Raw genomic sequence first — 281,045 nt, forward strand, 5'->3', positions numbered from 1 at the left:
GAACTGCCCAGAGCAGCACAGCCCCATCCTCACCCCCCAGCTCTGCAGGCACATGCAGAGGGATTTCTCAGGTCTGTGGCTCCAGAGAAGCTGCACTAGAGGGCAGCTTCCCCCTGTCCAAACCCATCCTCCCACAGCAGCGCATTCCCCCCGTGCCTCCCCGCAGAAGGGGAGCACACCCTGAGTGTGACATTCTGCTTTTGAAGACAGGCCCTGAGTGGCTTTTAACTATTACAGAACAGAAACCTTTTAGTTACTATGTTCTGGTTTCCTTACATTTCTTTACAAAAGAGAGGTTGTCAAAAAGTTTAGATTTAACATGCAGAAAAAATAAAACTCCACAAATACATGGGTTGTGACGAAGGTGGCAAAGACTTTCATGTTACTAGCGAAGGACAGATGTGTTCATGCTGTGCTGATGCTGTCCAGCTACACAGATAAAACTAAAATGGTATGTCAGTAGCTGTTAAATTCTGGTTTCTAAGAAAAAAATAATTCCAATATACCACATTTCTTCATCACTGAATCCTCTTTTGATGTAAGTCACACTCTGTCCAAGTCTCCTGCAATTTTTCCAAGGAGCACAGAACAGTGAGGCAAACTTCTGTAACCCCTTTTATGGCTTGTGCAAAGTGCTCCCCAAAATGACTGTTCTTATTTGTGGTGCCTAAGTTGTAGGGAGGAAACAACATTTAATCAGGATTTTTTTTTCCCCACAACTCAAGCAGTTTAAAAATTAACTCTATTCAGGCCCCCTGAATATAGAGATTTTCAGATAACACCTGCCATGTTAATAATTTAGTTTCTTTCAAAAGGTAGCAGTAGCAATTTTTCTCATTAAATGTTAAATCATTTATAGTTTGGGGTTCTTTTTAAGGAATATGGAAGGACAAAAAATACATTAATTACACCTCAGTATTGACCAGGCTGCACATGGCAATTCCCTCCTGCTCCTTATTTCCCCTTTGTCTTATTTCTTCTCTTGGTAATTTTTTAACTCATCTTTCACACACTCATATACCAATATGCACTTTCCTTCTCAAACAACCTAAGGGTCAATTCTGTTTCAAGTCTCTTCCCTTTGGTCTGCACTTTGCCTCTCCACCTTTTTCTCTTCTTTTAAAATTAGAAAAGTAATTTGGGCTCCCCAAAGAGATGCACCTCTCACAGCAATACAAACACCCAAGGAACTCTGACTACCCAGTTACTTCTAACAACTAGATGCATTTACTAATTAGCATCTTATTTGGAGATGGAATTGAAAGCTCTTCTAGTAAAAGAGCAGAAGGGAAACTAAGTTATCTGATAAGCACTGAGTGGCAGATAAAGCAAACTGCAAAACAAGCTGCCAAAAAAGATCAGGTTTCAGACATGCTTTTGGGAAATACTCTCCTCTCCATACACACAACACTATATTTTTCTTAGAAAATTAAGAAAATGAAACTTCTGGGAAACAAAAAAGCAGGCATGGTTTCAAGAGATAAGCAAGGCAATGATTAATAGTCCTATTTTAGATTTAAAGAAACACACCTAGCTTTTTTTGATGCTTTCACCCTAGCACCCAAACTTCATGCTTTTGTTTTTATATAAGTCTGTAGGGTTTGTTCAAAGCTTCCTGCAGTTTTCTTAGATGCTTCCTTCTCTATGAATTATTTATCATTTTTGGGGCAAAGTTTCAACAAAGCCAGGGAAAGATACATCAGGAGTCACAACAGCCAGCCAGCGCTACCAACACACAGACCAAAGTTTAGACTTTTGAAAACTTGAGATAAACACACACAGAGCTGACCCTCCTCAAAATACTGACAAAATGCCTAGAAAGACATACAAACCAATGAGAAAAATTTTATTTTCTTTAATAGCTTATTAAAGGTTAATGGTTAATTTCCTTCCTCTCAATTTCTGGAACTACTCCCCATTTGCTAGCAAGTCTCCAGAAAACATGGAATTTTTTTCTTCTCCAGCTGGAAATTCCTACCCATTAGTTGGAGTATACAAAAATTCATTAAACTTTTCTCTCCCATCATGGCCACATCTCAAAATGGTGGAGTAAAACTCTATGTACAGCCAGCCTGACCTTCCTATAAGGAATTTTCTTAAGACAAAATAAGGAATATTCTTAATCCCTCTAAAAAAAACCTCAAACATCACATTAGGCTATATCCTTCAAGGGGCAACCTAGATTTAAAAACTTTTGATCTCATTCCACAGAGATATTTTTATAAAGATCTCTTTAGGTATTAAAACAGTCTTTAAATGTAGTTAGCCTTTATCTTGGTTTGGAAGGACAGGTATCTGTCAAGGAAAACTGGAGTTTCCCTTGGAATGGAGAATATAAAAACCCCTCCCTCCAAACTATTATAATTTTGCAATTAGGAGCTTTCAGGCAAAAATATGGGAATAGGAATAACACTTCTTTACTAGGAATATTAAAAAATACAAATGCAGTAGTACAAAACAAATAAACAAACAAGCAAACAAACAAAAGTCCTAGAAAATCCTGACAGAGTCAGAGATACAACCTGACACCCTGTTGTCAGGGTGTTGGGAGCAGTCCAAATAAGTCTTCCTGGAGTAACAGATGTTGTTCTGTGAAGTAGAGATGATCCTGTAGAAAAAAAAGGGTCCAGTGCTGGTGAGATGGATGTAGTCTTCCTCTGAAAATTCCGTAGAAAACCAGCTGAATTAGGTTTTGGGATTCCAGGTTTTATCCCTGTGGAAAGGCTTTGGGTCCTCCCACTGGGTGGAGCATTTCACAATGGAATGAGGTGATGTTGTCAGTCATGTGAGAGGCCTTAAATGGCCCATTCACAGGTGATGTCCCTCAGAGAAGGATGGGTGGAGGAAGAGATAAGAAGGCACTGCCATATCTGGTGTTATCAGGTGTCCCATTAACAGAAGGCATCTCCCCTCTTTCCACCCCTAGAGTTACAAGAGATAAAGAACAATATCTCCCAACGGGTTTCAACAGATGAAAATAGAATACACATTTTCACATTTTTGGTTACATTTTTCAACCCAAGACAGCCTTTCAGACTCACTTATATGATAATAAAACAAAAAAAGAAAACCAAGAATGCCAACAAACAAATAAAACAAACAAACAAAAAAGGAAGTATTTAAATAATTCTGTATTTTCATATGTGCACCCATAGTCTTATGACGACACTCTTTTTAAGTACCCCTCAAGCCACTGACACCACCCTTCTCAAATAAATCATTGCCTATCATAGTGTTTTTAGCAGTGAGTAAATATTTTCTCCCTTAAGGGAATATCCGCAACCATTCCTTTCAAAGTAATTTACTTGCATTCAACAAAATAGTAATTAAATTTGTAGAAAACAGCCTTTTTAAAAAATCGTCAGATGGTATGTTAGACTTCCTTACATTCAAATATTTTTTCTTAGCTGTGTTCTGTGAAAATTTAGTTTGCATAGAAGTGCATACACATTGTATCTTCAGTGGATGGAGGAGCCATGCAAGGACAGCCTGGTTTGCCTAGAAACAGAAATGTTCTAGAAAGAGTTAAGCAAGTAACAAAGCTGGTTATGACTAATTTTAGTCTTCAAGAAAAAGAAACAGTTGTGTGCAAGTTCAGGTTTGGGGGTGTCAAAGGGATTTCCACAGTGGCAGATTTTCCTTTCATATCTGTTGTTTGTACAACGTTTCCTGAATGCATGCAAATGTAACATCTTTTCACAAAATCCCTTCATATTTCTGCTGTTTATCACACTTAAAACAATTCACAGCCTTTTCAACCATATCACTAAGTATTAATAAGTACTGTGTTCTCAGATAATGCCAGGAAGAGACAAAAGCATCCTTTTTATAATGCAGCAGTTATGGAAATACTCTAAAATTCCCCAACTGCTATGATTCTGTGATGCTTAGGAACTTTTAACCAAACAAACAGAAATCTGCTTTTCCCTCTATGTAGGGGAAAAGGAAAAAATTTACAAAAAAGTCCTTGTGTTTTCCCATTCACTAACTCAAAACGTTTTTTCATCCAAAACCCATCTTACAATACATTTATATCTTACAATACACACTTATAATACAAGACCTGGGAAAGTCAAGGTCCGTTATAGGTCAAATCTCCCATCTACTAAATAAGCCAAAGTACATTACTGTTGGTGTTTGGGATCTCTACCCTAAAAGTTGTTTCTGTAAGAACAAAGAGTGATGTGAACTAATCCATCTCTGAGTACTGTGACAATACCACACACTACCAAACCTCCACTAGACCCCACGTCCACTCCATCCTCACCTGCATGGCTCTGGTTACACCTTACCTTGTTTCCTTCTCAGGCATGCCGCCCTAAAAATGCCTGTGATGTGCAAACCATACAGAAATGGAACAGAGAATCTGCTGGCTGCTCCCTGCTCAGGTCAGTCAGAGCAGCTTTGTACATAAAAGTATCTCAACACTGTGAGTCAAAAAAACCAAAAAGGCCTCTTTCCTTTTAAAAAATCAGATTCACAACTGTAACTCAAAAAACAGGGCAGATCAGAGTATCAAAATAATTCAGTATGAGGCATTTTGCTGTAAATTTAGACTGTTTTGAAGAACACCTCGTTTCATATTAGTACTTGTTAACAGCACAGATGTTGCCCTGGTTTTTCTGAGATTTTTTAAAGCTTTCTACTTGCTTGTAAAATGGAGTCAGTTCTTTAGCTACTGTTGCGATATTAAGGGTCAGTCTTTCATTTTCTCACGCTTTGGAACATAAACAACCTTTCTTGTTTTTGTTCACTGTCCTTTGCTTACGTATTTCCAGCCTAAAAACAATGTTGGTTGACAGCTGGCATGGCCAGTGAGGTGAAGGGGTAGTAACCCCAAGAGCCAATGTGCTTCCAGACCCACAAAATTATAAAAGGAAAGAAATAAACAAGCTGGCGCTCTTTTTTCGGTGAAGAGCAGCTTTCACTGAAGACTCTGCCTCCGTATTGTTGATTATTGCGTTCCGAGCAACACACAGATGTGCCTAAAGGATCTGACTTTAAACCAGAACTGGATACCCTGCTGGTATGCGGAAGGCTGTGCCCTCAGGTGATTCATTAACATGTTCCAAAAGCTCAAATTATGGAACATGAGCAAATCCTAAACAAGTTTTTCTGGAGAACATTATACTCCTTACACCATCTCAACTTTCTGAATGCCAAGTACCATTTTTTCCCACCCACAAGCCTTTTCCTCAGCAGCCTGTTGCCAAGGCAATCCTAGCAACTGCAGGACAAGTCTCTCTAAAAAGATTTCTGACAACAGCTGTATCTGCCAACTTAGCAGCACCTCTTGTCAATGTAATTACAAGTTGCAGAGAAACTGTTATCCCCTAACAGCTTGCTTCAAACTGTGATAGCTGGCTTTATTTCATATAAGCACACATTATTACAGTCCCACACAACTAAATCACCATAATATGTCTGTCCTGGTAGGCAAGTATGCTTTTGCAATCTGTGTCTGTGTTCAGTGAGTTTTTAATAGAGATAAATAAAGAGGGGATAGCTACAAAAGACATCTAGACAAGCCTATGGAAATTACTCAGATGCTTAAACAAGCATGACTGCAAAATCTGCTTAGAGGCCTAATGTCCTGCAACATACACTTTCAACAAAGCTTTTTGGTATCTTCTCCTCTACTTACAAGCTGCTACCCCTTCCTTCCTTTCAAATCTTGCATTAAGATACATAAGAACAATCTGTCTCTGGAAATTATATGAGGAAGAGCAAGCTCTCCAACCAGCAACACTGCTAAGGAATGATTTTCTTCAGATTAATGTCCCAATTCCCACCACCACAACATGCACACATACTCACATGTATTGTCTTTCTATCAAGTACCAGTACTACCTGCTGCTGAAAAGATAGGAATTAAAATTCATGTTTTAGATACTCACTCCCATCTTCTCATGTACTCCCATCCCAGCAACTAAGCTGATGAGATCACTTATGCCAAGTGTCCTATGACATTCCAATGTACGGTTTCCAGTAAAATCCTGAGCTGGCAGCTACTCAGAGTGTTCACTGAAACCATTCATTTAGAAACTGGGAAAGGCCAGAATTGGCAGCTACCTGTTTCATCATAATATTAAAGAAAAAAGGGTTTTGAAAGGCTGGGGAATGCACACAAGGACTTTGCAGGATATCTAGGAGAAATTAATCTTTAATTAACAGGGTTTTCCTCTTATTGCAGTACCACATCTGGAAACAAACTATTTTTGCTGAAAACTAAGAGTGGATGGTATAGGGTCTGGAAAGCTACACAGAGAAAGCAAATAAAAAAGGTAGCTCAAGCAATAAAAACTACTAAAGATTTAAAACAGAATTTTAAAAAAAATTAAAAAAGAAAAAAAAAGCCAACACATAACTCCAGGGAACTGATAACAGATTTTCATCTCTTTTAAGAAATCACATTTAGCAATGTCAATAGGACTACAGGGATGAGATCACACACAAGAGCTCTTGGAACCTCTTCTACATGATAGGATGGATGGGCAAGGCAGGCTGGACAGAAGTCTCCTGCCTCCTCCTGTGGCAACCTCTGCTCCCAAGCCACGGGCCAGTGCAGCATGGGCAGTGCCAGGGCCCATCCCTGAAGAGGCAGGATATTAGGGAAGGGTGTCCCAGAAAGGGAGACTGACATTGGTAGAGCTTGTCCAAGAGTCACCAGCGCACCTCAGAAGGCCTCAAAGCCTTTTTAGTTCTGTTGCCATCAGCTCCTGATGTTCATGTTCAGTGCCGGCCAGGGCAAGAGGGTTCCTACTCCCACCTGCTGTTCTGTCTTTTGACCAAAAGTTTGCACAGCATCCAGGCATTCAAGCAGCTCACATGTGCAAGGGAATTTATCGCAGGTTCTGTGGCCAAGGGAGGAATCTTTTTCCCTCAGAAGGGGAAGAAGCAGAGGTACTTTGTTTCCTTGGCACTAGAAAGAACTTGGGTCAGACAGAAATAGACCTGAAGCAAATCATACTCTAAAAATCACTTCCCCAACACAACCTGAAGCATTTTTTGACAAATCCATTTAAATTCTAGAGTATGTTCATGGCAACAGTCCTTCCCAGCCTGCCCTGCTTTCAGTTAAAAGAGATGACTCCTCCAGGGAGCACTGTGCTGGTATTTGCAAGCATCTGTTACACGTCCAATCATCTAAGTGCTTTAAAATTTGTTACTCACCTGGTCACACATGTTTAAGTTTAGATCAGCTGGCATCTGCAGTGCCCAGAGCCTGTACTTCTCATCAACACTTGGACACTGCAAGTTTGGTGGAATCTTAAATATTGGTCTATTCAGAATTTAAGATTTTCCACAGTCACCTGATACTACTTAATAAGATAACATACAAATCAGCAGAGATTATGGAAACCTCCTACAGAAATGTGCACTGACAACTACTAGAATATAAGCACACTGAAGAGGTCAGAATCTTCCATACTAAGGCCCGATGCCCTTTAGAGGAAGGAACTGAGAGAAATCTCTTACACTGGCATCTGTCTGAAAGCTTAGCGACAAAACTTTAAGTACAGAATAGATCTCTGCTGGCAAATTCTTTCTCCAAAGGCTACCATTAAGAAGCAATATACAAGACTTTCTTCATGACCAGCAATGTAATCTAACTTTTCCATGCCAAACAGCCTGTCTAGACATTACCATTTTAAATAGGAACTACTACCCCTCTCTATCAGTCTCCTACTGCTGATTAGCAACTCTTTCAGGTCATTTCCATCAGTGGTAACATGTCACACAAAGCCTACTATTTTCATCAGGCAGAAGGTTTGAAATTAAATTACATTTCACACCAACATTAACTATTGCTCATGAATCTCTTTATCAAGAGATACAAACAGCACTTTGCAAATATGTCATGTTTGCCAGTCTTTTCATTGCGATTTTTTAAATTACAGGTCACTTGAATGTGTGTTCCACATTATTCAGTTTTAAAATGCATTCACGTAGCAGGTTTCAAAAAGAGAAAGATTCATTTATTACTATCATTTTGTATGTAGAACTGACATACAATTAAAAACTTTAATTAAAAAATCTTGCCTATTCACTGTTGATCTCTTGCTGTACCAGCCAGAAAAACAGCCACTATAAATTTGGAAATTAAGGAAATTAGGAAAAAAAATTATCAAGAATGTCATTGTGAAAATATAAGCATAACTCAAACTGGTATTTATGGAATGGAAAACAAGTCTTATTTCTACAATTTCCTGTAATTATCCCAACAGAATTATGGGAAAAAAGGCAATGCGTTTGATATTTTATCTCTCGCAAAACTATATGCTAATGCTTCAAAAACATAATCCTCTAATCTAAAAACAATAGATTAAAGAAATTTGTGTGACTAGAAAAACACCAAGACATTACACACGAGCCTCACATGGCTTTTTTCTTAATACATTGCTACAACATTTTTATTGACAGTGACATCCTAATACATGTGACAAAGGAACAGACTGGTCACAAAATAAATGTCCAGGTTTTGTTTTCTTCCTTTTCCAAGAACGTAGAAAGCCATTAACCTACATACACAAAAAGTTCAGACACATCTTTTAATTTTGGCTTAGTTTGCAGTAGGCAAAACCACCAGTAGTTCACACACAAAACCAAAAGCTGCCATCATCCTTTTTATGCTTGTCATAGAACTCTACTAAATATGTCCTTGTTGTCTTCTCAAGAGTACTTTGTCCAGCACATTCATCATTATGGGTTTTTAAAAGGTCTTTTTCACTTCTTGAGATGGACCAAAGAACCACTTCTCTTAATAAAACATTGCTCTCTTGTTAAAGAAATCCCATTATGTATACTGGATGAAGAAAGAGAATTCAGAATCCTGTATATTACCTTCTTGTTGTATTTCCTGAGTGTTAAAAAACCCAAAAGAGTGTTTCCATAATTTTACTGAATTGTGAAGTTCATCAAGGCTTGCTCATACAAAATAAGCATTTTCTTTAGGAGAACTAACAATTTTTAAAGAGAACTTAAGACAGTATAACCCTCAACATATTCAAAGATCCAGCAAGTACCTTGAAAAGTGGTTGCATAGAATTAAAACTTTTGTATCCAGATGAAAAAACAAACTGCATACATGCACAAACTACTTACCTTACTAAAACCAGGTTTGCCAAAAGCTGCATTAGTCCGAGAATGAGCTTAAGTCAATGCACTTGTTTTCAAGAAGTCATTACACCTCCTGACATTTGAAGTGTGGAGAGAGCATATAAGTTATAAGCTGTCATTTTTCATAGGTGCTTGATGGCTTATAACAGCCAGAAATTAAATCAAAACAGTTGCACTGCTGTTGAGACACGTAACGCCCCACCTTAAGCTTTCAGTCTTTATAACTGTAGGTGCATTTGCAAGCCTGCTCTCATTTTGTTCCAAGAATTAATGAATTGGATCAGGACAGGTAATGTACCTGAGAGAAATAGTTTGCAATGAACATTTTTAACAGTTTAATTGCCAGCTAGCAGTGTGCAGATCTTACTTTTTGATCCTTCCTCACACACGTTAGCATATATCTGGTATCCATTCCCTTTCCTTAATCAAAAGAGACAGCAGTTCAGACATACCCCTCACTCTCTTTACATGAAAGACTTGGGTTTGGGGTTGGCTGAGAGAAGCACAGTTTCTCCACTTGTAACTTCGTACCTGAACCATTGTAAAACAAGGTCAGCTCCAGAAACATGGCTTTTGGTAAACAATATTCTACCTGTAATTCAAAGGAAAAGATCCAGAGTTCAGAGCGGGAAAGAAAATGCCTGTGCAACTGAATATTTTGATAACCTTGGAAGCACACTCCTACACTCTATACTTTACAATATAAAATAAAACACTCTGACTGGGTCTCAATGCCAGAATAAGAACCCAAAGGAGAATTACCGATGATTATTAAATCTAAAACCACCTTTATTAGAAAAAGTTAAAAAAAAAAACAAAACATAAAGAGAATGATTAAAGTTTGGTCCACCTCCCCAGATTCCTACTGGGGACACAACAAGCAGCATTGCCTCCTCCAGTTGGCTCAAAGCTGCACAGATTCTGACCAATATGTACACATCAGTCAGCCAGCAGACCAAAGAGGAAAGGCAACCTGTGGTACTCCTTCTGGGTTTTCCCCTCTCCCTGCTGCAACCCTCACATTAAAGAAAACTATTCATTTATTTGGTATCTTTACTTTTTCTCACTCCCCCTTCCAACATCTTCCTGCACATCTATGTAAAAATTGATGCTTTTAGGGCAGAAGATACATCCTAGCAGAACTCCAACTGCCTCCTACAGTATTCTTCAGTCGACAGCAAATATTTTAGCTCTCAATTTATATATTTTTTGGTCTACTAAATATTCAAGAAAACATAGCTACAAACTTGTGCAGCAGATTCTCACTCATCATGTATTATTTTGATGAACAATTCTTTTTGACATTACAGAAAAGAATAACTGCAGTTTGAAGGGGAACAAGAGTACTTGAAATTCTGAAATCTGAAATAGATTATTTTTCTTTTTCCAAAATTAAATACCATCTTTTGTTCTCACTTATACAGAAACTTACTGGGAGAGGGAGGACAAGGTTAAACACCTCAGTTAGAATCAAATAGTTTCAAATGAGCTCAGCCGATGTGTAACAGGATACTCTGCCTAGAATGGGGTAAACCATCGTGAACAACGCCCTATTTGCAAAGCTATCCGTGCTGCTTTTGGTGTTGAATAATGCTGAAAGCAGATTGACTCATCAGCTCCAAAATTAAACATGCTGAAAGTGAGGTGAAGATGTAGCTGTCCTGGTAAAGTGCCTCATAAAGGAACGGAAAAGTGCTACTATGATAACTTGTCTAAGCTGCTGACCTGACAAAGCTGGCCTGGAGACATCTGACTGAGCAGTCCCAATCTTTAATGGCAGGGTCTTCTGACATCCCCTTCTTGGGGTGTGTGTGGAGATCCTCCCTTTGGTTGGGGATGCCCCTCAAGGTGATTCCTCAAGGCTGAGCAAAAGAGATTTGCCTACAGTCTTTGGTATGATTCAGTAACATGAATCTCTACTTATTAATTGATTTTGCTGGCTTTCCCATAATTGCTTCAATATTACTTAAAAACAGAGGATTAGACTGTACTAATATTTATAGCTTCTGTCTGTGGAGTAAATAATTCTGATTAAGATATTTTAGTGTAATCATTATCATAATAAATTAAATATTTTATATAAATATATCTGGTTTGCCATCCTTAATTCCACAGGACAAACTTGTACAAAGGTTCAGTTACACCTGGATAATACTTTAGACATAAACTGTTGACTAAGTCTGGGGCTAAGATTGGATCCAGCCACACTTAGACTCTTCTCTGAGGAGTTCAGAAAGCAAGAGGGTCCTTTCTGCACTGCATGACTCAACTAATAAACTTTGTGTGAGGCTCCCACTCTGTTTGTGACACTGCATCACACAGGTGACAGGTTATGGCTGAGCCTGGGATCTTCCCTAGGGTGGTAACTAAAGGAGCCCGTGGGATCTGTGCCCAGCCATGCCAGACAGCATGGGCAGAGTGAATGTAAAATCAGAGCTAAAACAAGTGTAAGGCAAGTAACGATTCATTTTACCAGAACAGAGATGCTAAAGGGTCCAAAACAAGTGTGGGCTTCTAGACAAAAATAGTATATTTAGTTGCAAAGAAAAAAAAAACAAACAAACACAAACAGGTACACCGGTGAGAGATCTTTTAGACTGGAAAACCTTTGTTGGTTTTTTTCAATTATATTTGTGCCAAGAACAAATAATATCACTACTTGCAAAGCTGTCTCTTTTCTTAGGCCACATGGCTATAAACTACTTCTATAAACACATGGCTTCTAGAGGGGATGTACAGTCATGAGACCTGCCAGTCACTGAATATGCACAACTTGACAAAGTAACTGCACGGATGCCATTGCTGGTTGTGAATTCACACATCTCATCCCCCTCGCTCCAGAACCTGAGACAGACAGATGTGGTTTATATTTGGTATCAGAAACACACATAACAGGGAGGAGCGCCTTGCACCCCACTTAGGGTCACTGACCAGTGTCCACTATAACAACCAAGGAACATCTAAACCTTTCCACAGGATGGTCAAACAAGCGAAAAAAATGCTGTTGGACACTCTAGGAATGTTATAATATAGGCAAAATACTGATTTGAAAGCTAGCTACTTTCAAAATATGACATGCTTAGGCGCTGCCCAGGGTCTATGCAGTTAGGCTTTAACAGCTTAGAGTGCTCATGTGTGTGAGAACAAACCCTTTTCCCTGTGCCTGGTTCCTTGGAGTAGGGTCAGACACAGTAAATGCTTCCAGCTGAATGACCACCAGATATATGCCCACCCAATAAATCACACAGATGAATCGGTAACTTATCTGTCCCATGATATTTTGTTCAAAGTTCATGGCTGCTCTCAGGAAAACAAACCATCAGCAAGTACCTGTTAAACCAAGCTCTTTATTTAATGGACAGTGTTAATGACACACGTACTAGCACTTATTCTCTGCTTTTATAATTTAAAAAAATTCTTTTCTAATAGATGTATAAAGAAATTTTTCAGTGGAAGTGGAGGTTACAATATTGATCCTGCAAAACGATTATTGGGTTTTTAGGATAAATTCAAATTCCACTTCAGATACGACATCAGTGTCCAAGTTTTCACAGCCAGCAACGTTATGAGATATATTGAACCTGGTTCTTCATGTGTAGATACCAATAAAGTTTCAGAAAAAAAGTAGTATGCAAATACTAAGAAATCAAAAGCATGCCTCCTAGTAAAGAAAGCAAGTTTCTTTTGCTTGGACCTCATCAACATGAGTGAAAAGTGGTCAGAACTCCTGAGCAGTATTTAATGTCATTGATATTTTTATGATCCAACCTGTTTTACAACTAAAAAGAAATATCACTAAATAAAGGTAGTAACCTTTTTATATCTTTAGAGTGAAAACAGTAAATAATTTAAAGCACGGAATGTTTTTTAAATTACTTTAATAAAACCAGTTTGTGGATCAAAGTACAGTTTAGTAGGACTGAATTTGGAAGAAGTATCATTTAAAACAGACAAATATTGTCAACTCAAAATGTAAAACAATTCATTATTTCCTAAAAGGTATGCTTTCAGTATCAAAAGGAACACAAAATAAAAGTTTTTGTAACTACTAAAACCTCTCTCTTTAACAATATTTTGCTGTGTAAAAGCTCACATCTGCAACACACACAGATTTCCAGAACTGCATTCCCTCATGTGTATAGTAATGGGGATAAGAAGGAAACTAGAGGAAACTTCCACTATTAAGCTCCTAATAATCTCTTTGAAAAATGGAAATACTTTCTTTCTTTATTTTTTTTATTACTTTATAAATGAATTTTATTTGTAATTGTTTGTTTCTTGTGATTAAATTGTGAAAACACCATTTGTTTTCAAGACTAAGTAGAGATGTGTTGAATGGATTGCTTGCCAGGGCCAGAAGAGGGAGCTCGAATTAATACTTTCATTTATTAGGCTAAAGCAGAATGTAACCAGAGAATTTATCAGTGAAGGTACTTTCAAAACATTAATTAGACACGTTGATGTATCATGCATTTAAATTAAATTAACATTAGCCTCTCTGATTGGCATTTGTAGTAACGGCAGCATAGGCCAGAGTTAAAGGTAGAAGGCTGCAGTAAATGCCTTCAAATTGACCTCTTCTCCTTTGCCCATCAGGTACATGGAGGCATTCTTTCCAATGGGAAACAAAGCTTTGTCGTTTTCTCCCAATTCTTGCTGTAAAGTCTCAGTACACACACCTCCTGTGAAGCCTCCAGTGCAAAAGACAACTTCAGGTATTTTTAAGAACAAACTGACTTACACCTCTCTGTTCTCAAAGCAGAATCAGCTAACTCAGGCTCTGCTTTTGCCTCCTAAGCTGCACTCTCTGCTAGTTATTATGTACCAAGTTCTTGCTGTGCTGCTTGGCAGAATTAAACAGCCACACATTCACTAAATTGTATATTTAGTAGTCTACTCGTAGTAGTCTACTGCTTTTAATAAAACGTGTTGCCACAGCTGTGAATCTAGACAAAGAATACAAAAGCACATGTCCTTGAGGTGATTCAGTCCATGTTGGATTAGACATGATTAATCTCTTGGATAAGTAAGTTTGTACCAAACAGCATGCAATTATTGCTTTACATGCTATAAATAACATGTCCACTTCCACTTAAGGTTTTCAGAAGTTCAGTGTAATAATTGTAACAGACAAACAGAATTGGGAGAATAGTACCACCAGAGAAATCTGGATAAAGTATACAAACAAGATCCTTTCAAGTAGCTCATAAGTGTGACAATGGGTTTGCAAGTGTACAGAATGTCATCTTTTATAAAAATATTTATATAGTGGCAAGAACAGAGCCTACAGAAGTGTGAGAGAAGAAGAGTATGTTTGAATTTTATGTCAAGGAGATGAAATCAACAGAAAGGGGAAAAAGACTTAAAGAAAATATTAAAATGTCAATATTAACAGAACAAATCTCACCACATAAAATCCATAACCAAGATGAGTTTGAAGGACTCTACAAATAAAGAAAATGTATCATAAAGGTCTAAGAATAAGACATACCTTTTCTTTGTCCTCCCACAACCTAACATTTAAATACAAGGTTATTCTCTCAGACCTTAAACCCTCACACCTGTAACTCTTTAAATATGCTTCTCCATCCTCAAAGAAATGTCTGTGTAACAGTTCTGGAGATTAGAAACGCATTGATTAAAGAACCAATTTTATTACAATGAGATAATTAAAAATTAATTTCAGCAAAGGAACAAAACAACATAATAAATAAATTGATAAATACAAGTATGCAGGTAGGCACAGAGAAAAATACTCAATGAAATAATGAACAGTGTGCCAAACAATAAATATTTATTTATTAATCTCATGGCTTCTTTGATGGCACTGGATTCCTCTCTTTCCGTTTAGCTGCTTTCTCCATTTTCAGCTGTAACAGATAAAGACACCAGCAGTGGTTCAAACACTGACTTGCAAATCGGCTAACTATGCAATATTCAATTTCTACATCCAGCCACAAATTTACCCGGGAGAAAGGTGCACAACATTATTATCCTAACCTAGCACTGCTTTCCTTTGCACCACAAGACAAAGGAGCACTTCCATGGCACTGCAGCTCCTCCTCTATTGAAACAGGCTGCCTTATCTCTGATAATGGCAATCTGGGTATTTAAGTTTCCCTCAAGGCCAGCGTGACCCTCGAATGTTCACGGGTTTATCTCCATGTCAATGAAAGGTGGAGCAGTTTTATGGCAGATGTCTAACAGACACAGTTAGAGGAACCAGCACACATAAAACCACACAGGAATGCTGCTGAACCTTCATCTCAGAGTCTCCCCGCTGACCCACAAGGCCATGACTTCCTCCTGTAAGATTTTTTCTACACAACAGGCTCTTGCAACATGGTAAAATTTATCAAAACATGCATTTTGCTCTGTCATTTTGTAGTAAGACTATTAACCCAAACAAATATAGCTGTTGGTTTGAGAAGCTACAATTTTTCTCAAGTACTGTCACACTTGAGAATGAAATCATATTTAGAGCAACTATATAAAAGGGATGCGGAGACGTTTGCATCCCATCTAACACATATGCTGCTATTAAAAATGCAAGAAAAAAAGAATTAATATGATTTTTCCAATCGTCAAAAAATATCAAAAGGAAATATGAACTCACTGCTAAGCAAATGCTGCTGGTCTACATAAAAATGCATTTTAAAACTCTTTCCCCTCTTTGGAGGCTTGAGGGTTTTATTTAAAATTCCTATTACTTTTTGCATAGAAAATAAAATCTTGGGGGGAAAAAGAAATTGAGAAATTTGTATTTGATGATTTCTATGAACCAGTGTAATATTTCTAACATCTGCCCATATTTTGTGATGATTTACAAAACAAAGAAAATTATACAGCATTTCACAAAGCTAGAACAGCTTTCTCCATAACAAACACCTTGTTGCAAGCCAGCAAGCAAAATGGCAAAAGAGTTTAGATTTTAAAAGTTAATGATGCAACATTGCCTAACAAAAGAATTCGTAAACAGTCGAGACAGACTTCAACTGAGATGGTGGAGCAAAGGGGCTAATGTGAGGAAAGAATAGGTGTTTAAACATGTGAATAACCCACACCACAGGACATTTAAATTAAAGATAGTATGGTGGAGGAGGCACCTCTAAGTGAGTGACATAGATAATCTAAGAAAGACAGACCAAATTTAGCCAAACTTACACAGACAGGCATTAAAAAAAAGAACATTATAAAATTAATATTATAATATAATTATAAAATTATAAATGAGATAGCAAACACAGAGTCCTAAATGTCACAGGGGAGTTTCTGTAACTCTGCGTTGTTGTTTTGTTTTGTCACATAGTAAAAGGTTATGGTTTTCTGTAATAGAGAATTACCTCAATTAAAATCTGCCTGGTTAAGGTAAATGCCATCCCATATGTGACCGACATCTGAAATCCTGTAGTAGCTCATAACTGTATTTTAAAATGTATGTTAAGAAGCTAGCTTTCTCAGGAATTGAGAAGGAATTACAAAGCACTTATATGCCACTTAATTCATACATGTATGAGGTTTAGACCTCCTCTTGTGAAAGTGTATTTAAATTAAGCAATAAATGTAGTAACTTGCCCGTTCTTGATAACGTTTTTCAAAATAAGCCATGTCATCAGCTTCTGATTGTTTTCCATGAGAAACTTGTCCTGTGGCACTTGAAGTACCTGAGAAACAAAACATAAACAATAACAAAACCCCTTTTTTATCAAGGATACTTGCTATTCCATTAGTTATGTTTTACACTTGGCACAACCCATTTAAAATGGGAGCTCAGCTTTAAAGGCAAAACCCAGAACTTGGGACCAAAAAGAAACCTTTTTATTCTAGGCTTGAACTTATCATAAATTGTCTTAGAGTTTAACAGTTATATTAATTAATGTTACATTAATTGTTATACTAAATAAGGGACATAAGTGTAAGAGATCCATATTCTACTGGCAGAAGGCAGTTTCACTAGATTGTGCTGAATAGGTACAATCCATTCAGATATGATGAGTTTCTAAGAGGAATAAGAATTTTGAAAACAGATCAAATGAATACCATTTATGGGAAAGATAACAAACACTAAGAAAAAACAATTTAAAGTAAAAAAACCACATCACAAGCAAAAATAACAAGCATTAAGTTATTCTAAGCATTTGAAGGACGTGAATGTTGTACTAACTTATCACATAACAAAGCTTCAGTATTCATTTTAATGCCCTGAGCATCCTTCAATTCATTAATAAAATCAATTAATTTTATATTAAATTCTTTCTCTATAACAGTATTATCCTACTTATACATCACCTGCTATCTGTGGCATGGTATGAGTGGAACTCGCAGGCCCCTGAAATGCTTTTAGAAATGGATGATCCATGCTAGTAATGGGAGCTTCTAGAAGTTCAGCAGAAGGAGCACCTGTCAGAAAATAAGTTAAATGAAAACAATAATTAACTCCAGGAGCTACAGTCCTAATACATATGCTGGGGTCAAAACAAGGTTACAGATTAATATCTACAACCCTCAGATCAGACCCCATAAACTGGAGTTAACAAAAGCAGTACAAGGATGGCTTCAAAAGGATTGAAAAGCTTTGTTTCTTCAATTACTACAGTAATGTTTTGGTTTCTAAACTTCAGACAAATTCAAGAATCCAGATCAGAATTTAGAAAATAAATAATGAATACTTGGCAATAATAGATAAAAAGTATTTCAGGACCAAACGTGTTATTAAATGACACAAAATCACAGAGCAGAAAAAGTATCAAGACCAACTACTCTGTCTGTTAGAAAGGTCTACCAATTACCTCTTTTTTTTTTTTTATGCTGAACAGCCATTAACCTTTGAGTTTGGAAACAAAAATGCTGTAAATATATAAACCAAGAAATACCTGTGCAGTATAAAGCTATAGGACCAACATAAATATGTTGTTCCATAAATGGAAGTATTAGATTACAGGAAATATTAGAAGTTGCAGGTTCTGTCTAAAGGATGTGCTACATTTCAAGCAGAAGTAACCAGGTTGAACACCAGAATTGTTGAAAAATAGTTTTTTATCAACTCACTACAGTGAGCAGGACAATGTGACCCCTTAACACCTTGAGGACAGCTGGGAAAGAGCTTTCTTTCTGCAGTCCTACTCCTATTCACCCAGTTTGCCTTCAAACTTTGAAACTCTATTTTGATTTGGTAGTTTTCAAAACTTAGGTGGAGAATTAAAATTTCATCTCAGGTCAGCTGCACATACCTATTCCACTGTCATCGAGCCTCATGTAGCCTTCTGCCAGAGAACTAAACCCAGTGAGCCCTCCCATGGCAGCGTAAGGAACATCCTGCCCCACGGGCTTCCCTTGGGCCAGGCGCTCCTCTTTCGTTTCCACCACTGTTTCGTGAGCATATGCTGGCTGACCACACGCACAGGTGAAGCAGCTGTGAAAGCCTGAACACTTGGAACCTGAGAAACAAGTAAAGGAGTGAGATGGTGATGGGATTTAAGCATCCAGCTGTAGGAAAAGGCTGTATAAAAGAGAAAGGACGACTCGTGGGATTAGATCCTGGGGGCATCCAGTCACAGGACCTTACCGAGCCAAGTTTCAAGTACCTCTGAGGATGGAGAATCCACCTCTCTGAGCAGCCTGGACCCATGCTGCATCAGAAATTTCTTTTCTGATATCTAACTGTATTTCCTATGTTGCAACTTGTGTTCATTGTCATTAGCAACACCCTCCATTCACTTACAATGAATAAAAATAAGCTGTGACACTGGCTGACAACCTACCACCAGCATTTGAAGGCAGCATTCCCTTCAAAGGTGTATAGCCTGGCTATATCAATGTTGCAGGGCTAAGAAATTTCATATCACAATTTATTACACAAATCACAATTTAAATGTCTTTTAAGATCAGCAAAATTTTCTCAGTAGCAAAGAGAGACTGTGGAAGCAACAAAATGGGCTCTACACAGGAATATTATTAGATTGACTTTCAGGGGGTTTGTAAGCTTACCAGCCACAGGATGCAATTGAAATAGTTATACAAATGTTATATAACATTCAGAAACAGAGTAAAGTGACCTGTCTGCCCTAGCTACACCTAAAACTGTCATCAAAGCCCCTCTGTAGCAATGATGTGACCAAGAAATTGAGGAAGTGGTGTTGCAAATGCTTTGTTATACAAATTACCCTGGTTCCAGCTCACATTTTGTGGAGCCCCATGAAAGATTTCTTTAAGTCTTTTGTAACATGTTGATCACATTGAAAATGTTAAAGGTTTTTTCATATTATTTTGGGCTCTGCTCAGTAACAGAACTCTGTGTTTGGACACATAATACAGTATATGTAATATATACAGAGCAACAAGCAGTTAAGTTTTTCAGTTATAACTTATCTGTTATGTTAGATATATCAACACTAGACAAGAGTAATACCATTACATTAAAACAAAACAAGTCTAAAATGGAAGCAATTCTTGGCACTTCACTGTGAAATCTGTGAAGCCCTCAGAAGTGTCTGGTATTTTTGAGAAACACTAAGCAAAATTTGTTATATATGTTAATATTGAAAATACTATGGTGTATGGATTCAGTCTGAATTATCCAGCTGCACATCTAAGATTTTCTCATTACTTAATCCAAATTCTTGAAAGGTTGTCATATAGATATTTTATGTTTATTCTATGGGATATGATTCTCAACCAGCAAAAGCTGTTCACAGTTTTTTCTGCACAAATAGAGACATCCCATGAAAGAAATTTAATAACAGCGCAGAACTCTAGCAAAAAAAAATCTTCATCTTACATAATCTGAGGTTTCAAACTAAAACATCTTTATGTATTATTTATTTCCTGTGGTTAATAATTACTGTTGTTTCATAACATTAATTTCAAACAACTGCAGCAAAAAGCTTCCTCTTAACCCCTTCTCTAAGATCTTGCTGAAACCTCATTCCCATTTGCATTTCTGGACCCACAATCTCTATGGTCATGAACTGCTTTGTTGGAGTACTAGCAATAGAATTACTTGGGAACACAGTACTACTTCCTGCTGAGTTGAGAGAAGACATAGAAGTGCATTAATGTTATAGTCAACAAGGCAATAGAGGAATGGAGAACCACACTTCTCTCTCTCAGACTACCAAGGTTCAGGTAGAAAAGGCACGTGCATGCAGCTGGAAGTGACAAATTGCAAAAAGGGTACTTTCATACGATCTTTAGGCATCTGTCTCCATAAGCACCTTTTTGAAGCATTTAGAGATTTAAACTCCTCCACAGGACCTAGGGAAACTAAGGATGTTGTTCCAAACCCTCCTATGCAAAAGGTGATGTCTTCCTTTCCATTTCTCATCCTTCCTCGAGGATGGAAACACGCATTGGTGACAAGAGCAGCGCACCCCCAGTACCCTGGCAGAGCACAGAGCCCTCTGGTGCTGCTGCTGTTGAGTTTCCTGGCAAAGCTGCAGGCCCGCAGTGACTCACAGGAGGTGCAGGGAAGCCCCGGCGCCGCGCTGTGCTGCTCAGGGAAGTGCTTGCAGCGGCAGCGAACGGGCCGGGTGCCGTTCGGGGGCACAAACTGGAACGACTGGCACGGGCAGCCTTTCACTCGGCAAGGCACACGGATAGGGCGCTCCTGGGGAAGAACCTCGTAGTCTGTTTTGTGTTGTTTATACCTAGAACAGGAAAAGGAATAACTTGTATGACTTTGTTAGTAGAAAACTGCATGAAAGGCTTACCATTTACTTCTCAAGTTTCATTTTGAAGTAGCTTTAACTGTACTATTTACTCTTAATTGTTAATTTTCAATTAAATGCATAATAGCAGGTGGTTTTACATCTATTCATTACATAAATATCACATATCCTTCTGTTTCTGTTTTCAGAGCACTACCAGAATCAATCTGATCTACGTTAACTCATGCCTTGCAGCTGAATTTATTGAGACTACAAAATCATTTTGATCTCAAAAATATATTGACATTTGCATTTACAAACAGTTCTTACTATTTAAAACCTAATTTTCTCAACCTTTAAACGTTAAATCAACTTCCCTATTTACTACTGTAAATGTGTCTGGGAATATTTCACACTTTCCTGATTTTTAAAAATACTAAAGTGTAAAAGAAGAGAAGCTACCCACCTGTGAGTGCAAAAGCAAGGTGTCTCTGGTCCCACAAGCTTACAGTCCATGCCAGTGGGTGATCTCCAGCTCACATACAACCTGTTCTGTAGCCGAGCTGGTATTACTTTTCTTTTGTACTCCTCATATTCCTCAGGAGTAAAGGGCTTTCCTCCATCATCATCACCTACAATTCTGTTTACATGGCATTAAAAAAGCATTAGAAAATGAAGACAATAAAAGTAGGTCTCTCCAGATTTTTTTTTCAAATAATATATATAACAGAACTTTTTCTGTAAATGCAAAACAAATATTTTATTTCATATTACTCTTCTAATAATTTAACAGAACTATAGCTGATTTTTAGAGAATGTTTTTTGAATAATGCTTTATAAAAAAATTTGCTCTGATGCACTGAAAATCAGTTCTGCGAGAGAAGGAAAACATTAATACAGCAAACTACCAGGGGTTCTTTTGGGAAAAAAAGCAATGAGCATCAAGGGTCATGGAACCAGCCAGCTCTGCCTCAGACCTCTTGACTGACTTCTGGCAAGTCACGTACACACGTATCTACACCCAACTGTACTGCAAACTTGTATCAGGAGATTAACCTTAGTCTAGTGTGAGTATTCAGCTGCAAGCAGGTGATCCCACTGCCATCAGAGTAACAAACAACACATCCAAGTTCTCTTCTGATTTGCAAGACTATGCTAACTTCTGCAGCTGAAGCTGGTGGGAGCTGTATCCCTCAATTCAGACAGGCCCATTTGTTTAAGCTATCACCATGCTCAAATTCAACATCACTGGATAGCTGGAACTCTGGATAGCATCCAAGTCCTGCATTTATGGAAACGATTAAATACAATAAATAAAATATGTAGAATGTAATTGAAAATTAACTGCAGCACTTACCTGTGCTGAAAGTGATTTTATTGTCTGTAATATTTCAGTTATTATTTATTGGATATGCTAAAACATACTGAACGAGTGATTCTTTGCCAAATACCCTGTGAATTTTTGCACTGCCAGCACTGTACAGCACCAGAATAATGTGCCAACACAACGCTGTCATTCGCACATCATCCCGGCCAACACCCACTGAATCACTGCACATCTTATGTAAGAAATACCACTGTGCCTTCCTCTGGTGTTTTACTCAAGGCTTTCCTAAACTAAATTAAGATCTCATCTCAGCACGACTGTGTTTATTTTTGTTCAGCCTTTCGAGAGGACCGCTGACAAGGTTAGCAAAGACACGCAGCAGTGTAGGGGATTTATACAAGGCAAAACTTTGAACTCATGATGCACAGCAGCCCGTGTATTCTGAAAGAGCAGTACGGCTGGCAGATTATCAAATAATGGTTTGGATTGGACAGGACCTTAAAGACCACCTAATTCCAGCGCCCCTGCCGTGGGCAGGGATGCCACATCTGGCGGACCAGATGGCCTCCCGCAGCACACCTCACGCTGCCGGGCGGGCCTGGATGCGAGGGACGATGCGTGACTGCTGACAGCCAAGGCTCGGAACGCGTCCTCAGCAGGGCACACCGGCCGCACCTCCGACTGCGACAGCGAGCGGCGGGCGGTGCGTGTGGCCCAGCCGAGCCGCCGCGCACCCCGGAGCAGCCGATTCAGGAGGGCCGGAGGCGGGCATCCCCCCCGGAGGAACCCCGGGCCGCGGGCCGGCTGCAGGGGATGCGGCACGGCTGGAAACGCCCGTCCCCCGCCCCAGCGCCCCCAGCGCCCCCAGCGCGCCGCCCCCGTGCCCTCACCGCCGGTACTCCGCGTACTCCTCCAGGGCCTGCGCCTGCACCCGCAGCCGCTCCATGCCCGGGGCAGGGCGCGGGGAACGGCCGGGGCCCGGCGGCGCCCGCGCACCGGGAGCACCGGGAGGCAGGCGGGGCAAGGGCGGGGGACAGGCGGAGGAAAGGCGGGGGACGGGGAGGACAGGCGAGGGGCAGGCGGGGGAAGGCGGGGGACAGGCAGGAGAAAGGTGGGGGACGCGGGGGCCGGAGCAGGCGGGCGGCTGGCCGCAGCACGCTCCGCACCGGCGGCCGAGAAACGAGCGGGCCCGGGAGGTGCGCGGCGCCCGTGGGCACGGCCGGCCCCGCGCTGTCCCGGCAGCTCGTTACCGGGGAGAAGAGGGGCCGGGAACGGCTTTGTTTTCTTCTGGTTTGCGCAAAGCGGGGAGCTACGTGGTAACCCAAAAGGCTAGGTCATCAAAACTTTACACTGTTTATTATATTTTAACAAAGGCATCGGCATTCATTGGCTACAAATTGCGTAATTTTTTTACTACTTAGTATTCAGCTCCGTATTTGCTAGTCATACCTCTCGCTTGTCTTGCTAATTAGTAGAGGCATGGTTCTGCCCATTTGAGCCTGGGGTCTGTTTTGAGTAGGTGGTGGCGATCGCCCACAGCTGGAATTACCTTTCCCCCAGTTACTGCTCAGTTCTGCTGGCTTGACTCGTGGTGGCGCTCATCCAGACAGTCCATTCATCTTGGAATTGTCTTCCCTTTTCCTTAAAACAATGCAGCCAAGCATAAACCTTCACAATGCAATTGCTCAGTCATAACTGTCCAGCTATGGCTACTGATTAGCAACTAAAAAAATTGCAAAGTTTGATTCATATCTTGAATTGAGGGGCTCAGTACCAAGGACAGGACACACAGGGTGTGCACACATGCTCTGGGGAGGCAGTAAGCCCTTGTGTCCCTCAGACAGAGGGGACAGCTCCCTGAGCAGCAGTGCCAGGGCACGGCCACACACACACCCACAATGCGGTGCCTCAGAAGGGCACCCACAGTCTTAGGTGCCACCAGCCACACAGCACAGCACCCACGCCCTCCCAGTGCCTGCCTTGTACCCCAGCTGCTGCTGCTATTTAGATCACCACTTTTCTGGTGGGTAGGTGAGGGGTGTCTTTGGTTGGTCACCAATTCCTCTTCCTTTACAAAATAAATGTTCCATATAAAAATATGTTTTGCTCATAGTTCAAGACTACAGGAGGCCAACTGTGGGAAACATTCCTAACCAAAGATGGTTCTTAGACTGGCAACCTGCAAGTCCCAGTTCCTCTCCATATGCCACAATCAATGTAACCACATTGGAACAACTCCTCCGATGTGTTTTTCATGAAACCATCACAGGCTGCTGTTTCTGATATTGCACTATCTCTAAATAAATAGTGTAAATTGACTGCTTCCCTTTGATATAAACAGACTGGCCACAAAGTGACCAAATAGGTGAAGAAAAAATATAGTACGTTTTCCTTATCTGAGCTTTAGGAAATTGGTATTTAAATTGTGCTCTGCCCGCTAGCATAAGCCATGAGCCTTGAGACTGTCAAATTGAGATCCAAGAGGAAAGGCTTTTTCCATACCATACAGTGATACTTCCACAGAAAACAAACAAACGAAAACCCAGCAATGCAGGGGTTTAAACTCCACATGGTTTTAAACTGGGCAAGCCACCAGCAATGCAGCAGAAGGTGAAGAGGAATGTCACAAGGACTATGGCAATGTTTTGCCAAAACATCCCTCAGAGGGAGAAGAAACAACAGGGACACTCTCAGGTTCCCAGCAGTATCCAAATAAGGTGATAGGGCATATGGTTTGGGCATTTGTCCTGTGGCTATGCCACATGTACAAGAAATTTCAGCAGAGCAGACAGCACTGCAACACAACACACACGTTCTGTCACACTGAGATGTGAACACAAACAGGTCACCCTCAAAGGCAGGAAAGATATGGGAGCAAGTCCCCACTGCAGTCAATGCATCTTCAAGTAAGCTAGTGGAAGAAAATAAAATCACACAAAAAAAGTCAGGATTGTCAGGGAAAAGTCAGGGAAGAGAAAATTCCTGCTATGACCAACACTTCACAAAAGAAACAGATGGGTGAAAGGGGACCTTGAAAGCAGGACTAGAAGCTCTGCAGACAGAGGGTTTGAACATACTGAGGAACACACTGCTCCACAGGAGCTACACAAAACTGAAGATCTCTGAGATACCTTATCTGTATGCACATTTTGCTGGTGCCAGAGATCCCAGCACTGCCAGTAAAGGGGGAGGTGTGTGTTGGGGGGAAGAGCTCTGGCAAGCCTGGTTCACACAGAATGAGCAGAGCTCCTGTGTCATGAGTTGCTGTGTCTCATCTGTGCAAATTCTTTGTTAAAAACAGTCCTCTGAAATACAGCTTGGTTTAGAGAGAAGGGCCAGATTTCTTAATAAGGCAGCTTTCAGTGAGGGGTACAAATGCTAGTCGATATGTCACTCACATCAGTGTTTATGCATGAACAGCCAGTGAGAACTTACTGGGAGTAGGAAATCAAGTATTTTGGGGTTTTTTGTGAGGCATCTATCTTATTAACTACTTCCCATAAAAACATTGGGGATTTTTTTCCTGGATTTGATCACAGCAAGTATTTTGCAATACAGAGAGTGTTCAGTTTACTAGCACCCAGTGCTAATAAGACCCCCCTTCTAAGAGCTGCTTGGATCCAAATCTGGATCAGTAGGCTTACTTGGGAACAGATATAAAAGGTACTTTGTAACTCAGAAATGGGGTTCTTAGCTAACAAAGGTATCTCAAACATTCTCTTTTTACTGTCATATCATGAGTATTGGAATACATTTTGAATTTCAAAAAACAATTCCTGTCTCTCATCCCTTCTAGAAGATTGTTAATAGACATGCAAAATAAAATTCATTAAAGACTACTCAAAACAGATTTTTTTTTTCTTTGTAAACTACCAAATAATTTTGAATAGCAGGGGAGGAAAAAAAGAAGGCTTTCTGCTATTGTGAAGAAGCCATGACACTTAGGTTAAGTAAAAGGAAGAGGAATCCAGATGGCATGTTTTACCTCCTGTAGTTGTGATGTAGCATACGGATACTGCTGGCCCAAGATCTCTGAACACATCAAAGTGGGTTGAACATATGGACACATACTTACAGTACAGCTCTGTGAGACCTAAGGTGCTGCCTACACATCCAAGGCAACAGCTTCATGTTTCACAGGGTGTTGACAGTCTCTCTCAACACCCTCTGTTAACAATAAAATGTGAGACCCTTTAAAATTTTTAAAACCCTTACAAGTTTGACAAGTGCTTAAAATTATTCTCAGTGAAACATCTATAAATTGAAGATAGCTACTTCACTAATGCAAAAATAATGAATTTAGGAAGAACCTGTTTGAATATTTTAGACCTCAAGTCATCATTTTGAAGCAGTAGTCAGTCATTCTATTTCTATGGATCTGGTCAATGACTGTCTGGTTAGCTCTTCTGAAAATGAGAAGAATTTATGTGGCATAAAGCATAACAGAAACAGTTTCTGTCATATTGTTTTCCCCCTCCACATGTGTTATCAATATCCCGATATACTTAAAAGCAAATGCAAACAGTACTCACTTTTATAAACTTCTAACCATGACCATAGACTATGCTACAATAAAAATTCATTTGTGTATTATTAAACCTAGTTTACAGTATTTAAAAATGTCAGTATGTTTTTCTTCTGTTTTGCTATCAGAAAAACGGAACCCAATTTGACACCAACTGACAAAGTAAGTTGATGAATGCCACAGGGAATATGGAAGCTCATGTGCAAGCAAGGATCAATTAATAATGAAAGGTTTTTGCTGGAGGTACTGATAAACACAGTTAGGAAACTTGTAGTAATTAAGATCACTTAGAGATAAGATTATTAAGCAGCACATGATGCCACTGGTGCTTAAGAGATGTGATTCTATGAATGTATGTAATGTGAATGTTTTTTAAATTGGGCTTCATTTTAATAACCTAAAGGATACTTTCAAATGCCTATGTGCATCATTCCTAACAAACTGAGATTACTGAAATATCCATTCAGTACTAGCCTTCTCCACATGAAAAACATAGCGAAAGTCTAACTCACTTTTTTGGCTGCTATAGATGGAAGTCTCCCATTTTGCTCTTGCCTTTGAAGGTGGCATGCTATCAAACACACTAAACTGAACCCCAAGAATAGGAGACTCTTTGTTTTGTAAAGTACAAAATAAATAAAGAGCACAATCATTAGGTGAGGAGGGTCATATTAGGATTAATTGTTAATTGACATTCTGTATCACCTTCAAAAATACCACACCAATTTTACATAAGAATGTTTTAGACATTCAGCTCATTCAACTACTCAGTGTATTTTTAGGAATTAAAAGGTTTTCATGAAAATGTAATAAACTGGGATGTTAAATTTTACGCAATTTAAGTAACTTCTTGATAGAGGTTCTCAAATTTACTCTACTTCTGCATTCCCACAAACAAAGGCTGTGACAGCAGCAAATACCCTCAGAACATGTACTTGCACAGGAGGTGTTTGGTTGCTAAAGCAACTTGCACACATCACAAACATGATGCAGTTTGGAAACCTCTGCATTAGCAAACATTTTAAGTTAGAATTCAGATCTATCTAGTCAGCTTCTTTAAATGATTGTGTTATTGAAAAACAAGGATTTAGCACTTACTTGGAAAACCAGACAACTGTGCACTATGTGATGCACAATACTGGGTGACAAGGATACTGATGTTTCAACACACTAAATATAAGAACCGGTATATCCTGGGCCATGTTTCTGTATTTTAAAAATTATTTCATTTAAAACAGATCAGCAAACTTCTGTGATCTTAACAGTGTATAGGCAGCTTGTTAACAGCTGTTTCAGTGTGTTTCAGAAGAGGGTCTGTCCATCCACTCATCTCAGAAGTTCTTTAATGTGGAACCACTCAGTACTTCCTCCTCACATACAATTGTGAGAAAATGTTTGGATATCTTCATTACATTAAGATTACTATGCAGAGATGCAAAACTATTTATTTGGATGAGAAAAGCAACAGAAGGGACAAGAGAATAAAGACAATTTCCCCAAGATTTTTGCCTGCCAGGTATATAATTGTAGAACTTGAGGACTGTATTGAGACCTTTGGTGATTCTGTCTATTTAGACAGCAATCAATACACACTCTTCTCTTTCCATTTTTCTTCATTAGAACTTTTGTTTGGAAGTGGATCTTGAACATTTTTTTGCTACCTACATTAAGCAATCACTCAGAGGCACAGAAGTACTGCCAATTACCTAGTGAAATCAGCTGATAAACACTCATGAGGCAAATTACAGCTGGGAAAATTCAAGTCTCCTAATTTACCAAAAGATTTCAAGAACAAAACCAAAATACTCCCCCCATCCTCCAAATCAGCAGGTTTTTATATAAGAGAGGTTATATGTCCTCCTGCCTTCCAAAAAACAGAAGGAGGAGAAAGAAAAGGAAATAAGACCCCAAACCCCATCCAGCCTAAGAACCAGCCAACCATAAGGAGATTCCATACAAACATAACTTGAATGAAGTCACTTGGGGGGGCTTTGTGGTGTCATCTGAAATGCAAAATACACAGCTGCATCATAAAACTTGTAGCACAGCAGAAATACTACTTCAGTGTTCCTCAGAAAGAAAAAATATGCTTGGCAACACAACCAAATGCTGTGATACTATCAAGCACTTTGGACCTGGGGTAATTTGTAGCCTCTCTCTTGCTTCTTCTTCACAAAGCCCTTGGGCTCTTTACACGACTTCGTAGGGCTGCCACACCTCTCACATGTCCTATATAGGAGGCTGCAGGCTAGAACATGCAGATGTTTTCTTACTACTATTCCTAAAAGGAAAGTCAGCTGAGACCCTCCCTTTATCCCTTCCTTACCCTTTTTTACCTTGGTCTGCACATCTTCAGTTTAGTTTTGCCACTCTGAAAATAATTGTGTGTTTATAGCACAAAGGTTTTGGTTCATAACAATCAAGTACCTAGGAAATAAACCAGACAGATGGATATAAAAATCAATCAATCAATCAATCTGTCTATGTATCTTCATGTTGTCAATCTGCAGGTTCAAAATAAGTTCTGCACATATCTTCTTTACTTTTATATTAAACAGTGACGTCTTCATCATTAAATATCCAAGTCAATTCTTTTATTTTTATTTCTTTCTCCCCTCACCTCTAACCTGAGAAGTTTCAGGGCATTAAAATTTCAAGACCAAAAGAACTCAGTGACTAGGAAGGAAGACTACCAGAAAGGGTACCACTAAAACTCAGAGATATAAAATTCTCCAAGCCAGAAGCTGATGGAGAACATGTAGCAAGAATGACAAGACCATTTAATCACAAAAAAACCGTAACAACAAACAAGCAAGCAAACCCAGGAACATTTACAAGTACAATTAAAAATTTATTTTTCTCTTTCTGCATTGAAGTGAGTACATGTTTACACACAATGTGACAAAAGAAATCATCTGGATACTAAGTACCAACTAAGATTGCAATTGTATTTTCCTTTATAACCATCAAGAATATCAGCAGGGAAACAGAAGAAAGGAAAAAAACCACATCACTTTGCCTGGTATATCACCCAGCACCTCCAGTTTTACTCATGCCCAAAACCTCACTTACAGGACACTTTTGGCAGAAGTCCCTGAACATTCCGTCCCCCCCCAAACATTCAGTACAGTTTCAAGAACAGTGGCACTTTAATATGATTTCAGTAACATTTGAGATACAGTGCACCCACACTGCATGCAATTCGCTTTGCTGTAAGGCTGACTTAGACATAAGGCAAACATTACCTTAGCTCTCAAATATTCCATGATTAGACACCCTTAGTACATATACCTCTGGTAAATGCAGAGATGCCTTGATTCCCTTCATTGCTCTTCCTTCTGATCAAGAAAGCAATCCAGGGAGATGGTGTGCTACACTAAACACAAACTGCAAGGCATTAAAATGTTAAAAACAAACAGCAATGAAAAAAATAAACTGTATTCACATATCCAAAACTTATTTCCAACACTTAAATAATTTTATGTGCAATTACAAAATACATACACTTAAATATCTTTTTAAGAAATACTCCTCTAAGATATCACAGATGATGATTTGCTTTTGACAATCTAACTGCCCTATCTCTGGCATAAATATAAACCTGGACAGTGTTACTACCTAGAATGTTTTCCTATTATAATAAGTTTCCTTAAATATACAGTAAATTCTCTTTAACTATTCTGACAGATAGTGCAAATAAAGACATTCTTTGGGTCACAATTTTAAAATATTACCACCAATGCTATCCTCAATTTAATATTGTTTTAGTAAATAAGTAAGAAAATATTTTAAGTGCACACATCTTCTAACATCTGTTTAGCAACACATTTTCCTCAGTTACCTTGGCTTAATGCAGATCACAAAAAATGAATAAGCTACAATATTGCTCACCTATTCAAAAGATATGTTATATTCATACTTAAATAAATAGATTTAGAAACCTACCTCTAAGTTTCCCGTTGCTTTCCACGTATTGTTATTATCCAACAGCCTATTACATCAAATCATATCAAAATATCTTTAGAGACAACAAAGATCACTTCAGAAGCACTGCTCAAAGGCAATGAAATAATGCTTTGAGAACCTAAGCATGTTAGGCCTACACAGATCCAAGCACATTGTAGAATACAATAGTTTAGAGTCAGCTACTGCTTTGCCCTAGCCAGAGACAAAAAGCTTATCTTAAATATTATCCATCGATGATGTAGCAACACAAAATGGCCCTGTTTGCTATCTAATGTTGCTTGCTGGCTTTACACGTTTATTTGAAGTCACTGGCACCTGATGGTTAGTTCCATTGGTGGTATTTGTTGCTGAGCCATTCACAACGATGTAATCAACCTTGTTCTCCAATTTCACGAGGCGTTGTAAGATGTCATCCAGAAGAACAGCAATAGTTCTCTTAAGATCAGCTGAAGATAAAGGAAAAAACAAATTACAGCCTGTTGTTTCGGCTGTGTGGAAAAGAACTGCTATTTCAACATATTCCCATCTTAAGACTTGCTATCCTCCCTACCACACTTCTTGAAAAGAAGTGCAGATTGGTACAGAAGGACAGAATGAAATAGCTGCTTGATTTTTCTTTAATAACACTTCTTTGTTATTTTAGGGAAGGGAGGTACCACCATAACAGGCAACTGTGAAGGCAGCCAATTAAATATTAGAGTGTAAGAACAAAAACACAAGATGGAACATTAGAAGTGACTCTTCAAAGGTATTATTTCAAATTTCATCCAGACAACAGCACCGGAATACTCAGCTATGTCATCTTTTAGCCTAGGATACAAGAGAATATATCTAAATACTTTCCAGCATAAAATAGGTAGTTAATAGCTTTCCCCTAAAAGACAGACTTAGCCCATAGTAAAGCTGTTATTAGAAGGTATCTTATTGCTTTTTATGTAAGCTATAAAGCTGGGGTAAAAAAATCTGTTTATATCTTTATTGACTGAAAAATAAGAGGAAGATGGTAAAAAAATTCTCATGTTCTGGAACACAAAACCAGTAACATCTTTCAACAAAAAACTGTCAAAAAACTGTTTATGCTGTTGCCAATCACCATCTTCTTTCAGATTTGAAAAACATCAAGAAACTTACCAGGCTTTAAAGGCGTTAAGATTCCCCCTACATATGAAGATATCTACAAACTCTCTCTCTGCCCTCAGCCCTCTAATCAGTTCTTAACTAAGCAGAAAGATTGGGGACAAAGATCACAGGCATCAAATTGAAAAAAAAGGAGTAAAAGAGATAAACTTCAAAATTAGTAGTAAATTAAATTTTTAAAAAAGTAAATACCTCCCTCTAAAATTAACTTGTTCTTATTCAGTAATTTAACTTTGAAAAAATAAAAAAGTGCTTAACAATTCAAGCCAGAGCAGGGTCTGCTGTCAATAACAGAGGGTGGGTCATATACTCTGTAGTATCATTTTGTGCTCAACATCTGAGGGAGGGAATTGTCAAGTTTTAGTTCTGATGATCAGCAGGTAGATCAAGCAATGACTTAAATTTATATTAAACTTCAGGCAAAACCACAGAAGACAAGTCTTATTTGGAAATAATTGTAAGACTTACAGAGTAGGCAAAAGCTGCACTACACAAGGATTTTTCAGTTTTTTTAAATGACAAAAATGTAATTACATACTTAAGGAAGGAAGTCCTTGATAACAAAAACAAAAGGTGGGAGAAGAACACAAGGAAGAAAAGAGAAGACAGCATCTTACTGTCATAAAAATTAATTTTAGGAATGAAAGGATGAAAGGTTTAAACACTTTTTACTGTCCTACTCCCCTTGGGTTGCTCCTGCACATCTTGTCATCACAGACTTGCCTCCTTCTTCCTTACCAGCAGCAAAATGACTTGACACATTTTTGCTGCTTGCACTCTTACCAAATGCCTACAAAAGGCATCCTACAACAGGCAGAGGCATTTACGGAAACCTTAAGGGGATCAAAGTTAACTACTATACATATTTTGAGATTCTAGTTTTTAAAATAAACATTTTTAGTTATCTTTTCAATATTTCAGAAGATATCAGAGATATGATGCACCGAGTATTACAGCTTGCAAGACAAGGAACCTTATCTCTTATGGCTACTTCTAAAACAAGGGGAGATTCTGCCACATTCATAATTGCCTTGCAGTCTCCAGACTGCAAACTCAACTAGTATGTTGCCTTTTCATTGCATTTTTAAAGAGAAGAAAATTCAAGAAATAAAAGCAGGAAGTTGGCAATGAAGTACTAGAAGAATCCAGAAGGTTGAAATGACTTAATATAAAACTTTTCCCTGTATCAGGCACGTGCTTATTCCTCAATAGCTGAATATTCAGAAAAAAACAAATGTGCTGTTATTTCTAAGTAACTGCATTACTGTACCTGAAGATATCTAAAAAAAAATCCTGGAAAGCAAAAATTTCATGTATGAAGCTTGATTCTGCAACTCATCTTAATTTTCAACTTCACTGAATAAATTAAAATCAAATCAGTTAATACAGAGAGGCTTTTTTCTGCTGAAGAGCATTTACTACTTAAAAAAAAAGAGAAAATTTATAACTTTACAATTTCCAGAAAAAATATATATTCAAGTAACTAGTATGGCTTTTTTCCTCTTACCATATCCTGACATAGAGGCTCCACCACCACCATTCATTAGGTTTTTATTTTCTTCTGCCAGTGCTTTGACATATCTTTTACTGAGATCTAATATCTGTCCACGCAACTCGGCGCTGCTTTGGCGTCTTGGGTACTGAAAAGTGTAGCGTAGCAACATCAAACCCCAAATGATTCCAAAGACTAGTAAAAACATACTCAGTTTCTGGGACATATTTTTTCTTGAAAATGTTAGAAACATTTCTGATGAAGGCCACAGGCACGTCCTAATTTCAAGAAAAGTAACTGATTTAGGCTTTGTCAAATTATATTACATATTAAACAAAAATAGTATTCCTATGAAGTGAAAAATCTTCTGGCTGGATCATCTTCAATATATCTTCTCATGTTTTAGCTGGTCTTGATTCCTGAAATTTGTAAAGTACCACTTGGTTACTCAAAACTGCTATAGTTGTTGAGATCAAGAACAAGTATCAGTTTCCAAATACAGTACTATTGCATCATCTAGCAGACAAGTTTTTTTATCTGCTTAGAGGTTTAGTAATGTTTCCTTCTCATCTTCAGTGATATTTACAGGGTTTCCTCTTCCTATTTTTACCGATTTTTATTCTCCAAAAATCAAAATTTCTGTGCTTCCACAAAGCACCTTAAGTGTTTTAAATACTGGGATTTAAACTGACATTAAACCCAAATGCATTAGAAAGAAAATGCAGTATCTAGAAGAGAACTGTGTAACATTTCTGTACAGCATTGTGATGAGTTATACACATACATCTATATACAAAATCTTGTGAAATGATTAATTTGATTCTTATTCTTCTCTTTGTAGCACAGAGCAAGTGTGAACAGACAACACATGGAAGGATATTTTCTGGTTGGTTAACTAGCTCAAAGTTTCCTCTCCTGGTTTGTACACCATTAAGTTTCTTATTTGTTTTGGTGTCTTACTATTGAATAAAGAGATAAAACCAAAATAAATTGGCACATTGCACTTAAGCATTTTACTTCAACTTTAAAAAACGTCTTACCATAGTACCCAATTCTGATCCTTCAACAGATTAAGGCTTCAGGAGGAAATCAAATGATAGAAAAGCTTCAGCAGTTAAATAACAAATGTTCATACAGCTTGAAGCAACTCTATGTTGTTCATACAGTTTGAGCCACACATCTTCAGGGATCTCTGTACTGCGAAAAAAGAAGAAAGATTTAAACAAAAAGTGAAGATACCTTCATTTACTTGTGGAGTAGTTGCAGCTGAAGGCTTCAAGCTACATGCTTTTAAAACAGAACTACATTTTCAAACCTAACTTTAAGTACTAGTTAGGGAACTACTGTCCATTTCATTATGAATGCATAATGCTGACTTCAACATACTTTTAAAAGAAAGCTTGGTAAGAATCTCACTCAGCATCTCCTTCTTGTGTTATAAGACAGTGACAACCGATGTTCTGGATTCATCAAATATGTACACACTTATATATTTACATAGGCATCATTCTCTTACTGATTTTTACCCCTCAAATAGATCCTACATTTTTAGACTCTTTCCATGTGTATACCTCGGATTTCTCATTCTTCATCCATCTCTGACAATACTCTTAATTATTCAATACTTTATTAAAAGAGAATTTCTATTGTTTAATATCATCCAGATAATGCTACTCATTTTACACAATAGTTACATTTTTCCTCACTATTCCCAGTTCTTCCCTCCATACTACCTGACACAAGCACTTTTTACTCTGAAATTAAGCATGTAATAGAGCTCCTCACCAGACTTTCTGTAGTGGCACTTTCGCCTCGGTTTGTATCAGAATATTGAGACGGAGTTTCTCGTGCTGCTGAGCTCTCATCCAAACCTAACTCTGCCTCCCTGGCACTTTTCATCCCCTCCCCTGTCCAGTTCCATCAGCCTTGTGCCCACACCCCGCTGTCTGCTGCCAGCACAAGTGTCACTGCCAGCAGGACGCCGAGCCCTGCTTGTGGCTTACCCTTCACCTTCACTCTTCAGATAATCCTCTCCACAGGCGAGCCAGCGTGCCTGATTCAAGTGGCACATTTTTGAAGTGCTCTAAAATCAACACGCATATCTAAATCATTCTGAAAATGATTAACCCAAGGCAGGGGCAACATTGGGACTTGGACACCAAAGCTGCCGTAAAGTAACAACCAGCTGTGTGTAAAATGCCCCATGGTAGCCACTGCCAGTACAAAAACTCTTCCTGCACTGCTGCAAGTGGCAATCCCAAGTCACTGAACGAGGAACAGCTCACCCTCCACTCTGGGGTATGACCAGCACCAGGACAGACAGCCAATGCAGTAATTTGAACTCCCACTGTAAATGCAGTGCGATGTCCTTTGTTCAAGGTATGTGCTTATCCCCCCAAAACTGTTTTAAGATACTGATTTGTCTTAAGTACATAAAATAAGTGGGAAAACAGTAAAAACTTACATTCCACAGCATGATTATCTGGAATTGTGTGGTTTAAGATTTCCTGAAACAGATCTTCCCGAAACATGCACTAACCAAACTCCTTTTCCCTAGCTCTTTGCCAAATCCACGGCTCTGCACTCAGACTTTAAAGAATAAACTGCACTCACATCATTATGTGTTCACATAATCTCTGAAGAGTATCAAATATGGTGGAAAACTTTATGAGGTCCTGGAGAAGAGTATTCATGTGATGACTCAGAAGACCAAACAGTATCTCTCAAGAAGAGACTGTAAGTTTCAAACCCCATTCCCAAAAGTCTCTACCTCTATTAAAAAAAAAAAGAAAAAAAGAAAAAAAAAAAGAAGACTGAAAAGAACAGATAGCTCTTGCAAAACTTAAATTTAGTTCAGCTCTCCACAGATCTCCAGCCATATCTCCCCCTGAAGCACTTAGACAATATCACTACAGCCCTTTGGAGTAGAAATAACTCTGCCATCACACTGTAAATAAGACCACAAGCCAGGATAAGAGGTCTAGCCAAGAGGAAGAGATTGAATAAACTCCTGCCAAGCAGCAGCAGGAATTGCAGACTGGGCCATCGCCATGTGTATCTGATTCACAGTGCACACGCTGACTACTGAAACTAATGGAAATCAAGGACTTAACCTGCTGGGAAATTGCATAACACGCACATACCGACATGAGGCAAGGAACTGGGAGCAAGGTATACCAAAATGGAGGGAACTATCTGTACTTGCCACTTTTCCTACAGTTTTTTAAAGGCCATTCCCCCTTCATGAATTCCAGTGTAATCTCAAAGTTCTGGAGATTTGGTCTCCTCTTTCCCCCTGAAATGCATGCATTTCTAGTGACTCCCTGCAAGACTCCTGGGGTAACACAGCAAAAAACCAAAGAAACAAACAAACAAATGAAAACCCCACCAACCAACCAAAAAAAAGCTTATACCCACATGATTTGGAAGTAAGAAAAAAAGAGTATTGGAGCAGGCACACATATTAGGAAGGAAATAGCACAGTAAAATGGATGGATCGGAATATTCTTGAACCTTTTATTGCCCAGAAGGGTCAGCACTTCTCTACAAGAACATTATAGTTTCAACAAAACTTGGGACTCAGAATGGACCTTTGTTTTCAGTAAACCAGAGGTAGTATCCCATAAGATAACAGCACACATGAAGGAAGGTACACTGCCTCTTGTGATCGTTATTCTCCCTCATTCTCTCACAGCACACAATATGCTGAGTTGGATATCCTCCCTGAGCAGGAAAAAAAAGGAAGCTGAGACTTCCTCTTCACACTGATTTATCCTGGATAGAAATGCTGGCATACCACTCTCCTAACTGCAGCTGAGGGACTTTTGTAGCAAAGGCAAAGCACTGCAGAGAGCAACAGGAAAAAAGGGTGCATCAGAGCTAAACCTTTTTGCAATTCCTATCATCTCCGATCATGGAGACTGAGACAAAAGGAAGACAACCATGAAGATGAAGGAGTACAACCAGAAAAAATTGATAATCTGAGGATGGAAAGAAAAGAAACAAAACCCCAAACCAACAAACCCAAAACAAAACAAAATATTCAACAAAACAAGCCCAAATCAAACAAAACCCCTGAGTTGACTGTAGGCAAAACGGCAATCCAAGAATCCATGAAGAAGAGAATGTCTTCCACATAATCCTTTCAATAAACAGCCTAAAGTAACCAATTTCAGTGCTAGTTTTCCAAAGTACTTTAAATCAGCATGCATATTTAAATTATTCTGAAAGTTACAAGCCCAAGCCAGAAGCAACGTTAGAACTTGAAGGTACAACCAATTCCTGAATGATGATCTAACACTAGGTTTGCCTTTCATGTACATATAAAGAGTTTGGTTTTCTTCACTCTTGCCACTGCTGATTGTCTAAGAAAAGTACTGCCAAAACCTAACAATGTGGATATAACTTTGTCCAGTCATACCATAACACTGACATCCATCTGGAAATAAAAACAACAAACTAAGGCACTCATCCACTTCAAAATAAAATCATGTCTCTATCCTGCATACTTGTTATTTCAAAATCAGTCATTATATTATTATTATTATTATATTATATTATTGACTGCATGAAACAAAAGGAGCAAAGGGAAAGAAAGAGCTACAGAAAATGCATTATGTATTCCATAATAGAGCAAGGTTATACTTAACTACTACTTAACCAGCATCAGACTTCAGTTTGAATACTGACCCTTCTCCATGGAAACCAGTCCATACTTACAAAACATCCCTCTCAAAATTTGTTGCACTCTTCCTCAGATTCTGCTTTACTCATTCCCAGAAAAACCAAGAGATTATATTAACATACCACACAAAAATGAAACAGTCTATAACACAAAGGAATGCCTCATACATGCCCTGAAACAACCTCAGGTTATCAAGGAAACAAGGCATACCTAAATCCTTAAAAGCTTATTGCATCTTACAGCACTGCCACTTCTGCCAGTCAATCAGCTCATGAGAGACTGGCACACATTCATCATCATTTTTCTAGCCTGCCCAAGAGACTCCAGCCTTCCTAAACCACTAGAAATGGTTGTAGGGCAAATTTAAACCTGTCCTGCAGAGATGATTTATGTACCTTCTAGTTTTGAAAAATGTACAGGAGAGATGACAGTAACTACTTGTAAGAGAAAAATAAAGTAGCAGGTCTATCAGGTATTTTTAGTAGTTATTAATAAGCAGTTTGCAGATGCAAAGAATACAGAAAACCAAAGCCTAAAAGAAACCCATTTGATTTAAAGATCAAAACTATTTTTAAGAATAAACCATATAAAAATGCAGTGAAAAGAATACTGTTAACATACAGTCCACCTCTTTGGTCATGTATATTGAAAGACAGAATCTCAAATACTAAGGCAGTAGTTCCTCAGTGATACTCTGGAGACCTAAATAGGTCTCTAACTCATTTATTGGGAAAGTAGGCTTGATAAGTGCGAATTCTACTCAATCTATTACTTACTACCACAATATTTATCTGTTCCTCACTTTCAAGTTATATCAACAACAACATGACACTGTGCATTCAAGAGCAGATCTGGCTTTGCAACCAGATATTAATTGCATAGAAAGAAGTCATTTATCTAGACAGAGCTTAAAAAAAAAAAAAAGCCATATACAGTCATAGAAGTGTGCATCCAATTAAAGAGGAAGTGGAAAAAAATCTTGTAATAGAACAGACAGCAGACAGAAATCATGGCAGTACAAACAAAAGCTGATATTAATAATTACTATAAAATAACCGTACAGTACAAAATTGGAATTTATTACAATCTCAGTAGGAGCACAAAAAGTTTATGAAATTATTAACGATTTAAAATTACCATACAGAAATTACATCTGTACAAGAAATTACCATTAAATTCATGGCAACAAACATCCCTCAGTACAGAGAGGGTACTGTATCAGTAAACACTAAACTGCCTGTAAATATCCAGAGTGATACCTCATTGCAATAGCTAACAAACATTTCAGGAAGACAAGAATCACATTATAGAATACCAGGAAAAAATTTCCACAGTAGCATCAAGCTCCATTCCATTATTTTCCCCCTTTTTGCATCTATTTCCAGAGTGCACCCTCTGGCCTATTTACCTCTGTCCTCCAAAGTATTTAGTTTTCTAATTTTTCAACAGAAAACTTTGAGCATCACTCAGCTAATAGGAATCAATCATGCTGACCATTCTGAGAGCAGACAGGTTGGTTCTATGTTTTTTGGAAAACTCTCAGTCACTTCTGTGAAGAAATAAAAAGAGAAGTCTAAAGAATGACTGACACCCACCAAAACAGCACAGGATATATTCACTAGTCAATTAATTTTAGAAGACTGAGACAACGGAATAAGCATCTAGAAGCCCAGGAGCTCACACTCTGAGACTTTTTGGAATGCCAAATATGATGTTTGTACTCTGGTAATTTGCAGTCTTAGATGGTTGTTGGTTTGGCAGTAGATGAACAATCTGCATGAGGTACAGCTGGCAAACAGGTGCCCAAAGAAGTGAAGTGTTTAACACAGAGCCCTGATTAAAACTGGTGTATAAGGAAGAACCACATTCCTCCTTAGATTTTTATGAGTACCCAAGTTCTCAAGAAGACGCCAATAAACAACTGTCCTGTAGCACATCCATACTGGTGACTGCTGCAGACCAACACTGTCCCTTGGTTCCCAGGTTCATTAATCAGGATCGCTCAGACAGCTCCACAGCGCCACAAAAGAGCAGGATGTTCTACACAGAACCAACCTTTAACAGCAGTGCCAGCTCCCAGACAAGTTAAAACACTTTCAGCTGTCTTTTGATAAAGTTTACTCTCAGCACTTCAAGTATTCCTATTATTGCTGCTGTAAAATTTGGTGAACAGAAAAACATCACAGCAGAGAGGGGAAAGAGGATACTGTACTGACAAAACCTCATCAATGCCTGACTTAACAGAGCCCACCTAAATGTGCTGATGAAACTCAAGGGTCTTTTGAGACTGCACCATAGATGAGTAGATAGAAGAGACCATTTATATTAATAGCTGCTAGACTCAAGTGAAAATATCAGTACTATAAAATATGCTGCTATCTTGAGAACAGGTAAGAAGGCATCTCTCAGAAAAGGCTGCCCTATCACTTATGAAGGTTGCTGGGCTGCAGGTTTTAGCAGGTCTGTACCACTTTCAGAGCATGCTGCCAAAGTAATTTGCCTTTGTGTCTTTTCCAGGACATCTATCTTTATACCTTCTCTTACAGCATGTGTTCCTTCATTCCCTGCTTCTACATGCCCAAGACTTGCAACTTGGGACACTGAAAAAAAAAAATATCCTTTTGCCTTATTGCTAGCTGCCTTTTGGGGAACACCTTTAATGGCTATTCCACATGAAAGAAACATGAGGTTTAAGGGAATAGCAAAAATGGGTAACTACCAAAAATACCTATTCTTCCACAAAGAAATAAGAAAATCTTGTGTGCTGCCAACAGTTCCTGTCTCTCAATGCAGCCAACGGACATATGGGTCCCAGCTCATCAAACAGACACAGTGTTGCTGCTAACGAGCTGCTGGGACAACCTCAGACATATCTTAAACCAGGAATGGTTTTACCTCCTACAGGCTTCTAAGAACAGCACCCATTAACTCATAGATGAACTTCGAATTGAGAGCACAAACATGTAGCTTTCAACTTGAAAACCCACACAGTAAGCTTACAGTGGCTCTGGTATAAAATTATCTGAGAGCCCAAACACTAGACTACCTTTTGTCAGTATTTTAAAAATACTGGAGAGCTGTTTCTATTTAAATGCATGCATTCGTATTTTAATCGTTTTTGTTTTATGCCTTCTACCAATAATTATTTTCATTTTGCACTGTGTCTAAGAAGTCTCCTCAAGTACCTTAGAGTATCTTTTTTTCAACACCTTCCCCCTTTATTTTGCCTATTACTGCCAATGAATGCTTTTAAAATAAACCAGCCATTTAAAAACAGAAATTCTTTGTTCCTTGCCTGTGGGCAGTCAGCCAAGATTCAAGACTTTGAGAGGGGAAATGGCTTGGCAAGGCTTGTGAAGAAAATTAAAGCAAGCAGATATCAATAGGGACAGTATATCAGTAGGGACAGTATGTTACACTTGCTGAACTTCCCCTCCTCCCATTGGGTCCATCTGGGACCCCAAAACATTTCTACATCTCTGTATCAGATTCTTAAAAATAATAATAGTGAAAAAATATTAAAAACAAAAATCTCAGCTTCATTTTCCCTGGGACACTTTCTCTATTTTCCCTTCATGCTTTATTGCTGCCATTCAGGTCAGTGTAGGACCCTTGCTCCTTAATAAGAGTCACTTATGACAGAGCACAAGGCACTTTCTTGGCTTCTCATCTCTCTGCAACACTGCTGCAATTTATTAATTGCAGGCTATAACAAGTACCCTCATAGTACTCCCTTGTGAAATTTTACATCTGTCTTTGCACCACTCTTTCTTAAGCCCCCGAGACTCCAAAACCTCCTCAGGAGATGATAATATTTAGCTAATTTTGACTAGTTTTACAGAGAGCCAAGCCTACAAGATGATGCATGTAGGTTACTGCTAAGAGAGGAACTTTCACTGAATGTTTTAAAGACACCTAAAAGGAAGGCAGGTGTCACTAAAGAGAATTAAGAGGGGAGGGAGGAGACAACGAAGTGACAGCTGCAATGGGGGAGATTGCCACTGCTCACACAGGTATACACAGTGCACCACACAAACACTGTTCCTGTAGAATGGCAACAAAAAAAGGACTTGTTCCGCTGGGGAGAGAGGAAGAATTTAACTCATCTGGTTTTCCTTCAAGAAACCTGTACAATTCAAACTGAGTATGAATTTGTCCACCAAAACTATGTTTCCATGGCAAAACTGCAATACAGACAAGGCTTTGGATTCATGCTCCTTCCCAGCAGGCTGACCCAGGTGAAAATTTCAGAAAAATAACACGGGAGGAAATATTAAAGACAAGTGCTTTCTTTTATTCTGTACCCTTTCTTCCACAATCTTATTTCTAGACTGACTTGTCAGCTCAACGTAGCATAATAATGGATTATGGCATCCTGTAACTGTAACACCTCAGTGGTGTGCACTGCAAAGTACTTTATTGTTAACATTAACAAAAGCGTACCCAAAAATTTAACTGGATTATTTATATAATACTAGCCTCCTATTTCTTTAGTATTACTGAAGAAAACAATTTAATTGGAATAAGCTTTACATTCCCTTCTTCAGGCCTCTAGTTCAGGCCCTATTTTACATGGGAAAAGTACTCATTCAGTTTTGAGGAATCCAAAATTAATCTTCTAAATTACATAGCCAAATGCTAATATATCTATTTTTTGTAACGTCTGTAAAGTTTTTTTGTAAACCATAGAAGAAAATATAAGAGCCTGTTATTAATAATGCTCAGTCGAGAAAACCCAGCTCATAAAATGGCACAAATTATCAATCACAGGTGAAAGAGGTTGTTAAAAAATAAATAGCATATAAAGTACATTTTAGCAGTGAATCGGTACCAGGAAAAACAGATTCACTTGGGTGACAGAGCCTCACAGATTTTTGACAGCTACTGGAAAAAGGTTATTTTTGACACTTACTAGTCTTCAGATACATTGACTACACAGCTGACAACTCTAGCTGACAGCATGCATTTATCCTACTTACAGTTTAGGCAAGATGCAAGAACTAGTCCCCTTTACCATTCTTGGAAAAAGTACAAGTGATCATGAACTCCAAGGGAAATATCTTACTTTTAGCAGCTAAGTGACATCCAATCCCCAGGATACCTCACAATTTGTGATTAGCTGATACCAATGCCTCCTTCAAGGAGATAACAGCCAAAAGGAGCCTCTAAAGGCAGATACTACAAAAGCCTTGAAAAGAAAAAGGGGGGTGGGGGGTGAGAGGGGAGGAAAGGAAGTACCTTTACTTCCAAATGTAAAAAACCTTAGGAAAAAGGACCAAAGGAATTCCAGCATAATTGCTTTATTCTCTGGAGCTCTAAAATACCTATTAAACAGCTACATATTTTAACACCTAAAATAAAAAAAGAGGCTAGAATAACTTAGGCTTTATACACATGCGTATCTACAGTCAAAGCAGGAACAAAGAAAAACAACATATTTCTACATTTGGTCTAAAACTGCAATTACACTGCTTGCGACACTACCACAAGATGCTACTCACAATCTAATATTATCTTCATATTGCCTCTTTTCTCTGATATTCTCATGAGAGTAAAACAGCAATTCATTACATTTGTTCCAAAATTAACAGTATGTTACAGTTAGGACAAATCACATGCATACAGTTAGGACACATCACATGTACTAGGATGTGCATCATATTCATATTCTGAGGGTTCTCTTAAAATTAAAAGATGCAATTCCTACAAAGACCGCTTTTCTCTGTGAAAAACCACATCTGTCTGCCCCCAGTTCACCCACTGAGGGAGCAAAACAACAAAACAATCTACCCTAAAACAGCAACCAAAAAGAACTAGTTAACCCAATCTGAACTGTTCTAAGGAAACTCCACATCATGTCATAGCATAGAACAAAAATTCTCTCTGCTTGTTTTGTGGCACACAAACACAGAAAGTCACTCCAGTCTTGGTGTCAGAATCTTAAATGACAAGAGACATGAAAGAGAATTTACAGGATGCTACCATGTTAGATTAGGGAACCAAAGAGAGAGTTTATTGATAATGAATGATGAACAGAGCTACCCAAACAAGGTAGAGATGATAGTATGTTATACATATTTACCAAAATAAACTTAACCGAAGATAAGTGCAGTCAAAACATCATCAGATGTTACACATAAAAGCAATTTTATTATACTGTTAAAAGGAAACGTTATTCTGCAGCTTTTGCTGTCAGGAAATTCCATATATTATAATCTCCTAAAACTGAATGTTTCAAATCGTGCAGACTTCGTTCAGTATTACTTTTTCCCATTTCTTCAATAGTACCACCAAGACCAATTTCAGTGAAATATTTACCCGTTTGTTTTGGGGTTTTTTATGCAGACTTGTTATTGCCCAAAGGTCACTTAACCTGACATTGTTAAGGATCTTGCCTTTGCCTGAATATTATTTTCTTTTTTCTACCTGCAAGTTCCATCACATCACTCTAATCACGTTTTACCTCTTCGGAAGTTATGTCCTTACAGCAGAAGACCTCGATCCTGCAGAGTCACTGCAGTCAGAGCTTAAGACTGGAAGACCACTGCTAACGGTGAAGGAAACCAGAAAGCCCTCGTTTGCTCCTCCGCACCCAAGGACACTGCACCACCGCCCTGGGACACGGATCCCGGCCGAAGGAACGCCGACCCCAGCACAACTCACCGCTCCGCGCCCCTCGGCGGGCCCGCAGCGACACCGCCACCGCCGCCTCGGAGCCGCGCAGGCACCGGGACCCGCCGGGCAGGAAGCCCGGAGGAGGACGAGCCTGTCCCGCAGCTCACGGAGGAGGGGCGGACCAAGGAGGGCGCTCAGGCGCGGTGTGGATCCGCGTGTGCGGGAGAGCCGCAGCCACCCTGCGCCACCCCGGTCCCGCCCGAGCATGCAGCCAACCCCAGCACGTCGCCCGTGAAAACACGGACGGACGGACGGACGGACGGACGGACGGACGGACGGACGGACGGACGGACGGACGGACGGACGGACGGAGGGGCGGGCCCCCACGCTCCCGCCGCCCCGGCCCAGGGCGCGGCTCCGGGGCTCTGCCGGGGCCGAGGCCGAGCGCCCCCGCGCAGCGCCCCCCGCCGGCCGCCCCGCGCTACCTGCGCTCGCTGCCTCCGCTCCCTCCTCCCGCGCCGCGCGCCGCTTCCGCCCGCGCCGCGCGCCCGAAGCCCCGCCCCCGCCGCAGAACGCGCCCCGCCCCCCGCCCGGCGCCGCGGCCGCCCCCCAGCGGCGGGAGGGAGCTGCGGCAGCGGCGTGAGGGGGCGGCGGGTGCGTCCGCGGCTCCGCGGGGAATTTGTCCTCATCCGTGCTCTAGGCAGTGGAACGGGGACTGGGCACGTTTCGTCTAGAAAAGACAGAGAGGGGGGTCTCCTCAATGTATTTAAATATCTCAAAGGCGAGTGCCAAGAGGATCGTGCCAGACTTTTTGGTGGTGCGACAGTACGGCGACAAAGGCCGTGAACTAAAACACAAGAAGTTCCACCTCAACGTGAGGAAGAAATTCTTTGCGTTGAGAGTGGTAGAGGAACAGGCTGCCCAGGGGGGTCATGGAGTCTCCCTCTCTGGAGGTATTGAAAACCCACCCGGACACATTCCTGTCACCTGCTCTAGGTGACCCTGTCTTGGCAGGGGGTTTTGAACTAGGGGATCTCCAGAGGTCCCTTCCAACCCTAACGATTCTCTGATTGTTCATGGCTGGAGTGGTATATAAACCCCCCGTGATAATCACCAAAATAAAATTCATTGTGAGTGCAGGACTGTGCTAGAGAGTCACCCCAGGCTCTTCCTGCATAGTGCTGTTTAGACGAAGCTGGTATCAGTTAAGGAAAGGTGAACATGAGGGCAAAGTAAAGAACGGGTCCAACAGCTGCAGCGTTGATAGCATTCACAAGTACCTGTTGGTCACCTTATCTCGATCCCTTCAGCGTGCGTCTCCCTCCCTCCCTTCCAGTGTGCGTCACAGGCCATCTGGCTTCTCCCCGCTCTTCAGCCTTCATATTCTGCACAGGTTAGATGCAGGAAAAATCAGCATTAAAAAAGGATATTGATATATCACAGTGGTTAGTGGCCTAGACCTAAGCATACAGACAAAACTCTTGGCAGGGTGCTATGTCAGCTGATGAATCTGAGATGTGTGGTAAAAACTATATGACAAAACAATATCAGGCACAGTGTTTCTCTTCACTGAAAATCAAACCTTTAAAGTATTCATATAGTCCTTATATTTGTGGGTAATCATATTCTTGGTATCATTTCAAGGGGTGGATAAAAGCCCAGGATTGCAGGTATGTTGCAGCATTCTGTACTACTTGTCAAAAAATAACCCAAACAAAACAACAGATTTAGATTGCTGCTGCAATGTTATTTCGTTCCTCTCCTGCCAATCATTATCTGTAGACAGTCTTTTTAAATTTAATTTGCATCTTTATTGCTCTGTCCTTTTCAAAGATGTATTAAGAATTTCCTCTTCTAATGTGTTTAAACTGCTAAATGGTAGTGGCTAGAGAACAGCACACTAATCAATATGCTTTGTGATTAGCACAGCTTCTGCCTCCTCGCTTAACCAGTTAATCCTATAATCTGTATATGCAGATAAGAATACATGCAACTTTACACTTGCCTTACTGCCACTCCTATTTTTCCTCCTTCCTGATCCCTTACCAGTTTTTTACACCCTTTCAATTTAGGGAATGGGCCTGATCTGAGCCTATCTTTCCCCTCAAAGTGTATTTTTTTCCCAAAATTTTGAGTACTCTATATTTACTACTGCATTAAAGCTAACACTGTATTAAAACAGTGTATTAATATTTCTTGAAAAACCTCTATAAGGCATGCTTGAACAACATGTAATGATGTCATGTTAGTGTATCCTTTAGGCCATCTCTAGATGTTTTCTGTGTTCAAACTATCCTCCATTTAGGAGAGATGCTCCCAAAGACCCAGATCAACCTTGGAGTCTTACTAATAACTAGTGAAAGCTGAAATATAATATGAAATAATTACTGGCTTTATGGTCCAGGAAACTACGGTGAAGTCATTGTAGAGAACAATGAAGGCAGATAAGTTATGGGAAAAAATGTTGAAGGCAGCTTGTAGTTTTCAATGCAAAATTTAAATTTGATTAGATTTTTGAAAAATATATGTTTGTATCAGCAACTGCCATTTTTATTTTAGGTTTAATTGCCAGAACATTTTAGGATAACAGGAATGAAAAAATTTTGTTGGAATAATGCAAATTACTTGAATATGTGCATCAGGTCTAGTTTAACTCTCAGGAACTGAAATCACAATGTGGACTGTAGCTAGATCACATACACATTAACAAAAAGGGCATTCCTGTCCTGTATTCTCCTGACCTTTCCCTCCCTACCCTACTTGGTTTTGTTTGGGTTTTTTTAGTGTAGCCATTATGTATTTTCAGTGGGTGCTTCATATTCCATTTTTTTCTGTGATCTATTCTATTATAGAAGACTGATTAATATTTTCATCTCAGAATTTAAGCATGTCTTTCATGCTCTTCCCTTTTTGTTCTTGTAGTTAGAGTATAGGCAGCATCAAACAGGAACAGAATATGCCAGAACAGTATGTGATCTTGCAGCAGAGTAAGTACTTTACTAATAAAGTTACATTTGAAAAGGGAGATGAACAAATCTATCTACCAGAGCTGAAGAGAATAGAGCTGCTGTAAAAGATTGTGACATGGCTTAAGAACTGTTTTTGGAAAGTGAAACATCAGCAGAGGCTAAAACTCAGGCCAGCCTCCTAGGACTGAAAATTTAATTGTGATTAAGCAGGAACGAAGGAATCGACTGAAACTTTTTAAGTAAATGACATGCAAGACACTTTTACCCAAAATTAAATATTTTGCAGACCTCGATGACAAGGAAGGCTTTTCCTCAATACTGCCTTCTTTACCATTGCAAAATAATTTACTCTTCAGTCGATTATTTGCTTCTGAATCACCAAGGAAAAAAAGCAAGGGCTGGCATATACAGTTCCAACATTCCATTTACAACAAAAGCACAAAACAATCGACATAATTTTTGGTCCAGGTAGGAAGAAACAGAACCATTCATGTAAAGAAGAGTGTATGTCAAGACTCTGTTGGTACCTCAAGCTGTGGTGACCACTGTTCCTGTGATGTCTCCACTGGGGCAAAGAACCTGTTGGAAACTCAGTACTTTCCTGCACTGGCAGACCACTGTTATAAATGAATGGCCAATTAGATTAATAAAGAATTTTATTATTAATTTACAGTATAGAATTTCGAAAAAGCCACAAGCAAAAAATCAGTGCCGAGCCCGGGGTCGGCAGTGGGTGAACATTAGCTTCAGCCTCTATCGCACCGGAGCTCCCCTGTTCACGATTTCAGTCTCTGCGGAGTCAGTTTATATACAGATTTTCGGCTGGACAGGGCGTTGCCTCATACTTCTTTTGTTCCTCCAGTTTCTTTTTCATATTCATGTAGCCTTTTTCCTTGCTGCCGGTCGGTTGAATAGGTTTCCGAGGAGAGACAATACTTGATTCGATTTCTGGGAACCATATATTGGGATGCACCCCCGATGATGGAGGCTAGATCCATATCGAGTGTTAATTGCTGGGTCGTTGTCAGATCCATCTCCGGAGAGCGCCCATCTCTTCTCGGAGCCACCCTTCTTTCTATTGCGAATTTTAGCCCTTGCCAGAGTTCCTGGCGGGGATGTTTACAATTCCTGAACACTTTTTGTTTCTAAGCCTGAGTGACTTTTTACCTTATATTTTATGAAACACGAATTATTTTATACCACAGATTACAAACACGAATTATTTCACAGCACGTTTAGCTGTTTCATCATCTTGGGAAATTTTCTGACTTAAGGAACTACGTACCTGGTCTCAAATGCCTGCAAGGTATCAGCAGCTGTAGCTATCGGTGCGTGCTGGAAGAAGAAGCACCAAAACTGCATAGGATACAGGTTCTGGGAAACTTTCCGAGGTGACAGAGCAGATAAGATAAAGATTTTAATAAAACCATGGTTAAAATGCAATTCTCATGATTGCAAGTCAAAAGTTAGGCTTTTGTTTCATAGAAGCACTCAGAACTGGATCCTGGGACTTTACCTCCACATGTGTACAATAAAAGCAAACCTCCAGCCCTGCATATTAATTATCCTTTTGCCATAACAAAACACTCCTGATGACACGGACCCATACAAATTCATATGGTTGCATAAACACATTCATATAAGCGTTCTTCCTCCACCGCGGGAGCAGAACCCCAGAGAATGTGCTGGCCGAGGTGGAAGATGTGGAGGGGACACAGGAGCGAGGCTGATCGTGTTCATGGCGTGGAGGAGCAGTCCTCGTAGCAGGGAGGGGGAGGCCTTTGTGTGGAGTGGCAGGAGGGGTGCGGGACGCCCCGTGCTGTCCCAAAATAAGTTCCTTTCAGCCGCTGAACAAGAGGCCAGTCCACTCACAGAGCCGAGGTATTTGATTTATTTTACGGTTCTGCAACACAGAGCTGCTAGGTGGGAAATCCACAAAGCCTTCAGGACGACTTCCAAAACTTTTCGCTATTTATACATTTTAGCAAACAAAGGCGCTACTGTTCATTGGCTACAAGTTACCTCGTTCTCTTACTAATTAGTATTCTGTCTTCTATTGGTTAATTATTCTCTCGCTTCTCATGCTAATTAGCCCGCATGCTCAGTCTTTCTTTTCTTTTGAGTCGGTGGGTTTCTTGGGTCGGTGGTCTGAGTGGGTCACAGATCTCCCCCTGCTGGAATTACCTTTTACCCAGTCAGAGCTGCTGCAGCGCAGTCGTCAAGTTGTCTTTAGTAGTTTCATCTTGGGAGGTCTGCCAAATGTACTTGTGGCCCGTGAATTCTGCATTCTTTGTGTACACTATCAGTGGTACATCCTTCTTCCCAAGCTTTGTTAACCTCCCCCTAGGTCGTATATCACTGAAACAAGTTCAGCCCTGAACCTTAACACGGCAATTCTACCGACAGCTAATTTTTCTTTTTAAAGCCTGGACATCACTTAGCGCTTGCTTGTCAGCTGCCTGTTTCAGGGGTTAAATCTCCCTTCTTACCGATTAGGCTTGAAAGCTCACAAATGCCAGACATCAAAGAACACCCTTTCTTAAGAACATTTATTCACATATTCCACGTTTCACAGCAACACCCGCACACCTGGGGGGGCGGGGCCGGGGGCCAGCGCGCTCGCTCCCGCGGCGGCGGGGCGCGCTCCCGGGGCGGCGGGGGCGCGCATGCGCGGCGGGTCTCCCCGCAGCGCTCGCCGCTTCCTTTGTGAGGGGCGGGCGCGGCCCCGCCCCGAGCGCGGTGCCGGGCGCAGACGGAGCGGCCGCGGCGGCGCCATTTTGCGGCGGTGCGGGAGGCGCGGGCGGGAGGCGGCGGTGGTGGTGGTGCCGGTAATAGTGGCAGTAGCGGTAACGGCGGCGGTAACAGCGGCCGTGGGTGTTGTTGCTGTTAATCGGGACTAGCGTCCCCCGTTCGCCCCAGCCCCGTGGCCAGGACTCTGCCGACATGAGCGACGTGGAGGAGAACAACTTCGAGGGGAGGGTGAGTGGCCCCCCCTGCGCGGGCCCTGTCGAGGAGGGGATAGGACCCGGGGGTGGTGGGTGGCGGCACTCGGCGTCCTCGGGCCTAGCGGGGATGGGGGCAGCGCAGCTTGGCTCTAAAATGGCTCCTTCAGGCGCCCGAGGCTTGCCCGGGCAATAAGTGACGGCCCGCGTCCCTCCGCTGCCCGCGTCTCCTTCACACGCTTCCCGCTCCCTTCGCCCCGGCGGGGTTCGGGCGCCGGGTCCCGGTGCTGCGGCCCAGCCCCCGCCCAGCCCGCGCAGGCTGATCTGTGCAAACGGCGCTGCTGTAGCCCCAGGGTTCCTCCCCGCTGCTCTGTTTTCTTCCCGCGGTCCCGAGCCGCCTTGTTGCCGCTGGGCCCGGGGGTCACTGTCCTGCCCGCTCCCGCTCCGCCGGCCGCAGCTGTGCCGCCGAGGCCTCCTCCCGCCCGAAAGAGGAGGGACCCCGCGTCCTTTTGTGCGAGGTGCGCGGTCTCTCCCTGCTCAGGAGCTGCTTCGGGCCGGGCCCCCTCCAGCCACTGGGGAGGTCCGGCCGTCGTTATTAAACCACTGAAAGTCATCGATCGTGCAGCTGAAGGCTTCGAACGAGCTGCTGTGGCTTTGTAACCTTGTTAGGCCTGTATCTTCCCTCTGATGGCTGCGGGTTTTCATATACACGTGTGACAGGTCCTTTCCATTTTCAGTGTTTTTGTGGTTTTCTTTTTTTTTTTTTTTAGTGATGATCAAGGCAAGCAGGAATTAGAAGCTGCTTGAAACAGGAACGAAATGTGTGCTCCTCCATCACAGTTTACTTTTTTTTTTTTTAAATTTTGCAGAGGTTTTCTTTTTGTTCTTTTAAGAGATCCTTCAGAGGAACACCTGAGCGTCCTCTTGGTGACTCAGATGATCCAGTGACAGCAGCCTTGCAGTTATATATATAGTTATTGTCTGGGGAAACAAGCAATTAAATCTTGGAAGAACAGCATTACCTTCCAAAAATTAGTTTACATGACTATTGTTGCCATTTTTGTGGTGATTAAAAAAATCCATAGGCTGCAAGTTCATTACCTGGCTGTGCAATAACTGCTGCTGCTTCCTCGCGTGAGGTAAACAAAACCTGCTCTTGTGTTGATTGCTTGGACAAAAAGTGGCTGTGCAGCTAAGCAATATTGGGTAAAATAAACAGATCTCTGAAGGGGAAACAGCTAAGTTTCAGAAGCTTGAGCACTGAGTAAGTTTCAGAAGCTTGAGCACTGAGTATGTTTGGTTGGGTTTTTTCTCTTATTTTAAGATGACGTTAATCTCCCATTTTACAGTCAAGATTTATATCTTTAAAGGATTATTTTCTTGTCTGTATTCCCAGTGTGCGTTATTCATAGGAAAGAAATTAGGTTAATTATCAAAACATTGGTCTTGGGCTCTGTGATGGATCTGTTGTGTTACAAAGCTGTTACAGCTATGTACTTTCAGTATTTCTGCACACCACCTCCTGCCAAATGTAGAAGTAAAATGTTTTGAGAGTACATGAAGTCTGAAAAGTCCTACAGTAGCAGTTTCTGGGACTTCTGCTTATCAGTTCTTCCTCTCTTTTTTGCGATGGAAAATTTACCTGTTGGAAAGAACTGCTGACTGTATTGAGTCTTCATTTGGAAAACTTCTTTTGTTTTTGCTCCCTATACTGAAATTTCTCAGTCAGTATGGCATAACTGAGCATAATGGCAGGTACTTGAATGATTTCTAGTTGGGAATTTTGTAGTTCTACTGAAGATTTGTAAGCCTTTTTATTTTTTTCTTCTTCAGTAATACTGCTTTGTTGTGATGGTACTAAAGTTCTTGAAATAAATTATATTTCAGGCTAATGTTTAATATTTCATTTCAATTGAAAGTGCTCACAGGTATAAAATTAGGCACATGTTACTTGGAGGCTGCAGTGCTTAGTCTGCTATTCCCAGTTGGATAGGACTGTCAGGCACTGAATGTCTCGTTGCTTCAGTTTGCTACATCCAGGCGCGGAGCACTCAGAGTAAAGCAGATGTTTTCATTGGGAGAAAGAACTGCTGAAATTCAAGAAAATTTGTCAAGAACCTGCTTTTGTGGAATTTCGCAAAAATAAGAATTCTGAGTACTCTTTCAGTTCTTCCACCCCCTGTCAGTTTAAGTGCTGATTAGTGAGATGTGCTTTTAAAAACCGAATGCCAAAGGAGTAAGGATGTTTTCAGTTTCGTTTAAGGCCTTTTATATTTCATCTGGGTAGATGCAAATTGTCCCAAAAGCGCTTCAGTGAAAGCTGAGTATGAGCAGAATTTTTTAAATGCTAATTTTATCGACAGGAAGATACTGTATGGGCTTTGCCTCTAATTTATGATTTTAAAATCATATTAACTAATCTGAACAGGAAATTAATAATTATGGAAATAACTTTCCAATTAAATTACTTAGTTTCCACTCTTTAAAACTTCCATTTCTAAAATACTGGGTGAAATCACTGTACAGCTTTTCCTGCTTGAACTCACTCCTTTGTTGACTTTTTTTTAAAGGCAATGTTACTCAAATGTACTCTGACTAATCAACATCTGCTCTGTTTTTGTGTCATTTTGTTTCAATTTAAGCAAGTTCTCTATTAAGAATGTTCATGGTCGAACAGAAGAAAGCCCCCTCCTCAAGCATGGTGATTTAATGGAAAGAAATTGACAGAAGAATTAAAAACTAGTGGATTTGCTAGAGCTAAGTTTATAGACAATAATAATAAAATAATTTTAAATAGTGCTTCTTATCCTGTGACTTGGTTTTGGAAACATAACAGTATTTTGTCATCACTGAATGCTTTTTGTGAGTTTAGACAAATAAGGTTTTTTATTTTTTATTTCTGTCAGATGGCAGGCAACTCTTACTTCCTTTCTTATTTTTTATTTTTTATAGGCTACTGTTTATTTGGTGTTCAATCTGTGTTGCATCTTCAGATGTTTCCCAGAGCAATGAACAAATGGGAGTCTGAGCAAACCTGCACTACAGTAGCTCCACTTTGATCAGAAACTTTGATCAGTTTTTTGCTTTTGAGCTTCTGGTAACAATTGATTTCTGTAATCTTAACAGTTTAGTAGCTTTCTACCAGTATTAATGTGTTGTTTGTCTAAATAGGCAAAACCTTTTATCAGAACAAAGGTAAAATTAAATTTTACTACTCTATATTGATTTGTCTCCATTCTAATGGTCCTGTTCTATGCAGGATCCCACAATGAGATGAATAGTATAATCTAATAAAACACTTCAAGAAATGTATGGCTTTGCACGTGGCCCGTCTTGTTGAAGGAAGTAGTCATATTTCCTAGGTACACAGAAGTGGCTTTTTAGCTTGTAGTGGCATTTTTCAGTTTAGCTGTGAAAGTGCCTTATATTTGCTTCACGAATTTGGATGCAAAATACTTAAATACGTATGAAATTACCGAACTGATCAACGTTGAGATTATTTCTTTGGCAAGAAAATACCCAACGGTGTCAGGGTCGGGCTAGCTTAGCTATTGTATTTCACCTCTCGTGCAGTGGCAGTCTGCCACCTCTACGGAAAGGAAGCGATGATGCTTCCCACACCTTTTCAAACACAAGCACAATGGCCTGCTAATGCTCAGGGGTTCTGCATTGCTTGGAGTGCTGTGATCACCCTGCAGTGTCTAGTGACCAGTGTGGGAGTTTTTTTGGAAGTCCAGTTTTTATTTTTTGATGTTTTAATCAAGCTTGATAAATTCTGTGTTGTTCTGGATCTTGTCAGCCGGGAAAAATGCTCCTTTTGAACACAAATTCTCTTTACTGTCTTCCATATATGGTAGAGGAATGACTACAGAACCCTCCCTGAAGAGGTGCATTTTCAAGCCTCAGTGAGAAGATTAACTTGTAATTTCAAAAAGTTTATTGCTGAAGCCTCTTCTCTTTTTTTCCCCTTTATTCTCATAAGTGGGATCATTGAGAAATGAGCAAACCTAAGTTTGCTTATGTTAGTAACTTTTAAAATACCAAGGTCTTCAAAGCAACAACTTATGAGATACATTTTATACAGAAGCTTATTATGTGTACTATTGTGATATTTATAGAACAGTAGCTAATAAAGGGATCCATTTTATTTGCTAATTAAGGGATTATTTTTATTTCTAGTATAGTGACAGATCACAGTATGAAGCAAAAAGGATTTAACTTCTGAGTTTCAAGGAAAGTTGGTAGATTCCTGCCAAAACGTAACCTTGTCCTCGTAAGTGAGATGTCACTAGTTTAACACTTTTATCCAGTGAATGTGGGCTGCTGCTAAATTCATGTTTCATTTTTGACTTATATTTTAGCTTCTATTTTTCTGTCCCCTCTTAATAGAGTTTGACTTCATTTATTTTTTTAGTTTGGGTAGGAGTTTTTTAGCAGGATTTTTGGAAAAAGCATTGCTAGACTACTTGTCCTGTCCTTTTTTTTTCACCCCAGGTCAAGTGAATTTCACCTGAAATTTCTGTGTCATTTAATGTTTTGTTTTTTTTTCATTTCCCATGCTTTGCTATAGAAAGCTTAATTTAAACATACATCATTATTTGTAGTTAGCATCTCACTCCAAATTTAAATAGCCTTTCAGTCATACTCTGAACTTGTAAGGTGAGAGTTAAGGCATGACAAGATCAGGACAGAAGAGTAATGAAAGAACAGGGGTTGTTTTGTTTGGTTGGTTTGATAGCGGTGTTGGTTGGTCAGTTGTTTGTTTTGTTGTGGTTCTCCCCCATGTTATCATACCTTGGTGGGTGGAAAATGGAAAGAATACTTCTTCAAGGCTTCTGCAATTCTCCTCTGCATTAAAGACTTCTAAGTGGTTTTAAATTAGTTAATTACATTAGAAAGTAGGATTTCTTTTGAAAAATGCAAGGAATTGAAGTGGTAGATACAACTTTTGTATCAGTTAAACAATTTGGATGAAATACATGGATTGACTGATGCGTGGCTCAGATGGATCATCTAAAATTGTTGATAGTTGGTTCAGTGCTTGGGGTTACACAATCGTGGAGTAATGGAGGAGAGATTCTTTCCATATCACTTTGGTTTGTTACTCTTCCTGGGAAGAAAGAAGGTAACAAGGATTAAAAATACTCCTCAGTGCTCTCTTTAAATGCTTCTAGGTGTGCAATTTATCCAGAGAATCAGTATTTGAAGCTGCAAATTAGATTTTGTGTTTGTCTACAATTCTGGCTCCAAGTTCTAATTTTTGGTGAATCATTAGTCCCATTTCCTGGTGTGTGTTGTAGGAAACCCCATTACATCTTACTCTGAAGGAGCACCCTGTTACAATTGAGTTGGGTTTTTTGTAATTATTGGCAGGAGGGGGAGGGTGTATATTTTTTGTTTTGGTGAGTGGGTTTTTTTTTGTTTTGGGGAGAGGTGTTTCCTGGGAAAAGTGTTAATGGTGGATGCAGGATTTGTTTTGGAAGGGAAGTCTGATCTGAAGAATATTACAAAGCTCTGCTTCTTTTCCTGCAGGCTCCAGTGATAGCAAATCTAGATAGTTTGACATGGAGGTAGTGAAGTATCTGCCTACAGGTTTGTAAGGGTGAAAGTAGTGACTGGACAGCTGCATAATGAAGTCCAAGGCATTAGGACAGATAGAGTTTTGTGGGAAGCTGAGGAGCTGAGTTTAAGCTGAGTCTCATATGTGGCCCTTAATTGACCGAGGATCTTCAGACCAGAAAAATAAGAAAGTGCTGAGGATCCAAAGTGCAATTTTAGGCTTTTCTCTCCAAATAGTATTTCGTTTCTGTGGTAAGAGCAGAGCTAAGATGAGAACACATAGGTTGTTTTAAGACTGGTACAGAATTGAGGTATTTCAGTGCTTTGGGGTAATAGAGTTGTCTGGTTTCTTAGGTTAAAGATGACATACTAAGAATGTTGAATACTCTTGTCATACATATTGCAGAATGGATATAAATAGTTCATGAAGAACAATTGAGTTGGTGTGTAATGTAGACTAATATACAGCTTACTAATTGTTTAATAATAGTAGGAAGTAGAGGATAAAAAGTCTTTTAAATCTCTCCTTGTGACTCCTTGAAGCTCTGAATCCCTGCCTGTAGTCTTGCTGGTATAAATCTAGGTAGTAGGTACTTTTTCAGCATCATCCTGAAGTCCTTAAACTTTTGCAGGTTATTGTGATTCCCTTGGTCTCCTTTAGAAGCATTGTAGGAGTTGTAACTAGGTTGCATCAGAAGATGAGATGTAATTGCTTGCCAATGAGAATATGCAGCTGCTGTCAGGTAATCTCTCTTGAGCTGCAGTTTACATCTACAGTTGCTTGGTTGAGGAAGTTTGAAATCTCTAAGAATTTACATGGTCCCCTCTGTCACTGCAGTTTTCAAGTTGTGTATTTGGGAGTACAGCCCCAAGGGTCTTAAACAGATAGTTCCAAAGGAATTAACCTATATGAAATTATGTAATCTGTGCCTTTATCAGCTTTATACAGATTTGGTGTCACAGCTAATATTATTAAAGACTCTATGGGTGGTATTGCGAGAGGCTTCAGTTGAATAGCTGAGAACACTAAGCTGACTTCTACATTGTATGGGAGCATTAGGGCTGTGGTATTTTTGGCACCTCCCTACACTTCTAGATTGTGCAGGATCGGGGAGTGGGATGGGGTTTGCCTTTGTTCAGGTTTCCAGAGTTCTTTTTCAAGAATTGGTCTTTCAGATGTAAAAAGTATGGACAATGCAGTATCCTTACGAAGAAGGAGTGTCTGAGGAGGGTGAATTCTTTGTCTTTTTATTTAAGGGTGTTTTCTAAATCTGATGTCACTTTGAATGTTTTTCTTTATTACTAGATCATTTTTACTAGAGAGAGAAATACAAATAGTTCCCAGAGAAATTGGCAATTGTTGCAAGGGATGAGTTATAAAGAGAATTTAGGAGGCTGTCAAACATTGAAGAGTACAAAGACAGAGGTGAGGTGATAAAAAAATCATGTTAGTGGTTATAAGAGGAAAATTTTCTTTATTGCAAACAGTGGATTTCAAATGTCAAAACACCAGATTAAATTTGGTACTATTTAAATGCATACACATAATTTATTTCAGTGAAGTCCTGGCGTTAGCTCAGTACAAAGCCATCTTCATAAGGGTAACCTGTTACACAGACTCGACTACAGCCAAGTTATGAATTCGGCCTTCATTGTTAAAGTTTGGCGGGCCTGTCGTCCTAGTAGGTGACGTTCTTCATGAGTCCTTTGTCATTTTTATTGAGGTAAAGGGGAATAGTAGAGTGGCTGAGATAGGTGCTAGTAAAGAGCCTCTCATGTTCTATTTCTGGTGAATTTACTGTCTTGAAATATGAGGACAGCATCCGTGAAGAACTCCTCCAGCGCAAAGTCGTAAAGAGTTTTAACTGCAAAAGAAAATGCAAATCTAGACCTAGGTAGAGTAAGAAAGACAAAAAATTTTGGGTACAGTCAGGAGGAGAAATCATGTAAACAAACATAAAATGTGACACCTTTGGATGGGGAACTTACTGTGCATTTTTTCATTAAGTATTTTGTGAAGTTAAAAATGTATATAGCATACTATTCTGTAGGGTTTTTTTCTAGCTAAGCTCCCTAGAAATGCTGTACACTATAAAATGTGAGGAAATCCTAACAGTCTCTTTGTTTGCTTGTTTTCCTAGTTTTTCTCTTGTGTGCCTTACCATGCAAGAAAAAAACACCTCGTGTTTTTACTCCTATTGGATTGCTTTAACTGTACGATTCTACATCTTAGTTTAAATGGATTATATAAGGAAAACAGGATAACAATGAGGAAGAAAAAGTAGGAAGAATAATAATTTATGTTGCGTATACCTATGTGCATGTATTATGCAAGTAAGTATGTGCATAGATAGGTTTTGACTGGAAATCTTCGGCCATTCTGTTGAATTGAGAGTGTCTTAGTAATCTGTAGGAGTAAAATTTGGGATATTGAATACTGAGAAGCACATAGTTATTATTTTGGGAGGGGGGAATCACTGGTATCAATACTTCAATATATTTGTGCTAATTAGTTTTTAGTGTATCTATGTGTCTTACCAAAAAAATCTCAGAGGGGAGGAGGGTAGCTTTGCCAATACGATAAAACACTGAAAACTCAGTAAGCTTATTGTTAGAACATAGACACTTATACAGTTTTAAAGATATTTTTTTTAAAAAGTTGTTTTATAAAATAGTTTCTTGCACTTTACCTGCTGGCTTTTCAATTTGGTAGATAACATCTGAACTCCAGCAGAGTTTTATAATCCCCACGTGCTTAAATATACTAAATGTTCTTTTTCCATTAAGGTTAATGTTCGTGAAGAAATTGAAGAGTTTTTTCCAAGAATGTGGAAGATAAATCAAGATAAAAGAAGGCTAATGAAAAGTATTAAAGATCAGAAAATTAAAATTGAATGGGGGAAAAAATTGAACAGAAGATTGGTCAGATAGAAGCACTTGAATATTTTTTTAAGGCTATAATGAATTGTTTGAATTGGGGAAGAATACACGAAGTATGAAAAATGAAAAACTCAATGAAGAATGAAGAAAAGTAGAAAGCAAGAGTGAAGTAGAATTAAAAGAATCTGGAAGAATGAATGGGTCCTAGGTTAAGTAAATGTATGGTTTATGTTCCAGTGTCTGTATGATCAAGTTGTAGATGAATTTGCATGATTACTTAGTTAATAGAGAATTGGTGATCTGGTTCAAGCAGGGACCTATTTGAGGCAAGCATACAATATTAACAGTGGGTTAGCAAAATGAAATTTGTTGTGGAGGGTATTGCCTAACCATTTGTTTTCCAGGAGCAATCAATATAATAGAATTACTGTACTTTAAATGTTAGGAGTTAGGCATTTACACAACCAATACCATTTTTAATACTGTCTTTTTTGTTAGGAGTCTCGCTCCCAGTCAAAATCTCCAGCTGGGAGTCCTGCTCGTGTAAAATCAGAGAGCAGGTCAGGATCTCGCAGTCCGTCGAGGGCTTCCAAACATTCTGAATCGCACTCTAGGTCAAGATCAAAATCAAGGTACGTTCAGAAAGTTATTCATGTCAGCTCAGTGTTACTGCTAGTGTTTTGGTAGGTTGATGAAATTTCTGTTCCCCTGTTGTAAAAATTATAAACTTTCTGGGATGTATTAACAGGGATATGTTAATTTGCCTATTTGCTCATATAGGTGGACAAAGTTGAGAAATCATTTCATGTGTATGAATAGAGAAAATACTATAATTAGAAGTAATAGTAACATAGAAATCACAACTGAAATAGGAAGGTTTGTCTCTTCCAGAAGAGAGAGAATGGATGACATTACAATTCTGTGGAGCTCCTGCTTCCTTCGCCCAAAGTTGTTTATGGGGAAATTCTTGTGTGGACCTCTCCTTTAGGGGGGAGAAAAAAAAAGTCAAGTGAGACCTGCTGCAAAGGCATCAGGGTTAGATTAAAAAAGGAACTGTCTAACTGTTGGAAATATTGGAAAACAATGTTTGTAAATGTTCTTGACATTCTTTCATTGGAGGCTTTAAAAACATAATCAAAAACTACATCTTAAATTGGGTTTGGATAGGTTCTGGATTTATGAGACCTAAAGTTTAAATTCACTTTTCAATGCTGCACATGTCCTTACCTGTCCTGCTCTACCCCAAGCATGGATGTGTGGAGGTAAAGCTTTATAGCTCTCAGTTCTGACAGAGCTTGCACAGACCAGAAGAGAAAGGTCTTGGGCTTTTTTCTCTAAATATGCTATAAGTATTACCTGGTTTATACTACCTATCTTCTCTATTCTCCTTTACCAATACACTGATGAAAATGGGGACAGCTATTGGATCTTTCTTCAACGACCAAGACAGAAACCAGAAAACAGCATTTGTAGCACTAGAGGGGAAAGAGGAATAGTGTTACGATATTTCTTCTTCCCAGTTCTTGGGAGAGATCACTAATACATCTTCTCTATTTATAAGCTTTATACCAGAGCAACTGAAAGAGTTGCTGTGCTCTGAGCTGCCAAAGTTCAGCTAATGTTACAGTTTCTCTTCTTGGAATGTTTAGCCAGGTGATTACCTACCTGTTTTATTGTCAGCAAGATGTTTGCAAAGAAGTGCTTGAGGAGTAGAGCAGGTGTGTGGGTTTTGCTCTCTTTTTTTGTCTGGAGTAATTTTCATGCCTAGACAAACTTTGCTTGTTGCAGCACTGTAGTCCTACCAGGTTTTTCAGTTTCTCAGTCAGAACAGTACTTTACAGTGTGGCATATCTAGTTTCTATGTCACTGTGCAGTTGTGAGTTAGATAAGCAGCCTAGGGGATGTAAGTTTAAACTCTGAAATTCCTGAAAACTGCAGTGAATATCATTCTCCGAGTATGCCAGAAGTACTCTAAAAGAGTTAAAAATGGTGCTACCGAGGAAGTTATTAGAGATCCATGCAATCTTTAGATATGCAAGGTAGAAGAAGCTTAATGGCTTTAATTGTAGGCATCGTCTAAAACAAGGTTTTTCTCTAGAAAATGTATGGTTTGCATTGCATGCATTATGACCATTTGCATATGAGCTGACTAAAGGCTTTTTCTTTGTGGAAGATCCAGGTCCAGAAGACATTCGCACAGACGTTACACTCGTTCCAGATCCCACTCGCATTCCCACAGGAGGCGCTCCCGAAGCAGATCATACACACCAGAGTACCGCCGTCGAAGGAGCCGTAGTCACTCTCCCATGTCCAACAGGAGAAGGCACACTGGCAGCAGAGTATGTCATGTTCAAAAAGGCTGAGTAGCAACAAAGCAGTTGCTGCTTGTTGGTGTAGGCCAGGTTACCTGCAGGCTGAGTTTGACCTGCCGTTTTGTCACTGGAGGATATGGGAATTGGGTGGGAGTGGGGGGTATGTGTGGAGCAATCTCTGTCCTTACAGCTGAGCACTTATTTCTTGGGCCTGCAACTGGTGGAGAAGTTGTAGAAATTAATGGAAAAACATTCTCTTCCAAGTCAGTATGTGCAGATATGGTGACATGGGCTTCCATCAGCTCTAGAAGTTGAAGTGTTCTGATTCTTTTTTTTTGTTACAGTTCCAAGTATATGTAACCTTCACAAAAATGAGACCACCTCTGTCTGTGCTGGCAACCTGACAGTGTTTTCCATAGAAGGAAGTTCCCAAGTGTTTATTTGCTTATAGAGCATACGTTGAAGGTTGCTTGTGATTTTATGCTTCTGATCGTTTAATTTGGTTTACCTTGAAGTAAAACTCTGTGTTAGGTAATATGTAAATCTTTATAATAGACTAGGAAAATTTACAGTTGTGAAAAGAAGGCGCAGTAAGTCTTCAAAATGTAAATGAGAAGTGTCTCTTCTCGTATGAGCAGGAGAAAGTATAGCTGCACTGGCCACAATCTAAAATACTAATGTTGTCATTCTGAGATTTCTCCTAGTGTCCTTTGTAATGGCAGGACGGTTGGGGTTGAAGGGGACCTTTGTAAATCAGATAGTCCAACCCCCTCTAAAGCAGGTGCACCTAGAGCAGATTCCACAAGATCACGTGCAGGCATGCTTTGACCACCTCTAGAAACGGAGACTTGGCAGCCTCTCTGTCAATGTGTTTCAGTGTTCAGACAGCCTCAGAGAAGTTCTCCTTCATATTTAGATGGAATGTACCATGTTTCAGTTTGTGCCTGTCTCCCCTTGTCCTGTTGCTGAGCAGCACTGAATAGAGTCTGGCCCCATCTTTGTGGTGCCTGCCCTTGAGATATTTGTGTGCATTGATCAGATGCCCTCTCAGTCATCTCTTCTCTCGTCTAAACAGGCCCAGCTCTCTGAGCCTTTCTTTATAAGGGGGGTACTCTAATCCCTGAATCTTCTTCGTAGCCCTCCACTCCAGTTTCTCATGTAATCTGTTTCAGTGCTTTAGCTTCTGGTTTCACATCACTTCAGACTGAGCTAGATGAATTTCACTGCACACAGCTACACAGGTCTGCCTTTTCTTGTTGAGGGCAGAAATACGTTTCTGATCCTTTCAGTTTTCATCTGGTTTAGTCTGCATTTTTTTTAATTGATGCTGTCAAAAAGCATACAGGCTTTTTTTGCAGGCCTACCTTGGTGAAGCAGATCACCAGGAGCAGGTAATACCAGTGTGAGGGAGAAGACAAAAGGGAAAGGGCAAGACTCCAGCAGTGCTAGCTTGCAGTGGCCTAAGCTGTGGTGAAGCAATGTTCATAGTAGCTTTTTATGGATTGTTACCAGCATCTAATCACTATGAAGTTAATATTAATTTAGTATTCTGAAAAACTGGCAGAAATAGCTGAACTTCAAGTGGGTTAGCCATGTTTCTGGTGAAAGGTGGAAGAATCCACTTTACTACTTTAGGAAATATTAGGATGCTTTGCAATGCGAAGATATTTTTCTGCCTTGGAAATGACTTTGTGAAACACTATGAGTGTTTTCACTGTGAATTTCTCAGTAATTCTAAGGAGTAGTTCTAGCAGTGTCAAAATGAAACTGAAATTAGACAGATTTGTAATCCCCTTAATAATAAGGTCCTAAAGACACCAGGAAAATTGGTAGCAATTTTGCCACTTTGTTTTAGAGAGAGCTTCCACGCTGCGTTGGTGGAAGGCAGTACAATAATCTAATACAAAAGCTGCCCTTTAGTCCTCCGCAGTCAGTTTAGGCCTTCCAGTGGTGATGTACTTGGCATTTAGGGTCTGCAGACTGATCTCAGTACTTGTCTTGCCTCAGAAAAATTAATAGGGTTTAAGTATAAGAGGGATTTTAAAAAAAGGCAACAGGTGGATGTGTGAAGGAGTTTACCCAAACAATGATTTAAAAGACAGTTTTCATTACACTTACAGGAGTTCAGTAATAAAATTAATATAGTTGCCTGTGCCACTGAACTTTCAGATTGAAATATGGATTCAAAATACATATCTTGACATGTATAATTAAAACTTTTGAATTACAACTGCCAGGTCTTTTGCTCCCCAGCTGTAGTGAGGAATTGCAGAAGATTTGTCTTAAAACAGAAGTTTGAACTTTGACAAACAGAAAGAAAGGAACTTCAAATATGTGAATAGTGTGGGCTTCTTATTTTTACAAGAGGTTTCTGAACAAATGCGCTGCTAAAATATGACAGGAGATCTAAACCTTTTCAGTCTTTGAATCAGGCTGAAAAGCAGGCTCTGAGGCATAAATTACTATTCATAGATGACTTATCTAAAACTGGAATACAAATTTCAGTTGTGTCAACTTCCAGTTGTTATTTTGGCAGAAACATTAAATCTCTGTGCTTGTTGCTGGTGTTTTAAATTGCTGCATCTAGTATTACAAGTGCCAGACACCTAACTGAAAAACATGTTGATTTTGATAAAAATAATTCTTACAGAGGATTTGATACAAATTAGATACAAATTCTCTGGCATGTAGAGAAATTTTGAACCTGAAAGAGAACTTGTACCTTGTACTATTACATATTTGACTTTGTCTAGTTGAAGTGAAATTTATTAAGTATCCCATATCATATTAGAGAGTCAAGAGCATTGTGCTAAAGAAATATGCATGCTTTTGGATTACAGTTTCACAGAACTGGCCTTCAACACTTGTCGCTCTCCAGATGAAAGAAGCAGGTGCCTTTCATCCAGTTTACAAGTAGAAAGATTAACTTACAAACGTAAATATTGACTTTCAGTACAGTTGGATAGGAAATGGTGAGGTGGAGGAAGTTTCAGTGGAAGCTACATTGTAGTTCAGTCGTCTGTGCTTGGGAGCTCAAGTGCTCACATGCAGTGCGGGCAGCTGGAGGCAGTGTGCACTCCTGTGCAAAAGGGCTGAAGGTGGGAGTTCAGGCTGGCACACTTGTTCTCAGCACAGATTTGTATGTGGTGTCTGCCCCTTGTTGGTAATTCAGTATGAAATACTAATAACATGGGTTCCTCTTTTTCTGTAGCTTTTCTGTAAATCAGAATGCTTAAATTTTATCAACTGAGTTTTTTACCAACATGAGAAGTTTGTCTTGGTCTTTTTTTCTAAAATTAAAACCATTGAAAACAGTTGCTTTTTGAAACAATCTTACAATTAGAATGATAACTGTTAAAGTGTTAAGCTGTGTGTTAACCTGTTTAGTTTCCTTCAGATTAATTTTTTTTTATAATTGATAATTTTCAATGTAAGAATATTTAAATTTTTTTTAACTGAAATTAATTTAAGTTGAACATTTGTGTTACCAGGCTAATCCAGATCCTAATACCTGTCTCGGAGTGTTTGGTCTCAGTTTGTACACTACTGAGAGAGATTTACGTGAAGTCTTCTCCCGTTACGGACCTTTGACTGGTGTCAATGTGGTTTATGATCAACGGACTGGACGATCAAGAGGATTTGCTTTCGTTTATTTTGAGAGGATTGATGATTCTAAAGAGGTAAATGCATGCTTTGCTTCTTTTTTAGGTGTACTCTTAGTGCAGTATCTTCATTAATTGTCTGTAAAAAAAACCGCAAGTTTTTGAGTATGTATTCACTAGCAGCTTCTCACACTGAGATTAAGTTAAAATTAATTAATCTGTGTTCAAGCATTATGGCACTTCTGAACAAATGAAGCATTTGAGTTCAGTGTTCACATGCATAGGCAGATTTTGAGCATAAGCTTGTAAGTCTGTATTAAATCACCAGTGAGCACTGGACTTTGATTTCAGTCTGTTACTTCAAAATGCAAATAAATTTTTGAGGCTTCTATGGCTAAAGTATTTTTGAAACATTTTGGAAATTAAAGTTTTAATGTGTTTTCTGAATCAAAATTCTGGAGATTCCCCTTGTATTTTCTCCTCTTAGGCATGTCATTGTACATTTGAAAAAAATGTGGTTTGTCTTGATTTGCGCCTTGGTCAATTGCTTTCCTGGTTGTTTAACAGATAGCTGTTAACAGCTAAACTGAGTTGTAACTATAATTGATCTCTATAAGGAAAGAATTTGAGAAGCAACCTGTGTTATGATTCACCACAATGTACAATAGGCACTATTTTTTTTACCCCTGTAATGCTACCATGAACTTCACTACATTTACTGAAATTTGTAGATCAAATTGCTATTAAAAGTACAGACACTCTCTAAAAAAAGTCTTTAAGCCTGCATTGTGTGATCAGCTCTTTCTTTGGGGCAAACTGAGTCACACATTTCATCTTGTTTGTAGATTAATAGGTTTGGGCAGATTTGCTGTTTAATTCTGAGTGCATTTGATAGGTTTATTTATAAGGAGATATTAAATACGACTCCTGTCTTTATAGATGATTTAGCATTGAAGGCAGGGAGGATGACAACTTTGGAAAGTATCAGGAGCTGAATAATAAGAACTCTGATGCTGCTTGATGATATTTTAATGAAAAAATCTGTTTTGTGGATTACTTGATTGAACTATACTTAGTTCTTTTCTGACTTCTGCTGTGATCCAACTGAGAATCAGTTTATGGGAAGAGTAGTCTTTGTAGATGTATATGTGTGTGATTGTTGCAAGTTACAGAGGTGTGTATAAGGACACAAAACTTCCTTTAGTGTCCCTTCTGTATTTTTCTGCACTCTCAGTTGGATGGGTTGGTAGGGAGGCTCATGGGGTGGATGGCTGTATATTCATCTGTCTTTAGTGGTCTGCTCTCTTCTAACTTCTAGCCTTGTATTTCTTTGCACACTGAATTTGTTGGGTTTTTGAAAAAGTGGCTGTTTTGTAAAACATTCCACATCCAAAATGTTTGCACAATAATCCTTGGCACATTCATATACCAGTCTTGTCTGGTTTACAGCTTCATACGTCTTTAGAAGTAGGTTTTTTTCCTGGTTGCCACGGGCAATGGTCATGCGTGATACCATGCATTTCTTAAAATGTTCCATGTAAATAGCATGAAGTAATTTGTTTAGTGTAAAGCTGTTTTGGCAGATGCTGTGAAACTGGAATGCAAAGAAAACCAAAAGGGATGTTACTTGCATTCAGAAATACAGAACTAAAAATTAGAGCCTTAAGCAGAAACTGAAATAATTTGGAATGTAATTAAACCCATTTTACTTTCTCCAATGATTTGGTGCCTGAAGAGGGGGAAAGGATGCAAACCCTCCCAACACCTAGAACTTAAATAACTGAAATACTTGGGCAAGAAGAACAGAAGAAAAACTTGTTTATTTGACTTACTTCATGGGCCTTGATTCTGACATGGGACAGATTTGAAGATGGCAGTAAGTGGCAGCTGGTGTAGAAAAAGGAGGATATATAAATGTAGATAGATAGGTACGTGTAGCTGTAGGTGTAAAATTTTGTGACAATCCCTGTAGGTGAACACTGAAGGAAATAAAGCAATCTTTGTTTGGAAGATAGTCTGAAAAGCTGAGTATTCATAAAAGCAGTGACACTTGAATTACTTCTGTTCTAAGTTCTAAGGTTTTTTTTTCTGTTCTAAGTTCTGTTCTCCTCTTAAAAATAATTTAAAAACTCCCGCCAACCAAAAACAATAACCAGAATCCCAAAGCTTCAACATCCTAAACATCTAAAGAAAGAGATGAGATGTTGAACTAAATTCTAGCCCTTTTAAAGATAGGTGTATTAAATGAGAGTGAAACTCCACAGAAAAATGAGGATTTTCCATGATCTTCACTATTGCCCTTCAGGAAAGCTAGCACAGCGAAGCATCTCACCAGACATGCTCTGAAATACAGGTAATACTAAAATTTTACATCAAATTAATTGTGAGTAGTTCTGTTTAAACTTTGATTACTTAAAGATTGATCAGTGTCAGTTGTGCATGGATTCTCTTGCAGCTGAAATCCCTCAGGATCTTTGTGGTCTGTTAGCACTTTCATAAACTGAATTAGTTACTGAGCTACTTAAAGCGTTGCTGTGGGTCAGGATTCTGAAACCAAGTTGTACAGTGTCCATATGGTGATAAAGACATTTTGAGTTATCAACTAGCTCGATGTATTGGAACTCCAAAGCCAATGTAAAATAGCATTTCTTCAAGGTGATACTTCTCAGCATCCTAAAAACATGGAAGGGGCAGTCTAAAAGTTTATTTTTACTTAAACACTTTTAAAGTTTCAGAATTCCAGATTGACACCATAGCAGCCTTGTTGTTAACTGTTCATGAGCATCTTGGTTATAAAGAACAACACAAGTTTAGCTTTTAATAACTATTACACAGAGAAGCTGTCAAAGCAGCACAGTAGCTCCAGACATTCCACTATAATAGGACTGAGAAACAAGTTTTCAAATTAGTGTCCAGTCCAAGAGATTATTTGTAGAATGTGTTCTAGTCTGTTTTGAAACTCTGCTGAGGTTGAGATGAAACTTCATGATCAGACAGAAGGTTCCTTTTTAATCAGATGTCTTTTTCTGCAGTGGTATAGTGTTTGTAAAATAACACTCAAGTGGATTCTTACGTTTTGACTCTTATTGAAGATGCTTGTGGACACTGCCTTTAGTTCAAAGGGTGGTAGCAGCTAGTAAATGTCAAGGACTAATGGTTGTCTAGAAACATGAGTTTTTGCTCATGTGCCAATGTTCTTCTCTCTCAGCTTGTGCAAAGCCTGTTTGAAAAGCTTCTGTCATTATGTACCTATTTGTAGAACAGGTATGGTGGGTTTCATTTTTTGTGAAGTTGTTTTTATTTCAGAAAGTTGTTGGTTTTGAAAAAAATACTTGGTATTGTTTTTTTTGCCTTTGGTAGTGCAATGTCTTGTCTTGGCCACTCTTTTCCAGGGCCTCAGGGCTATATGTGCAACTTGCAAAGGGCAATATCTGTAAACATCTGTTCAAGACTTGTTTCTCATACTCTTTTACATAGTTTGCAGTATTGGCAACACTGGCATGGAGCCAGTGTTGTAATGTTGTTTTGCAATATTTTCACTAAATTGTAGAGGATATTCATCTGCCCATCACATATGAATTTTCTTCCTGTGTTTAAGAGGATCACAAACTTCTGTGTACTAGGGTGAGAAATAAATTAAGTTGATGGGGGAGGAATTGATTGTGTTACTTAACAGTAAGTTGAGAAAATCATGAGTGAAAAGTGCTGGCTGTTCTAGGGACGTGGTTCTTACTACAGTTGCCAGGGATTTCATATGCTGCTGAACCAGCTTTTCAGTAGCTCAGACTGTGAAGTGTTAGTTGTTTAAACTGAGGCTACTGTCACTGCACTGTCTGTAGGAGGAACTCATCTAAGAAGCATCATCTATAGCAGCTGTTGGCAATATGGAATTTTCTAATGCTAGTTAGATGTTGTTCTTCAAAAAGTTTTGACCATCTTCCCAGAACCATTTTCTGAAGTACTGTTCATTAGCAACCAACACAAACCATTAACATCATTCAGTTGCCAAAGACCAGAATAATAATGGAGTTTATCAGTTCAGTTTGGAAAACGTATAATCTATGGTCCAAGCAGACTAGCTTAGAACCAACATTACTGAATAAAACTCCCATGGCTTGTTGAAGAAATGGTTTAAGTGTTGTTCATAGTATGAAAAACAACCCTTGATATACCAGAAGGGAGCACTAGACGGTCTCAGATGTTTGGAATTATGAGTTACAGAGTTCTGGAGACTCTGAAATACCATGAAATTGCTAATACTTTCAGGAACATCCAGTTCTTTATTCTGGTTCTCTAAATTCCTGCATTTCTTGACTCTGAAGTTCTAAAGTATGCTTTAAAGATAATACATTGAATCTATAAATGCTTAAGTTCATAATTGTATATGTTTAAAAGTTGTAAATGACAATATTGTAATTTTTTTGAAATCTCGAGCTACAGAACGTAAATTGAGTGTTGTTCAGAAGTGAAATCGCAGACTGCAGCAAGTGTAAAAAGATGAGTTCATTAATTTCTCTATTAATTCTGTCAGATTTTTTTTTTCAGTTGTTCTCGATAAATCCAGAACTGAATGATTAATCAGTATACTGGAGGGAGGAGTCTAATCCTTTGTGTCTTTCATCCCTTGCTGTACCTGTGATAGAGATGCTGTTTTTATCAGTGGCATTAAATGCAGTAGGGAAGAACTTCCAATTAAAAAAAAAAAAAAGAAAGAAAAAAAAAGAAAAAGAAAAACCTAAAGAGGAAACCCTGAAAAATACAGTGGGGGGAGGTGGGGGGGGGGCAAGGCAGTACCTTGTATGGTTATTTTTAAATCATGAGAAGACATTTTCAAAATAAGTCACAATATGAACTGCTCATGTTTGACTTTTTAGGTGTATTCAGTCTGTGTGTTGCTAACTTTGTAGTGATGTGAAGTTATTGAAATAGTTATTCAGGCTGAATGTGCTTTCTGACTTTTTTGAGCCACTCTCCAGTCTACTGTACAGTGAACTGTACAGTGAACTGTAGTTCAGGAACTGCTCATTTTGTCAAACTAACACCTTATAGATAATCCATTTTCTTATTACGGATAGTCTGCTGAAGGTTTAAAGCTCTAAAACTTTAAAAATGTGAGATCCAATATTGAACCTGTGCCATTCCCAGTCCTAGTTCTGTTTTCTACTCCAAACATAGGTGTGTATTCTGGCCCACAAAAATGAAGTTTTCCGTAGAATTTGCTACCAGAATTAATATTATATGTTTATAGGAATGCTGTTTTCTTGGTTACTGTCCTCTCGCAAAAGCCGTGGAAGTCTTCTTAACAACATTCAAATATTTGGAAGAAAAATCCAGGTTGTAATAAAAATAGACTGTTGACAGTTAAAGACTCTTAAGAGGGCATTGTGTGTCTTAAACCCCAATGTTACTTCATTTTTTCTTTTTCAAGTTTCATTTGATCATCTGAAACAGTATTTGAGAATGTCTTCAGCATTGTTAGAGAAAATATGCAATTTTTTCTTTGATACTCAAATATTCTTAACACAGCAGTTGTGCACACCCAAAACAAGCAAGAAAAGGAAACAGAAATTTATTTTGAATATGACATACAATAAAACTGTAAAATCTAAAATTTTCTTGTAAGCTACTTTAAATTTCAAGAAAGCACAGAAATGCCAGTGATTAGGATCACTAATATATTTTTACAGCCTGCATACAAAATAAAAACTGTTGCATCAGTTACGTGAACACAGTTTTCAAGGAGAGCTTTTGGTCATTTGCAGTGGTCCTTACCTAATTATGTCAGCTTAAGTACTTGAAGGACGTGAGATGTGCACGTTAAAAGTGGTGCAGAAAATCTGGGAACCTCTTTAGAAAGAATCTTCAGTTCCTAATTACTGAATGTGAGTGATCCATACTATTAATTATTGTAGGTTTTGGCTTTCCTGCATTTGGGGATGCAGTCGGAATTATAAGAGGCTCTACTGTTTTTTGTCTATCTATTAAAGATTTTCTTTATTTTAATTTTTCTTAGTTGGCAATTATTGCTGACAGCTGCTGAACTGTAAGAAAATTAATGTATTAATGTAAATAAAATATTTGGTAGGACATTAGACATTATGACCAGGGTGTGAGGAGTTCCATGCAGTCTGGTAACCATGAACTAATCTTTATCCACTGAAGTGTAACACGTTTCCTGGTATTTCTAAAACAGGCAACTTTCAAAATTAACTCTTCATTTCTCTTGTTGGTATGTTGCTCTTCTCTGTACTGCTCCCTCTGTCAGAGAACTCTTCCTCTTGAAGAGGTGTTTGTTGGCTTAACTAAATAAGACACATGCCAGAGATGTTCTGGATTTGAGGTGGCTTCTTGTCAGCTAAGCTTATTGTTCTGTAAGTTGTTGACTGGACTCAAAAATGCCATGCAGCAGAAAATTTCTTACAAATTAACTTGCTGTATTTCCAGAAGGATGCTTTACATCATAAAGGTAATTTTTCAGCCAGATATTTGCAGCCTTCATTGTTAGGTTTGTGCATGCACACTTTCCTAGTATGCGTGCACAGATTTATTTTAATTTATGTCATCCTTGTAAAAAAAAAAAAAAAGCTAAAGCTAGAAAACTAAAGCTGAGGAGCGTGTTTTAGTCCCAAAATATACCTGAGTATATGTTGAAAGACTTGGGATGCTCTTTGTTGTGCCTTGCAGTTGGCTAAATGTTGTTAGTTTTGTACAGGAACACAAATCACTAGGTGGCGATATAGTATGGATACAAAGAGCATTATTAAAATACAAACTCATTCTTGATAAATACATTAGTGATCATCAGTCACTTCCAGTTTGGACACAGCAGTTAAATCATGTGGATCTCAGGTTTCTGTATCCTTTATGACATGTATGTAAGTTCAGTAACGCTCTTGTTAGAGTTGAGATTTTTGAATAAGTGTTTCATTAATCAAAAGGAGAAAAAAAAATTTCTCTGCTTAGAGGCATCTTCATGTTTTGAGGTTGGGTATTGTTTCTTGCAGATAAAAAATAAAAAAGTGATTATGTTCTTTAGCTCAAGATTGTAACGGTGTGTCTTTTCCACACATGAAAAATTAAAATAATGAGTATTGGACTAAGTGCTGTGCTTAGTGTTGAGAAATAAGTGGTGTGTATTGGTATTTTAGAGATCCTGTAGCAGCTAACAAAAGCTATTAAAATTCAAAAGCAAATTTTTAAAAATCCTCTCAAGTCCATAATTAGCTGTTAAAATTAACTGTTGTGGATTTGTTGGAGTTCAGGTTTTTAGGTTACTTTTGCAGGAATATAATTCTCAAAGGAGTGTGCTGTGCTGCTTTGAAAAACTCACTTTGATGGTTTGAGTTAGTGAAAGGCCATTGTATTGATTCTGAGAGTAGAGAAGCTGGGGCTGGAACACCCAGCGAGTGCGCGCAGGGGCTGCGGCGGCTCTGAAGGCACGGGCGTCTGAGCGCAGACCCTTGTGTGGATCACTTCAGCGAGCTGCTATTGTGAGGGGGAGTGGGGAGGAAGGTTGTAATTAGGTATCCATGTAGGCTGAACCCGCCATTTTACTAAGCTCTGCTGAAGTAGGTCCTTGTAAGGGAGATGGCAGGAGGCTGGGAGAGCATGAAATGGCAGCCGACGAGCAGTAATCCGGCCATATGCACCCTACAGGAAGCCACTGTTTTGCACAGCTTTTGAATCCGCCCGTCCCCTCTGGGTCAGAGATGCAGTTTTCAGAAAAAACAGCTGCTTTGACTTCCAGTTTACCTTTCAGATGGGTAGAAGATAAAGTCTAGGGAGAGTGGCTGTGTTAGTGGTTAGCCTGCGCTCCCTTAAGAGGGGATTGAGAGTCGCATTAGTTCGGCACCCCAGTGGAATCCTGTAACACCACCGGCAGACAGGCATGGGGACGAGAGATGAGCTAGTCGCCACAGTGGGGCACTAGTAACCAGCCTAAACAAGACAAGTTCCAGGCTTGTTTTTCTGGTGGAAAACAGTGTGTTTGTACATAGCCTTCATAGTTACCAGTAGGTTGCAGATTTCACGTCCCTGTTCCTTGTCTCTCCTTCAGGCAATGGAGCATGCAAATGGAATGGAGCTGGATGGCAGGAGGATTCGAGTGGATTATTCAATCACCAAGAGAGCACATACACCCACCCCAGGCATCTACATGGGCAGGCCAACACAGTAAGTTCAATGGATTTAAACTGAGCGCTGGATTCTGGTTGAAGAAATTACTAATATAAAGAATGCAGTACTGTGGTTCACATACACTCTTAAATCCTACTGTAATTTATTGTATGTTTATTTATTAAAATACTGAAGAATTTGTTTTAAAAAATAATATCCAGCATGATCAATTAATTATCCTTAGCCTGCTGAAATAGTAAAGTGCCCATTTGCCTTTGATTTTGATGGGAATTAGAGTCAAATCCCTCCTTTTTCAGGGAGTTTTTAGGGTGTTTTTATTCAAATATTTTGTTTGTATATTTTTGTGGCTTGGTCTTAAGTGTCTGGTTTACTGCAAGACCACTTTAAAGAAGATATAAAATAATTCATTAACTCAAGATGAAGAGTAGATATATAAAGGGGGTTTTGTTTTTGTTTTTTCTTTTCCCCTAATAGCAGTGGAGGAGGTGGTGGCGGTGGAGCAGGTCGTCGTCGGGACTCATATTATGACAGGGGTTATGACAGAGGCTATGACAGATATGAAGAATACGACTACAGATACAGGTACCTAATCTTTATTTTGTTTGTCTAACAGTGCATTTGTTGATTTGTTTAAAAGTTAGATGACAACACATTATTCAGTTTGTAGCAATATTCTGCATCATGCCTGTTATGTTTTAGAGCTCATTCCCTTAGGTTTTGTGGGATTAAAGTAGTCCGAATCTTCAGTGTTTATGTAATTTGGTTTTTCTGTTGGGAAAGGAGTTAATTTTGCTTTGTGAAGGAGGTATAGAGCATGTACCCCAGCAATCAAGTGGACAGATAAAAAGGGAACTCGTTTTTCTGTGCTGTATATAGAACCAGGGACAGCTGATACGCACTGCTGTTAAAAAAGGGATTATTTGTAGATGGGATTTTTAATGCTTGACATTTCATAACCATCTTGCTGTTTTGAAAGTTATCTGGTTTCAGAGAATGTTGTTCAACAAGAATTATAGGCATCTGGAAAAGCACTTCATGTGTTTGTAAGGCTAGTGAGAGTTTATTAAATTCTTTGTTTGGGAATATCTTAAACACATCAAATAGAGAAATATAAAAGCATTTGTTAAATAACCATAAACCACAGCCAAATAAAGCAGAAATCATTCATGCAGGCCAAGTCTTTCAGTGCTAAGGAAGTGGTTCTGTTCTGTAGAAGTGATGTGAATAAGGCTTCTTTCATAATGGATGTTGTTTGGTTTCTTTTTTAATTTCCTTTAAAGGAGACGATCACCATCGCCTTATTATAGTCGATACCGATCGCGATCAAGATCCCGTTCCTATAGTCCAAGTAAGTAAATACAAGTGAATAAACAGAATCTGGCTGACATAAACATTGTTATATGAATTGATCAGTGGGAACCCTGAATATGAAAGCAAAAAAAACTGGGCACAGTTAAGCTGAGATAATTATGATTGTGTAATTAGTAATTGTGTCATCTTTTGTTTTTTTCCAGGGCGCTACTGAAGATCAGAAGAGTTACAGTTGAGGACTTGATTTTTAGATACAAAGTTCAGATCTTTAGCATCCCTACTGCTTTCCCTTCCATCTTCCCTTTCTTGTCCTCCCAGCTCTTTCACAAGTCTTTGGTTCATTTAGAATATACATATTTTCAGTTGAAGTATTCCTATTTTCCATCCCTTCTTATTGTAATACTCTTAAATATTGTAATTGTTGTAGTTTTTGTGTAGTAAAACTTCTTGAGCAAAATAAAATAGAAAACCCCAAAGTGCTGATACATTTTGGAAGTCATTCCTATTTCGTTTTTAAAACGGTTGGACTCCTAACTAATCAGAAGAGAGCATTGATATTTTTAAAGCTTGCATGTCATATGTAGTATACACACTCGAATACTTTAACATAAACCTGCATTTCCAAGTAACTTGTTAATCTTTCTGTTAAAATGTTTACCTATTACTTTGATAAACAAGTAATGACTTTGAGCCTTTTCTGTAATGATAAATTTGCTTAGATAGTCATGAACCAGAGGAATTTTTTTTTTTTTTTTTTTTTTTTTTTTTTTTTTTTTTTTTTTTTTTTTTGTCAAGTAGTTGCTTTGAGAGTAGACTATTTGAGCTAGATCAGAATTTGGTATTTGACTGACTGGGAGAATAGATCCTTGTACACTCAAAATTAAGGCTATGTGTTTTATAGAAAAAAGTTTCTGGATTGCTACACAGTGGATAGCAGTTGAAATTAAAATTGTTTCATTCCTGTGGTCTTTGTGGTACTTGGTTGAATATTTTCCCTTAATTGGTGCAGGAGAAAAATATTTATTGAACATAGCAATTAGTTATATAATTTGCTGTTCATGAAAGAAAAAATTGCCAACTTTTGGTATTGAAATAATGATGGAGCAAGTTTTGTTTCCAGTCCTTTTTGAACTTTTGGAAGTATGGATGGAAAAACTTCAGCCTACATGTAAACCTTTTTTTCCCCTCAATAAAAGTTAAGTCCACTGATGATACTGTGGTTTCTTGTTTTTCATTATTCATTTTGTGTCACTTTGGAATATAGGTGAAACAACACTTGATACTGGGATGTGGATGATGAAGTCAGCTTTTACCTGTATTTTCAGGAGCCTTGTCTTCCCTGACAATCAGTATGTGGTTATATGGGATGGCTAAGCAGGGGGGGTTGTCCAGTTTTCTCTTGTGCCATCCTTGTCACAAGCTGCAATTGTGGTGAGATGGTTGAATGAGAGAAACACTGTTGACAAATTAGCTTTCTGGCAAGTGGTCAGTTGAATATTGATGTTGCCATAGCAAAAGGAATAGGACCACAAAGCCCTTGCAGCAGACTTTCATCGTGATTGTCAGGGAAGGCCACCAAAAGATTTTGTTATGATTTTAAGAGAGTAAGTGTATGAAACGTAATTGTGTTAGCTATTTGAGTGTTGGTACCAGGAACTATTAGCAAGTAGTTAAAAGAAACACCAGCACACATCTTAAAATCTGAGAGAATATGCCTGGAGAAGTTGGTGACAAAACAAGTTCTAACTGGTTATTGCTCAATGCCTTCGAATCCGTGATGTCTTATCCATAAAGTGCAGTTGAAAATTCTTTGTAAATTGAAAGCAGAGTAGCTGAAACACTAAAGTTAAATCTTTCAACTCTGATGAATTTACCAGTATTTATTGGTGATCCAGACATATTAAGAAAATTGTTGTCTCTAAACCTAAGCCCCAATATCGCAAGATAAAGAACTATTGGTATATTTAATTTTGGTTTTGTTCTTTCAAAACATGGTTAGCCAGTGTCATACCCAGGCACAAGAAGGGCTGCAAGGAGGATCCAGGGAACTACAGGCCTGTTGGCCTGACCTTGGTGCCCAGGATGTTACAGAGCAGATATCTTGGGTGCCATCCTACATACAGGACAACCAAGGGATCAAGCCCTACCAGCATGGGTTTAGGAGAGGCAGGTCCTGCCTGACCAACCTGAGCTCCTCCTGTGACCCAGTGACCCACTTAGTGGAAGAGGGAAAGGCTGCAGATCTTGTCTACCTGGACTGCAGCAAGGCCTTTGATAGATCCTGTCTCCCATGGCATTCTCCTGGAAAAGCTGGTAGTCAGTGGTTCAGACTGGTGCACCCTTCACTGGGTAAAGAACAGTCTGGATATCTGGCCTTGGAGGGTGGAGGGGAGTGGTGCCACATCCAGCTGTTGGCTCGTCACAAGAGGTTCCCCAGGGCTCAGCACTGGGCCATCTTTCCTATATCTTTACCAATATCTGGATGAGGGGATTGAGTGCACCCTTAGCAAGCTCTCAAATGATGGGTGGGAGTGTTGATCCACAGGAGCGTGGGAAGGTTCTGCAGGGGCATCTGGACAGGCTGGATTGATGGGCTAAGGTTCAGTAAGGTCAAGCGTCAAGTCCTACACTTGGATCACAGCAAGTCCAGACAGTGCTACAGGCTGGGGCCAGAGTGGCTGAAAAGCTGCCTGGCAGAAAAGGACCTGGGGCTACTGGTCTACAGGCTGGCTGAATGTGAGCCAAGAGTGAGCACAGGTGGCCAAGAAGGCCAGTGACAGCCTGGCTTGGAGCAAGGATGGTGTGGCCAGCAAGATAAGTGATTGTTCCCCTGTACTCAGCACTGGTGAGGCCACACCTCAAATTTTGTGTCTGGTTTTGGGCTCCTAAGTTCAAGAAAGAGTTAAGTGTTGGAATGGATTCCCTGCCCAGGGAGGTGGTGGAGTCACCATCCCTGAAAGCGTTGTGTTCCAATGTGGCACTTAGTGCCTAAGTGGTGATTGGTTAAAGGCTGGACTGGCTCTCAGAGGTCTTTTCCAGCCTGAATCATTCTGTGTGAGGTATGGAACGTAGTACTGTGAAGAAACTTTGAGGCAGCCAAATGCAAAAGCTGGGGAGTAGCTACGGTGCAGGTTGAGGGAGGCATTCAGGCTCAGGGAATTAGGTTAACAGTGAGAAAGAGAGGTGGTTACTGCAGTTCGTGGTATTTGTGGCCTGTCATTGTCAAGGCTTGAGAAGTTGTAGTCACCAGCTCAGGAACAGTTCAGCAAATATGTAGCCTGGAAGCTGAAGGAGTTTGCGATACTTCGCTTGGAGATTGTTGCTTCCAACAGATAGATATGTCAGCCTAAACATCCTGCTTAGCACAAGTCCATATAAAGTTATCAGTGGTATCATGGTATTACATGGTTCATTTTGTGCTTCACGTTTGGTGATGTAAGGCAGTCCACTTAAAGAACAGGTGAAAGTGGTAATTCTTACTGTCCTGGACATACTTGTAGATGTCTGAAATGTATGAATAATTGCTGGACTTAATTGGCTATCTCAAAAATTGGCAGTACTGAAAAGGAAAGGGTAATTTGCAGCTGTTTCCTCATTTGTGGGTGGGGTTTTTTTGGGTGGTTGCTTGGTTGGTTGGGGTTTTTAACTGAGGTCACTTGGGTAGAGATCTCTGGGTTCGCAGGGGTTTTTTTAGCTTTTGTGGCTTGCATTCTCCCCAGGAATGGGATTCTCATCTCTGATTTGTTGTGGATGGATTCAGGAACAGTTTCTTTAAGCTCCAGGCTCTGTATATGAAATTAATTAGCCAAAGTAGTTTTTACACTGTTTCTGCAAACACAGCTACTGAAACATATATACTTTTCTCTAGACATTTTTGTGCTTTTAGTCCTAGGTGAATTATTAAAGTGTAGTCAGAACTCTGAACAAATACTACACTTTTGCAACAAAGTAAAAACAAGTCAACCTAAGTAAAACAAACCTTGATATTACTCTGTGCTGGTACACAAGAAGCTGAAGTTAAGCATGAACTGCAGGGAATATTTAAATACTGACTTTAGACAAACCTGATGATTATCTAGGTTTATGTATAGCCTCAGTTCTAGGCGTAGCCTAGAGAATGCGAGATAACACTTGCTCTCAAATATGCCGTGTTCCCAAATGCTTCCAAGAAGTGGCCACAAGAAGATCACAACAGCTGCTACCCCGGCTAGTCCGAGACTGTGTATGTCATGGAAAATTCGCACCCGATGACAACAGTTACGAGACATCCTGGTTTACATGTGGAGACAGAATACCTTCCAAGAGGGGGGTGTGGGTATAAAGACAATGTACCTGAGATGAAGTTTATTAAGACTGTTGTTTAGTCATTTGTCCTATGTAACTGTACTTCAAATCTGTAGTGACATTAACATTTGGTATTGCAGTACTCAGCAATGCATTTGACTGCGGAAATGGTGAAGCCCAGGCAGCTGGAGCATGCTTTTTGGGAAAGCACCTTCTGCTGCATGGCTTCACAAAGTAACAACAGGTCAGGCAGACTTAACACCACTGCCACCTTTTACTATCAGTCTGCTTAGCTGCTGTAGTCCTCTAGAACTAATGTGAATAATCAGAGAAGAAAAACAACCTGGGATAAACATTTTCTATTGCTTTCAACAAAAGCAATTTTTTTTTTTTTTTTTTTCTGGGCAAATGATGTGAATGGATTTCCCTCATTCTCACAGTCACTGCCCCTGCCTTTTAAACAGCAGCATAAAGGAGAACACAAAATGTACTTATGCCGCCTCACCTGCAGTACCTGTAGATAATTTCTTGCTTGCTGACATTTTACTTCTGCATAAAAACTTTCAAATAGAACCACATCTGTGCAAGGACAGGTAGGGACTGTTAAGCTAGCTGAGAAATGTTTTTCCTCTATTTCATGCCCTTGTATTTGAAAACACAACACTTTGATCAAGTAAAAGTAGAAAACAATTTGCCTTAAGTAGGTCGGTATGTCCAGAGAATACAAAAGATACCATCATCACTTTCTCAGTTTGAGGTAACTTGTTATTAAACTGGAACAAATAAACCCTAATACTTTTCCTTCTATTGCTTTAGATAGAGAAATTGAAGTGTTCATTAAACCTGGCAGATACACTAATGGCCATGGAAAGGCTGTGAGCCACTTCAGCAGGTCTGTTGCTGAATTTCCTGAGGAAGTGAGAGACCACCTTACACAGAATGATTTCTTAGCCTTTGTGGTAGCAACTGAGGCTACTTTTTTGATATCTAATAGTAGATCTCTTTCACATTCAAATAGCAACTAAATTGTTTTGGCAAAACATGAATGAAGATCTTTATCAACAAAGGTCTGCAAACCTTTCCTTAAGTCAGTTCTTAACAAGCAGCTATGGTGCAAATAATTGTCCCACTGTGCAAAAGGCTAGTGGTGCTTTCTGTGTAAGATTATTTTTTAAGTTTAAAACGTAGTTGTTTCTGTGTACCCCCCTTTTTCTCTTTTTTTCTTTTGTTTTTGGTGGAGCCTTCCAGCTGGAAAGGTATCTGATACATTGAGAATCAAGAATGGAGAATTGTGGTTACCAAGTGCCAATATTAGTGTAAAGAGTTCCACCAGTCTGATCTGTGATTCCATCCTCGTTCTTCTTCCAGTACTGCATTAGGACAAGGATGCACTCTCTGCACAGCATCTCAAGTTCAGCAATTTAGAATCTGCCAAAACTTCCAGGCTCAATTTTCTCATGCTGACCCAGTCCCCTAATACTTGGATTATAGCAGCAGTGGTAAGCAGCACAGGCTCAAGGTAATCCTCCACCATGCTTCTTTGTCTTTCAAGATTTACCCCACTGAAAGTACAGAGAGCTCATCAAGTAGCTTTCAGGTGGCTTGTATAGACCTTTATATTTGCTTTAAATAAATAAGTAAAACCTATAAACTAACGGGTAGAACAGTGGATCAGTTCTGTGTGGAGTTCCATCTCCATATGGAGGAACCATGGGCTGCCCGGGCCCCTTTTTCTCACTGTTCCATTTTTGCTCCTGTTCTCAGCATGATAAGTAGCCAGTCTTCTGCCAGTTTGGTCTGTGGATCCAAAGTTATGAGGGAGATGTGTATTTGCAGTACTGCCTCAATAACTTCAAGATGACCCTCTTTGTCTCATGGTAGAAATCCTGTAAAATTCATGGAGATAACTTGATGGATGACTAAAGGTAGCTGATGTGGGATTTAATAATTTGCAGTGCTCTACTGTCTTTTACAGGTTCTGTGGAAGCAGATGCCTAACTCCCACAGCAGTGCAGGAGAGAGGAACCACAGAGCATTGATTACTAAATCACTGTTGATGATACATGATTCCACTACACTAACAACACACATCATTACAAATATTGTCTAGTATCTCATCTCACAATAAACATACAAACTGCCTTCACCAGGGAACATTCAACTGCCTGATGACTCTCATGTGCACTGCTGGGATATTTTGGTGTGATCTGAGCTGTGGTAGGACGGCTACAGAATGGAGGACTTTGCCAGCCAGCAGCTGCCTCCTGCTTCTCACCTTTCACAGCCCAACATGCTTTCCTAGTGCTCCTATTTCTTGTCTCCTCCTTGATGTAGATGTCAGCTTTCCCCTTTCTCCAGACCACTGGATTCAGTGCAGGACTGGGCAGAGAGGAGTATCATCTAGGGAACAAAAAGATGATCTCTTTCACACTGAAAAACCCCAGGTGCCAAATCCCATGGTTATTTTACAGGTGAATTCTGTCTGGTTTATGATCCTCTCTTCCAGGCAGAGCAGCTAATTTGGAATTCTGTGTTGTATCTTTAACAGTTTTGTGTGGTAAATGTTTAGGAAGTCATCTCTTCAAAAAACAACAAAAAAAGCAAACCCTACAAACACAAACAAAAAAAAACAAAACAACAAACTCAAAAAAACCACCCAAACCCCACAAATAAAACCAAAAATACCAAAAATCCCCCCAAGCAATTATCCTCACACCCACAGCAAAAGACCACTCCAAGCCCCAAAGATTTTACAGTGCATCAAATACAACTTCAGTTTGACAATTTATAGTTCTAGGAGGCATGAGTTTTTTTTCTTCGGAGCAATTAATTAGCTTTAGAGGAAGGTTAATTACAGGTAGTCAAGCTTCCCATTAGCTAAACACTGACTTGCCCAGCTGCTGCCCTAGCCAGGTGCAGGGTTGCTGCTCAGCACCTCTTGTTCTCACTGGCTCTGTGAGGTGTCAAGCAAGGTGTGGAGCACAGGAGAGTGTGCTGAGTGCTCTGGTCTCCTTGGCAGAGAGGGGAAAAAAGGCAGAGAGAACAGGTCCTAACCTGCCTTTCACATTCCAAAGCCTTTCCTCTTTGTGTATCAGTGGACATCTGAAGAGGGAAGTGCCAGCCTCATCCCACTGGACCACGTCCAAAGGAACGTGGAGAGCAGACCTTCTGCCTCTTTAGAGCCAGTAAGGCAGGGATGTTTGCCAAGCTGAAGACCAGATTCTTGTTTGTGTCCAAGTGTCCTCCACATGTTTACAACAACTATAAGTAATATTTAAAGTGGCTGATGCCAAATCTTCTGCTTGAGCAGTGACAGTAGCACAGATAATCTCGGCTGTTGCTGTGCAGCCAGCTTGGCCCTGAACATCCCTCCAATGCAGCTGGCTCTGCCAAGGATGGTGTGGTACCATCACATCCACTGCTGGCACTTGAGAGAAAAGGTAGCAAGAGCAAAACTTCACTAAAAAAACCCTAAAACCTCTGGTCTCACATGCAGAGTAGAACGTAAAATGTAGGGGCTTTTATTGTTTTATCATTAAACATTCTATTGAAGTCTAGATTTCCAGACTGTTTGATATACAGTGTGTTTAATTTCTACCTACTGGAGGCTAGAAAGGAACCCATGCAAAAACTCGTCTGCAAATTTCATAGAAAGGAGTTAAGAAGAGTAGATCTTCAAAATATAAAAAGACAAAACCTTATGGAAGTTAACAACTGGACTATTGATATAGCTGAAAATATTCCCTGGAAAGGAAAATTCAATCAGGGATTGAGTCACCTGATGTGGTGGGAATGTAGGAGTACTGGATGGGTGCAGGGGTAATCTTGAGGAGATGATTTGGTCTCAGTTTTCCATGTATGAAGATGAAGTTAATAAATGCTCTTCTTCCAGCATTTTTTTTATTTTGTCTGTTCCAGCTTCAGAAGATGGTGGGCGATTTGCAAGAGGATCTGTGAAAGATGATTAAACAACATTATATAATCAAAAAAATAAGTTTATAAAATCTAAGCTAGTGCTGACAGATGCAGAACACGTGAGAGAAGCCCTGTGCACAGTGATAGCCTTGAGGACTGGGCTGCCTGGTCCCAAGTAGATGTCACAGGAGATGAGTTTTCAGAGGATCCAGTTCTGGAACTAAAAAATACGAAAGGTTTCTTTCCCATGTGGATTCAGAAGATGAAGGAACAGAGAGCTTTCTTCAGTTTGAGGAAGGGGTTGAGGCCCATGTCTCAGTCCATGCTTATCCCACCCCACCTGTGATGTCCTCAGCCCAGTGCTGGTGGGAAGGTCCCTCCTTGCTGAGCACCCATGCAGTGCTTGCAAGCTGCACATTGCAGAGCAGTTGGAAACGCAGGCTCAAACACTGAGACATTTTCAAAATATTACAGGATCCATGTTTTAATGTTTCCTTAAACTTCCACTGTTCAGCACATCTTCAACTGTACCACAGAGTTAATTTAGGTCTTCAAAGCCAGAGAAACCTGAGTTCTTAACCACAGAAATCAGAGTCACTCAGGACAGTGGTTATCCCTGGTTTAATCAAAAAGCAGTTGTACAGCCCAGTCCAGAGGCTGACCATACAGTCTAAACCTCCCACCAGTAACACCCAAGTGGGTTTTGGCTCACTCTTCCCTACCTACAAACCCCCAACTCCCCACTGTCAAACAGAGGTCCCTGGGCAGCAGCTGCTCCCTACCTTGAAATCTGGGGGACTGCTGTGGGCAAAACCTGGGTGCTCCTCTACCACCCTCACACTAGGAAAGACAAAACATTCTCCCATTTCTCTGCTGCCAAAATGGGAGGATTTCTAAGCCTGAAGACCTCCTGCAGCTCTGCACTGACTGATGCCAGCCAGGAGCACCTTGGGGGTTCCCCATCCTTTGCCCTGCCAGTCTCAGGTGAAGAGGGAGAGAAGTGTGCTCGGTCAGAGACTTAACAGCTCCATCACCTGCTCTGGGGCAGCTTCCAAATCCACCAACCACATTGTGCTGCAAGCCCAGCTGCTCCAGTGGCTGTCTGAGCAGGTAGGATTGGAAGTCATTGGTATTGTGTTTGGGCTTTGGGAGCAGAAGTATTTAGAAACTTGATTTGTGGCCATCTTGTTATGTGAACCCGTTGGAAAGAGAGTGCTACTTGTGCTCCAGATTTTAATTTCTTTTTAAATGGCCAGAGGAGTCCAGAAATGAATGAATAAAAAAGTGCATTTTTTCCTCATGAGGGTCCCTGGTGCCCACCTCTGACAAGGGAGCACAGAGAAAGAGAATCTATGTCTAATTCTGCCCCCTTTTCTTTGTGACTGTTGCAATTCTTCTTTGACTAAGAATAAAATTAATCAATTTAGTTAACTAACAGAAGAAGGTAGCTCGGAAATTGTTAAACCTATGAAGGATATGCCTGTTTTTTAAATGAACTCCCCACACTGGGCAGATTACTTGCTTATTTCTTCCTTTAGCATCTTCAAAATAGTTTTTCACAAGTGAATATTTTACAGTTTTTCTGATTCTTGTTGAGGTCACTAGTGTCTGACATTATGGGGTATTGTAGGCTGCATAGGAAAGGAGAAAGTGGGCAAGAGAACTCTAATCCATAAGAGGGGTAAGCAAGCAAATATAATGAGAATTAAGTAGATAATAGGGCTGGAGTATCCACAGTGGGGGAAGTGCGGAGCTACCAGTCAAACGAAAACTTTGCTAAAATTTGCAGTGAAATGAGCAAAACAAACCTTATCTAAAAGCAAACCTTTGTTTTCTAACCATGGACCTATACCTCTGCAAGGGATCCTGAGCCCAAACTCCATGGAAGCATGCGTAGAAGAGCTGATGGTTTTGCACTAACCTGCCTCAGAACATTGGGGTTCCCATGCAGAAATGCACCTTTGAGGAGATGGAGAGCTGTAACATCAGCGGTGGAGCTTGGCAGGGAAAGAAAAACACAGTCAGAGAAAGGTTTTGTTTGATGAGATAGGCACCAGAGAGATCTGAAGGAGGCAGATCTACAGACTGCCACAGAGAAGACTCCTGCAGTAAGGCTGGAGATGGGAGTTAGGTTATTGATGGAGATACATGAACTCTCATGTCCTGCCCTTAGCAATATGAGTCACTCAAAAAATTTTCTTATTGCTCCACTTTGGCATGAGGAGAAAAACAGTGTCTCCTTTCCCCTGTTGTGTGGTCAGAAACCCACTGACAATGTATAGGAATTGGGACTCCTCCTTCCTGGCAGAACACAGCAAAAGTGAGTGGGGGAGTTGCTACTCCTTGTGTCACCAGGGGCAAGACTCAGATTTTGCCTGTCTGAGTAGAACCAAAATCTGCTCCAGCCTGGATCCAGCCTCTCTGATCTTTTAAAACACATCTCCGTCTTTTTTTTCTTGACCAGAACTTCTGGTAATAGCTGTTTTTTAAGGGAATTTTAATGGCAACTCCCTTTGACTTATAATAGGTGCAGATTCTTAAATTCCTATGGTAAGTGTTAGTCTGATGAAACAGAGGTGATATAATGAGAAAGCAGGAGGAAGAGCAGGAGGAAGAACAGGATGGGGAAGAGAAGGATAGGAGCAGGAAGGTATCCATTCCATAGCTTTTTTCCTGGAGAAAACTGCACCTTCTTCTGACTTGCTAGAGCATTAGACTAGGAAGCATGGCAAAACAATGTGTAATGTTTATTTATGTTATTTTAAAACAAAACTAGTGATGTTTAGCCATCCTCAACAGACAGTTTTTATTTATATAAAGTGTAGTAACCTTCTAAATGACAATGCCTGGTTCCAAGTCCACACTGCCTGGACTAATCACTCGTAGACACTCATCTGCTTTTCCCTCCTTTGCCCTGAAAAAAGCACTGAATACCATTTTTGAACAGCCAGCTTCCAAGGTGTCAGAGGTGTTATCCTCTAAAGTAAGCAGCCCAAATGACCAAATATCCCCTTTGAGACAGTGTCCCTCTGTCTCTCCACGCAGATGGTCTGTGTTGCCCTGAGGATGAGCTGGCTGCCTTAGCAGAGAATAAGCAGGGCAGGTCTGAAGGCTTCCCACCTCTGCACTGTCTCCTGAGTTGAGACAGTTTTGCCTCTCGGCTTCTGTACCTGGTTCAGCCACTGAGTATGTGAAGTTAAGCAAAACCTCTGACACGCCAAGGATTTAAGGTAACTTTTTTTGGATAGCCATGTATTTTTACATTAATAAAACCATTCCCTATGTTAATTTTTGGCAGAAGGTTGAACAAGTAGAAAAGTGCCTCAGGAGTTCGCTAGCTGCTGAGTGCTGTGAAGGTGCCCTTGCAGCCTTCACAAGTTTGAAAACACTCGTTTCTTGAAGGTGATTTGAGTACAGGATTTGCCCTTTAGTCCATGCACTCTTACAGGAACAATGGTTCCAGAGGTGTAACTGGGGTGTCTTATGAGCACCAAGTTATTAAGGTGTTTGATGGACAGAAAAGCTATGCTTATCAAGGGGCACTATAAAAACCTGTCCAGCTTCTCTAAGAGCTTGCTCTCTCTTGGGGATTGGTCTGGATGAATTTTTCTGCAACACCTCATTTCTTGCCCCTCTTCCCCACTTATCCTGTAAGGCACACAGAGGAAAGAGCAAAGGGAAAATGTTCCTGGAAGGGCAGCAGAAAGCTCATGGTTCCTGCCCTGATGGGCTTCCTCCTTGCCTGGCACAGACCTGCAGTCACAACCCTCCAACACCTGTGGTGAGTGGTGTCACAGTGATCCCTGTCTCTCCCAGGAGGAGCATCTGGCTTCCACCCCTGCCCTCCAGCCTGTCCAGCCTCACGGTGCCAAGGGAGGAGCTGTGTCTCCCACCAGCACAAGCTTGTGAGCCACCCCAGCGTGTGGTCCTGAGGCTGCAGGTGATAAATTATGGCTTCCTCTGGTAAAGTCTGTGTCCCAAAGATGAAACTCCTTCCTTCTACAACCTCTCGAGAAAAACATAAATTGCAGCTGCTGTTTCTGTTGCAGCACACCTCAGGGGGAAGCTTAGCAAATCCAAGGAAGGGGGTTGCTCCCGTCTGGTTGAACCAGGAGCAGCTGTCGGTGTATCCAGTTCTGGGCTTCAGCACCCACCTACCCCATTGGGACTGGTGAAATGGATATGGGGAGGTAACCAGGGCCTGAGAGCAGCATCTCTGCTCATCTCTCGCTGAGCCTGGCTAGCGGCAAAGAGGATTTCCACTTGAATACCTACCCGGAGAGCTAAAATCACCCTCTGCGGCATGTGGAAATATAAACCTTCCTTTTCCCGCCTGCTAAAGCCACCTGCTCTTGTCCCCTCCTGCTTTCTACTTTTAGCTCATTAGTTCCACTGTGACTACACTCTGCTGTCTCACTGCCTTTTGCTGAAGGCACGTCACAGGCAACTGAATGTATCTGAGCAGCTGTTTGACCTGCCTGCTGCTGAAAGTCAGCACGGACCAGTGTTGAGTCCCTAATTAATAACAGCCCCAGGGAAGGAGCAGCCACAAAAACTCTGACAGCTCCCAACACTGCCAAGGTCTTTTTGTCACACTCTCCTTTCTAAAAGTTGGATTTGTTGATCCTTGTGGGTCCCTTCCAACTCAGGATAGTCTATGATTCTCTTATTCTATGATTTCTAACTTGTTTGGAGTGAGAAAGATGAGCCTCCCTGGCTATAGTGATAATTTTATGAGTTAGCTTCTTAAATATCAGCATGACAACGGCTCATTGAAACGTGCTGCCAGCTTACTTTCTTGATGGTGATATCCATGCAACAACTTCCCATAATCTTCTACTAATCAGGAGGAATGTGAGTAGAACTCTGAGGGGGCACCCAAGAATTTCCAAAATTTCACCAGGTGCATTGGATCAGGATTTCCTTAATCAGGAAAGTCTCTGCTTTGATTCCTTTCCTCTGCTGGCAAGGTGGTCCTCCCCTCTAACTAGAGAAAGTGTTGTCTAAACCAGCATCACCTTTATAACCAAAGTACAGCTCCTCCTTGGCAAAGATGGAAGAAGAAAACTGTCGGGTGCAAGAGAGAGATAGGAAGGATTTGCCAGGCTTTGGGGTGTGTGGCAAAAGCTAAAAGCTTCAGCAACAGGAGTAATGAATGCACCGGAAGAGAGGAGAGAAAGGAGGTGTAAGGAAGGAATTTCCTGTTCCTTTGCTAAACCACACTGGAATGTGGGCAAGGAGAGGGGAAAGCAAGGTACAAAGCTGGGGACAGAAGTGCAAAGTGGAAAATTCAGGAACTGCTCAGGAAGCTACAGAGGGAAGGGAAGGGAAGGGAAGGGAAGGGAAGGGAAGGGAAGGGAAGGGAAGGGAAGGGAAGGGAAGGGAAGGGAAGGGAAGGGAAGGGAAGGGAAGGGAAGGGAAGGGAAGGGAAGGGAAGGGAAGGGAAGGGAAGGGAAGGGAAGGGAAGGGAAGGGAAGGGAAGGGAAGGGAAGGGAAGGGAAGGGAAGGGAAGGGAAGGGAAGGGAAGGGAAGGGAAGGGAAGGGAAGGGAAGGGAAGGGAAGGGAAGGGAAGGGAAGGGAAGGGAAGGGAAGGGGTTACTGGAATCAAGAATTTGGAAAGAAACAATTTGTGGAAAGAGGACATTCTGTGGCACACCATGGAACAAACACAGTGTTTGCTTGCTTCCACAGCAAGCGTCTGTGGAACTTTTGTGATCTCTCCCTGTGGAGAAGAGTGGGACCGAGCCAGATGAAGATGAAAAAGAAGAAGAAATTATGCTTGTCCAAGAAGTCACTTCTGGCAGTGGATGACACTACCCGGAGCTTTGTTTTTTATCCACTTTCTGCAACCAGTGCTAACACTTTCCCTCCTGCCAGTCCCTCTCTGTTACCTCATCTCTCTGCAGCACTGTCACCTCCTCACTTCCAGCTGCAGTGAAGGTTCTTATTACAGAAAGTTGACTTGTGATGAATCCATTTGTATGGTATATTGCTGAGTACAAACTATTAACATTTAAATCAATAACCATGGAACTTGTAAAATTACATAAACAGCAGAGAGATTTGCAGGGAGGAGAAGGTGATGTTTACAGTCCTTTAGGTCATTAATAAAGAGGAAAAAGTCTGTTTCAGAGTGAGCTACAGAAAGAGTTTTATTTCTCTTCTTGCAGCTAACACACTGTTTTTCTTCTGGAGTCAGACAACTCTTTAGTTACTGAGTGAACAATATGGATTTTTGGCTACTGCTCTCCTCCTTTTTTTGCTTTCCTTTATGCTGGCATGAATTTTCTCTTCCTGTCAGACATCGGTTACTGCAAACCCACAAAGATCTCATCTGCTTTTAACTTCCTCCTCTCAGCTCAGGGTCTGCACTGCTTCTCCTCCAGCACAGTGCCAGTTTCTTGCCTCTGCTATAGCCAGTGCGTCAGAGCTGCCTGAGCTTCAGAGCATGCTGACCCCAGCATTCCCACCAGCAGCAGCTTCCCGAGCCCACAGCTGCTCCACCCAAATCTCTGGTGAGACATTTCCACCACCAAAGTCCTGCTCATGCGAGATCAGTCATCAAAATAGAGTTGTATTTTGTAAAGATATCTGAGGACTGTTTTTCAAGAACAATCGCGTGAAGGAACTGCTCAAGCCTATTATATTGAACCAGTCTTTCAATGCCCCTGGGGGCTACTTCTTCTCCACCTCCTCCAAAACCCAGTTTGAACTTTCAGGGATTCCCTAAAACAGCACTAAAGCTCCAGCAAAGCCTGACACTCACCAAATCTGTTCTCAGAGGCAAGTGGGAACACTGCAAATGGGGAAACACACATGAGGAGTTTGTCATCCCATAGTTCATTGCCTAAATTGACTTCCAGAGGGATAGGGGCACCAAATACTCTTCGATAAGAAGAAGAGGGGAGGGAGGCAGGTAAAGAGACAGGGAGACAGAGAATAACACCTGGGGGGAAAAAATAGGGTGGAAAATTAAGGTCAAGAGTTGTAAAGGGAAGGAAGGAGTAGAAAAGGAACCCAGATAAATCAGAAAAGGCATGGCTACAAGTTGGGCAAAGAAGAGTAGAGACTGAGTAGGAAAATAAGCAGCACCAGAGGTTTGTCACGCTTTTCCTGTGTAAATACACATCAAACTTCACGACTAGCTGCATCTGTTGAGCAGCAAGGATTCTGTTGCCCTGAAAATGAGAATGTGAAGGCACCAGGAAGGATAGGACTATATTTCATTAAAATAAGAGATTCTGAACAGGTCTGCAGGGACTGTGCCACTATCCTGGTAGGGCTGAATCCAGCCTGTTTGTGGGATAAAGTTCCCACAAAGTGACTTGCTCTCTGGCTTAGAGCTTGCTACCCTTTCCCCTTTGGCTTTTGCTGGCAGAAAAGGAAACATTCTAAAAATCATTGCCTAGGACATCAGTCTTTCTGAGATCAGATTTACCTACAGCATTTGGGAAGAATGATGTGTTTTATCTATGCAGGGATGTGAAATCCACTTTCTTGGGAACCACACATGCACACACTCCTCTTCCTCTGTCTCCACCATCTTCAACACCACAAAGAAAATGTGAGGAGCCAGCATCCCTGCTAGGGGCATGTGTCTGAATAGGCACAAGCCTAATAATGTCCCAATTTAAATATGTATAGAGCCAAGTGTGAATTGTTAATGCAAAAGCCCTCACATGCTCAAACATTTTGGGGCCGTTTGGCTTTTCCTTGGCGGTGAGGTTGGGGCATCTTTCGCCAGGTCAGCGCAAAGGAAAATATTGGCGTCTTCCCTTCTCCCACTGCTCGGAAACCGGGATCTCTGTCGTCTTTATCCCCGGTCTTTTGTGGCTAGTGCGAAGCAGCATCTTCCAGAAGGCACCGTGTGCTTGTCCTCCCGTGGCTGATGCCCTCCCGGCCCTTTTCCAGCCGGGGCCCCCCGCCGCAATCTGCCGGCACTCCACGACCCCGGCGCGGGCAGGGGCTGGGGGCGGGGGCGACGGGGCTGGGGAGGGATTTGTGCGGGTGTGAGGGGACACGGGGCGGGCGAGGGGGGCTGGGAGAGCAGGGCAGGCGGCGGGGAGGGCGAGCCGCGGGGGCCGCGCCGGCGCCTCCGGGGGCTCCCGGTGCCGGCGCTGTCGCCGCTGCCCCTCGAGCGGAGGCAGCCCCGGGCCGCCCGCAGCCGCCCCGCCCCGGTTTGAGGCGGGGGCTCCCGGTGTGGTGCTGGGGCTGCGGGCGGCGGGGGCCGCCGAGCCTCCCCCGCGCCGGCGGCTCCGACGCGATCCGCGCCCGCGGGCCGAGCCTCCCGCGCTCTCCCGGTGCGGAGCCACACCCGCAGCCGGCGCCCGACGGAAGCGGCCGTCGGAGGGAAGAGAGCCGGGGGCTGAGCCCGCCGAGTGCCGCCACCCCGAAGCCATCAGGCCACCTTCGCGCCCACGGCCCCGCTCTCCGCTGCTGCCCGCCCACCGCTCCCGCATTCCCGAGGAGCCCCGAGCGGCGTCAAGCCCCGGCACCGGCTGGCTCAGCCCTGCCTCAGCCTTGACTCAGCCCAGGCTCTCCAGCTCAAGCCCCTTCCCCAGGCACATGCCCTCGCTGCTCCGCGCCCAGATGAGCCTGTCCTCCACACGCTGGCAGGCTCCTTGTTTAATGGTTAGGCAGCAAAGGAAAAAAAGAGAGGGGAGAGCATCTATTGATTTTATAAGCCTCCCCACTCGTGTTTGGGATACATCACAGAGTCCTTGCTGTCAACGCCCCACTGGGTGTAGGTGAACTCAATGCACCCCAGAATTTTCTGTTCAAGCACTCAGCTGTGAGGAGACAGTGTCCATGTAAACCCAAGTTTGCTACTGTCCTTACATTATCTCTTTGTTTGGCCATGTGTTTGCAAAACCTGCTTTATGATGCTGTAAATGTCATGAAATCTGTTGGGTTCCAGCAAGTAGTGCATGTTTCTACCTAGCATCCAATCAGGAAATTCCAAAATAAACCAGGAATAGAAAAAAATTACATTTTGAAATAAAAATGGTGTACCTGGAGGCACCTAGTATCCACAACACCAGTGTAGATTTGACTCCTTTGGTGGAGCATGGATGTCCTTTTTGAAGAAGTACTACATGATGGGTGGAAAAATGATAATTTGCCCCATTCCCAAAGGGCAGCTCTCTGTGCCCACATGCAAGTGTCCTAGGATGTGTCAAAGAAAAGGCAGCATTTCATCTGTGATGCTAATGAGCTCCACTAGCCCCTATTGCTCTGCTTTTCCTTTAGGACTTGGTGGCTGCAGTCAAAGGCAGCCCCACCACTTCCCTCCAGGATATTTCTCACCACATTACCCTGTTCAGTTTTTTTCCTTGAGAACTGTTGAACTTCTTCAGAGAAGAAGTTTGCTAGAAAGGAAGCCATTCTTATTTTAGGACATATCCTTACTGTTAAGAGACAATATTTGCCACAGCTGAAATGAGTTTAAAAATTTTTGTTAAAATATTCTCTCTCAGTGTTGTTTTCTGTTTAGTTCAGTTATACCTAGCTCAGAGTTTAAAATAACAATTAACCATAATGCAAGTCCTCATTCCAAGACAAGGAAAGGTTTTCATCTGTTACTTGGTTGTCATTCATAGGGATTTCTGAGGCAGACAGGAATATAGTGTTTTGCCATACCTAAAGCTTATTCCTAATTTATTTCAGGGATCATTTAAAAAGAGTTATGGAAAATAATAGAAATCCTGGAAAGACTAAGTGTTGTGTTCAGTATTTAACTGCAAGGAAGTCTTCACCTCTCACACCAAAACAACCAAACACCATTTTTATTTTAATATATTGTTGATATTTCTTGATTTTTTAAAAAGATTATTTCCTAATCTAGGTTATACCTCTTCAGGACTTGAAATTGTTTGTATCTCTACAGTGTATAAAAAGAAAATATTTATTAACAATAAAGATATAGTCAATTGAGTTGATTTGGGCATTACAAAATCTTAAAAAACAACTCATCAGAAAATGCATTTGTTAAAAAAAATAGTAAATTAACTCTTTAGCAAGAACATAAATACAGAAGAACAATTATGCACTTCTGAAGTATAATGCAGATACAAAACAAAACTATAGGATTATTAGCTTAGAAATTCAACAATTTTGCAAAAAAAAATTCTGGATTTTTTATATATTTTAAAAATTTGAATATGAGTTTTTCAAGCATGATGTTTACAACCAGAAATAGTCATTTGATAACCAGATCTCAAAGGTGTTCAGAGCTTTCTGCTGCTTGACCTACAACTTCAGAACTGCAAAGCATGTCCTGGCTTGTTTTCACCAGGCTCCACAGAAGTTTAGGATGAGGCTATGCCTGCACAGATACGTCTCATGCTATGGGTTTGCAACAAGATGTCCAACGTGAAAGAAAAAAAATCCAAACCAACAAAAAAAAGCCCAACATTTTGTACAAGATTAAAACTAAATCAATTGCAACTTTATCTGCAGCAGATGAAACAGTGGCTGTCTGTACAGTAGGGTTCTTGTAGAGATTTCAGGTATAAAAATCTCATATCTTTTTCACCCTTTTTTTTTTTTTTTTTTTTTGAGACAAAATTTATAGATAAAACAAAATATTCCCTCAGGCTGCACTTTTTCAAGTTTTTTTGGTGTTTTCTTTTCCTTCTTTTTGCTCAAAAGAGTTTCTAAGCTATTGGGAGGTATATATGGGATAAACTTTATTTTTCTATGGGAAAAGAAAGGGTTGTTCCCTCTTTTCTAATTATTAAGACAACTGAACTTTGAAACTTGACATTTTGCTGCTTCTCATTGGAATACACCCGTGAACTACTTTGAAGTTTGTTTTGAACCTCTGCAAGTTATTTACAGGACATGGGGAAAACCATAAATTAGGTTGACAGCTTTTGCATCCAGAAAGCTGATCTGGTTTGTTCTCTCTTCAAAAACCAGCAGCTGAAAATCCCCTTTGCAGCTCAGGAGTGTAACCTTTAGCCAGGCCAGGGAGAAATTTCCTAGGGAACTGAAGGGGCACCTGTTGGCTTTTGACTTGATGGAGCCAGGAAACGCTCTTGTCTTGTTATTTCCACTGCTCGACTCCCCCTGTCCTCGCTTTTTCTCTAAGTAAATAACCACAACTTACTAAAAACATGTGCTTCCAAAACTAGCAGTTCTTGGGTGAGTTTTAGATTCCTAAAGCTTAAGGCAGTATTAAAAGGGTGCAATTAAAATTAAAAAGTGAGGAAATAAAAAAGTTATATTGAATAATTGGATTATAGGACTTATATGAAACATCCCCATTTATTGTTATCTTTCTAGAAACAATGAATTAATTATTTTGATTATTTTTATTTTTACTCCAGGGGATAAAGCTCTATTTTTATGAACTTGTCGAAGCTGCAGAAAATTTAACTAAAATTGTGTAAATTTCAGGGTTTATTTAAGCAGCTCGAACACTGAATTGAATTAAATTACTTTGTATCTATGTTTCATTGATATTAGAACAGATATTTTGGGGGGGTTGTTTCAAAAGAAATTAAGATCATACTAGAACCATATTTCAGTTCAAAATTAGCATTTCAGCATTGAGTATTAACATTAGAAATCCACACATGACTAAAACAAAGGGGCACAAACACTTCTGAATTTTCCTGCAGCCATCATTCAAATGTAAGAAACTAGACTGAAGCATGCAATTGATATTTAGTTATTTTTTCACCCAAAGAACAAAAAGAGGCACATTTTGGCATTTCTTTGGTAATGCAGCTTTGACTATATTTTTTTACATTGCTAACTTAAGGTAAATAAAGCAGATATTAGCCTTGCCTCTAGCTGTTGCCTGTGAGAATGTTTCACTGTTTACATACAGGCTGGGGCTTTATCACAGGTCTGATGCAAGAAAGCTGAATTTTTTCTCTGGCCTCTGTGACCCCATTACGGTACTTTGTTAGTGTGCATTCTGTGAGCTCAGCCCCACTCCTACAGCATGACTATACGTTCAAACAATGGACTCAAAACAGGCTTGCAAAAAATAGCCTCAAACTAGCCTTGCAGGCTTAGGTTTACCTAAATATATCACTTGTTTCAGGTTTTCCTGCTTGATTTTCTAACTTTGGTTTGAGTAGTATTTTAAGAGCATTTAAAAGCTGAGATAAACTGTTTACTGTTGTAAAACTTAAAAGAAACCAAAAACATTTCTAGAAGAAAAATTTGAATCTGAAATTTGTAGAAACAACTACTTAGTCTAAGATATGTTTGTGTGGCTCCAGTTGTATCAAGGACTGCTCAATTGAAATGTAAATTGAGGTTTAAAACAGGAATTAATTAGCATGAAACTAATGCTATATGTATGCACTTTAATTTTATCAGACTAAGGCTTCTATTAATTTTCACAGCTTTTGCCTTATGGAGTTGCAGGGGATTTTTGTTTTACAGGTCTCTCTTTTGCTACTTAAACACTTATTTTTGTAGAACTTTTAGTTACTGCACCTCACCTGGGAAATAACTAGACTCTACACAAAATGTTTTAGACATAATACAGTCAAGCTTCATTGACTATTTAACTGTCAGAAAACTATAACTTGGGGGGAAAAATATGGAGATTTCCTTACATAAAGAGATTGTGCCAGCCATTTTATACTGACAATACCTACCCAAATAGATCTCTTGCAATCAAAGTTCCCTAGCATTTAATACCAAAACCATGTACAATACACTAAGGTAATCCAATGGAAAGGAAATAGTTATATCGTACAGCTTTCATGAGAAACAGAGAAGACTGAACCTAATTTATTTTAGACCAGATAAAAAATAACTGAAATGACCTAACGAAATTATTCATTTATAAGCACTAATGTCTGCAGGAAGGGGCAACAATCCCACCAGCTCAGCCTTCAGCTTCACAGGTAGTTTTAAATTGCTAGATAATCTATAATTCACAGACTCAACTATTCAGTCTTCTTAAGAAACACACCGGAAACAAACACATGACTATAATTAGCATTAGGATAGTTTCTGATCTTGAGAAAAATAATACATAGCAAATGACAGAACATATATTGTAGTGGGAAAACACACTTTAAATACAAACATTCATGACCACATTCTTCAAAGGATATACATATTAATGGCCAATTTAAACAGCTCTTTTCATGAATGTTACATTGAAATTGGAATGCTTATTCCTGATGAAATTTGTAAAAGACCAAACGATTGCCTGAACTGGATCCAGCAACAGAATAAATGTATTTTAAGTCATTCAAACAAATTAAAACAAATCAAAAAAGTAAAGTATGAAACTTCAGCAGCTACTATCTTAATTTTTGCCTGAATATAACAAAATAACTAATTTGTATCCAAATTAGGATTTTTTAAAAATATTAAAACCAAATTGTTGCAGAGTATCTTCAAAGGCCAACATCACACTAGCATTTTTTAGAGAAAGGGAGGGGATACATGCTTATTAATAAATAATTCTACTTGGAAGGAAATCTGGGCATCAAAATCTAACCAATACCAGGTATTAAAAAGCAAATTTAACACTCTTTCTCTACAATGTTACGGTATGGAAGGTTCTGGGGCTGAATTCACAATAGATCTACACTAATGTTAGCTGAAAACACCGTTATCATACCAGTAAGGCAAAACAGATTCTGGAGAGGAGGGTCTCATTGTTCTCGCCAAAGGGATTTCATGCTTGGGTTGCTGCCCCATTTTACTCCCTTACTTGATATTTTTTTCCTCTTGGCAAAAGATCTCCTTGATGAAAGGAGGAGCAAACAAGAAATATATTCTAATTTCTCCAAATTGTAAGAAAACAAAACCAGAACAAAACCCCATCTGAAACAAGTTAAAACATACTTAACTAGTGAGAAACACTTTTACTTCTTAAATAACGCCTTTATTTTCAGTTCTTCACTCCTTGTAAAAGCCCCACAAAATATTCTTTAGCTAGAGGAAGCCATATTGGCAATTATTCCTGTCACTTGATCAAATAAAGTTCTGATTTTGCCTGGCTGTAATATATATGGTATATTTAATTTTTTTGTACATGCTCTTTCCAACACAGTAGTAAAGATCTCAGATTTCAGATATCGACCTGAAATATGGTTAAGCTCTTCTTTGAAAGTCCCATTTTAAATCCAGCTGTGCCAAGTGAAGTGAACACTGATGAAAAGTTTATATATCTCTATATATTTTAAAAGACTGGTAATTATTTGAATGTAATTAAAAGTAGGTGATCAGATTTTTGTTTTGCAAGATCTGTTTGCAAACGTTTGAACGATGAAAAAAAGATACACAGAGCATTCAATACTTGAATAAAGAGATCCCTGGATAAAATGGGAAAAAAATACTTACTTTCATATCAGCATGTAGAGATTCGTTCTAAGCCACAGTCACCACCTTTCATATACTGGACTACTTATTTAGAAACTGTTTGTATTATTTTAGTGCAGTAACACTGTGATCACATTGCATTACAAAATCAAGAACTCTTGCAACTTTCCGGTCAGCAAAAGAGCACAGACAGCTAACCTCTTTGCAATTCTTTTTTATTGGAAAGAAACTCGAACAGAGCTGGCTACATTGTTTTATCTCAAGCTCTAAAACTTCCTATGCATCGTGCGGTTTATTTGTTTCATTCCACGTCGGCACCGCCGCGCTCTCCGTTGCCGATTCATCGAGTTTTGTAGCGTTTTACGATCAGAACTTCCAAGCCGGAGCGGAGCGGGGCAGACCCGGTGCTCCTGCAGGCGCTGCGCCGAGCCCCGGCCGCCCCGGCAGCCTCCCCGGGGTCGGGGGAGCCGAACCGGACCGCGCGCAGCTCCGGCAGCGGAACCAGCCGCCGGCACCGAGCCGCCGCCGCCTCCCCGAGCTGCCCGGGAGGGCTGGCGGTGCACGCCTGGGAAAGGATGGCGGGACCCCCGGGAGCTCCGCTCCCCGCCCGGGAGCGCGGATCGCTGCGGCGGCGAGGGGCCGCCGCCACCACCCGCTGCGGACATCCTGCGGCTCCCGGGCGGGCATCCCGCCGCTGCCGGGGCGGGCATCCCGCGGCGCCGGCCGCGCTCCCCGTGCCCGTACGAAGCCGCGCGCCGCCGCTCCTTTGTTCGCCGGCCCTCCCGGCACGGCTGCGGCAGGGCGGCCCCCGGAACCGGCACCTCTGCGGCGTGGCACCCACTTACCGCCTTACAAAGCCCCGGCCCACCGCCGGGAGGGAAGGAGGGAGGGAGGGCGCGGGCCGGCACTCCCGGCCCGTCCCGCCCTGCCCTGCCCCGGCCGTGGCGCCGCGCCCCCCGCCCGTCTCGTCTCGTCTCGTCTCCCCTCCCCGCCCCCGCCGCCGCTTTCGCGCCACGCGCCCCGGGGGCCGGCGCGGCAGCCAATGGGCGGCGGCGCCGCGGCGGCGGGCGGCGCTGGTAGGCGCAGGGCGCAGCCAATGGGAGGCGGCGCCGCCGCGCCGCTTTACTACGAGCGGCTATGGCCGCCCGCGGGGGCTGCGCGCCCCGGGGATGGCGGCGAGGCGAGGGCGGGCACGGGCACTGACGGACGCACGGACAGACGGACGAGCCAGGGGGCGCGGCGGGGCCGGGCCGGGGACCGGGCGGGTCAGCTCGGTTGTCCGGTCCCGTCCCGTCGGAGCGGGTGTTCGCCCCTCGAGGACCGGCGGATCCGCGCCGCGGCGGGGGCAGGGGCGGCGGCGTCCCCGCCGTCCCGGCTGCTGCCGCCCGGAGCCCGCGGGGAGCGCCCGCCGCCGCCGCCGCCACCGCGCCGGCTGCCCGGCCCCCGCTGCCCATCGCGCCTCAGCCACCGGCCCACGCGGGAGCCTTCCGTGGGCGGCCGTAGTCCAAAAAAACCCCGCAAAACCAAAACCCAACCGAGCCTCAAAGAAGAAATTTAATGGGAAATGTTTGGGCTGCGGGCGGTCCGACGTGCTCCCCACCCAGCGTGCGCCGAGCCCAGCGGAGCGGGGGGGCTGCGGGCCTCGGGAGGGAGCAGAGAAGGGAGCGCCCTGCCCGCCCCTGACCGTGCGAGAGGGGGACGGACACGGCGGAGGCTCTTGCATTCTCACCCGGAGGTGGGGAGAAGCACATGGTTGAGTTTTAATTCTAAACGGCAGAATGTCGTAAAAGCCATTGCTAATTAAAGATTGGCTGTGCTTCCTTGTGTGCAATATTTATGTAAGTATTTCAACTTCTTCTTGGCTTCTGTGGGCAATAAACACAAACAAATGAAATATAGAAAAAAATTTAATTTTTTAAATGATGCCTTTTCTTACAGAGGTAAATCGAAAAAAACGTTAATATGTGGGAATGCTCTGTTGTGTGCTCACGCATTTGATTTGTGATGTCAAAATAAATTACACCTCAAATTTTAAAGCTGTATTCTCAATAATGTTAACATTTGGGAGTGTCCAACTGGTCTGAACCATATTCATCTGTGCAGGGAAGTGGAGATTTGTCAGGCAACATGAACCAATTTTTGTTGTTGAATTGCCTTTTTTGGCATTCAAGATCTGGAATTACTCTTGAAACCACTAACCAACCCACACTTCTTAACAAACAAAGGTATACATTATTTAGATTTACAGAAAATATTTCAGCTTATTAGCAAGACGTTTTCAGAGTATTAAAAAAAAAAAAAAAAAGAAACCAAAAAGAGAGGGATTGCTAATAAGTAAGGGTTTTTTCCCCCCCCCAACCACTTGATTACAAAGCGGTTTATGATGTTGCTGGACAATTGATGCACAGTGTTATAATGAACATTCAGTCTTCTTTTCTTAAAGAAATCTTCTAACAAAACAGATTTTTTCAGACTAGATTATTAAATGAAATATATGCACCCTGTTTTAGCAATTTAAGAGGAAATACCAGATAACGCTATAGACCAACCATGTAGCAATGATCACATGCAGACTGCCTTATAGATGCAGTACAAATAAAATTTAAGAAGAATGTAATTAATCTTCAGGAACAGTGACTAATTCCTTTCACAAGTTTAACTAAGAATTCAGCTGTTTGGAGGGGGCTGTTTTTAACTTAGATAAGCAATTATTTATTTTAAGCAGACCATACAGAGTGGGGTTATGAAATACAAATTCCTTTAGGAAAGAATTCCACATCCAACATCAAAAAGTCATAAACAGGTTAAATCTCTGGGGAAAAAAATCTTTCTAACCCCAAGATAATTATTTGTTAATTTTCTACAAAATGGAATTTGTGATTAAATTCTGATTAGTGAAACACAAACCACTCGATTTTCTCAATCACAACCTGACAATTAAAAGCTCATTAAAATAACCCTGAGATGAAACAATGGGCTGAAATTACAAATATTAGGGTTTTGGTCAGCCAACCGCTTGGATGCACACAACAAAAGGGCCGTGTTTCCAACTTACTGCAGCATTCCCCCAGCCCCTGACAATTTCACAATGGTCTGGGGCTCCAGCCTCATGGTGAGCCATGTCTCCTTGCATCACCATACCACCACAAGAGAAACCTTCAGCGGCTGACTCACCCCTGAGCGCTGGGTACCACCACCACCATCGCCGAGCTGCGGCGGCCGCAGCGTGCCTAACAAAAGCCTGACCCCAGCACGGCTTCCAAGGAGATTTAAACCACCCCTCTCAATTGTACACTTATTAGAAGTTAGGCACAAAGCTAGGAAGCGTTCCTCTTTACTACAGATTTCCAGACGTACTACAGGACATGTGGAAAACCAGTCACTGCTCACTAATAAAAGTATTTAACCATTTTCTATGGATATACCTATTAAAACGTACCACAAGAAGCCTACCACGGAATAAATGAAACCTTCGGCTAAAGTGCGTTGAATTATTAAACAAAACCTAGTAGATCGCTATATTAAACACAGTGCTGGCTTTCATTTCCGTATCCTTTCTTCATCTTCAGGCAACGTTTTGTTTGCACTGGAAAGGCTCCACACCCCCAAACCCCTCCCCCACAAGCCCACCATTGTATCTGTACGAATGTGGAGAATTATGAATGGTTCCTTAGACCGGGCAGGGGGAGGGGGGGAGGAAAAGAGGGGGGTCGCCAAATCCCTTTGTGTGCCGTTACCAGCCGAGGGCAACGGTGCCTTCGCGTTTCCCCCCACGCCGTCCACCATTGCCCAGATGGGCAGGGAGCGTGGCCCCCCGCCCCTCCCCGGGTCGGGCAGCTCCCTCGCTCCAGGACTCTCTTCTTCATCATCCCCCAACTCTTCTCCACCCCTTTGTCTTTTTTTTTTTTTTCCTCTCCCCCTCTTTCTCCTTTCCGTAAGACTCAGCGCAAGAGGCACCGCGAGTAATGCGGGATCATTACCATATGGGGCTCCTCCGGGGCTGGAGGGACCCCCGCCCCCTCCCCGCAGCCCCCCAGCACGCAGCCGCGGCGGCGCTGCGCGGGAGCCCATCCCGCTCTCTCCCGGCCGCCTCCCCCCGCCATCGCACCCCCTCTTTTTCCTCTCCCTTTTCCTCCTCCCCCCAACCCATACTGCCGGGGAGCGGGATCGCCCAGGCACGACCCCGATGAATAATCCCCACCGCCTGGCACGGCGGGGGAGGAGCGGGGCGGGGGGGCGGGCATTGCGGTGCCTTTTCCCCTCCCTCCCCAGGATCACACCCCGCTCACACGGGGGGAGGTGCGGCCGCCCAGCCGTTTTTGGGCGGAGGGGGCGCGCAGAGCGGACTCCCCCGGCGGAAGGGCAGAGGCGGCGCAGACCGGAGCCCACCCAACTCCGGTTTCCATTTCCCCCGCCCTCCGGCCCTCTCTAAACTTGTCCTGTCCTGTCCAGCTTCCCCCCACCCCTCTCCCCGTCCTTCACCCCAGCCATCCTCCTCCTCCTCCTCCTCCGTGAGTGTGTGTGCGCCCTATCCACTCGCTAATTGAAGAGCTGGGATTCCTCACGTGAGAAGTTGATTTGTAGTTTGAACACGTGGCTCATTCAAAAAGCCGGAATATTCAAGTAATTTTTTTTTCTCTCTCTCTCCATCCTTCCCTCCCCCTCCCCTTCTCTCTCTCTCTCTTTTTTTTTTTTTTTTTTTTTTTTTTTTAATACGGAGAGGCGGCGCCTGCATGCACGTAGTGTGACATTTTCATAGTCCGCCTGCTGCTGCCAAAGGGGCTTGGGGGCAAGACAAAAAAAGTAGTTTTTTTTTTCCCCTCCCCTCCTCCTTTTCCTCTTCTCAGCCCGCCATCCGCGGCCCCGGCGCTGGGTGTTTCCCCCGTGCCCCCCATGCGCCCGGGTAGCACGGCAGGCACTTAGGGCTCCCGTTTGGCCACGCTTTTTTTCTTTCTTTCTTTCTCTCTCTCTTTTTTTTTTTTTTTTTTTTTTTTTTTTTTTTTTTTTTTTTTTTTTTTTTTTTTTACCCCTTGAGAGAGAGAGAGAGAGGGAGGGACACAAGCTGCAGATCTGATTTTTTTTTTCCCTCTCCCTGTCCTCTCTCTCTCTCGCTCTCTCCTTCCTCCATCGCATTTTGTTTTATTTCCCCCTTCCTCCCCACCTCCTCTCGCAAGACGAGGGTTGCAGCCCGCGGTGCGCGCCTGCCCGAGCCGCCAGGAAGATGAACAAGCTCTACATCGGCAACCTCGGCGAGAACGTCAGCCCTCTCGACCTGGAAAGTCTCTTTAAGGACTCCAAGATACCCTTCTCGGGCCAGTTCCTGGTGAAGACGGGGTACGCCTTCGTGGACTGCCCCGACGAGAGCTGGGCCATGAAGGCCATCGAGGCACTTTCAGGTGAGCGGCCCCTTCCACCACCCCCGCCCTCTCCCCGCAGCCCCGACGGCTCCCGCCGCTCGCTCTCCTCCGCGGCCGCGGAGCGGCTGCAGCGCCGGCCTGGTCCGCGCCGCTGCTCTGGGGGGTGCTGAGGGGGGCCAGGGGGGGTCCCTGTTCCCTCTGCCCCCAGGTGAGGTGGGAACTGTTGTTTTCCGAGCGCGGCCGGAGCCGCCGGGCCTTCCCGTGGAGCCTTTGCGCGGGGCTTACGCGGCGGCGGCCCCCCGGGAGTGGCCGGGGAGGGGCGGGAGCCTGGGCCCGCGGACCCGCGGCGCGGCGGTTCCCATGTTTTTCCAAGCCCCACGGCCAGCCCTGCCCGGCCGGGGGCCCTCGCTGCATTGGGGGGGGAGGGGGGGCGGTGAGTGCAATGAGGCGGAGGCGGGCTGCGGGCGCTGAGCCCTGCGCGGGGCAGCGGCTGCACACACCCACCCCGGGCACGACTGGACTCCCTCGCAGGGGCCGCCTCCCCCCGGAGCGGGCAGAGGCTCCCTTCGGCTCGGCTTAGGCCGCGGGGCTGGGGGCGAGCCGCAGAATTGCTCCAAACTTGGGAGGGGGAAGCCCTGCCTGCCCCCCCGCCCCGCGCTGCCCTGTTATTTATTTCGGTTTCTCTTCGCTGCTCTCACGCACCCATCACCGCCTCCAGCAGCGCCGGCTCCCGGCCCCGACATCCTGTTTTTGTGTGCTTAAAAAAAAAAAAAAATCGCGTGAAGCGGTTTTGCGGAGGTCTGCCGGGAGAGGCTGCCTCGGAGGAGATGGGCTCAGGTCTGCCGGGAGAGGCTGCCTCGGAGGAGACGGGCTCGGGCTGCGCTCCGCGCCTCCCTTCGGCTCCCTTCCCTCCCGCTTCCGAGCAGAAAATCGCCCGAAGTTGGCGGCGCGGAGGGCAGCGGAGCCCCCGCTCCCCCTCCCCGAGACGGGGCCGAGCCCGGCTCCCGCACTCGGCGTTTCGCGGGCTGTTGGCGGCGCGGGGCGGGGGAAGGGGCCCCGCCGAGGGCAGCGCGGCTCCCCCGCGGCGGCGGCGCGGCCCCGGGCGCCGGGCTGTGCCGCCTTCCCGGGGCCGCGGGCCCGCTCGCCGCTGCCCAGCTGCCGATGAATGGGCTAGCTAACGTGTTGCGCTCCTGTTTCCTGCCTCGCACCCCTGCGAGCCCGCTCCTGGAGACGGAGACGCACAGCCGCGCTCGAATATTTCCCCCTTTCTGTTTATCTCGGCAGGTAAAGTGGAGCTGCATGGGAAACTCATTGAAGTTGAACATTCGGTCCCGAAAAGACAAAGGTAATTTATTTTTATCCACATCCCCCAGCCCCCCCCCCCACCCCCCTGCACCGCCCCTTGCCCTTAGTTATCCAGTGAGAAGCAATTTGAAAAATGCTTAGGTTTGTGTTTCTCTTCCCTGTAGATAAATGGACCGCTTTCTTAAACCCACAGGCGTGCACTCAGTGCAGTCGGAGAGGTTTTCTAGAATCACTCCATGTATTTCTAGCAGTGTCTTGGCCAGGCAGCAGCAATTAACTACTATTTAAATTTTTTTTAAAGGCACCTTTCTATGGGAGAAACAAATTATGGTCTGATGGCAAATGATTGTGTAGATTTAAAATTTAAAGTTCCGTGAGAAGAGTTAAAATCTGTGTGCTAGCAGGAAATGAGATGTGGTGTTGTGCACAGTATAACGGGCAAGCACGTGAGCTCTGCTTCAGCAACAAAAAGCACCTTGTAAATATACTGGTGGTTATATATTTTTGATCCTGCCATGTTGGAGTCTGCAGCATTTTATAGGAACAGAGTAGAAGTCTCATCTGTATTTGAGAGGATTTTATCATCGCTATTTTGAGCTGGTCTATACAAGCAGCAGGAGAAATACTCCTTCCCAGTAAGGACAGGATTTATGCATCCTTAATTTCTAAACATACGTTTAATTTTTGCAAGGCAGTAATTTTGTTGAGCCTTGTGTAAAGAAGCAGTATTTGGAATAAAGCAGTATTATTTTTATGCTGCCTGTAGCAATTCAGCCTGCTTTTTTCACAAATATTTATATGATAGAAAACCTGGCATGCACTAGAGAGTAAAAAAAAAAAATAGATCAAACTTTCCACGTGCTTGTTCCTGCACTCCATTATTCAATCTGGGAAGTATGTTTGTCCGTGAAACTTTATTACAGGAGGCTTCTACTATTTCAGGATTATGTTTTAAATTACAGTCTTTTTAAGATAGTTGATTGGAAAAGATGGTTTTTCTGTCTCGATGGGCATTGTATCATGGTATTTTGAGAATTAGAAGTTTGGTCATCTGTTTAGTGTTAGAAGAAAGCTTCACTTTAGAAAAAGTATAGGCGTTTTTTTCTCTAGTTAGGGGTAGGGGGAACCTTTCTCTCGACAAATTCATTGCATGTGAATCTTAATGGTTATATTTATTTGATACTTTTCATTGAAAACTAATATGGTGCATGTGCTCTTTTTCCTTTAATATGCAATGCATATACTTTTGAATTGCAGTAGCCTATATTTCATGTTTCCTTAGTATAGAAAAATACAGTTGTAGATGGAATACACTTTTAGATTTAAGAAGAAAATTCCATGGGATATATAAAACTTGATGGTTTCCTATTAGTCTAGTAAATAAATTTACTGTTATGCTTATTAATCTTAAGATTGCACAAAGAGCATTCTATTTATGCTTTTGAAAAGAAATTCATTATACTCATATAAAGGTAAATTTAAAATCACTGGTGCTTCCCCAACTTTGTTTTTTTAAATCATTGTTTAATGTGCTTAAAAGTATTTTTCTGCTATTTCAGCTGCCAGCTGAAATGGTGTAAAAGTCCATTCTTTGTACTGGGTACCGTGTCCTGTTTGTGAATTAGCAATTACCAGGAACATTTATCTGTCTGTAACTTGTTGAAAAGAATTCTGCACTGGACTTAAAGCACTTTTCTAGGCATGTGTTGCCTGCATATAGGCATATTGAAAAAATTGCAAATGTAATTGTATCAGCCTATCCATATTGCTTCTCCCAAAGCCCTTATTTGTAAAAACACTGCTTCATCGTGTATGATCATGTTGGAATGTATTAGATATAGTTCAGATTTATACTACTGTTTAACAGAAAATTAAATTGTGTTTCTCATGACTGTACTTCCTTCCCCTTTGTTTCCGCTCCCCCTCTCCCGAAATCTAATATAGAGAGCCACTTAAAATTCATTCAGTGGCCTCCATATGTAATAGTGACTCTCTTATTCCTTTTATAGATGTCTAATTTTTTTTCTAGGGGGAGGGTGTCAAAAGTTGGAGATTTTTTTTCCTCTTGTTTTTCTGAACATTGCTTACTGGGTGCATATTTAGTGTTTAGCTACATGTAGAAACGCAGTTTCCAAGTGTTGAGTATTGTTGGTGAGAGTGGTCAAGGTGGTTTTAAAGTAACTTATTTTGTAGTCTTTGTATCTTTTTGCAGCAGCGAAAGGTGTAGGAGAGCTGGGGTGTGGTGCGGTGGGGGGGTTGCTGGGCCGGCCCACCCAGTGTGTGTGCACGCTGTAAGGCTGGGAAGCGCTTCCCAAAGAGCCCTGTGCTCTCCAGTGGGCGAGACACGGCTGGAGAAGTGACGCCATTTGGGGGAAAAAAAAAGTGAATGTGTCAAGTCTGTCTTTCAGCATGTGTACAATTAATAGTTTGGTCAAATGATTACTTCATAAGAGCAAAAGTTGTTTTGTAGTGCAATGAAATTATTCAATACATTGTATTGACCTCTGCTGCTTTGAGGCTGCTTCATGGAGACTCCTAGCTCCCCTCCTCACAGCCTCCTTAAACATGATTTTTATGGGAGTTTCTGTTATTTTATTTTTTTTTAAACCAGAGTCTGTACATTATCACTCAGAAAAGTAGTTTGTGGGTAACTTTCTCCAGAGACAGCTGAGGTGCACAAGAGGAAAGGGTAAGGGTTTGGTAATCCATATCCTTGTCACATAAAGGAAGGTCAAGAGGTGGTGTCAGCTAGGATTGCCATAAAGTTGAGCTGAATCTAGAAGACATGGAGTGTGCCTGGCTGGTTATTCAGGGCGAAATTCTTGGGCCCAGTAGTCACTGCATTCCAGTCCTTGCTGGATCTTCTGATTTGAAGTGGGCACACCCAGGTTTGCAAAATTGCCTTCCTACCTGCTGTGGAAGGAAGGAAGGAAGGAGAGAGCCTGTGTCTGGCTTTCTCCCTTCCGCCACTTCCCTGGAAGTGTTTGAAAAACAGACAAGGAAAAATGCTGTCGTTGGAAAAAAAGAGCCCTGGTCAAGGTTTTTTTGATGGAAGGGTGGGGAAATATTTTTGGGGGAGGTGCAAAGCATTTAATAAGCTCAGGAGTAGATTCCTGACTTACTATTGAAATCTCAAGGGAATGCCAAAGGAATGCAGCATTTCTGCATTCAGACCCCTTGGTGTGGAAGAAGGCTATTGCAATATTTAAGGGTTTAGGTCACTTTATACAAAAGTTAGAAGCATTGTAATGATTTTGACTGCGAGTCACGCTCGGCGAGGGAAGGCAGGGCACCGTTAGTCACATCCACTACTTAGAGGAGTTTTCTCCTGACAAAGCAGCAGTGAGGGAGGAGGGTGGTGGCTGCCCATGGCGTATGTGCAACTTGTGGTGCGAGGCTCTGGGCACTACCTCGCAGCAATCCAAGAGCAGCTGGTATCTCACAAGGCGATGTAGGCTGCAATCTGATTATTCAAATGGCCCTGATGTCACTTGTGCGTAATGAGGGGGGAGGGCAGGCACTAACTCTGGGCACCTGGGGATGTGCCTGGCGCAGCCTCCCGGCCTGGCTTCCATGTCCAGGTGGGCCTCTCACCCAGACCTGATCCACTCTGCCTGCTCCTGGAGCCCTCAGGTACCTAAAATGCTCACAAACACCTCAGTTGTCAAGGTGTTTTTCCAATTGGAAGGTTAGTTATTTTTCCCCCTTCCTCGAGGGCTCTTTGTTGAGAAAATAAATTCTCTGTGTCTCTTCTGGGGGTTTTGTTTGGGAAGGGAGCAGGAGAAGTGGGTAACAGAAGTGCACCCTGTAGGTAATGCTGCTCTGTGGGGAGAGCAATGGCCCGCTAGCTGGACTTCACTTCTGATGCCGAGGTGTCCCAAGGCTGACTTAGGGAAAGCAGGCCCCCAAGTCCCCCTCATGCAGCCACCTGTGTTCCACAGGCCACCATTAGATGGGAACTGGATTGTGTTGCTAATTTTCAGTATAATGAGGGTTTGTGTCCTGTGTGCGCAAGACGATGGGAAATGGTTTTGTGGGGCTAAATTATGTGTGGTAGCTGCAATGGTAATAGTTACTAAAAAATAAATTAGTAGCATTGATTTTTAATTTTGTTTCTGTAAATATTAAGTAGGTAGAAATATGGTCAAAGAAGACATGTTAGAAAATTTGCCATTTCTTAGCTATATTTGTTCTCTTTTCTGTTCCCTCTGCACAAACTTAGAGTGCTTTTGAGAGTGAAAAGCCAAAACTTCACATAGCTTTAAAGTTTATAGATTTAAAGTTTTTATTCTGTTTCCACATTTGTTTTTGCAGATGTGAACAGAAGACTTTTTGTTTTAATCTTTGAAATTTTACAACTAGAGTGGAAACACCAGTTGCGACTATTCCTATACAGATGAGTTGTTGTGACAAAACCAGATAATCTTTGCCAACTGTGTTAACTGTTATATTGTGCAAAATTTAATTTTTATAGTTTCTCATACTGTTTGATCATTAATTAAAAAAAAAATCCCTTCTTGCTGCAGTTTTTAAAAATCAGCTGGAACACATGAAACACAGCTGTAAATGTGTGTCCTGAAAGATTGGTCCTGTTCTCGTTTTGCTAACTTCCCTTTACAGAAAGTACCATGAGAAATATACCTGTAGTGGACTTTAAATTGTGCATAGATACAGTAAATTTTAAAGGGGTGGAATAAAAAATAACATTTTGGAAGTGTAATTCAAGGGTAGTAAAAATATGATCAGGAAATGTTTAATATTTTTTTTTATTTCTCCCTTTCTTTCCCTTCAAGCATGGGGTAATAACATTTTCCACATTTTAGAGACCTTGAAGGTGGTATTTTTGTAAAATGGGGCTGTGTTCATTTCAGTCGCTCTTTTAAGTGTAGAGCATAGGACTCTACAGTGCTGGAGTCCTTTTTTGGCTTCTGGCTAGCTACTGGGTGGACTTCAAATGCTTAGTTTTGACCTGAAAAATTTTTAAATGGCTTGAGATTTACCTGCCTAACAGATGTGATACTTCTCATAAAGCCTGTGAGAGAGGGACCTAGACAATTAAAATACACCTAATACTTAGCCATGGACAGGACTAGTTCTTCAGAGAACCTCACAAAAAAGATTCTTCACTCCTTAAACCTGTTTCTCTCCTTAGGGTCATCTTATCTTCTAGTATTTTTTTTTGTCCTGGGATTTTGGTAAAAAATATATAGTGGCATGGAACTCAACTGAAGGCACTCTTTCTTCTAGTGATTTCATCCTTATGTGGGTGCAGTGAGAGAGGCACAGGACAATATTGATGTAGGACAGTATTGATTTTTTCCTGTAATTAAGAGTAAAATTTAACATTGGAATTTGATTATTCTGAACCAGTAAATATAGAGAGAGCATATGCAAAAGCTGAATGCTGTAAAATCTAAGTGACACCTTCATATTTTGTATACAGAGTGGAATGGATTAGAAAGTTGGAACAGGTTTGATACATTTAGCAATATCAAGGTGCTTTACGGAGTTCTAGAGTGCTTGAAGACTATTTTCTTTTAATGTACTTTTCATTTGCAATCTATCTCCACATCAGTCCATTCTTCATCTCTAAAGATGCAGAATATAGAATTATATAAAGTTATATGTTAATTACTGTTGAAAGCTAAGATAAAGCTGTAACTTTCCCTTATTTTGTCTAGAAACATGATGGAATAAAATACTTGAGAATTATTTTAGGGTTTTAGTCTGAGGCTTCCATGATCTTTCCTTTATTTTTTTTTTCCTGGGTATGTCAGATGTAGGCACTTGAGTGCCTTTTCATCCTGCATCTTTGCTGGATGAGCATTACCTTTTGAGGAAAATATCTTGAATGAGCCAGTCAAAATCTCCCCGTGTATCTGTGTTGGGGGTATGCTGGGGAAACCAGTTAGCCCAGTGCATGTCTGTCCATCTGGATACTCCAGTGACAGTTGTTCCTTGTCATCAACTGGAATATGTAATTTGGCTTTGAAAAATATCTGTGTGGGAGCAAGAGCTCCTGTGTGTTTGTGGTAAGTATCAAAAATTATAATTTTGTGTTACCTCCTGGTTTTGCTTCTTTCCAGATCTGCAATATTGGTTTGTGAATGTGTTATCAAAGATGCATATATATAACAGAGAAGAAAATCTTGACGTATGTTGTGGGATACTTAGCAAATGGAGTACATTACCCTAATATTGACCCTAGTAAGCCTTAAAATACGCTATGGGTAATGGCAGTAAAAGTGTGGTGCAAAAAAGGTAGTTTTCCTTTTTTTTCCCCCCTTGCAAGTGCAGTGAAATTTGAAAATGAAAAATTATAATATTAATTGTTATTTGGCTGACTTGTATTACTGTGACAGCTGGCACAAGAGGAACCTATGGTATAAAAGGTCTCCTGTTCAACACAGCCTCAGCAGCCATGAGCTTCCCCTATAGCCTGCCTCTTCATGGTGCAGGGGAATCAGCATCTATTCAATCTGTCCTTTTGCAGAACTGAATGAATGGAAAACTGCCACTAACGTGCAAAAGGAGGTATTCTGTGCTTTTAATTAAGTTAAAGTTTGGGTAAGGGCACAGATAATGAGTCAAAGAGGGATCTGACTCTTCTTGGGTGTGGGACTAAGTACAGAAATGAAACTGTCTTGCAATAGATCTTCAGCTGGGAAGGGCTTTACTCCATTTTATTTTTTTTTTTTTTGTGTCTTGATTATCTTGTGACTGTAGCCTCTGCATTATTTCTCACCAATCAGTGGTTTCAAAGAGAATGTGTATGTATATGTGTGTCTCTTGGTGTGAGTGTATATATATATCCACACATGCATTTTAAAAGACTGTATTACCATAAAATAATTTGTGGTTGAAGAAGGGACCAGCTAAAAATATCTGGAGAAATTACAAAAATAGTAAGGTTGGGGGTTTTTTGGGCTTTTTTTTTTTCCTAGTACCAATACCCTTGAACACAACTGGAGCTGAATGTTCACTTTTGAAAGATTAACTTTCATGCTCAGCTGAACTTTAGGAATGTTATTTTAAAATATGTAGTCTACACCATGTGTCTAATACATTTTTCCTCTTTGAAAATAGCAATATTTTATTGTTCTGGTAAATTGCTTTTTAGTTTTTAAATGTTAAATGTACAGGTTCTATATGTTTTCCCTCAAAAGCGAAGCTCACTTCACCTTAATGGAGCCTTAAAAATTGTAGTGAAGAAATAAAAATTCCCAATAAAGGGAACTCTAGTGTGTGTGAACAAAATTTTCTGTTGGAAAAAATAATAAGCTTAAGTTATTAGTTGGCTTTGCAGTTACTTATTTTCCTGAAATTTCATATTAAAAAGCAGTGAGAGATGGAGTAAAAAGCTTGTTGGGCTTGGATTGGAATTATTCATTAAATATCTAGCATGCCTTGATCAAGTCTGGGCTCTAATTTTGTAGGAATAATCAGGGCAGGAGGGGTGGCTATGAGGAAGGGGAGGGGAATCCTGCCTCGGATGAGTTGTGCTGTGCAGGTGCTCCACACAACTTTTATCCTAGGGCCTGATCCTGCACTCTCCCTGCCCCTCCTCCCCTGTCAGAGGGGATCCTGAATCCCGAGCGTGATGCCAGGAGACTCTTGGGAAACAGTTGACAAAATGTCTCTAGCTTTGATAGGGAAAACGCATATATCTAGTAAAGGCAAAAGACACTAGTTGTTTGTTTGTTTGGGCTTTTAAACAGTAGTTTTAAACCAGTTATAGAACAGATAAGCCAGAAATTTATTTTTGGTGGTAGAATGAATTGGTTTACGCACATTGGGGAAATTCTTTGTCATGGTGGCTTCCTGGTTATCATGGAAGAATAGTTCAATTTTTCCTCCTACATCTAAAGTAAAAATGTCAAAGAGGGGTCTCTTTAGGACAGCTCTTGGAAAACATCATTTGTAGGGTGCTAGAGGAATTTAGGTAATAGTTTAATCCATGACTATAGAATATAATGTAAATCTTATTTTTTTAATATGAATTCTGATATACATGCTTTAAATAACTTTCTGGTGAAAGTTTGGTGGCAAACTTATGAAGGTAAGGGCTAGGGAAAACAAAATGTGTATCTTGGACTATTGCTGCTGATTTAGAAATACTTTTTCAAATTACTTTGCTATCTTTACACCAGCTTGCACAGGCTCCCCTCACCACTGAGCTGCAGGCTTCTCAGAGTTACGTACTGTGCTGTAGGGAGCACAAGGGTCTTTCCCACCGAGGCAGCAGGACTCCTGAATGAACCACATCTTTCTTGGTGGAAAACCAGTGCTCTGGTGTACAGAGGGAGCCATTCACCAGGGTCAGGCGAGAGAGGTTGGATGCTCAGTGTCTCTCTGCAGTATCGATCACAGTGGGTGCTGCTGCTGATCAGCAGTAAGAGCTCCCACACGGTGAGGTTTGTGTTAATAGGAGCTCGATTATTTAAGCAAGTTCTAGGTGGTGGTGGGCAGCAGCACAACTTGGTGTTATGCTAACCAAAAGTGTTAAAAGCTGCCATTGCTAATCAGGAGGCACTACTGTTGGCCTGAGAGAAACGCTGCAATACCTCAATACTTGTTTATGACCTGATTGTATGAATTTCCTACTTGCACAGAAACTTTTAACATAGGATGAGAAATAAATGAGAAATGGACAGCTCTTATTGTTTGGGGTTTTTGAAATACTGCGTACTCATTACTAAATTTCTTTTCAGAGTTTAATTCTGGAACTCAGTAGGAGTGGTGTAAAATTGTTCTTGTACTGCTAATATGAGTTCATTTGAAAATGCATCAGAATGCTTATTCTGCTAAAATATTTAGAAAAAATATCCACCCATTAAAGCAACCGAACACCCCATATTTTTGTAATAGACAAAAAAATGGAATTTTAATTTAAAATTCTTTTTTTATTAAATACTAAGATTTTTGTTCCTCAGTGATAGTCTGAGTCCTAACAGCAAATGGCGAGTTTCTATTCTATTTGAAGCCTTGTTCCAGGTTGCTACTTATTGTATTTATTTAGAGTGTATTATATCCCTCTATTTAAAAATTTTCTTTTTTTTTTTCCTGTCATGCACTTGAGGGAGAATTTTTATAAATAATGTAATTTCTACCCATTCTTTTGCACTGGCTACTCTTAAACAAGAAGTGATTGTTGACATGTATATATGTCCCAAATTCTGCATTTAACATAAATGGGTAAGCTTTAGATAAAAGTGGTGTACACACCCTTTGTACAACTGGGCTTTTATGGCAGTTGTTCAACTGAACTCAAAGCATGAGCAGAATTGTGTTTAACTTACTTATAGTTGAAGCTACCCTTTTTTTTTTTCTTGAAAGTAATCTTGGGAAAACAGTCTGAAGACTTGTCATTAACTGAAGTCTTGAAATTATAAGGATTCCTCCACCTTTGTATTTGACTAGCTTCACTAAAATCACAGAATTGCGTTCACTGGCCGTGGTTGGATTTTGCCTGCCTCTGTGGCAAATAATAAGCTTATGTATGTTGCTTTTGCCCTTGTGCTCACGTGGCCTGATCCACACAGTTCACCCAGTATGACTGTGACTGGTTTTGCCCACGTTAAGCTCAGCATCTCAACATGAAACTGAGAGTTCAGATCCAGCACCACAAGTGTGGTTGTGTCCGTCTCCCACAGTATAGCGGGTATGGCTTTCAAATGAAAGTTGAAGTCGATCTCAACTTTTTAAGCTAGAGACTACTGGTGGGAATCACATGCGATTTTGTATTCCAGAAAGCCTCTCTTTGACATAGTTCTCACTTGTGTCACTGGATGTATCCTCTTGGGTGGTACCTTTGGGAGAAAAGGGCAGTAAAAGGAAATCAAAAAAGGGCAAAGCACGGAAAAGTCTGTCCAAAATGTAGTCATGCTTTACCATGATGGAAGCCTGCAAATTCCAGGGGAGCAAATGGCATTTGAGCAGTGATGGTTTTTTGGAGATGGCTCTGGTGTGTCACTTACCTGTTGAGAGTGAGGCAAGGTGAGGAGGGCTTAGCCTGGTTTGGAGGTGCTGAGGTGGTGTCCTGACCTCTTTTCTCTAATATTCAGCCCTGTGAACTTCCCTTGCTCTCTGTGTGTAATGTGTATGTGGTTGTGAGGTATTAAAGCATGTCTTTGAGGTTTGGGGGAGGAGAGGGAGGGATGATTGCTTTGTTTTGGGGCTTTTGGTAGCTCCAGTCCTGGTTGTTACTGGTAGTTTTGTCTCACTGCCAGCACTAGGCACAAAGCTGGTGCCAGCATCATTTGAAATGAGCTGAATTTTTGGGGGACGATGGTGAGGAGTAAAAAAAACACACAAGCAGTAGTGTTAGCAAAAAGTGGTTAGTAAGTCCCAAAGAAGGATGGTTTATATCTGTGGCTAAATATCTTACCACCAGCATAGTCTTCCTTTGAGTGTTTAGGGTTTTTAAATTTTTTTTTAAATGTACTATTTTAACTTTCTCTAGCACTTTAAAAAATGATCTTAAATCCTCAGTTGTTGGGTATATCTATTTGCAGGTGGAATGGCTGAATTTAGAAGCTTTGAAAGGCTTATTTAAACTATACTAAACTCTGCTCTAAGGTGAAAGCAACCCAATCTATTTGTGGGTTCAAGTTCCACCTAATTTAGGTATATCTGTTTACAAATCAGTATCATATGATTGTAAAAATAAGACAGTAATTACTGTCTTGGTGTGATAATAAGCTTGCACATCTGTATACAAACTAAATTCAAACTAATTATCTGCTAAATAATTTATTAAATGTGGTCAAAATTATCATCTTCATTCATATGAACTTTGTTCATAATCTTGATTTAAATACCCTGCAAAATGCCGTGTCTTTGAAAATTGCAACTTACTAAATGCAAATAATCTTGATGTTAATGATGATTAACTTATAAATTATACTTATGATTCAATTGGTTAGCTGTAACATGATAGAAGCCTTTTCTCTTCTTTAAAAGCAACTAATCCAAAATTACAATTTTGCTTAGTTTAATATGAAGTGAACTAAAATAATGTCAATGGTAAATGCTATGTAAAGGGTGTACTTTCCAGTGGAGAAATGTAAATTATTTTTATTCACTGGTCATGACAGTGTATTCAAATCTACAATGACAGTGAAAAAGTCAGTGCTGTCTGTTATATTCATCCTCAAAACCTGTGCTATATCCTGTTTTCTGTGAGAAGGAAATTAAAAATAATGAAATTATTTAAAAGGGGATAGTATTTATCCTATAATTGCTCTATATGTGCTCTATATTGACCTAAAGTCAATACAGATTTTCTAATAGTATTACTAATGTGAGCTAAATTATTATATATTTACTGTAAAGGTTGCTAAAGAAAATACACTTACACCTCTTATATACAAGCATTTTTTCAGCATAACTTCCCTTTGAAAGAAATTGTAGAATTGAAATGTGGCATAATTTAAAGTCAGTGAACAATTGAATTTTAGTTGTTGACTTTTCCAGTTGAACAGAATGAAATGATACTCTAAGGCTTTAATCAAGCTCTGGTATGAAAGCTCAGGGATTGCTTTCATATATTATACTATGTAAGCCTGTGTGCACTAATCAAAGCTGCTATGACAAAAGCACAGAAGATTGTTTTGGTAATTCTTAAAAATGAAGTTTAATGCAAGATGTAATTAACAGCATTTCTATTAAGTAAATACAAAATATTGCAAAAGGCTCTTTACACACAATCTGTGATGCTTTAACTGTGGCAGTACAAATTATTTACTGTGCGTGGGGATTTACTAGTGTAGATATACTTACCTTGCTCAAAACTTATTATATAACTTATTGCTCAAAAAAAAAAAAAAAAAAAGGTAAAGAAATTTGCATGGTTACTTCTGCATAAATTCAACTTCTTAAAACACGTCAATTAAAAAGCTAATTTTTATCTGTAACCAGTCTTTAGATCACACCTTAATGTAAAAAATATTGTGTGTGTGCCTTTGGTTCTATGTACCAGCTGAAGGATGGTGCAGTCTATAGCTCAAGGGTATAAAATTTTTTGCGGAGAGAATGTGCGGGTCTTCTAAATAACGTGTTACATTTTTCTGAAAGCACAGCTATGAAATAATTTCATTTGGTGCTGTTCTCTCCACATAATTTTTGTGTAATTGAATAGCATTAAATTTGTGGAGGAGAATTCTTCAGAGAAAATGACTAAAAAAGTGAAAATTATGTTTGAAAACCACACATTGAATTTGTTTCTCTTTACAAGTAACAGAAATACAGAAGAAGTAATCACTTCTTTTAAAGTGATTTAAAAAAGAAATTTTTGCATCTATTGACATCAGCATAAAAATGGCAAGTCAAACAGCAGAGTGGTCACTTTTGATGACTTTTGGGTTTTGATAGGGCAAGAGAAAGGAAGGGAAGCTGTTTGGTGGTTACAGTGCAAACCCTGCGGGTTCTAGCACTCCTCTGGTGAAGGTGCTATATCTCATCTGATTTAGGTCACTTAATCAGTTTAAGGCCACGTGGAATTGCCATTAGTAAGGGACAGCCCTTGAGTGCTCTTCTTGCTGGCGTTCCATTAGTTCAACAAAGTGCAGAGTAAAATAATGACCAGAGCACCAAAGTGAGGATTGGTATCTCTGTGGTCTTGGCTACAGCATGCATCGATTTACACTTTAAAAGTTTGTTTTAAACTTGTGTTAATAAAGATTATTGTACTGAAGCTATTGAGACAGAAAAACTTATTTATTTTAAAGATATTAAAGATAATAGGAAAGGTACAGTAAACTTGACATTTCTGATGTAAAGGTGGTGGAGTATTCTACTTTTTTCCTGTTAGTGTGGTCTAGAAGATTTAAAAGAGACAATTTGTCTTTCCAGTACTCTTAAATTTTTTCTTGATTTGTCTTGAGATTGGAAGGTAGAAATTTTTTTAAATTAAAAAAAGGTGTTTTGCTGTGTGAGCAGATTAACTGCAGGTCATTGATAAGCATAGTATCCTTCAAATGCTCAGTTATCACATCTGTGTAAGCTGTCCTCTTGCAAAGTTGATTAATATATGTATTTTTGAAAAACAGTAATAAAAGTGGAAGTTTCAGTCAGTACAGATGCAGAGTGAAAGCCATGTGTGCACACACTTTCTAAATACTTTGAGTGGCTCTAAACAATGGAAAGACCCTAAAACCTGTGGTTGTGCATTTGGAAGTGTTGGATTGCTCTGTGCATTTGTGCTCATTGCACCCTAATTTTACTTTTAGTTTATTTTGGCCTTTTAAGCACTAGGACTATTAATATTTTTAGATATTATTATATATACAGTTGCCTAAATGAATTAGTTTGCCCTTGTTGCTGTCTTTTTATATCGTGGAAGAGACTGGAAAATGTCAGGGAGCCAGTATGGTAGCTGAAGTTCACATATACACTTAAAACCAGACTAAGAAGATATTTCACTTATTCTAGTTATAGCATATAAGCTTTTTGAAATTAGATGGTGTTTTCAGCAGCATGAGTGTTTGTGTTTCCATTTTCTAGACCCCACAAGAATCTTCATGTACTGAGATCTTTTTAGGAATTGGACATGAATTTGTGTCAGTTTTTGTAAAGTGGTCTGAGAGCGGCAACGAATAGGTTTTACTTTAAAAATTGCGAGTGTGGGGTGAATCTGCTGTGTGACAGGGGGAAAAAAAGTAGCAAATACTGAGATTCTGTAACAGAGGTCTTGCAATTAAATGTTATAAGTGTACAGGAGGAGCAACTCTCGCTATTTTGTTTCCCTTCTAGCCTAGCCCCCCCCCCCCCAACCAGAACTGAATTTGTTTAATCTGGAGTGCACAGTGAACTCAAATTGAGTATGAACAACTGTAGTTTCACTTAAGTGTGACCTGAAAGAGACCAAAATAGGTTGGGCTCCTTGTCTATCACTGTGGTGTAAGGAATCTGGGAAGCATTTCCGATGTTCCCTGCACACACTGCTCGTGGTTGAGCAGTTGGTCTCAGCAGCATGGTGGCTACTGAATTCATCTACGAGTGCTGCTAATTTTATTTGGGTATTTCAGTCTGAGAAGGGTGAATCACTGAGTTATTGTTAGATGAGATCTAATCTGGTGCCATACCTCCCATACCAAAAAAAAGTTGCCAAAATTTTGCATAGTACATGCTATGTGTCACTTATTTCCATTGGATTTCTATCTGGTTTGCAGACTCCTGCTGAGTAAGAGATGGTAGTAGGGAAGATGTGCAAAATAAAAACACTGTGAGGCTTTATCCAGCAGCTGCTTAGAATGAAGTACCTTATTGGCTTTTTAATTATTGCAGTCCTGGTACCTTTTTTTTCTTTTGCTTCAGAAATGACTCTGAAGTATCATTCAGCACTCCTTTTTGCTGCTTGGGCTCTTTAAAGGGAGCTGAACTCACTGCAAAGTAAGAAAAAAATAGAGAGGAGATTTTTTTTTTTTTTGGTAGTCCACTGCTCCCCAGCCCCTTACAAGGCCACATGCTGCAGGGGAACCCTATGCAAATTTCAGTCTTGAGCTGCTTCTTACAGCTGATGTAGATTTTCATAGCTAGCTTGTAATGGAAATAGTGACTGCTCCAAGTAGCAGGGCCCTGTGGGCACTAGGAAAACAGGTGATGGGAGAGAAGAAGCCTTTGGCTATTTTGGTGGCTGAAGAAAATGAGGGGTGGGGAGAAGACAGATAAAAGCTGAATGCTGTGTCCCATTAAGGATATCAAGTAAACAAAATATTTTTGCATGCTTAGACGTCCTTTTGCTTTTAAAGGTGTTTATTTTTGATCTTTCATGTACCTCATGAGCATTTTCACTTTTATCTGCATTCCAGTTAGTTGCGAGATAGTTGTGTGGTTAGACAATAAAGGACAAGTGACCATAGCTTCAAAAAGTTTGGTCAACAGCTCTGTAGTAAAGTTGTTTAAGGAATGGAGACCCCTGCTCAGAGAAGGAGGAAAAGGGAAAATGTGTCATTTAGAAAAAAACAACATACACCTCCACCCCCAAAAAAGGGGAAGGAACCAAAGATAAAATCAACCTGACCATAAATGTCATAAAGCCACAAAGACAGGCTCATTTTTCTAAAGGACACTGAAGCTTCCCATTAGATTTAAAGTAGAGTTGAATTCTTTATTAAAAAGCCCCAAACTTAACAGCTTTTTCTATTAACAACACCTGGAACATGATTTTTTTTTTTTTTTAATGAGAAATTCAGCATACATATAGTAATGGCAGAATTTTCAGAATTTTCTTTTAAAAATACCTTTATGGTCCACTCAAGGCAGTTCACAAATAATGAATATAAGCTTTTAGTCTGATTAATGGTGTGAAGGATTGTCGGGCTAAAATCCTGAAGCAAATGATAACAGGTGAGAGCCTACTATCCTGGTGATGCGCATGGACACAAGAAGCACAGCTGGGCTTGCGCTGCTCGGTGTGCCCGCTCTGGGGGATGTGGCCGGGATGTGTGTCACTCTGCTGGCCGGACTTGTTGAGCTGTCGGTCCCTTGAGGAAGGCGCAGGTCCTCGCAGAGCTGGAGGCAGCCCTGCCAGGGAGCGCAGCCCTGCCAGGGAGCGCAGCGCGGTGCCCCCCGCGGGCGCGGAGCCGGGCTGGCCCCGGGGAGAGGCAGCGAGCGAACCCCGCGCTCCGCAGGCAGCCGCTGGAAATTCGATCATCGGCACCGAGGGGTCTGTGAGGTAATCCAAGAGCAGCATTTTCGCTCTGAATGCCGAGATAATAATGCACCTCCCCAAAGCGGCTGCTTTGCTGGGCTGCATGTGTGAGATGAAAGGGGAAAAGTGTAGTTAGGAGCCAACTATTGTGTCTTGCGTGAGCTTTGAGAAAAAATTTTCTTCGTCTAAATTTCACGGAAAATCCTTATTCTGAGTGGTAGTACAGACTGCTTTTAAATCTGGGTCTGGGATTAAATGAGTCAACACAAAGAGAAGTATTGCTGCAGTTTGCCTGTGGCTTAGCCAAGTTTTGTCTGCTTGAATTGCGGAATTGGGTCTGAAATTGGAGCAATAACATTTCCTCTTCAAGTATTGCGCTGACCAGATCAGCGTGTAGAAATAAAAAGTGGTGATGTTTCTTAACAAGTCAGTATTTGAAATCCTTCTCCTTTCTTCTGCTAGGTAAGGTCAAGATGAATTGACTATTTCATGAGCTAATGGCTTGATTTGTAAAAATGTAGTTATCAGCGTGCCTTGTAATATATACTAGAAAGTAAATACCTTTTAATATAAGTGATAGACACACCTCTGTTTGTCAGTTAACTGAACCCGAGTTTGTTTTTGAAGGAAGTTCAGAATACCTTCATTTTAAGTAGGAAGTGTGACCCTTTGGTTTTGTATTTATCAGAGGTACTTTTTAGGAAAAAGTACATTAAGATATATAATTGCATGAGTATATGCATCCAAAATTTTATAGAAAAAGATGGCTTAGAATGTCCATTCAATAAACTTTATTTGAATGGACTCACTGCTGTTTGTGAGGTACTTTTAGGAATCACATGTGAACAATTTAGAGTGAAAGGATTGCTTAAGCCCATGAAATTTCCGTGTGAGGAGTGGGGCAGGCAGAGACTGCAGAACCTCTTGCAGGACAAGCCACTCCAGTGGCTCAGTCTGTATCATTGCCTACATTTACCAGGAAGAAAATAATGACAATTCCCCCTCCTTCACCCTGTAACTAGAAAACTACTGCTTTTTCCTCCAATCACACTGATCTGAATCGAGAGTTTAGGATTATTTATTTTGTCCTGTAAACTTGGCATCTTTTTTTTCTTGCTTCCCACTAGAAGAGCATTAAAAACACTGATTCACTCTGTTGTGCCCAAGCATCAGCTACTTGAAGCAACCCGAGGGGGAGAAACTAATGAACTCTGTGTGGGGGTAGCTTTTGTGTGGGATTTTCCTTGCCTGTTTTTATTTTGCCGGCTGCAGAGTAAACAATAAGACACCTCTCTCCCTTCCCCTATAAATTCAGTTGATTGCCAGCAGTTTTCCATTTGGCTATGAGAGTTGCTAACTTTGTTTCTATGGCTGTTCCTGTCAGGACTTTTTCATACAGAACTCATTTCTTGCCGTATGGTGTTATCCACACTCCATAGAAGGTTTTTAGCTGTGTGGTATTTTTTTTTTATCATTTCATCTCCAGCTGTCTATGTTCAGTTTGGGTTGTCAGTGAAGTAAGCCTGAGAACTGACAATTTTTGTCTTGGTGCTGTTCTTTGGGGCTCAGGGAGTGGTTGTTTTGGTGGGTGGGTTTGTGGTGGCATCACGTGTAACAGTCAGAGCTGGGGCACCACAAGCTGGGAGGCAGTGCTGGAGGGCACCAGCGGGGGCACCAGCACTCAGTGCTGGTGGGTTTTGGCATACTCTGCACCTTGGTGTGATGTGCCAAGGCTATTTCCAGGGAACCAGCATGGCAGTGCAGCCCTAGAATGGAGGAAATGAATGAACATTTGCTCTTTGCGTGTTCCTAAGAGTGAAAAAGGTAGACCATTTGCTTTCTATCCCATAGGTATTGAGTTCAAACAGTTGAATGGACTAACATTGTAGATGTTCACTTGATCTCCTTTCAAACATGTTTAAATCTTTTTCCATAGGCTCTTGTTTAAAAGGAGTGCGTTTGTGCTCTGTGGGTTTAAGGCATTAATGTTGTGTGTAGTTCATATGGCTGTTGAAATAAGAGACTATTAAGCGGTGTTATTGTTGAGAAATGGGAATTAAGGGGTAGGAGGCAGCATGTCTCTGGGGTGGAGGAGGGAGGATGGTGAGAAGGGTCTGGTAAGAGTGCAGGTACCATTGTGTGGAAGTGCACTCACTTAGATACTTGCATTTTTTTCCCTTCTGAAACAGTAAAATTTTGACACATCTATGAGGTAAAAAAAAATTGAGACTCTGAGCAAAAGCACGATACTTTATTGTTCATTGCTTTAGAATTGTCTATCTTCTCTTATTTAAAATTATTTTCCCCTAAGGGGAGGTGCAATCTGATGTGATTTGCCTTTGCTAAGTGTTGTATAAAGCACAGAGTGAGATGGTATTAGTGAAAGTGTATAGTGAGACTTAATAACAGGGATGCAAAAATAGACAATTTTGACACCCTTTTAACCAAAGGGGAACTTGAGATACTGAAGGAAAAAATCCTGTTGTATATATTAAGGGCAGAGAGAGAATGAAAGGGTAAACATAAAGGAAATTAAGAAGAAAAGCCATGATTTCAGCATTTTCTTTCTCCCACCACCTTTTTCCTAAGACATGTTTAGTGTTCTTTCACATGTGTGGAGGGTTCTTGTGGGTTGGGAGCACTGGGTGTCCCTGTGCATGTTTGTTCTGTGTATTGATTTAAGAGAGTTTACCCCTTCAGAGATCACCAAAATGGCTTTTAGTAAATTATCCATCTTTATGGTACTTTGCCCTTTCTGTCTCTGCACACACGTGTAGAACAAATACACTGCTTGCCTGGTGAAGGGGCACAATGGTGGCTGCTTGTTTTACTTGCTTTCAGTGTGGCAGAGATATTTATGTCCCCCAAATACAAGGCTCTGGGTCTCACCATCCCCAGAATAAAAATGTTGGCATATGGTCGTCAGCAGTGGCTTAAAGTAGCTGAATCTTGTTACCAGGAAAGTACCTGAAAAGAAGAACCAGAATGTATGCAGTTCCTCTAAAGAAAAGTAAATTATTGCCAAACAATTGCTTATGGACTAACCTTGCACAGAAACCAGAGAAGTCTCCCCTCATCTTACCCAAAACACTTTTTATTGGGTGTCTTTGAAAAAGAGAAACTAGTGGGAACACCTGTTCACATGCTGTGGACATAAGCAGCTTTCCAAAACCTTAGCATGATACAGAGCACAAACCTAATTTGTCCAGACTATTTTTTCAGTTGATATCTATTTGCAATGCCTATTTAGAATGGGAGAAATGAACTAAGAAATCTGCTTAAACCGGAAAAAGTGCATACACAAGGCTTGTGTGAGTCACATTGATGAGAGGTGCTGGCAGTGTTTTACTAAGGATTTAAGACTAGGTGGGCTAAATATTAAATGAAATTACTGTAATAAAACACCTTCATGGGATGAGAGAGGACTATTTCTTGTTTTACCCACTTACTGTGAGTGCAAGTAGTCATAAAGTAACAAAACTTGAGATTATTTAAAGCAGAACATAACAAAATCCTCTGTAGGGTTCTGCTGCCCAGGATACAAAAGATATAGGATCTTTGCATACTTCTACCTTGCTGAAGAAAACAGGGTCATGAGGAAGATGGAAAGCATCCTGAAAAATCTAGCTGCCTGAGATGGGAGTGTATTTCCAGGAACACACTTTATACCTTTCTCTTTCCCCACCTATTGTGTGGAGTTTTGACCCTGTGCAGAAGGGTGCTTGCTGAAGGCAGAACGCATCCTCGTGGAAGCTGTTGCTGCTCTGTTGAATTCAGTCAGGACCCAGCTAGGTCCCTTAGCTTTGCCACACTTTTGCATTCGGTTCGGGATTTTTGTTGCGGAGTTTGAGGGCTGTTTTTGTGCGTGCTGGCATGCGAGCGGCGGGGGCAGTGCCTGCGAATCCCCGGTGCAGGAGGAGCTGTGCGGGAGGAGCCGCGCCCGCCGCCTGTGGCAGCACGTGGGAGATGGTCGCGCTCTGCCTGCCTGCTGCCCCTTCTGCTCCTGCGGACACAAAGGCAACCAGCTCCTTTCTAGCTGTCCTTCCTGTGTGCAGAGGGAAAAGAGGTACAACATTTGAGTACTTTTAGGCGTTCTTAAGGTATATGTTAGGACTTCTCAGACAGGGGTTAATAGCAAATGAAATGGCAAAATCTCAAATGTGCCCATGATCTCTTATCCTGGTTCTGTGTGATTCCTCTCTTGGCCGTGCAAAGCTTTCAATTACATTTTTTTTTCCTTATGGATAATTTGCATTCAGAAATAATGCAAAAAAAGATAAAATTAATTTTTCACATGCATCAGTAAACACCAGCTTTCAAACTTGTGTGCTAGGTGACAAACTAAAATTACTTGCAGCCAAGAAACTGATGAAGGTACAAATAGTTCCAAATTAAATAGTGTGTTTATACCTATTGTACTTTTGAAGTGACCTTTCAGTTTTGTACAATAGGTGTCTCACTATTGCCATAAATTGAGGTGCACAACATGACCATACCTGTTTTGTACTTAGCTTGCCTTTACTTTTGCCGTTTATGAATGTGGCAGCAGAACTAGTAATTTTAAATTGGCATTTCTTCCTTGCTCATCTCCTCTCCTTCTCCTTTTCAGGATGTTCAAGTTATTTCTGTGCTACAAATGTTGCTGGTTAAAGTTTTAAATTGTATCAAACTTTTTCAGTCCCTTGGTGTCACAAGGGAAAGGAAAAAACTCGACTCCAAACCTTGTGCTAGTTCTCAGCATTAGATGATTAAAAGCACAGATTGCTTATTTTTAGTCCATTTTCCGGGTGTTGAGCAGTAGAGAAGATGTGTAGGTTTTCCTTCTGAAATTAAATGTGAGGTGGTAGTTTGGTGAAACTTGTGTTTCTGGAAAGGACTTGCCCCCCACACCCCCTTCTCATCAGTGGATATTCCCTGCTCAGGGTGAGCATTGGTGGCCAAATTTGGGCGTGGGGCTGGGGTGAGATCTGCTGTTGGTGTGGTGGCAGGGCTGTTAGGCTCGGATCCCTCTGTGAATGGCACTCCTTGCCATGAAACTCATGAATTTTAATTTGAATCTACAAGTGTGAGAGAGTAATGGCACGACACAATTTGAAGCACACTGAATAGTGTATTGGCTGCCAATTTTGTGGTTTGGGGTTTTACTGTATGAGAATTTCCCATTATTTTTAATAATCAATGAACGTCCCCTTTTATGTTCCACTTCAGGACCCAACTTGGAAGTTTCAGGTTGCTGTGTGAGATTTTGATGTCTCAGAGCAGTATATCCCTTCTTTAGGGTGACTGTTTTGCAGCGGTATCACTAGCTGACGTGATGGTCTAAGGACAACTTTGCAGCCCTCAAGGAAATTTTCTGCCTTCCCCATTACAGTGAAGCACTGACTTTCCTTGCTTTATTGAAAATGAAACCTTAACTGGGTTGTGTGTGGTTTGGGTTTTCATTCTCCCTTCCTTGCCTATTTATATGATCAAATGCTGAAATCTGCTCCTACTTGCTTGAGAGGGAGTGAAAAGAGCTGAGAAATGCTACAAAACCAAGACCTGTTTCTGTTTTCTGGCCAAATCACGTTTGTTGCTTGATCTCATGGTCACCGTCGTGTTGGGGGTGGCATCTCCACGTGAGAAGGGGTTTGGGCAAGGTGGCTTTGTGCTGTAACCTGTGCTTGTGCCTTGAACAAAGCCTGTTGGGGAGAGCATTTCAAGATGTAAAACACTCACTGCAGGCCTGGGTAGGTGGTGGTGTTAGGGAAAGGAGTGTATTTTAAAAGGATTTGGGGGCGAAAAGGAAAGCTTTTGATTTTATTGCTAGACAGGAACATCTCTAAAACTTGTTTTGCTTCAAGACTTCACTGGCTCGTATAAATTTAACTCTTATAAAAAATCCTTAAAATGCTGAGCATTTTTTTCCTAGAAGAGGCCATTATTGAGCAATTAAAATGCGAGGTAGAACTAAGTGTTTGAACACAATACAAGCTTATTTTAGCTGCTTTGGTGTACCAAAATGCAGTTGAAACTTAAATCTCAACTCCTCTCTCTTGTCCGCTCTCCCTTCCCCAGAGCTCCCCAGGATGGTCAGGCTGACCCTTACTAGCTCAGCATACCTGAGCCTAGCCGAAACTCTGTTAATCTACACATTCTTGTAAATCCCAAGGGGTTTGTGGCATCTCTGGCATTTATTTGTTCTCTCACTTTGGGGGAAGGGAGGAGACAAAGGACTTGGCTGTGAAGGCAGCCAGCACACTGCCAGGCTTTGCAATAGTACTTCAAAGTGAATGTTTTGTTTACTAGATAAGCGAAAAACTGATGTAAATTTGGGGTGAAAATACAATGAATTTACTGATTTTTACCCTCTCCTCCCAGTAAGGAATGAAGAATGTTAGTCATGTAAATATTTGAAAATAGTCCATCATTAGATTAATGAAAAGCTTAATATTAAAACAAATGTATTTATGCAAATTTATATTCCTTACCTTGAAGGAATGTAACATCCTGACGTCTCATCTTGGTGAATTAAAAAAAACCAAAATAACAAAAAACTCTTAAAATGTGTGAAGGAGAACCCACTACGAATACATGGGATTATCACACCCATTTATAACAGAGAATTAAATACTGAAGGCCTTAAAGCTAAAATAGAAATACTCTTCAAGAAAAGTGGAGGCTTCATGAAACGTAACAGCTGTCAAATGTGTAACAAGTATTTCTGTAACAGTTCTTTGGACTTGAAATGGTTTTGACCTGACATTCCCCCCTCGGCGATCTGTTGGTTTTTTTGAATTCTGTATTTGGTTTTGCCCCTTTTAGTATGACAGATGCTTAAATGTATGACACTGCTATGTATAGTCTATCTTGCAATAATGTTTTCTCTGTTTTTTTAAAAACTATTTTCTTTATTTTATCTGCAGGAGTCGGAAGCTTCAGATCAGGAATATCCCGCCTCACTTGCAGTGGGAGGTAGGAAGTTACTTTAAAAAAAATTGTATCTTTGCCTTAAAACTACGTTTCTGTTTCTCTCTTTATCCACAGGACTTTTCCCCTTCCCCCATCTTTCACTTGCTTTGCACACACCACCCATTCTGTTCTGGGGAAAAATCCTTTGGAAGAGGGAACAATAGAGCCTTCTAAGCAATTCAGATAACTGCCTTCATTTCTGTTTTCCAAGTTAACCATAAAAAATGTTGAAATGGATTCCTTGGTGAATACTGACTTCCTGATGCAGTCACTCTCTTTGACTGAAAGCTCAACCATTTTGGACCTTGCTGGTGTTTGGTGTATGAGTTCAGCAAACTTAATAAAAGTTCTTACTTAAATACTTGGTTGGAAACCTTTACAGAAGCAGAAATTTAATTCTGGTCCTTTATTTTGGTGTGGGTGTGGGATTTTTTGGGGGGCTCTTCTTTGTTTTCTTTGCTCCTCTGTATTGGTGGCATTATGGTAAATTGTTCACAGTATTCTGGTTATTGGCTCTCACCAGTACAACACATACTTGCTGTTTTTACTCCACAACTAGTGTTCTAATTTTTGCAGTAGATGGCCAACTGTGAGAACAGACAGATCTGTTTTCTTTACTGTTTTTCTGCCTTGTATATGTTCAAAATGTTTTTTTCATTAGTGGCAAGTCATCCTCTTGCCTAAGGGAATTTAGAGGGCGGTGGGTTTGGGGGTAAAGCTCCAGTAGCATTGTTCTCCAGCAGGTTTGGTCTGTCGCCTTCATCTGACTTCCCATCTGCAGCTACTTCTTTGTTTGCACTGCCTGATTGCCTCCCACCTTTGAAGGAAAATGGAGGCATTGGTGTGTTGAATCAAGGCTGTTAACCACAGGGTCTCTGTAAGGTATCACACCACCTCTCATTGCTCCAGCCCGCCTTTCTGGTGCCTGCTGCCCATGTGAGCTTCTCCTCTGCACTTCCCAAGCCTTGCACACCCCTCAGCGTAACAGTATCTGCTTGATATCTCTTATTTCAATTTCATAACTGCTTTTTTATGTCAAGCTTCTGGGAAGCATAGTAATAGAAAGGGTTGAGGCGGACTAATTTGAAGCTTAACTTATTTTTTGGTACAAAATTCCTCTGAGGATTTTGTGTAGGAATAGTAAGTTTCAGAGCAGAGGAATACAACTCAAGGATGTGAATAAGCAGATGTTTAACAGAAGTGCTGTTGAGCAGAGTACTTTGAAATGCTTTTACCTGCTCATGACTCTTTACACATGTAGCTAATACTGCTTGTGTATTACAGATATCTGCTCTGTTTCTCATCTGCTTTCTGACTTTTAAATAATCCTTTTTTTCCATTGTTGCAGTTTTTGTGGTGATGTCTGGTCTCAGACAGATATTTTCTCCTCCCATCTTTTTAAAAACACTTTGTCTTCCTAAAGTTCCCAAGGAAGAGTTAAAATTGTCCCTATTAAAATAATCTCAGCTTTGCCTGTGTGTCCACAAGTTACTTTTACAGACCTGACCCTTTGAACACACAATTTATAGACCCCAAAATTTCTACAATACTTTTTCTGCGTTCTCTTGCAACATCAGGGTTGCCTACCAAGTGCAGCTTGTCCACTAACTTCCTAAAGTTTTTCTTTGTAAGTGCTGGTGGTCTGGCACCTCTGCACTTAAGCAGGTAAGCTTTGTATGTCCTTAAAACAATACTGATAAAATACAGCAACTGGTGATTAAATTCATCAGGGAATTGTCTTATGTGAGTTTACCTTGGGTTCTGATATCTTTTTTTGGTGTGAAAATCCTTGAAAAAATTTCCTTTGAACTCTGTAAGAAGGTTTTTGATGGTTCCCACTTAAAACAAGTCTTTCTTAGTGAGGAGAATAGAACGGTGTATGTTTAGAGAGGTATTTATATTGAAGCATGCTCTTGCAGAATATTTTCGGAGTGGATGGCATGTGAGTGTGCACGTGTAGCAGCTGGAGTGATTTTACTTAGATTGTGTCTTATAGTCCCTCTGTGCCAATTTGCTTGCCTCATCACCCCTTTGTTAATTGCTAGAATCAAGACCGACTTCTAATAGGTGTGAGATCCTTAAAACCAGACCAGAACAACTGATGAAAGAGGTCTCTAGGTTAGTCTACCAGCCCTCATGTATGTTCCATTTTGAACACAAAACACACCTTGTACTCTACAACACCTTTCCTTTTGCTGTGACATAGGATATGTGAAAAGAACAGCAGATTAATGTTCTTGTGAACCGTTTTCCCCTGGTATAACCACTATTAGGAAAGTTAGAATGCCACTCTTTGCAAAAGCTGTAGAAATGGTCTTGCTTAATTTTTTTCTTTATAAAAACAAGCTCTTTATAAAGCCTGTGGGAGTGCCCCCAGGAGTCAGTGTGCTTGCTCTAGTTCTTCACAGCTGTTCCTGTTGCCAGGCTGTCACACAGTGGCACCTGTATGCCTTGGGCCACGGGGGACCGGGACCAGCGAGCATCTCTGTGCTCAGAGATGGCCCTTGGCTTACAACAAAACACCCAGAGGGCCCTCTGGTAAGGAGGGCATCCACAGTGTTCTCAAATACAGCTCATCTGCAGCAGAGTTTGGTAGTAGCTCCCACTTCTGAGCACCACAGATGAGTTTTGCCTCTTGGTTTCCAAAACCAGAAAAAAATTCAGGCAATATTGAGGGCTATTTTGAATTGTGAATGTTTTGAGATCCATCACCTGAGGAAGGTGCCCTGCTGTTGATACAGGTCTCTTGTTCTCCATGTGGGTAGAAGCTGGCTTTTGAGATTTATGGAATGCTGGAGTAAATTGATTTCTGGTGAAAACCTAGAAACTGTTCTACTGGTGTACCCTCTTACCTTTGTAAGAGATAGTCATGTCTATTTAGTAAAATCTACTGCCTTTCATAGAAGAGAAGGGAGAAAACATTGAACTGTAGTGATAAGGAAATTTTGACTTCCCCTTGGATGTTACTGAGTGTCCTGAAAACTTGTGGTAAGACACTGGCCCACAGTTATTCTGTATAGATTGGGAAACAGTGGGTAGAGGTGGCCACAGGGTAACAGGCATTTATTAGAAAGACTTTTCAGGAACCAAGTACAGAAATTCAGATCGACTATTTGCTTTTCTGGTTGCCCCTTTTGACAAAAATATTCCAACTAGTGTTCTCCTTCACATAGGTTGACATTATTGATTAAAATACTGACTCTTAAAACCAGCAATTGGGCTTGTAGTTGTTTTCTCTGTGTTATTGTAAGACCTCACTGTGCGCCTATCAGACCATCATGGTATAAGCAAAAAAGGTAAGACAACCCTTTTAGACCATATTCAGAGCTAAGTGGTGGAGAAAAAGGCAGATAATGAACTGCTATAATCTGCTGAGTTACTACTTTGAAACAAAACCCTAAGGTTGCTATCCTGAAGAGCTCACTTGAAAAGTGCAGCTGTAAAAGATAAAATTCTAATTTATTCCAAGGCATTCAAGGTTAAGTTTGTACAAAACTTGTCTGGTAATTAATTTGAACTTCACAAGATTTTTGGCAAGGTTCTGCAGGTTTCTGTACGTGTGGGTTGGGTAGTCTTGTGCTCTTTGCCCAGTTAGGAGAAACTGGAGGTGGAGGGAAGACAGCATCTCTGTATGAGCTAAGAAAATTTAGCAGTTGCCTCAGAGACTGCAGCTGGAGTCTGGACTGGTAGAGGATTGGCCAGGATCATGTTTTCTACTCACCCATGAGTTTGCTTGTATCTTGCCCCTACCCTCTCTGGAATGCATCTGAGCATTCTGGATCAGTGACCAGTTCCATAGAAGCCTCATGGCTTCTGCATGCATGATCTTCTTTTTCTGCTGCCTACACAAAGCTGGCCTAGAGAGGTTATTGTATCCATAATTTGTAATTTGGAGAACTCATGCATGATCAAATTTTATTGTTCAAACAAATCATGTTATCTTGTTACAAAGTCTGTTTTGTGAAGCAAACTCTTTCGGTGCATCGTTTTTAGTGGCAGTATGTGGGTAGTAGTAGTGTAGCATGTAGTGGTAGTGCTCTTCCCCTTTTCTGTCCTCACTCTTGAAATACAAAGCCCAGACTGATGCTAAGAGTCATGAGTAGTGAAGGATTTGGAGCACCCTTGTTTCCCATTCTCCACATGTACCAGTCTCATCTCTTACTCATCGGGAACAAGTACCCTGGCTCTGTGGCCACTGCAGAAAAGTAAATAGATCTCGTCATACTCTTTCCTGAACTGCAGTCTGTGGCATGCTGATTTGACTCCTAATTTGTAATGGCAATTACTCTCTCTCTTAGTCTGTGTATTCAGCACTGGAGGTGTATTTGTAAGACAAAATTATAAGCCCTCTGGAAGGAGATCTAGGTATGGTGATTTAAAACTGAAATACCTAGAGTTTGTTTCTGGTGTAACACAAGGGGGATTTGAGTAGAGTTCTGAGAAAGAACTGTGCAATGTCAACCCCTTTTATTTCTCTTTCTCTTAAAACATTTTAAAACTAGCTTCTACGGGTGTAGAAGATGCTTCAAGAGATTTTTCTTTCCAAATATTTTTTTCATGTTTAGTGAATAAAACACTAGAGAACAGACTTTCAGGACACAGATGGTGCCAGAAATGGCACTTGCTGGCTCAGCAGGAAGGTAGCTGTTGAAGAGTTCCCACTTATCTTCTGTGGGCTTATTTCCCTATCGGTTTGGATGGAGCAGATAAACAGATAGTGTTGATGAACTTGGTAACAAAAAAGGTAGACTAAAAGCCGAGCCCGTGAAGTGTGAACCTGTTGAGTGAGCAAAGAAAGCAAGAAAAATGTTGTGAATGTGTATTCCTAGCTTTGCTGTGAGACTTGCAGGTTGCTTTTGGGGACAGAAATGTGTGGGAAGGTAGGTCTGATTTAGCTCTTCTGAAGGCAAAAGAATGTTACTAAACAGGGTTTGCTTTTCCTCACTTTTTCATGGAAATGAAAAATCAAGTCTCATAGCTGTGTTGAGACCGCCAATGTTTCAGATTCTCCAAGCAGAAGTAGTGATGGAGAAGGATTTCTAGAGCTGCAAAGTGAGTGTGGGTTCCACACTAGGATTTTTGACAGTGCAAGGAAGGTGGAGATGGCTGAAACCTATCTGTTTGCACATTTGTAAGACGATTTTCAGTACCATTAAAAAAATAGAGACTGATTCTCACTGGGCAGACGTTTGTAAGTCTTGTAGTGCACGGAGTAACTGTCCTGAGGATCTGCAGGAGCTTGTATTGCTGCTTTGAATAAAGCAGCTAAGCTCTGTGGGGTGGATTATTTGTTCTTCAGAGATGCAGTGTAAAAACTAATCTTGATGAATGGTACCTGCTTTAGATGCAGCCTATTTCAGGATACCAAGGATATGAAGAGGACAGGTGAGGATCTTGTGGGTTTTACGAAAAGAAAACCTGAAACTATAGCAATGAAGAATAAGTTACAATTATATAAAGTAGATATTTCTCATAAAACCAGGACGTAAAGAAGAGATGCAGGAATGAGCTGTAAGTACAACGAAAAGAATTCTAGAAGTAAGGTGACTCAACAGATGCATAAAATATATCAAAATATGGTCTCTCACCTCAAGCTTCCTCCAAGAATCCTAACTTAATGTAGTGCTATAAAAATAATGTTTAGCTATAAAAATGCTAGCAGAACGCTAAGCATGCACAAATCTGCTGCTAGGTCTGGGAATCTCTACTAGGGATCTTCGAGAAGGAAGCAGAAAACAGTGTGCTACATCAGGCACTAAGCTGTATTTCTTGTCAATTACTACTTGTCCTACTCAGCAGGTGAACGGAGAACATGTTATTCTGCTCTCTGCAGCAGTCTTTTACATATTGGAAGACCTATGATGCTTTAAGAGGGTTAAGGAGGGAGTTTAAGTTCTTTCAATCTCTTCTCAAGGCTCTTTTTTCTAGGCTATGGATTGTTGTGAAGTCTCTTACTTGGAAATGTCCCATGAGGTTTCTCCAGAGTAATTTCTGTAGTTTAGGATTGCTTTGAGCTCTTGTCCCCAGGTATATTGTCACTCCATTTCAGCTTTGCACCATCTTCAAATGGAGTGAACAGAAACCTGATACAACACTAGATGGTGTAGTCCCTGCAAACCCTGTGAAACCGAGCCCTTTAGTTTGGCAGTATAATAATGACTATTACCTGACAGGGATCCCAAGGTCAGCTTCTCACCTGCTGTTGTGTTGTTGTCAGTGTTTGCCTTGTGAGTTTGTTGAAGGGAACAGTGTCAAAAGCCTTTGGAAGGGAGATTCCCTTCCTTCCCCTGATTAATTCTGTTATAATGAGAAACGGGAGAGATTTGTCAGGAGTTACATACATCAAACAAAATTTGAATGTTGATCACATGCTTCGTTTGATTCCTGACTACAGGATAGAGGGCAGAGTAGCTTCTGGGGTGATGCAGAACCTCAGAAAGGTGCTGCTTCCTCCTGGGCTTGGATCTATATCAAAGGGAGCATAGGGGACTACCTTTTCTTCTCTTTTGACAAAAAAAAAAAAAAAGAGAGGGTCATCGTCTTTGCTTTGTTATCTGACTTGGGACACACACTCTGAATTAACTGTTTTTCCTTATCTGCATATATTTCCCATTATCTGGCTGGGCTTAGCTGCAGGTGAGGCAATCTGATATATAAAAGTGACCATGGCAGACCACCCAGTTTTGCACTTCAGATGACATACTGGCTTATGTTGGGATTTTAATTTCCTGGCTTAATTATAGGGGGTGATATTTACAGGTATGTGTGAGGTAATCAACACCACTTGCAGGTGTTTAAAATGCAATGTGGAACTGGAGGTCCTTGCATAAATATGCAATAAGCATGTTTCTCACTTAGACTGATTTATTCATACAAATGTGTTGCTTACAGCACTGCTGATAATTGTCATACAATTGTTATAAGCAAGGGGAAAACTCCAATGAAGAAAGTTAATTTTCTTTGGGATTTGGGCATTTTTTTCATTTAAATCAGAGTCATACTAAAAACAGTTGATAGTGATACTTTTATCAAGCATCTGCCCCTCTGTAAGATTTTATATCCTAGAAGTCTCTAATGAAGGTGTTTTGTTGTTCTTCCATTATGGTTGTAGGCTTAGAAAAGTCATATTGCATTAGTTAGCACAAAGGTTTCTCTAGGAATCTTGTAATGAGTAGGGAAATTAGAGGTGAGGTCAGGGCTCTGTTGCACTAAGCACCTAGAAGATACAGAAGGGGGTCTTCCAACCAGAGGAACTAGACATAGTGTTAAAACCCTGTCTCAGAGAAATCAAAAAACTCACGGGATCAGAGCTGGTTGACTGACCTAGTTCAGAGGTGTGAAAGTTGCTCTTCTCACTCCAGGTGGCCCAGGTAATTAAACCAAAAGAAGAGGAAGTAGGAGATTTTAGGCTGTGCTGCAGGAAATGTGGTGTTGGGTGGATGTTCAGGCAGCCACACAACTCTTATGCCAGAGGCAAGAAATTTGGCTGAGCAAGTTTTAAACTGTGCTGTGAGGTGTCTCAGCATTTTGACCGTAATCTTAAGCAAGCTGAGTAGTAAGTTGGAGTGACTTCGGGGCTAGGTTTATGAGATGCTGTGGAGGGGACAAGGAGTGGAGAAAAGCTTCCACTTGTACCTGAAACTTTTAATCTGTTGCCTTGTCTGAGCCACACAGCTTTGTGATTCAGTGAGTTGTCTACATATCTGTGTTAGAGTGTAAGCTGCTTTTGGCTCTGATGGGCTCTAATGGTCAAAACACAGTAAACTGGTGAGTTTTAAGTGTTAAAAGTGGCCATTCCAGCTAATACGTGCATAATATTTGTTTTGAGACTGGATTTATAGCCCCGTGTCTTACTTCCCTTTCAGATTTCAATGGTAGAAATAGCCAAGTGAAGGATATAGAAAAAAGAAGAAATGTTTCAGTGCAATTGTTTGACCAAAAACTCCCCCCCATCCAAATTTGCTCTGTTGTCCTGTGACTGAGATGAGAAAAAGTCTGTTTTCATTACTGGATTTTAGTCTTCTGTGATTAAGGAAATCACAACCTGTAATCTCTTAACTTTTCAGAAGTGTTCTAGTACCTATAACAGCTGTTAGCGTGCAAGAATTTTGGCATTGTCACTAGAGGATTGCTTGGCACTGTTAAAACAATGTGTTGCTCATGAGCCTAGAATAATAGTTACTTGTTTATCCTGTCACTTACAGTGACTCCAAAACTTGAGAAATCTTAACAGACATACAAAATTTCATTGGCTCAAAACTTTTTGGGAAACCAGCCACCAATCCTTGCTTTTTATTTGCAGTTCTAGAAAGGTGTTGATGAAGACCTTTGTTCAAGGACTCAGTTGTCAAGGTGTTGCATTCCTTAGCTATAATTTCTACTTAAGGAGTTACTTTAATCATGATACAGCCACTTTATCCAGCATTGTGACATGTTTGTTCTGAGAATTACAAAACCATTCAGGTTGGAAGGGGTTTCAGGAGGTCTAGAGCCCAACTTTCTGCTCAATTCAGCACTCTGTATTGAATTCAAGCCACATTTCTTAAGGTTTTCTCCTGTCTAGGAGATTTCTAGAAATGCAATTCATGCAACCTTTCTGGGTGATGAATTCTAAGGATGAATTATCCTGGTGGTGAGAATATTTTTCCCTATACTTGGTGAGGGCATCTGTTGTGTCAGCTTGAGCCTGGTGTCTCCTCCTCTCCCACCCTCCATCCCTGTGAAGAGCTTGGGTCTATCTTCTCAGTGACCTCTGGGGCAGGCTGCTGCTATGATCCCCTCAAAGCTGTCCGCTTTCGGGCTCAACATGGCCATTTTCCTAAGTTTTTCTTCACTGTAAAGGTCTTCCATTCTCCAGTCATCTTGGTGGCAGTTCACTGAATTCATTGCAGGTTCTCAACTGGTGTCTTGTACTGGAGGTCCCAAAACTGGATGAAGTATTTGCATGTGATTGGTTATCCCCTTTTGTTCAGTATTCATTAACTTTCCTCTATCCATTGCCTGTGTACCTGTTATTGCAGGTTGTTTTTGACCTTTTTTGCTGGCAGGTCACAGACACTTTTTTCTGCCCTCCATGTCAAAAGTGACCAAGTAGGGTATCATTGTCTGAGCCCGAATGTTATTCAGTGTAGCATCATTACTGGAACTTAGGCTGGACGTGGAACTTCTGCAAGTCTGTCACCTGTATATATAGCAGGGAAACCTGCCTGGGAATGGTATTGCACCTCTGCAGGTGGATCTTGGAGGTTGTATGCCATTGCTGGATAAATTGCCTTAAACACAATGATAAATTAAGCCATTGTTCAAACCATACTTAAGTGGGACAGCCCGGGAACCAAGTGAGTAACACCACCACACTTCTGGGAAGAGCTTCATCTCACACAGTATTGCATGAGCTTGTTTACCACTGGTACTCCAACAACATAACCCCCAAAGTGCCCAGGGACTGCCCAGGTTAAAATTGTAGGTTCTGAAGCTTGCAACCTCATAGCAAACGTCCCAAAGTGTACTTTTAGTCCACAAAGTAACATATTTTTTAAAGAAGAAAGATGTATTTATCCCTGTCAAAGCTATTGACATAGTTTTTGTCTTTCTCATGGAAATTAACTGTCCCCTAATTATTCATGCTGCCTGATATCCAAATCTTACTCACTTAGGTTTCTCTCTGTCAAATAAGGAACTAATAGTTCTTACTGGTGTTGAGTCTTCTGCTGAAGTGCTGGTTTTAGATGCTGAGGGTGCAGCCCCAAAACTGCTGAAGAAATTAGACATCCATAGCTGTTCTGTTGGTGTGTATAAAGCTGCTAGTAAAGCTACATGCTTTTATAAACAAAAATGCCCTTCAAATGTTGTAAATTGGTGTGATTAAGAAAATAGTCACTCCTGTCCTGCTCTTACGGAAATTGAGAGCTAATTTCAGTTACCTGCCTCGAAAGAAGAGGCCACTAGCAGGGAACATTTCTTCAGACTTACCTATTCTATAATTTGAAAAAGAATTGAAGGAAATGTATAAAAGAGTTGTTCCTCAGGCAGTAGTGCAAGAGACTTTGAGCTCTTTTTCACAGGAACCAAAGGAATAGAAAAATGTTAACTTCAAGTGGCCTCAATGTTTCTTAATCCACTCTACTCAGCTTGTGCATAAAGAACATGAAATCAGCAACATTGGGTCAGAAGAGAGGTTAAGGTACAGTCATGTAACCCACCTTTGCTGTGCCCTGGGAGGGACACAGGAATAAGGGCAAGGATATAGTGGTAGTTCACCGGAGAACTGGCTTTTGGCATTTTGCAGCCCTGAAACCTACTGACCTAAAACCAGTGAGTTTGTATTTGAGAAATCAGTCTGGGGTTTCTGGTAAGCATGTTATTGAACCGTGCAGACTCCTGTCATCCACAATACACTGCTGTGAAGTGGCATGGTCTTAGGGCATGTTGAAGGAAGAACTGTCCCATTTCACATGCTTTGAACTTCCACCTATCTCCCAGCTCCTGTATTGGAAGGAAGAGTGACTAGAAATAGCTCTGTTAACCTTTTCTTCCTCTCTATTTTCCTTATTGTTTTAATGACCTTTATTCCTCAGCCCTTTCTTTTTCATGCTGAGGAGGTAGAACCTGCTTAGCTGTTTTTGGAAGTGGTTTCCCATTCTTTGACTATCTTTGGCCATTCTTGTAAGTTTTTATTGATTTGGAATTGAGAAATTAAACCTGTGCATTATTCATTTTACATTGTTTCACTTTCTGAAGGCAGTTGCTGTCAGACACCTCTGTGTACGTGTTAGGCTTTGCTCCTTTAAATAACAACACCCCGCTCCCAACCAACCAAAAAAACCCTGCAGTAAAACCAGTGGAAAGCTAATGAATGGAATAGGGCTTGCTTCTTATATCTCAAGAGATTAGTAGACTTTTCTTTTTGATGATGGCCATGGCAAAAATCGGCATTATCAGTAGTGCAGATCCTCCTCTGGGCATGCTGCTGGTTGCCAGGAAATGTTACATTTGAATCATATGCGTACCACATGTTGACCTAACTTTATGCAACTGACTCTTTTGCAGAGGGAGAGAAACAAAATGTGATTATTTCCAAGGGCCTGGCTAGTTCCTGTTGATGCTGTAATGCAATGGTAGTCAGCACATCTCTGCTCACAGTTGTGCTTAGACGTGTGGGATTTTTGTCTCGTTTGCTAGCCAAGTAGAAGCTGGCTCTTGGGCTGTCTATCCAATGAGCAAGTCTTTTGTGGGGCTGCTCCTGACACAAACTTACTTCATAGCTGCTTGTACAAGCACACTGCTGGATCTCCTCTGTGCTCCCCCCCCAGTCACTGGTTTGGTTGTAGCCTTGAGCTTAACCATCCAAGACCCATCTGTGCCCCTTCTTGCCAATCCTACTTGCTTTCATCCAGTGCTACAGGGAAATTGTGAGTTTCTTGGATGAGGGGTATAAAGGAAGAAAACTAGCTCAGCTGCAGAACCTCCTCCAGAAAAAGGGAGATGTACAACCGAGGCAAACGATGAAGCTGTTGTATCAAGCATGGGGAAATGTCACAACTTAGGGGAAGGCAAGAGACACCCAACACAATCTGCAGCTGCACAGTGCCATTTCATCCTGCAGCTGCTGCTCACTGCAGGAGCTGCATGCTGTGGGCATTTGGGTACTGGCAGCTGGGCTGAGGCCTTCAAAACCTGCAATGAGGACATGAAGAATAGGTAGGAGGTCTCTAAGATGTAGGTGAACACCAACAGAGCCAAATGTGCTGAGCGGGGGGAAGAGAGGTGAAGGTCTGTTAATTTGATGTTATTCTAAAGCCTGAAGCTCCCTCAGATCCTATGTCCCAAATTGGTAGCCAAGTACATGTGGGCAGGGAGGGAAGGGAATGTAACTTGAAATAGCTCCCTTATTTTCAGACATTGAGTGTTGTGGCAATCAAAAAGGGGGAATGTGATTAAAAGCCATCAAAACCACTTCCAAACACATGCCTTTTAGTGAAGCAAATGAGCAGGATTTTTAGAATGTAATGCAAACAGGAAATCACTCTGAAGACTGTAGCCCACCATTAACTTGCAGGGGGAAGGGAAGACAGATTAAAACTATCCTTGCAAACAGCTGCTTTGTTATAAAACCTAATAGGGGATTGAATGCATGTGTAAGAAATGAATCCAAATCAACACCTTTTATTGGGTGCTGGGAGGTTTTTTTGTTGCTCTTAGTAATAAAATCAAGCTGTTGTTATGTGAGTAGTAGATAGCTGTTCATGCAACAATTTCATTTATTTGCTCACATAGTTCCTTTACTGAACTCATTGTTACCCAGTGTGAGCAGCAGCTAGGAGACCAACCTCAACCATGCACTTTGAAGTGGAGGGGTTATAATGATATGCTAGTGGCTTCCAGGAAGGTGTTGCTCAGCCCTTTGTTGCTCTGGATTTATAATTAAACCTGTAGCCTTTCCTATTGCCTATAGCAGCTGTTTCCCTTTTGGGTGTGGTTATCAATGTGCTGCCTGCTAGTGTGTGCTGGTGTTGTTGTGGAGATACAGCAAAGTTCTGGTCTGGGCAAATCTTACATCCTACCTCCTCAGCACTTGTTTCATTTTCTTGGTATGTTGTTTTGTGCTATCTCTGCTTTTCTGTCCAAATCTATAGAAATTTACAGGAACATCCGTGCAAGCTTACAGTGAAGTGATGAGTATTACATCCTGATTATAGGAATGGTTGTCTTTTGTTTCTTCTTTTTGGGTACAGGACTCGTGGACATGCAGCATTCTTGCAGGCAGCATGGGATCAGTTAATTATCCCTAACTTTGATTTGTGGGTATTGGTTATTACAGCCCTAATAATTGCTATTTTAGGTTGCTGTCACAAGCTGGGACAATTTGAATGCTTTAGTGACTGCAACCTTATAGACTTGCTTGTTGCCATTTCATTTCAGCCCATCGCTAATGTTCAGTAATTAGCATATGTATAATCCTTAGCAGATTTGGGTTTCATACCCGGGATGTAATCTGCTCCTGGTGACATCCCATTCTTTTCAAACATGTAGTAAAAGGAACAACGTAGCAGAGGGAATACTTGAAAACTTTGTGTCTGGGACTGAAGTGGGAGTGTGCAGAGGGGATTCATGATAGATCAGTGACTGGGACTTCCCCAAGTGTGCAATTTCTTGTGAGTTGTGATTGACTCTGAGTACCTTTAGCATATGCAGATGGCTTTATAAAAGGTATGAACTTTTTAGCTATGCCTTTTTAGATATGTAGTATGCACACTAAAACCAGCCTTCAGATATCTGAGCTCACTGGCTGTGAAATTCATTGTGAGATCTAGGAGGAGGGTGGAAGGACTATGAAGTATATCAGAAGAGAACATACACTTTTGCCAGCTCAGCAACTGAGAAGAACAAAAAAAATCAGGTGTTCCTAACAAATGTTAGAGACAAGTGTCCATGACTTCCACCACTACATGACAGCTTCCAGTCTAAGCCAATGTCTGGTGGTGCCTCTGGACCCTATAGAAATACACATATTGGTGATTGTTTTGTGTGGCCGTATGTTCTAAAAGTAATTTCTGCCTTTGTAAAACAAATAGGAGAACTCTCAAAGCGGTGTCCTCACCTAACTAATGAAATATCTTAACCTGCTTCAGCATGGAAGTGTGGGTTTGTTTCCAAAATAGATATAAGCTATGCAATGCTTTGTTTCAGCTTGTCAAAGACTGGTCTTGCAGCTTCCGTGGGATGTATGAGGCATTGATGTGTTTGCAACTGCCCTTTGTGCCTTCCTGTTTAAAATCTGCAGGCAATCACCTCCTCCATCCTTTTGGAAAGTTACTGTCTGCAAAAACAGAATGACTTTTGCTCTTGCAGTAGGATTCCTTGATTTTCTGACCTTGTGCATGTCAACAGCTCCAACTAATTTGCCATAACCAACCTGTTTCGTGGCCACCATTGTGTTCCCTTGTTCATGTTTCCATTGTGGAGTGCCTGTTAATTTCTCCACTGTTTAGACAATGACTTAATGCAGCCTCACAGAGGTGAGGCAAGGAATGGGTCACTGAGACTGCAGTGTGTAAGGGGTGTTAGAGTTTTGTAGCCTCCAGTATCCTTGGATTACATTGACTACCCTGCATTGTTCCCAATTCTTCTGCGTGGTATTATCTTCTGAGCTTTGTGGGATTAAAAGCATTGCCTCCTACTTGTAATTTACAAGATGTCTTTCTGCTTGGCACAGAAGGTACAACGCTGTCTTTTGCTTGCATTTTTGATGAAGTAAGACCAGCTGTTTTAGTAGCTGATGTGAGCAACACAAATGCAGGGGAGACCTTCTGACCCTGAGATTAAGGAGTGAACTCATCAGGTCTGTTTGGTCATAGGAACTTTCCTGTGCTGGGGTGATGGCAAACTTGAAAATCTGTTCCTGGCCATGCCAGGCTGCTGAGGCAAAGCTGCTTAGAGCTGACCCAGGGTTCCACAAGGCAGGAGGTGTTTGTGCTGGGGCAGAGGGGCAGCAGGTTTTTGAGCACAGGAGTGTCTGTTGGAGATCCCTACAGCTGCTCCTGAAGCCCATCCCTTGCAGTGCTTGGCACCAGGAGGGGTGCCCACACGCACTACCCTGCTAGTGTGATCACAGGCATGGGGCTCTGCAGTGTTGTGTGCATATTTTTAAGGCCTTTAAAAATATTTTTAATAAATATTAACACCACCAGAACAAATACATAAGTGAAAAGGCCACAGAGCTTCTGACTTGCAGCAGAATTTCCCCTTTACGAGAAGCAGGTGGTGCAGGTTGTGTGAAAAGGTGGAGTGGAAGTAATCTGTTGATTTCTGTACTGACTCAAAAAAAAAAATCGTATTTGAGGAGTAAGCAGGTTGTACACTGCCCTGTAACTAGTGGAGTGAAAAATCCTCATGGTGCAGTGGCATTTGACAGTTTTTCTCTTCAGATTTCTAGTTTCAGTGGAAGTAACTACAACCAGAAACGATCAACAACTGTTCCAGCAGAACTTCAACCATTTTCTACTCTGTATGTAGTAAAAATATGATCTCTCCTGCCTTCTCATATCTAGCCAGGTTCATGTGATCGGGTTTGAGATAGAAGAAATTTCCATTTTACAAGAGAAAAAGTTCCCTTCAGTCTCAATGGGAAATTTTCCATGAACAGTGATAAAGCTAGTGTCTAAAGCATAAGAGCAGGCACTGCTGACTTTTTTTGCCAGCGAGATCTGTGTGTAGGGAGAAACCCCTAAAAAGCCCCTACTTCTGCAGTATGTTGGCTTGGTTCACTGTCACTTCTTTGGGTCATGGCAAAAGCTGCTTAGCTGTAAAAGTTAAGAATTTGAAGTTCTTTGGGGTTGTGTGGCTTTTTTTTTTTGGTTTTTTTTTGTTGTTGTTGGTTTTTTTTTTTTTTTTTTTTTTTGAAAATGTGGGAAAATAAATACTTCTGAATAGTGTTTATCTTTTGCCATCCAATTAGGGCAGATAACGGTACTCACTTCCTTTCACAAGAGTTTTCTCTCATTCAGGCAATGGTAAATTTATAATCAAGTGAGGGATCATTTGAATACTAGGTTTCAGGACATTGATATCATCACATTCAATTTGTGTCTAAGAAGTTAATTATAGATACTGAATATTAGTTCTGCTTTTCTTTTTGACATCTTAAACTTGGCAAAAGAAAAATGTAGATTATAAAAAGATTGAAAATTAAAGTCTTTAGCTGAGTTCTAACATCTCATGCACAGTTACTTAAACTTTAAAAAATGCTTTTAAATAGATTTTCCCAGACTGTTAGTCTGATGCCAGATGAACAGTTCAGGGGGATTTCTGTAAATCAGCAAAGGAGAATTTTACCATGAGCTGAATCTGCGAAGAGGAAAAGTTAAAAGATAAACCCCAAATAATCCAACAACAACCCCAAACCTAATCCTTTCTCTGTTTGTTAAACCTGCTAATAAGCACTTTCATAACCTTACCTGAAAAAACCCCACTGTGGTTGTCCATGAATTATTCTCTCATTTGAAGTCCCTGTCTTTCTGCTTGCAAAGTATTTGCATTTCACCAGTTTGGTTTCATTCTCAAAGTTGAGCAAAAAGTGAGCTAAATAATAAGCTTCCATTATCTTACCTGCTTGGTGACCTTTCTGATGCTGGTGTTAGCAGAAAATTGTGGGTGCTGTGGGCCATCCTGGTGCACACTGGGGTGTGTTTTTACAGCTGGCATTTACCTGGTGCCTTTCTAGGCTTGCAGACTATTGGGTGAGGCCTCATACCTGGAGACTTACTGGCCCAAAAGGAAACTTCTAGCCTATGAGCCAAGGGTCCTGTCCTTTTTGGCCAATAAGAGTGCTCTGCAATTCCCTTTCTCTTTCATTTCAGCTAACTGTTGGAGGAAGATGCTTTTATTTTCTTGACTTGTCCTCCATGCTCTAACCACAGCAGCTACATGGTAACATCCTTATGCTGTATTGCCTGGGTGCTGGAGGGGCTCCTGGGATTTTTAGGATGCACAGCTTTCCTGGACCTTTTGTTTGCCTCAAAGATCAGGACACAGATGGGGGCAGAGAGCATCTTATCCTCATTGCCAGGGACCAGTGCCTGGTTATATTGGTATGGAAGAAGGTCTTTTATGAGCTTGAACTAGAGAGTTCTGAATCTCTGTGTGTGGATTGTTTTCCAGTTTTTGTGCAGGCCTGGTGCTGAAGATGTAGTTTTTTTCCCAAATCATTTGATAGCTGAAATTTGGAGGATACAGAGTAAGTTAGATCCAGCAGTGCTTGAAGATTCACAGAGTGAAGGGGTAGGAAATATTAAACATATTCTTTTTGTTGAGTATGAGGAATAAGTAGTTGGAATTATATAATCATGAGTATTTGTTTCACCAAAATAAGTAGGTTTTCATATCCCTTTGTTTTTTCTTGTTCTAGTGAGGAAATAACTTAAAAGTATAGAAGAAGCACTATAGTTGTTTGTTGTATGTATAAGAAATACCTGGTGGGTGATGTGGCAAACATTACTTTAGAACTAATAGGTTACTTCATGACTTGCAACGTCATGGATGCTTTCTATGAATTCTGTCTGAAGTCTCCACTTCTCCTTAATTTAAAGAAAAAATGAAATTAATTTTCTAAATTTAAAAAAAAATTAAATATCTGTATAACCAGAACTGCCAGGAAGTTTTATATTGTGCTAGCTCAAGGAGGTATTCTTAATACAAAGCCTTCATATTCTGTGGTAACCCATAACAGGCATCTTTGCACCTTTGATAAATGATAGCATGTGTATCAGAAGCACACAAGATCCTAAAGTAAGACTTTGTGGCTATCTTGTGTATAAAGGTATATAACCTATGGAAAATTCAGCTTCCATCAATTTTTCATGGTCATGGATGCAAAAATCTACCAAATATACAGGAGGGAAATGACCATAAATAAGCTCAGACCTCCTAATTCTCTATCCATTGCTATCAAGTCATACTTTGCTAGGGTTTTAGTAAAATATTAGTTGAATTTGGGAAAGACACATATAAAAAACGTTATCAGCACGGCGAATGTTTCATACAGAGCTGATTGTGGATTATGTTATGTAAACCATTTCTGGAACCAAGTTCTAGAGGTACTAGTTTGCAGTTCTGCAGACTGATTTTCTGTTCAAAAATGTCTGAATAACACTTTTCACACTTTTTAAGGTCTCCCTTACCTTGTTGAGTTCATGAAGCTGCTTTTTTCACCCCATTGCTTGTGTTGCTTAACTTCCCATGGTCTGATTGTAACTGATTTCTAGTGATCACTGTGATGTGATGTTTGTGTTTTTTCCTTGCCAAGGTATGATGGTCACCTGAAACAAAGGTAACTGTTGTGCTAGTGTTCATTAACCTCTCCTCTATTTTTAATGGCAGTTCAATTCATATCACCATTGCCTCTTGCATGCTTTTGTGGCTTTGGCATATCTGGCAGAATATCTTGCAGAAGCGCTGCTTTTCATTTCCCTTGGAGAGCAATCCAGATGTAGCAACATTGTCTAAGGAAATCCTGCTGCCTGACTCCAGCTGCAGTCATAAGGGGGTCATTGACATGGTCTTTGCTCTTTCCTGGAGTCCCATGCTATTGTAGCTGTTGTGTCCTCTGCTGTGTATCTGTCAAACTTATTAATCAGCCCAGCCTCTCACAGTCTATTGGTGAGAAAAAGCTCACCAAACTTTACTCCAAAAGCAAGAAAAAAGAAGATTAGAGAGAAATGTGGGAAACTAAAAGGCATGGCTTCTTCCTTTCTATTTTCTTGTGACATAAGATATATACAGTAACTTTGGAATATATCTGAATGTTAAATTTGTTTCTTATTTCTAATAGCTACTTCATCAATCTGATTACTTAGTAATGTGAGAACATAGAACATGTACTACATAGAACATGTACATTACCCAAAATACCCAACCCACAGCAGCACTCTGTTGGATGCAGGTACCATGATGCATACCACTTGCACTGGAGTGGTGTGTTCCACATTAAAGACTGTTTTGGGATCATCAGAGGCATTTGAATGAGCCGGACACTTGCTCTTTAATATGTATCCTGCATATTTCACTGATGCAGTGAAATCTGGGTTTGTGTGTGGATGGAAATCCACCATAAGTAAAGGTATTTGTCCTTGGGATGTTCTGATTTTGTTTAGGTGAGGAGCATAGGCTTTTTAAAATATCCCTGAAGTGTGATGGGCACTGTTCCCTCTTGTTCATGACGAGTCCTCTTTGCGTTGTACAGTTCTTCATAGCTGCTTCTTGCAGCCCTTGAGGGATATCTGTGCTCCTCGTTTTGTGACCTGTGACCCTTGATTTGCCCACGCCACCCTCTCCTGCGTTCTCTGGGCTGTGCCTCAGCTGGCGGGGCTGGCCAGGGCGTGGGGATGCAGTCACCCCTTGCAGGAGCGCTGTGGGTGGGTCTGGCCGAGCAGCCCTCCCCAGGCCGGGCGGGCTCCCGGGCCTGGCTGAGCCGAGGTGTTCCTCGAGTGCAGCGCCGGGTTTGTGTGAGCCGGGCTGGGACGCTGCCCGCTTGGCTACACCCCTCCCTCAGCCACGGCCCAAAATAAACATTGCGCAAATAGCCGGTCCCTCAAACAAGCAATCAGCGAAAATTGCTGTGCTTCCACTAAGATTAAGACTAATCAAAGTGGGCAGTGATTGCAGGAGTCAGATTTTGCTTGGAGTGTGTTCCAATTGAAGCCTTTGCTGCCCCATGAAGGCACGGAAAGAATATGAAATGACACAACCTACAAAAACGTTACCACTAATTGCATTTTATGTTGTTCAGCTACACCACGATCTTTCTTGGTCTCATTTTTGGTGGAAAACCCTTCTGGTAGAGAGGAAAATTTTGTGTAGGCTAAGTAAGTAGGAGACACTGAGCTTTTGCCATGAGGTGAAACAACTTCTGTGGTAAATACACTTCAAAATGCTAGTCTTAAAAAAAATCAACACCCCCCTCCTGCAAATCAGTGAATTAATGGGTCCCTAATTAGTTTAAAGAAGAAAAAAATATGGGATATGGAATGTATACAGTTTCATTCTATGAATTCTAGTTTACTGTGTGAATAATGCTTTATAAACATAGCTAGTGATTTAAGTGATGACTCATTAATGGTTTAAAAGAAGTATAGTAAAAATGAAACTTGGTTGTTTATGTGAGAGCTATTTTTATGTGTGTGTGGTGGGGTTTTTTTTTTTAAGTTATTTTGGGAGTTACTTTCAGTGAAATCCTAGGAGTTCTCTACAGCATAACTGTGATTGCCTACCTTGCTGGTTTTGCCTTTAATACAGTGGCAACAAACTGGGAAATGTTGGTACCAGGAAAGCTAGCTAAAGGTACAGCTTTAAAGAAGGGTTACAATGAAGATGATGTTAAAATGATGGTAAATTTTGTTACTTGTTACACTACCAGATCGTAATCTTGTACTGTATTGAAGTTATATTGAAACCCAGTATAATTCTAAGTTTTTAAGTGCATCACATCAGTGATTCTTGGCTGACCAATTCCATTATATGCAAGATAATTCTTCTTCTTGTGCAGTGGTAGTAATCTTAATAACAAAAAATTAGCAGTCATTAAGCTATAGAAGACTTAAGCTTTGTATTTTTTTTATATACCAGTTCTTCAGAGAGAAGAACTTCATTCTTTTTATGATTCATTATATAAATCACTGTTTTATTTAGCACTTTACTGAGAGTATTGGACTTTAAAACAGTATGCATGCCTTCTAAAATGTGCATAAACATAAGAACTAAGTTACACCGATAAAAAAATTAATGTATTTAAATTTCAGAGAAGTAATTTCTTGTCCATTTTACTACAAAAACTTGTCTATGTATGGAGTTGCAGGAATAGAGGTGTGTACTGCACTTGAGCAATGTGTCTCTTAGTAATATTGTTGCCTTTAGATCTCCCAATTAGCAGAACTTAATTCTAAAGATAGGCTGGGCTTAAAGTAACGGGAACTCCAAATTCAGTGACTCGTGGGAGGTTCTAAACCAGTCTGTTTTTCTCAGCCTTGCCTCTTCATGTGTGTATAATCAGGTCTTGAAATCCATAGTTCTTTCCCGTTATCTAAAAGATGTGCATGATTTCGGATGATCCTTCTGTCAGACCCTCTGCTCATCTGAAAAAAAAATGCAACCACACTTTCAGAACACTTCCTATAAAGAGTTAGAATTATTAACTAAAGTTTTAAAATAAAACACCTGCCTTGAATAACACTGTAGTATATTACCGCTGTTAGATTAGAAACACTGACCTATAATTTATAAGCAAGCTATTGACTTGGTGGACACTTGGTGTGACACAGTTTTAACAGATGTCAGTGAAAGGTTGTTGCATTTTGTATTAAGACAGTGTTTTAAAAACAGTGTTTGCTTTCATTTTAGGCAAATTAACTCAGAATGAAGAATACCTTTATTTTTACTTTGCTGATGCTTTTCAACCTTGCTGCTGTTTCTGTTCCTTGAGTCTCACCTGCTTTCCCTGCTCCCCTTCCCAACAGAGTGATGCCCTGACTGACCAGTTTGGATCCCATGTGCAAAACCCTGTCTGGGTGAGGCAGTCCCAGAGGGTCAGGGCTGGTGGTATAGGCAGACTTAGGTTGCAGCTGAGGGTTCAGAGTAGCCTGGGGTGACACAATTTGTGCTTTGCATGACTGGGAGAGTGGGGGAAGTCCAAAGGTAGCTGCATGCCATACCTGAGATCAAGGTTTTGGGGTCAACATGCAGCAATCCAGTTAGTAGTTGCTTGGGCTTGGAGGGCAGATTACCTGCACCCCTCACCCCTGGGCTGTAGGGTTTAGCTAGCTAATTTTTCAGCAGTAGAACATGCACAAATCTTTAGAGCTGAGCTCTCTAAACTTCTGCAGTGTGGATGCTCACAAAACACTCATGCTGGGCTAGTTTGTGGATATGTCACTGTCATTTAGTAGCACAGGAGTATGTATATTTAGGAGAGGAGCTGCAATATGGGGATTAGGTCCATGTCCTACTTTGCTTATCCCAACACAGTAACTTGGAACTGTCTTTTGTTTTATTCTGTTTTCCTTTATTTTCTCAGCAGCATGTTTTATGTGATGTATTCTCTATGAGCAAGTGTTGAAAGTGAGGTAGTGTTAAGCAAACATCTGTTCCTATGGAAAATTAGTGGGATTTGTTTCTCAACACCTTGTTTACTAATGCAGCCAAAAAGAGATGCAAATATCTCTCCACTCTGTTTCCCTCCCCGCTCTCCAGTCCCAAGCTGTACTTTTTTCTTGCTTTGATGCCAACAGGAATTTTACACAGTGGTCCCGTGCTGTCCCTATTTACTGTCCTAAGAACAGCACAGTCTGCACATCAGTCACAGCAGCCAAGGCCATACGAAGCTCTTAAAGCAACACTGTCGTTCTGTTAACCCTTCAGAGCAATGTCTGACCACATCTCGTGTCATCTGCTCCTGTCCTCAGACCTGTTTGCTAGTTAACCTCATCTTCTTTCCTGAACTCTGTATGGATAACACTGGATGCAGCTCTCACATGTACTTGCTGTAGGAGTATCTGAGTTCTGTGGACCACGCTGGTCAGCACAAGCATTTAAGTGCTTCATTATCTATGAGAGTTTGAAAAGAAGACACTCTTGAAAGTTCTGTTAACTTTTCTTAAACAGAACTTGAGGTAGTTTCCCAAACTAGTGAAAATGGATTTTGAGGTCAGCATAGCTATGAAAATTTTCTATGCGGTTAGAAAACACAAGTAAACTGACTTAGGTTGTTTTTCTTCCAATTTGTGACTTCAGTCCTGTAACAGTTGAATGACTTCTTCCACTAGAACTCTGGAGAGTGTGTGGCAGCTAATTTTCATCTTTGTATTCAGAATGAGCAGAGCATACCATGGGCTGTTAATTAGTACCTGCTCTAGTATTTCTGTTCCTTGCAAACCTGCTGAGGATGCTGCCGACCACATACTAAGTTGTAAGGTTTTTTGGTGGGATAGGCATGCACATAACTTTAAAGAATAAAACTCTTATGTACAGAAACCTTTCTGTAGTCTTAGGTAGAATGCTGCTTGTCTTGTGTATAACTTTGTCATATTAAAATCTTATTTTATTTGTTTATTACCATGTTTTCAGGCAATGCAGTGCTTCATAGTTGTTCTGTTTGTTCACATATGGCTATGCTAGCTTTCTGACCCAGCTGGTGAAGGTTTGGAGATCTGACCTTGCTGCTGACCAAAGATTTGTTTAATTGCTTGTAGATGGCCAAAGCACAGCTCTTGTGGTGCCCCCCTGCCACTAGAGTGGAGAAAGAAGGAGTTTATATTCTGTTTTCCAGAACTGTGCATCTTTCAGTCCTTGTGTTCCTCACTGCAAAGCTTATTAGCTAAGTGTAAAGGTGCTCAGTGAGTCTGCTGGTGCTTTACAGTAAAGAATTTGCTTGAAACTAGTCAGATGATATTTCAAATGAAGGATACTTGATAGTGGAAAATGCAGCAGACTTGTCTGTAACAGTGGCTAGGGATAGTAGTGTGTATATAGGTATTAATTGAAAGCAGAGGGTCAAGCATTATATGTAGTGGAAAAACCTTTTTTGTTTGATAATTTTTCTTCTATTAACAAATGAGAGCTACCAGGTAAAGCATGACTTTATGGTGTTATGCACTGTGTTAGAGTTTTGGAAGTAGAAATGGTGGTCAGGATTGAGGCATCTTGCATCCTTTAGATGGTTGTACAGGCTTTCATCCAGTGATGAAATGTTTTTCTGGGCTTTTTTTTGAACAGCTGATGCTAGAGGTTTGAAAAGTTGGAAGATTAGTCATATGTAGAACCTAAAATAGAAAACCAGTGGGGAATGTAAGGTCTTTGACAACAGTTCACTTTTTTTTTGCAGACCCTTTATCATTCTTGCCAATCTGAAAGACTTTTCACATGAAAAAAATTAATGTAGTCCATTAGCTTTCAGTTTACTGCCCAGCCCCTCTTGTGCTGCTTCAGGATTTTTGAGTGCGGTGCAGCCATTTCCTTCCGCTTGCGCGAAGCTCTGGGTCTGTGTCAGGAGCCCTGGTGCTGCCCTGGTGAGTCACCCCGTAAAACTGAAGCAGTCCCATGTGATTATTCACACACAAGATTTGGACTCATCTGTCTGTAAATAAGCATGTGCTTGTCTACCTTGTTTTTCCTGTAAGCTGCTGAAGCAGTGAAAGCGCTTTCTAGGCATGTGCCCTTGACACACAATGCTAAAAATAGGGCAGTTTGACATTGCTACAAACTCACAGGCTTCCTAGTTGTCTAAAGAGTCACTCTTCTATTTAAGCAGTCATTTAAACAGGCACGTTTTCACTCAGAGGTGTTCTGGGATGGGGTTTTTTGTGTCCTAATGAAATACACAGCTCTTCCAATTTTTTTTCTGTGTATGAGCGAAGTTAGGCATCATATCTGTAATGCTCTCAATAATTTTTTACAATGTCACTGAAAGAGAGCAGAGGTAGGTTTTGGCCTCTTCAAGGCTTATGTGCCCTTTATGATATTTGTGCTTTATTGAGTATTTTAAGCACTTGTTTCACTTGAAGTCATAATGCTGTCTTTTGTCCTGGTTGTTGTCACCATTACTGAAACTACTTCAGATGTGGTTGAGACCTTGTTAAAAGAATCAGTTATATTAGCCAAAGCTGGTCTATTTTTGACTGTGCTTTTGTCATATCTTTCTTCCAAAAAAGCTGAACTAGTTAAGCCCCTGAAAGCATTTCATGCTGTTTTAACGGCATAACGCTGGGTGCACAGTGCGAAGGTTGCTGTACTTCCCTCAGATGTGTTCCACAAAACTTGTGCTTTGGACCTGTGTGCTGTGACACCATGTGGTGTTTCCCACTGGTCATTCAGGAAGCAATTCCTCAGAGCTCAGCCTGGTTGAAACACAAAGCCTGCATTGGGAGCCTGATCCTGAGAGGCAGCTCTCTGTGCTGAGAGTGGGAAGGGGGATGTTTGGAGCTGGTATGTGAGGCCAGGGGGAAGGGGAGGGGAAGAGAGATTTATTTTAACTAACTGAAAGCTTAATGTAGCTTCCTTCCTTCCCTGCTTCCTTTGCCCTCTCCTTTACCTTTACAGTAAAGGCATACAATAATCTGTGTATCCTTGTATCTGTTGCCCAAAGGAAATGGGTGGGTTTGCCCCAGACTGTCCTCCCAGCGTGCCTGTGCCATGTGGTGTGGCCATGGCATGAAGATGGCACAGGCAAAGCAGGCTCTGAGCAGGGCAGAGTGCTGGGGATGGCTGCTCTGTGAGCAAGGACTCTGCTCAGCCCCCAGCCCAGGCAGTGGAAACATGTTGGTCTGGCAGCCCTGGAAACTCTGCAGCAGCGGAAATGTGATGTGTGGGGAGCAGGGCTGGCTGAGCAAGCAGCATCCGTGGGCCAGGGACAGGCTGTGAAAGTGTTAGAGATGGGAGCGAGCACTGATTTGGGTAGGGCAGGGCTTTGCTTTGCAAGGTTGGTGCCGATGAGAGAGCAGTAGTCTATCTCACGGCCTCCTCATATGGCCTTGCTAATCAGCCTCCTGTTCTCTTGGCGTGGTTGTAGCCAGCTTACAACTCAGCAGATTTGCTGCTCTAGGTGGAGAAATTCCTTGTGCCCCCTCTCTCCACTCCCTCATACACATCCACAGACTTCCCTTGGGCCTTTCTTTTGTAGCTGGTATGTCTGCAAGTCTTTCAACTGCTCCTTGGAGGTCATGATTTGTGGGCTTTGGAGGGCTCTTGCTCCTGTACTGCAGATGCCTTCAAAGCAGTTTGTGTGTTTTTTCAAGTGTGTGTGACTGGTACTATGGGGAAAAACCTGATGCGACTATCCAGGTAGAGGGACGACTCAGAGGTTCAGTGCTGGGAAGCAGCATTTGCAGGGAGCCCTGGCTATGCAAATATAATTTGGCTTATGTCAAAGTTATTGTCCTTTCAAGCAGAATTGCTCTTAGGGCTTGCTCTGTATCCTGCCTTATACCAGCACTTAGTGTTGCGTGGAATTCCTTGACGTTTATATCCATGGAACTCTTGAGTGACTTTCACTTTAAAATAATCTGAGATCCTTGAGAAAATGAATGTTTAGTCTCTGTACTTCATCATTCTCTATTGCTTTAGAAGCAGAACTGAGGAGTTTGCAAGCTGCGCTTAGTTTCTTTCCCAGCTTGAGCCACTATAAAGAACAAGTTACACGGCATTAAAAGACAGAGACCAGGCTGTAAAGCAGTACAAATTAAGCTGTGCATTTCTAAATCATGAATAATTCTGAAAACCCTGTTGCACGAGAGAAATGCATGTCCCTGCATTTTTGAATCCGTTGCAGAAATGGCATATGGTTGGGACAAAGAAAAGGGGAGGAATGTGACTCATGATGCATGAAAATATATAATTCATTGCAGTCTTTCACAGCTCATAAGCAACAATCCAAAAGGAGAAGAAACACAGCTTTAAAAAAAAATCTAAGCATGAAAGGGCTTCCTCTGTTGACATCCAACAGGTTGACACCCTTGATGGGGTGGCTGCACATCTTTGTAAGCAGTGTCCAGACTCAGTTGCTGAGATTTGGGGCCAGTCACCCTCTCCAGGCTATTCCCCTATTGTCACCACCTGCAATGGCTTTTGGCATCCGGTGCCCCTGGCTTGGCTGGAGCTGCAGCGTGGAGCCTCGGTGCAGGAGAACGTGGGCTGCTGCTGCTGGTGAAGCTGCAGGTGCACACCTGGCTCCCACCTTGGGCTTTCTCCCTCCTCTCTGGGTTACCAGGCAGCCTCTCTGTTCTTGCTGCTCACGTGCTCGCTCCACTCAGAGGTGCGGGGCACAGGGCAGCTTTGCCTGCTGCAGCCACTCCCAGATGCTCCTGCCGGGGAAGCCCTGGGGTCTGATTCTGCTCCTGGGTGCTGGGAGCACAGCGTCCTCGGCAGGGAAGAGCATTGCAGGGCATGAGCTCCTTTTCATGCCACTTCACACAGCTGTGTGAGGCTGAACTGCACTGTCTTGTTGCCAGCTTTGCACTCTTTTGAGCTTTTCTTGGGAAGTTACCGTTGTAAACAGGCGTGTGCTTCACATGTACGGCTTTGTGCTGGTGTTTTTAATGAGGAGGGAACGTCGCACCAGTAACGTGCATGCAGTCATTACACAGATGGCTGTATCCTCACACGGTCTGGCTCCTACCAGAGCCACAACTGCATGCTCATTATTAGACTGGGAGCTGTGCGTGAGGGCTGCTCGTGTAGTTGCCTGCGTATTTAAAGTTTGCGCAGATACAATTCTTCTTGGTGGTGCCTGGTAGAGGACCATGCTGCTTTCTTTACTTAGCAGCTGACACTGGGAAGAAAATAAACCCCAGTATATTTGTTGTGAGAGTTTGATTTTTTAAAGCCAAATAAGCAAGACTGGACACATTTTGAGGATCTAGAGTATTTGCTATCTCTGCTGGGAAGGGCAAGGGTGCTGAGCTCTTCTGCTGGCTGACTTGTTCTGAATGATGGAATTTCAGTTTTGACATCCAAGTTAGAAAACTGTGTGTTTTTTGGAGCTGATTGGTGGTTTGTAACCACTGTGACAGCACAACTTATACTTGCATGGGGTAGTTTAGAGGTATACACAATGGAGCATTTATTCACTTTTTATTATTATTGGCCACTGTGAAGAGGTGATTGTATTTTACACAAAACCCCAGAATATTTCAGTCTCTCCATACATAATTTACCACTTGGAATTTTGTAATTATGGTTCTAGTTAAGTTTGCAGTTGGTAACTCCAGAACTTGAACTGTTTGTCTTCTCTCTAATGGTTAGAAAATGAGTGTTTAATTGAAAGGTTTAGAGTGACCGATGGCTGCTCTTTCTTCATGGTGTAACAGCTGAAGGACAGGCATACAGATAGCTTCCTGCCTGGTATGCTCACAGCACTTCTTGGGGGTGGTGTGCTGGTGATGTGTACTTACACATTGCAGTTAAATATTTTCAGAGCTTTGAAGCTGGAATTACAAGATTTTCCTCATCTTTTAAAGGATATTTATTAACTTTATTTTCTGAAGCCAATTATGGCTAAGAATTAAGAGACTTTGTAGTTTGGGCTATTGCCTCTTTATGAGTCTCTGTTACAAACTCAGGTTGTCACCTGTTGCGTTCATGGCACTGCCATAAGTGGTAAGGAGTTCTCGTGTTGTCATTTGTCACTTGTTCTGCGCTACTCTCCTTTTCATGCTCAGTTCCCATTGCCATACTTAGAGGAATTTTTTTAAGGCAAAAATCATATGTAAAAAATGCTAGCCTCCAAACCCCTAAACCAAACCTTTGCTATCTTTTTCTGTTTACAGCTGCAATGATTATCATGTAACCTTAACATCCACCAGCTCTAGAGCTTTGTTTTCCCTTTTTCTTCAAATCACTGCACGCCTATTTGATAATTCTACAATGCTTTTAATTTCCATTTAAGAACACAATAGAAAGTAGATTTTTAGTAGATTTCTAGAGGGAAGAAAAAATAAGTCCTTGTAGTATTGTTTTTTTCCTTATATATTTTGTATTTAAAGAGCAAACGTGTTTACACAGCTGTACTTATTTGCTCCCCCAGTATGTGAACTGTATAAAAGATGGATGATAATGTTTTGTGCCTATGCACTCATGTACAGATTTATATTAACAAATGATGTTTTGCTTTATGACTCCATTTTTGTCTTTTAATGCTGCATAACCTTCACTTCATAGTTGGCTCAAACTGAGAACAAAACTAAGGAGCTTGCAAGCACCTTGGTGCTGTTTCTAAAGCAATAGAGAATGATGAAATGCAGAATCTAAGCATTCATTTTCTGGAGTACCTTGGATGATTTAAAAGTGAAATTTATTCAAGGATTTGATGAATATAGGCCTACTCTCCACCAGTTACTGATATATCAAATTATATTTGTAGAGACAAGAGTTTTAACAGATGATATTTTCCCACTGGTGAGTGGAATGACTGTAGGTATTTCCCTTTACTTCACTTTGCCACCTCCTTTGAGATGAACATCCTCTCTGCTGCTTCTGTCTCCTTGGTCTCTTTACCCCTAAGTGTTTCTCTGGAGGCCTGGGTTTGCTTTTTTTGTGCCACTGTAAGACGTATGTGGACAACTTTTAGGGTATTTCCAGCAGGAGAAGAACACCTGACCAAGAAAGACCTAAGACCATTAAGTCTTTCTACTGCCTTTCAAGAAGATGAAAGTCTTCAAGAGAATAAAATGTTTCAGTACCTGTTGTGAAATGGTAGAAGTCTTAATAAGTATGAAATCCACAGTGATATGGGAAGGGTATCTTTAGTGCTGAGTGTCTAAAAGTCATCCATACTCCAGTTGTACAGATTCAAAGACTGACTTGAAATTACTGAGGTGTAGATGATTGTGCCTCATGCTGGGTGAAATGACCTGGTGTTTAGACCTTGAATATCTCTAGTGATGGTGTTTCATGTAGTTGTTTACAGAATTTGGGAGCCCCACCAAATATCAGAACCAACTTCAGTCTAATGCATCAGACTGGTCTTGGTTCTGACACCAGGTAGCTGCAGCTGTCATGGGGCAAGGTCTGGATTTGGTCCTCAGCTGCAGTCCTACTGTGACAGGAAGACTGATGGTTGGATTGACTGGACTTCAGCAGATACTGAAGGCCAGTGAAAGCATCTGAACTTTAAGCCAATGCTCTGTGCATGCAACTTTGTTTGTCCTTGTTGGCTTTGTCCTCTTCAAAATAGTGTGTGTAGGGAAAACACCACAAGTACCTCAATATTGAGATAAGGGAACACAAGTACAGAGTGTGTACATGTCCAAAGTACAGTATTCAGGTCTCAGAGTACAGGACTTCTGTCTTATAAAAAGATGTGCACAAAGCCAACTGTGTACTGTAAGGCTGCTGTACACCTTTTCCTAAATTAGTAATTTTTAGTGTTGTAAAACTGTCCCTGAGACCTACTCTCAGCTGCTGATGTGAGTTCTAATCATATTTTTTCTCTTTTGCCTGAGGAATATTTTAGTTATGAATACCTTTAGGAGACCAGCTTGAACTGTATTTATTATAATAATATGTCACAATGCTATGACAAGATGCTGAATTCAGTAAATAATATTTCGTATGTCCTACCAGACTTTGAGATGTCACTTTTTAAATGAACTGATTGTGAGTGAAGTGACCAATATTCATGCTGTGCTAATGCTGTGCAGAGCTCTTTGAGATGTGTGTGCTGTGCACACATCCCACAACCTGTATTTTTACTCCTGAAGCAGCTTCTTAAGTCAGCTTGCTCTTCCATGCTGCATCCTGCTATCCTGCAAGTAGGAGGGGTATGAATGAATATGTATAGTATGTTATACGTGTAGATATGCATTTATACATGGTAGAAGGATGCTGTTTTAAATTCTAGAAATAGTATATAGTCAGCTGCATGTATTCAAGTACAAACAGCTGCCATCCACATCTGGAGCAGTGGCAGTGAAGACCTGTGCAGGAGTGTGGGGAGAAATGGGGGGCTGGACTATGTCTGTGAACAAATTTAAGTTATCCCAAGGATAGATTTGCTTAGACTTACATCTGCCAACTGCCAAAACTAGTTTGAATGTTTTTCTAAAAGGTTTCTAGGAGAACAATATTCCATATGGCCTACTTAAGAGAATGTACTAACATGGTTAATATGACAAGTATCTTCACTAGCTTCATGTTTTTCTTGTTAAAGCTTGCTTTTAGCATTTCTCCTGTGATGAAAAGCCAGCTGAAGGTGTTACCTGTACCATAACAAGAAACAGATGAGAGGAAGTGGGTAATGGTTATTTGCTGGCTTTTTAAAAAATTAGACCAAGTATTTATGTAACATGTAGTCACAGATGTAGTCAAGAGTGCAGATAAATCAGGCTTCCTTTTCCCAGAATTTGGGCAGAGATCTCTTGAGTTATTATTTCCTCATTTCTTGTCTGAAGATATAAAAATACCACAAGCATTGAAGATTTTAACAGGAGCTTTAAGGCAGCCAAAACAGTAAGGAACATCATCTCATACAGGCATTGTTGTTCAGAGACTTAGGTTCTCTATTAGTGTCATGTTAGAATTTCTTTGTTGGCTAGATATTTGGAATAAAATTACTTTCAAAGGTAACTTTTCTACTTAGAAAAACCAAAATGGGTAGGGATGAGTTGGAGGACAAGAGGAGTAAGTGATTTCTGACTCCCCAGAAAACGCACTGCTTGGTTATCTCATCTTAGCTCTCCTCACATACAATACCCTGTTCTTATAAAAGTACTGAGGGGAAATTTTGTCTTCTAGTTTTAGTCAAGATTCACAGAAGAGAAAAAAAAACATTAAAAAAGCACTGTAAGTTAGCACTGAGATGACTTCAAGGGAAAGACTGAAAGTGGAGCAGTTGGTCCATCAGTCCAGAGGGCCTGGTCTTTTTCTTATCTAAAAATAGGTTGCTGACTTTTTGTGAATGTCCATTCATATGAGGATTCCTCTGAAAGGGTCAAAGAAAAAAATACCAGGCAAATTGAAAGTGAAATCTGTCTTGTCTGTCTCTGAGCATGCAGAAGTGAACATTAAATTAACCTGTTCATAAATTTAACCTTAGAAGACTCAAGCTGCCTGAAACTGGATATCTAAGATTATATTGAAATGGCTGCCAGAAAAAGGAGGGTCCAAGGCAATTTCTCAGAGTTAAGTCTATCTGGGGTAATGCCTGGTGTGTGCTTTAGGAGCTGTTCTGTGATAGCCATTGCTGATGGAGGTTAAGGGGTGCCCTGCGTTGTCCTGGTGGGAGACAATGCAAGGAATAAAGCTTGCATGGTTCCTTGTCACCATCTATTCATATTTTCAGGCGTTAACCCTGAGGTGATTCCTTTATCATATTGGAAGGCATGAGAACCATTATTAACCAGAAAGAGGGCACACCCTGTGCATGTTGTAGTGTGCAGAGGCAAAGTGTGTCTGCCTTAACTGTGCTTTTGTACCTGAACATCCCAGAACCAGGCTGGAGAGTGACAAGGGGAAAAATCTGGGTTGGGTTTTCCCCGACTTCAAAACCAATATAGTCATCAAAATGTATTGAACTAGCTGCCTTTTTCTTGTGAAAACTCACTGTTGTGGATAAGGTTACATGCAGAAATTTTCCTGCATGCTAGTTGGGAATAACAGCAGATAAGTTGGAGCCTGCAGCTAAGATGAGCATGTTGGAGTGTCTGTTTACAAATCAAATATCTCCCTGGCATGGCCTGCCCTGGCAGCAGAGCTGTGTGTGCACTAAAATTAAAGAGGAGGTTGGAAAGAGAGACATTCTTCATGTTCTGGGCTGGTCTCATTGGTTCAGCAGCATGTACCACTACTGTGCTTCTGGCATGGTAGCCAGTACAACCGCAGTAGCACATTGTGCACTGGTGGGTAAGAGCTCAACAATAAGGGACTGGAAAAGACCACTTTCCATAGAAAGGTTTTGAGAAGGCTGAATATTACCAAAATAATATCACAAAGCTATATAATCTGAAAAGCAACTGAACGGACTGCTCTTGATCTGCTGCCAGACCTCATGGGGTATTGCTTTCCACAGGCTGCTGCAGCATGCTCAGCCATGTTACCCCATCCCATAATTTTTTTTCTGCCATAACTGAGCTTACTATTTGTGCTGATTTGAAAGTTAACCATGCTCTCAAGTAAGCAGAGGGAAAAGTGATTTTACTGTTGCTATGTGGCAGAATGGCCAAATGCTCGCATGTATTTTTGGGATGGTATGGAGTGTTTAGACTTTAAATTCTAGCCAAGGGTGTTCAGGTTTCTAAGCTTGCCTCTGTGCCTGGCAGCAGCTCCTCTAGTGTTGTCAGCCCTGCTGCCAGGGATGTTGTGATGTCCTGGAGGGGACAATATGGCAGCCTGTTAGTCTGAAACTCTCAGATTCATTTAAAGTCAAAGACCTTAAATGTTGGTAAAAGGTCCCCAGTGCATGGAGAGTTTTCTGTTTTTAAAGTAAAAATCCCTGTGATGTCCTCGGCATGTCCTGCCTTGCAGTTTGGAGCAGTAAGTCAGCAGAAAGGTGCCATGTGTAAGCTTCCACGATCTGTGCTGGTGCAGAGGCCTGCTCTCCACATTCAGTGTCCTTGCTCTATTTAGAGTTTCTGACACATTTGCATTGCTTATTGGGAAGTTTGCTTCTAGTTTCACAGAAGAGGGTCATTTGGGCTTTTGCACTTATGTTCTTTACATTTAAATATTTCTTATCTCCTCTGGGATGTTGTGCTCTGTGTCTTGTGGTCTTTATTCATAATTTAAAAACCTGTCTTTATAGTAGAATATGTGCAACCAGCCCACCTTTATTCAGTTGACTCATGTCTGAAGACCATCTTGGAGTACTTCTGTGCTGAGCACGGCTCTGCTGTTTGTTAGAGGGTCTTGTCTGTCATGCTTCTGATTCTCTGCCCTTCTCCCCTGTTTTCAAGTATCTGGGTGATGAAAATTGTGTTGTCAGTGTTGTCTTGTGTTTTCTGGCTTCAAGGCTTCTGGTATACCACTCTTTAAGCATGCTGAGCTATTTCTATCTCCCTGAAAGCAAGCATCAGGGGGTGTGCTATGTGTAAGGGTATGTGGTTATAAGGGAATGTGTATTAGGTGACTTCTAAGGCTTCTGTTACTGCATTTCTCCATCTTTCTCGTTTGTGTTCATCCTATGTTGCCTTGCACTGAGAAGCTGCTCTTGTGTGGCCTCAGACCTGGGATCCTGATCTTCCTATTTGCTCCATTCTCTGACATGGTTGTGATGCTGCTTGTCCCTAAATGCTGTTATTGAGATTTTTTTGGATGGCTTTCAGTACGCCCCTCATTTTGCTAGCATCTCTAGAACTTACTGCTTCCACAATAGCAGGAGACTTCATCAATGCCCTTCCTACAAGGCACAGATCAAGTTCCCTCAGAAATCTCCTCTGACCTCTCCTGCCTCACTCTTCACCTCCATCCCCAGAAAACCTGGCAATGGCTGGCTGCTGGTCCTTGTGTCCATCCATCCTCCCCAGCCTCCCAGCTAGGCTACATTTCCTCCAGCTGCCTGTGCCTCATTTTCATGTCTGGGCAGCCCCTGGCTGCATCTGCAGGCTCGCTGGGCTGCCCTGGTTTGGTGCTGCTTGTCATGCACAACTGCTGATCTCATGCTGGAGGTGAGTGCTGCTTATGCTTCAAAATAAAGTTTTGCCGTGTTCTAGCAGTCTTCTACTACTGCTCTCTGCATCTTCTTGCTATCCTTAGCTCTGAGTATTCTTATCCAGATGCCATGAGCAAGGATTTCAAGATCTGTGGCTCCCTAAATATTCAACAGGCGAATAACCAAGATTTCTTAGTTCCTCTTACACCGCCTCCTCTTTCTTTCCATGTCAATAGCAAAGCACTGAAGTACTCTTTCCCTCAGTGCCTAAAAATCTAATTCCCCTTCTGTTGAGCTGAGTATTTAGCTATGAATCAGTGAAAAATCAGAATGAAGTGTGCATTCATACAGGCGTATACTGGGATTTACACTCCTACTTCCCTTATTTTAAACAGTGCTGTCTTTTTAAATGTCAAAAAATTTGAATTTAAAGTTTTTTAAGGAGAAGGAGTTGTTTTGACAAGGGAACATAGTTTATTGTACAGTAAATGTGAAAGTGGTAAATGGCATACAACTTCTCCATGCAGTATTCTTCACTTTTACTCTTAAATTTTACTGCTACAGATTGTTTTTATTAATGTTCAGGGAAACGTTGCTGTAGAGAGTTATAGTACTTTGAACAGAGGATGGCTTGGGTAGCTACTTATGGAGCAACAATGAAACACAACTTGAGCCACTTATTCAAATATTTGCAGTGCCTGTTCAGAGCATAAGAAAGAGGTTGCATCATAACTGAGCCCAGGCCTCTGGAAAATAGCAGGTTTGTGTTGATGGGTTTTTCTTAAAACCATGTGAATCTGTCTAGCACCTAGTGTAACCAAACTGCTCAGATCCCTGGTCAAGGATGACTTTTAGAAAGGACAGCTCTACTGAATAAAAGAACAGCAAACAGCCCAAAACCATCTATCATCCACAGTTTTAAGTATTTCGTCTTTTCTCTATGAATCCCAGTTCTTGTAAGGAACGAGTGGTAGGTTATTTGTCAGATCTGTACAACTACAGAGTAATAATTACTGCAAAGTGACTGCAACAGTGTAAACTTGCCTCCTTTGTGATTGCATTTCTTTTGTTTTCCTTTTAAAATTAGGGAAAACATTCTAATTTTATTAATAATGTGGTTGAACAATAAACTTCAATGTTGGAGAGCCTGCTAGAGACTGAATACATTCTGCACGGCTGCAAATGGAAACTTCACTACTTTGTAGAAGGCCCTGAGTGCAAGTAGATGGAAGTGAAGATCACTCTTACAGCCTAGGTGTAATTAACTCATTTAATTGTGGCCCTTCTCCTTGAATTGTTCCAGTCATCTTACTCTTCATTTGACTGCTCCTTCAAAACTGACTCTTAAAAGTAATTCATAGTCCATAAGCTGTCAGCCAGTACTCAGCATTCACACTCTGAATTATTTTGTTTTGGTATACATAGGTCAAATGGTATTAACACAGTTCATCTCTTGAAATCTTAATTTCTAGTTTAGATAATTGCATTCAAAAGTTTGTGGCAATTTGTAAACATCCTCTTAAACCTGACCTATCAGATTAGTGCATGAGTTGGTCTTAATACTGGGATTCTTTAAGGTGGACTTGAAAATCTCATAGATCTTGGTAAATCTGTGTTTAACAGGATTTCATTATAATAGTTCTTTAACTTTAAGGGGGATTTTAGTAACTTGGGTTTGAGTGTTGAAAATATGTATACCCTTATTTTTATGACTGAGTGATTAGGTAGCTACTAGACTATGTGTTTTACTAGAGAAGTTTTCTACACGCAAAAATTCTATGTTTCCCCTTTGCTCCAAGGTTCATGTTTTTGAAGTCTGAAGGCTTTGACAGCATGTAATTGTTATTGTTTGCAAAGCTTTCATCTTTGTGTTAGCACTGTGGAGATCTTTACTGTGGATTTTATTTCAATTTAGTTCTGCAGCTCAAGTAACTCAAGCACTTGAAGGTGGTGTACTTGTTCTACCAGGATCACTCCTCCTTGCTATAAAGTGTATATAATTTTTGCTTTTGTTTGATCCCAGGCTTCAGTTCTTGAGCCTTGCTACAACTCCTCTCCACTTTCTTTTTTTTGGTGCCCAATCATCACAGTAGGGACTAGGTAAGGTTGTCCTCTTTCCTCCGCTCTGTGGCTGTATGGAAATAGCCGTACAAACGGGAGAGGTGGGTTTAAAAAAAAGGAAGAAGCCTTCTCTAGCTGTGGGGAGTGACCTGTGTAATTTCAGGTATAGCTGTCACAACTAAAGTGGGTAACTGGGCTGTCCTGTGAGTTAGGGGGCAGCTGCTGGTAGTCTGCACTAAGGGGCAGGAGTTTTGTCATGCCAGCATATCTAGAGAGGGGAAGTGTGTGATATGTACTGACGGCTTGAGGAGAGTTTTGGATGAGGATCTCCAGGAATGCAGCCCCATGTAAGTCTCTGTAAACGCAAATAACTGTTCCCTCCCTTCAGCAGTCCCTTGTATTTCAGAACCTCATTGCTCATAGAGGCCAAACCTGAAATGTCTGGTCCACAGCAGTGCTGTCCCTTAATAGAGCTGCTGGGAAGCCAAAGACATGGCATACGTCCTATGGATGACCATTTTAAAAAGGGAGAAGGGGAATCTCATAACTCCAGAAAAATGCTTTAATCTTTTTATAGTTTTTCCTGGTTATAAAGAGATTCAAGATATTCATGAAGTGCTTGTTAAGAACTTATCTTTTTCCTGAAAGCTTGTCATTTTGCATCTTGTGCACAATAGAGGGAATGTCTCAGATGTGATCTCCATCTGAGTTATATATAATGTACTTCCTTTTTATCTGCACTAATCTGTGAACTAAATCCATTTTACAGGATTTTCCTCTGTGATTCCCTCTACCATTTTTTGGTAGTTACAAGCAGACCTTAGAAGAAATTCTTTAAGTTAAAATATGGGGCAACCTTCTCAGGAAAGATTTCCCTGGTACCAAGCTCTGACTTGGCTCTGTTTCTACAAAGCACAGTTATATCTGTACCAGAGGAACACTTCTCATGTATGTATCCCCTTCTTGAAATTATACCTGTGCCCTTGTGGAGAGATTTCCTGGAATTTGTAACTGTTGATAGGTTCCAAAAGATGATTTAAAAATTGATTTTTTTTCAGTCTGACAGATATTTGTTATAATTGCAGGATTCCAGCTTTACAGAAGGCATTTTTTTGAATGCACAAACTATTATTGTGCTGAAACTAAAAATATCAGGCTAGCACCAGCCTTGCAGAGCAGTAATGAAGTAGCATCAAGACTTTTAAATAGCTACAGAAAATAGCTTTTAAAAGTGCTATTTTTGCACACACAGACAAAAGAGAGTAAAGTGTATAGGAGAAATACAATTTTCCCTGATAAAGCTTGCAATTAAAAAGAACACATTTTCTGTAATGACATGTAGGTAGCAAAATTGAGAGGGCTGAAAGGTTGAAGGGGAAAGGAAAAAACAAACGTTTCTGTTCTAGTTTTCATCGCCTGGAGCAGGACATGGCAGCTTGCACTGTCAGCCTGAGCCACAGCCTTCCTGATGGAGAGCAGTGCTTGATGCCTGCACAGGAAAGTGTTGAAACTGCCAATAAGGCAGTGAATGTGTCCTCCTATAGTGCTGTGAGTAAAGCACAGTCCTTTATCCCAGTGTCTTTTCCAAACATTCTTTTAAAATGTGCTGGTCCCCTTGCTTTTGTGCAGTCTATCATTTAATCAGAGTTGGGTAATGAGTGTTCACTGGATAGTAATGCTTTTATAACTTTTTTTGTCTTTCCCTTTGGCAAACTACAAGTGACATACGTAGAAGTAGCGAGGAGTGTTTCCACTTAAGCTGGCCGCCTGGGTTCGAGGGGAGGCAGATGAACATGAGCTGGTGCTGCTGCTGCACCCCACCACGTTTCACAACACCCATCTGCCAGCCCGGCACGTGATCCTGCCCTCACGCCCAGCCGCAGAAATGTCCTGGTAGCCTGAGGAGGGGGGCCCAACACTGCCCACAAGGAGCTACTGGGAGTGGGAATTAGCTCCATAAAACAGCCAGTCAATGTGACAGCGCTTTTTAATTTTCTGGAAATAAGGATAAGTATTGAATCGGGAGCATTAGCATTAGTGTTAACACTGGAGTTTATGAACCAGGTTATCTGAAACTGCTCTTGAAGTTACACCTTTACCGTGAAGAGAGGAGAGATCAATGAAGTATTGTAGCAGATATTGTGAGGTGCTTAATTGCATTCAGATAATGTTGCATAAATACTTATTCTTTGTGTTTTCAAACTTGTTTTCATTTAATTTAGATGAAGGGTGAATGGAAGCTGCCAATTTGGCCGTCTTTACATGATTCGTTATTTCATAATACCTGTATCATATTCCCTCTCACTCCTTTCCAAACCGAATTATCCTGCTCCCTTTAATCTCTTTGTGAAGGAGGCCACCCATGCATCTAATAAGTGGGGTTTTTTGCTTTTCTCTTAAATATTTCTCAAGTACTTTTTTTAGCCTTGCAGACCATTTAATGCCATTTGTCAGCCTTGATACTATGATTTTTCTTTCTCCATCTCATACATCCTTAGCATAATGTACACTAATCTTTCTTCCTTATCAGACATTAAAGAGACTATTTCCAGCTTAGGGTGTGATGTGGGAACATGAAAGCACATGAGAACTTTTTGTGTGCTCTGTTCAGTAGCTGGGCTAATTTTGTAGCCCAAAAATCTTTTGAAATTTCTTCTATTTTCAGAGCTTCATTAGAATATTCTCTTAGTGAATTTTTCTATTGTATGAGCTATTTAAAAAAAAAAAAGAGAGAGAGGGGGAGTTTTGGTGCTGATGTTATCTGTAATGATTTATCATGTTGCTTATACTTGTTGGATTCCTTTTCTTTTTTTAGAAACCTACCTCCTATTGGTAAATCAAGGTAATTATACGTTAAGCAATTTCTGACTTAGCAGATTCAAGGCAGGTCCTTTTAAATGTTATTTAATAATAGTGTGGTTTTAAAGCATTTAATCCTCTCTTTCCATTACCTTTCTTTAAATATACACAGGGTTGTCTGTGGATATATACAAAAATTTAAATGGTCCAGCAGAATTATCTGGAAGTACTTAAACACACGTGGTATGTGGAGTTAGTTAGAATAGTTACACTCATAGTTGTATGTGATGCTCTACCTGAGACCTATTTTCAGTTGCTTTCTAGCTTTTGCTTAATTTGAAACACTGAAATTGAAATAGTCCACCACATCTCTTACCTCCTTATTTTTTTAAGTGAGCATTTCAGAAGTCCCATAGTGACAGCAAGGTAAACCAGGACCTGGTGTTTGCCCCTAGCACTGTAGGGAGGGATGTTGGCTGGGGCCAGAGGGTGGCTCTGCTGTCACTGACAAGTCCAGCCTGTGCAGTGCAGATGATTAGTCCCTAGGAGTTGTGACCCAGTTATTCACCACACACTTTCTTAATTTTGTAGCAAGTCGAGGACTTTGTGGCAGACAAACCCTTTTGGTTAGGGGAATCGAGTGTTGCCACGGCAAACTGAATCCTGCACGTTCTGGTCTCTGGGGCTGTGCTAACCTCCCTAAGCAGAAGTTGCCATTAGTTGCTAACAGTGTCTTCAGCTTGTCTTGTGATGAGCCTGAGGTCTCTCTTGCAGAAGTGCCGTGTTCTCCTTACTACCAAAAGTGGCTTTGAAGCTGCCCTTTGAACACACAGACGTGCTGAGCACTATGGAAAACCAAGCCCTCGGTGTCCAAATTGGTCACTCAATTAGTAGTTCCTTTGACAATTTTGTCTTTGTTCTCTGTGGTTCAGCATTACATTCTTAAAACCCTGGTAATGCCACCTAAACAGAATTGTATTATAGGGTAAACTTATTATTAGTTTTGAACATTTGGATATAACTGTAAGTTCCCAGGAGAAGAATTCACTCCAGGGTTTGTATGGGATGTGGTAAATAAGCCAGAGTTATTGTTTTCAGGCGCTGCCTTTCTGGTGTGTGCAAACAATGACTTCAGCAGCTTCCAGGCTTATTTTTCTGATTCTTCAAGACTATGGTCATGGTTTCATGAGACAGTAAACTGGGTTGTGGAGGGCCTACAAGATGAAAAACACCATCACCACATGCTGCAGTGCATTGAGCCATTTCAGACTGGCTTTGCCTATTCAAATGCCTTCATGAGGTTTTGGAAAAATAACTGTGTCCTGTGACCATGTACTGGATTGGGTATTCCATGTCCATGCTGCTTTGCCTTTACGAGGAACCAGCATGCTGTGACCTTTTTGGTGAAAATAGGCCAAGTTGTCATGTTGGGGCTGTGGAGGGGTGGCAGTGGGGCAGAGAGGCTGCCCAGGCTGGGAGATGCACGGGGTGACCTGGGGCTGAGTTCACCTGTCCACCACGGTCTCCATTCAGGCAGGCAGTGTAATCCAATTATTGCACCTTTCAAAAATAATCCTCAGGACTTTATTAGGGGCTTCTTCATTTTAGTTGTCCTTGCAAAGCTGTGCTAGCTGGGACCCTTGTTGGTGATACTGTTTCTTTTTACCAATCAAAAATAACACCAAACTGAAGGTGCTTTGGAAGAGCATTTTTGCCATGGTCAGTTGTCAGCAGCTGGTGTGGCTGTGGGAGGAACAGCACCTTCGCCAAATTAATGTCACACCTCCAAGTCACAAAATGCCAAGTCTGCTCCTGCTGCACTGCAAATTCTAGTACACCAGGTCTGATGGGGACCATATCAGTCTAGCTGGGCTCAATTAATACAGTTAATGGAAAATGGCATTATGGTTTTGGTGGTGTGGGGTGGTTTTTTCTGTTGTTGTTTGTTTTTGGTTTTGTGTGGGCTTAGGTATATCAAGAAAGTACTTGAAACATGCAGATGGCATTTGTGGTTCAGCCAGGTTCAGTATCTGTGATATCAGCACTGTTCTTTACCCACCCACATTCTCCTTTCCTTATCTGGCTCTTTTGTTTTCCTTCACCCCTACCCTTTTCCTCTGTTAAATCAAAATTGTTTGTTTGTTTGTTAAATCACATTGTTAAATCACATTCAAAGCCTTTGAAGCCAAAAGATTTTATGTGGTTTTTCTACTGAATGACCCTAATACTTCTGTCTCTTTTAGCCCCTGCTATTTATGATTTCAGTCGTATTTGTCATGTTGACAAGGAATTTTAATTCCTTGTCAACATGACACAGATGTCATGGAAACAAGGTGGGCAGTGGTGGTCTAATGGATTTGGTCCACAGGAGTGGAGAAAATAACTTGGGGTTCCACAGCACCGCTGTGACGTTCCTGTCGCTAAGTGCATGTGTGAGAGAGAAACAATATGGATAACTGTGCTTACAGACCAGATGTCTTGAGACTAATTTCCTTACAGTGTATGGCAGAAGTCCTACAGCACTGTAAGATGATGTGTATAAGATAGCTTGCTCTGAAAGTGCAGAAAACAACTGCTCTGATTTGTTCAGAAGTGCTATTTCTAAACCTGTGAAATGTGTATGAGAACTGCAGTATTTTAACATGTGCATCAAGCTCTCGGTTTCACTGAAGAGTAATGTTTCCTTCTTTCTTTTTTCCATGTAAAGCAGCCTTGATTTGTGGGGCTTGGTGTAGGGTAATGCTGTTTATAATGAAGTCAGAATTGGCTTTTAGAGCCTGATGAATGAAAGTCCACAGTATAAGACTGCAGCTTTTTGTGAGAGAGACATCTGTGCTATAACAAGAGCAGGAGACCCAATTTAGACAACTGCTAGAAGGAGAGCTCAAGAAAAGGAAAGACCTTTTTTTTCTAGCTTAGATTAAATATTTGTACAAATAAACTTTTCAGCTGCTCATCAGAATTGCTGCTGCACCACCAACTTGGCTTTGAATTTTGTTCTGATTGCCCAACAAGGCTGTACACGAAGAGTGTTACGGAAGCGCAGCTCAAACAAAACATGTTTGTTTTGCACCAGAACTATAGGCTTTGGGCTAGACAGAAAAATTTGGGGAGAGGGAAAAGATAGTGAGAGACATATGAAGAAATGAAAGATGTGAATAGAAACTGAGTGTTGCAGTAAATACATGTGAAGCAAAAAACGCATGCAGGAATCGAGTTTTGTGTTTTCGAAGTGAGTTACAATAGAGGATCTGGCTTTGAATATGACTGCAGTGACTTCTCCCAGCTGGATCAACTGGTTTAGTTGAAATTGTTCTTACCTATGAAGCTTACTCCTCACACACACACACACCTCAACGGCTGCTGAAATGCACTTTTGTACTAGTGCATTTTAAGTAGTGTTAAAAAGCTACCTCTGCAGTGTTGATCACATGTAAAGTCCTGCTGCACGAGGCTGATGGTGATGAAAATTCAAGTTTCTCCTGAAGAGACAGTGCTGTAGAGAACAAGTGCTATTGACCAAAGAGGATTGTTTCTCATTTTGGTTAAAGCAAGCTCTGATCCTTTGAGGAAACTTCTTATAAATCTGTTCAGTAAAGCAACTCTTTTAAGAACATGGGAACCCAAATCACTTGGATTAAAGCCCAGATGGACACTGTCTCTGACTGAAATGGATCAGAAGAGGATTAAGGTGCAGTGTAAGTGGGGAACTCCTGTTGGAGAGGGGTGTGATGGTGAATATGCCATTCTGGGCTGCTCCTCAACATTAACCGCAAAGCAGCCTTTGGGTTCTTAGGCTCCTGGGAGCAGATACAAGGAATAATGTGTTGAGAAGTTTCTGATGTCTGATCACAACCACACTTTTTCATGTTTGTTTCATCAAATACTTTTTAGAGTACTTTTAAAAGTTGTGTGGATTCAGCTTTTAAAGCATTTCTATTCTTGGTGAAGATGGTGACTTTAATATGTGGGTCTCAATATGAAAGTATGCTTAGCCCAGTATACAAATTTAATATAGAAATACCTTACAAAATATTGATTATTACCAAGCAAACTGTTGTAGTACCTCTGGCATCCTAGCACTGCTTTTTGCCTGTATGAATAGGGGTGAAAATCAGATTCTGTGTTGAAATGATGCAGCTTTGGAGCAGAGTGGGCATGAGCTGGTGCTCTGCACAGTTCCAATGTAACAACAGCTAAACATTTGCTCCTGTTGCGGCACGGTCTGCGGTGTAGAACAGCACAGGTGTTCGCATACTGCAGGGACAAAGGAATTGCTTCATCAGACTAATGAACTCTTTGGTGTCCTATTTCAACTAAACATCTCAGAAAGGATCTCTAAGCTAGGAAAAGCTTTGCTTTTCTTGTTTTAAACCCCTGATACCACCTGAGATTCTGTTCACCCACTGGTTTCAGCAGATCCCTTAAGCAGCCTGTGGAAGAAGGTTTTCCTCTAATCGCATGCTGTGGCTCTCCTGGCTTGTGTGAGGTGCAGCTGCAGAACTGCAAGACCTCACAACTCTCCCACTCATCTGTGCCAGTGTTTTAATTGTCTTAAAAGGATCTTCCACAGAATTTTAATTTATTATAACCCCCTGGAGCATCTCTGCTTTAGTAATATTTAGCAAATTTCAGAGCAAACATTCACTTAGATTCCAGTTGTCAGATCCGAGGAGTGGCAGAAAAATTATTTTTTAGGGGATTGAAAAGCCTAACTCTCAGACTAGACTAATCTCTACTTGTAGAATGAGAGGACAATTAACAACTTGTCTGTGAAAACAAAACAGTTGCCAAGAAAACTTACTAGAGCCTCTACAAGAAGCTTGGGGAAATTCTGCAGTTAGAAGCAGAAATGCGTTGCTCAAACTTGACGAGCACTGCACTGTCTTTTAAATATCTGGTTTGAAATGTTGCCTTTGAAACATCTATGTGCAGTTTAAACTTTAGTAGGTGGTAAAGAGTGGAAACTGCACTGATGTAAGTTGTCTTCAGGTTTGTTGTCTTCAGTTGTCTTGGGTACAAACTGCAGTCTATCTTAGAAGTGTCTTTTGCATTGCAGTGATAGATTGTTCGATTATAATTTAGGAATTTTAGTCTCATGAAGATGTAGACTGAATTTTACATTTTACATTTTTAGGGACTGGGCTTTTGTGCACACTCGATATAGCAAAGGGAACTGTACTGCAACGGGAAGTGGCACAGATGCTTTTTTATGCCTACTGCCTTCCTTCTATCTTTGCTTCCTTGCTTCCTTCCTTTCCCAAAGGGGTTTCCTCCCTTTCTTACTTACATTTCCCCTTAAGAGACTAGCTGAAGAAATGTCACTTTGGTTACAGAGTGGATTGCAAGCTTACTTTTTCACTTCTTGTTGTAAATTGTGAACGTTTCCAGCATCAGTTAAATTTCTGAGTCAAAACGTTAGGATGCAATACACCACAATGATACTCTTGTGTCTGTGCTAGTTACTGCCAGAGTCACCATTTTCTGCAACATTATTTCTTGCCAGGAAGAAAATAAACCCTATAGCATGTGAATTTGATGTGGTACAACTGTGGGTGTGCTAATGCTTTTACTGGAATACTCTGACACCCTGATTTTTTCCCAGAAGTTTGTGTACTTCCCCCTTCATCCTCCATTTGACTAGAATAAAACAAACTATGCAAAATAAAGCTGCTTAATTTAGATTGATTTTGCCCCTTGTCACATACATTTATCTGTTTCTTCCTAGCTTTCTACAGAAGGAAAAATTGTGACTTTCAAATAATGATGAAGATACTGGAATGGTGATCTTTGAGAAATCTGTCAAAATAATTGTGAAACAGCTCTTCACGTGCTCGTTGTTCTTGTTACCTTCTCTACACAGACAATTCCCCACTAAGGAAGAGAATAACACTTTTATATACAACCTAAATGTGTTGGGAGGAAGAATCCCAACAACTCCAAGCAGGGACAAAGTTAGATATATGTTCTTGGAATACATGGAGAAAGCTTTATTTTGAATTTGCTGTTCTCTAGCTCTTTCTGCCTTTACTTTAGCCCACTCTGAGAGCAGGTGACTTGGAGGTTTATCTTCAAAGTTTGGAACGTACAATGCAGTGTGACTTCCTGAAGTTATATTTTGTATTTTCACGTTAATCAAAGTTTAAATGCAGATTTTCTGATATGAGAGAGAAAACGAGCAATATGTGCTTGTTCTTCTAGCAGTAATAATTTCTGCTTCGTTGAAATGGCTGTCTTAAATGATCTATATTCTCCTACAATAATTTTAAAAATTCTGGTGGTTTTCAGAGATTTTTTTGTTGTGTTAATCTGCTTTGAAATTTAAATCTGTCACTTCTTTTATCTCTTACAGGTGTTGGATAGTTTGTTAGCTCAGTATGGAACTGTGGAGAACTGTGAGCAAGGTACTGTTTCCACTCTCAATTTGCTTTTGCATTTGTAATGGGAAGTGAGTGCACACTGAACTCACCCTCCTCCTTTTGCATTTTCTTTTCTAGTGAACACTGACACAGAGACTGCAGTTGTAAATGTAACATATGGCAATAAGGACCAGGCTAGACAGTGAGTATCTTATTTAGTTGTTTCTGTCACCTAACTTGCATTTTGGAGTTCATGTTGTGGTAACTTTGCATATATAAATGTGACTCTGCTTCTGGTCACATCACCATTTTAACAATAAATTAAGGCTTGACTTTTAAGAAAGTCTGGTGTAATTAACCTTAATTAATAATTTTTTATAATCTTTTCTTTCACTTTGAAAAAAAGTAAATTAATAATTACAAAAAATGGAATAATTGAAGGAATTTATTTTATTTTATTGAGGAGAGTAGAAATATAATTTGCCAGTGAGAGAGGATGGGAGTTGCTTTTTAATGATTTTTTTAAAATCATGTTTTAGTGATATCTTCTTGCAGTCTGCATTGTTTTCTGTTTCTTAACAAACAATCATAGCAAAAATAACAGAAAAAAAAAATTATAGCTGCTAACCAGAATACAGGGCTTTTTTATTAGAAAATTTGATGCTGCTTCCAGACACACAAAAGGTGTAATCTATATACCTAAAATAATTTATTTGGTATTTTTGAAATCTAGACCACCTGTTTTATGCTTGCTTATATATTTAGTTATTGAGAACTTTTAATCTAGATATTAAAATTTTAAAATATGTTTTACTTACTCATTGTTTGTGCATACTTTTCCTGTGTTATGTACTATGCTAAAGGTCTAATTTTGCTTCTCTGCCACAAAAAAAAAACATGTGCGGTCCTTAAGTTTTAACCTGGTGACATAAACATACTTCCTCTCTTTCTAGTCATAGCAGGTCAAACAAAACCAAACTCATTTAACAGCCTACAACAATCTTTATATTTTAACTTTGAAATTTCTGCCACCTTGTGGCAAACTAAAACCAGCAGCTAAGATGCAGAGTGTGCTTATGGTATGCATTAATTCAAAATTACAAATGAAATAATATTTGTACATATAATTAAGTAATTATGATCTGTGCGTAACTTGAATGCAACACATGTATTTAATCTTTCAAAGCATTAGGTTACTTGTAAGTGTATTATAAACAAATGTGGTGGGAAACTTGTGTCAGCGGTATCTCCTGTGTACACTGGAGCTGAAGGGAAACAATGTTTTCCTTAAATTCACTATTTAACTTTCCTCAAAACCTGAATTGTTCTAACAAGTTCTTCAGGTTCTTTTGTTGCTTTTGATCCTGTTGTACAGCAGTTAAGAAAGGCTGTATTTCTAGTTCTGAAGAAATTTATGGTGCAATATTACAGATTAACACTACCTGTGCCAGTTTCTCCTTTGAAAATACAAGAAGGAAGTACTAAAAATACCATGGAAAGAAGCATGATACATTTTTTTGAGCTGTCATCTGTGATGTGGGTTTCTGGACTTGTGCACTCCCTTCTGACGAGGAAAACAAGTTTCTCCCCCAACTTTACTTGCTAAATGTTAAGGTCAATGCCAAGGAAAAGCTGGGATTAGTAAAGACTATGAAGAAGTGCCCAAGATAATTTTTTCTTTTTCATAAGACCATGTGACACTAACTGAGAACCTCTTGAGTCTGAAGCAGGCAAATTGGCATGCAGCACGGAGGTTGTAGGGGAGCTGAAGCAATACAGGTTGAATGATGGCAGGTTGGTTCCTTGGAACAGGTAGAGCAAGTGGAGGAGCATTGGTTTGCATTTGTGAATGGTTTCACATGGACAATATCATGTACATATTATGTACAAAAAAAAGTTTGCTCAGATTGTCTGAGTTTGAGAGGTGACCTTACAACTGTTCAGAAATACCTAGAAGTGGCTAGATCAAGGTATTTTTAGGGGAAAAAAGTGAGGAATTGGAATGAAGGCTCACTACAGGACCTGTGTGTGTGGGTTTTCCACAGTGACTGCAGTGCTGTTTCAATGAAATGGTTTTCCTAGACACGATCTAGCTTTGCTGCTTGGAACTGGCTGTGGGGGACGGCAGTGGAGAGAGAGGGAGCAGTGTGCAAGTGCTGATGGCTGATACAGGCAGTGCTGGTCATCCTGTGAAGGACATGCAGCAACAAGAACTGACTTCATCAAAAGCTGTTTAGGGTTGTGAAGAGTCAGCAGCTGGTAATGAGCTTTGTAGTTCAGAATTTAGCTCTTTAGGGTAAATGCTGGTCTTTGCCATGACTTTTGGATCAAACACCATGATGTGAAGATTTCTATGCTGTCACATACAGTGAGTGGGTCCCTAGTTCTAACTGCACCTCCTCTGTACTTTTTGTAATGCACTCACTAACCTCACAGTAGTGTTGGCTGACAGAACATGTGAAGTTGGCTACTTCCCTGCTGGATATCTATATGGCATTGCCTTTACTGTTGGAGTGTGTACTGGCAGTGCTTGGTGAGAGTGCTGTAATGCAATCTGCAGATACTTTTGATAAGCAGTTCTAAGCAGGTGTGGTAAGCATTGCTTGGAGGACAGTACTTTTGAGTAAAACTTGTGGTTCCACCCAGCTGGGAAACTGAGCTGCTGTCTTGCAAATTTGAGTAGTTGTGGCAGAGGTTTTTTCCTCTAGGCTGGTACTACAGTTGTGGCATGTTCAATTCAGGTCTGCATCCAAAATTAACTTAGAAAATAAAAACACTGCAGATTGCTGCAGCATTTTTAAGAAGCCATAGACCACACAGCACCCAAAATCTGAGATGTGCACAGTTCCTGAATTCTAGCTGGGACAGAGGTCTGTGTCTTTCACCTGTTATAGTGGTGCCTTTTTCCTAGCCGGAGAGGCATAGCCTGTCTTGTCAGAAAAAGCAGAATGCTGCTTCTGACCAGTGTGGCCAGGGCAGGGGAGACAGCATGGCAGAACAGGTAATTTTTGGCAGCCCAGGAGCATTGTGGAGGGGTGTGCAGAGCAATGTGTGGACCTTGGAAGGCCACCCTTCTTTCTCTAGCACTCTGAGCAGCAAAGAGAAGGTTGGCACTACCAGGTCTGACACCATATCCCTCCTCTCCTCTCCTGCATGCACTTGGGAGGAGGAGAGATTTGTTCCAGCTCTCAGACTGCCCCTGCTGCTCTCCTTCCCAGAAACTGGAGAGGGCTTTACTAGGCATGGACACTGCTGTGGCACAGGCAGTTACTCAATGTTGTGGTGAGTTGTGGAATATTTGGAAGAAAGGAGAAGGTGAGGGGCAGAGCCAGGAGCCTGTGGTTCACCCTGCACAACCCAACCAGCTGCATGCAGGTGCTGAGGCAGCTTGGGACACGCTTGCCAAAAGAAAACCTCCCTTCTTCTGGTATCTATCAGCCCCTGCAAACAGCAGGACATGCTGACTGTGTCCTTGTGACATGCTACCACCTAAATTATGGCTGCTATCTTCAAAAGTCATACCACCATCTCTTTCCCTCCCTTAAAGGTTCCAGTGTGTAGGAGTCTAGTACATGATCCAAGATTTAGCTCTACCCAGGATTTTGAAAGTCCACTAGTGATCACCTCTTAATCAGAATACTTACAAAAAGAGTTTTTATTACTCTTTCAATGAAGCACACATATATATGTGTGTGTGTGCATAATATGTAGCCTTGAATGAACAAAGGTTCACATAGCTAATACTTCTACATGTCATTGTGGATCAGGGCTAACGTTGCCATATGAGTGATAATAGTGAAAATTCAGTGGTGTATTACAAGCTTAGATTTTGTTTTGGTTTTGTTTTCGGAAGTACTGATGAAACCTATATTTTTATTTAATGTAAAAACATTATTATGCCAAAGAAAATTTGCAATGTATGTCTGTCTTCTCGTATGCAACCGTATTTGTTCAGGGAAGAAAAAAGAAAAGTGGCGTATGTAAAAGCTGCGTGTGGGAGTGAAATATGTTCTCCTTCTAGTGCTTAGTGTCATCATGCTATCAGTGGAAGAATGATTTCCACACGAGACGCGGTGCTTTTACTGTAATAATTTATCTAGGGTGTTCAACCTCCACTAGCATCAAAAGGGAGAAGGTTTGGCAAGAATCTTCTTGTGGGGAGCTCACGAGAGACAGTGGTGAGATGTAATTTTGATGGGAAAAACTCAGGTGACTGATTTACAGAATACTTGTTTAAAGGTTTCATTTTTATGTAGGAACTCTTGCTTCTGAGCAGGTGTCACATGAACATAAGCCAGGCTGCTATCCATCTTATCAGTGCACGGACAGTAGTTGCTGCAGTCTCTTAATGAATTCATTTTATCAAAAATTTCTGAACTATGCTAGGAGACTTCTGTGTATCAGCTCTCATTGGTATGTGGAATGGAAATATTTTCCATTTTTACTAAATATAAATTTTAAAGGATGACTTCAAGGGAGAAGGGGCAGTTAACTGAATTTTTCTCCATCTTTGTCCTCACTGAGTAACTCTTCAGGCTTTTAGCCTCTGTGTAAAAACGGTCTGTGTATTGTTTCAGCAGTGCTCCCTGACAGATGTAGTGTGCATGGCCTTTATTAGCTTGTGGTCATGGGAGGAGATCCTCCCAGCACGTGGGAAGGCAGAGGTGCTGTTGCTGTGTTCTGGAGTTCTCGAGGTGGTCAGTCACTGAGAGCATGTGCTTCACAGAAGGAGCTCGATGTAACCTGGACATGGTGGAGTGCAGCAATGACAATAGCTTTGCCTGAAACACATGTCCCTGGTGCTATGGAGAGCTGGTCACTTGTTTTAAGTTGAGGCTCAGGCTTCCCCTGAGAGCAAGACCTCCTCTCCTGATGGCTAGTGCTATCCTAGATGCTGTTTTAAAGGAATTTGGCATCCGACTAGAAGACAGTTCTTAACTGCTTGTCTCTTCATGGATTTTCTTTGACATCTGTCTGTCCAGCCCCCAAAGCAATGCCTAGATGCTTCAAAAATTGAGCTTGCTATGGTGCTGAAGGGCTGCTCAATCATCACATTGCCTAAATCCAGCCTTATGTTTTGTGCCACAAAATTGATGAAAACTAGTCCAGAACCGCTGAAGGAAAAGTGTATGACAATGCTTAAATAACCTAGTGAAATTTGTTAAATATTGGAATGCGAAGGCCATAATCAAGAGCCAAAGGGACCTTCCAAAAGCTGGGTTTTTTTTTTCCTCTGTAAGAAATACACTAGAACTGTGTATGTGCTACATCCATTGCAAATCAGTTATCTTGGTATTCTACTGTGTGTATCCAAATCAGTGTAGAATATGGGACCATGTAGCCAGGAAATCTCAAATCCACAAAAGGCTTGAGAGATCAGCATTTAATTACTGATTCTTCTTCTGACTTCCCATCACTTGAACAAGTCAGGCTATAAAATATGGAGAACTCAGGACTCACAGGGTAAATTAGTGTGTTATTTTTCCATGTCATCATATGGCTTTGGTGGCCAGAGATTGTTCACTGCCGACATAATTAATTTTCTACAATGGCAAATGAGCTTTTCTCAGTTTGCTTTGAATTTAAGATACTTATAGACATATGGAACCATTTAGCAATTTATAAATTGTTATTAAGAAGAAAAACGTCAACCTTCTTTCCAGGAAAATATGGTGTGCACATATATACGTATACATGTTTGTTGTGAAACCATGATAGGTATGAAGACTAGTTGCAAACAATAAGTCTAGTCTTTCCTTTCCCAACCACTTCTAAGGAAGAGTGAGAAGCACTGATATACTGTCAGGCTTTATGTTAATGTTGGGATTCTGTTCCAAGTTGTTTTAAAGACAGAGGAGGCTGATGCATTTTGGGAAAGAAGCAATGTCTGAACTTGTCAAATAAATGCGTGGAGGGAAATGATTTGGGATGGACGTCAATCTGGAGCCTATCAGCACATCTGCAAAATTGTTGGCGTTCATTGCTCCAACATCTTGATGTTTGATTCCAAAAGAAACACGGCTTGTGCAACTGGACCTTCTGGCAGTCCTGATTCCCTTTCTGATAGCTGCAACCACCAAGAAATTAGCATGTTCAGGGTGTATAAAAAGGAAAGTTCCCAAACCCCATTTCCAAATAGGATGCCCAGAGAGAGAGAGAGAGACTTCAGTGAAATGCCTTTCAGATGTTGGAAGGCAATGCAGAAACTGAAAATTGAGACAAATCTGTAGAAACACAAGTCTCACTAGTCTGCTCACTGCTCTTACTGTTTGGTAAATGTGTTTTATTGTGTAATAAGTGCTCTTCAAAGTCCATGGAGTAAAAGTTTAAAAATGTCAGCTCTGAAACAACCTCACCAAATTTTAATCCAGCTCTTTTCCTACTTGCTGTAAAGGATTCTTCTGTTATGGGAGTAATTACATTCCTGCCCAATTCCCAAAGGACCTGTGTCTCATTTGGTTAACAGAAGTATTTAATGAACAGTGATCAGTTATTCAATATTTTGCTTTCTTTGTTCATTGGCATTGCCTCGGGCCTTATTTATTATCAGCCCTTATTAAACATCATTCCAAAGACACAAGTTACTTGTTTTCTTATAAGCTCTTTATTGTCCAACTGGAGTATTTTGAGGATTCTGGCTCAACCCCTGGGAGACCAGGGACTTGTCCTCAGTACCCAAATAACCACTTCTTATCTTCAACAGCTGCTTGTGACCCAGACTGTCAAATGGGACACCCAGGAGACAAATAGTATTTTTTACTGACTGCCCTGGAAAATGTAGGGAATTGGCTATTATCATCCTTTATCTCTGTAGCAGAGGCAGGAGTAAAAGTGTTGCTGAGGCTAATGTTTGGTAAACTGGCAGTAATGTCCTGCAAATATGCATGAATAAATTAAATTTCTGAATTCTGGATTAAATTTCTGAATTCAGAGACCTTGCTTGAGAGCATATGATTTTTGGAGCTTTTTAATGACAATATTGATGAGTACTTTAATAAAAGATGGAGACTCTCTCCATCCTGTTACTGCCTTTAATTTAAATTTTGTTTTTAAAGAAAATCTGTCAGTAATCTTTGGTCCAGTATTAAGTCTGGCATTTATAAACTATCCCAAATCAGTGCATATTTCAGTGATTAGTATGTTACTGATAGTCTGAATCGTAATACCTGTTGTAGCAAAACTTCAAATGCCATTTTTGGGCAAATGTGTTTATTCTATACCACTGGTTTACCGATGTGTTGCATGTAGCTCAGTATTCCTACTGTTTGCTAGATATTTAATCACATTGACTCTACTCTCTTTGTGAGGGGAAGGTATTCTACCTTCTGGAAATCTGTCATTTTTAAGCTGAATTGTGTTCCTCCTGTGAAGAGGAGAGCAGGTCAGGTTGGCCTGCAGACTGGTCCTGGGTTAGGAAGAGGGACAGAGCAGAGGGAGTGCTGTGTGACCGGGAGGGACCACAGTGCCAGGGGGCTGTGTACATTTGGGCAGTATCCCTCTGTGGTGCTTAACCAAAAGAACAAGAGAAGTTGAAACAACATTTTAAATACCTTCTAACAACTTTGCTTTTATGGAGAGTTTAACATAGATGTGGGGCTTTAATTTTTTATTAACTTTTAAACCTACCTATAACATGCCTAATTAGTAAGTTGCAGGGTACTGTTGCAGTCTAAGAGGCATTTCAGATACCATTGACTGGCTTTGAGTGCTTCCTTTCCTGCTGAGGTGAAGGTGCTCTCTTCGTTCATATAAATGTTTCTTTTTTCATTCCTGTCACAGCTATATCAGTTATTGTGAAAACTGCAGCCAAATAGCTGTGCTGGCAAAAACCCTAATGAAGGTGCTGTGATAGCAGCTAAAAAGTTTTCCCTCTGGTGCAGCTTTAATTCTATTTGGGAAATTGATTTAAATTAAATCAGGCAAAAGAATGCTTTTGAGTGTATAAGCTCCGTCTCCTGTAAGGTTTTGCTGATAGGTTTGGACCAGCAAAACCTTTAAAGTGCATGGAAGCCCATAACAAGCAAGATCTAACTTGTAGTTCTTAGTATGGTGACTTTGTGTAATCAGAATCTTGGCTGAAGGATTTCAAATGCAACTTTTCATCTTGGAATGAGTTTTTAGTTTCACCACGCAAGTTAGGAAGGACAAAAGTCTACATCTGAATAACTTGTCATTTCATAAGGCCCAGCGTGTGCTCATGGGGATTTGTTTTAAACTCCTCTCTCCTCCCCTTTCCAAATAAACAGAGCAATAGAAAAACTGAACGGGTTTCAGCTTGAAAACTACTCCTTGAAAGTTGCATACATCCCTGATGAGATGGCAGCCCAGCAACCTCCACAACAACACCCCCAGGGAAGACGTGGGTTTGGCCAGAGGGGTCCTCCCAGGCAGGGCTCCCCGGGCGCAACCACGAGGCAGAAGCCACAGTCGGACGTTCCTCTGCGGATGCTGGTTCCCACACAGTTTGTGGGAGCCATCATCGGGAAGGAAGGAGCCACCATCAGGAACATCACCAAGCAGACACAGTCCAAGTAAGTCATTTTACAGAACCGTTGTTAACGGCTTTAGTATCGCAAAGAGGAATTTGTAAAACTTCATTTCTAATCTGCATGGTCAGAGAGCAAATTATTCCTGCAAGATAGAGAACAGGAAATATTTTGCAAGATTTAGTTAAGGACTGGATTCCGTCCTTGACAGGTGTTCAAATGTTAGCTGACTTTTTATCCCTCTTTAAAAGAAGAGTGCTAGCAGGATGGTACTCTGTTTGAGTTTTGCTTACAGGTGTACTAATATGGTTCTGGCACAAAAAGTGAAGCTGAAAGAGCTGTAATAAATTGTTCTGGGGCACATACAGTCAGTGTGGTGATGTCCCCAAGCCTTCAGGTGTTTATTCTAGTTTTAGTTTTATTAGGGCATTTTTAGGATTTGTAAATGTTGTCAATTGAAGATGGGGGGGTAGAAAAAACCTTAAACAAAGAACGTTTTTACCTCTCCTCACTACTTCTTACACCTTACGCCCCTCAGTTTCTGGAGAGTACATTTGTTGCTATCAAGTTGCAGACCACACCAAAACACAGATTAAGGAAATGCATGGGAGGCAAAAAGCAAGCTGCTAAGTGACCTAAGAAGCTTAGAGCGCTGGGGTCTAGAGACGCTGGAAGAGATTGTTTCCAGTGTGTGTTAAATCCCTACCCACAAGCAAGAGCTCAGCACAGATGCAGAGGGAGGTGGGGTTCTTATTCCAAGAATTTTTCTAGGATACCCCTAAAAGCAGAAAATTAAAATGCTGCCTTCAGCAGCCCACTGGTAGGAGCCACCAGCTCTGCAGCAGGCAGGACATGGGAATGAGCTGTGTGTGAAGGCAATGAGGGTGGGTGGGAGCCTCAGTTTTGAGAGTAGTTAATGAGGATAAGGGACTCCTCTTTAATTACACCCCAACCCCCAACAAACAGGCTTCCTAGCCTCCCCAAACCCAGGATTATCATGATGCTCCTTTCAACCTCTCATTAGCACAATGTAACCCAGGAGACTATTTAGTGTGTTTAACAACAGAGGTTTAAGAGATTTGTGCTGTCCTGACAATGCTTGGTTTTTTCTATGGGTAACCGATTTTTCAGGTGATATATAAAATATCTGATTCTTGGATTACAAAAATCCTGGAAGACTGGCATAAGGAAAGCTTTTATATTTAAAAGAAGGGTGGATAGAGCAGAAATAATTGCAGGTTGCTGACTTCACAGATACGTGACTTTGAGAATGTTTTCATTGGTTTGGGGATAAAAAAAGAGGAAATTTCATCTACTTTCAGTTCCACCAAGGATTGCCATGGGTTTCTTGGAAAATGCTGCATTGTTAAACAAAATGAGTTTTCAATACTTGAAACAACTGCAAAAATAAAGGGGCTTCTTGAAAAGCAGCACAGTTGTTTCAGTAAGGAAACAGCTGTTACATGTGGAAGAGGGGCAAAAACAAAAAACAGAGGTGGAAAGAATATGTGAGCTCCAGTTATTGGCAGGGAAAAGTACTATCAAAGGCATTGTCTTCATGCAGGCCATAGTGCATTTTTGTTAAATTCTTAGAGATACATCAACCTGTTGTAAAACAAGGGCTAGCAGTTCCAGGGCGGTAGAGTAGAGTAAAGGCAGTATCAGGACAAAATCAGGCTGGAAAAGTATAAGAAACTAATCTTGTGGGTGGATGCAAAGAACTACCATGCTACTTGCTAGCAGAGGAGTACTGGGAAACTCTGCTGCTGAGGTATTTTAAATAAGATGGGACAAATCCTGACTGTCCTGTAGCTGCACAGTCACTCTAAGTGGAGCAGTGGGGCTGGAGAATGGAGCACTGGGGAAGCTTGATGGGAAGTTGTCTTCAGGAGTTCACTACACTGTCTGTCTAACAACTCCCCTGAATGTCTTGATGGGAGTTTACCAAGAAAAGGAGATCTCAGTGTCCACAAAGGTAGGATTTAGCTGGTAAAAATCAGGATAGGAGAGGTTCTTCATACAAACAAATTTGTATTTAGGATATGTTTAAGTAGTTGTAAACTTTTCAAAATTAAACTACTAATAAATAGTCACTGTTAGCTCAAAATAAATTAGTTTTATGAGAGTTGGAAATACACAAGGCTTACCATAGAGTATGTGGTTATAGTTAGTGTTTTTCTTTCTTTCAAGAATTGATATTCATCGTAAAGAGAATGCAGGTGCTGCTGAGAAACCAATTACCATCCACTCAACTCCTGAAGGCTGCTCAACAGCTTGTAAAATTATTATGGAGATCATGCAAAAGGAAGCTCAAGATACTAAATTGTGAGTAAAAAGCATTTCATTGTGGAAGCATTAAAAATTCTGAGTTCTCACTGGCTCCATTTAAAGAAGTAGTCTTTAAAGCTGTTAACAAGTGAATATTTGCTGTTATCTGTATCTAAGTAAGTAAAGGAACTGGGATATTTTACTTTTCAGGGCAATCTACTTGCTTAATTAGCCACAGCATGCTTCTATGATTTCAGTTGTTGTCTGGCTGTGATTTTGAGGTGAACTGGAGCAAATATGGAAGTTTCTTGAGCAACTGACAGCTTTTAGTGAGAGCAAAAATAACAAGCCCTCACTAAAAGCTTTAAGATATATTTCTTCCCTCCCAACAGCTCTTGCTACTTCAGTCTGAGCTTTATTTAGCTGAAGGTATGTTGCAATTAAGCTACAGGTGATAGTGCTGAAAAGCCCATTGCACCTGGGCTTATTCTGCACCCACTGAAAACATGCCATGAATGGGAGCTGTGGATATTTCTATGAGAATAAAATTCATCCCTAACATGCATAAAAGCCTGTACTCTGGTCTTCAAAAGTCTCACTAGGTACAACTTTCCATTACAGTACAGAAGAAATTCCCTTGAAGATACTGGCACATAACAACTTTGTCGGCCGTCTTATTGGCAAAGAAGGAAGAAACCTGAAGAAAATTGAACAGGACACAGATACTAAAATCACAATATCGCCGTAAGTTTTTGGTGGCCTAAACTTTCAGTGAGATGCCAAATGGCAGCAATGCTGCTGTGGGACATTCAGGTACAGAGTTCTTGGAAAAATATTCTGTACGTTAAAGGCTGAGATAACAGCCCTTCAGAGGCCTTTCTATCATATGGATTAAACTGTTACTTAAGCTCAGTTAAATTTTATGTAAACAGTGAGTCTTCATTGTAAACTCAGTCAAGAGCAAACCTAAAAATAACATAGGCTATGTGGAGCCTGTGTTAGACTATATTTTAAGTGTCAGTTGTTTTTAACATATTATACCATATGTAATGATGAGTGTTTGAAACTATAAGTCTGGATCAGTTCTGAGCTATGTGTGAAAATGAGTGAAATTAGTGATATTTTCGTTTCTGGTATATATTACATTTTTGGACTAGAGGGAAAGAAATAGAGCAATTGAATACTGAAAAGGGTATCTTTAGTAGCAGTTCTGTCCCTCTTGACCAATAACAGCCAAATGACAATGCATTGGCTAGCCTGCTGCAATGTAATAGCTTTTGGCCTGAGTTTGTGAGGGTAACTGAGACGTGTTCAAATGTAGCTGAGATTAAACAGGAGTTTTCACCTTTACTGGAAATCTGTAAATCACTGATTAGATTAACATCTCTGTAGAAGCTTGGCAGTCGATAGCAGTTTTACCCTGGAGTAATATCTTCAGAGAACCTCCTGTTCTGAATAATGAAAGTTCTGGCATGAACTTTCAAGCATTTGAAGGCATCATGGATTTGACTTTAGCCAGGCAGGGTGAGAATTAGGCTTACAGGCTGTAGGAAAGGGAAAAGGTTTGGAAGACGCACGAAGATGTATGAAGAGGTGTGAATACGTGCAGGAGACAAAAAAAGTACTGCAGGAAATAGCTCAAATGAGGACAAGCAAGCAGGGAGTAAATGTGGCTCTTCAAAAAGAGGAAAATAAATTTGGATGAAAACACCTGAGGCCTTCCTTAAAGGTCTGTAAGTATTTATGGGATTAGTCTGAGGAAGAAGAAACAAATCAAATAGAAAAAAAACACCTAAATAAGTGTGCTTCAAGAATAGATTCTGTAAGGCCAGCATGCTCTCCTGAATATGTTCACATAAACATTTTGTCTGCAAACAGTACACAGACTATTAAAGCTAAAAAGGGAAAAAATATGTACAGAGTACATGGAAAAAATGGTCTTCATTCCATGAAAATACACTTGTCTTTATTGATGATGACACAAATAACACATTGTCTGTAAACAGCTACAGAGGATTTTTTAATTTAGCGAGTTAGTGGTTTATTTGCATTAAAATCTTGGCTTCAAGATTGCATTTGTCATGCTATGCCTAAAATAGCCCCCTGAAGTCATCTGGTGTAATCAATACATAAATGAGAGCATATATGCCCATTGATTTTGCTATACCTAATTAATCTTTCTCATGATCTCTTCATTCAGGCTTTTCGGTAAGCCTGTCCATAAATTTAAAGTAAGGCAGCTGTTTTGGGAAAGTGTTTCCTCTCTTCTCTGGGATGTTTCCCACCACTTTCCTTCCTGAGGCAGTACTTCAGTGCTCATGCACTGGAAAGCTAAGGGCTGCTTAGCTGGCTGTGTTTTGTGCCTGCCACTGCTTGACTGAGAGGTGCAGGCTGCCACTGCTGTGCAGGAAGGCAAGGCCCTGTCTGCTGCTCCCCCTCTCCTTCCTGCCATGGGCTTCCTCACTCCTGCATCTTGCTCTGGACTTTGTCACCCCTTTAGCTTTTCTCAGTACGTGGATATGCCATGGCTTCCCAGCTGTTTAATCCATGTTATCACAGCAGGTGAGCATTTGTTGCCAAATAAAGCACTGGTTTGCTGCTGTCACCCTTATGTGTTCCTAAGGAGTTACTAGCGTTGAGAAGCAAATGTTGACTTGCACACAGCTTTTCTTTTTCCCATTTTGAGGGTTTGGGAGGGTCTCCTGCAGTCTTGTTGAGGTGGAGCTTTTCTCCCCTTTCCTTAAGGAATACACTGTAGTTCTCAAGGAAGGAATGTTTCTTGGGGTGTGTTTTTGGGGTGTCTAAAAAGGTGTCTGAAGCCCTCTCCCTGCTGGCAGTGCTGGTGTGGAGTGTGCAGTGGGACACTGCTCTGCAGCAGCTCTGTGCTCATCCACAGCATGGTGGCTCCATTTTGTGCAGCACCTGAGCATCTCAACCATCCCACGCCAAACCTCGCTGTGAGGGGTTTTGTTGTGTGTCCTACCAGGACAGGGTTTCCCCAGATTATCTGAGAGCTGGATTTGAGCCCTGTTATGAGTTGACACTACAGTCTTTGGAGGGCAAACTCGACGTGCTTGGATGTTGTCACACTCAAATGATAAATCTGGATTATCTTCTTTGTTTGCTAATTAACTGTGCTTCTGTGTCATTTGCAGATTGCAGGACTTGACACTCTATAATCCGGAAAGGACCATTACAGTTAAAGGCAGTATTGAAACTTGTGCCAAGGCTGAGGAAGAAATTATGAAGAAAATCAGGGAGTCCTATGAAAATGATATTGCTGCTATGAATGTGAGTTTTCTTAGGGTGTGGGCTCTTTCTGGGGCTAAAACCACAGAAGGATTTTGGATGTGAGGGACCCCTGGAGGTCACCAGGCCCAGCAGTGGGTTTACTCAATGTAGGCCCCACTTCAAAGCTAAATGAGGTTGTGTAGGGACCTGTCTTCTCCTTAACTCTTCTATGGATAGAAACCCATAGTATCTCTGGGCAGCCTGTGCCCTGTCTCACTGCTCTCATGATGATTTTTTTTCCTAATGTCACATTAGAATTTTCTCTTGCGGCCTCTCTGTTGCCTCTTTTATTTATTTATGGGAGTGTGGGGCAAGTGTTTTTTATTATTTGTTTACGTGTGTTATTTTAATGGAGGCTTTTTCTGGTTTATTTTTGAGTGGAGGAACCGAGAACTTTATTTAGATTGAGGAAATTACTGAGCATTTAACTTTTTTCTTGTTGCAAGAACTGAAGGAGGGTGTGTTTGTGCTGTTGTGGTTTATGTGCTCTGGCTTGTATGTTTTTTAAAGCAGTGATTCAGTCTCTTCACATAAATAACATAATAACGTATGGAAGAAGGATCTCTCCTGGGTTTAATTATTTAATTTAAGAAGGTTTTATTAAAGTTTTTTCTTGATATAGATGATAAGGCATTTAGCTATTTGAAGATGATTGGTGATTATATAATGAAAACAACATAGCTCTTTAGTTTGCCAAAGTGTTACTAATGCATATTGAGAAATGATTGAGATTTTTGGTAGTTAGGAAAAGCTTTGTATGTGCCTGTGTATCTAAATCTTAAGGTCTAGAGTTAGAAGGAAAATAATTTTTTCAGTCTTGACTTTCTAGAAATGTCTGTTCTTCATGCTTGTCCTACTGAGTGGAGAGAATATTCCCCCCACTTTCCCCCCCTGCCTCCCCCTCACAAAGCAAATTGCAGTACACAAGCTGCACTTGAGGATCAAAGTATTCAATAGTGGTGCATTTTTATTTCATATGACAAGCAGGAGCATGGGGTCAGTTAGAGACTGCATTGCTATTTGACAAAGGTATGGAAAGTCAAAAACTACCTCTGGTACTTATACACTTCAAGTTTAGTTTGGAGTGAACATTAAGGTAGTTTCTGAGGTGGTGAAGTTTTGAGGGGGGTTTTGTGTCTTCTGATTGACTTAATTTAATGGCCCAAGATAGTGTCTGTCTCTAGCTGAGATATTTTCTAAAGCATACTAATGTTTTTGAGTAATAATCTGGAAAACGGAAATGGGTGCTGACAAGTTTTGTATCAAGCAAAAAATGCTTCCTACCACATGATGATGTCACTATTCTCAGGTGTGGTGAAGCAAGGGTCATGCAACTTTATAGCTGATCCTTCCCCAGCAATTGCTGGAGATATCTCACTTCATCTTTTGCAAGGGAAGGAGGATGGGGTGACAGTGTCACACATATATATTCCCTCAGTGTAAGAAAAGCAGGGGTTTGTGTATGATCTTTCTCTGTTTCTACAGGGTTGTCCTTTAATATAAGGACGACACTATTATTTTGCTGATAAATTTGTTCACTCTGAAAGTAGATAGTACTATTAGCTGAATATTTTGTGTAAAATCTGAAATGTGTTTTGCTGATTAAGTTGTAACCAGTGATCCCCATCTGCCTTTCCTACTACGTGTTTTTAACGTTATTGGTCTGTACCTGTGTCTAGGAAACGGGTTTGAAGGAGAGTCCTTTGGGTAATGGAGATGAATTTTTTCTTTAAATAACATCCCAAAAGGTTAATAGCATTTGCCAAGTAGGATTTTATTAAAGTTAATAACCAGGACTCTAAATCTCAACTCTTCTACCATTGCAGCTTCAAGCACATTTAATTCCTGGATTAAATCTGAATGCCTTGGGTCTGTTCCCACCTTCCTCTTCAGGAATACCACCTCCCGCAGTGAGCGTTGCCTCTGCTGCTGCTGCTGCTTCATATCCACCATTTGGGGTAAGAGAAGCTCTGATTTTGCATGGTGATACTAATCTGTGCAATGCTGCTGTTCAAAGCTAAGAAGAATGCTTCATTTTTTGCCAAGTTGCCTGGAAAATCTGAGAGGAGTGTTTTGCTAGCTGTGTTCTGTCATTTTTCTAAATGTTGTCTGTCTTCCTGCTTGCACACTGAAAAATATTTCATGTGGCTGCAATTGGGAGCAGGCATTAATTGCTTTTCTAGTGAAATGCTCAGTGAAACTGGAAAATAGTGCTGCTTAGAAAAGTCATAAATTTCATTTTATATCATATTTGAATTATTGCAGAAAGAAATCTCATGTAAAATAGCAGTTCAAAATTGCTGAAATTGGCAATTAATAATGTTAGTCTGCAATTGTATTCCTTGTGATACGGAAAGAAAAGAAATTATCACTTTTCATGTAGTGGGGATCTATATGTAGCTAAAAATGTTTGTTTGAATGTAGTAGTTTTATAAATGCCTTTTTGAAATGTAGTACTGTTAAACATGGGATGTAAATTGCATGGATTAATCTCCAGGAAGCTGTGATTTACTTGCCACTTTGCTCTCAAAAAAATGTCAGAAAATGTTTAATAGAATCTTGCTCAAATTCTGTGCTGACTAGCAAACATTGAGATATTTTGCTATGGAGTAGAAGGTTGTTTGTTGTATCAGAAAGTCTGTCCAGAGTCTGTCTGGAACTGAGATGGTGTTTTGCTTTCAAGAAATGACAACCTCCTTACAAGGAGAGGGTGATTTTTCATCTCTTCCTTGTTTCTGGTGCTGGTGGTTGTTAGTAACTCAATGCAAGGTGAATTTTCTAAACAATTCCAATAAGTCTCTTAAGAAGTAGAAGACAGAGCTTTACAAACTCTGCTGTGTTTGACTTCATCCCCTTCTTTGCCCAACAGTGACATCTAGAGAGCTAAGACTCAGACTTACTGTTCATGAACTGAACAAGTGAAAATGCAGCACAACACACTGAATTTTATCAAATAACTCCAGTTATATTGTACTAAAGGGTAGTTGGGGTCTAAATATTTTTCCCAGAGGAAGAAGCCAAGAGAGAGTCACTGCAAGGAGCAGGAAAAATTCCACTCTTGCAGCATTGTTTGTGAGAGAGAAAAACTTGGGCATTATGAATGTATTATGAACTATATTAAGTATAATAGTGTCTTTATCAGAAAAATGTGCTTCAGTGAAAGCTACAATAGAAATGTGTTTATACTCAATTATTTTACTGTCAATAACAGAGCCACCATTTATGACAAATTCTCTCTCACAGTCCTTCTTCACTTCAATTAGATTGGCAGACTAAACTAAACAATGCAGGTTTCTGCTTCACTGTATTATATAAAATGCCATCTCTGGTAATGAATTGCCTTAATTTTTTTCTTTTCTTAAGACATACTATATGTGGTTTGTTAAAAGTATATAACGTTCTTTATTGGGAATTAAAACTGTGGCTTTTCCTTTCTTTTTACTGCAGATTTGCAGACTACTTTGCTATTCTTGAGATTCATACTGTAAGCCCACAGTTCTGTGCATCACTTGTTTTTTTTTTTTTATTTCTTCCCCACTTTCCCCCCCATGTTGTGGTTCTTTTTGCTTCTGCTTTAAATATACACCTAAACAGTGCTGAATTTGGTGGTTACTCCTGTCTTTCCCTCTGTTGCTAGTGCACCTTTATCCCCCAAATGCAACTTTTTTGGCCTGCTAAGATCTCTGACAGTTTCCAGGTTTCTGAAAATAGGATAACGGCAACATCTGAAAAAAAGCATCAAGAAACAAATGTCATTTTGTACAAGTATAGAAATGGTGCAGCTGGAAGGACCACTGTCTGAACTCTTGCTTCTGTTCATGCTCAGTCCTCTGAAATGGCTCTCATTCCATGCAGTCTAGATGTGTGACAAGCTAATATGCAGAAAGAAGGGATAAACTCACAGATTCAGAGGGTGAACTGCAACAGATCTTGTGGAGGTTGAGGGTGGTACCAATGCAGCCCCTGAGGCAGACACTAAGGGCTTCTAAAGCAAATTTATGAACAGAGGGAACTGTCTCACCTGTTTGTACGTAGATGTGTTGGTATCCGGAAAAGAGCAGGGGATTCTGTGGGCTTCAGGTGAGTCAGCCCCTCAAGTCACTTGGAGTGCTTGTTGCTCTCTGAGAAAACAAGGAAAAGTATGAGTCTATTCCTTTAATGGATTCATTAGTTTCCATCTTGAAGAATTTTAACTCTTGCCTGTGTATGAATTAATTTTCTGTAGCTTTTGAGTTTTACTCTCCTCTAATTTTTTCCTCTAGTAGAACAGTTTTTCAGACCCTGATTAAATAGATTATTGGGGCATGCAGAAGTAGAAAGAGAAAAAAAGTCTGGATATATTTTTAAGGAGAAATTGATACAATATGAAAGGCTAAAGGTAACCACCGGGGGAGATCTAGGTGAGCTCATGAGGGATTTAAGACCTAAAATGAAATCTGTATAACTATAAGAGGCTTTGAGGAAAGAAGGTCTTAGAAGAAAAATTAATGAAGATCTCCCAGGGAGACTTTATGTCCGTTTACCTATGAGCTATTTGTTACCAAGTTCCTTATTTTGACAAAAGCATTTGGGCAACCCAAGTCCCTTTACCTTGTTTTCAGTGCATGCCCTTTTCTGCTTGGGAGCAGAGATTAGAAGACATCCCTTTCAGGCAACTTGAAATCCTCTCTGAAAACACTGCTGGCATCAGGGTGTAAAGAAGTGTGTCCTGCTGCTGTCCTGATTATTTTTGTGTAGTGCAAATTTTGCCTTCTGCTCAGGGCTGCACAGGGCTGGCTCTTCCCTGTCCCCTGTTTGTTTGACTGAGCAAAGGTGTGTTCCTCAGCAGTTCCCGCCACACCTGCACATCTTGGCACACAAGTGTCTGAAGTCTGTGCTTACAAGCCGTACAGTGAGCCTTGGGACACCCCTGTGCTGTGTCTGAGGGTGGGTTTGAAGCTCTTGTAGTATCTCTGTATGGACATTTTCTTCACCTTGTTGTGGGAATGGACTTGCCTGGGGGTTCTCCTTTGGATCAGAAGAATTAGGTGGGTGAGTTTGGGCATTTGCAGCAGGATTTCCTTAGAGAGCTAATACTTCATATGTACTACTTCTAGTGACAAGTTGTGGTTGTGACCTTGTGCAGGACTTGTTCCCAAAGCAACTGAAGTGTCCCCTTAATTATTGAAACGATTATCTGTCACATTCCTGCTGCTGCTTTTTTTGCGTAGGTATAAGGAGGAAAAACCCGCATAGTAGATGGATCTAGGATTTTGTTACAGTGCCAGAGCTTAGTGACAGGTCTGAATGCTCATGCATACAGCTGGAGCCAAGTGTTCCTAAAACATCCAGTACTCAGGAGCTTGGGACTGAGTAGCTAAATAGGTTTAGCTGTGTTAACGTGTGTGTGATGTTTCATCCTATCCTTCTCATGCAAACCTTTAAGACACGTGACAAGACCATAAACATTTTGCTCCAGCTGCTCCAGGTACACTCTGGTACCACAAACTTAGGAAATGGTCATGTTATCAAACACTAGTTTGCATTTAGTTCCTTGGACTGATTTCCATGAGACTCAGAGACCTTATTTCCCTGATGGTTCACACTGAGGTACAACACCAAAGCCTCATCTAATTTAATCTAAGGAGATGCAGATTGTGTCTCACTAATAATCTGGGTGCTGCTTTACTCTTTGTCCTGGCAGTGAAGTCCCCACAGGAAGGCACAAGTTGTCCTTGGTATTTGTCTGGTGACAGATACAAACATGCATGTGGGCACATGGCCATTGCACTTGGCTAACAGTGTCTGAGCACCACAAGCAGTGCAGGCTGACCATCCATATTTTGTATTTTTACCTATTGCTAGTAACAATCCTTGACATTGCAATTGTATTATTTATTTGCAGTCCAAGTTCTGTTTGTCTGTTCAAAGCACTCAGTTTGTGAAGCCACTGAAAAGGGATGCAATGGAATTGCATATTTTGTTTCAGTCCTTGAATTTTCCTCTCTTTTCTCGCAAAAATCCAAGATCTGTTTGGTTTTTCTCTGGGCTCCTAAAAGACAAACAAATCAGAACATGTGAGAATCCTTTAAATGTTTTATGGTTTGAGGAAAAAGTAGGAATTGAATGTCTCAGTTAAAAGTACTAAGAGCTAAAAAATCTTTTTACTGTCAAGTGGGCATGATTTTGCTCTTATGATCCTGGTGATATGATCAAACTAATGGTCTTTTTTTAAGTGACCTGTGCCCTCGTGTGACCATACTAAGGACCAGTAGCTTTTCTGTGCCTGTTTGTAGCCAATGTCTTGTCAAGCTGCTTTTGGGCCTGGAAGAACCACCACTTTGTGTTTATCCTTAAATCTTTCTCCCCAGCTGTACACTTAAATGCTTGTGTGTGTTGCAGCTCTGACACGATTGCAAAGAGCTTTGTTAGTCTGCTCACTGTCACTTGTAACAAATGTCATGACCTGAGCACCTGCACAAAGTGCTGGGATTTCTATGAGGAGGAGAGTAAGGTTCTGCAAAAGGGAATTATCACCCATGTTTATGTTTTCCAGAAGATATGTTGCCATAAAAAAAACCAGTTTTAACAAGTATCCCAGCCAAACTGCTTCAGATGTAGTGTTGTACTGCTCAAAGCTGTTTTGATGGAGTTGTTGCTTCTGTCTTCTGAACTGTGGGGAGAATATGCACATACTTGTCTCTCAAGAATAGAAGTTTGTTCTCATGCAACACTGAAAGTTTTAAAGCTCCAAACAAACAAGAAATCTTTAAGTCCAACTGCGTACTGTTATACACCAGCAATTAATACACCTAGCCCACCTACTGAGGTTAAGTGTGTTTGTTGCACCCTTCCTTTTATAATTGGAACTTTGCATGTTCAATTTTACATCCACCTGCATTTCTTTTGCAGCCTCTGGGTCTGAAATTTGGCATCCCAAGGGCATGGGGGAAGAAGGGCTAACCTGTGCAGACCTCATCCTGCCCTTGAATGCCCTGAAAGAGGGTAGTAGAATTAATTCTGTCTCGTGGCAGGTAAACGCAAATATAAAGTCAGGTGAGAAGTAGACAGCTTTGCTCCATAAGAGTTCACAGCAGCTGCTCTCCTTCATCTGTGAGGTCATGAAAGAGATGCATGAACTTCTGCCCCATGAAACTTGGCTAAGGTGAAGAGCTGCTCCTCTTGCTCGCAGTGGGACTGCTTTCCCTGCTGGCCTTTTTGGACACCCATTGTAGCTTCTTGAAGCTCTGTCTTTAAAAAAAGCACTCTTTCTAACCTTTTCTTTAGCCTTACAGTAAATTTTCAGGTTATGTGATATGCATACAGGCTTCTAGGAAGAGGGGAGTGGGAAAGGAAAACTAAAAAAAAAATTAAAAATCAACACCCCCCCAAAAAACCCCCAAACGCACCAGCTTAAACAACAACAAAAACAAACAAACAAACATAACCAAAACAAACCCAAAAAACCAGCAAAAACAAAGAAAAGGTAGTTTCATACTGTAAACAAAACCAAGACATCAAACCACATTTTTCTGATTACAAAAGGAAGTCTTGTACAGTTAGACTGATAGGTTGCTTTCCTTTCTTCTTTTTTGCCATCTCTTGAAGCTTTTTGTTGCAGGTGAGGAACATGCCAATGGAAAACTTTCTCCTTAGAAGATGTTGTGGCCAAGAGAAAGATTCCTTCTTTATTCTCCAGTCATTTTCTTAAATAATAATAACAAAGAAGACATCTTCTATATTGCATAGAAGTAAGAGAAGAAATAACTGTATTGTGCTTTTGGCAGGAAAGAAAAGTAATTTAAAATGAAAAATTACTTCATTGAGGGCCTTCATTTGATGCCCTGAGCATAGATGAGAAAGACAAGGAAGAGGAAAAACTGTCCTATGTTTCCAGGTACTTTGACTCTTACTTGGTGAAGTTGGGCTCCTTTGGATGTCTGGGTCTGATAGGATTAGCTCGTGCAACTGTTACATCTGATCTACCCAGAGGTAGTGATGTCTGTACATCTATAATGTGTGTAGTTGCCAGTGGCTTTGCCCTGATTTGCCCAGCTTGTTAAGCAGTAGATGATTTTTGAGAAGCTGTCCTGCAGCCAAAAGAGGATGTGGTTTTGGGGGGTGAAGAAGGATTTGCTAGTGTTTTTACAAAATGATTTTATACCAGTGAAATTAGAACCATACTTGTGCAGCACATGCAATCTTGAGGAGGGCACTATAGGACAACAGCATTGTCTGAAAAAATCTACCAGCTAATTAGACTTCTTTTGAAGGTTATAACCTCAGTGCCTTGAAATACACCTTTACTGATGCTTAATTTCTTACATTCATTAATGATGCATTTTTTGACAACTAAAAAATTTACTTCATGGTGTGTAACACTGTGGGATTGTTTTGCCCTGTGGAGAAAATGGTTGATTTTCCCACTGTGTTGAAAGTCTCCTGCTTCTGCCATGCTATGTTGGCAGGGACACGTGTCCAGAGCAGTCAAACTATTCTGCCTCTGGAGATGGACCAACCCCTCAGTGAGGGAAGAAAAAATGCAATTGGCACCATATGATGTACAAAGATCTGGCAAGTCAGTGGTAGTTTTTCGAGGTGTTGAAGCCTCCAGTTATTCTTAATAGCTTCTTTTACAGTTTTGAGGTTGTCATAATGCAAATAGCATCACTTGTTAACTAGTAATCCATGCTTCTTAAAATAAAAATGGTTTCCTCTTCACTGCAGGTTTGAGTAATTGTAGAGATACTTGTAGTTTCTTGGAACAAGAGAATTAGAATTTGTTGGTTCCCTGCTTATAGATTCTTATGGGAAGATTTAATTGGAGTTCTTTTGACCATCTCAGACTCTCAAGCTCTAAGTACCAGGGTCCACACCTTCTGAATGCTAAACTAAATGGGAAATTTAATTCCTTAAGGTGCAAAATATTTTGTTACTAGAGTGTACTGAGCTCTTTCAGGCCAGAAAAAAAAGTAGGTCAGCTCCTCATTCTGTTGTATCTGGCTCCATCTCTGGTTTGTTTGTTAGTTAAACATGATGGAAAAATAAGTGATCTTTGTGTTTACACAACCTGTTTTTCTGGCAGCTGTCATGAAATCTGAGAGCAGTGCCTTTATAAACCAGAGCTGATGAGTACCTGCATCTTCCAAAGCCACTGATTTCACAGGCAACTTCTATAGTTTTTGAGTACCCATGTGGCTGCTGTGTCACAGCAATGATTTTTGAAGTGGAAGTTTTCTGTACATATACTTTTAATGGTCATACAGTGTTGCAACACTGAATACCTATGCTTGCTGCTTGTGAATGACCAGCAAAATTCCTGCTTACATAGTTTCACAATCTGTTCCTTATGCTGATTTCTGATTTTGGCTGTCTGTTCTGAACAAAAGGTGGCAGATTGCCTTTTTTGGCATTGTGGCCAGTCAGATTTTGCAAAAACAAAAAGTTCATGCCATGTTCAGAAATATGTCAAACCAGTTCCTGCTTGTGAAATGCCTTGTAACTAGCCTGCCAGAAAATGTTCCTTCTCTGCTTCTGTGCTTTCTACTCCCTTGTTGCTAGCTAGGCTCTCATGTTGGGAAAATTTCTGATATGTGCGGTCCTTTTAGTGACCCCTAGTAGTCTAAGAAGATTTCCAGCTAGAAGATGATCGTGATGAAAAGTACTAAATTTGAGAGCCAAGAAGTGGAATGAGTGGTACTAAGTGAAATGATTTCAGTGACATCTCACTGAAGGTACTGGCCATTGTGTGAGAACCAGCAGTCTTTGAGTTTCAGGTATTGAAATACAGTAGTCCCCAACATGGAAATGTAGATGGGGTGCATCATTCTTAGATTTTCAACCAAGAGGAGAGGATTAGCTCAGCTAGATGGACAGAGGGCACCCACACATAATTTCTGGGGGGAAAAGAGGTAGAGCTGCATAGCCTTGCCATGGGCTGTGTGCCCCAGAAAGGGTCATGCCCCTGGTTCATCTAGTGGCACGAGTGTTTCTCACGTAATGCAGCAGTGACATTAAAGAGAGGCATCTTGGATTAACCTGGGGTTCGTGGGAAGGTGGAACCCTGGCTGGATGGTGGCTGTACAGGTCATGCATGGTAGTATGAGCAATGCTTTAGCGTGCAAAGTTAAAAATATGCATTGCTTCCTTAAATTGTTTTACTACTGCTTGACTGACTGAATTCATTAGTGCAGAATTCTTCTGAGTGTAGTCCTGGCTTTTCAGGCAGTGAATATGGCAGAAAGCTTTAGACTCTCAGCATGGACCTAAATCTGTTTGAAGTAAACCTAAAAATCTTGGAGGGTGCAGGGAGTTCAGGCTGCAGTTTGTTGATCTGCACTGGCAGCACCACATCAGCTCAGAGATTGTACAAGATGGTGACACAAGCTATCTGCAAGGATGTTGTGAAACTGTGGGTCATGTTAGACCTATCTACTAAAACTTTATTTTCATTCATGACCCCCGTTTCCAATGAAGGCTTAAACTTTTAGAACTAGTATTGCAAAATGAATACGCTAGGATTTCTTTCACCATCATCTCAAGTTTCTTATCAATGCATTGAATCCAACTAGAATGTCTTCAAGGATACTTGGCTTAATGTTCATTTCCCCTTGCTGTAAGTTTTTATTACTAAATAAATAAATAAGAGCATTTAATGTAACTGTGTGCCAGGATAATTCTTCACAGTACATTGCAAAAATGTGGTTTAAATTTTGGCTTTGGATCTGGTACAGGGTTTGAATAATATAATACCTCACTTCCTGACAAACTCAGGGTATTCTGAAGACCAAACGAGTGTCTGCAAATATGCCTTGTCTTGGTAGCCGCGGTTGTTGGGAAGGAGGAAGAATGGCAAAAAAAGGGATTTTTTTTTTAATGCAGTCACCTGCTGTCTGTATTCATTTACTTTTATGAAGTGGATTTGTTTACTATGTAAGAAAACCCAAACAACCAAAACCAGTAGTTTACTAGGCTAGATGGTAGCTTCATGCAGTCTTAAAACAGTTCTTAATTATTTCCCTCACAACTAAAAAACCTGATGCTGACTCGAAATGGATGACATGACTTTGTGACTTGAAATAAATGTCTCTTGCAAGGTAATTAATTTGTAACACAAAACATAACAGGCTTAGAAACCAGGAAAGATCTGATTTTTCTCCCATTCATGTCTGGCTTAAAAGCCTATTTACTTCCGTGGGTACAATATTTTTGAAGATTTACAGCCTTATCCCAAATGTTGGCAAGGATTTACCAACCACATGCATTTGATGGAGCAAGGGGTCTATGGAGACATTTATGCACAAGACTGGAAAAAATTTTGTACTGTTGGCAGGCTTGTAGAAAAAGACTGAGATTAATGCTCAAATTAACTTGAGGGACATAAATAACAAACATGCCCCCTTATGAGCCCTGCCATGGGTAAGATCACACCACACATTCATGCAGACTGAGGGAGCTGTGGAGTGACCTAGCAGCAGCATCAGCCAAAATCAAGAGAGGAGGGGAAGAACTGAGGAGGCAAACCTCTGTGTCTTTTCTGTGTATTGTTTGTTCTGTGTTGTTCTTTGTTTTGTTTTTCAAATGCCATTCTTCAAATAGGATGTCCATTCCTCCAGCTGTAGTGACTTGGGACCTGCTTTTTTACCTACCACCCTCTGCCTGGAGGGTCACAGTTTTCTGAGTTTTCATTCTTGCCTGGCTGTGCTATGGCTGTTACCCAAGGGCAAGATGAGGAGCAATGTTTTCCTTCTGACAAGCTAAGTGGTTAGGGAAAAGCTCTCCTCCTGTGTGGCTTTCTGCAGTTTGTAGGACTGATGTACCAGGAGCTGGCAGAGAAAAGTTATAACAACCTTATCCTAAGGGCAGATGGTCTCTACAAATCTTTCTAACCCTGCAAGCAAGGATTGTAGGAAGAAGAGTGAATCTGCACATTTTCTTGATTGTGAGTCCTCAGCTTCTAGCTCTGGTGTGGAGCAGTAGCCCTCATGCTGAAGGACCAGCAGCAATATCCCAAGGAGGGGAAGAAGATCACTCCTGCTGAGGCTCTGGAAACCAGGAAATGATGGCTGTGCTCAGCCAGTTTCTAAGAGTTAGTGCGGTAGGGTTGGCAGCAGAAGGGAAAACCTCCTGTAGGGCTGCAGGGTCTGGCTGGAGTGAAGGGGGTGCTTCTGATGCCACCTGCAGTGCAGGGGCTGCAGCTGAGCCCAGTGTAAGGGGGAAGCAGACATGGGTTACAGGACTTACCAACAATGAGTTTGTCTTGGATGGAGGTGGTGGGAATTTAAAGAATTTTTTTAAAAAAGAAAAGAAATATTTGGTATGGACTGTTAGGCTAGGGACAGATGGCTGGGGCTCAGGGACTTGCAGGAGGTATGGAAAGAGGTGTATCCAAGCTGCTCTAGGAAAGGGTTGTGTTAGTGTGAAAAGTCAGAGCTAATAGTGTGCTGCAGCAGTTTCTTAGTGTCATCCAGTGGGATAGATTAATTTCCATCTTCCTGTTAGATCAGCATTTCCAATCATGATTTAAATGAGCAAGAAGGAAACTTGATTTAAGTTGACTTATTAAATTTTACCTGTGTAGTTTAGTCACCTTTCTGAAAGCCTTAGAATGGTCTGTACTTTGCTTACAGTGAATATATCTTTCTATTTATACAAGTATGCAGTTTGCCATTTGTTTTGGGTAATGTATTTTTCCCATTTTCTGTTAAAAAATGATGAATGGTGCTTTTCTTATTTGCTTGATTAATTTTAACTTCTGATTTTCATCAGGCAACATTTGGATGGAAATTGGAATCCAATTAATGAACAAAATCAGCATTTAAAATTGTTTTCATTAGTTCAATGTGCCAGATATAGAAAAAAATTCCTTGTCAACCTTATTTTGTGACTAAAGCAGACTGATTTTTGCAGAAACAAAGGAAGTATTTTCAGCTGTTTATGAACTGAATTAATTGTTTCTGGTCCCCATGCTTTTGAAGAATCTGTTTCTTATATCTAAGAAATCCTGGGTTTTGGAGCTCTTTTCTTAAAACGCAAAACCTCTGAAAAAACCACAGAACCCCAAAACAACCTAGAATTCTCCATTGAAGTGAATGTCTGTGGTATCTGTGTGCCACAGCTGCACAAGACAAACTTCTCTTACTCGGGTGGACTAGCCATGAGTCCATACTGCAAATATTGCTAGGGTAGAAGAGGTGGTCTGTGCACCACAGACACTGGAGATGGTTACTTGCAAATTAGGGTGGATGTATGGACTGTAAATCTTGGTGAACCTAGGCTGCTGCTTTCTGCATTCCTGTCAGTTCCCAGGGCTGGGCTGACTTTGAAAAAAATATTTTCTTATGTGGGGAAAAAATAAACTGAATGGGAAAGAGGAGAAAATTGTCCAGGAGACCTTATTCTTGTCAAAAAATATATACACATACGTATTTTGGCTTTTAAGTTGTAAATATATATATTTAAGCAAACTTAGCTATAAGGGAGTGAACACTGAAGCTCAGATTTCACAGAGTGGGAAATCAGTTCCCTAAATTTAGTGCTTCTAACATATGTTTAAGATCTAGGAATCTATTTCTGATGTAACTCATGTTAGGAGTTCCTGGAAAGCTCTATGACTTATGTGGCGTGGCATGGGTAAGATTAAATTATAGCTGATTTTCTTCCATCCTGAGATCCCCAGAAGCATCTGTAAGATTGATGGGTGGTGCAGTCATTGCATTATGTTTTGATGTGTTTCTTTTGCAGGCTAGGTTTCCAGTAAATACAAAAGGATTTAAAAATTATTGTGGGTAAGGAGATGGACAGATAGTCATTTGAACTTGGTGTTGTGATACTCTCAATAGCCTTAGTTGGACTCAATTTCTATCAGAAGAAAAAAAGAGCAGTATGGTTTTAGGTTGGTTAAAAATCAGCATGCATAACATAATTTCTCCAAATCTCTGTGTGATGTTATACAAGAGATGAATTTGGTTATATGTATATGCCAATGTGCTACTCCAGACAAGAATTTTAAAAATTCCGATGTATGAACAGTTGAATATTGACAGATTCTCCACTATTCTTTAATAAACATGTATCACTATTACACCAAAATGTAAGTTTAGTATTAAAGAACACCAGTCACTCATGTAAGAAATAATTTTTTAATAATCCTTTAGGAAAAATGAAGTTGAAATGTATCAAGATGTCACAACTATGAGGAGGGATGGGTGGAAGGTGCTACAGTGAGCTGATTGTACAGTTAGAAAGGCATGGTACATCTCTCTTCTGTTGCCTTTGCTGCCCATGTTTCGTGTTTAAGGGTGAGGAAGCCAAAAAGAATTTCAGTGGTGAATTGAATCCAGCCAAGGAAGTGGCTTGAAATCAGGCTTTGGGAAGGAGAGGGGGAAAACTGCTCAGCAGGCAGATGGGCAACAGAGGGAAGGCAGGAAATGTATGCAAACAAAAATAATGAAGTTTGAGTTGTTTCTATGGTACAGAAACGTGTCTGGAGGTGGGTTTAGGTAGAAGCTCTGTAAATTCTTGAAAACCAAGTCAAGTTTGATTTGCAGTAGTGTTGTAGTAATTAGTTGGAAGAGGCTGGCTGGAGAAGCATGTGAAAAGGAAAACTTCAGCAGAGCATTTTTGCAGGAGCTGGAGGACATGCTAACAGTTGAATGTAGGGGTCAAGAAGGGGTGGATAAGCTGTCAGGGTTGGAAGTAGGGGTTGCCTCTACACCCAGTGCAATGGGTCCTTGTAACAAAACTGGAAAAACCTAAATGCTTCATGAACTTGTAACCATTTAGAAAGAGTTTTTTTATGTGCTAAGATCAAGTGATTACCTGCAGTAGCATTTCCAAATTACTGGAAATCTTGCTAGATTTACAGTGAACATGTAAAAGGACTTACTATGACAACACTCAGGATGTTTGTAGTAATAGGAGGAGAATATGAGTAATCTTCTGGAAAGTGGTTTAACATATATACTGAAGCGACTGGTATCTTTCATTACAAATATGTAGTTTTAAGGTGTAGTTTTGAGATCTTTTTAGACTAATCTGTAGGCAGATTAAAAGGTGTGCTCCCATCTTTTCCCATTCCCTAATTGTTGTTACTTCCTCCCTTGGTCACATTCTGCCACTGGTGTGTTGCTCTGGTTATGTGGGTCAGGGACTTACTGCCTGCCTTAAAAATCAGCTGGATCTGCAAACCTGCTGGCCTCAAAGCACACGAGGCAGTGGGGAGGCTGGGTGTGTAGGGCTGCATCCATGTGGATTAAACCAGCATGAAATGCCAGTGAATCCTAATACCTTGTGTGTGTGAAAGCACCGGGTAAACCGTGCAAGCGTTGCCATCGCCTAAAGTGTTTCTGTTCCCAATATCCTATTTTGGGGTTTCTTCACCTGGTACATGGAGTTGTGCCTGGAATTCGTATCCCCTGAGGTTACAGTTGACTTGTGTTTCCTGAAAATGAAGTGGTAAAACTTGGAAACGAGCATTTTGTTCTGATTTGTTTATGGTTAATGCAGTGGCACTTTGCCTTAAAAGACTTAACCTTGAAAGAACTCACTCAAATTTAAAAATAAGTGGGGATTTTTTTTTTTAGGGTTGCATGCGCTTTTTGCTTTGTGTTGCACATAGCGATGTGAGGGTTTTTCTGAAAATGTCATAGAAAAAGCTGTTTCGATGAGCTTCTGTATGTGTCTGTATCCCTACCAAAACATACAGCTGAGCAAAGCTAAATGAGCTTGGTTGGTCCCACGTGCTCTGCTTGCTGGTGCTCAGTGCTGGTCTGCATGGTGGGCACTGGGAAAGCCAAGGTGAGGATGTCTGCGTTGTCTCAAAAGACCTCTGCACGAGAAGGACTTTTTGGCTTGTTTATTGAGGATGAGCAAAACTAATTTCGAAAATACATGAGAGGGGTACACAGAGGAAGAAAAACTTTGGAAAGAGAGGTGCATAGTGCCTTAAATAGCTCCTAGTGCAAAAAAAGGCTCGTGTGAAATGCCTTTTGGAGGTAGCCCTGCCAGAGGTGGACGGACTGACGGTGCAGTAGTGTAGTGCACACGCTATGGTGCCCGTTCGTCTGAGACAGGCTCCTCTGAGGCTGCTAACACAGCTGTGACTTACTGAGGCATCTGCAACCCTGCAGTCTGATCATTGCTTGAGAGCATCTCCAGTACTATGCCATGCTCTCCAGCTGGGGTGTCTGCTTGAAAGCAGCAGGAAGGTGCAGTGATGCCTGATATCCAGTGGGTGCAATGCTGGGGTCCTCTCACTTAAGAAACACGGTGTTTAATTTACTAGCCTGCCTGAGGAGTGCTGCCAGGACTCCAACTCTTGCATAATGTTACACAGGAGGAATCACTGGCAGATTTCAAGCTGGCTATCATTCCAGATCACTCCCACACAAAGGAAATTGTAGCATGTATGTAACTCTGAGACTTTTTGTACTGCTCTCAGCGCAATCTAAAATTAAAAAATATAACTAAGAAACTAGAAAGAGTTTGGCTGCTCAGGCTGTAGTAGCCTCTCTTGGCTTGTAGTAGCTTCACCTGCAAGGTTCTTGCATGTAGAAGAGAATCCAGACAGCTACAGGTAAGAGTGAAAGCCTCACAAAGAAGCAACACCTCAATTGGTTTTTAAAGCTCTAAGCTTTAAAACTGTGAGTATTTTATACAAGATGAAAGAATCCTCTTTTGGCTCGAACTGATTTTCTTGTTCTGTGGATTTTGTGATTCCCAAAAAAAGCTAGACCCTTAATACTCAGACATCATAGGGAGAAATCTTATTTCCCCCTCATTTCCATGCATGCCTGTACTGTACCCATTTTCCTGTCAGTCTGATTCATAATGTTCAAAAACATTCACTGCATTTTTCTTTCTTCCCCACAGCAACAGCCCGAGTCTGAAACTGTTCATCTGTTCATCCCAGCCTTGGCAGTTGGAGCTATTATTGGCAAGCAGGGACAGCACATCAAACAACTTTCGCGTTTTGCAGGCGCATCTATTAAGGTATTATTACACCAACTATAACTTTCTGCCTATTCTACGTGACACTTTCAGCAAGTTTGCACAAGCTGTGCTTTCGTGAACATCCTCCCCCACTCCATGCTTAGAATGTGATGTGATGTGATGAATGGTACATTTGTTTATAAATCATCTTTTAATCTTCCTTGAGACAAGATAATTAGAAGCATGTTTTCAAACGTCTCCTGAGGTGTGAAATGTAAGCTGCAAAGAAAACTACTTTGGTGGTCTTAGAAACAGACTTGTGCCTTAATGATGCAGTGCTTAAAGGCTTTCTCCTTGCTTTAGGTAAAGTGAAAATTGGTGGGGTAAATTTCCTTTCTAAATACAGCAGCACAGTTGAAGTTTCCTGCTCTTGTGGCTGCCCTTGTTCTGTTCCAGATGGATTGGCCGGGGCTGTCAAGCTCAAATGGCTCCATGCTGAATTGTTAGTGTTGTGACTTCACCTATATGCTGCTCCTGGGGCCAGCCAGTTCTTGAACAGCACATTTACCTTGTATCAGGTTGAACATCCAGCTGTTTGTGTATTGACCACCTCAGTGTAGCTAAGAAGAAAATAGTTTGCCGAGGCTGACCTCTAACAGAAGCTTGAGTTTTAGTCGATTGGGTGAAATCTTTCTTGCCTGTGTACAGGGGTCAGTACCAGTTGCAGTTGTAGGAAGGTCTTGGCTTTTGGCCACCAACGCCCTTGTAACCACAAGTATCTTCTCTAGATGCTTGAGCATTTTTTTTTCCTTACAAATTATATTTTCTGCTATCTTATGCTGTAAAGATAATGTTTTGGCCTAAGTCAAAAAAAAAGGGAAAAGTTTAAAGAACACTGCATTTTAAGTATAGTGTGTAGCTTTAGTATGCTGTTAGATGGACATTTTACTGCACAGATAAATATTTTCTTCTCAACTCTCTTGATTTTTGTTTCAGAGAAGTGATGTGTTTAGTGAGCGCTACGGCAGGGATCTGCCAAAAGTCTGGGGCACAGGGCAGGAGCTGGCTATGCTGAGTTGAGCTTGGTGAAGCTGAGCTTGGGTTGGAAGGTGTTCATCTAAGTATGCGGAGCAAAATAATTGGGGAACGCTGATGAATGAGTCTTGTGTGTGGTTTGCCTAGTGCTGATCCATTTACTGGCCGGTCAACCCATGACCCGCTGCCCAACTCCACCTGGTTTTGAGCAGAATGTTAAATAATTATACTACCCAGATAGTTTATATTAATTGAAAACTAATAACCATATTTTTATGGGAAAATGAAACAGAAGAAATGAGGTGTCAATATTTCCTTATTAAATCTGTCTTGCATGGGGCTGTGATGCATCACATGTATTTCCTCTTCCCCTCTCCATCCCTCCAGCTTGTATCTAAAGTTTAAACAGTGTATAGAAGGTACTGCTAGGTGCAGATAGAAATGTGAAACAACCTGGACTTCCAAGAACCAGTCCAAACTAGTTCTTCAGTTGGTCCTTGGAAGAGAGTTTAGTGGAAAGGGAGTTTCCAGTGTTTCTTATGCATCTGGCTAACAGTGGCCTCAGGCTTCCTCAACTGGCTGGCACCCCTCTACCCCATGCATTTAACATTTCTGTATTAATTTAAGTTCAGGTAAAAATTTTCTCAAGCTCTGATCTTTTGTTCCTTCACTAGGAATAAAGTAAAGACACTTTTTGTGAAAATAAGATTAAATCTTTACAAAAGTATACACATACGGGGTATGCTTGCACAATTGGGAAGCTGCATGTGTACTTATCTATTGAAATAATAAACTTCACCTGTAATCTGGCAGAACAATGTGGAGCATCAGGCTTGCTTCTGTGTGAAAGTATTAAATATGGCAAGTGGCAAATTATTCAAAACTTCTAAATTTGCCTCATGTTGACCACCTGACCTCTGCCATAACTTTGGAGCAAAATAATAAATTGTGAATCAGGGAATCTGTGCTTTTAGCTGAGAGTTGAAGGACGTGCTGCCTGACTAACTTCTAACTTGCCAAACTGCAGTAACCATACTTTGTGGAGGAAGTAAGTCTGTGCAAAATGCTTGTTTTGAGTTGTGCTGTAGCTTGTACAGCTGAAAGCATTTTACGTCCTCCTGTGTCTTCTTGGTGCTCATGCTGAGCTTTGTAGATCTGGTGCAACTTGTCTCCCACGATGTAAGACTGAAGTGCAGATGCACTGGGGCCCTGTACAAGGCTGCAGTGTTCAGGCTGTCACCTCAGAGGTGCAAGTGGCTCTTGCAGAGCTCAGGTTGTGTCCCGGTGCTGGGGGGTCACTGCTTAGCAGTGCAGGCTCAGTGTGGGACTCCAGAGACTTGATTATACAGCAAAAGAGCCAGGCAGAGATTTGAGTTGTCTGTTGCGCACCCGTGCTACACTGCTGGGACCTGTTGTGAGTGATTGTCACCTCCTTGGTTATAAATTCCTTCCAGAACAGCCCCTCCTGATGAAAGCTGAACCTTATGGAGTTTGGGTGTATAAAGTTTGGGGCTTGGCATATAGAAGATTGGTTGTTTTCTGGTTAGGAATGTAAAGTTGTTCAATCTCAGAAGTTAAATTCACCACTTGTGTACTGTTTGTATATAACTACATTTTCCAAGGGCAGATAGGAAAAATTAACTGAGTATTCTCTTAGGTTACCTCTTCAGATATTGAAATGTTAGTTGGTATATGTTTGTTTTGCAGCCCTCAGCCATGTTTTACCTCAGCTTGTGAGAACAGAATATTCTAGGATAAAATCAAAGCAAGATACATCCCAGAACATTTAGACACACATAAGATGTAATGGAGGCTTAATGGGAATATTTTTCCTAAAAGGTGCTGGTGTTTGCTAAGAAAACTAGAGCTGTCTGAGAGACAAAATTGTCCACTTCACATGAATGACAATGGTCAGGCTAACTCTGTTCAGTCAGCTGCCTCTAAAAGTGCCTGCAAACTTTACCCCTCTTAAAATACTTGTTCCAATGAATGAATGGATTTGGTCTGTGCTTGTTCTTACCACAACGTCATGTCATATAAATGTACTGCTCTAAAATTAATATGTATTTTTAGATATATCCAATTGGAATTAATAAGTAATAAAAAATAGATATGCAAACCAGATAACTAGCATGTAATGCCTTCTCCATCTTAGGGTACAGTATGAATAATGTTATAAACTTTCCTTACCAAAATTCTTTAGTGAAAATGAAGCCTGGTGACTGGTAATTTGTCTGAAATAAACTACAGCTGTTAAACATGAGTAACATCCCTATGCCAACAGCTGAGATGAAATTCTGTAGTGTTTAATATATTGCTCATTCAACAGCAGCTATGTAATACTAGATGCAACAATGGAAATGTCAGTTGTGATAAACAAAAGATTCATTCGGAATGTCAGAGGCTACTTTGAATTATTCAATGCCACTGGAGTCTGAGAACAGCACCCACAGAAATCTTACTGTTGTGGTGACATGAACTGCTAAAGACCCTACAGGCATCTCTGTCTCAGCTCTGGTGGAGCTTAATATTTATTTGGGTCACACATTGTCCAGTATAGAGGAATGTTTTGGATCTGATTAGTTACAACAGTAAAGTGATCTTCTGTTCTCAGAGGAATGGATGCAAGCTTTTGCTGATGAGCAGAACTTGTTAGAAAGACTATTCAAGCTAGTGGGTAGGGATGAGAATCTCAGTTTATTAAGCAGATTTGTCTTTTTGGAGGCTACATGTCTTACATCACTCATAGCCACATGAAAATGCCATGTGGGGTTCTGCCATGTGTGGTTGAGTAGCTGTGTCTTTAATTTTCAGAAGTAAATTTGTTCACAGTGGTTTAGCCAGTTTCTCCATATTTCATTACAGCTAATTAATGCACTTTAAAGAGAACAAACCCATCATGACTGAAGTGTGATGCTGCTGCTGTAATGAATAATTTTTCACTGCTGAACAGAATGTGAGACTGAAATGGGGAGGAGGTGGCTTTAAACTATTCCTTCAAAAGACAGCTACCAATAGCTATGTTTATCCATTCCAGATTGCCCCTGCTGAAGGACCAGATGCTAAGCTGAGAATGGTTATCATCACTGGACCTCCAGAAGCTCAGTTCAAGGTACAACGTACAAAAACTTGTCAGTATGTAATGGCCTTTGGATCCTAAAGGACAATATTGAAAGCAAAGCTCTTGGTTCCAAGCACACTTTATTCAGAATTTTAGTAAACACTTGAGTGTTGATTTGGTTTTGCTGAAAGGTGCCTCATAGGAATATGAGTAATACAGTACTATTAGAGGCCACATTCTGGTCACCTGAAAATTCGTGGGTGTTTCATGTAAGCAGGAATCAAGTCTAGTATAAAAATATGGCCATATTACATTCCTAAATGTCTCTTCTATCTATAAGCACCTTTGACTTGAGTCTTTTAATCTGTCTTGGTATGTGCAACAGTTTTCTGTGATTAATTAAAATAACAAAGCTCGCAAGATGAAATTGAGCCTTCCCAGGTTGCTGTTCTGTGCCAAATGGAAAATGCTTTTTGGGTAGCTCTATAGATAAATGCAAGATTTCTGATTGTATTTCCACTACAACTACAAGGAGATGCTTGATTACCCCATCTGTGTTCAAATTAAGTTCCAGAGTGGCCTTCTGCCTTTATGCCTTAAATGTCAAGGCATAAATATAGTTACCCCAAAAGGAGTTGACTGTCCTAGGAGTGATGTAGGCAGCTCAGTGCAGCAGCCTGGCATCATCACAGATGTGGCCTGGAGCGGTAGAAAGTCACTGCAGAGTTTGTATCTTGGCATCATTTTCTTGCCTGTTTTCAGTCTTGACTTTGTATTTTTGCCTCAGGGCATCTTGCAAGAAGGAGGTGCACAAACTTCAGGGATATTAGTTTCATTATTCCTTTAGGATTTTTGGAAAATTATCAGGGCAGGTCTTTTGCAGTGGTAATAACAAACTTAGACACATTTGGGATTGTTGCTCAGTTACCATATGCATTTGAAATGCCATTGAAGGCAAAGCATCACTTGGAAGCTCTGTCTCCTTGATATTTTCTGTGTGCATGTGGGCTTGGCCACATGGGATGTTTCACATATTGGGTGCTCTTATGGTCTGTGATCAGCACAAGGTCAGATACTGGCTACTCTTTCTTTTCATCAGATGTGGATGGACTTACCCTCAGGGAGTAGCATGCCAAAGGAAGTTTAGGCATCCCTTATCCTGACTTTTTATGTAGGCAAAGGCTTGTCCTCAGGTTTCCTCTCCAGGATAAACTGGGAGTCCCATAGAGTTCTTCTGGCAGCTCTTCTCTCCAACCTGGCTCATGCAAGGAGGAAAGTGTCCCTGTTCTGCACCCCGTACACAGGTTAAAACCGCATCAATCAGTCACTACTTAACACTTGAGCTCTGCTTGCAAAGGTGCATCAGTGTAGTAGCACAGCCAGTGCTCCTAGAGTATGCTGGTCTTATGAAGGAAGGGGATTATCCCTTGCAGCTTTTTGCAGGTTCAGACCTTGTAGTCTTTTAGCTGCTCTTTGAGCAATGCTCTCTTGGCTGGGATGAGCAGGGGCAGAGCTCAGTCCTTCCTTTTATCACTACTGCTAACCCAAAGCTGGCCTCACGGCCAGGTCCATGCTTCATCAGTGCTCTCCTTAAATCTGAATACGAAGGGTCTCCTCTCTTGGGACAGTGGTTGTTGGGACACCAAGAATGTAAACTGGTGCTCAACAACTTGAAGAGGGAATAGCTGCTGCTCAGAGGAGTAATGAGCTCTTGGAGAGGCAGTGTTATCCCAGAGCCCGTGACTTGGGCATTCTTTCCTTACTCTGCTGTGCTCTGCTGTCTGTGATTCATGTTGCTGTGGCTGCAGTGGCTGCATCCCTTTCTTCCTCAGCTGCTGCAGCCTGAGGATGTTGCAGTGTGCAGGGCTAGCTGTTAGCAAGACCATGGGAAGGGAACATGCCCCTGTTCAGAGCCTCTGCTGCAGCACTCCCTACAGTTCAGGCACCCCTGTGACACAACTATCCATGCATAGCTGTGTTGCCTTAAATCTGGGATATGTGAAAGTGAAGTGGAATCTAGAGCAGACAATACATTTCAGCCACCATTTTATTGTGCAGGGGCTTGCAGCCCAGTTAGGTTGTTTCCTTTCCTAAAGACCTTTTCAAGAACTGAAGAATTGGAGATGTTGGAAGACCATCTACAGTCTTTTTTAAAATAAGTCCACATCCCACCTTTCTTTATGATTTGGCAGTAATGTATGTTCTTTTGAAGCATCTAGAAGCCACAGAGTAGAAGATTTGGTTACCATTTCTCACAAATTCACTGATAAATGGCTGTGAATAAGGAAAAAAATGTTTAAAAATCAGCAAATTTACAACCTTGTAAATGTCTCAGTGGACATTTATCTTCTTATCTGGCACTTGTGTGTTTCCCAGAAAAAGGATCTGTGTGCTAGTTGGAATAATACTGTTCCCATGGTACTATTTAGATCTGGGCAGTTTGATTCTTTATTTTGGAAATTTGAGCAAATGCAAATTTATTTATTTATAAACAATATGTTGTAATAGATTGTAAAAGCAAGTTGTTGTTCCAGTTGGAGTCTTTATCCCATAACTTGTTGGGGATGTTGTGGATTTTTTAGTTTATCATCCTTAAAAGAATGGGTTTATGAATCAATTAGTTGCATTTTGTGCTTCTGGGTGTAATAAGAAACTTCTGCCTGACAGTTCTTCTCTCCACCACTCTTTACCTCTACAGAAATGTGATAGTTTCTTTATAAAGCAGTATTTCTACTGAAAAGCAGAATAATGATGATCTCTGTTAAATTGCTGTGTGGTTCCTTCGTTTGTCAAGCAATCTTTAAAATTGGACACTGGTACTTCCTAGTTTGGTACAAAGACTTGTTTAAGAAAAATAGTGTATTTATTAGGGAAAATACTTGGTCAGGATTGTGAACTAAGAATTCTCCTTTCTGTGGAATTTCTTGACATTAACTAGATTCCAAGAGGAACATTCTCTAACTGAAAGCAATTTTGCAGGCTCAAGGGAGAATCTATGGAAAACTTAAAGAAGAAAATTTCTTTGGACCTAAAGAAGAGGTGAAACTTGAGGCTCATATAAAAGTGCCATCCTATGCTGCTGGTAGAGTTATTGGTAAAGGAGGCAAAACAGTAAGTAGCTGAAATAAAGCCCTTAGTCTTTCTTAGTTATGTTTCATATTCAGTGTGTATATACACATAAAGCTTAAACTTTTAGCTAAACTGATTCTTTGATGTTACATTAAAGCAGGAGGTGTTTTCTTAGCTGTACTTCTTACAATGTCTTTTCTACTATTGTGGAGTTGAAGCCAATTTTAGAATTATTTATTTGATTTCTAAATAAGAGATAAGAATTTAAGACATGTTCAGACCTCAATATTACACAAAAGGTGTTCCTATCTTTGTTTCAGTTAAATTCATGGCATTTCTTTGCTTCAGTTTGTTGTATAAAATAACATTGCAGATTTTTCAGTCCTCAAAAGCTGCCGGTGCTCAGCTATTTTCATGTGGTGTTAAGTCAGGAGCAAGATGATATTTGCAAAGACATGGTTCAGTCTTGGGTGTCCATTCTGAGTGCAACAGGGTCTTCAGACCAAGTGTCAGGAGGCAATGTGGCCTCTTCCATCACTTGCAGTGATACAAGGTTTAAGGATGAACATGTCTGAGAAGATATTAATCTAAAATTTTAATTACACAATGAAAAGCATTTCTAAAATAAAGTTAGTTCTAATGAGACAAAGACTCTAACCTTACCTTTACTTAACACTATGGAAGCCTGATAAGCTGCCAAAAATAATTTGAACAAACAGAACTTCTCTACTGCTCAGTCTCAAGTTCTCCATCTTGTGTAGGTTTTAGAAGGAAAAGTGTATAAATACTCTGGCATTTTTCTTCCCTGTATTACATGACTTTCTGACCTTACACTTTTAAACTCAACTGTAAATACTGTGGCATCTATTTGCTTTTTTAGCGTCATGTATCTAACAACTTCTGTGTGTTTTGTTTGGTCTTTGAAACACTTTTACAAACCCAGAGGACCTGGTGCTAATTTATGTTGAGACTCAAGAGGCTTATCTTGCAGAGTGCACACTGCTGTACAGAGATGCTTTCTGTTAGTGAGGGGTTTTAAAAAATGTAGCTTAGAGGATGTTTCAATGGTTGGTATCTTTGAGGCTTAGCGGTTGTATAACATTTGAGTTTAAACTTTTCTGACTTCCACTATCTGTTTATAGGTAAATGAGCTTCAAAACTTGACAAGTGCAGAAGTTGTAGTCCCTCGTGACCAGACACCTGATGAGAATGATCAGGTGGTTGTGAAAATAACTGGTCACTTCTATGCATGCCAGGTAGGAGGACTGCAATGCTTTTTCTTCATCTCCTTGATGTTTCCATGGTCTTTCTTTTATAGCCACGTGCAGGAGACAAGGGGGATGGAAGACTTTTGCTCAGGATACAGAAAGCACTGCTTGCCAGGCCTCTCTGGCTGTCTTGCTGCAATAAACTTTACTTATGCCTGTGAGAGAGATTCATAACAATACTGCACGTTTACGTATGCAGAACAGTCTCCTTAAATTCTTCTGTCAATTTATGCAGGCTCTGCCACTGCTCAAACTTTCAAATCAAAAGAAAACCCAAGTTGTGATTGGGCTGAAATTCAGAAGGAGCAGAGACACAAGCCATGCCATAGTATCTGGAAAGAATACACCCAGATATGTAACTCATCCATATTGCCCAAACTGTTGATTTAATATCATAAAGAAAAGAACCACAAGATTCCTTCCTTCACTTAACTCAGACTAATTCCTTTTGATACTTTGCTGCAGGTGACTTGTAGTTCAGAAAGGAGATGGGAAGTCCTGTAAGCCTGACCATCTGGTTACCCTAGTGTATAAAAAATTTGTACCCTCTTTATTAACACAGTGATTCTTACAAAACATTAGTATTTCCAGAGGAGTAAAATGAAGGCTGTAGCTTCAATAATCTCAACATTAGTAGTCATCTTCCTATTCTCATGCTTTCTATATTACATATGAGAAAACTGACTATGCAAGTAGTTGTGATAGGTGGAAAAGAGAAGAAAAATTAAAATTTAGGTTGTACATCATGATTAATCTCAAGTGTATTTTAATTAACAAGTAGTTTTGTCAGTACTAGAAATTTAGTAATTCCAGATTTTCTAATCCCAGTAGCATCTCTTGTTGGTTGTAAACAGCAGTCACTGCAGCATGGCATCATGATGGGTTGTTTCTTCTTCTTTGTGTCCTTCAGCTTGCTCAGAGAAAAATTCAGGAAATACTGGCTCAGGTAAGAAGGCAGCAGCAACAGCAAAAAACATTGCAAAGCGGACAGCCTCAGCCAAGACGAAAATAAAGGTTTAGGAAATGGCCCATCAGAGACAGATGCCAGACCAAAGACAGACTGTGTGACAAAGAGACAGGTGGCGAGCACCTGTTGAAGTTTTATGCAGAAGATCCACCAAGCCAATCACCTGTTCGAGGACCAGGCAACCGTTGAACGCTGTCTCTGAGAATGTATTCTTTAGGCTCTCTCAAACTTTTGAAACCCAGCTTTAAAATAAGGACCCCTTCACTTCCCTTTTGTTCTATTCTCACAATTTAACATAAACTCGTTAGTCTTTTTTATTGTTCTTATTATTCCCCAACAACTTTAGAACTTGGTTTAATGAAGCTTTCTCTTCTGAGTTCACTGGTTTAAAAAAAAAGAAAAGAAAAAACCAACAAAAAAAAAAAAAAAGAAAAGGCATTGCTCTTATAAGTCCAGTTGTAAAAGAAGAAACACATTTGGAGGGTGGGATTGCGGGTGGGCTAGGGTTAGAGCAAGGGTATTGACAAGAGTTTAAGTGTTAGTCCCAATGTTGAAACAAGTGGCATTTTTTAAAAAGAATTTGGTTGCATTTTTCATAACACTGCCATGAATAACCTAAGGGAAGTGTTGAATGGTGTTGGCCAGGGCATAAAAAGATAAATATGCATTTTACTAAACTACCTCAGGCATTTAGTACCTCAATGAGAAATTGTTCCTTTTTTGCTTTTTTTTTGGTATTTTGTATACTTTATAAAGCTAATAGTTCTTGAGCATTTTATTTTTTTAAAAAAAATTAAAATTTGATCAGCCACCAGCCAGGAGTACTACAGACTTATCGGGGAAAAATATAGTAGAGCACTTCTAGCTGCTGGCTGATGGGAGTAAGGTGGGTAAAAAAAACACAGCCTCAGATTTCCTGAGGGCTTCAACACCATCATTTGTTTAAAAAAAAATTAATGAATGTTCAAAAGATAGTGAATGATGCCAACATTCTGATAGCAGCAATGCCGTTTAGTTTTCTTTTAAGATGGGATGAAAAAGTTTGTGACGGTACTTTTTTGGGAACAGGACAAGGAAGTGATGGCAAGAGGCTGGGGTTGGGGGAAAAATTTAGAAGGCTGCAAGAGGCTGAATTTTTTTTTTGTGCTACTTGATTGAATGCATGAACCCTTTGTGCCTTTGACCATCACTACCTAATAATGCTACATTTAACCATTTGCAGCCCATTTGGACTTTGCCATTTTGTTCAAAGAGCAAGCTTCATCTTCAGTTTGATAGAACACTTGATCTGCTAGAGCATTTTTGAGGCCAGGAGGGTCTCTGCTGTCTGCAGATCACATCATACTGCTTTCAGTTACCACGATGGGGGAAGGTCAAACAGTGTTTGATCACATTGAAAGATAATGAAAGGCTAAGTTTACATATCCAGCCGCTGTTATGGGCCACACTAAGCCACTTTGAAGGTTTGAAAATGATTACAAGAAAAAAAAACAAACAAAACAACAACCTCTCTAGCCTGGCTTATAATAGATGCAGCAGGATTTATGCACGTTCTGCAACCAACCATTAGAGGAGAACAAAAAAATGTCAAAAGGCAGGGATAACAGGAAAGTTACCAAATTTTTTAATTTCCAAATGTAATTTGAATGATGATTGTGGTAATAGTGACACATTCAAGTTTCTACAATAAACTTCAGTCTACCTCAGTTTAAGAAAAAAAAAATGTGGCAACACATGGTGCATAAAGACTGCTGTGTGTGTGTGTGCGCGTGCGCGCCTGTGTGTGTGTGGTCGACAGAGCCATGCTATTACCTCTGAACCTTTTTTTGTGATGTTTTTTGTGCATGAGATGATCAGAATCACCATGCTGCACTGATTTGAGGGGCACAGCGAGCAAAAACATTTGTTTCATCATTTTGTTATCTACCTCTTAGGTTCATGTTGAAATAGAGGCATTACTACATAGACTAGATAATTTTCCCAAAGATCATTGTTGTACAGATTAGATAATTTTGAAAATGGTCTGAAGTGTTTTTCCTGCATCTCTTCTTTACTAATTGGTTTAAAAACCACAAACTTATGTTGTAGTTTTAGCAAAGAAAATTGAGTTTCTTTTCCTTTTTTGACAGTGACCTTCATCTAGCCTTTAGGATATTTTTTTTCTTACAATGAGTTTAAAATTACTGAAGTATGGAAAGTACATAGCATTTTAATTTTTGTTGAGGCTTAAGTCAGTTGGACGTTCCTTTCTTAACATTTGAGAAGGATTTGACTTCATTATTTTCCATTAAAAATTACTTTACAGATAGGCGCTGCATTTACATCTGCTGATTTAAATACTGTCATCTCTCTTAAATTTCTAGACTTAATATGGTATCTCATGTTTTTCTTTTCAATTGAGACTTGGTAATTTGGAGTATTTGGGAATAGCTAGAAAGTAAATACTGTAAATGATTTCAATATCCAGAAAGTATGGATCATTTTTCATCTGTAATGTGCCCCCCAATGCAGCTCTACTTGCCAGATGCCTCTGAATGGAATAAAGAGTTTAACTCCTATCATCAGATAAAGTTGTGTGGTGTTTTTTTAAAGTAATGAGGCACAGGGACAGACTGTCCCAAGTATTTGCAGTGCTTTGATCAAGTTGGTTTTCTGTCCGTAATAACTGGATAAGGATGAGCAGTAACCCACAGGTATTCCATAGCTGCTAGGACAGCCAGGTTACAACGTTTGCACTTCCCAAAACAAGCAGTGACTTCTGTGGCTTGTAATTCATCTTCTCCCTCCCATCTAACAATGCCATACAGTCTGTAGGACAACCCCTATGGTTCATGGTTTGCCATGCACCATTCACTTGGGCTCATTTGCTGTGCAAGGAGTGTGGACTTGACAAGTCCTGACTTTCAGGGCAAACATGAAGGTGATCAGAAATGCAGGAAGTTTGTGGGGGGAGGGGGGAGGCAGTTTTTTACCCAATCCTTACTGTGATGGTGGTCTTGGAGTGATGAAGCTTTGTCATCAGCATCAGTGTGGCCCTACAAACTTGGACAGGCAGAACTAGTCATGCTGGCAAGCTCTCACCCCAACCATGACCACCCAAACACACCACTTGCCAGTGAGGTGGTACCACCTCTCCACTTAGATCCTTGTTAACATTATTTGGAGTAAAAATAAGAGCAGATGTTTGACTGACTGCTTACATGTGAGAGGGAGGAGTTGGGGAATGAAGGAGCATCATGAATGACACAATTCTGTATCTTTTCAAAGAGAACTGGGAAGCCCAGCTTGTTTTCCAAACTCCTTCACCTTCCTACTTCACAGCTCATTCCTGGGACCGACTAGCAGAAAGAGGGAATTGAAGACATTATGTCTGTGGAAGGTACTGCATAGAGTATTGCATTTCACAGGGCACCCAAAGCTCATTTCTCCACGTCACTATCGAGCTTTCTTCTCAGAACCAGCACCCTGTCATTTGAGCAACAAGTCAAGCCTTGCTCTCTACTGCTGGTCCATTTGTGACAGCGCAACCCGTTTTAAGCATTTGCTTAATCATGACATCTTTATTTGCTTCTAACCCTCTAGAGCTTTTGTTCTCAAGCTGCAATTTCCAAGGCATGCGCTCTATGTATTGGTTTCCATTAAATGGAGCATGTGTGCTGTGCAAGACAGCCTGGGCTTGATACGGTGCTAGGGTGTAGGATCCTTAACCATGAAAAACTGTTGAGAAAGCACTCAAGCTGGGCTCTAACAGATGTTACCTCAAGTGATGGACACATACACTGCTTGAAAATGAAGTTACTCAGATGTAGTGCAGCAGGAAATCAGAGAAATGATGACACAAGTTTCACTTAGTGGCTTCTCCTGTTCATCTCACGGGATCCTTCACACAGCCAAACCTACAGGTACCTGTTCAACACTGAATCTACGGTCTCATTGCACAAGCTGTTTGGTATTTTTATTTTACCCAGAAACCATCTGATCTATCCAACTGAAATCCTTCCCAAGTGTTTTTTTTTCCCAAAAGGGCTTTAATGTTGCACAGTACTGATCCTCCAGACTGGGTTAATTCCTGTCCCAGCTCCTAGGACTATCAGGCCATAGTCTCACCAAGGCTGGCAGGTAACATGGTTGGGGTGTTGTAGAAGGTCAGCAGATACTAGAAATGCTTCTTTTAAATGGATGAGGACCAAGTTCGTTCCCTGGGCTTTTGTCTCCTCTGTTATTTTCATTTTTTTGTCTTGTCTTACAGACTAGTAACCTTTTTCACCTCCCAGAGTCCCAGCCTGTTCACACAGCTGTTCCCTCTCTTACTGCTCTTTTCTGGGTAGTCCTTTTGTTACTGCTCTTCCACACAGGATACTGTATGTGGTTCTGCTTACTAAATGTAGGTTTGTAAAATGATGTAATATTTGCTGAACCTACCTCTATTCATCACATATTACTTATCCACAGCAGCAGTAAAAGGCAAATGTTTCAGGGAATGACTCAAAGTTACTCCTACGCATCCCTCCTAGGAGGAAATGCCTGATTTAGAACCCATCAGGCTGTAGGACAGCCAAGGTTACCTTTCTCCCATGTGATCACTTTCAAGAAGTCTCATGAAGCGTTTTGAAAACCTTTCTCTGCAGTTGTATTTCCCAACAAAATATTTGTTTTGTGGGCAAAGATGTTTTTACCTGCATGGTTTAATTACACTTCAAAAATACCCTTTGCTTAATTGCAGAACTATCTGCTGCCTTGTATCAAAGAGCAGGTGAACTTGCAGGCAGTCATTCATTAAAAAACAGAGGTTAGACACAGCAAGAAAACATGACCTGGAACAGAGGGAGAAGTAGGTTTTGGTTTGTTTGGATTTTTTTAAACACACTTCCTCCTGAACAACACAGCTACAAGTACACACCCAGGCTCACACAAACAGAAACTGCTGTGCAGGGCAGAGATGCAGACAGGGTTTGCAGTAATTTGTGGGACTGTGGGGAGAAAAAGGCGATTGCCTTCAGGATCTCCTGTTTCTGCTTACTGATACAGTGCAGAGTAAACTTCTCCAGGACGAAGAGATCCTAATCCAGTGATAAAACCCTGTTCTGTAGTGCAGGAAAGTATCTTGTCTTACAAAGACAAATTGGTTACCACCTGGAAGTTCTTTAAGTGGTTATCTGACTGTGCATCAGTCATGCCAAGACACTGAACAGTGACTTCTGAAAGTGCTGAACAGTCCATTAGCAGCAAGTAATACTCAGTGACCAAGGGCTTCCTATAGACCTTTTTTCCCTACTTCAAAGAGGTGAAGGTTTTCACTGCCATAGTGTGTTGTCTCAGTATCCCTTTTCAGAAAGTGAGAGAAAAACTAGGAGAGGAGTCAACTGCACATGCAAAATGAGCTGAATCCTTTCACATGAAAACAAGTAATTGAAGAACTTTAGTTTGAGGTTTTTATTATTAAAACCAGGTTTGCCTTGGCTGGAAAACTGATTTACTGTTCTGATAACTCAAAGCACATTTATTTGTCACTGTTGCTCTTGGCTTTTATGTTCTCAGTAACATTAGTTTGTCTTCTGTCCCCCCTTCAGACCATGATTTGCTTTATTGTGACCAGAAGCAAATGGCTTAACACAAGAAGTGTCATCGCAGCTGTACTATTTCAGTTTTTCCTTGCAGGACTCCAGTCTGTTTTCCACTGCCACTACAGGGTGTCTTTCAAAGATACTAGAAAAACAATTACTCTAGAGGCTGAGCATGAGTTCCAGCTTAAGCAGCTGTCTTTGCCCTGCTCCTCTCACTGCAAACTCCACTAAGACAGAGGCTCCCCTGGGAAGCTCTCATACAATTTCTTCTTTGACATTTCATGGTTGGACTCTTAGAGGTTTTTTCCAGTCTTAATGATTCTATGATTCTGTTCACTTTGGCTTGTTCAGAACTCTACCTAGGCACATCCAATAAAACCACTGGTTTGCACTGATCAACTGTACTAACTACTCAGCTCTCAAGCCTGTATGACTTATGGCATGCTCATTCTCCTTCCATCCAGTAGCTGCTTTAAGTTCTTGTCTCCAGATGATCACTGGTGTTAGGAGTCAGCCCAAATATGAAATCTTTTGGTAGGGACTGTGGAGTCATCTGTGCTAACTGGTCATCGTAGGGCCCGAGAGTCCACAGCTTCTCCAGCTCATAAACTTCCCGTGTCTCTGGCAGCATGAAATGCACCACAATGTTACCTGCACACAACAGAAATGCACAGTGAGTTCTGGGACCAGCAAAGCACCATTACACCTTCAGCTGAGCAAACAGTTCAAGCCTTCCACCCCCTTTTTGGCTAGATACAACGTGTCAGCTGATAAAGGCCCCTTCCTAAGCTGCTGCTTCCAGTTCTCAGGCAGTGTTAAAAATTGATCAGTCCTTCCAAAAACTCCAAGACTACAGTAACAAGATATGAAACACAATACTTAAAAATAAGACACTATCACAAGACTCCAAACCAAAGAAATTATGACTTCTACAGGACAGAAGAAATACAAAAGGAATTTTACTTGAAAGAGTCCCCCAAGGTGACAGGTGGATTTCCAACTTTCTTGTACTGTCAACATTCTGCTAAAGCCAAGTAATTTTTCCTAGGTGTGTTGCTTATACTTCAGATGATTTTTACAATGAACTAGGCTCAAATTTTGATGTAGTAAGTTCTTCTGGTTTCATTAATTCTGTGCAAACAATAGCAGAGAATGTTAATTCCAGTGTTTGTCTAATGCACTTTTATGTAGTTATGCCCTTAAATTCCAATTGATTTTCACTTATTACTGTCAATAATTATTATAGTTAAGTAACCAAGGCTTAACATCAGTGGCTGCAGTGCTCCTCACTCATCCATAAGTGAAGCTTTTATCTTTTACATCAGAGCACCAAGCCAGGGGGTGAGATTCTAAAAGTAGCAGTGAAGGAAAACTGCTTTTTCAATGCAGTCTTTTATATTTGTGTAGAGTTTCACACTTGTAGAATAAAGAACTAAACTCAATTTCTTAGTACTAATATTTTACCCCATGTGATGGTATGATCTGGACAGTGACAAAGTCTGTTCAACAGTTCACGAGTAAGGCAGTGTACAGTGGGCCCCCATTTACCCAAACATGGATTACCAAAACCTGAGGAAACTGACTGAAGTAGCTTTTTTTCCCCACTATTGTTACCTTCAATTTATTAGGACCTATTTTAGCCACTGAAGAGTAGTTGCTGTTTTTTGTCAGTGCCAAAGATATTTAATGGAAAATAATTTTTTATCTCAATCAGTTCAAGCATCAATTGGAATTCCCAAACAGCAGAGAACTGCTGAACTTTCCATTGCAACCAGGGTTCATGGTGAGATGCTTCTGTCAACAAAGAGCTCAATGCAGAACTCTGTTTTTCTCAGATTCACAAATATTTACCAAAATCAATGCACAGCCAGTCATCTGTCTCTTTTCCTTCAATCTGAGTATGAGGACCACCTTCTTCTTTGAGATGCTTGTACTGAGAAAAAAAAAAAGAATGGCAGAAAATTAAGTCTTCTGCATTTATTTAAGAAGCACTTAAAGTTAACAGAGAAGCTTAACTTTGCTGAGTTGTTTTAGAGCTTAAATGGGTTAGATTACTTCATGTTGGTCCTGGGGTCTGGACAAAAGAAAAAGGCTTGCAGTGCTGGAAAATTTGAAATCCTAATGCTCTGGATTACCACACAGTTGTCCAAGAATTTTGCAGGTATTATCAAGATGAATACTAAATAGAACTGCTTACAGTAGTCTTTCAGTTACTGTGTCCCTACAGCTGTCAACACCACCAGGTTTTACTCCTCATACTGTCCACTGGTGGTTCACACTGGCAGGTGGAGGATGCAGAAATGGAGATGCTGAGCTTATTCTCTTCTCAGACAGAAGGGACTGGGGCAAAAACAAGTTTCATCCCCAGCCATGAGGAAGGCGTTCAAACCAGCCTCCTGCCTCTTGAGGGCACATCCCCAACACTCGCTGCAAGCTGGGGGAAGCAGGACCAGCACACGGAATTCCACCTGGGACAGGGGAGGGGGCAGCTCAAAGCAGGACAGCACAAGGTCAGCCAGGGAAAGTGGGAAGTTCCCCATGCACCCCGTGGTGGGTTTTGTAGATGCCAGCTTGAGAGGCTTAGCTCTCCCCAGCCAGCACACGAAGAACCCAAGCACCCACCAGAGCTGGAGAAACCTGACAGCTCAAGGGTGAAGTATGGTCACTTTTAGATCTGGCCATAACCTACTTGTTCCTCTACAAGAAATACAGATAGAAATGGCTCCAACAGTCCATTCTGCCATGGAATACAGAACACAAAACAACACGTACCAGCACGGCTGGCTGGCAAATGAGTCCCATTTCACTGGGAATGCAATTATCACAAAATGCAGCTGTTCCTGGTTGTTCCACACAACGTTAGCTGCTGAGTAATGATGCTAGTTTGCAAACCAGCGTGGAAAACTTTCAAAATGTTACCTCAGAACCAGTTCTGCCTCCCTTTCTTTAAGATGGCTTGTGAGGTATCTTCAAAAGACTCACCAGTCTGCTCAAAATGCTAAAAAGCCCTGTGTGAACTGCCATCAGCTATCATCAGGTTGCAAAGGTTGCTACAAGTTTCCAAGCCTCATCTTTAGAGGGTGTGTGAAGTGAACAGATTACAACACAGCCAAGTGTTAGCTTCTTCCTCCAACATGAAACCAGATGGGGATGTGGGCCTTTGCCATTCACCAACTCCTGGCAGCAGAACAGGAAGGTCTCATGCTACACATGAGCACCTCTTTGTTTTACTGTGAGTAAATCATAAGGGTTATGGGCTACTAAAGCTTGCCAAGTACCTGGCAGCACTTTGGAGTACCTGCTCTGCTTTATATCTTAAGCTTCAGCTACTTTTTACCTAGAAAAACTTTCAAAGTTAGATGAACTCAGCCACCCCCAAGTACTTGACCAGGCTTCCCAGCCTCTCAGGATGCCCAGGAGGACACCACCATTATCTCCCAAGAGGCTCTGCCCTTGCAAAATTGCTGCTTTTACAGCCACCAGAGGGTGCAGCCATGAAGCCTAGCCATGCTTTTGTAGAGCAGGTGGTACTCGCTGATCCTTCCTGGTCTGGGGGAAATGAAAAACTGTTAAGACTATCAAGTTATACAAGCAATAGAGTTTAGGCACTTTGATTTAGCATACTCAAATCACATTAATGCAACTTCCAGCTTAAGGCAGAATTTTGCCTTGCAAAGATGCGCCAGTTCCTGCGGAGAGCACAAGAAACTCCCCATACCTGCTCAGAAAGGCCCTGAAGAGCTAAACCATCTCTCCTACTCTCCTTTCCCCCCATGAGTCTCACAGTTGAAACCAATGGGACTGGGAGGAAGAAAGCAAAACCAGAATGAAAGGAAAAACAGGGTCAGGAAGGGAAAGAAAGTGGGTGGTGAGAAGGCGAACTCCAGGCTGAGTACAGACAGCTGACTGAGATGGGGGCTGGTCATATTCCTCAGGCTGCTCTTTCTAACAGTTCATGGCTCTTCTCAGGCAAGAAAGTTTCTCCCTCCCTGAGTTTGGTCTACATCTCTAAGCTCTACCTGTAATTTTCTTTTGACCTCCATTTCTGTACTGAAAAGTTCTCTTTCTTCTAAAGCCAAATAGCAGAGGATTTCTGTGCAAGGAAGGCTGCTGCTGCTTCTCCTCTCCTGCAGTACAGGCACAGCAGGGTGACAATTTACCAGCTTGCTTAAAGCTCATGAGGAGATCCTGTGCCTAAGAGGCCAACTTTTCTTCCAGCCCTACAATATACCTGAGAAAGTGGAAATTTTAAGGATCAGGGTTTGAGAACAGTCAGATAAAGCTATTTTGAATGACTGGGAATAGCAATGGTGCTCGCTGGACAAAAATAAAGGTAGACATAGATCATCATCACCATCTCACATCATTCATGTTCTAAATACCCACCTGTGATGTTCTCAGTGTTCTACCCACAGAGAGGTCTGTTTCTAAAACATAATAACTATATTTTGTGCAGTACTGCTAAAGGAAAAGACCCACAGTTACTTCCTAGATGTATTCAGGACTAAATGACATACTGTCATCAGTTTCATCCTACCTGTTACACCCTTACACATGCAACCCTGGGGAAAATCCTTTCACAACATTTAAAACCATTCCCAAAACTCAGAAAGAGCAGCAGGAATTGTCTTACCATTTTCAGCATGTAATTTGCCATTGCATGAAGATGCCGTGTTGAAAATCCACTCACAATTATAAAATAATCACAGTATTTTATTTCTGGAGATAGCTGGATGACACAGATATCTTTAGCATTTTCTTGTCTCAGCAGTGCTACAACCAAGTCAATGTTGAACTTTGGAAGAACAGTATCTGGAGCACAGGGAAAAAATAGTACAGTGGCAAATTTTCTTTTTAATTGCAAAAAGAAACCGTTTAAAGCCATAAAATAACAACTAACTGGATTACAGCCTAAGCTAGTCACTCACTGTGGAGTTTGGTTTGATACTGACAATGGAACATGAACTACAGATTTTTCAAAATTATTTTTACAGCCACCACAACTGAGAACTAAGCAATCTTCCAGTAAACAACACTATCACTAGATGTAACAGTTACCTGAATGAAATTTTGGGGTTTGCTAACTTTGCTAACTTTCTGATTGTTGCCATTTAAAAGTCAGTAATATCATCACACTTGTCAATGTAGATGACTTAAACCTAAGTACCCAACAGATATTATTAAAACAACAGACAAAACTGAAAATATTTCAGAACAATGCTTTTCAACAATCTGTAATAATACATTGTGATTAAACTGTTCTAGAACCTTAAGCAGAAGCCACCAATATTTTGAAAATGGAGCTGACATGATGTAGAGTGAAGACTTTTTTTTATCTGTAGGCTGAGTAATGCTACTTTTTTTTTTCTTTTCCCCTAGCTTGATCTGATGCAGAGCACTATGATATTGTAGACAAAGCTTTAGTCCTTCAACAGTTTAAGGAAGCCAGCTTACAAAACAGTAAATTAGTTTTATTTTATTTATTTGTTTTAACACAAACTATGTTCTGTTCACACCATGAAATCAGTTTATTTCTAATTTATCCTAATTAGGTAGATGCAACTTGTATGCACACTTTAGGCATAATTTGAATCTGTCAGCAACGCAAGTCTGCCACTATAAAATGAATATTAGTGCAGACTGAGCACCAGTACAAAGCCAAGCTTTACATTCCCCAATATCAAGAAAAAGCCAAACAAGGGAACAATAGCTACAATTCTATGCATGAAAGGGGTTATGAAATTGGATCAGATCTCAGTAAATGTTCAGCTCAGGGCACTCTTCCCACTTTTCGCTGCGGTCACACATCCTGACAATTGGCAGCGGCCACAGCTCCTCCAGGCACAGCGGTTACAGAAGTCAAATATTTGCCTGGCAGCCACATGAGAAGCCTCCCGAGCCTGCCTGGAGAACGGATGGCCTAAACATGACCAAGCACTGACCGTCACGGTCACATCCAGGCTAGGGGAGCTTTGCTGAACTGCCACAGCCACAAGCCGGCCCCGTGCACGGAGCAGCTCCCTCACGCACGGATCTACACACATAGATCTACACACGGGCTCCCTCACCACGGCCCCGGCTCCTCACTATCCAGCCCCGCCGCGGAGGCCATGCCGGCCCAGTGCTGCTGCCGTGCCCCGGGCTCGGCCGATCCCGGCGCACTGGGCACGGCGCGGATCCTCGGCAGCTGCAGGCGCCATTCCACGCGTGCCGGGCAGCCCCTTCTTCGCGGGCGTCCCACTCCGCTCAAGGTCCCGCTGCGCACCCCTGCAGCGCGGCCCCGGGCTGGGCCCTACCTGCCGGCTGGCGCCGCTCCGCCGCCCCCAGCGCCCCGGGCCCGGCTCCGCCTCCCGCCGCCGCGCAGCCCCGACCTGGCGGGACCCGGGCTGGCGGCTCCGCCCGCGGGGAGCCCCCGGCCGCGGCCCCGATCGGCCGCAGGAGCCGCCGCGCCCCCGCCAGCGCCCGCCACATTCCGGCCCGCGCCCCGCCCCGCCCGCTATGCCGCTCCGCCATTGGCCGGCGGCGGGGCCGCCCCCTCGTCTCATTGGCGCAGCCGGCTGCCGGTCGGACTGCGGAACCAATGAGACGCTGCCCGGGCTGGTGGCGCTGCCCGGGCTGGTGGCGCTGCCCGGGCTGGTGGCGCTGCCCGGGGCTGGGCGCGAAGCGCCCCCGAAGCGCCCCCAGGCCGGAGTCGCCCTTCCTGGGGCTCCTCGGCTGGAGCGGCCTTTCTTGCTCTCTAGAATCACAGAAGCGGCTGGCTAGGATCACAGAACCATAGAAAGGTTAGCACCTTAAAGATCATCCGGTTCCGACCTGCCTGCCCTGGGCAAGGACACCTTGCACTAGACGGTGGCTCAGAGCCCCATCCAACGTGGCCTTGAACACTTCCCAGGTATGAGGCATCCACAACTTCTCTGGGCCACCTGTTTCAATGCCTCACTATCCACACAGTAAAGGAACTTTACTTAATATCTAACCTACTATCCTTCAATTTGAAGCTATTTCCCCTTTGTGAAAAAGGCATATTGTATATGTGGCTCTACGCAGATATTTACTATATGTAATCTGATAGATAGAAAAGTTATACTATATTAACATTAGAATAATATAGTGAATGTAGTTTTGTAATTAACAGTAAGTTATAGTACAATAGAAGCTGTGTATGTGTGTTATATTTTTTTGCTCAAGAAGAGAAATTCCTCAGCACAGAGATAACATTCACAGAGGCCCCTAAACCTTACAGAGGCCTCTAAACCTTCTAGTGAAGAAGAATTTATGGCCTCTTATCCACAGAACCTAACTTTCTCAAGGACGTATGCTCTCATGCGTTCTTTTAATTAACAGAAAACTTTTGTGACAAGAAACAGCTGAAAATTACTCGTTTTACGTAAGATATGAATAGTCATAAACTGAAGGCTTAAAAAAGAAGACTTCTCTTTGTTCGGGGCCCTTCTCCTTCCTAGCCTTTGTCTGGGAGGGAGGGGGGACAAAAGCCCGGGCTACCTTCTTTGCTCTTGTTGTCTCATTATTTGTCCTGTCTCTGAAAACTTTTTTTAAACTTTTATTATTGTATTAATATTTTTGTAACCAATTTTTATTCTTTATTAAATATTCATAAATTTCAAAAAAAACGAGTGATTTGCGTTTATCACAATTTGGTAGCAGAGGTCGGTTTAAAATACCCCACTGCGGGTGCTGTGGGAGGATTAGAGACCAGGAAGACGCGTCCCGCCTGCATTAGGCGGCCCCGGCTCTGGTCCTCGCAGAGTACCCCAGAAAGGGGTAAGATCCAAGGACAAAGAGAGACAATAAGGCAAAGAGAAGGGAAAGAATTCCCTAAAAACCGCGGTAACCAGCTCCTAACATCAAAGTGTGCACGAAGAATAAAGACCCAAGAACAACGGAGTGGTAAGAATTGCTGGGACTGGGGGTGGCGGCGTTTGGCGCGGAACGGGGGCTGAAAGTGTGTGCCTGAGAGGCGGGCTGGGGTAACACCCAGACCTTCCAAGCGAGTGCGGAGTCCCCTACGCTGCGGTTCCGTTGTCCCGCGAGGGAGGCGGCCAGCACCGGGACGAAAGTGAATGGTAAAAAGGAGTGAGAGAAACCCCCCAGGAAAAAGGTAAAGTGTGTGAAAAAGGGGACCCTAAAAAAAAAAAAAAATAAAAAAAAAAATAAACCCAAGAGCACCTGGGGTTGGGAAGGGAGAACCCCCCAACACTGTCAGATTGAGGGTTTTGATAACCAGCTGGATTGGAGGAAGCAATTCCGAGACATCCAGGGTTATGTTAAATTCTGCAGAATCTAGGAAATAAACCCAAGAGCACCTGAGGTTGGGAAGGGAGAACCCCCCAACACTGTCAGATTGAGGGTTTTGATAACCAGCTGGATTGGAGGAAGCAATTCCGAGACATCCAGGGTTATGTTAAATTCTGCAGAATCTAGGAAATAAACCCAAGAGCACCTGAGGTTGGGAAGGGAGAACCCCCCAACACTGTCAGATTGAGGGTTTTGATAACCAGCTGGATTGGAGGAAGCAATTCCGAGACATCCAGGGTTATGTTAAATTCTGCAGAATCTAGGAAATAAACCCAAGAGCACCTGAGGTTGGGAAGGGAGAACCCCCCAACACTGTCAGATTGAGGGTTTTGATAACCAGCTGGATTGGAGGAAGCAATTCCGAGACATCCAGGGTTATGTTAAATTCTGCAGAATCTAGGAAATAAACCCAAGAGCACCTGAGGTTGGGAAGGGAGAACCCCCCAACACTGTCAGATTGAGGGTTTTGATAACCAGCTGGATTGGAGGAAGCAATTCCGAGACATCCAGGGTTATGTTAAATTCTGCAGAATCTAGGAAATAAACCCAAGAGCACCTGAGGTTGGGAAGGGAGAACCCCCCAACACTGTCAGATTGAGGGTTTTGATAACCAGCTGGATTGGAGGAAGCAATTCCGAGACATCCAGGGTTATGTTAAATTCTGCAGAATCTAGGAAATAAACCCAAGAGCACCTGAGGTTGGGAAGGGAGAACCCCCCAACACTGTCAGATTGAGGGTTTGTGAAGGGCATTGATAACCAGCTGGATTGGAGGAAGCAATTCCGAGACATCCAGGGTTATGTTAAATTCTGCAGAATCTAGGAAATAAACCCAAGAGCACCTGGGGTTGGGAAGGGAGAACCCCCCAACACTGTCAGATTGAGGGTTTGTGAAGTGCATTGTCTGGCCAGGTTAAAGAGTGTAAAAGTGTGTGGAAAGTAAAAGGTACCTTGTAGTTGTGATTGTTTTGTTGTGTGTGAGATTAAGTGAAAAATAGAGTAGAGTGAATGTGGACGAATGAAAGTATAGAAAGTGTAGATTTTTTATTTTAAGCTTTATTATAGTTCCTCAGAGAAGGTAAATTGTATTAAGAAATAATGTGGGAGAAAGGAGAAAAGTAGGTTTTTTTTGTGGGGGTAAAAGGGAAGGTGAACAGAGACAGGGATGGGTAGAATAGGGAAAATTTTGAAAGAAAAGGGATAGAAGTCCAGTGGAGAGAAATCATCAACAGAGATACCACCCTAAGATCGTCCCCTGGGAGCTGCATTGCCGGCTCCGGTGTTGGTGCCTGTCTCAGTCCCTGTGCTTGCCACAGGTTCTGGCTTGTCGCTTGTTTCTGCCCCAGTTTCCGTCCCAGGCACGAGTCCGCTGTTCGCAGCGGCAGCCCAGCCGGTTTCTCCCCTCCCCCCCTCGCTGTTCGCAGCGGCGGCTCAGTCGGTACCCGGCCCCCCACCCCGGTCCCGCCGCTTCGGGACCGGCTGCAGCTTCTCTGCAGCGACGGTACTCGGCCCCCACCCCGGTCCCTCTCGCTATTTTCCCGCAAAGGCTTTTTCAGCCTCATTCCCAGTATTTTGTTTGTTTGCTAGTTCGTTTTGGCAGCGCTGAGCGTTGCCGCTACTGCCTTGCTTTTGTTAGAAGCGGCGAGTACGGTCGCCATGAGCCACGTGGGGGGTGGCCGCGTGGTGGCTTAGCCGACCCTGGACGGTCCCCCCCCCCCCACGGCGGCGGTGGCGGCAGGGCGGCTGGTTCCTTCTCCTCCCCCCAGCAGCGGCGGTGAATCCCCCTCCGCTTGTGGCGCGGGGGGGGGGGGGGGCTTTTCCTTCTCCTCCCCCCTCAGCGGCGGCGGGTTCCCCCCACCCCGTTCGCGGCGGCGGCGGAGCGGCTGGCTCCCTCTCCTCCCCTCCTCCCCTTAGCGGCGGCGGGGTTCTCCCCGCGTTCGCGGTGGCGGCGGGGCGGCTGGCTCCCCCTCCCCCCTTCCCCTTCCCGGCGGCGGTTCCTCCGCTGTCGGCGTGTGGCGGGTTGGTCCGGTCCCTAGCTGCCTCAGTAGCGATTCCAGCTCCGGTGGTGCTGGGCGTTGACTGCCGGAGGCGGCTGGACCCGCCAGCGTGGGCCATGCGGAAAGCGCGGCCGCATGGAGCAGACTGGAAATTGCTTCCCCTTCGGGAATTCCGGTGGCAGACCCCGCCCATGCCCCGTCCTTGGAGGACCAAAAACTCAGTGATCAGTCCTCCAGAGCTTCCCACTTCCTGTTAGGGAAGCCGTTCCCTTGGAAACCGCAGTCAATGCAGATCTTCTCAGGAAGAAAGAGAGGGGCGGCCGCACAGCCGTGCCATGGCAGAGGGGCTGCCCGGTGGAGGCGGCGGCGCCGAGCCGCGCGTGGGACGCGCAGCTCCCTGCCTGCCCCTCCTCCAGCTCGCTTATCAGCGCCCACTGCAGCTGCCCTTTTCCTTATGACTGAGAGACTCGGGTCATAGAAGTTTTAAAGATTTTTTCAGTGTTTCTCATGCGCTGGCCTTCAGTTTCTTTTAAATCGGTAGCCTGTAAAATTCAGACAGCGTGCACGTGTTCTGGGATGTTTTAGGAAGGACTTTTGTTGAGAGGAAAGGAGACAGTGTCTGAAGCTGTGCTTTTTGAATGACTGCTGCTTGATGTGCTAACATTTTTTTCAAGCGTTTTTCACTTGGTGAGAGAGAGCTTGGCCATGTGAAGTCAGTGTTTAGTGCTTTTTAAGTGTCTCTTCTACAGTTGATGAATGAATGTGTGTGAAAGTTGAAGGAGGAGGAGTGAAGAAAGAGAAGTATTAGTGTTCACTGGATTATTTGCTTAGTCTATGTTATATTTTAGAAGATGCAGACAGGAGGAAGAGTTGGAATTTGTGGAAGGTGCAATAGCAAGAAGAATTTGTTTGGTAGATATTTCAGGAAGGCATGGTGTAAGTAAAGATGTAGTGGAGTAGTGGGAGCAAGAAAAGAGTTTTGCCTGTCATCAGGGATGCGGTGATATAGAGAGATACCAGAATTTAGATAAGAGATGTTTTGTTAGTCCCAGGAACAAGGAGTAATTTGTTAAGACGAGAATTTCAAGTGAAATTAGGAATAGGAGTGTCTCCAAAAGATGAAATAATTTGGCAGACCAGAAAGCTAAGGTGCAGCAGAGAATGAAGCTAAAAGGGTCATGTTAATATTAACTCCAAATAAGGAAAATAGAAAATTCCAGAATTTAGTGAAATAGAGGAAAAAGAATTGAAAGAGATAGGGGGTGAACCAGATGAATCAAAGAAATGGAAACTTCTTGATAGAAGGCAATTACTTAATAAAGTACTTACTAGAAAAATATTAGAAGACATACATCAGAAAACTCACTGAGGTACCCAAGCTTTGTGTGATTATTTCTTAAGAAACTATGGGTGCATTGGGATTTATGGGGTAGCAAAAAGGGTAACTGAAAGATGTATAACTTGTCAAAAGATAAAATAAAAAGATAATAAAGAGAACTACACTGGAAGGTAAGGAATTAGCCCTTAGACCATTTCAAAGTATCCAAGTAGATTTTACAGAACTTCCTCAAGTTCAACGATGGAAATATATATTAGTAATAACAGACCATTTAACTCATTGGGTGGAGGCAGTTCCCACTGCCAAGGCTACTGCTAATGTGGTAAGTAAAACCCTTTTGGAAAAAGAATTAGTCCAAGATATAGAATGGTTAAGAAGAAAGACTTGGGCAGAGGAACACATTTTATGCCAAGAGTGTTACAACAATTAATTCAAAGCTTTGGGGACCCCAGGCCCAGCAGCTCTGGCTCTGTAAGAAAACCCTAGCAGAAGCGAATGAATGTCTTTGTCCCCAAGAGGGAAATCCCAGAAGCCCCAGGGTGTCCTTGGAGAAGTGTTTCTGAGTTCTGCTTCTGTTTGTTATTAATGCTGATGTTGGTGTTGTTTGTTAACCTGTGTATATACACCAAAAAGGAACTGTTATTACTGTCCCCAGATCTTCGCCTGAGAGGCCCCTAATTTTCAAAATTACAATAATTCAGAGGGAGAGAATTTGAATTCTTCATTACAAGGGTGGCTCCAGCTTTTCTGTGGCAGATACCTGTCTTTCAGACTAAGACAGGACCATTTTTTTAGTTATCCTATAAAACTTAGGTGTGATATTTATAACAGTATTTTAGCATTGTACAGCTTATATTCCAAGATTTTGTTAAAACCTATGATCAATTTAATATGCTGCCGTTTCTGTCAGCTATATGGTGCACACACAGATAAATTATGTGTGCCAAAATGCAATTCAAAGGAATTATAAATTGCACCATATCAAAATTGTTGTGATTAATATCTCTAACTCCAAAATGAGAAGGTCCTTTTCAGGTATTGCTGGCACTGAGGCTGCGATCCGGACCAGGGAACGAGGGTGGATCCACGCCAGCAGAATCAAAGGACCTGTGGAAAAGCCTAAGGAGTAGACAATATCATCGGAACCGGGTGATACGAAATTAACCCTAAAACGGGAATGAGAGGTGATGAACTGGGGAGATCCACATGATCCAGGAAACATACGCAGGATCACACCTGACTGAAAACTTAGACTGAGTTTTGCATCAGTGGTTTCAAATACCACCTGAGAAAACTTTAAGACACCTCCAGTACCCTCCATGGGGAGGAATACTTCCACCACAGACAGGAGGATCGAGATTGTTTCAGACAGAAAACCCCTGTGTTTTTGCCTTAGCCTGTGATTTATATAAAGAGGAGGGGAAATTACAACCTCATATATTGCCAAGCCAAATACCCTGTTTGATTCACCCAAATACTGGACATGCTGGTTGGTTTAAATGTGTTTGAGCTGTGGGAAAAATTGGTACTGTAGTTCACCCAAACGACACTCTCGTTGCATGAAGTGTAGGGTGTCACCTGAGCCCCCTATCCAAGCAGAATTTGAAACAACTAAAATAATAACTTGGTTGTGTGGTTGGGAGTTATTAGTGCCTGTTGAATGGGAGATAGCTGAGGAAAAGTGGGAGACCACCATTAAGGAGTGTCAGAAACGATTTGCCTGGAAATTAGCCAAGAGAAAGTGACAATAGACGAGAGGGCAAGACCAGATTGGCCTCTATAATCGCCACCGAGAAGATCACATACACCTGCTGTGGGCTGCAACCCCATAGGCATGGGAGGTGGGACTATAAGCCATACTGGACCTCTCCTAGTTCTGTCACTCATTTTCTGTCTCCTCCCTTTTGGGATATCGACCAGGCCATGCTACAGGTGTTACCAAAAATTGTATATGGAACGACACCGAGGCTCCTTCTTTATTTCTCACACTCATATCAACAGTCACTGTTATAACCCCTCCAAACTGGGAAACTGCATACACAATAGGAAAAAGTATTGGATTGCGGAAAATTTAAGGGGAAGTGAATGTGCAAAAGGGGACAAATAGATGTGTTTCACCCACATTACTGAGAGTAAAGCAAAGGATTTGGCCCAAAACTCCCCCCACAAGTGGAAAGGGAGCTGTACTCTGGGTGTCATACAACCAGGATTTTTTTCTTTTGCCTGGACCTGAAGGCGATCACTTAGGGATACTAGTTATAAAGATCTAAAAAGAAGCAAGAGAGATATAATTGGAAGATTATAAAAATTGGGGAGAGGATGAGTGGCCCCCTGCACACATACTGGAAACGTAAGGGCCAGCCACCTGGGCACAAGACGGGAGTTGGAGATATCGAACTCCCATTTATATGTTAAATTGTATCATAAGGCTTCAAGCAGTCGTAGAAATAATAACAAACAAAACTGGTCTGGCAATGGAATTAACATCCAGGCAACAAACTCAAATCAGAGCCGCTGTGTATCAAAACAGATTAGCACTAGATTACCTATTAGCTGAAGAAGGGGGCGTTTGTGGAAAATTCAATACATCAGATTGTTGTTTAAAAATAGATGATAATGGAGATACTATCCTAGATATAATCAATGATATCAGAAAAATCACCCATGTACCAGTTCAGAAGTGGGAATCCATGCTAAGTACCAGCTGGTGAGATAATGTGTTAGGAGTAGAATGGTGAAAGAAACAAGGCTTTTTCCTCTTATGTGCTACAGCTAGTTTAATATTCTTTCCTTGCTTGATCCCTTGTTTTATTAGATTAATCACTAGTGTAGTTCAAGGTATGCAATTAGTAACCTTAGATCAAAAGATGGATACAACAAAAAAACGGTGCAAAAGATTATGGTATTAAGGAAACAAAATAAAGTAGAAGACCCCCTCCAAAAAGCTAGACTGATTTATGAAGAAAATAAACATAGAAGGGATGCAAGAGAGCAGTAAATATCCGCTCGAGCCAATGTATTATAACAAGAAAGAGGAGGGATTGTGAAAAAGGCATATTGTATATGTGGCTCTACGCAGATATTTACTATATGTAATCTGATAGATAGAAAAGTTATACTATATTAACATTAGAATAATATAGTGAATGTAGTTTTGTAATTAACAGTAAGTTATAGTACAATAGAAGCTGTGTATGTGTGTTATATTTTTTTGCTCAAGAAGAGAAATTCCTCAGCACAGAGATAACATTCACAGAGGCCCCTAAACCTTACAGAGGCCTCTAAACCTTCTAGTGAAGAAGAATTTATGGCCTCTTATCCACAGAACCTAACTTTCTCAAGGACGTATGCTCTCATGCGTTCTTTTAATTAACAGAAAACTTTTGTGACAAGAAACAGCTGAAAATTACTCGTTTTACGTAAGATATGAATAGTCATAAACTGAAGGCTTAAAAAAGAAGACTTCTCTTTGTTCGGGGCCCTTCTCCTTCCTAGCCTTTGTCTGGGAGGGAGGGGGGACAAAAGCCCGGGCTACCTTCTTTGCTCTTGTTGTCTCATTATTTGTCCTGTCTCTGAAAACTTTTTTTTTAAACTTTTATTATTGTATTAATATTTTTGTAACCAATTTTTATTCTTTATTAAATATTCATAAATTTCAAAAAAACGAGTGATTGGCATTTATCACACCCTTGTTCTGTTGCTCCTCAGGCTTGTGGTCTCCCTTGTCCTCCCAGCCAGGTGGAAGTGATCTGTTGGGTTTTCAGCCGCGTCTGTCCTGTGGGATCCTGGAGCTGGCAAACACATGCAGTTAACTTGGGGATACATCCTGGAGGTGGCTGCTTGGTACCATGGCTTGGTAACGTGCCTAGAGGATACTTGAAGAAGCATCAGTTTTAAAGATGGTTTGACGTGTCTGGATTTGAGAGGATTGATCACTCCAGCTCCGTAAACACCACTGGGTTGTGCTGGGCTGTTGAGCAGCTGGAAAGGGACAGATACAGTACATGGGCACTGCCATATAAACCCAAGCCATGTAGCCCAGCTCAAGCCTTTTGCAGGCTACAGTTTTGCCTAAAAAAACTGCACCTGGTTTGAAACTTAACACCTTTTTCTTGGAGAAGGTTTATTTTCTGTTTGTGTAATTCCTGCATGATGTTAATGAGCACAGGTTAGTAGTCTTGCTGTGCTTGGTTTGCTATGGAGAAAGTTGTTGAGGGTTGAGCAATTATGACCTCTAAGCATTTGTATTTAATGTGGGTGAAACATCTTTCCCTCCACCTCCTTCCCCTGGAAACCCCGGCATTGACAGGGACACTAAAATAAGAAAATTGCTATTCAGAATGTTTTTCCCACTCTCAGCGAGTATGATTGTCAAACAATGATATTAAGGTTTAAAAGACATAGTCATGGATGGTGCCAGACTGTTTCTGATGGTGCCTATCAACAGCATAAGGAGCAGTGGCCATAAACTAAACCCAAGAAGTTTCACCTAAGCATGAGGAAGAACTTCATTACATTGTGAGTGACAGAACACTGGAACAGGCTGTACAGAGAGGTCATGGAGTCTCCCCCTTCAGAGACATTCCAAGCCCACCTGGACACACTCCTGTGTAATTTGATGTGAGTGACTCTGCCTTCGCTGGAATCTGGACTACATGATCGCCAGAGGTCCTTTCCACCTAACAAATCTGGTGTTATGGAATTCTGTGTGAATTATAAAGACCCATAGTGATAAAAGTTATATCGTTAAAGAGCATTTGACTATGCTGCATGAGGCTGGAGGTGATTGTACTAATAAACCACAGATGGCTCTTGCAAAGTTTTGTTTCATTCCTCTACCATTATTTCAGAGACTGGTGATTTTTAGCCTTAAATGTTTCAGCTTAAAAATACTTTTGGTAAGAAAAAAGCGCCACATCTGATGAGCCTTTTGTGCTTTAAAAAATATTCAAGAAAAAAGGGGGGGAGCATAACAAGTGCTTTGAAATAACAGCTCAATTTTTAAAGTAATTCTTAAACTTGCTACCCAACTGATGTTTCTGTTTCTCTTGAAGACATGGTTGAAAAGATGTTCTTTCTATGAAGACAATGTGCATTTATGTTTGATGTCATTCTTGATGTTATTTCTCCAAAGTGAATGCCTGAAACCTGTCTTGTGACATTTGCTGACATTCACAAATCTGTTGTTTGTCAGCTGTTCTTGCCTTTGAAGGACATGAAGTTCATTTGTATCCTGATCTGTTCTGAAATGGTGTCATCTGGGTGTTAAGAAAGTCTCCTTGCTTCTCAGGTTTGTGGTGCCATTGCTCTGAGTACACTTGAAGGGAGACTGCTAAATCAGCTCTATAACCCATGGTAGAGCCAGGTGTGAACTGAGGGTAAGGCAAATCCTGTGTTTTATGAAAGTAGACACCCTTTTGATCAATAATTGGGTAATTCATCCAGCTGCTTATCTCACAGTTTCTCAGAGAAAAAACAGTGAACTCTTTAAAATCATTACATGGTTTATTTGTCAGTGCAGCAGTTAAATTCCATTGTATAAAAGTAAAGATGTATGAAATAGAAGTTACAGCTGAAAAGGCAAAATCCTAATATAAAAATGTAGTATTCTGACATGACACTTAAAGGGAGATAGTGCAAGATACTCCTAATACTTAGGTTAAAGTATAAAAACGTTTGTATGCCTGAAAGCTGTTCTCTGTGCAAAAGCTTAAGATGTCTCTGAGCATCTAAGATTCAGCATTTTGCAGAAACAAGATGTTTTCTGCGTGTAGCCGAGGTGGTAGCCTGCATCTTCACTGATCCTAAGCTGTGACAGATTTTATATTTTCATGCATCATTACAGGTCAACTTAAGCTTTCTACTAAACCCTTGTCCTGCCTCAAGCTAGAGCAACAAATACAAATTACAGTCCTGCCTGACTGATAACAGAGGACATAACACTTAGACAGTAATTTTTGAGGAAAATGTGTTTCCTGTTTAAGTCAGAAAATAATTTGAGGTGCTAGTTCTTAGACAATAGGATGTTACATATAAAGAAGATGGAACAATAGCAAATACACTGCTTTTAATAATATAACTGAAGCAGCCACAGAAGAATTAAAATAATGGGAGAACCTGGAAATAATAAAGAAAAGAGGCTGTTGAATTTTAGAGCTAAGGAACTAATCTCACAGGTATGTTGAAATCTGGATTTTTTTTAATATCCTTAAGTCATTGAAAGGTGTCTGTGCATACTGGGAAGGGGCAGTGAAGACTAGATTCAGATTACAAATGATAAGCATTTGGAAGATCTGCTAAAATAGTAGGAAAGTGTGTTTATAATTATATATTGCCAGAGGAACAGGAAACAGTATGTATCAGAGATGTTTCAAGACTTGGTAAATAAGCTAATTATATTGAAATACAGATCTTCAAAGAATTCAGTGTTTGGAAATGGATTGTGTAAGGTCATTTTCCCAGCCTCCATTTTGGCTATAGCCTTTACTAACAGCAGGAGTTTTATGAAACATGAACTATAAAGAATTTTTTGTCTGTTTGATCATCTCCGTGAAACTTTTTAGCAACGTCTTCCCTTTCTGCAAATAAGATGCTCTCCTTTTCTCATCATCCCATGAGCCAGCCTTCAGCAGTGTGTGCTGGTCTCACACTGTGAAATGCCGGGATGCTGAGTGATGAGCATGTGTGGCTACGAGGCCAGGTCACTTGTGGAAGGCCTCAGAATGAGTTCTTTTAACAGAATTGCAGCTAGAGTGAACAAGTGAAGGCACATTGATTTTACATGAGTTTACATTTTCTAAGGTGTGTCATGTAAAAGCAGAATCTGGAGCAGAGTGTTTTATTTATCTTGGGGTTTTCATTTATTTCATTTAGTGGTCAGAGTGATGGAGGAGCAAGCAGAAATTAATGTCTCTTTACAGCAGGAAAGACAGAAATGAAAAGAGGACAGGGCAGTTGAATGCCACCCCTTCCTGCTAGACCCCTTGTTCTGCTGACCCTTCATTGGTCGTGGATCATATCTGCCCCCTTGGGAGCTGTGGTGCCAGTCCAGTGTCTCAAGACCAATGGAAGCAAAGGAGGCAAAGGCAGCATCAGCAGTTGCTGCTGCTGAATTCTGAAAAACTCAGAATTTGATATGGGACTCAAATTTTGAGCAGGGAGAGCCAAGCTGATGGGCCTCATCTTGTTGCTGGGCTGTCTGTGGTCTAGTTTATAGTGAGACTCATGCACTGGTAGCCATGTCCAGTGGGAAGCTAAGTGTGTCCAGCCCTGTTTACTGGCCCTGAGGCCAACTGGCATTTGATGAGCTGCACCCATGCTATTGAACCCTGGAAAACAGGGTGGCTGCTGCCAAACTCCCAGTGGGGGGCTGTGCCTCTGGTGGTTCCCAGAATCTAGGGTTTGCTTGGTGGGGAGCTGGCCCGCCTGGGGCCAGTCTGGACTAGGACCTCCTGAGCAGTGCAACAGTGGCAGCAGTTCAGTGCCAGTGCCTGGGAATAGGCCATGGCACGTTTCATTCCACAGACATAACACGTGCCTGCCCCCCATGTCTCTTTTACAGCAAAGACATGAATCCTGCTAAGGCAGTAAGTAGCAATAAAAACTGAGTGTTTACAAATTGGTTGGTTGTTAGGTTTTTGTCTCTCTCTCGTTTGTTTGTTTGTTTCTTTTTTTAATTAACCTCTCTCCCCCCTGCTTTCCAGATTATGGATGTGATTAATTTTGCAGGGTGTTAACCTTAGAAATAAGAAAAGCCAGATAAGAGTGCAGGATGGGGGGTATTAGTAATTCAGAAGAGTGTATCCTACATCACAAGCAAGAACAGCAACTGCTTAAAACTACCCCCTTGTTTTTCTACAAAGGACTACTTTAATGTTGCTAATTGCACCAAGCCCCAAAAGTTACCATCCCATCTATATGTGCTTTCACCTTACTCCCTGGGTTTTTTTATAACAAGAGGAAAGCCCATTAAAGTACAGTTCAGATACAGGTCCTGTACTTAATCTAATAGTCAATGTTATACTAAAGGTTTATACAATGCCTGGTTTACTTTTCAGCAGAGGATTTCTCTCAGTGCTATTAGGAAAGAAAATGGCTTTGAAAGTGCTGAAGTAAGCAGTGAATCCCTCCTTTTTCTCTGTTTGTTCTGCACTCCTCTCAATAGGCTTGTATTGCTTGTATCTCCTGCAAGGAATGGGCAGAGTTAGTTACTGAAAGACACTGAAAGGAGAGTCCACATTTAGCATGTGACCAGTGCATAAAAGCACTAATCATGTGTCCATCATGCATTCTCTCTGCTCCTTCCCAGTTCAAGCCCATCTAATGTCTGGCAGTGTATAGGTATAGGTCAGCAGTGGTGGCAGGAGCCTGGTTAGGGAGAAGGAGTACTGGAGTGCTGCTGCTCCATGAAAGTGTGTGTTTCTCACCACTCACTGGGAGGGGTGAGCATACACTCAACTCAGGAGTCTTCGTGCAGTCTCAAAGTCTCATGAGAAACTTCCAAGCTAATAATGCAGCAACATGTGCTTCTGTTAACTACTGGCCTGCAGGTAGTTTATTCCAAAAACTTTTCCCCAGAGAATTAATTCATCAGTTATTTAATGAAGAATTTGTTTGGTTTCACTGCATATATAAGTCCCATTATGCAGTTTGAGTTTGCTTTCTGCTTACATGAAGTTCCCAGACCTGCTAGTATTACTGTTTGTACTTATGGGCACAGAATGTAATTTTTTTTCTGAAAGTTCTTAACATTTGCACGTTTTCCAATGGTTTTGTGGCCTATACCAGTAATCTCATTTTCTTGAATATTTGCCAGAATATTTGTGAGTGTAAAGTAACAAAAATGTAGCTAAAGCAAATTTAAATTGATTTAAATAATATTTTGACAGTTCTTTGAACTGTTTTTAATCATAGAAACTAGCAACTTACTTGTAAAGGACAAATGCTCCAATGGCAGCAAACACTGCCAACAAGCCAAGGAAGATAAAGACACCTTCTGTTGTTCCAGATGATGCTCCTGTAGTTCAGAAAGTAGATTGACTAAAAGTTAGCCACTGTTTTACAGTGAGATAGACTTTCCAAAGAAAATGCCATTTTTACTTATTGCTGTATGCATTGAAGTACTGTTAGTAATTCTACTATGCTAAGCATTGGAGGTCAGTGACTGGCAGGAGGTGATGCTTTCACATTCCAATCCATGTAATTCTCCATTCCACCAGAGTGTGAGCTGTGCTTTGCCAGTTTTCTCCTATGAGCTCTGCTCCTCAGACACATGGCTACCCTTCCAGCTTGGAGGGGAATGAAGGGCCCTGTGGGCACCCCACAAGGTGAAGCTAATTTGATCCTTGCCATTTGTTATGCTGGGAAAATGTTTACACTGACTATAGGATAAACTGTTTGACAAAATTAGATGGGCTCATCCAGAAGATGACTTAAAGCAGCAACCTCTCTTAGATCCTAATTCTGCTTTGATTATAGCAGAAGCCTCGAAGTACAACTCAGCTTTGCCCTCTGGAAGAAACCTGGACAGACCAGCTTTATTGGGCTAAAGCTAGTCTCTGAACACAGTTGAGAAAAACCCTTCTGCATGCTTAGTTTCACCTTTAGGAGCCAGAATGCACTTAGAGATCAGGCATTGTGCCTTATTCATAATGAACTGATTTCAGTACAGATAAACTTACACCTAGATTAAATAAAATCATCAAAAAATAGCATGGAAAATGACTGCAAAGAGTCCATTTCTTGGCTGATAGTAATTACAGAGTTCAGACGAGTCACTAGGATGCTGTAATAGGAAGTCAGGAGGGCAATGAAGTGGGAGCAGAGAGGCAGCACGATCTTTTAGACTTCTGACTGAGGCTGAGTTTAATAGCTGGTTCTGTCAAAGACTGCTTTGATAGCTATGAGATAGACACAGGATACTTATCCAACCAAAGGTAAAACTCCTCTTTGGAAACAATTACCCTGGGTAGATTCTGTAGTCACTGGATTTTACACAGATCATTCCAGAACATGATTCATCTTATCCTCATGTAGAAATAGAAACCATGTCAAGGCCCATGGGCATTTAAGAAGGCCCAGGGCAGCCAACTGTGCTGCAGACCTCGATTCTGTCTCAGGTGAGCTGAATTCCCCTCTGTTTCTGCAATCTCTCCATGTGTGGAGTGGGCTGGCTGGCATGTTCCCCACCTGCTTTTCTGCCCAACATTTTTCTGAGGAAAATTACATTATGGCTTAGGAACTGTTCATATTCTGTGATACTGAATAGTTTGTATAATTACTGTATTCACTGGATTATAAACAGAAGTCAAACCAAGATCTAACAGCTAAAATTTTCCCAGGGGAATAATCATCATTTTATCTTTGTATGGACTTCAGACAAGCTGATGCAGTCTCAGCTGAGGCTTCCAGGCATAATAAGAACCCCTCTCTGTATTCCTGTGCTCTTTCCCCCTGCAGGGAAATGACCACAGGGAGAAGCTTTTCACCAACGACCCACCTCTGCTCTTTATGGACTCACCTGCATTTACAGAAATCAGGGCACTGGCAAGGGCTTGACTTGTGTCATCACCCAGGGTGATGTTTATACAGTATGTCCCAGGTTCCTCAAAAGCTCTCCTGATGGTGAGTAAACATTCATCCGTGACGACGATGGGGTCACATACCACGCTCTTGGACACCTGGCACGTGGGGTCAGAAACTACTGTGCAGACATCTGTGGGGAGACTGCCATGGAAAGAGAGAGCACACTGCATCTGTGGAGTCCTGCAGCCCAGTTAGCCCAGTTCATAGACACATTGCACAGTTTTATGCTGGTGCCTGTTCAAATCACTGGCACTATAGTGATTTAAGCATGTTTTATTAATATTGTATGTATTTTTTGCATATCTATACATGTATATGTGTACATGTGCATTTTATATAGAACGCATGTATACAATCTGTATAATTATCTGCTTGCTTTGCTTCTCATTTAACATTTTATGGTGATTACAGGATTACCTGCATCTAATCAGTTTATAAAGTCCTTTACCTTTAATACACATCTTTAAGGAAGGAATGCAGATTCTTTTAAGTAGTATCATGTGCTGGAAAAGAAAACACTCCCTTAAGAGAGGTTAATTGTATTCCAGTTGCCTTTCCATGGTGTTTCTTGTTATTTCTTAGTCCTCTCAGCTCTAGTCTTCTAAGACCTAGGAATATTAGTCCAGTGTTTTTTCATCCAAGAAGTTGCTTGGACTCAACCATTTACTCCAAGTGTCAAAAACTCATGGCCAAAAAGAAAGGATTTCCTTACAATTTCAGTAAACTGCTTCCTATTTTACTGTAAGTGCTGAAATCTTGTCTTGGCCAGGAGACTATAAGTTGTTTCTTTCCACAATAAGTTCCTTATTTTTACTGAGACTGGATGTTTGCTCTGAATCCTGAGTCCCTGGCAGTAGCCTCTGTTGGCATAGTTTAAAAATGAGACTTGCATTATCTTTAGTTCCCATCAAGAAATAGAAGCACTGCAGTTCCCAAATTTTGTTCATACATCTGCATCTAAGTGCATGGAGTGTTCCAGCACCTAATTAGTTTTGAACAGGGAAGATTGACAGCTTCATTCACACACTTACCTCCCTTGGCAGGTAACAACAAAGTCAACCAGTGAGTTTTCAGCTTGACTTTCTGTCATCTGGATGCTTGTCATCTGAATAATATTTACCTCAAGGATTCCCTCTGGGAGAGGAAACACATATCAACTGTAGGGTACATGACAAGCTTTGAAGTCTATGTGTACTGAACCTCAAGTTTTTGGCTGATGCTCAGTTCAGGTCTTGTTTTCCATAACTTCCTCCCTCCTTCAGCACTGCTCTTGAAAGCTTTGAAAGCTGAGAGATTTTCCAGTGCTTTCCCAGTGAGGCTGCTCCTTTCTGGTCTGCCTTTTTTTTCCTCATTATTGTTATTTACTTCCTTATTTTGCTAAATCACTTCCCACTACATGAGAAGGGTCTCTGCATTCAAAGATCAGTTCAGCCTTGTGTAAACCTCTTCCCCAGCCCATGTGCTCTTGCTGTGGCATGTTCAGAAGCTGGTGATACAGAAAGGAGTGACAAAATGCACATCTCCACCAGCACATGGGGTAAGCCATCAGCAGGCATCCAAACCAAGGTCCAGCCTCACGTGTCTGAAAGCAAGGGCCCATAACCTCTGCAACTAGCCCTTGGCAGAGTGCAGGCAGAAACCACAGTCAGCCAGTGAGATGTCTGGACATTCATCCTTAAAACTCTCAGCTATGTCCATGAGAAGGATCTTTTTGTGGATCTGATGTAATTGGTAAAAATGTGTCTAAATAACCATTATTTCTACCATACATTGTTGTTCATTGTTGACACCATTCCTCTGTTCAGGTGGTGACCCACATCCTTACCTACAACAGCAATGCTACTTTCATAGTATCCATTTCTGTAAATATGGCAACCTCCATCAGGATTATCCTCCACTGACTCGACAGTGGGAGAAGAGTCAGAATCAGAAGATGGTCCAGTTGTAACTGTTTGAGGAAGAAGAAACAGATATATGCAACTTTAGAACAAGCTCTGCTTAGAGATATTCTGAACACAGCCACAAGTTCCAACTGCCTTCATTCCATGGGCTGTCAGTGACTTTGGTTTGCAGCTGTGCAGTCATGTGTGCATCTGTGTTAGGAGCTCATGGCAATAATCCCTAAAGAAAACCCATGTGCCCAGCTTTAGAACCCTGGAGTGGCCAGGGGAGCCTCACTCCAAAAGCCACCTGGCTAGGCACCCATCTCTGTGAAATAAAAGGGAGACTACAAGGTATAATACAATTAAATACTTCTTTAAAATCCCCAGATCAATTATATAAGAAATCCAAAGGCCAATAAAACATTTAAAATGCTTTTTTAAAAGCTGGTATTTCCCACTGCTCTACATTACAGCTAGTGGGAAAATGAAGAGGGTAAGTGGTGAAAATTATATCTTTCCTTTCATTTTTCATTCTCACTCAATATTTTGGTAAGAGCACATATTAAAAATATGAAATTTGAAAAATATAGCCACATTTACAATTTCACAGTAGTAGTGTTACAGCTGAAACTGCAGGCCTTCTGCAGATCTTAAAACCCTCTGAGATAATAAACCAATGCTGAACATAATAGAAGTTATTCTGAAATATGTTAGTCAATAAATTAAAAGTGGAAAAGCTGTTCTGGGTTATGCCATGTGGAAAATTCATTTTTTTGAATATGACTAGGTTTTTCCAATCCAATCTCATTTAATTTTGGATAGAAGTTAATGCAATCCAGAAAGGAACTTGCTATAAGAGTGTTCTGAAATTCCTTTTTCTCGCTAGAAATTTGCATCTTACCTCAGAAGATGACCCTGAGTAGACAAGGCTAAAATCTCCTGAACAGGTGTGGCAGAGATAGTACAAACTTACATTTATGTTCACCTGAAGACCTTTGCATGCTGTAAGTGTGGTGGTAGAACTGGATGCGCAAGGAGTTAAATGTGTAAGTGATCCCTACCATGGAATCCTAGAAGAGTTTATGCTTATTGATTCTGTCTCTAAGCCAATTTTATAGAGGGTTTCCAGAGGCTTGCAGCCCTTTCATGATGACACTAAAACTACTAAAGATATTAACTTAAAATATCAGAATATAGAGTTTTAGCATAGCTCCTAATGCCAGTGCTGTTTGATAAATGCTTACCTGCTGAGGTGGGCGGTGGTGCAGTGGGTGTTACTGGCCTACAAGGTACAGGTATAATGGCTTGGACAGTTAAATTCAGAGTGAAGTTTCCTTGCAGAGTGTAGGTGTGAGATGTACTAGGACCGCTGGCTACAAATAAGCCACTTCCATCTCCGAAGTTCCACTTGTAGGAGATGGCAGAATTATTCAGATAGTAGCTGGGATCATGGATCTTCACGTCAAATGTAATTGGTGAGTCTTTGATGAAAATGGAGTCTGAGATGTTGCGGTCATGTTTTTGGAACATACTCACAAATACTGGAATTTTGTCTGGAGGGGAAAAAAGAGATAAATAAATAAATAAATTTTTGCAGCAGAGATACCTGGCTGCAAACAACAAACAGTTCCAAAGCCCCTGAACAGCAACAGCCAGAACGTGAGGTGTAAACATGGTGTCTTTAACACAGGTTTCTACTTTAATTCGATTTATGACCTGAGGAGTGAACATCAGTAGTAAACAGCCAGAAAAATATGGGAATAAATGAGGAGTCACAGACATCTGTGGAAGATTGCATTATCTCTCGTAAATAGTTTTCCATTACAAAGTAGAGGGGTCACTACTGAGCTACACGAAAAGGTTACTTAAGCTACTTAAGCTTACTCAAGGCAATTTACCAGAGACTCCACTTTCATGCTAAAAACCTTTCTCAGGCTAATGTCTTCAGGCCAGATGATGCTTGTGCTGAATTTTTTTAACAGCTAAGCTCCAAATACCCCCAGCATTTCATTACAGCAGATTCCAGCCCACTCACCTGTTACAGAGTAGAGGGTTTTTGCTCTCGCAATCGGAACAAATCCTGAGTGCCCTCTCCTGTAAATGGACACTGCCATCCCATGTTCACCAAGAGTGATATTTGTTGTGTTGACTGAAAACTTTGCTGAAGATTGTCCAGTTGTTTGGTAATACTGACCTGAAACAGAACATGAACGTAACATTTTCCCCCTCAGCCTCGCTACAAGTTGGTTTATGAGAGGCAAAGTCTCTGAGAATCTTAGATTGTCAAAATCAAAATGAATAGTCTAGAAATGTCTTCCAGTAATCTGACAGATATTTTCAAAGGATGGGATACTTTTACAATGTGTTTACTCATATAAATTCTGGCTTTTCAAAATTTTCAAAAAGGTGTCCCAAATTTCACTAGTCCAAGAACATACTGCCAAGACATCTACATCTTTCCAAAGCAGTTACATTACATTACATTAAGTCATTAAGATTATGTAGTGGATGGTGTGAGGTGTTTTAAGTGATCTTGTGTTTGCTTTCAGCATAGCCAAATGATACAGCACCTCTTGCTTCATACTCTAGAATCATTTTTATCTATTTGATTGTCTTTTTAACAGCTGACTGAGGTAGGTAAATAGTATCACCTCCACATAAAATTTGGATGATTATTATTATTATTACTCATGCTGATACTGACAATAATACTGATTTAGCCAGGGGAACTGAAGGCACTAAGATTCAGTATGTAGCCAATGGCAGGAATAGCCCAACAATTACATCCTCAGGAGCAGGAAACACTGAAAATCAGCATCTGTGACCAGAGCAGCAGCACAGCCAGTGGCAGTTCTCACTTCCCTAGAGACCAGAAGTGCTGCACTGTTAAACTGGTGATACACAGCACTGTGTTCTCTCTTAAATCTAAAAGCCTTAAGTGGCAGTGAGCTGTCAATAAATTGTCTGACTGACCTGCTCAGACTCTCTGTTTTCCTAGAAAAAGATCTTGAATACTACCAAAAGGAAATTAATTTTCTTCAGTGGTAATATTGTGAATGCAGGTTTAAAGAGAATTTTCTGGTCCATAATTGCTTGGCCTCTCTGGGAAAGTGGGGAATTAATTCAGTATTTCCACTTGAGAGTGTGGAATCATTTTAAAGTGCTTTTAGTAAAACATACTAGACTAATGAGTTGTGTACAAAGAGAATATAAGATTTGCAGCATCAGCCCAACCAAGGCATATGTTGCAGCACTAACCAAAAGTGTGAAACACATAGACAAAGTTCCTTCTCCTCCAGCCAGGGTGATGGGGGAAAGGACGTCCATCTGGGAATACATTGTGGCTCTGGTTGCTTGTGCAGTTTTCCCAGCCACAGTTGTTAGTCCATTCAGTCCAGTTGTAGACATAGACTTGCTGATCCATGGAAGCTGGAGGATCTAAGGATAGAAATAGGACATGTTCTGGTCAACTGGGAAATGTGCAGAGAGTCAGGAAACAGGAGGCAAGAACTGCAGGTTACAGCAGTTAACTGCATTTAAACAATAGGTGAAGTGGGGTATTTTTAGACTGACATTGATTCTTCTGAGGTTGTGCTTTGTTTGGTTTTAATGTAAACACAAAATGATTCTGTCTTGGTGCTATTTTATTAAGAAGTTTAAAAAATACTTTATTGTCTCTTGGGCCAGACACAATTTAGAAGTGCTTGCCCAAAAACTACACAGGATGCTGCTGTTTCGCCAAGGATAATGGGGATACGTAAATATTTGGCAAGCAGAATTCAAAATTTTAAGTACAAAGAGTGGCTGTGAAAGCACTGTAAGGAAGTGACTTCATTTGTTTTGTGAGAAAAGTTTTCTATGGCATCTTTAAATAACTTAGACATGACTTTCTGTCATTTTCTGCATACTAAATAGGAAGTTTCCTCCCCAAACAGCACAGCAGATATTAAGTAGAGTACGGATATAAGTGCTAACAAAATATTAGACAGTTAACTGGAACATAGACTGACAAAAGACTTGCTGATATGCCTTGAAATGAAAATTACTTTGATCAGTAAAATATTTGCTGAACATTTATGCATTCAGAGGAGGAAAGGTACAACAGCATGTGTTGTTCTAGATCCAGCAGCTTAAAACACTGGAATTATGATAGGCTTTTTTCTCCATGTAGTAATAAATAAGATGAAAAATGGTGATTTTCTGAGGAAAATATTGCTTGATTTTTAAATATTTGTTTGTCTTCTAATTCTTAAAATGTGGAAGTGTGGGATTTACTCTTTTGTGCAAATACAGTTACTGAATTCTACAATTCATAATTGAAAAAAACCCTCAATTTTATAAATTGGCAGCTTTATAAGTTTGAAAGAAAACAGTGTGACTGTGCAGCATTGTGCCTGAGCTGAAAAGCAGTAACAGTTCTGTTGAGAAGTCAGATTACGTGATTGTTTTGGGAAGTTTATAATTCAAGTTTATAATGATGGTCAGTCTCAAAGGACCTGGTCAGTCTGTATACAGTGGGGCAGAGCACTAAAAATACCACATGATCTTCTCAGGAAAGAAAGTGGTGTGGCACAGGCACAGGCATGCACAGGTAGGTGTTATCAGTTAAATCCAGCACGGGTGCAGTTCCCTGGGTGTGCCTGTGATGCTTTCAAAGCTCAGTGACACACGTACAGCAGCACCAGGCAGATGTGAGTGTGGTGCAGGGACATTGCCATTACCTACCATGGGTACAGTTTCTCCTGTATACTATGTTGCCATCATTATCTTCTGTCTGGCACTTGGGAAACTGGAGAGTCACAACAAAGGTCACGTTGGATCCTACCAGTGCTGGGCTGTCACTGTCCAGTTTGGCTGTCACCCTTCCGCCTGTAGAAAAGAAAATTGGTCTTCACTGCAGTAAAGGGTGCATGGGAGCAGGAGCTGCCATCAACTGTGCACTGTTGACATGGAAATGCTTTATTGGTTACTCTGTTTCTAAGGGCTTTCGTGCTCCTAAGTCACTTGTGTTCTTACCAAAACCCCAACTTCAAACAATCAGAGGGACTCAGTGTGTCCTCCCAGATCACTTACTGCTCTGCTGTTAATTTTCTTCCAAGAGCTAAGAATATCGTTTTCTACCTGTGGGGGTCAATATATTTCAAAGGAGAAAATGTTTCTTTCTCTTCAGGGATAGTCCTTGGCTCTCAGCTCGGAGCAGGTGACAATAAACATGCTCTTTGCTGGGGCTGTCAATCTGAAGCCCATGTGCCTTACCGAGGTAGCAGTAGAAGCTGCCTGTCCTCCGGGGCAGCTTTCACATAATGGATTGTGCTGGAGCCCCGACCAGCAATACTTCTTGATAAGTATTAATGTCTGAGATTAGTCATAATGGGAAAGCATTTTGTGTAATAACTCACTGTTCTGCTTCCTCAGACAACCCACTGGGAATGTATCAAACCCGATCATCTCTAACTTGCTGTTCTGTGCAGCAGTGGATACTGCCCCTATGAAAATGCACTCTAGCACCTGCACTCTGCACTGAGGGGGATTTTCTGGCCAGTTTTTCAAGTGTTTTTGAAATAAGTACATGCTATCACCTTTCCAGCAGTCTTTCCATCTGGGATTTCCTTCTTCCCAGAAAGGATAAAGTTTTTCATTCCAGTTGTTTTGATCACTAGACCAGCCTTGTAGCTTCTTGTAGGATGTGACAGGAGAAGTGCTTCCATGGCTCAACACATCTTGATACCCTAGAGAGAAAACCGAACATCAGTGTAAATGTAGTGCAATTTCCCCTACTACTCTATAAAAACATTACTCTTGTGCTGAACTTTAATTATGTACTGGTAGAAAACTTTCCACCCGTAGAAAAATGATGGAATTTTATCATTGCAGCTATAAACACATGAACTATAATTAACACAAAGACAATTCCACCACTGTCAGACTGACATTTTTATTCTACTTGCAGTACTGCAAACTTCCCAGAAAAAGAAAAAAATGTCGACAATGTTTTGACCATATCAGAGCAATGGTTTGCAAGAATTTACATAACCCTGCCACAGTCAGGCTCTTTGCACAGAGGTTGCTTGATTTCTGACTGCTTTGCCTGGTAATAAATCTACGAGTAAAAGGCTAACAGGATGAATTAATTCTGTGTCTGAGTTGTGCTCTAGTGGAAGTTGTGCCAGGAATTAGTTTTGACCCAGTGCAGCTCCTTTGGTGAGCTGGCTGGTGGTTTGGGTGGGAGGGGTGGAACCAATTATAACAGAAGCTGGTATTTCCAGAAAAGGAATTTTAGAGCTGAATAGTAAATTCAATGTGTTTATAATATAACAACAATAACATATTAGCTTCATGCCTTTTATTTTAAAATGGCTCAGATATTAAATAACTTCAATAACATCTTTCTTCTCATATTACTACAAATGATGGGCTCAAACTTTTCCCAGGCTTCTAGGATCCCTCTTTCTGTCACAAAGGACACATAGTGGAAAGCAACATAAAGACCCAAGTAACCTGTAGGAACATGTTGGCCTCTGTAGGATGCCATAGAAATATATTAATACGAGGGCTCATGGGCACAATTCCATGAAAGCCTGGGGGCTTTAGAGAGCTCTGCCATGATAATCAGGTAAGGTAACTGCTGATTGTGCCATTCTGTCACAACATAAAGGGAGTTAGGTTTTCTGCTTTCCATGGCTTTATTGTAGAGGTACAGCTGATGCAGAATGCTACTGAGATTTATACCCAAGTGCAACAAAGTTCTAGATGACTTCAAGGAAAATGCAGAGACCTGTAAGAAGGGGAAGAATTACCCTGTGTGCTGTAACCTAACCGGTTTTGTTGGAATTTCTCCAAGCTTTGGAGAAGACACAGAGCAGGTGTAGCTAGTTTAAGCACAGTCTTTAGAGGTGGGTGGCTCCTAATTTTACTGCGAGAGAGAATCAGAGAAGCAGCTCAGAAGAAGGGGCAGGAGCTGCTTTCTCTCGGTGTTTTATTGCCCAGTGAGGTTTCTGCTGGGCAGGAAGAATATCCCTTGGCCAGTCCCATCTCCACTATGAGCTGATGCTGGTAGCTCTTCCCTCGGTCCTGAGGACTGAACAATTTGAGGAAAAGAACAGATTTTGCATGCAGAGACACAATCTCCCACAGTCTTTTTCCCTACAGGAACTCCCTGCAGTCTTACTTAAATCACTTGAATCAAGTCTTTCCTGCAGATTTAATATATTTTGATGTAAGCAAGCATAATATTATGACTGGTATTTACTTAGCGACCTGTATCACATGCTGTATTGTTTTGAGTCTTGGTCAGAAGAAGAGTTTGGTAATGTTGTCGTTCAGAAACTTTGCTCAGGAAAAAAACAAATTAGCAACTATAAAAGTACTTCACAAAGGCTTAGCAAGTTCAATTACACTTTAGGTATCATTAAAATAATGTCTCATTTAAAAGTAAATGGCTACATAATTTTTGTTATTTATTTTTCCTATTCTCCTTGATTTTATCAAAAAATTATTTAATGAACAAAAATGTTTTGCTTTTGTCAGATCAAAACTTTTCAATCATTGTTTTTTTCCCAAATCTTCAATTTATCAAAAATAGCTGGATCACTTTTAATTTTATAAATGCTGTCATTTTTGAGTTTTCATTAACAATCTTTGAATTTAGAATTAATTTTCTAGTCCAGTAAATAGCTGTTGTCACAGCTTCTAAATCACAAGCTGCTTAGGTATTTATTTGCCTCTCTTATGTGCTTTGTTTATTTCAGTCAAATATAGAACATTTCAAAGGTTCAGGACAAAGATTTTTTTTCAGATTAGGAAAGACTTCTGCACTAGTTTCTCTAACACATGGAACTGAAGAATTTCAGTTGGTGAATTTAAAGGAACAAAAAGCTTTAACGTTTTTCTTTTTTAACAATGAAAACCACTCAAGAACAGATGTTGGTCAGAACCAAAATTAGAGCAATTCAGTTCAAAATAGACAGAGTAATGTTATGCTCCAAGGAACAGATTCCTGTAATAGTTTTGGTGAGGTGTTCATAGGGGAAAAGATCATATACTTTGATTGACTTTCTTCTTTCTCATTCTGGCTTTCATTTTAGTGACAAATGCAGCAAAGACAAGTTCAGTATTTCCTGTGAAAGTGTATTAGCCATGAAAGAGAGAATGAGAGCCAATGTTGGGACAGCAGAAATAGAAAGATGACACAGCTAAAGGGAATAAAAGTGTATTAGAAGTAAAAAGGCTGATGGAATGGCACCAGACTGTAACATAAACTTTCTAAAGTTATGTATAGAAATATAATAAAGCAGGACAAAAAAGAATTTGAGGAACAGCTTGCAAAAAAATAAAACCTACAAATTAATTTTTCCCCCAAATATAAACTAAGTGGGAAAGCTTGCCAGGAAGTATAGGGCCAAAAGATGATGTAGATGCAAAAGAAGCATTCAGGAAAGGTAAAGGGTTAGCACAAAACTCAAATAGGTCAATTGGTTTATATTTTCATTCACAAGGGAAGAGCACAGGGGGTTTCTGTTATAGAAATTTTTTTTACAGTGACATAGAATATCTCTCAAAATGAAGTGTTGGCACAAAATCCTCAATTATAGAACAAATCAACAAAATGACAAAGTTGTCTAGATAGGATGGCCCAAGTATGGAAGTTATTCAAGAGTGAAATAAATGAGCTATTAACCATAGCATGTAACATCTTGCTTAACACTGCTTCAGTGACTGAGAAACAAAAATTGGCAAATGTGATGACAGTTTTTAAAAACACTTCCAGGGAAGATTTAGAGGATTAAAAAACCCTTTGGGGCTCAAGTTGGAGAAGCTGGTAGGAACAGCAGTGAAGAACAGAGTAAGTAGGTAGAGTACATTAATATGATTTGCCATAAAAGGAGCGCATTGCTCACAAACATATTCTGAGTTTTGCGAGGGAGACAGAGAGCATGGGAACAAGGCTGACCTGCTTGTTACAGTCTGCTCGAGTTCCAGACAGCACTTGATGAGGTCCCTTGCTAAAGGAACATAAAGCAATTAAGTTACCATGGAATAAGAATGAAGCATTTCACATGAATAAATGATTAGTTAGGATATTAAAAAAAGCTATGAATAAGTGCCCAGTTTTCTCCATTGTTAAAATAATTTAAAATGTTCATAATGAAAAAAACAGGTAAGCAGCGAAGTTCTTTAATCTGCTGAAGACTGCATTAAAGTAATAGAGGCGAGGACTGTATGAAACTCGATGACTCAAGAATAAAACTATGAAATTCAACAGAGTTAAATGTAGCCTTACTTTGAGAATGAGGGGCTCTAAACTAGCTCTAAACTCAGAAACAGGATCTTGCAGCTTTACAGTTTTGAATGCAGTACTCATTGGTAGTTGAAAACCTGGGAAAAGGCTGGATAGAGAACAAAGATGAGAACATCATTACAGCATTTTATAATGCCATGTCTTGAGTACTGTGTGCTCTGTTCTCTGCAGCTCAGTCACTATAAAGGAACTGAAAAAACACAGAGAGAGGTGACGAGGACGCTACAAAGGGAAAGAATTGTTTCCATATGAGGAACAGCTAAATAGACTATGTCTTGAAGCCTGGAGAAGAGGTGACAGAGGAGAATATAAAAACAGAATCATGAACAGCATGGAGGAAGAAGCTGGAAGTACAAAAGCTAAGGAGAATCAAATGAAACCAGCAGGTTACAGGTTCCAAGCACATGAAAGGTGCTTCTTCACATAAGGTACAATTAAGGTGTGAAATTTTTTTTGTGTCCCAAAAATTTACACGTCTTGCAATGAAAACCAAATGCATGAACAGATGGAAGAAGTCTAGTAAAAACTGTAAAATATAATGACTGCATCTGACAGAGGCAGTTCTATAAATGCTATAAATCATCAAAAGCTGGGAAAGTGTCCTGACCTGCCCAGTTATACATGCAGTACTATTCTCCATTGGAGGCACGTACAAGGCTAGATGAATGCTCAGATGCACTTCAGTTTTTAAGGTTTTCAATTTCCATAATTTTTCATACATCTCATACATTTCAATTTCCATTCCATCTGGAATTTGAGCTTAAAATCCCATTTCTACATTCCCAGCCCTGAGCTCAGAGAGTCATCCTAAGACTTGGGTCGAATTGCGCGCCTGCAAAGAAGCAGATCAGCCCACTCCCTGCGCACTGGGGCTTGCAGATCAAATTCCTTGACTGGGCTCCTTGAGGTTAGGGATCCTCAGGTCCAAGTGTCCCAGTGAGGAGCACAGCTTCTGACCTGGCCTCTCTCAGCCACAGCTGAGCCAAGCCAACTGTGCAAAGTCCATTCTGCATCTGCTGTTTCAGCCATGCCTGAACTGGGGAAGTATTGCTAAGAGTTTGCTGCCAAGGGCCAAGGTTTAGCTCCAGTCAGTGCCATGGACCTGTGGAGCACAGGGAGCAGATTACTGAGCAGTTCTCAGCACACTTCTCCAGCTTGGGCAGCTTTTCTGCCCAGAGCCCAGCAACCTTGGGGTGGAACTGGCTGTCGCCTACCGGGTCACGGGCACTGCTCCAGCAACCACCTCAGGTGCTCGGAGCAGCGCTTTTCCTGCGCTGGCCTGGGACATGGAAGGGGCCGGGGCAGGAAGCAGGGATGCAGGGATGCAGGGATGCAGGGATGCAGGGATGCAGGGATGCAGGGGTGCAGGGATGCAGGGGTGCAGGGATGCAGGGATGCAGGGGTGCAGGGAGGCAGGGATGCAGGGGTGCAGGGGTGCAGGGAAGCACTCACGTGTGGCGGCGGCGCACAGCAGGGCCTGGGCCAGGAGCAGCAGTCCGAGGGGGTGGCCAGCACGGCTCATGGTTCCGGGGATCCTGGGCTGCCCAGCACTGCCCAGCACCTGCCGAGGAGCAGCGCACGGAGACTGCTCCGGCCTCAGGCGGGAGGTGAGAATGGAGTTTCTCCGCCGCTCTGCTCTGCGATTAAATGAAGGGCCCCGGGACTCATCATGTGATGGAATTAAGCAGAGATGCATGATTTTGTCTTCAGCTTCTTTCAGCTCATGTGGTTATGACTCACTCCCTTTGCTTTCAGCATTGCCTGGGATTTCTGAGAGACCTGTTTGGAGCCACACCATTCACCCCACAGGCATTTTTATACTAGTTTTGCACTGTGATCAATTTTTGTACTTAATTTGTTTTTAAATTAGGAATACTTATTTCCAGAAATCCAAATTAACTCTTGCCCCGGCCTGATTTGCAAGTGTTACTGCAACAGCTCACTGCATTTGATGAACCCATCACTACTTAACCATATAGCTCACCCCATGTGCTGGGCAACAACTCTAAACTAAATGGAAAATGGCCAATTCAAACAAATTTCTTGACTTGGCTCCTGATCAGAGTGGATTGTTAAGGAAAATGTAATTTAAATATTTAGTGGGTACCTATCCAATCCAACCACGTCTAGAGGTGCCATCACAGCCCCTGTGTGGTGATGGCCACTCAATATTTAGCTCCCAAGTTGCCATGATCCACACACAGATGATTGTATAAACTTTACGGATTGTAGTAATAAATAAAAAATAGGCTTTGCTGCCCAGTCTGAAAATGAGGTATATAACCAGTGGCTCCAGAGGAGCAGCGTGGTTTGGCAAACACTGCACCTAGTGGTTCAAATTCAGGTTCAGTGTGCTTCCCCAGCCCAGGTGTTCTTCTACAGGCAGTGCAGCAGCTGATTTTCACTGAAGGCCTGGCAGCCTTGTGAAGTTTCTTGCTGTTGTTTGCAGCAGAGAACAAGCTTTGGTAAGATGGCAAGGCAGAGAGCCAAGTACAGTCCTCGAGAGAACTGAGTAGCAGTTTCAGTGCTCCCAAAGAATAGCACTCGTAAGTGTGACACTGCTAGCCAGAAACCAGTGAGCTGGGCAACAGCAAACCATTTTTATTTAGGGCAGGGCAGGTGGAAGTCCATAATTCCAAGGCACTGTCAACAGAATGAAGACATTGCCCAATGGAAAGGGATTTTAGAACTATGACTACTTTTTTTTTGGTAGTTTCTTCTATTTTTCTAGTGTTTTATATTAACTGTACAAGTTATTACCATTACCCAGAGCACCCTAGCCATCATTTCTCTCAGTAATGCAGGCTCTAATGTCCAGTCCTGTGTTTCTTGCATGTGTGGAATCCATACTTCAGCATCCTGCTGGCTGGAGCTAACCCTCACTCCTGCTGCCAGCCAAGGATCAGGGTGACAGCAACAGCCTTAGGGGTACAGGCTTGTTGAAACTAAGCACTCATTATCTGGCAGAAACAAGGGGGAGCATAAATCGAAGTCAAAGCTATGACTGACTGTGCAAAAAATCATATGACTGCAGCGTCCTCATGTGATTGTTGCTTTTTTGTTGTTATTCAATCAGCTATGTTCCCAGTTGAAATGTCAGGTTTCGAAGGCATTCACAATTATTTTTTTTAAACCATGTGGGACATTAACTTTAATTGCACTCCTTTGTTTCCAGGTTGCTGATCCTAGAAGTGAAAAGTGACCTTCAAACACTGTGGTTCAGCACTGGGAGCCTGATCCAAAGTCTGCTGGGGAGAAAGGAAGTTTGAATGCTCATTCCCAAGAGGCTCTTGAGAACCTCCAGAGGAAAACCGCTGACAACAAATGCCTGTTAATTAAAACCAAAAATTTATCAGCCTAAAAACAATAAAGTTGGTTACGATGGAGTTTTTTGCCATGTTATTTGATACATGAAATTGTTACATAAATTTTGAGTGACAGTCTCAATAAGAACCAGCTGGTAGAAATTATTAAACATGTTGTAAATAGACTTCAGAGGCACTGAGGGTCAGGCCTGTGGTTAGAGGAATCCAAACCCACCAGGGCTGGGGTAATAACTAAAAGGTGGCTTTACTATGACACTCCAGTCCTTCACGTTCTTCCTCCTCTGCTCTTGGCCCTTAGATTACACATTCCTGCAGGGCTGACACTGGAAATATTTGGGTCCACTTGTGCTGTGGCTGCAGCCAACATTCACAAGAGGAGAGGAGAAGGGAAGGAAGAACTAGGGGGAACAGGAGTGTAAAGGAAGTGGAAAGAGTGAAAAGCTAAGAAAAGTATACTAAGTCCAGATTGAAGGGACCATTTGAAAATGGAGCTGACTTCTCCAAGTGTCCTAGCCATAGCTGACTGTGTCTGAAAATGAGTGTCTGAAACACTGAAGGGTTGCTTGAAACCTGTGGGTCATCATCAGATCTTAAATTACTTTTATAGTTTCTACATTATTATTCTTGGTCTCTGAGAAACAGCTTTGCAATTTAAACAAGTGAATTGAATCAGGCAGCTGTAAAGGAGAAAAGGTTTGAAATATATCCTAAACATTCTCCCAGCAAAGAAATACACATTCAGGGAGATTTAGGGCTTCATCTGACAAAGAAATGCGTGGGCAGGAAGTGCTTGGTACTTCACAGCTTTAGCAGCTCAGTTATTAAATCTCATTGAGGAGATACACATCTCTGCTACCTGAAGGGCTGTCAGATGACAGGGTGTGAACACATCATGTGTACCTGCATGTCTAGACTGACAGAGCTGGCATGCTCACAGTGCTATCACACTGCCATCAGTGCAACATGAATACAGGAATTGTTTATCACTGCTCACAGGAACTGTAAAAAAAAAGTGCGAAGGAAAAAAAAGACAGGAAAAAAAAAGGTTTGAAGTATGAACTTGGCTTTTGGCCTAGAAAGTAAAGAAAAACAAGACAATCTTGGTTTGGCAAGCAGGTACATTTAGGTAAATGTTGTCTGCCATTACCAGTGATCTCTCAAGGGAACTCTGCTTAGGGCTTGATAAATTCCCTTTCTGGGAAGAAATCATCTGTGCTTCACTTCACATGGGACAGTGGGCATCAGCTGATTGAACCAAACATGTGCACAAGGCTGCCTCGGCAGCCTGCAGTTCTTCTTGTACCAGAAGGAAAAGAAGCTCTTGATGAGTGTCTAGTATCATCTATCCCAGTTTATCACTGAAAAATGAATTAACCCTTGCAACTGATCAAATGGGCTTTTAATAATTCCAATGCCTTTATTTTTTGCCTTGGTGGTAGCTAAATCTACCATTTTGCCATTTTTTAATGGGAGGGTGTTTCCTAGCATCATACATTTCTCAGATTCCTGTGTTGGGATTGGTCATAGAATCATAGAGTGGTTTAGGCTGGAGAAGACCTTTAAGGTCATCGAGACCCACCGTTAACTCCACCACTTCCTGGGCAGCCTGTTCCAATGCTTGACAACCCATTCTGTGGAGAATTTTTTCCTAATATCCAATTTAAAATAGTTTCCAATTTTAAAGATCTTCTCCAGACTTGGCATTTGACCACAGCATAGGAACAAGGAATGACTACAGCATGAGATAAGGCCCAGGGGTGACCTTATCTCTCTCTACAACTACTTGAAAGGAGGTTGTAGCAGGGGCTGATCAGCCTCTTCTTCCAGGTGACCGCCAACAGGATAATAAGAAATTGCCTCAAGTTGCACCGCGAAAGATGTAGATTTTTTTTCTGATACAAATAATTTTTAGCCAGATTTTCTCTTGAGGGAAGGCTTGAATGAGCCTGCCATCTCTCTGCTTTTTTTGGTTCTTCCCTACAAATGCTACTCAGTCATAGCTGTGTGTGTGACAGTGCCCCAAAATGCCTCATGGAAGCAGCTTGTGGGGGAGGTAGGGGAAGCCAAGAAATCATCTGCAGCACTTTGATATCAGCAAATCCTCACAAGAGCTCAGCCCCGAGATACAGACCCACAGAGTGCCCTGGCCCACTCATCCTCACAGGAGAACTCGTCCTCCCTGCCCATGGGAGGCTGATCATGCAGATGACCAGCAGTTGAAGACAAAGCACAGGAACGGATACTGACTGTCCAGATTGTACCACACACCTTTTTTTAAAGCTATGTAAAGAAAGTAAGTTTATTTAGTATCTCTGGATAGGTTTGTGGTGGGTTTTTTAACTACAGTGACCGTGGAAGGAGGAGGTGTAGCTATCCTGGCAGTCCCAGTGCTCTGCTGTGGTAGCCCGTGGTCTTCCAAAGTCTCTGTGAGATTCTGGCCCGTTCCATGTGCACCTCAGCTGACCCACTTTCAGTTTTGCAGCTGCCAGAGTTAATTTACAATCTGGATATTGGTTTTACTCTGCTACTTTTTTTCATATTGATTTAATGAATTGTTAATGATGTATTTTATAGTCACCATGATTCATTGAGGCACAGACCTCTTCCAATCAGGAGAGCAGATAATTGCAGTGAAAGCACATGATTATGGCTGGATGAGACCCATATTTTTCATCATATTTTAATGAAATTGATTCAGGCTTCCCTGATGCTCAGAGAAGTATTAAAAAATCGATTTTGTATCATTCAGCTCAAGAGAGCAATCAAATTTTTGCTGAAAAGTTCTGTTTTCTCTAAAAACATTAATTGATATTTAGACTAGGAAGAAGGTAAGAATTTATTTAAAAAAAAAAGTTATCCAGAAACAATTAAACCAGCAAACCCCAGCCAAAAAAGTGACCTATCAAAGAGAATGTACTTAACAAGAAAATCTGCTACGTAGTCTCTTCAGTGAGAGGACACAGAAGGAGAAGTAGTCTCACAGCCAAAGCTCCTTTAAAGCTTTTCTAAGAATTAAGGAATGTACTCAATTGCACCTTACTCCCTGTATTTGCTGTGTTCCATTTATTATGGGCAAGGGATAAGAGTTCACCACAGAAGCGCAGTTGTTTTATGGTCCAGTGAAATTGCCTTGACTGCTTAAGGAATAATCTCAGCACTTCCCTGAAACAGGAGTCAGAATTAATGAAAATGCTGGCAGCTGAACTTCAGCGTAACATACTCTTTAATGTGTTAACATAAAAAAAAATGGGCAAAATGCTGCATTTTTGGACTGTATTCCCACTGACTCATAGCAGTAATTCAGAGAGTAACCTCTTCCTTAGAGGCTAGAACAAATAGTGAATATACAGGCAATAGAGAGAGGAGAAAAAAGATGAATATGCTACAAACCAGCAGCCTTCTATCTAAATGCCCCATTTAGATACTAATATTTATGATAAAAGGGAGGCAAACTGAGCAAGTGGAGCTGTTGTGCTCCTACTGAGGTGTTGCCGTCATCTTAGGACTTAAATCCACCTGGATCCACCTTCTGTGGCTGACAACACCGAGGAGGACTCCTTGGGGGGTCTGGAGTGAAACAGAAGGAAAGAGATCGTAGAGGGTTTGGTTTGGTTGGGTTTTTCCCAGTTTGCCTGCTGCCATTTGCACAGAGTGCCAGGGCTGTGGTTAACCAGGGAGGCACGGGAGCAGCGGCCTGGCCGTGCCATAGCGCCCGTTCCCACTCAGCCACCACCACCTCGAGTCATCCTCAGCTGTGCAGAGAGCAGGTGGCAGGAGCGGGCCCTGATGCTCTGCTGGCAGGGCAGGGGAGGACACTGGGGCTGCTAATGCAGCTGTGCAGCCCCAAAATCAGCACGGGTTACTGCCCTGCCCCACAGCTGGAGGGGCTCCTGCTGGCAGAAACCCCAACAGGAACTGCTGCCTGACCGGGACAAACATGTATTTTTAATGCCCTGTTCCCAAATGCTGGGATGTTCCATAAATGTTCCACAATAATCTTTAAAAGTTCTGATCACATGTGGGAAGGGAAATATATTGAATCTATAGGAGTTAGTCCTCTGAGTTCATCTTAAATGAACACCCATATCCTTTCTTTGTATTCTCTTTGATAGGAGCAGTAAATTTGCACTGACACTGTTTTAAATCTGCACTGGAATATGGTTATTTTATTTCAGCTTCCTTTGCCAATACTGGAAAATCTAACATGGCTTTACTGTGTTACCGTGTGAGAACCAAAAAAATTGATTTAATACAGCAGCCTACTTGCAATCCCTGGCTTAAGTGAAATATTGAGGGTAAAATCTGTCTTGCATGTGGATTGCACTGATCACCAGAACTATGAGCCCAGCCCAGGGAATACTGCATAACATGATTAGAATCATTACAGAAAATATGTGTGCATCATGTAATAGAAAAATCTGCTCCTTAGATCTATAATTTTAACTGTCTCCCTAAAAAGAGAGAGATAGCTTAACAAATCTTTCCTCAGCCACGCTGCTTAATTGCAGCTGGTTGCTTGGAGCACTGCTGTACCCAGTGGTCTGGGAGGAAGGGAAAGCTCTTTGGTGCCCAGCATAAGAGGCTTCACTGCAAATGTTCACACTGCAAATGGTTCGGTTCTGCTGCTCATGGAAAGAAGGTGAAGAGTTATTAAAAAAATTCAGGTGCAATGTGTGGTCGCTGCCGTTCCTCTCAGCAAAGGTTATCATATCCAATGGGAAAAGCCTGAATTTAGTCCTGTACCATGTCTGGCATCAAAGTGTAAAAAATGGAATAGACCCATAGGAAAAGAAAGAAAAGAGAAGCATTAGTGAAGAGGAGGAAAATGGATTGTACATTCAAACCCCTGTAAATTCACACTGGCTTTTCATGCTGCTGTTATAGTGAGTGGGATTTGGATGAAGGCAAAAAATAAGTTTTTTAGAATTAAGAACAAAATGGTGAAATGAAAATAGATATTTGATCTCTTTGTTACTAATTGTTTGTTCTGTTACATTTCAGAGTACTTCTATTATTACATAATACAAAAGAACTTTTGGCAAGAAAAACTAGTTATCAAAAGGTGTGTTGTAGAATGAAAAACCAAGAAAAATCAGTTTTTGCTAAGACATAGAGGCCAAGGAAACTCAAGTTATAAATAATTCTTCACTGAGCAATTTTTTATCAGTTCAATTTTTGTGGATGTTCTGGTAACAAATAAAAACTACATCCCATGGATGCTGAGAGAACACTAATTAATTACCAATATCTTTCTATGTGTTTGAATTTTATTCAGTTCAAGAAGGAAAGAAATGTAGTATAGAACCCAAATGGCTATTTGTTTTATTTAGAATATAATGAGAAGTCAGAGCTTCTTTATCTTTTCATGCTGTTTATTTGTCTAGGATGAAATTCAAAAGTCTGAAACCAGGAGCAAATTATGAAGCTGTTTACCTGTTTTGGCAGCCAAATGACTGGATTTCACCCAGATACACATTTATATTAATTTATATTCTACTTTTGTGACCCTCTCCTTTTACTTTTGAACATACAAATGCTTATATTTTTAGGCATAAATAATCTTCTGAGTAGAAAAACTCAGCTGCAGGTCCCTGATGAGGGAAAATGAGGAAATGGACGCCACAGTGAGAATGCCACTGGATGTCATTGCTGGGGTGGTGTTGGCACCTGACAGTGGGGTGAGAAGTGCTGGGTTAGCATTGGACACGACGACCTTAAAGGTCTTTTCCAACTGAATCCATGGTTCTGTGAGTAAAGAGCATTGCTGAGACACCACGTCCCCGGGCTGGAGCACTGTCAGCAGCAGCCACAGGGATCAGTATTTTGCATGAGTTTGGTTTTCACCAATACTTCAGAAGTCCAGCTCTGGGTTCTGGTAAATGTCTTTACCTGACAAGACATCTCAAGATTTTCTTGTTAAACTGCAGATGAACTATCAGGTCAGTGAGATGAGTTTGTTTGCGTTAATATTTTGCTTGTGTCTTAGCACTTAGCACAAAAGTGAGTTACAATGCAAATCTCCTTGTCTCATTGGAGCATGGTGGAAAGCTCGAGAGTAAATGCTCAGGGCCTTGTGACTGAGGACAGAAGGGAGAGAGAATTTTCAGAAAAAAAATGTTTAAAACAACAATTCTGTCTGACGCTGCTTTGCACAACGTCTGCAGGACAAGGGCTCTTCATCATCATCTTCTTCATCTCAGCCATGCAAACTGAGAGGGAAAGCACAATGAAGTGGAGTGTTCCAAACATCTTCTGCTGCTGTGAAACAGATGCATGACTATGAAGAGGGAGACTCCTTTACCACTCTAGTCTTTAAGTAAAAAATGTATTAATAATACTGCAAGTGAGGGAGGAAAATCAAGTGAAGGGAGGGTTATTCTTTAAGCAAAATGAGCTCTGCAAGTATAACAACATGTACAATACCACGCAGCTGTATCTGTAGTTAGCAATAACCACCCTAGAGGCTCTGCCCACTGTGCTGAGGAATGGCAGTGTATTTCTGCTCCCCTAGCTTCCCCCGGCACCCTTAGTGCTATTAAGGACATGTGCTTGCAGTGATTGAACACATTTGAAGGCAACTTTGATTTATTTCTTCAGTTCATATGAAATGGGAAGATTCTGAAAGAAAGTGACTGAAAGTGACATTATATTTAGCAGCCCACCAAAACATCATAAACCAGCTCCCCTCCCCTGTGGATAAGCCAGCATACTCTTCCCAGGAGCTAATACAATCTCTGCCTGGGACTGATATAACACTGACACCTCCTCCTTTGTTGAAGCAGCTAAAATGTCTCTGGGTAGCCAAATTGTGTAGAAAACTGTATGAAAATCACAAAGTATTAATTAAGAATTTTGTGCCGAGTCCCCAAGGCTTTTGGAACTACAGCAACTTTAAATAAAAATCAAGGAGCAAACTGCATTATGAAATTTTTGAAGTCAAACGTAGCAGGGCTTAAGGACATTATTTGAGTGTGCTGAAAGGCACAGGGAGGACATTTTAAGCTGTTCCATAGTGACATGCTTTGGGCTTTGGGTGATATTTGTTGGAAAGTTTTAACACAGTCTGGTCATACAGATAGAAGTCCAAAGCTCCAGAAAAGACAATCTCCTTGAAACTTTTGCTCACATTACAGAACCCAACTTTCCATCACAACTCTGCACTGAAAGCAGAGGGATGTGCAAACTCTGTCTTTTATTGATCTACAACATGTTTTATAGTTTTCATTCCTATAGTATTTGAATGCTTTGCATGTGTTTTCAATTACAAAAAACTGTCTCTCAAAATGTATTTGTAATGGATACTATTTTAAAATTGAAAAGAAAACTTTCAGGTTATTTACAGAGGAAAGGTGATTTCATGTTGGGTGGGGACCACAAAGTCACCCAGAGCTCGTTGAAACAAGCATCCATGACAAGAAAAGCTTTGGCTCTTAAGAGCCGATTCTGGTTAGAATGTAAGTGAGAACTATTTATTATTTAAAGAAGAGCAAACATAGACTAAAACAAAGCAGGCAGTTTAAAAGACACTCCATCCTTACTCACTGAGTTCTTGTTGGATGGGTTCTTTTGCCAGGCCTCAATTTCAGAGGCTGTAAGGGCCACTGTAATGTCTTTAAGGGTCTATTTCCCATTAGTGACCTTTGTTTAAGTTCCTTTCTGAATCCCAGCTCCTTTGGTATTTCAGTCAGTCCTTAAATGCTTTTGCAGAAGATTGTGTAGGGAAAGTTGAGGGACACAGTTTTTCTGCTAATAATAATTTGCAGAGATAGGTCTGAGAGCAGGCAGATACATCTTCAAGGTATATCACGATCTTTAGTGAGAGCTTTTAAATTCAGTTAAAAAATTACTCGCTGGGGGATTATAATGGACAATTTGGGCGACCAGAAGGCTATTAAATTCTATTTCTTATGTACCTGCAAATCATTAAAAAGAAGCAATTTTGTCCAGTATATGTAACCTTTCATTTATCTTTAAAGTCTCCAAATAAGCATATATTAATTTAAATTCTAACAGCCTACAGCAGATTTTCAAATTGAATAGGGTGAGAAATTTTAAAAGGTCATAGGAATAAAGACAAGACTTATCTGGTTAGCTAAAAAGATTCCTTTGATGTTTTTATCTTCCCAGGTTTCACTGCAATTAAGAACTGGCAAAACGAACTTGCTAATGGAACCACTTAGTGTTGGAACCACAGCAGTATTTAGCAGGCATAATCAGCAATCACTGCTTTGTGCTAAGCATTTCATGACCATATAATGACCATCCAGGCAGCCAAGCACCAGAACTGCAGGAGCATTTTCATGTGCTCTTGTGGTTCTCCAGTATGACCTTGGCTCAGCCAGTCTTCCACCATGCCAGATTTGGTGGCCTGGACAAAATGCAACCTGACTGACTTAGTACTTTCCTATTATCTATATGATTCACTAATTTTAAGCAAAGGGTGCTCTCGTATTATTAACCCAAGCTCTTCTGGTAGCCATAGGGTCAGCAGGGACTCTTTGGTGGTTTTCAATTTGGCCAATACAGATAACAGCACCTGGGGGGCAGGGAGAATGTGGTAGAGAATGAGAACGGGCAGCATAGTTACACCCTTTTTGTATGATTAGGGCAACACTTTGAGTATCCAGGACATGGACCTCACAGGGGCCACAGGGAGGAGAAGGTGCATAGAGAGGCAATCCCCTCCCTGCTGGGGACCCAAGCAAACTTCCAGTGCCATCCTTTTCTCATTATCATGGTAAGGAATTTCTCAACACCTCCTGCCTTTCCTTTACCCTCTCAGGCTATAATCGGCCACAGCTGAAGCAGGTGGGAAGGAGGTTCTGTCCCCTGGCAGGGCAGGTATTCCAGGAGTGATGCAAGAGGGATGAAGGCTTCATCTGTGGTTTTTGTGCTCTTTGGTTTCTCTGACACTTGAATGGGTGAAGTCTTGCCCGTTTCAAAAGTTTTATCAACCCTTGTGTGATAACTAAGAAGTCCCCATCTGGAGATGATGGAATATGAGCAGGCAGAAGCTATATCAAGTTAGAGGACTTCTGATTGCTGTTGAGTGGTGTTTCCTGTGAAGAGCCCATCAGAGCCATGTTCTGGAGTCTGCCCGAGCTCCAGTTCACTGGTGAGTCTAAATATTCTTACTCAGACTTGGGTTGCCTTGAATGTTTTGGATCCTTTTCAGGGGGCCATGGTTGCCCTGTGGAATAAAGGAGTATCCATATGCTGGTGCATGGACAACTCTCTCCAGTTTGAACAGAGGCAATCTTCAGAGAAAAACATCTCTTATTGTCTGGATTTGTTTAGTCACAATCACACTCTCCTGTACCTTAAGCCTTTTGGAGTAAGTTACATTTAAGATTAGAAGATGAATGAATATGCAAATTTCCTTGGCTGAACTGAGCCAGCAGTTTCTTCAAAATAATCAGGATATGTGAAATGTCTTGAAAAGTTTCACATGCTTTGGCAGAAATGCCATTCTCTGCCAAATGAAAGAGCAAGCAAATTAATATACTGTCATATGACAGGGCAAAAGGTTAGTGAGACACTAATAGGTCAGTGCATAGTTATTTCTAGAAACTTATCAGAAGGCAAGAAATATAATAACAATTGATTTATTTTATCAGATTGTTATTTCCAGTTTCATTTAAGTGAAAGCTCATTCTTGGTTTCTGTTTCATTTAGAAGCTCTTCTGCAGTGATCCTGTTTTTATTCTAAGTTCTGGGAGGCTGGAAGGTTCTACAATGGCAGGATCCTAGGAATCCTGAGAGAGGAGACTTGAGGTCCATCTGCAAAGCTCTTGGATCATGGATAATTTCATTGATTTCCATTAGGTATGAAACTGGCAGCAAGTTGGCAGTTCCCAGGGTGAAATTATGTGCTTTGGTTCTTTTACATCTGAATTTACATAGCTTCTTGTTCCTAGGTTAACTTCGTGTTTTAACATGGAAGAATCTTGCTTTGCTACTTGAAGCAAGATGGTTTTGAGCCACAGAATGTGTGTATGAAACCTGGTTTCCTATAGTTTGGTGCCTTATGTCCTCTTTAATACCCCAATGAGACAAAAGTCTGGTAAACTACTCTAGATATTGGATTTCCATGTGTGCTGATTAGCCAGTTGCTAACAGCATTCATAGCAGCTGAATTTAGCCTGTTTTTCTTTCCTTGCCAATTCTTACTATAGCTATGAGAATAGGGTCATCTTTGAAAATTAATTTCCTGAAAATTGGCTGTGGGGTTAAAGAAATGACTGGTGCAGAAGGAACCACAGACAGATGATCAGATGGTACAATCAAAACCATGTAATTTTTTTAGGAAACCTGCTAAAATTGAGTAATTTGGATATAAACCAGAAAGCATAATGAATTGGACCTCAGCAGTTTTCTGGCTCCTGTGCTCTGTGTCAGAGACTAAAATTGGTTTTTGGGAGTCCTGCTTTCATGGGGAATTTTTTAGATGGATAGCAGCCAGCATCACAACCCTGGGATGTCTTCTCTAAAGATGAGTCCACACTGAGGGCCTGTGAGAGCTGAGCAGAGCACGGCAGATGCACAGTGTGCACTGGGCCTTTGTGGCTTCTGAGTCCCCTGGCTGACCTCCAGGGCTGTGTGAATCATCACAGGCCCAGCATCAGAGGTGGGAATGCTGTAAAATGCAATTTAGTTCCTCCTCCTGTACACCAAGTACTGCACTATATACAAACTTCTAAGTAAATGATTTTGGATGCACAGCTGTAAATTTCAGTCACACACACTCTAACAGATTTTTTAAAACAACAACAACAGAAAATCACATATTGTTCTCATGTACTCTTTAGTTACTTTATAGGACTCCCTCTGTTCGTGACTGTTTCTGTTATTGTTGGAAGAATAAACCTTCTCAAAATAGATCATGGTAACGATGGAATCAGTGACCACTTAAGTAGAAGTTTGCTGCCAGAACCAGTTTATTTCAGCTGTGATCATGAGGAGTCTTGTTGTTTTTTGTTTGTTCTTCAATACTGTCTGTAATATTGAGATGCTCTGCTAGTATCTTTAATGTTATCCATTGTTTTTCCAAAACAAAGTAGATAAATACATAAGAAAAGGTCAGAGCGAGATCCTTATCCTTGTTTTTTCAACAGACAGGACAGCCTTATTTGTCATCAGGTGTCCCACATACCTTGGTTGCTTCAGTATGGACCTATTATTGGCAACCATACGTATTTCCCTCTGCAGGAACTAACAGAGATTGCTTGTGTCACTTGTATAATGTGTGCTCCTTCATAGGTGCAACTCTGAAGCTTTGCTATGAGAAGGAGGATGGGCTTGTGTTTCAGCCATATAACCCAAAGTCAGAATGTCTGGGTTTTTTCCTCTGGCAGTATATCATGAATTTCAGCAAACCTGCCTGAATATTTTGTGCCCTTTTTCCCCTGTCTTTTTCTCTCTTCTGTACAGCAATGCTCCGAAGGGAAAAATAGGAGAAAGTTAATTTGGTTGTTATCAGACACAATTAATCAACTGTTTGCAGACAGACTACAGTCATTCCTGTGTGGAGGCCCGGAGGTGTGTCCTCCTTTCCAGGGCTGTACACCTGATGGGTGACAAAATGTGGTGCCCCCTCTGTCCCCAGTGCACTGAAGGGGTGGGGGGCTAGAGCACAGGGCAGACAGGAAGGTACATCACTGTGCCACTGTTCTTCAGGAGAAAAGAAACCTTTAGATGTGTTTCAGACAAGTGCCTGGAGAAGCAGAAGCAATCTCCTGTCGGGTCAGGGAGTAGTTTTAGTAGCCCTGAGTTTCTAGATGTACTACTCCTGAGAAGTACAGGCAGAGGCAGCTGTCTGAGAAGAACAGGCAGGAGGAGTTGACCAGTGGTTATAGAGCATGATCAAAGGTTAAGTGGGAATCATTTTGCTAGAAATGCCATGTGATATGGAGTTTGAATATGTGAGCAAAGGGCACTGATGGGACAGAACCTTGAAACAGCACCAGCTGGAAAGACAGGTCATGGTGGGGCTGTATCGGCACCCACTGTGATGTACAGCTCTGCTTGCGTGCTCGGGCTGGCTCGGAGGTGTCTCAAGTCATGAACACTGTGTCCTGATGTGGTGGGAGCTCCCACGCAGGCTTCAGGCAGAGGCAGGGACTTCTGGAGAGGAGGGGTTCCTGGTGGCCTTTTCCCTCTGCAAAACCTGCACAGGGGGGCCGAGGGAGTCACGACTCCTTGTGTGCAAATGCAGGAGACCTTGTATGCCAAAGCTTGAGGAGTGGGAGGCACACGGGCAGGGAGCAAAGAAATCGCTCTTCGGCGAGTCAGGAAGGTTGGATGGAGATGACTGAAGCAGACTCCTGGCAGAAGGATCTGCAGAAAAAATCTGAAAAGGCCTTAAGTCAGGCAGATCTGCCTGCAGGCTGGGGCTTTCTTTTAGGCTCTGTCAAGCTCCTGGGTGAAGTTCAAGCAGTGCTTCTCTTTGCAAGGGCCTGTTGGCCCCCCAGCCCAAGGGAGCTCCTGAGCAGAGCTATGGGAGAATGCTGAAGGCTCTCTTCTGCCCCAAAGAGTTCATGTGTCCTGAATACAGAAGGCTCTTCTCCACCTCATCTATTGTCCATTTGTCATACAGATACAGTAAGTGATACCAGAGTGCTACTAGCCTTTTTTTTAATGCAACCTATGGTTATAAACTTTTATTTCAGTTTTATATTATCTTAGTTCTATTTCATCATTGCAGATACTTCAAGAGAAGCCCATACTTGCAGAAGTAAACTGCAGTTACAAAATTTCATGTGCCTATAAAGAATGCTTTAAAACTGAAGTGCATCACAAACCAGAGCTGCTTGTCAGAAAACCACCACAGCATTGGGTAGCCTTTTCTCTGATAGAAAAACTGTCAGAGATCAAACTGTACCTCAGTCACTTTTTAAATATGATGTAACATTGTTTTACATGCACTCATGCAAATGTTGCTTGTTTGATTCACACAGGAGGGTTGGTTCATTTGGTATAATTAAAATTAATCTAGTTAGTTTGTAGGGCATATGCAATGGGAATATTTCATGTGACTTGCAAAGATAAGGCTCCATTGAAGAACAGAAGCCTTCCTTGATGTTGACCAGAATGCATTTAATTTGCTAAGAACCCACTGCCACAACAAAATAGAAATTCAGGTGGAACAGGATGTAATTGCTGCAGGTGCTTTAAAACTATCAGATTGCATTTCTGATGACTACCATGCAATTAGCAAGGTAACAGACCTGCTTGCTGAAGGGGGAAAGGCATAAAACTTGTTTCTTATGTCCCTCATGTGATGTGGTAAGAACAAATCCTACTGGCTGTGGAGCAAAGACAAGGCAATCTGTGTACCTGAACAAAAATATTCATCAGTCTACTGACATTTATATCTTGCTCTTCTTCCCTCCATTTTAAGATCTGGCTGTATTTTTTTTTGCAAGATAGTAAGTCCCACCAAGGAACTTGTTGCGTGAAACTGAAAATTTGCAAGAGTGTTGGAGATTAAATAAGCATATTGCCTAAGGCTGAGTTGCTAAGAACATCTCTGGTTTTTTACATAGCTATTCTTAACAGGAGAACCAGGCAATTGCAAGTGAGAGTTTCAAGGCAAGTGGCATATTCACTCCCAGGATTAGAGAGTTAATCTGCCTCGTTAAACTCAGTGGAGAGGTTCCCTCTTTATGGCCAGCACCCTGAGTCATTCCCAGGAGAGGTGGCAGGCACACAGATCTTCCTGCCCCAAATGCTCAGTGTTGCAATCCTGTCACTCTCTGCAAAAGCATTGGTGTATTTTGGTTCAAAGGGAAGGGATCAAATCTACTTATGCTGACTGCTGCATCCCTGAGGACATGTACTGTTAGTCCTGACAAGCAGGGACTTGGTTCCCGTGTTTTGGTTTTGGCTCGGCTAGATCTTAACAGAGATGTAGAACAGGACTTCTCCCGGTGGGAAACTTCCTGTCTAAGCTAGGTCTGTGAAAATAGTGCAATATTCTGGTTACTAGAAAAGTCCTGTTTCCTCCTTCCTGAAAGGGTACCCTTTCAAAAAGACAGCCATTGCATGTGGCAGCCTCTGCTTTCACCGAGCAGTAAATACTCACCCTTAAGTTCCCTCCTGAATTCTCATTTCCAAAGGCTTTGCTTGCACTCTGAATCTCCTTCCTACTCATCTTGCAGCTCTCTGGCAATTGCAGCTCAGTGCAGGAGATTCCTACAGCTCAAACTACATTTTACTGATCTGAACCACCATGGCTTCAGATCTCACTTATTGTCAGCACATTTCAGCTCTACAGTTTGCTCCTGCTATGAACATTAGTAGTCCAGACTTTTCCTTCAGCTTACCTTAGGCTTATATGGGGTCAAACATAATTAGATGCCTACTTAAATTGATATCTAAGTAGGTATCAATTTAGACAAATTGTTTAAATACAATTTGTGGCTTTTTTCCTCCACTGTTGCCCAGGTAAATCTCTGTCTATCCCCTACATTAGAACATGGGAAGTGGGCTAGAAACAAAAGCATTCACTCATAGATGTTTCTGATTAATCACTAACCCTAATCATGGTCACATAAACCTCTGAAACCTCCTAAATGCTTGTATCAAATGCCTTACTAAAAGCCAGTCGATCTGTCTTTACAATCTCCTCAAATTATTTGTAACTGTCAACAAATTAAGTACCTTTGCTCACTGAGGTATGTTTTTTCCTTGGTCTGCTAGCACATCCCTGGTGTTCTGCCACTTAGATCTGAGTGGTATCACTTACCAGAACTGTAGCAAGTCCATTATCTGATTCCCTTACTGACCCATACACCAAATTATCTGGACTCCCACTACGCTGCTGTAAGCTCACGTTTCACAAATATTTTCATACTTGTTTTCATCAGTTACTGCATGGCATCTTTATTGATTTTTCAACCATCCCTCATTTCAAGTACCTTTTAAATAGATTTCCACCATTTCAGTCTTATCAATCTCAATACAGTTTTCCTGTATTAATAAGCTTTTCATATTCCTTTGCCTCCCGAGGTGCATTTATGGAAGCTCTTCTTTCCTTAGCCTTCTGGTTGTTGTTAATTTATTGTTGTGGATGCCCTTAGCTTGTTCTCTCAGGCTTAAATCCAGTCAGCTGATTACTTGCAGTCCATCTTCCCTCATTCATTCAGTGTAAGGCTACCATGCCACTTGCTGCTGCACACTGTGAAACTACAGAGCATGGGGCTACTGTGATGTTTGATTTTTAAGACCTAATTGTAATATTTTCTGAGTTTTTTTGTTTGTTTGTTTTTCTCAGCTGCTAAATCACATTTTGAGATCTGCCAGTGCTCCCAGTATGTGAGGAAAAAGGGCAGAGAAAATTCTATTTGTTAGATGCTGGGTTGCTTCCTCAGCTGGGGCAGTGGAGAGTTTTTCTCCTGTATACAGCCAGCCTCAAGTGCTGCTGTCTGGGGATTAATCCGTGATCTCTTGAAAACCAAAACTTCATTCTTCAAATTTGTTGTTTGCACCACACTGCAGGAATTTCAGTGACTCATAAATCCTGTTATTTCAAAGTAAGGGAAGTATATGAAGTAAGGATATATGAAATATCACATGGAGCTTGAACGTTCCAGCCTATTTCACAGACAAAGATTTTCATCTGATCAGGACATTACACATATTTGCTTGGACATTCAACTCATGTTTTCTGTTCTAAATCAAAATAGGGGGAGATGTGTGAGTTTGCTGCCACCCTGTATATGCTTTTATATGCCAGACCACAATATTATGACTTTCTGGGGAGCAGCCATACACCAAACAAACAAAAAACCAGTTGCAAAAAGGAGAAGTTAAATAAGTGAAAGAATTGTAGCTAATAGAAGGTGTTATTTAGCCTCCTTTATGCTTACAACCAACTTTGATATCAAGCATACCAAACGCAGAAAAGGATGAACAGGAAAAAAAATAAATACAGAGCAAATATTGGGATGGATTGCTTTAGTCTAGCAAATTATTGCCTATTTTCTGCAGTTCAGTGAGCCCCCTAGAGTAATACTATTCCCTCCTATCCTATTCTTATCCCTACTTCTGCAGCCAACCACACAGCTTGGCTTTTGCCAGGTAAATCATATCACACTGCTCCCTGCCATCTTTTCAGATGCTCAGAAGTCCATTGATGAAAATACCAAATCCTAGTACCTTTGTAATAGTATTTTTTTAAAATTTTGAAGGGTGAGATTTTAAAATCACATTTGATCAGACTTTTTAATTTCTTGTCATTGGAAACTTTACTTAATCTTTATTTATTAATGGCAAGGTGACCTAACACTTAAAAATTCCCTTCTCCCTCTAGGTGTCTGTGGGGTAGAAGGATGTTTGAGAACATCTAGTCAATATTGTTTGGGTGTCTACAGGAGACTATCCAGATTTTTATGGCCTTACAGTTTTTTTTTTTTAAAGTAAAATACCTCCATTTAAAACATTTATTACAAAACCATTGATTTAGTTATATATATCCTGAAGTAAGCTTTTGCTCTCCTCCTAAAGATGAGGTTTGGCAATTATAGACTACTAAGGGAGGGCCTGGTCAACAGCAAATGTTCTCCTTCCCTGAGTCTAGGACATGCTCGGGAAGATTCCTGACTCCTGCTTTAGAGCATCTTGGCAACAGAACTGATCCCTTAATGTCATGACTTCAGGAGAGGTAACATTAGTAGATGCACCCATCAAGTTTTGAGAACCTGACAACGAAATGCCATCACTGACAGAAAGGCAGTTTTGCTATTGCTTGCGAAGTTTCACCTAAGAGGCATCAAAATAACAACCCAGAAGCTCCTTCTGCAGGATGAATGCTTTCAGGGCTGTCCTCTCCCAACATGACATTCCTGCAGGCTTGGTGACCTCAGGCAAAACTAACAGCAGCTGAATTGTGTCACTGGCACAGGGAACTGGCTCCCAGGGGACACAACACTGTAGTGTGGCACAGACCACACAGGAGCCATCCCCCTCTCTCTTGACACACAATGGTCCAACGCTGCACAGACCTTTGAAGAGCCAGAAGACAAGGCTGTCCAACAAGCCCTTGCACTGCAAGGGTCTTTCTAGGGTTCCATTCACAGTAGCCTATGAAAACTTGACTGAAGCACCGTTTCTTTTGAGACAACATATTCATATACAGTGTTTCCCCAGAATTTCACAGGACAACAAATAGAAAGAAATGTTCCATTTTATTTTCAACAGTTCATTTCTCAGATGTAAAAATCCTGTCCCATAAAACACAAGAAATTATAAAATACAATGTCCATATTTTTATATTGTAAATTTATTCCTGCAGGAGACTTGAGCGAAGTTAACAGTAGCATTTCATTTCATTTTAAAACATATTACTTCTGAATAAACTTAAAAGGTCGAAAGCATTTAAAAGTTCTAATGGTGGTGGCTTAAGAGGAATCTTTCCAATTGTGAACTCCTTTGCTTCAAACTGCTGCCACTCTTCAGCTGATAATTCACTCTTGGGCGTGAATAACTTCTCCGAGGCGGGGCTGGAGCTGGTGGCTGCAGCGGAGGTGACAGTGACAGGATGTCCAGAGGCACTGGCGCTCTGTCCAAATAAAGAACCGCTCGAGGGCGAGGCGGAAGAGGCTACGCCGGCACTGAAGGCTCCAAAGGCTGGGAGCGGAGCGGTGCTGGCAGAGTTCACAGCAGCAGCACTGCCAAAGCCTGGAAAGCCACAGGTCCCAAAGCCAGCGGCTGTGGCAGCTGTTTTAAAGGAGAAGGAGGCTGCGGATGGAGCGGCCGCGCTGCCAAAGCCCACGGACTGGGCTGTGCCAGGAGAGGACACTGTCCCAAATGCAGGAGCATTTGCAGCAGCAGAAGAGCTCCCGGCACCAGGGCTGCTCCCGGATGATGTTGAGCTGACGAGGCTGGAACTGGTTTTAAAGGAGAAACTGCTGGCACTGGTACTGCTGCTGCTCACAGGAAAGCCTGCAAGTAGAGAATTTACAACAAAATATTAGAACGGGTGTCCCAGGGATACTAAACCACTGCTGTGCTTCAAAGATGCAGCAGCAGCAGCAAACGACGGGAAATGTTCAAATGTTTTGGTTCTTAGAACAGGAACTTACTTGACAGCCCAAAGCTTGAGGTTTGCTGTCCTCCCATTCCAAAGGCAGGTGCTGGTTGAGTGCCCGTGCTCTTGAAAGCAGAGAGCTGAAAGAATTCCAGAGACATACATGAAAAATAGGTTCCAAAACAGGGAAGTCTCTCTGAATATCTATTTGAAACAAAAACAGAGCTGCCCAGTCCTACTGAATCCAACTCAGACCATGCTGGACAGTGATCACTCCTCACAACTGCCTGTTCTTGCAGTGCTTTAAGTGCTCTAAGGCCATACACGCTCTCTCCAGAAATGCAAATCTGCTACAACTGATTGATTTTTGCCTGCCAGTCAATGACCTGATCCCCTCTGCAGCTCTCATTCTCACCTCTTCCTATTCCAGGTTGTGCTCTGTGACTGTGTTTAGGGCACAGCTTTGACTCACTCTGTTGCTTGTCCTCAGCACATCCTGTCTCCTGTGCCCAAATCCTGCTTGTCCACTTCAGCACTGAACAGGCCAAGGGCTGGGATTGTAGCACTCAACCTTTCCTGCACTTCATGCAGACTGCATTTAAATAGAGCCACTTCCTCTGTCTCCCTGGTCATTTCTTTCACATGGGCTTTTACTCAAGCATTTCCTTCTGAAATGAAAACTTCTGGAGATGAAAACCCATCTCCATTCACAAGTGTTTGTCACCTTTGCACAACCAATGACTCTTTCTATGCTCACATGTTTTCCATAGTGCTTCTCTCCCACCTCTCTCTCAGTTCTGGCATTGGCCAAATGCTCCGTTTATCCTAAGGTGTCCTGGAGAGCGATTCTGGCCCAGTCTGCTGATCCTCTCTTGGAAGAGTCAACATCAGCCCAGGGGAAAAAAGGTGTGGTGGGGATTGGCCTCTTCCTGCTCATGTACACAACCACATCCCAAACTTAGCTCTGGTTGCTTTCACATGGCTTACAATGAGAGAATTCCAAAGCTGGGATCCAGCTGCTGCCTTGCTAACATGGAACCATCTCTATGCACATTTTTCCCCAGTTAACTGAAGGGGTTTATTGTACCCCCTGTCACTCACTGATTTCAGGAGTCCAGAGAATATGCCCAGGTGGCACATCACAACTGCCACATCTCAGAGGTCTTTGTAACCATAATTAACATCTGTGTAAATGACTTCATAAAAAATGACACCAAGCACAGAGATATGTTGCCATTCATGAACACCTACCAAAGCTGCTTTTGTTGATGCATTTAAAGCTTTCAACTGAAGGAGACGATTTTTCCACTGTAGTGCTAACTTTTGGACAGCATCTATCTGAAAAAAGGTAAATAAAAGCATGTTTTTATTACTGAAGACTTAAAACCAAAAGTCATCTGGCAACTGAATGGAAAAAAACACCTCTAGAATTAGAAAAGAAATTTCATTACCCCAAGAAGATATTTTCTTTCCTGAAACTTCAACATGAGGAGCTGATATCTTTGCTTTTACCAGAGAATTCCTTTTATCTCTCTTACTACTGTCCTTAAATCAACCCTTTTACTTTACATAGGAGTAATGTTCAAATAAGTTCTGGAGCTTTTCAAATCCAAATTCTCTTTTTTTCTGAATTAGATGCTTGGGGAAAAAATGACACAAGACAATATATGTAAATTTTATATATATGAGAACAAACTCTTCAATCTGGCCTTTCCACTCACGCATTCACTCACTAAGCTGAAGTCCTAAGATTTATCTTAGCTTCTTCCACATTTTCAGAAAAAAACCCACTGACTTTCAAAACACTCTAATTCAGAACACTTCAATAGTATCATCTATTGAAAATAGTACAGTATTTCTTTAATTTCAATCAACCCCCTTAGTGTGATCCATCAGATAACTGCACAGAACAATGCAGTAACAAATGGTATCTGTGTCTTGATAACTTTGATTTAGTATTAAGCAAAAACCTGAAAAGTCTTCAAACAACCTTTCAGGAATTTCAAACCTGAATTTCCTACATTTATACTTAAGTTTAGCAACACATCTAATTTGATGCCTGGCCTAACTGAATTTTCCTTAAAACCCATACAAGTAAAACACATAAAACAAGTGTCACAAATACTTGCAGAAACAGAATGAGTATTGTTTGTAGACCAATTCCTTAATGTTTCAAAGGAGTCTTACACCAAAAACATCAATAATCCTTTTGTGTCTAGTCACATGTTGCTTCGTATCTGTTCCTATACAACAAACTGGAAAATTCAGATTTTGACACAGTTTAAGAATAGAAACATGGAAAAGATAGGCTGTACTTAAACATTTTGTAAGAGAACTGTTGTCATGTAGACACTGAGAGTTAGGAAAACTTGCATTTACTGCTCTCAAACTTGCATTTACTGCTTTGATGAGATCACTATTTATTTGTTTATTTAAATAGCCATGTATAACATATTGCTTATTATCTTTTATTATTATTTTAGTTCATTATTTTAATTGAGGTTTTAAAGTGTCTCCTGTCTCTAAAAATGCAATTCTGGTAAACCTAAATATATGAAGCAAGAGTGGTGACAAGAGCAATTCCTTCTGTAACACAAAACCAAGAAGAAGAGGAAAGAGTGCAATATAGTTTGAATTAATCTGTACTTGCATCTATCCAACAGCCTAATTTCTTTCCTGGTACAACATTAAACTCTGCTAACTTCCTTGGTATTGACAGGACTACAAGGAATGAATGATATATCTGCACTGAGAGATGTTTTATATAAAAATATATGCCTTACTTCCAAATGAATATATACATATCTCTTTCTAGGAAAGGAGTATCTGCTATTTTCATCATTAATTCGCTGCAACAAAGGTATGTAAAAGAAAAAGGTCAAATGAACTTGCCCAGTCTTCTATTTAAAGGAGCAAATAACCACCTATAACAATCAAACTGACTAATAACATATAAAGTATTAAACTTCTGAGACAGGATTCATGTAACTTCTACAAATAACACACAGAAGCGGGGCAAGATTAACTCAAGGAGTATCTAGCAGCTATTTTTGCATTTGCTTTGATGCACAGGAATTGAAAAATATTTTGGCATTCTGATCATCTCCTAGAGTTGGGAAATAAATGAACCAAGAGTTGCCTTCTGAAGAACAGTAACAACTCCTGCTCCAAGAGTGTCCACACCAGCCAACATTTTTTAAATACTTACATAATTCCCAATGACATTGTTTGCTCTGCTGTCGTAATACTCCAGACGCAGCTCTTCTGGTGAGACATCTGAAAAGCCTGCAACGACAGGAATAGTCACAAACCTCCAAGAAAACAGATTCATGCTTCCAACTGCCCTCTACAGTTACAATGACATGGACCTTGATACATTGTCTTAATTTGATTTGAAATTTATACAAATGAATATGTATACAAAATACATTTGATACATCTGTCTTAAGAGAGTTGTAGTCAGAGACAAAAAAAAGATTCATTACAGAGTGTCAGACGTGTGAACCTCCAAAATTAATTTGCCACCAACTAATATTCCTTTCTGTTGTATCACAAGGCAGATCATCACCTTTTAAATGGTTGCATAGAAGTAAAACTGCGTGGGCAAGTCACAGAAACATCCTAAACAGCAGCAATACACTATACTGAAAATATTACCTACCTGAGACATTCAGCTTTTCTTTCATTGGTGAGTAACATGAAAATATCCATTGTCCAGATGATTCCCAAATTTCCATGTCTTTCACTACACATTCACTAGCAAACAAAACAAAATCACACAAGAAGGTGAAATTGCATGGTTAAACCAAAAATGCCAGTAACAATCAATCAAACAACTGGTTTGAATCCAAATTCAGAGTCAAAAACCTGCTACCATGAAAACCAAGCATTTTCTTAAGGTAATCTTAAAAAAGTAATGGAAAGTGTTTCCAAAACCTTGCTTCTTTGGAAAATCACACTGCTGTTTCTCAGTACCTGCCCTGCAGGTGCTGATCCCTATAACTGACTGTAACACACACCTCGGTGAAACCAGGTTTCAATAGTTTTGCTGTTGGCAGAAAGATTTGTTGTCTTAAGTGTCAAAAAAACAAGTAAAATAATCCATTTTCTTAAAGGGGCTCTGATTTCTTATTTTCAAGCACTAAAATCAGTTTCCTTCCTTATCCTCCTGACCACAAGGTAAATACCGTGCTCTCTTACTAATGTCACAGTTGAGGATCTGCCCAGCCCAGGTCCCAAACAAGGATCACTTCCTCCCCATGCCAGCACCATTCCAGAGAACCAAATGCAGTGATGTTCTCTAGGACTCTTCCTGTGTCCAGGCTTTCTCCTCATGATCCTGTCCTCCGCATTGTCTCTAGGAAGTCAGAAAGCTTTCAACCTGCTCATTCGAAATGCTTTCAGTAAGACAGGACTATAACTCACAGAAGTCTCTCCTCTTCATCTTTAGAGCCATCACTCTGACTGTTGGCTAAGGCAGAGAACCTGTTCTGGGAGAAGTCTGCATGTCTGCTGCTGCCGCCTGATGATCCAAAGTCAGAGGAGCCGAAGAATCCTCTTCCATGATCTCTGCTGCCACCCCACGTATCAGACTTGAATGAAGATGGCTGGATAACATTACTGTATCTCTGGTTAGAGGCTCCCCATCCTCCTCCTCCTCCTCTTCCACTGGTAACTTCCAATTTAAAAAAAAACAAACAAAAAAGCAAACAACAGAAAATTTTGATCATTAAGATATGAATCAACAGCAACAAAAACTGTAAGTATAACCAGTTTACAGCAGCAACAGAAAGTTTGAAATTAAACCAGTTTTTTCTGAATGAGTTAACCTCATTATTTAGTCAGCTTAGCTAGTGAGTTACCCAGGGTAGTTCTCAAGTCCTACTTCTCAAACAGAACAATTTGGTTTGGAAGGCACCTTTAAAAGTCATCTCGTTCGACCTCCCCTGAGTCTTAATGAGCAGAGACACCTTCAACTAGATCACCGTGCCAACAACAACTTGTGGCACTGCAGAAAGACTCAGTTTTGCTTAGGTTGCTTCACGAAGTAACTACTCCAGCAGAAAAAAAAAAAAAAATTAATGCATCATATGTTTATGTTAGGGGCTCCTGCCTCCATAGCTACAGCAGGGGCTCTGCTCCAGCACAGGGAGCTCCTGCGTTTCGTTTTGAGACCTGGGACACACCTGTGCGTGTTGTCACAGGCAAACCCCGACCCTCCTGCCAGCAGGGATAAGGACAAGCGGCTGCAGTGAGTTCCCGCTGTGCCATCACTGCTGCCCTCAGCTCTCTGTTGTGCCCCTTTCCTTCCCAAAGCTCCCAAACACCTGGAGCTGATGAGAATGGAAACAGCCCTCTCTGGGTACAACACACAGCTGCTGGAAACTTGCTTGCTGTTCATGAGAACAGTTTTCCAAGCCATTTCCCCACTGCCTTGCGGCACATCCCGCAGTCGCAGAATCACAAGATCAATTAAATTGGAAAAAGAGCTCTGAGACCCTCGAGTTCAACCTATGACCAAACAGCACCTTGTCAACTAGACCATAACACAAGTGCCACATCCAATCTTTTCTTAAACACCTCCAGGGACAGTGACTCCACCACCTCCCTGGGCAGCCCATTCCAATGTTTTGTCACCCTTTCTGTGAAAGCCAAACACAAACCTCCCCTGGTGCAGCTTAAGGCTGTGTCTCCTCCTGTCGCTGGCTGCCTGGGAGAAGAGACCAACACCGCCCCCCCCCCCCCCCCCCCCCGGCTACAGCCTCCTTTCAGGCACTTGTAGAAAGCGATAATCCGCCCCCAAGTCTCCTTTTCTCCAGGCTAAACACCCCCAGCACCCTCAGCCGCTCCTCACAGGACTTGAGCTCCAGTCCCTTCGCCAGAGCTCAACTCCGCGAGTGCCGAACCAGGGGCTGCTGCCCACAGCCTCGGCCGAGACGCGCCCGGCCCGCTCTGCCCCGGAGCTCCCGCCGGCAGCGCTCCGGGACGGGCAGCCCCGCTCCCGGCCCGCCCTCCCGCCCCGTGCGGCGCGGTACCGTGTGCCGGGGCAGCGCCGGCGCGGCCGCCGCGGGGGTGCTCGTTCCAGCAGCGCTCCCCGAAGCGGCAGTAGCCCCGCAGGAAGAACTGGCACACGCCCATGGCCGCCCCGCCGTCGCGCGGCTGTGACGTGCAGCGCGAGCGCCGCGCGGGCCCCGCGGGGGGGCCGGGCCGGGCTCAGCCCTGAGGGCAAGCGGGACAAGGGGCCGGCCCCGAGGGGCGAGAATGGGGCGGTATGTAAATCCAGTCAAACCGGGGATAATACAGTAACGAGCTGCCGATAAAGCCAAATACGGATTTAATTTGTGCAAACCTTCGGTCACGGACAGAGTAAAGTACCCGCCCTCGGCTGTAACCGCCCGTCACTCACAGAAGCCCCTTCTCCACACAGCCTTGCTGTGTCTTCACGGGGGGACTAAGGAAGAAACAGCCCATGGCTACAGGATCATCAGGGCTGGAAAAGACCTTTAGGATCATCCAGTCTGACCACCCGCCCATCGCTACCACTGTAATCCGCTACACCACATCACCCAGCAGATCCAGGTCCTCTTAAACACCCCCCCAGGGCTGGTGATGTTGTCTGCAAAAACTGGATTCACTACCCAGTGACAAGCCAATAATTTCGCGTTTGAAAAACTTTATTTCAGAAATATATAGGGCATATAAGCCTGGGTGTTTATATTTATGGCTATATTTATTTGCATAAGCCTGGGTGTTAGATGGTATTCCATAAATCAAGCACACCAACTATCAAAACTTTTTGCTATTTATACATTTTAGCAAATGAAGGAATTAATGTTCATTGGCTGCAAGGTCTCTTATTAATTTGTGTTCTACCTTCTGTTGGGTAATTGTTCTCTCACTTCTCATGCCAAATGACCTACATGCTCAGTCTTTCTCTTCTTGTGGGCCCGCGGGTTTGCTGGGTTGGTGGTCCATAAGCCAGTGGTGGCAGATCCCCCTGCTGGAATTATTTTTTAGCCAATCAGAACTGGTTTCAGCACAGTTGCTGAGTTGTTTTTATTACTTTCTTTCTTATCTTGGGGGTTCTGACAAATGTACTTGTGTCCCGTGAATTCTGCATTCTTTGTGTACACTATCAGTGGTACATCCCTCTTCCCAAGCTTTGTTAACCTCACCCAGGTCTGAGGTCACTGGAGCATGTCCAGCCCTGAACCTTAACAAGGCAATTCTACCTACAAGTAATTTGTTTTTCTAACACATGAGCATCATTTAGAGCTTGCCAGTTGCTATCTGTTTCAGGGATTAAGTCTCCCTTCTTGTTGATTAGGCTTGAAAGTATATAAAGATCAAGCATTAAACAACATCCTTTCTTAAGAGAATTGTACCACATATTGCAACAGTGACTCCACCACCTCCCTGGGCAACCTATTCCAATGCCTGACCACCCTAACAGCGAAAAACTTTTTTCTGTTATCTAACCTGAATCTCCCCTGTCTCAGGTTAAGGCCATTTGCTCTAGTCCTCTCACTGTAGGTACAGTATAGCTTCAGATTGTTGTGTCTGCGTGGGAGATGTTGACCTGTTGCTGTTTGAAACAAGTAAAAGTGGGTGGCTGGCATACAGAGGCTGTGCTACATTTAGGGATTCAGCACCCAGCACCCATGTGCCCAGGCATGTAACAAAGATCTCTGTGCATCAGGCACAGCATTGCCTGCCAGGCAAGGAGGGGGATTGTCCCGCTTGGCTCTGCACGAGGAGGCTTCATCTCAAGTCCTGGGGGCAGTTCTGAGCACCACAGTATAAGAAAGATGTAAAGCTGTTGGAGAGCGTCCAAAGGAGGGCAACACAGATCAAGAAGGGCCTTGAGAGGAAGCCATATGAGGAGCAGCTGAGGACACTTGGTCTGTTCAGCATGGACAAGATTAGACTGAGTTGCAGTCTATAACTTAGGAAAAAGATGGGCAGGCACTGATCTCTTCTAACTGGTGAGCAGTGACAGGACCTGAGGGCATGGCCTGAAGTTGTGTTAGGGGAGGTTTAGGTTGGAATATTAGAAAAGGTTCTTCACCCAAAGGGTGGTTGAGGACTGAAGAAAGCTTCCCAGGGAAATGGTTACAGTGGCAACCTGAGAGAGCTCAGGCACATGGCATGACTCTTGGGGAAGGTCCTTTGCAAGGCCACGAGTTGGACTTTGATGATCCTTGTGGGTCCCTTCCAACTCAGGATATTCTATGAACTCTAATCTGTGTGTAACTCTGCTTCTTACACCCAGTAGAATCCATATTTGGAAGTTCTGGCCATCCAGGCGGGATGGCCAAAAGCTTTAACTAGACCATCTTGCTTCCTCTGGCAATGGAGAACTCGATGAGACAGGACTGCAGCATGTACTGAGCAACTGATGGCAGACTCCATCAATTCCTCTCCAGTACCAAGGTGCTGAGCAACTCAAAGGTGCAATGCTGCAGAGAAACCCAAGTAAGTGCCAAAAGGGGAACAGAATTTTTGGATTGGTAGGTGCACTAGTGTTCCTCTTTTAAATGGTGTATGTTTATCAGTGTAACCAGTCAGGGGGTTGGGGTCATGTAACTACTGAAGGTCTGGATCTAAGGGTACAGGAATTGGGTAACTTGAATGTTTAATTAAATTTAATGATTGGAACATGCCAATCCACAATTCTGCTCCATGGATGTCTAGGATGCATCCCAAAAAACTGGAATATGTTTAGGGGAAATCCAGTGACTAAAGATAAAATGAAGAGATATTATCATCACTGGTGGCCACTTTATAAATTGGAGTATGGGGAAAATGTGTCACTGCAGATTACTATTATCTTACAGCGGATGTTGGAAAAGAGGGTGAGGTTTTATGTGCAAATGTTAGCTCCCTTCATTCCACACCCCTACAACAGCAGGGTGGAGAGGAATAAAGAGTATACAGATCAGATACAGAGGATATAGAGAACATGGGAAGTGAGGATTTTAGTCTTGTGGGCTGGACTCAGAGACCGAACCCAGCCAGTGGTAAGACAAACAGTGGGGCACAGCATCAGCCAGTTTTTTTCTGGACATGTTCCTTGTACTACTTTTGATTTTTTGAGTTGGAAATGATCTGTTGGTTCATAATGAGAGAATCCTGAAGGAATGTATCAGCTTTTGGAAACTATAGCTTTTGGAAACTTCTAAACCCTAATTGGTGGGATATGCAAGCTATATTGAACCCCTTTTTAATGTTGATGAAAAGAGCATAGTATTAGAGAAGGCAAAAGGATAGGCAAGGGTTGTGGGGTCAGAAATGGCCCCTCCTTTTGACCTGAAGGCACATGCCATTTGTGAACAGGAAGGGTCAACTTAAAGATGTAAACATTAGGATGCTGGAGGATTTTGATAATGAGTGACAGGGACGGGAGGAAAGTATGGAGGCATCCCTCACAAATCGTCTAGATTCAGTAAAGCTGGGAAATAAACCAATAGATTTTTGATAGACAGCAAAGGCACACATTGAGTAACAACTATCAGTAAGGG

At 41.2% G+C, this 281,045-nt stretch overlaps 7 protein-coding genes across 13 annotated transcripts; 2 read left to right on the top strand and 5 right to left on the bottom strand.

The window, feature by feature from the left end:
• Positions 1–14,754: 14,754 nt before the first annotated feature.
• On the bottom strand, positions 14,755–24,050 carry FAM221A (family with sequence similarity 221 member A). Of its 2 annotated transcripts, none has more exons than XM_063410473.1 (7): positions 22,983–24,050; positions 21,232–21,405; positions 20,575–20,765; positions 18,351–18,557; positions 17,410–17,520; positions 16,696–16,784; positions 14,755–14,990 (listed from the first exon to the last, which is right to left on the bottom strand). In XM_063410473.1, the coding sequence occupies exons 1-7, from the start codon at positions 23,036–23,038 to the stop codon at positions 14,928–14,930; spliced, it is 891 nt and encodes a 296-aa protein (XP_063266543.1). In that variant the 5' UTR covers positions 23,039–24,050; the 3' UTR covers positions 14,755–14,927. The 2 variants fall into 2 exon arrangements, with proteins under 2 accessions (XP_063266543.1, XP_063266552.1); XM_063410482.1 differs by lacking the exon at positions 22,983–24,050 and adding an exon at positions 21,822–22,936.
• A 5,397-nt stretch (positions 24,051–29,447) lies between these two features.
• CCDC126 (coiled-coil domain containing 126) lies at positions 29,448–45,076 on the bottom strand. 4 transcript variants are annotated; one of them, XM_063410501.1, is made up of 4 exons: positions 44,997–45,076; positions 34,253–34,409; positions 33,228–33,631; positions 29,448–31,029 (listed from the first exon to the last, which is right to left on the bottom strand). In XM_063410501.1, the coding sequence occupies exons 3-4, from the start codon at positions 33,463–33,465 to the stop codon at positions 30,848–30,850; spliced, it is 420 nt and encodes a 139-aa protein (XP_063266571.1). In that variant the 5' UTR covers positions 33,466–33,631; positions 34,253–34,409; positions 44,997–45,076; the 3' UTR covers positions 29,448–30,847. The 4 variants fall into 4 exon arrangements, with proteins under 4 accessions (XP_063266571.1, XP_063266587.1, XP_063266562.1 ...); XM_063410517.1 differs by lacking the exon at positions 44,997–45,076 and adding an exon at positions 44,560–44,977 and having other exon boundaries at positions 34,253–34,404; XM_063410492.1 differs by lacking the exon at positions 44,997–45,076 and adding an exon at positions 44,560–44,977.
• Positions 45,077–50,222: 5,146 nt separating this feature from the next.
• TRA2A (transformer 2 alpha homolog) lies at positions 50,223–75,432 on the top strand. Of its 3 annotated transcripts, none has more exons than XM_063410546.1 (8): positions 50,223–50,459; positions 59,360–59,493; positions 61,041–61,200; positions 64,665–64,853; positions 72,832–72,947; positions 73,386–73,493; positions 74,192–74,259; positions 74,426–75,432. In XM_063410546.1, exons 1-8 carry the CDS (start codon positions 50,424–50,426, stop codon positions 74,434–74,436), a joined length of 822 nt encoding a protein of 273 aa, XP_063266616.1. In that variant the 5' UTR covers positions 50,223–50,423; the 3' UTR covers positions 74,437–75,432. The 3 variants fall into 3 exon arrangements, with proteins under 3 accessions (XP_063266616.1, XP_063266608.1, XP_063266597.1); XM_063410538.1 differs by having other exon boundaries at positions 50,226–50,459; positions 61,035–61,200; positions 73,389–73,493; XM_063410527.1 differs by having other exon boundaries at positions 50,227–50,459; positions 61,035–61,200.
• Positions 75,433–100,964: 25,532 nt separating this feature from the next.
• IGF2BP3 (insulin like growth factor 2 mRNA binding protein 3) lies at positions 100,965–213,967 on the top strand. Its single transcript, XM_063410569.1, has 15 exons — positions 100,965–102,121; positions 103,367–103,427; positions 125,945–125,993; positions 170,828–170,879; positions 170,973–171,036; positions 179,081–179,365; positions 181,511–181,645; positions 182,210–182,332; positions 184,744–184,879; positions 186,706–186,837; positions 201,731–201,850; positions 205,863–205,937; positions 208,866–208,997; positions 210,098–210,211; positions 211,134–213,967. The coding sequence occupies exons 1-15, from the start codon at positions 101,947–101,949 to the stop codon at positions 211,233–211,235; spliced, it is 1,755 nt and encodes a 584-aa protein (XP_063266639.1). The 5' UTR covers positions 100,965–101,946; the 3' UTR covers positions 211,236–213,967.
• Positions 213,968–216,608: 2,641 nt separating this feature from the next.
• MALSU1 (mitochondrial assembly of ribosomal large subunit 1) lies at positions 216,609–223,282 on the bottom strand. Its single transcript, XM_063410556.1, has 4 exons — positions 223,051–223,282; positions 221,388–221,566; positions 218,606–218,687; positions 216,609–217,405 (listed from the first exon to the last, which is right to left on the bottom strand). Exons 1-4 carry the CDS (start codon positions 223,265–223,267, stop codon positions 217,227–217,229), a joined length of 657 nt encoding a protein of 218 aa, XP_063266626.1. The 5' UTR covers positions 223,268–223,282; the 3' UTR covers positions 216,609–217,226.
• Positions 223,283–233,888: 10,606 nt separating this feature from the next.
• Positions 233,889–251,898, bottom strand: GPNMB (glycoprotein nmb). Its single transcript, XM_063410582.1, has 11 exons — positions 251,623–251,898; positions 246,452–246,601; positions 245,598–245,741; positions 244,131–244,310; positions 242,908–243,066; positions 242,117–242,425; positions 240,815–240,937; positions 240,021–240,123; positions 238,925–239,130; positions 237,334–237,421; positions 233,889–236,589 (listed from the first exon to the last, which is right to left on the bottom strand). The coding sequence occupies exons 1-11, from the start codon at positions 251,864–251,866 to the stop codon at positions 236,436–236,438; spliced, it is 1,860 nt and encodes a 619-aa protein (XP_063266652.1). The 5' UTR covers positions 251,867–251,898; the 3' UTR covers positions 233,889–236,435.
• An 18,765-nt stretch (positions 251,899–270,663) lies between these two features.
• LOC134557512 (nucleoporin NUP42-like) lies at positions 270,664–277,688 on the bottom strand. Its single transcript, XM_063410594.1, has 7 exons — positions 277,560–277,688; positions 275,950–276,199; positions 275,186–275,280; positions 274,733–274,809; positions 272,776–272,862; positions 271,580–271,664; positions 270,664–271,439 (listed from the first exon to the last, which is right to left on the bottom strand). Exons 1-7 carry the CDS (start codon positions 277,660–277,662, stop codon positions 270,829–270,831), a joined length of 1,308 nt encoding a protein of 435 aa, XP_063266664.1. The 5' UTR covers positions 277,663–277,688; the 3' UTR covers positions 270,664–270,828.
• Between the last annotated feature and the right edge of the window lie 3,357 nt (positions 277,689–281,045).

The sequence above is a fragment of the Prinia subflava genome, chromosome 1 (assembly GCF_021018805.1).
Source record: "Prinia subflava isolate CZ2003 ecotype Zambia chromosome 1, Cam_Psub_1.2, whole genome shotgun sequence".
In the NCBI taxonomy this organism is placed as follows: domain Eukaryota; kingdom Metazoa; phylum Chordata; class Aves; order Passeriformes; family Cisticolidae; genus Prinia; species Prinia subflava.

Excerpts from the sequence above, each read along its gene's own strand:
- FAM221A (XM_063410473.1), bottom strand. The coding sequence starts at position 23,038 with ATGGAGCGGCTGCGGGTGCAGGCGCAGGCCCTGGAGGAGTACGCGGAG. Across the intron at positions 21,406-22,982 it reads GAGTACGCGGAGTACCGGCG|AATTGTAGGTGATGATGATG; the intron begins GTGAGGGCACGG and ends CCATGTAAACAG. Across the intron at positions 18,558-20,574 it reads GGGGCTTCCCTGCACCTCCT|GTTCCAAGTGTTCAGGCTTT; the intron begins GTGAGTCACTGC and ends CTTGTTTCTCAG.
- CCDC126 (XM_063410501.1), bottom strand. The coding sequence starts at position 33,465 with ATGTTTCTAACATTTTCAAGAAAAAATATGTCCCAGAAACTGAGTATG. Across the intron at positions 31,030-33,227 it reads AGCCTCTATGTCAGGATATG|CTGATCTTAAGAGAACTATT; the intron begins GTAAGAGGAAAA and ends CTTTATCTTCAG.
- TRA2A (XM_063410527.1), top strand. The coding sequence starts at position 50,424 with ATGAGCGACGTGGAGGAGAACAACTTCGAGGGGAGG. Across the intron at positions 61,201-64,664 it reads GAAGGCACACTGGCAGCAGA|GCTAATCCAGATCCTAATAC; the intron begins GTATGTCATGTT and ends TTGTGTTACCAG. Across the intron at positions 73,494-74,191 it reads GAATACGACTACAGATACAG|GAGACGATCACCATCGCCTT; the intron begins GTACCTAATCTT and ends TTTCCTTTAAAG.
- IGF2BP3 (XM_063410569.1), top strand. The coding sequence starts at position 101,947 with ATGAACAAGCTCTACATCGGCAACCTCGGCGAGAACGTCAGCCCTCTC. Across the intron at positions 125,994-170,827 it reads CGCCTCACTTGCAGTGGGAG|GTGTTGGATAGTTTGTTAGC; the intron begins GTAGGAAGTTAC and ends TATCTCTTACAG. Across the intron at positions 170,880-170,972 it reads TGTGGAGAACTGTGAGCAAG|TGAACACTGACACAGAGACT; the intron begins GTACTGTTTCCA and ends TTTCTTTTCTAG.
- MALSU1 (XM_063410556.1), bottom strand. The coding sequence starts at position 223,267 with ATGGCGGAGCGGCATAGCGGGCGGGGCGGGGCGCGGGCCGGAATGTGG. Across the intron at positions 221,567-223,050 it reads GGAGCGGCGCCAGCCGGCAG|ATACTGTTCTTCCAAAGTTC; the intron begins GTAGGGCCCAGC and ends CCTGTGCTCCAG. Across the intron at positions 217,406-218,605 it reads CTGGCTGTGCATTGATTTTG|GTAACATTGTGGTGCATTTC; the intron begins GTAAATATTTGT and ends TGTTGTGTGCAG.
- GPNMB (XM_063410582.1), bottom strand. The coding sequence starts at position 251,866 with ATGCATCTCTGCTTAATTCCATCACATGATGAGTCCCGGGGCCCTTCA. Across the intron at positions 245,742-246,451 it reads ATGGAAAGACTGCTGGAAAG|GCGGAAGGGTGACAGCCAAA; the intron begins GTGATAGCATGT and ends TCTTTTCTACAG. Across the intron at positions 244,311-245,597 it reads CAGGAGAAACTGTACCCATG|ATCCTCCAGCTTCCATGGAT; the intron begins GTAGGTAATGGC and ends TTCTATCCTTAG.
- LOC134557512 (XM_063410594.1), bottom strand. The coding sequence starts at position 277,662 with ATGGGCGTGTGCCAGTTCTTCCTGCGGGGCTACTGCCGCTTCGGGGAG. Across the intron at positions 275,281-275,949 it reads GATGAAGAGGAGAGACTTCT|TGAATGTGTAGTGAAAGACA; the intron begins GTGAGTTATAGT and ends TTTGTTTGCTAG. Across the intron at positions 272,863-274,732 it reads ACAATGTCATTGGGAATTAT|ATAGATGCTGTCCAAAAGTT; the intron begins GTAAGTATTTAA and ends ACCTTTTTTCAG.